Below are 276,811 nucleotides of genomic sequence, written 5' to 3' on the forward strand. Positions count from 1 at the left end.
AGGAGGAGAACAAAAGAGGCCTATGATTGGTTGATCCTTGAGGGAGGGCGGGAACAAGGCGACGGGTAGCGGGGCTGTTGCTACTTCTACCAATCATGAGCCGAGACGACTTTGATAGACAGGCGTAGCGGGAAAAGGCCCCGAATGCGGGCTTTCACCCAACCGGCGGGCCGCCGTCCGGAGAGAGGGCCAATGAGGAGGCGGCGGGGGTGGGGCGAAGGGGCCGGTTGCTCCGGAAGTGGAGGGAGGGGGTGAAAATGGCGCCCAGCTCGAAATCGGAGCGGAACAGCGGGGCCGGGAGCGGCGGCGGTGGCCCCGGGGGAGCCGGAGGAAAGCGGGCAGCGGGGCGGCGGCGGGAGCACGTCCTCAAGCAGCTGGAGCGGGTCAAGGTGAGGCCTGGAACCTGAGGAGTGCGCCGGAGGGTGTGGAGGAGGGACGAAGGAGGCGGAGGGAAGGAGGGAGGGCGTTCGCGGGGTGAGGGGTTGGGGGCGGGGCACCGGGGAGGGGGTTTGAGGGAGGGGGATGGGCGGGGCCCCGGGGAGAGGGCTTGGGTGGAGGGGGCTGAGGTGGGGGTTCAGATGGAGGAGGCTGGTGCGGATCACGGCACTAGGGCTTGGATGGAGGGAGCTGGAGGCCATCCTTGGGGAGGGGGCTTGAAGCGAGGGGACCCTAGAGGCCTCAGGAGGATTCAAGAGGAAGGGGATAGGTCAGGTTTAGACCCACTTTCCAAAGCCTTGCTACCCTGGCCGCCCAGTAGCGGAGCTTTCTCGCCCCCTTTGCAGACCCCCTGCAGCCGGCTTTGGGCTTCCTCCTGGTGTTCCTCTCTCTGCCCCAGCCCCGACCATTCCCGAGCTGGGAGTTTCTGTACCTGGGTCGGCCTCCCGCACTGAATGGGAGGGAGTCTCATAGATAGGGCCAGGTCTCTGAAGGCTGAGAGGGAGCTACTTGATCTGGACCCTGTCTGCCCCATCAGACTGGAAACTCCCAGAGCTGTGGCATATTTCCCCCACCAGGTTGGGAGTTCTGGGAGCGCAGAAATGTGAATCTCCTGTCAGGTGGACAGCAGCTGGGGCAGAACTGTCTGCCTGGAGAGGGACTGCACCTTCCATGAAGCTGGGGGCCTTGTGAGGGCAGGGCTCTGTCTCCCCCTTTTGACTGGGAGCTCCTTGAGCAGGGACAATCTCCGCCCTCAGCCTGGGAGCTCCCTGGGCAGGGCTGTGGCTCCGCCCTGAGCCTGGAAGCTCCCTGGGCAGGGATTGTGCCTTTCCTATCAGTCTGGGGCCCGCTGACACTGCTGTTTCCTCCGTCAGACTGAGATCTCCTTGAGGGCAGTCAGGGAGCTCTCCAGACAGAGCTGTCTCCCATCAGATCGGAGCAAGGGTAGCAAGACTGAGGGTGCCAATTCCCCCACTGGCCAGCTTGTGACTGTCAGTCCCATCTCCCTACCTTGGTGATGTTTTGGGGATGCAGGTTTGGTTGGAAGTGCTGATTGATAAGGGGAGACTGGGCATTGGTTGCAGGTTAGTCTTACCCTGCTAGGTGCATGATCGGGTCCCAGCCTAGGCTAGGACTGTCCTGAAAGGTCCCCTTGTAGATTGGTGGTTTGGGGACGGGTGGAGGGCATGGTCCTCATCCCAGCCTCCTTGGTGGTGGAGGACACCTATAGCTTAGTGTCCCCTGGGCAGCTTTCAGGAAGGGATCCAGTGTGGGCCAGGGTGACTGGGGAAGCTTCCTGCGGGAAGTGATGCTGGATTTGGGCAGGAAGGACCCTGAGACCAAAGAGGTTTAGAGCTGGGAGGTGCGAGCGAAAGCCACCTGGTCTCAGTGTCTCGTCTGTCCCAGGGCTTGGCCACCCTTGACTGTTAGGGAGGCGGGGAGTGGGCTGTGTGGCTGGGTGGGTGGCCGCTGCAGGTGCTGCTTGCTTCTGTGCCTTGGGTGAGGAGTACACCCAAGGGGGGTACAGGTGACCTCAGTAGGATGATGGCTGAAGAACTCTGGCTGCCCCTTCCCCAGATCAGTGGGCAGCTCTCCCCTCGCCTTTTCCGGAAGCTTCCACCCCGGGTCTGTGTGTCCCTCAAGAACATTGTGGATGAGGATTTTCTCTATGCAGGGTGAGACTGGGGCTGGACGGGGAGGCAGTGGGATAGGGGAGGTGGGCTCTCCCTGACCTGGCCACCGTGTCCCCTTTCCCCCACAGGCACATTTTCCTGGGCTTTTCCAAGTGTGGCCGCTATGTCCTCTCGTACACCAGCAGCAGCGGGGACGACGACTTCTCCTTCTACATCTACCACCTCTACTGGTGGGAGTTCAACGTCCACAGCAAGCTCAAGTTGGTAGGGCCAGCCCGCCTCCACGAGGCTCTAGCCCCAGGCTGGCCCCTCAAGCCCCTCTGAGCCTGGAGCACCGTGTGTGAAACTCCACTGTGTTGGGTTGAACCACACGAAGTTGCCGTTTTCGTGGTTCAAAATGGGTGGACAGTAGTTTCATTTGGTTCAGCTTAGCATGTAAAGCCACCCAGGTAGGAGGAGTTAGCTTTATTAGGGCCACCCAGGCTGCCACCCTTGATCCCTCACCCCTGCCCCAGGTGGGTGCCTCTACCTCAGCTAATATGTGAGCCTTACCCAGGGGACTGGGGCTTGAAGCTGTATGCCTGGCCTGCTTCACTCGGGGGGCTCCTGTCGGCCGCAGTCTGTCCTGGGCCTGGCCTCTCTGTTGGCCCCACTTGGGAGGGGAGATGTCCCAGCCTGTCCTCAGGGAAGGCTGGGGGACACAGGCCCAAGGCTGTTTTGGAACTCCTGCCGGCTCCACCCTGACCCTCATTCCAGCCCAGCAGTTGTGACCCTGGGCCCAGGCCCTTCTGACCCCCTGATCCTGAACATGCCACTCAGGTCCGGCAGGTGCGACTCTTCCAGGACGAGGAGATCTATAGCGACCTGTACCTAACTGTGTGCGAGTGGCCCAGTGATGCCTCCAAGGTCATCGTCTTTGGCTTCAAGTGAGATCTGGGGCTGAACTGGGGAGGCCCGGTGGGGAGGGCTGCAGCAGCCTCCAGGCCTGGGCCAGGGGCTGAGAGCGTGTTGGCCCCCAGCACGCGCTCTGCCAACGGCATGCTCATGAACATGATGATGATGAGTGACGAGAACCACCGTGACATCTACATCAGCACCGTGGCCGTGCCACCACGGGGCCGCTGTGCTGCCTGCCAGGACGCCAGCCGGGCCCACCCAGGTGGGGACGGGGTCCTGGGGAGTGTTGGGGCACCGCCCTGTCTCCTGGGCCTGGAGTGAGCCGCGGCCTGTGTTCCTGCAGGGGACCCGAGCGCGCAGTGCCTGCGGCACGGCTTCATGCTGCACACCAAGTACCAGGTGGTCTACCCTTTCCCCACCTTCCAGCCCGCCTTCCAGCTCAAGAAGGACCAGGTGGTGCTGCTCAACACCAGCTACTCCCTGGTGGCCTGTGCCGTCTCTGTCCACTCTGCAGGTAGGTCCCCGGAGCCTAGCGACGGGTGTGCCCTAGGCCCTGGGATGATTTCTGCTCACTGCCCGGCAGCACCACGAGGCTGGTCCCATTCCTGCCTGGTGCAGATGAGGAGACCAAGGCTCAGAGAAGCGAAGTGTTTCCTCCAAGGTCACAGCCAGGAAGCAGGAATGCTGGGATCCAAACCCATCTTTCCCACAGCACTGTCCACTGGAATTTTCCACAGGACTAGGATGTCCACGGTCACTTCCAGTAACCTCTTGGAACTGAGGGGTTTTTAAATACCTTCATTTGATTTCTTTATTTTCATGCAGTGCTGAGGATGGATGCCAGGGCCTTGTGTGTGGGGCAAGTGCCGTGCCGCTGAGCTGAGCTGAGCTGAGCTGCACCCCCGCCCCTAGTGTTTGCCATTTAGGCTTCAGCAGCGGGATGTGTCTGGCAGGTACCCTGCTGGATGGTGTGGTGCTGTTGTTTCTTAAAGAGAGATGTCAGGACTGGGGCATGGCCCAGCACTGCCTGGCCACACACGGCACTCGCTTCCGTCCCTAGCACTGCCTGAAAGGAAAAGAGATGCCAGTGAAATGTAGTTACCTGTCACTTGACAGCCACGTCTGGGCGGTGTGCTGTTGGGTAATTTCATACCACGTGGACATTATGGTATCTACCTCACAGACCCAGGCTGACCAGGTGCACCATGTGAGTCAGGAGTGGTTGGTGGACAGACAGTTGTCTTGTATCTTGGTATCAGAGAAATTCCAGTGAGAAATCTCAAGGTGTCCTGTGACAGAGAGACACTTATGAAGTGGGATAAAGCCACTGGCTGGCAGTGGTGCCCTGGTCAGGCCCTGGGGGTTGCGTGGCAGTGGACTGACCCTGCAGCTCTGCCCCACACCCCGGTCGCCCCCCTGGGAGATGCTCACCAGTGTGTGAGGGGCATCCTGTGGAGCATCTTGGGAGCCCCTGTGCCCATCCACAGAGCAGGTCAGGGCCATGGGGAAACAGGCAGCAGGGAGGTCTAGCCCTTACCACTTGGCGTAAATGAAAAATACATTTTAATTTTGGAAGAACCCAGTCAAATAAAACCATCCCCATTTAAATACCATTAAAATGGTTGTGGGGGCGGGGAAGGGAAGAGGCAGGATCAGATGGATGGAACTAAGTCTGCAAGCAAGGAAGGAGGGGCACTTGTGCCCTAGACACCCAGGGGTCTCCCAGCCAGCGTCAGGGAGAGCTGCCACTAGCCAAGACCTGATGGTGGGCCCTCTGCCCTTGCAGCTGTGGGTCCTGATCTCTGCCAGCCCAGGGCTGGGGGCTGCCAGGAAGGCTGCTCCCGAGGGCACGCTCCTCAACCACTTCCCGCTTCCCCTGACTGTCGCCTCCCACGCGCCACTGCTGTGGTGGACAGGGCTGCGCTTGGGTTATCTCACTGCGTGGCCTGGGACATTCCTCCCCTCACCTCCATCTGGGGAATGCAGGCCCCCTTTCCCAGGTTGCACTGGGGTCCCTGGAGGCCTTGTGCAGGGCCCAGGCGCGGTGCAGGGTAAATAGCTGAGTTCTCTGCTGAGCACCCCGCCCCCCAGGGGAGCCAGGCTCCAGGCAGGTGGGGGCTTGGCGGCCTGCACCAGCCTTCTAGGTGGTCGGCTTTTCCTCCCTGTGGGCAGCGGTCTCCCAAGGTCAGGGGCTGTGCAAGGCTGAGCCGGGCGTGGCGTGCACAGCAGCACCGAGAGCTGTGTGAGGCGGGCGCATCTGCGGCTGATCTCTGAGCAGGAGCCCTAGGGTCAGGTTAGGAGGGGCTGAGCTTCAGCTCCTTTACTGCCTGCCCCCCACTTCCCGTTGCAGGCGATAGCAGCTTCTGCCAGATCCTCTACGATCACACCGCCTCCCCCCCGGCCCCGCCCCCCACCCCTGGGCCCCGGAGCCCAGAGGTGTCACCCACCTTCCCCAGCCTCTGCCCTGAGACAGCCCCCAGCCGGCCCTCTGGGGCCCCTGAGCCCTCCCCTGCCATTGCCAAAGCCAAGGAGTTTGTGGCTGACATCTTCCGCAGGGCCAAGGAGGCCAAGGGTGGGCCCTCTGAGGAAGCCCGGCCGCCCCCCTGCCCAGGGCCCTCCGCCCCCCGCTGCCGCCCGGCCCCTGATCCCCCAGCCCCATGCGGGGAGGCAGTGCCTAGGGACAGCCCCCCTGCTGTGGAGGCCCCTGCCTCTGAGCCAGGCTACGTCAACTACACCAAGTTGTACTACGTGCTGGAATCCGGAGAAGGTGCCGAGCCAGAGGATGGTGAGCCAGGAGCCACCTGCAGACAGGGCCCGGGGGGGCCTGGGAGGACCCTCGGTGTCCCACCACCCTTAACCCCACCTCCTGCCTCCCCAGAGTTCGAGGATGACAAGATCTCCCTGCCCTTTGTGGTGACTGATCTCCGAGGCCGCAATCTGCGGCCTATGCGGGAACGGACCGCTGTCCAGGTGGGCGCTGGGCAGTGGGCAGACCGTGGGTGGCCTCTAAGAATCAGCGGGTGGCGGTTGGCACCATCATACCCCTGCTGTCCACCCGCTGCCCCCAGGGCCAGTACCTGACGGTGGAGCAGCTCACGCTGGACTTTGAGTACGTCATCAACGAGGTCATTCGCCATGATGCCACCTGGGGCCACCAGTTCTGCTCTTTCAGTGACTATGACATAGTCATTCTGGAGGTGGGTCCAGGCAGGGTGGACCGAGGCCTCTCCTGCTCTGAGGAGGTGACCCTCAATAGCTGTCACTGTCTACTCTCCAGGTCTGCCCAGAAACCAACCAGGTCCTCATCAACATTGGCCTGCTGCTCCTGGCCTTCCCCTCGCCCACGGAGGAGGGCCAGCTCCGGTGAGTAGGCGGGGACCTCCCCTGACCCAAGAAGGCCAGCCCCTTCCCTGCAGGGGTGTGGGCATGGGAGGCCACCACCCTTTGGGCAAACCCCTAGGTCGCCCATTTTATTACTGCCCATTGGCTCCACCTCCTTGTCCTCCGCCTCTCCCTCCCATCCCACTGCAGACCAAAGACTTACCACACCAGCCTCAAGGTGGCATGGGACCTCAACACAGGCATCTTTGAGACAGTCAGTGTGGGCGACCTCACTGAGGTCAAAGGGCAGACCAGGTGAGGTGGAGCTGGTGTGGGGGCGGGGCTGGGGGGACAGCCAGGGCCACAAGAGCCACTCACCCCCTTGCTCCTCAGTGGCAGTGTCTGGAGCTCGTACCGCAAGAGCTGTGTGGACATGGTCATGAAGTGGCTGGTGCCCGAGAGCAGTGGCCGCTACGTTAACAGGATGACCAACGAGGCGCTGCACAAAGGTGGGCTTGGGACCTGCGGACGTGCTTGCTGGTCTGGTCGCCTGCCCTCAGAGGCCCTGTCTGAGTGGACGTGCAGCCGGACCCTCCATTGGACCTTGTGGAATCGGGGCGCGGGGAGGGCTGCCGGGCCAAGCCCAGCCTAAGGGCCTCACAGCGCCTGGGCTGGGCAGCTGGAGCGCTGGATGGCTGGAGCCGGCCTTGTGGAGCCAGGCCCTGCTGGGGTGGTGGCTCACAGCTGTCTCCACCCGCAGGGTGCTCACTGAAGGTCCTGGCCGACAGCGAGCGATACACGTGGATCGTGCTGTGAGGGCCGGCCTGCCCTGGACACTGACTCCAACTACCTCCGCGGCCTGGGAGCTGGCCGCCTTCCGGGCTGGTCTCTACCCGGCCGGCCGCCGACCGGCACTAGTGTTAGGCTGCGGGAAGGGGGCTGGGCGGGGCAGCCCCTGGTGGCCTGAGAGTCTGGACGCTCTTTTATTTATGCCTATTTAAGTTGGGAAGGGGCAGAGGGAGGGAGCTCCTGCCCCACCAGCCTCAAGCGCCCACCTTCACCCCGAGCTGGGCCAGCCTGGCTCCTTGTGCATCTGCCCCTTTCCTTGGCTGCAGGGTGGACCTGCCCACCCGAGGCTGCCCCTGGAGCGCGACCCTGTGAGCCGCCCCACTTGTTCTCTTCATGTAGTAAATGCTTTATTTCTGAACCTGGCTGAGCCCCATTACTGAGCTCAGCCTGCGGGAGCCCCGCGCACGCCCCACCGAGGTGCCCGAGTCAGCAGCAGGCAAATATCACAGCGGAATTTATTGTGTTTTAAGAAAGACTACAAAAGGTAGAAAACAGCTCGGCACACTAAACTACCACACGCGTGGACACTTTCACCGCCGGGAGAGGGGAGGCCCCTGGGCACGGGGAGTGGCAGGGCCACCCCAAAAGCTGTAGCACGCGGAGCACACAAAATAGTGATTTTTATACAATAGGTCAGGTTTTCCTATTTTTTTCCTTTTTGTTTTTTTGCCATAAACATCTATCTCACAGGTTGAAAACACTGAGAAAACTCGAACAGATAAGGCCATGATGGTTGGAAAAAAACCAACAAGTTACCAACTCCGCTCAGGCGGCTCACAAATCGCACAATAGTCATGGGGGGCGGGGTCCACGGCACGGAGGAGAAGCGAGTCTCCAGGAGAAGGTTCCTTACAAACCGGCGGCACAGAGGGCGCAGGGCGCAGGGCCTCGGATCTGTGGAGCACCCAGCCTGGCTGGGCGGGCGCGGCGCTTCCCGGCCCTGCGGCAGCCCGCTGCTCTTCTTTGGAAGCTGGAAGCCGCGGCCCCTGCCACCTTCGCAGTGGCCCTCTCTTGGGGCTGCGGGGTGAAGGAGGGCCCAGCTCTGGAGAAGATGCGACACCCACAGCTTTAATTGCACTTATACCAAGAAGGGGGAAGCAGTGGGGTTGCTGGGGGCGGGGTGTCCCGGGGCTGCTGCTGACAGTGGGGGTCCCCAGGTGCCGCCCACCTGCGCCTGCCCCGGGCTCGGCTGGGCCCAGGACAGGCTGTGCAAAGCCAGCGAGCAGAATAAGTTAACAGTTCTGTAGGAGAGGGGGCCTGCCTGCCTGCCCCCTGGGGTGGCGGGAGGGCGGGGCTGGGGGAGATGCTGCGACCTTGGATGGCGGGCGGGAGGCAGGGGCCGAGCTGGCTGCCCTGTGGGGCACCTGGGCACGCGGCGGGTTCCTTAAGGCACGTCTTTTGTGTCAGAGTTTGCAGCTGCGGCTCCGCCCAGCCCTGTGATTGTGCCGGCCCCACGTGGGGGCGGGGCCCCCTTGCCTTCCCTGTCTCAAGGCCCCCTCCTGCCCTGGCCGGGGCGGAGGGGAGACAGCGAAGCCACAGAAGCTGAGGGACCCTGGCGTGGAGGGACGGAGGGGGCGGGCGGGGCGGGGAGGCTGCGGGCTTAGCTGGAGGGCAGCGCCTGCACGAAGAGGCCGCGCGCATCCGTCCGCGCCAGCTTGGCCGGCGGCTCCAGGGCCTCGGGGCCCAGCGCTGGCGACTCGCCGCCAGCCGCCAGGGAGATGTCCTGCGGCAGCTCGTCCTCGCTCTCTTCCTCCTCTTCCTCCTCTTCGTCTGGGGCACACGGATCAGGCCTGGCTCAGCGCGGGTATTGGCGCCCCCGCAGGCTCCTCCACCCCAGCCTCCCTGCCCACAGCCTCCGGACGCGGGCCCTGAATGGGGACATGCCTTGCCTACCTTTGTCCGGGTCCAGGGGGTTCAGCGAGGTGGCCAGGTTGGCAAACTAGAGGGAGGCGAGAAGAGAGAGTGAGGATCTCACCACCTGGAACCGGGGCCACACTTTCAGCGTCCAGTGGTGCGCACCTCGCCCATGACGGCGATCGGGGTCTCGCCCTTGGCCTGGGCCACGCGGTGCTCGATCAGGTAGTACATATACTCATCGTAGAGCAGCCGGATGAGGTGGAAGGAGCCGAAGCTGGCGGCGCTGCGCAGGGTCAGGTCCCGGATCACCATGGAGCTAGAGGTGGCAACCGAGAAGCCCTAAGGCCCAGCTCAGCCGCTTGCCCCATTCACACTGAGGGCGGAGGCTTCTCTAGTCCCACCCCCATCCAGCAGCCGGACTCTCTGGTCCCACCCAATCCAAGCAGGAGGAATCTTCCGGGCCCCACCATTGGTCCGACCAGTGGCATCCTGGGGTGTGGCCCCGTCCCACCCCGGCACTCACCTGTAGAAGGACCACTTGAGGAGGAAGAGCTTGGCGGCCTTGGGGAAGCCGGCGCTGCCCTGGTAGGGCTTGAGAACCTGGCTCACGACGCCATCCAGCCAGGCTGCCCACTGCTCCAGCGAGTTCTGCTGCTGCAGCGTCACCTTGAAGTCCTGCTCCAGACGCTGCACCACGCGGTCCTCGCAGCGGCACACCCACGAGGCCTGCTCCTGGGGCACAGCGGGGAGCCGGCAGCACGCAAGGCTCAGCCTCGCCACCTGAGGCCCCTCTCCCCCCCACCCCGGGCTGCCCGGCGCTCCCCTGCGCCGCCCGGCGCTCACCTGTACGTTGGCGAAGTCCACGCGGTTGAGGTCGCTCAGCATCTGGTTGATCTGCGCTGTATTCTGCAGCACGGCGCGCGCCGCCTGCGCCAAGTGGTTGAGCGAAGTGTAGCGCCTCAGCGTCTGCGCGAAGGCGCCGGCCGCTGCCACCTGCGTGCGGGCCGGTGGGGCTTGTGGCTTCCGCGGAACCCACCCTCTCCAGCCCCCGCCTCACCCGCTGCCACGCCTGAAGGTCCTCGGCTTCCCTTTCCTTAACAAAGGAAAGGTGTGCCTTAGGGTGTCCACCTACTTTTGTGGACCAAAAAATCGGCTTATTGTATCTGATCAGCACTATTACTATATTGCTATTACCTTTTTCCCCCTTTTTGTACTAGAGATTGAACCCAGGGACACCCTACCACTCAGCTGCATTCCCCAGCGCCCCGCCCCACCCCACCCTGCCCTTTAAACCTTTTCACTAAGTTGGCCAGCCGGGCCTGGAAGGTGCAATTCTCTTCCTCAGCCTCTGGTGCAGCTGGCGTTACAGGCGTACCCCAGGGTCCCCAGCCAGCCCACTGTTAATCACGTTTAATGGAAGGACACAAAGGATCATGTAGAGGGCACCGCCAGAGAGGGCACGCACTTCTTGCTAAACTTTATTTTTGTTTCAGTTATCATCCCCCTGACTTCAGCTCCAGGAGGGAAGGGTAAGTGTCCATATTGTTCTGTGCTGTCCTAGCACTGAGAACCAAGTTGGGCACACAGATGCTCAATAAATGCATGCTGAATGAATGAAGGCATGAGTCCCGTCAGTTCCTCTGAAGAGATTCCTGCCATCCCCTTCCACCTGGCAAACCCTCCCCACCCCGACCAGCCCACTCGGGGCGATTCTGCAGACACACAGCTCAGGGCTGGGATGTCCTCACGGCTGATGTGAGCGCTGCCTAGCATGCCCAGGTCCTGGGTTTGATGCACAGCACTGCAGGGCGGGGGATAACAGGGACGTGCAGGCCCAGTTCAGCTGTTTGCCCAGAGCACGCACACCGGGCTGAGGCCTTGCATCTAAGCGGTGAGCGAGCAGTGCTGGCGCTCTCAGCTCCCTTACAGACACTGCCTTTCACAAGTCGCTTCTATTCCGAACACCAAAAATGCTTTCTGACCAGGTTGCCTGAAGATGACTACTGCAAATTTGCATTTGGCTTTTAATTTTTTTAATTTTACTTTTCTTGCCACCCTAGGGATGGAACCCAGGGGTGCTCTATCTCTGAGCCACAGCCCCAGCCCTTCTCATTTTTTTATTTTGAGACAGGGTCTTACTAAGTTTCCGAGGCGGGCCTTGAACTTGTGACGCTCCTGCCTCAGTCCCCCCAGTCACTGCGATGACGGGGTGCACCACCGAGCCTGGCTTGGTTTTTATTGTGTTAATAAGTTATTAAGTACAAAACGGCTACATCGGGTCACACTTCAGAGGCAGGCACAGGGAAGCTGCTCCTTAAAGACAACACTCGAGTCCTCCCTGATGCCCCAGGGTCCCCAAGGGCATTCCCGTCCTCCCCAGGACAAGGGTGGGGACAAATCTTCAGCCCCCTGGAGCCCAAGAAAGACCAGGATGCGAGCCGCCCCGCAGGCAGGCCCTGCGCCTCACCTTCACCCGCAGCATCTCCTCGGGGATGTTCACCATGGCGTGGGTGAGCCAGCTCTCCAGGCTCTTGGCAAAGTTCCGGATCGCTTGGGTCAAGGCACCTGTGGGCAGCGGGTGGGCGCTGGTCAGGGGCGGCAGGGTGCGCGTGGGGGGCGGGCAGGGCGGGGTGCACTCACTGGGGATGGGCCGCAGCACGTCGGGGATGAGGATCTCCACCAGGCCCTGGTACAGCACGTTGTCACAGTGCTGGGTCCACTGGAGCACAGGCTCGAACTTGGAGAGGAGCACCAGGCTGGCCTTGGGCAGCCGCTTCTCAGCCTCGTCATGCCTGCAGGTGCCCACCCCGCCCAGGTCACACAGGTGTCCCAGGTCCTGCCCCCAGGAGGACAGAGCACCAGCCGCTGCTGACGGGAGCTGGAGGCACTCCCTGCCTCCTGCGGATCCGGGGCCGCGCTGGCACAAGCCGCGGGCGAGGGGCTCCTGTGCCCTGCACACTGGGGTCTCCTCCAGGGCGGAGCGGTGGGGTCAAGGGCATGTACCTACAAACTGCAAGGGCCACACCCTCCTTTCCCTCGCCCGAGGACTCACACGGCCAGGGCAGGCGCCTCGCTGGGCTGGCTGAGGTTGTGCCTCCAGAAGGTCTTCCAGAGCGTCTCCACCAGCGTGAACTGCAGGTTCACCATGACGTCCACGATGGCCTGCGGCGGGCAGGTGCTCAGGGGCCAGGGGCCATGTGGTCCTCCCGCCCGCCCACATGCTCCTCCAGCTGCCCTACCTCACAGTGCTCCCGGTACAGGACCTGGAAGGCCTTGAGGTCCCCGGGCCCCACGCCCTCAGGCAGGACCTTGCCCTGCAGGTCAAGCTCGGCGAAGTCAGGGAGGCTCCGAGAGGCATCTAGGGGTGCAGAACAAGCCCTTTGGCCCGTTGCCTCCCCAGCCTTCCCTGGTGTCCTGATGGGTTGCCACACTTTCCCAAGTAGGGGACCCCGTGCACAAGGGACGAGCAGCTCAGGAGGGCCAGCACCTCGCCCGGGTCTCAGGCCAGGAAGCCGCAGCCTGGCTGCACACAACGTCCCACTTGTCTGCTCAGGGGCGTCCCTGGGTCAGCCCTGGGGACCTGGCAGTGAGTCCAGGCTGTCCCCACCTGACCACAAGGATGCTGCCCAGAGCCTGAGGGCCCCGGAAGGGCTGTTCCTGGAGAATCACTTCAGACACCCCTGGCTCGACCCGCTGCCCCTCCCCCCCGCCCCCGGTGCGTCTACGTGACAGCAGGTGTCTGGGCCTCGTGGACAAGTGAGCACCAGAAGGCAGCCACCATGCGGTCCCTGTCACGGAGGCAGAGCTGGCACGCACTGGACTCGTAGGCTTTGGTACCGCAGGCCCGTCTCCTTCGTGAGAGGCCCCGCAGCTGCAGGAGAGCTGGGTAGGTGGGCACCCCTTCGCTCGCGGGGCTGGGGTGCAGGGAGCCCGCCCGCGGAGTCCACAGACCGACCCTTCAGGGGGACCCTCTGAGCTGCTGCAGCTGCTGGCTGGGATCTGCACTCCCTTGCAGCATGAGGGGGTGGCAGAGACACAGGGAGGGGACTCTACCCTGGAGAAAGTTTCTGGGAACCAGCCACCTGTAACCCAGACACAGAGACTGAGGTCTTCTCAAACCCGGGCCAAGTAGGCGGCTGGGGCTGCCCGCCTGGCGGTGAGAAGGCGCAGCGCAGAGCCCAGCCGGCCGGGAGCCCTTACCCAGGAACTGCTGGTACTGCTGCACCTGCGCGCTGATGTCCGGCAGCCCCGCAGCCTGCTGCGGCCCCACGGCCACACCGTTGGTCATGCCCTCCACCTTCTGGATGGGCTTGAGCCTGTAGGAGAGGTGGCAGGTGGGCTGGCTGCGGGCCAGCGGCTGGGCGGGGTGACGTCCCAGCGCCCCATCCTCCTACCTCTGCTTCTGGGAGAAGGGCTGGCCCCGCATAGCCATGTGCTGCTGGTCCTCCATCAGCCGCAGCAGGGGCGAGCTGGCCTTGATGCGCAGGCCGTAGTAGTGGTACTTGGAGTTGCCCCTGGGGGAGGTGGGGTGGGGCTGGGAGGGCTCTGCAGGCCAGGCTGGCCACCGGAGCCCCAGCCAGCCGCGCTCCCCATCAGGGTCAGGGAGCTCAGTGGTGTGTCCCATTGAGCCGGGGCGCTGCGCGGGGCAGCTCGGGCTGTGGGTGCTGGCAGAGGCCTGCACCTGCGGAGGCCTCTGGGGACATGGTCCGGGTCTGGGTCTGTGGGCGCCTGGCCCTAGCAGCACATACCCGCCAGCCCTGCCCTGTGGATGGGGAAGCCCAGGCCTGGCGAGGGTCAGCACTTTGCCGGGTTACGCGGGACTGATGGGTGTGTCAGTAAGCGCGAACTGGAACCCAAGCTGGGGGCCTGGGCGTCGCAGGCGGCGGAGCTGGGAGCTCAGGGATGCCCCCACTCCTTCCCGAGTGGCTGCACCAACTCACAGGCCCGCTGAAGGGCCGACTGTGCAACCCCCTCGTCATCAAGGAAGCTGTTTCAGACAGATCAGAAACGAGAAGCAAGGGGCAGGAACGGCATGTCGGAGGGCGCCTCAGGCTGAGGGGACGCCAAACAGGGAAGGAGGAGGGGCCGGGGACGGCAGGGCCAAGGCCGCAGTCTGTGTTAAGGGGCCAGGGCATCTTTATTTACTTAGCCACAGTACTAGGGACTGAATCCAGAAGCCTCATGCACACGAGGCAGGCCCCTACCACCGGGTCACATCTCCAGCCCTTGCAGTTTTCATTTTGAGACAGGGTCTTGCTAAGTTGCCCAGGCTGGCCTTGAATTTGTGATCCTCCTGCCTCAGCCTTCTGAGGAGCTGGGAGTACAGTAGGGAAGTGGGGAAAAGTGCACAGGGCCGAGGGCAGAGCCTGTACAAAGGCCCTGGGGTAGGAGCAAGGGACTGTCAAAGGAGCTGTGAGGACAGTGGCACGGGCATGGAGTGAGGGCATGACAGGGGAGCTGAGGCCTGGCACCACTGGGGCTGGGGTGGTCTTGTGGGCTGGGGTGTGTGCTCGCAGCCCTAGGACCCCACCTGGTGCCAAGCCGCCGGGTGCGCAGCCCCATGAAGACAGAGCGGATGAGTTTGCCAAAGGAGGCGGCGTTGACGGGCTCCAGCTTCTGCTCCTGGCAGTGCAGCAGGTAGTGGCAGTAGAGGGTGCTCCGGGGCAGGCTCACGCCCTCCGCAGTCTCATAGTTGTCCAGGAGCCACTGGACCTGGGCGGGGGGACAGAGCGCCCAAGGATCACCCTGCTTCTCTGGGCTCAGGCTGAGCGTTCCACGCCCGCTGCTCAGCCTGCCCCACCTCCCGGGGACGTGTCCCACCGGGGACCCTGGCGCGGCGCTGACCGGCACGGTGCCGCTGGCCACTCGGAGTCACTGAAATACAAATTCATGTTGATTTAGGTGGACGGGAGAAGAGCCGTTCTCCCAAGGTCACGAGGCACGGCTCCATCTGTCGGAGTCTCTCCAGGACCACACTATGGGATGGAAGAGGACGCGGGTGGGGCTCCGGTCGTGGGGAGGGCGGGGCAGAGGGGCGGGCAAGGGGCCACGCGGGAGGGCTCCAGCCGACCCACGTGCTGCTGCTTTTCTCTTTTGGGGTGCGGGAGTTGGACCCCAGGGCCCTGCGCGTGCCAGACCATGTGCTCCCACCGAGTTTCCCTGCAGCCCAGCGCCCTATCTTGATTGACGTGGTCTCCCAAAATCTAAGGCTGTGATAAGAGGCAGGCCGGGCCACGCACAGAGCACCCCCATCTGTCATCTGGTGCCCGGGTTTGAACTGCAGGTGAGGACCACTAGGTGGTCCAGACAACTGGGTGGGTCACAGCCAGTATTTTAAATAGTAAACTTGAAAAAACAAAAGGAAAAGCGGATTAGCAGTCAGGCTGCCTCCTGCATCTGTGCATGCTGGGGACCTGGGGACCGAGCCTGGATGCCGCTGTCACGCGGCAGTGCACAGCTTCTCCCCCTCACTTCCGTCCTCACTGTCAGCTACCTCAGAATGGATGACGCTTCTTTGGGGACTGTCCCAAAAGCCTCACGCATATCACCTGAGTCCCAGAGAGGATGAGGAACTTGTCAGAGGTCACACAGTGAGGACTCCACTCCAAGGTGGAGTATCTGGTGGCCAGCAACCCCTGCCAGGGACCGGCTGTCAATGCCCACTGCCCACCACCTCTGCCCAGGGCACTCACCGTGGCTGGCGAGGCACGGGTGGTGTGGGAGTAGGACTGGCTGGCACTTCCCAGCATGTAGCCGCCTTGGATCACATAGGTGCCTGCTCCGCCGCTGCTGCTGCTGCCGCCGCTGCCGCCACCCCCTCCGCTGCCACCGCCTCCCCCGCTGCCTCCGCCGCCGCCGCTGCCGTTGCTGGCCCCACCCCCGCTGCTGGTGGAGCTGGCGACCACCTGGCTGCCGGACACGTACATGGGCACGGAGCCGCTGCTGGCCACCGTCTGGGAGGTGGCCGGTGTGCTGACCTGGGTGGCCGTGCCAGCAGCCTCGTAGTAGCTGGTGCCCGCCGGCTGCGTGTACAGCGGGGTCTCGGGGTAGGGGTAGGTGCTGGAGCGGCTGGGAGAGGCAGAGGTGGTGGGGGTGAGGGTCAAGGGGACGAGAGCTGGGTGGCCGAGGGGCACAGTCCTGTGGGGAGGGGAGGAGGTCCCAGGCGGGGGCCAGGAAGCAGCAGCCCCTGCGCAGCCCACCTTCCCCTAGTACCCACGGGAGCGGCCAAGTGCCTTATGGGCAGGTTTTCCTGGAACCATCGAGGCGGCCTTAAAAGTAAGAAAACTGAGCTAAAGGGTTTGGTCACCTGCGACACGCTTCCTTCTACCAAAAGTACCCGAAAAAAATTGTAACCCTGGGCTGGATTCCCAGTACCTTAATATACGTCTAACTGAGTGCCTACTGTATGCTGGGGCGGTTCCAGCTAGGCCCTCAGATCAGATCCCCGAGGGCGGGCACAGGGAGGTGAGGGGTCCAGCTCTTGACCAGGGAGGCCCACATGCACCTCACAGAGGGACACCAAGAGCTCTTGGCCAGAGCAGGTGCCCTTCTCCCCCGAGGCTGGTGCATCCCCAGTTTACCCTCCACAGGGCCAGGGCCCAGCCAAGGGTCCCATGCAACACATGTTCCAGAAATGCTGTGTCAGGGCCGGGCAGCAGCGCGGCAGGCCGCAGAGCTGGCCTAGAATGTGGTATACCCTGGGCTCCATCCCCAGCACCACGTGCACACAAAACGCTGCTCTGGGAGCTGTTTGCTGAATGAAGGGATGAATCCATGTCTCTGGCAAAGCCAGGCATGGAAGCCCGGGGGCTGCTGCTTTGACTAGGGTGGGGACCCAGGCTGGCAGAGGGCTGGGAACCTGGAAACAGTCTGCCAGGAGGGAGAGACAAAAGACAACCAAAAGGCAGAACTTCATGCAGCAGAGCATTCAGCAGCCACGACCTCTGTGAGAGGTGCAGCACAGCCATGGACGGAGAGCAAAGGAGAGGCGCTGCCAGCAGGAGCCAGGCCAGGCGCGGGGCTCCCTCTGCCCCTGCCCCTAGGTGGTCCTCGGGGCAGTCCTCCTCCGGGGAATGCCCCATCTGCCCCTACCAGCTGGGGTCGATTGCACAGTGAAGACACTTAGCAGCACCAGAAGCAAATCGATGGCAATTCAGGTGCCAGGACCACACTCCTCAGGGTCAGTTAGAACGTCACGACCCAAGGACAGAGTCACTCTCTGAGTTAATCCAATCCCAGCACTGTGCCCACAAGGACAGGTGGCAAGGACGAAAGAAAAAATCAGACAAATGCAAAGAACACCAAATGGAAATTCTAGAAACCGAAACCGCAGCAGCAAACTAGTCATGGAATTATTCCTTGGAGGATGGGAGGGGGATGGCGTGTGGAGGGTCTTCAGCAGGGAGGCTCGGCCCACCTGAGGCTGCTCTGGGACAAGACACTGGCCTCGGAGTGGCTGCACGTAGGGTGTGAACACTAGCCCCTGTGCAGTACGAGGTGGAGACCACCTGCATGTTGGCCACGTGGGGACCGGTGGCATCTGCACGGAGGAGTGTCATGCAGTGGCTGAAGAAGTTGACAGGGACCCATGTGGACAAACAGGGGGAGAGCCAAGGGGTTACACGGCCAGGGGAAGAAATGAGGGGCAGAACATGCAGCCTTTGTTTCTGACAAAGGAAAGACCAGTTTCTATTCTTGGAGTATCTCTGAGAGGAAACAAAGAAACAGGTGGAGACGCCCCTCTGGGCAGATGGGGGCGCTCAGGAGTGGAAGTCATTCTCAGTGTTAACATTACCTATCGTGTAGAAACTTTTCACCTGGAACACCTGTGTGTGCACACACCACCTAAAGGCCAGGCTGGTCGAGCTCCGAGCTGTGCTTTCACAACCTCGGCTCTGGGCATTCCTGGGGGCCACTGGCTGCCCAGTGGGGCGGGGGACCCAGCTAGCTGTCACCTAGGGCCCTGTGTCCTGGACAGACCAAAGCCCTGCCCGGCCGCCCTGGGTCCCGGTCCACTTACATGGCACTGGCCGTGTAGCTGGCGTCCCCGCCCTCCACATACTGCACCTGGCTGGAGTACACGTGTGGCACCGGGACCTGCTGGAGCTGCTGCACCTGGGCAGGAGGAAGGCACATGGGGTCAGGGGTCAGCCCAGTCACCTCTGGGAAGGTGTACATCTGGGTTCTCTAATCAGCACACCCAGAGGCTCGGGGGCTACAGCCTTGGCCAGGGCTGGGAATCAGGAAGAGCGGTATCAGGCGGAGACGCCAAGATTCTCTGCTTCTGCTGGGGACAGCAAGGGAGGGGCCTGTGGATGGGCAACAGAGGGCATCCCAGGCAGGGTCCTACATGGGACTGAGGTGGGCCCTTGGGGCTGAACCAAGCATCGGGACAAGGTGTGGTGAAAGCCGGAGCTTGGGACCCACTGCACAGGCTGCCTCAGGAGCGGGCCTGGAAGGGGCACAGGTGCACGGGGCGGAGCCTGGGGCCGGTTTGCGTGATAGTAGCCGCTCTGACTGGAGAGCGCCTTAGGGGCGGGGCTTCGGCGTCCCACCTCCACCCCAACCCTGGTCGCAGGGATGGAACCTAGGCCCTGGGACCCGCTCTGGCGGGTCAGAGGCGGGCCCTCAGACCGACCTGCAGGACGCAGGTGGGGTCTACGGGGCTTGAGGGGCCTGGCGGGCAGCCGGGCTGGGTGCCCCCGCCCCCCGCTGCCCCCCGCCCGAGCGTCCGCCACCTACTTTGAGGGCCGTGGCGGCCGTGCTGAACACTAGCACCTGGGGGATTCTCTGGATCCTGACCCTCTGGTCGGGGCTGGCTCGGGCCGAGAGCCCGGGCAGGGGCTCCAGGACCACTTTCTGCTGCGGCAGGAGCAGGTGCGGGGGCAGCACGCCCACCAGCTCCACCCACTGCTCGACGCCCGGCTCGTAATGGGGCAGCGGCGGCTCGGGGCTGCCTAGCTGCGGGGCCTCGCCGCTGCACACCGGTGGGAGCAGCGGCGGCTCCGGGGCCAGCGCGCCCCGCCCGAGCCCTGGCGTGGGCGGCCGGGGTGGCGGCTGTGGCTGCGGCGTGGGCCGGGGCTCTCGCTGCTCTGCCTTCCTAGCGGGAAACTGACTGTCTGAGCTCTGGAGGACAAACAGAGATACTGGGGGGTCACTGGGGACGGCCGCGGGCCGGGCTCCAGGCCTCGCTGCCCACAGGCTGCTGTGCGCGCACAGGCGGGGACCCAGGCGGAGATCCCGCCCAGGGCCTCGGGGAGGGCAGGGAGGAACCGACCCAGGCCAGGCCAGAAAGAAGTGGCATCAAATCCAGATCTCTCAGCAAAACCTGGGCCCCGAGCGCTCAGGGGCCGGGAAAGGGGAGGATTCAGGACGGGACCCGCAGCCCACAGGCAGAGGTGAGGCCTGGAGCGGGACTTGGGGCCGGGAGGCTCCAACCATCTCTGCCGAGGCCCCCAGGGGCGCCCTTCCCCGCCCCTCACGGGGACCGGCCCTCTCTGCCCCTGGGGCACACGGGGAGACACACCTCTTGAGCCACATGGACTGGCTGAAGCCCCTGCACGGTCAACTGCTGCACAGGGCCGGCCTTCGGCGCCTGCGGGGCGGCCTGCACCACGGACCTCTGGAAAAGGAAGGGAAGCGGAAGGTAACCACGCCGCGATGGCGCCACCCAGCTCTGCACACGTGAACCTTCCCGCCTCACAGCAGCCACCTGAGGAAAAACGCCAGCGTTCTCCAGCCAAGGAAAAGCAACTTTTTGTTGCTAGGCCCAGCATCAAGGGCGTTCCAGGCTCACCAGGCCCCGACTCTGGGCATCCAATTACAGGCCCCAGAAGCAAGGCCCAGCAAGGCGAGGGTGCCAGGAAGTGGCACGGCCTCCCGTGGAACCTGGGACTGACTGGGGCAGGGTCTCTACTCTTCTCCTCTCCTGCAGGCTCCTTCAGGAGCACAAAGACCTCGCAGGTGACAGCAAGGTTTATCTTTGGTGCCGACGCACCAGACACCAGCTGTCCTTACGATGGCACAGTGGCTGATGGGGGCTGGGCCTTGAACCCGGGTCTGGAGGTTTACAGGGGCTCTGGCACTGGGCAGGAAAAAAATCTGTGAATCCTCTGGATGGGCTTTCTGCTTTTCTCTGGAGCTTATGGCTTCCATCTGTTTTTTTTTTTTGTTTGTTTGTTTTTGTTTTTTTTTCTGGTTTTGTTTTGCTTTGGTTTTATGAGACAGGGTCTCCCTATGTGGCCCAGACTGGCCTAGAACTCCTGAGCTCAAATGATCCTCCTGCCTCAGCCTCCCAAGCATCATATACAGGTAGAAACCACTGTGCTCGGCTTCATCTGGTTTATGAGGGGCCAGGAACCCCTCCAAGTTGAGCAATCACAGCCAGATGGCAGATGGCCCTTGTGGCTGTGGCTGGCAGCTGGGAGCCCAGTCTGCCCCTGGAAGGCCGGGCATGGGTCTGGGTACTAGGGCCTGGCTGAGGCCTGGGGAATGCGCCAGGACTCAGCCTCAGGACTTCCTCCGGGCAAACGGGCCACACGCTCACACAGGCCAAAGTGAACTGTTCAAGCTGCCGTGCCCGAGGCGCCTTCCACAGGTCTGCATTCCACCCTCGGGACCCCCACCCCCAATACTGCATCTGGAGAGGTGGCGCTGCTTGTCAGAGGCTCAGGTTGCAGGGCTGAACGGCCAGAGGCACAGCCATGGGTGGCTGCAGAAGCCAACTGGCTGGGACTCCTTGCCCTGGCTGCTGCCTGCTTTGGCCAGGCACCTCTTGGGTGACGGAGACACTCTGCTGGACACCATGAACCTGCAGCTGCTGGGGCACTGTGCCCGTGGGGGCCCCAGCTGTCTTGCTGGCGGAGCTATTGGCTTGCACCGGCGACCGCTGCAAGGGAAAGAGACGGGAGTGATGTCAGTAAGCTCAAGGCATCTCTGGGGAACCGGGCCCTCACACCCTCTCAGCAGGGCGCTCTGAGAGGGCAGCAGGGGATGGTGTCAAGTCCCAACCACTGAGGCTGGGAACAGGCTGTACTAAATGCGTCCAAATGCTTGCATCCCGCGTCGGCCCTGGTCACCCCCAGGAAAGGGTTTGGATCAGAGGTGCTGGTGAGGGACCCATCCTCCCTAGTGAGGAAGGCTGGGACACTAGCCTTGGCTCAGGAGCCACCTGCTGCCTCCATAATCAGAGGAGCTGCAGCCCTGAGATGAGAAAGAGTAGGCTGCGGAAGTGTGGGCTGAGCCACGGGGACAACCCAGAGGACAGCACCTCTGAGGCTCTCTTGGGTCACAGTCGTGACGGCAGCATCTACAGATAATGTGCTGGCTCCCACCAGGTGCTGCTCGGAGGCTGTGTATTCACCAGAATCCCACAGCATCCCTGCCTCCCAGCTGAGGCAGAGAGGGAAAGGACATGCCCAGGGCCAACAGATGGGGGGCTACAAAGCCCGTCTCTGTATTGGGCCATGCTGTGCCATGCTTCGGCTGTAACTCCCACAGCAGCTGATGGCCAGTGGATTGCTCTTCCCCCACCACCTGCAGTACTGGGGACTGAACCCAGAGACTCTAACACTGAGCTACACCCCCCGCGCTTTCCATTTTTTATTTCAAGACAGGGCCCCGCTAAGTTGCTGAGGTTGGCCTTGAACTTGTGATCCTCCTGTCAATCTCCCCAGCCACTGGAATTACAGGTGTGCACCACCATGTCTGGCTGCTCATCTCTTTCACACGCAGACAAGCTTGGGCTGGGAAGGCTCCAAGCCCTGCTGAGAGGCCCGGCAGCGTCACGGCTGAGACAGGCACGGGCCCTGAGCTGGAGGCTGACGCCTATGCTCCAGGCCTCCTGCCTGCCTCCAGCACCCACGCCAATGTTTGTGGGTCCCCACAATCCCGTGTGGTTTCAAGTTCTCAGGAAGGGGCTCCACCCACCCTGCAGATAGAAAAGGAGGCTACTTTTGTGTCCTCTGATGCCATTCCCTGAGCTGCACCTGCAAAGGTCACCTCAACCCAGGGAGGATGGCACCCCCTCCTCCCACAGTAAGAGCCCACGGCAGCTCGGCTCAGCCGCAGGGCCAGTGCAGAAGTGGGGAGGACAGGAGCGCTCCAGAGGAAGGAGCAGCCCCCGGCAGGGAACCCCGAGTGTCCTGAAGAAGGAAGACAGGACAAGGGGCAGTGTCCTAAGGGGTGACCACCTACCTCCGGGGGCGAGTGCACCTGCTGGGTACCGTGGACTGTCAGCGAGACCTGGCCACCCTTGCTGCCTGGTGCTGTGCTCTGCACCACCAGACGCTGCGTGGGGAGGGCCTACAGCCAGGGAAAGAGGACCCATCACTCACCACAGCCCGAGTGGCTTTACAGAGCACCTGTGAGGTGGCACATGATGACGTACGTGCTCTGTGCCCGTCAGCTCAGGGAACCACCCAACAGCCCTAGCGTAGCAGTTACTGTCCCACTTCAAGGGGGTGACAGTGAGGTTCAGGAAGGCGCAAGTGCTCATCTGAGGTGGTGGATCAGGAAGCAGCAGGGTTGGAGTCTGGCCCCGGGGAGCCCCGCTGCACGGGCCATGCCAAGTGTGTTGTGCTGCTCAGTGGTGGAGCGCTTGCCCTGCACGTGTGGGGCCTTGGATCCCATCCCAGCACCACCCCACACAAATACGCGACAGTACTCTGTTCCATTCTGAGTTGATCAACTGGAGATGGGGGTGAGCCCTCGTCTACCAAACGCGCCTTCTGGAGGACCAACACCCTCCCGCTGCTGGCCTGGGGCTTCCTGCTCTAGGATGCTGCGGCTGCCTGCTGGCCCGCCACCCCTCGCCAACCTCACTTCTCCATTAAGACGACTCAGGCAGCTGCTCCCTGAGGGTCCCTCACAAAGGGTCTCACACTGTGGACGCTGCCACTGGGGCCAGGAGGTGGGGAGTCTCAGAACAGGGCCCGTCCCTCCACACCGGTGAGGACTGATCCGAGCAGGCCGCAGGGTTGGTCTTCCACCCCGGGGAGGCTTACCTGCTGGGGCACCTGGATACTGGTGAGCTGGAGGGGTGACACGTGGCCCGACTTGGCCTGCACACTGGTCTGGACCAGCAGCCGCTGCAGGGGCAGAGCACAAGGAGCTAAGCAGGCTGGCTTCCCGGGGAGGCCGGCCTGGGCGGCTGGAGAGCGGTGGACATGCACATCTTGATAAGAGCAGGTGAGCAGATGGCCCGGGAGGGAAGGCGCACCCCAGAGATCCCGACCTACACGGCCCCCACCAGGCCTGTCCCCCGTCCTACCTGCTGGCTGCCCTGCACCTGCTGAACCACCTGAGTGGGGACGCCGGTCTGGCTGGCCGTGGAGCCCGGGCTGGCCTCTGACACCGTCTCGCTGGCCCGCATGGCGCCCTCTGTGGAGGGGCACCCCGTGAGCCTACGTCGGCTGGAGGGCACCACACAGGCTGGAGCCAGCCCTGCAAGGCCGGCTTCCCCAGGAGTCCCTGACGGTGCCCACGGGCGGGGACTGCACGGGACCCAGGGAGCAGCCCCCTCAACCCTCCTTATCCAGACAGGGTGACGGAGGAGCCCGATGCCATGGAAGTGGCAGGTAGGACCTGCACACAGGGCACGCACTGACCACCCTCCACCTGGCAGTTCCATAAGGACCACGGTGCTAGACCCAGCAAGACTCCCAGCTTCCAGGAAGAGGGCTGCGTCGCGCGGCAGCCACTGCCAGGTGCTCCTCCCAGCCTCCCTGACCTCAAGGGACCGGAGGGGGCAGCAAGGGGCTCGGAGCTGGACAGAGGGTACTCACGCTGACAGGCAGCTAAGAAGAGGCAATCATAGAACATGGTGCCCGCCTGCCCACTCCCCTGCCCCCTGTCTGTCCAGGGGTGCCCGCTGGGCCCTACTCCCTCCTGGCCTGCCTCTGTAGGAACAGCAGGCAGCTTTATACCCACAACCTTGGAGAGCTAATCCCCCGAGGGACGAGGACCAGGGACGCAGACTCCTGCATGCCCTCTTGGATACGGTCCCCTCCCTGTGGGTGCCTGAGAAGGGCCTTCATGGGGCGGGGGCAGCGTCTGGGGCAGGAGGGAGGCTGGTACCCAGCGATGCTATCGGGCAGGAACGGGTCAGATTTCATGCACATCTTGCTGGGTGATTAGCAGGGGCTGTAGGGGGCAGGGAGGAACGGTGTCCCTGAGAGGCCCTGGCCAGGAGACCCTTACCTGTCCTGCCCTGCCTGTGTGGCCTGGCCTGCCCCAGCAGCTCCAGAGGCTGAGGGCAGATGAGGACGGAGGTATGCCGGCCTCACTCCACTGTGATGCCAGGAGTCAAGGCCCCAGCCCCACCTTCCTGGGGGGCGTGCCTGCCGAGTTCAGAGGTCACCCATCCCCCAACAAGACGGGGCCTCAGCCTCAGACTCGCATATGCTTCTGCTCTACACCGCACCACACAGGCTCTCCGGGCAGCTGGAGCCCAAAAGTGCTCTCCCTACCTGTCTCCATAAAGCAACAGAAACGGGGAGGGAGGTGGCTTGCTCAAGGTCACCCAGCTGGGAACTGGCAGGCCAGGACAGGCCTCCCTTTGTGCCCACAGGAACCTCACACCATATGCAGAACCTAAAGTCACTGGTTCTGCCTGGGCGAGGCACCGAGGGTGGTGGTGTGCAGACTAGGACACAGGGACACCTCAAGGTTCAGAGCACCCCAGGGTGGGGCTGGTGGGGCTCATGCTCCAAAGTGGGGAGCTGGTCCTCAGCTGTGGGGGAACAAAAGAGAATGTCCAGGCCAGAGCAGGAGGGCTGTCACATGCAGATTCAAGGACCACAAGGCCAGGGCCAAGGCAGAGAACACGAGTGTGTCTGTTGGGGGCGAGGGCTGCCAGATGTTGGGAGAAGCCTCCCTGTGGCCACGCAGTGTGACTGGCATTTGGACAATCCCAGCCCTGCTTGGACAGCTGCCTGTGTGGCCAAGTCCAGGGGCATGGATTACTATTTGGCTGGAATCTTCCCTTGCATCTGCTTTAGGCTTCCCTGAGCTGAGCAGAAGGCCTTTACCAAGCGGCCATCCGAGGGAAACCCGAGACAGCCCTGAGTCACGTGAAGGGCCTGGCACACCTGGATGTCCATGCGGCACAGTGCGGGCAGTAAAGAGGGTGGCTGGACCCAGGGACGGATCCTGGAGTGGGACTGTGTCTGGGACCTGCTGAGATCACTGGGCATCTGCCCCAGGAAGCAGTCCTTTTATATCCTGAGTCTGGGGTGGCCCATAGTGCTGGGACCCTCCCGCACCCGCTGCTGGCCTGGCAAGTAGGCACAATGGGACGTGCCATGAAATATGGAGGGTGAGTCTGGGCCTCAGACGTGGGGCTTCCTGTGTGCAGTGCCTGTCCGCCTGTGGCCAGGGCTCGGCCTCCACCTCTGTCTCACCCTTGCTGTGTTTTGGGGAGGGGAAGCTGAGAGGGGAAGTGGGTTGGGGGCACACTGGGCCTGTGATCTCCACTCTGAGGCCCCTGCTGTCTCGAGCCAGGAAGCGGCAGTCCACTTCCTGTCTCTGAGTCTGATGAGGGGCTGCCCTTCCTCCGGGCCCACGCCTCCCCTCTGGGCCTCCTCCACCTTACCCGCCTGCACTGAGCAAGCGGGCGGCGCGGGGAACACCACAGAGGTTCAGGGGCTTGCTTCTCAGCCAGGCAGGCTGGACCCCTGGGGCCCACTTCCCCATCCCTCCCGTCCTTCTGCTCCCGGGGATGACTTCACACCGGGGCTCGGGTAGTGGGCAGCTGACTCTGCTCTCATCTCAGCTTCCCTCTGTCCCCTGCTCCGGACACACTCTTTCCGGGACACAAGGAATGCCAGTGTGAGAGAAGCAGGGGAGAGGGGCTGCCCCACCACTTCAGGCAGGCCTGGGGGCTCCCAGAGCCCACAGCATCCCCCTTGAGCCTCGGGACTGGGTCTGGCTTGTTTGATTCTGGCACTGGGGATTGAACCCAGGGGTGCTTGACCACTGAGCCACCTTCCCAGGACTTTTAATTTTTTGAGACAGGGTCTTGCTAAAGCTGCTGAGGGTCTCACTAAGTTGCAGAGGCTGGCCTTGAACTTTTGATCCTTCCGCCTCAGTCTCCCAAGTAGCAGGGGTTGCAGGTGTGCACAGCCACACCTGCCTCAGGTTTTAGGTGGAAGTCTGGTGGCAACTGAGGACGGGGATCGTGGACCCGTATTGTTCCAGCCCAGGGAAACCTGAGCTTCCTCCCCTCACCCCCCGAGTCACCTCAGCTGGGCTGGCCAGGCCGAGCTGGACAAGCTGCTGCTGGCGCAGCTCTTGCTTGTGGCTAGCCGACATCCAGGTCTGGGTCCAGGACCTCCCCACCTGCCCGCTGTGACCTCCCGAGCAGTGCTGACTGCTCCCAGCTCTGGAGCAGCCCCAGGCGGATGTCAGCTTCCCCTCCTGCCCAGGGGCTGGCTCATGTGGCCCAGGCCACTCTGAGATGGGATGCTAAGCTAGGAGGTCAGAGGCTCGCCCCTGCTGGGGACTGGGGAGTGGCTGAGGGCAGGGTGGCAGCCAACTCCTCTTCCTCGGGACACAGGGAGGAGGCATGGCCCGGCGACCTTGCTGGGCCAGGCTCACTGCTGTGAAGGAGATTCCCGAGCACTGCCCCACCACCGAGCGAGCCCGGGAGGGCCGCTTTCTGCAGTGCCCATGGGTGTGCAGTGCCCCAGAGCATGTCACCCAGGTGGCAGGGGTGGAGGCCACCTCCCCCAGCCTCACAGCCAGTGAACGTCTCACCTGGGTCTGTCTGACTGGAAGACCACATAGTGACCTTGACCTTGAAGTACGGGGGCCTCCCTGGGAGATTGCCAAGACACTAAGGCCAAGAGCAAGGACTTGCAGTGTTCTGGGGGAGGCGAGGCCAGGACATGGATGTCCTGGGCCCGAGGCCACTGCTTCCTCCGGACTTCCACTGTGGAGATCCCAACTGTCACGAAAGACCCTCAGCTGGGAGGACCCAGCCAGCCAGACACCCGAGGGCTGAGCTGCTCTGGGCCACCCAAGGACGGGGAAGGCTGTGAGGGCTATGCTAGGTGTCCTCGGCTCACCAAGACTTAGGGACGAGACCTGCCCCCGGGATAACGGGAATGGTCCACGTCACCGTTCCCCTCACTTGGAATGGCAGTGAGTGGCAAGAGGAGTGAGGGGAAACGAGAAGGGTCAGGGGCTTCATCGCAGCGACCCCCAGGCCAGGGTTCGGGCTGAGTGTGCAGGTGGAGGCATTGCCGGCCAGGGCCAGGGGCAGACTGGGCCTGGTCTGCAGGGCTGCGGAAAGGCCAGCGGGGCTGGAACAGGCGTGCCAGGGGACAGGTGGCAACATGCGGGGCTGGGTTGGCTTCTACTAGCAAGGGCACGGTCACGTGGCACTTTTAAAGTCCTTTGGTGGGGAAGATTTGGAGGACAAGGGGTCAGCTCTCCAAGGGCTGAGAAATCCCACGATTATGGTTTCTCAAAAGAGCACCCTAGCCAGGAGCAGTGGCGCACGCCTGTAATCCCAGGGGTTTGGAAGGCTGAGGCAGGAGGATCATGAATTTAAGGCCAGCCTCAGCAACTTAGCGAGACCCTAGGCAACTCAGTGAGAGCCTGTCTCTAAATAAAACACAAAACAGGACTGGGGACGTGGCTCAGTGGCTAAGTGCCCCTGAGTTTGATCTCTGGTACAAAAAAATAAAATAAATTAAAAGGCGCCCTGGGGACTTCCAGGTCCTTTTTCAGTCCAGAAAGGATGGGGCAGTTGTGACTCAGGGTCTCACAGAGACCCCTCACCCATGGAGCACATTTAGAAACTGCCGATTCAGCCTGTGGCTGGGGCCTCCCACCGTCCCCACTGCTGCTGTGAGGTAGGCAAGACGGACACCAAGCCCTCAACTGCCAGATGAGCAGAACCTGCCAACGTTCCTGGGAGCAACGACCCGGGATGGGGCAGCGGGCAGCGGCCCATGCCGGACGACAGCCTGAAACTGAGCTCGGGATGAGGATGGAAGAAAAATGGAAGCAACACCCAGAAAAAGCTGAAGACAAAACCCACCCGCAGCTGGAGGCCCCAGTGCTGGCTGGAGTGCTGGCTGGGGCCTCCTCCCGGGTTCGGCCTGGGGAGGTCGGGGAAGGAACCAGGGAGGGCGGGCAGAGCTATGGACAGCATGACCCAAGGCCCTGCTCCTCTCCTCCAAGTCCACAGGGTGGGACGGGGGACAGGGGCTCTCGGTCACACTCGGCCACTCGGCCACACTGGCTAGACCAACAGCCCCGCTCAGCCCCTGGAGCCTCTCCTTAGGGAGGGGAGGTGACACAAGGACCCGCTCTGGGCCAGTTCCCCAGTGAGCACGCTGCAGAAGCCACGATGACCCCTTTGCAGGTGAGGCGACGGAGGCAGAGAGGCCGGGGGCTGGCGAGCGCTGGCTTCCCACTGGAGTCCTGGGGTCCCCTCCTCCAGCAGCTGACTCAGGATGGGAGGTGGCGGACTCTGGGATCAGCGCTCTCCTGCCCGACAGCCCCTCTCCCCAGGGCTGGGTGTACCTGGCCTCCACGCTCAGGAGGCGAGGCCCGGACTCCTCCCAGGACTCCCTGGTCCAGGCGCAGGACCAAACTTACCGGAGACAGTGACCACGATGTACTGCTGAGACGCAGGGGACGGGGTGGGCGCGCCAGTTTGCTGCGAGGGCGTTGGGGCGGCGGGGAGCTCCGTCACGTACTGCTTCTGGCTGCCCGGTGGCTGCGCCTGGGGCTGGGGGCTCTGCAGCTCGGTGACATACTGGGGCTGGGGGGCGGCCGAGGCAGTGGGTGTCTGGGGGGGCTGGGGCGCTGCCGGGGGTGGTGGTGGCTGGGGCTGGGGCGGGGCCTGGGGTGGCTGGGATGCTTGTGGGGCTGCCTGGAGCTCGGTAACGTACGCCGGTGTTGCCATGCCAACAGTGGGAAAATGAGAATAAATAAGGCTTTTTTTTTTCTCTTCCTTGGGAAGAAAGAAGGAGGGGAAGAGAGGAAAAAAAAAAAAAGGAGGAGGAAAAACAAGAATTAATCCGCAGCAGGGACAGCTCCTGGCTCCCTAGAGATGCAGCGAGTTCGTCACTAACTTAATTAAATCCTGAGGCTGGCGGCCAGACAGAAGGGACCCTCGACTGCAGGGGCGCTGGGAGGACAGGCAGACCCCGTCCCGAGTTCCTCCACGCACCCTGGCCCACATCCTGCTTTCCAGCTCCGGGCACCTGCTGGACCCCACATGTCCACGTCAGGTCAGGCTCCCTAACCAGGAAGAGCCGAGGCCGTCTGGTGGCTCTGTGCACTGGCTCAGACGCCACACTGCAGCTCTCACAGGGCAGGACCAGCAAGTCCCAGTGGCTGCCCCCATCCTTCCTTCTTTCCCTTGTTCTGGGCATCTTTTAGGGGCTCCTGCTAGCTGGACACTGCTGGGAGCTTCCCTTACGTCGTTTCATTTTTAACATTGCAACAACCATGTCTGGGTTTAGGTTCAGTCTGCTAGATGAGTTGCTGAAGTTCAGAGAGGGTAAGGCACTTGCCCTGGGCCACACAGCAGGAGTGACAGGGCTGGGTTTGAAGCAGAATATTCTGAGTGCTAAGCTGGTAAGTCAGGGAGACTTACCATGCTGTCTCTGGGCCAGCAGGTGCCAATCCTATGTACCCGCCATTTGGGACTGGGATTCTCAGCTGAGTCTTATTCCCAGTTTGGTGTCAGACATGGGAAAATGTTCAAGTCCAAAATGTGCCCCCTGAGCTGCTTGTGGCCACAGAGGCCTTAGGGCCCTCTGCCCAGGGGCAGTTATGGATCTTTGAGCTCAAGCTGGGTGCAAGTGCCCTTCTGAGGCTGGGGGCGACCAGGAGGCGCAGGCAGAGCAGCCACTGCGGACCTCAAAAGCGGGCAGGATTGGCCGGGCACCAGAGGCAGCTTTTCTGGCTGCTAAAGGTCATGGGCCCTCTTCTGGGTGCTGGGCCAGGCCTGCCTCTCTCCTGCTCAGCCCCACCTCAGTAGGGAAGGGCAGAAGGCTCAGGGGTCCCATCTCCAGCCCCTGAGTGTTTGAGGGACAGCGAAACAAATGGTCAACAGGAGAGGCTGGGCCTGGCACCTTCGAGGCCCGGCCTGGAGACATTCAAGCCTGAGCACTCTGCTCGCAGCTCAGTGTCTGAAAGCACACGGCTCGTCTGCAGGGACCTCTAGCACCTAGTGCCATGCGGCATCCATAGGCAGCCCACCAGCTGCAGGGTGACCAGAGTGGGATGTCCTAGGGGACAGAGCAAGCAAAACAAGAGCCACTGCGTACCGCCCGGCAGCCCTGGGCGGGGACGGGTCATGCCCACTGTGCAAAAGAGAGGCTGGGTAGACTGCTGGGGGCCTCCCGGTGGAGTTGCCGGGGAGCTGAAGCAGGTCTCTGATCCCAGAAGGCGCCCGAGCTGCCAGCCAGGTGCGGCGTCTTCCTGTTTCTCCCACAGACACCTAAGCACCAGCCTCAGAGCCCACGCCACCTGCCGAGGCCCAGTCAGAGCAGAAGCACGGGGAGCCGCCCGAGCGCCCACAGGAGGCAAGTGGGCAGCGGAGACCCTGTTCTGCCTGCAGCCCGTCCTCCCTGTCCCGGGACCTCGGTGCTGCACTTCTGATGCCAAACTCAGCAAGTGTCCAGTAAGGCAGGGAGAACGGAGCCCTGCACCCGGCGGGACGAGCGATGGACCGCGGCCACTTCCTGGCTGTGCGGCCTGGGGGAAAGGCCTCTGCTTCCCCACCTACGAAATGGGACAGCATCAGGCCTAACCATGCAGGGCAACTGGCAAGTCCGGTCGGGGCGTGTGGGCAACGGCTGGCCAAGGGTCTGGCACATCAGACAGGCCGTGAGGCCCGGGGGATGCAGCTCAGTGGTCAAGCGCTTACCTAGCACGTGCCAGGCCCTGGGTTCCACCAGGAGGGAGGGAAGGAAGGAGGGAGGGAGGGAAAGTGCCTGGGAAATGGCCCCTGGTGTTTCATGGTGGTTTTGCTGCTGGGATGGAACCAGGGCCGCGTGCGCACTAGGCGAGCGCCTACCACCGAGTGAAGTCTCGGCCCATTTTCCTTTCTCATTTAATTTCGAGACAGGCTGGCCCTGAACTTGCAGTCCTCCTGCCCAGCTTCCAGAAGAGCTGGGGTTACAGGTGAGCTCCACGGCCCAGCCCGGCCCTTTCACAGGCGAGGAAAGACAAGATGCCTCCGGCCCACCTCCCCTCCTGTGGCCAGAGCTCTGCGCTGCTGAGGAGAAACCGGGGCTTCTGCTTGCCACTTGGGGAGTGGCTCAGCAGAGGACAGAGGACCCGCAGGCCACTCTGGCAGAGCCCTGGAGACAGCTTCTCTGCTGGCCTGGTCATTCTTGGACGAGGGCAGAGATGGGTGGAACGGCCCCCATTCAGACAGTGGGAGCTATCTTGGGCTTTCCTGCCCAGTGGGGCAGAGGGCAGCCAGCCCTGGCTCCCCTGCCAGGGCCCTGGGCAGCAGGAAAATCTGCCTGCAGAGGAGAGGCCGCCGCCTGCCACACACGGTGAGCTGAGGGCGGGCAGGGGCTGGAGGAAGGTACTTTTCCCGGTGTTACAGGCTGCCTCCTGGGGCTCCTCGCACCAGGGGGCCCAAATCTGGCCCAGCCCAGGCACGGGGGTCCCAGGAGCCCATCAGCCCGTCTGCCTGCTGTCACACCCACTCGACGTGAGCCCTGGCGCTGTTTCAACTCAGACGTTCACTAACATTCTTCTGGAGCCCAGTGTGCCCATCTGTCACCTGGGGATGATGGGACTGCCTGAGTCACAGTGCCGCAGCAAGGATCCAATGAGATCGGTTCGCCCCCCAGGGAGCACAAATAAGCGACAGGTGCTATTACGATTATTACGAGCTCAACAAATATTCAGGCCTGTGGGGACAGATGTAGGAGGAGGCAGAAACAACCCTCAAGCTCTTGGAAGGAGGCACAGGGTAAGCCAACTTTACCATTATCAGTATCCCCTGGGGACCTGGTTACAATGCAGATTCCTGGGCCCCATCACCCAGTCTGAGAAGGCTCTGGAATCTGTCTTAGCTGGCCACCCAGATGCTTCTAGGGCAAGTGGTCCTGGGGTCACTCTTACACGCTGGTCTAGGCTTCCCCAGCCCTGGGAAAGCTGGCATGCTCCCACAAGGAAAGGGCTTTAAAAGCTCCACACCTGCTGGTGCCTTTTCCTCCTAAGGACACAAAACCTGCAGGCCTCCTCCCTGGAGAGGCACTGATGAGGGCTGAGAGCCTGCGTCCCTACAGAGGGGGATGCATCATACACATCTACACATCATACACATCCACAGATCCATCATACACATCTACAGAGCATGTGGCATTCCCCATACATGTGAGCATCCTTATGACACGTGGCACATCAAACACGGGAACTGCTAAGCAACCTACCCCTTGGCAATGAATCTGCCAATAAAAGCATCAGTGGCTGCACCTTCCTTCAAATCTAACAGCCGATTTTTGGAGAATATCTGAACCAATTACTTTAGATCATGCAAACTTCTATAAAGGGCCAGACAGAAAATATTTTGACTTCTGGGGGCAGAGAGCATCTGTTGCAACTACTCAACTCTGCCACTGTGTGCAAAAGTCTCTGTAAACAATTGGTAAACAAATGAGCAGGCAGTGTGCCAATAGAACTTTATTTCTAGCCACTGAGATTTTAATTTCATACAATTTTTGTGTCGTAAAATATTCATGTCACAAAATATTCTTCTTTGGATCTTTCCCAGTCATTTAAAAATATAAAAATCAAATCCCAGCACCACAAAAAAAAAAAAAATAAAAAAATAAAAAATAAATAAATAACAATTTTTAAATGTAAAGATGACTCTTAGCTCACCAGCCATACAAAACCAGGCACCAGGTCCCAGTGTGCTGAGCCCTGTTACAGGTGCCAGACTCTAACCAAGTGGCATGTATCATGGTTACCTTTGTAGAGTGGCTTCAAGAATGAATCTGCAGGGGGTAGGACAATAAATGTAATGATGCATGCCTTCTTTATCCTCTATATCTAATTAGTTTACTGTCAATCATTTCCCCAAAACACATGCTAAGGTTAGGTATGTATCTCAACCCCATCAACACTGTGCCACCTGGAGTTGCTGTCACTTTTGACTGGACCCCTGAAATTCCTGTCCTTGCTTTTGCCTCTATAGTCTACAGAATCCCTTAAAAACACAATTCCTATTATGTCATACTTCTGCTCAAAAGCTGCCAAAGCTCCAAGTCATAGGGAATAAATAAAATTCAGAGTCCTTCCCATGGCCTATAGGGCCCTGAAAAATCTGGTCCCTCCTGTCCCTGTTTTTTCAATCCAGATGTGCCAGCCACACTGATTCTTGGTCCAAGAATATTCTGGACTCCTTCCTGCCTCAGGGCCTTTGCATCACCTCTTCTTTCTGACTAGCTTTCCCACACTCCCCTCTACCACTGGTTCTTTCTTATAATTTAGGTCTCAGCTCATATGTCACTTCCTCTGCTCTCAGCAACCCCTGGACTCTGCCAAGCACTCTCGAGCACACGCCCCATTTGCCTTTCTTCCTGGCACTCTGGTTCCTGTTTGTTTATTTTCTTACTCACAGCTCCTCTTTCCTCTGCAGTTGGAAAGGTGAGCTCCCCGAGGGTGGAGACCTTGCCTTGCCCATCCTCCTCCCAAGACCCTAGGGCACTGGTGGGCACACACTGAGGACTCGACTCTTGGAAAGTGTGTGGTGTGGAGGTCAGAATACAGGGCCTCATACATGCCAGCAAGTACCCAATCACTGAGCTGCACCACCAGCACCCAGGGGCTCAACTCTTACTGTCCCATGAGTACAGACACCCCAGCTAGGAACACAGTGCACACGGGAGAAACCTCTTTGCCCACCAGGACCTCGCTTTGTGCAGCTGCTGTCTGACAGCCAGCCCTGGCGGGGCTGTGGCCACCCCTGCCCCAAGCGGCAGGGCATATGATGGAAGAAGGGGCCACAGCACCTCCAGACACCCTCCCAGGCCCCTACCTGAGCCACGCTCCCACACCCCCTGCTCACTCAGCCTGGAATGCCCGAGACAGAGTCTGAGACCAGGCCCAGGCCCAGGGATAAGTTTCCCTCTGGCTACTCTTCCAAGGCCAGAGAAAGGCCACCGAAGAGCATGGGGAGTAACACTGTCCTGCCAGAAGTCAGAGTCCTCGTGTCCAGCTTCCTGGAGCCCTCATCACATAGCCGGCGAGCCAGTCAGCCTTCAAAGCCACTGTGCTCTCCCTCAATTCAACATGATAAAAATAAATACCAACGGTTAATTCTGAGGGCTGGGCAGGAAGTGACAATCATCATAATGACAGCAGAGCCCAACAGTCCGGGCGATCACTACGCACTCGATGCTCAACGTGCATCAGATTATGGGATCCAGAGCACAGTAATGTGAGGTTGAAATGATCACTGCCCCCAGCTCAGAGGAGAGGAAACTAAGGCCCAGAGAAGGTAAGCCAACTCACCAAGAGCACGCGGCGAGAAACGGATGGTTTCAAGGACAAGTAAACCAAGTCAAGCCCATTTGGCTAGGTCCTGAGTTAAACGACCTAGGCTCAGGCCCATCACCAATCAAAATCACTGGTATCGGTACCATCACTGTGCAAAGACGAGTTTCCTAGGAGGTGCTCACAATCTTTCTCGGCAACTTGGTATTTCTAGGGTCTTACTGAAAATTAATCTCTATCTCTCTTAACTTTCTTTCTCTCTTTCTTTTTTAAGGGAATTAAGCTTCTGGCCACCACAGAAGTGAACACTTATGGCTACACAACGTCTTAACTTTCAAAAAGCCTTGCCTCTCCTCTCCAAAGGGGGCCTAAGCCAGATAAAGCCCCTGAAGAAGTGAGACCCCTACCCACCCACCAGCAGAATCCCAAATACGTGGGGGAATGCCTGAAACGATTCTTTTCCTTGCAGTTTACTGACTGATTTAAAAGAAAAGGGCTGCAGTCTGCACACCAACCTCAAGTTCAAAAGCAAGACAGAGAATAAGCAAAACAGACTTGGCCTGGCTGGCTACTTAGAGAAAAAAAATCTTTCCCAAGTTGGCGGATCTTCTTGCCCCAAAAAGCAGTTGCAAAGATTCTCCTCTAACAAATGTGGACTGCTTCCCCTTCCCTCTGACCGCTGTGCCGGCTCCTGGCCACGTGGCTCTGGAGGCTGGTACCTCCTCATGACATGTGACCCTGTTGATACAAACTTGACACAAAAACATGTGTCTGGCCAAGAGAAGTGGCTTAAGGAATCTAAGAAACTTCCTCGGCCGCCATTTGCCTCCCCATATCCAGAAGGGAACACATTGATGGGTACGGCAGCTAGGAAAAGTCCCATCTCCAGGAAGGAGGTCCCCAGACCAGGGACCAGAACTAAGACAGCAGCTGAGAGAGAAGCAACAAAGTTTCAGTTCCTCTAAAGATGTGCCTCACAACCCCTCTTCCCTGCCATGGGCTTCGATTTCTGCAAACTAAATCCTCCAGACTGAAGCCAAATCTACTCCTGGCCCACAATTTCTCGGTGAAACTGTCACCTCCTCACTCCTGCCAGAGAGAAAAAGGCAGGTGGACGAGTGGAGGGCAGTGCTGAAATCAAGACCAGCCAACAGTTCATCTGTCCGACCATATTCAGAAACGGCAGACAGAGGTAAAGTTTCAAGGGTGAGCTGTAAAGAAATTCCTGGAAGGAACTGGAAGTCCCTGTGATGTAGAAAAGGGGAGAGAGTAGCGATTCTCCCCATTTCATAGGTTGTAAAACTGAGGCCTCAGATGGGGCAGGCACTTGTCCAAGTTCGGAATCCAGGGGATAACTACCGGGCTCGAAAGGGACGCGGCACAGGCTGCCTCACATAGCTTCTGAGATCAGGACAACCCGGGCGGTGGCTGCCCCACCCGGTTCCCGAGGGTGGGGGGCCGTCCAGCCCCGCCCACCCACCTTCGCCCCGCCTCATCCCTCTCTTGCTCCGATTGGCTCGACTTCTCTAGGCCCGCCCCTTCGCACCTCCCGACATATAAAAGCCCCCCGCCCGGGCCGGTCGACCTCCACTCGCCGCGGGCCTGCGAACGCCCGCCCCTCGCAGGGGACGGGCCGCGGGGCTGGGGGGCGGGTGGTGTCGCCCCAGCCGGGCCCAGGCCCCCTCCCCCACGGTCCCGACAGTCGCCGCCGCCATTTTGACCGCCTGCCCCTTCCCCCTGGACTGTGATAACAGCGACACCCGCCGCCCGGGCCCCACCGCCTGCCCTGGCCCGGCCAGCCACCCTGGGCTGTCCCGGTTACCTCGGCTTCTCCCCACTTCTGTCCGCGGAAAGGCTTCTCGGAGGTCTCAGAGGCGATGTTGGGAGGGGGACGGAACGTGCCAGGGTCCCCAGGCCGCGCTGGGGGGGTGGGGGTGGGGGTCGACCGGGCGGTTGTTGTTGTTGACTCGCGTTGCCGGGTTGCTTGGTCGCCACGACTACCGTGGCTATGGCGCCTCCGTTTCCCTCACCGGGGCAACTGTTGCTACCCACCCTACTTACGTCACGCGCAGGGGCCGGGCCCAGAGTGATTGGCGGTGCCGGGAGAAGTGATTGGACGGCACCAGGGCCTTCCGATAAGCTATTGGTCCCTAGCCACGCTATTCAACGCCCCCTCGACTTCCCGGCACTCTGATTTATCAGTATGAATGTCCCTCAAAGGAAAGTGAACCCTTAAAGGCAGCGGAGCCCGTCACTCCCGCAAGGAAGCAGCGGGCTAAGAATAAAGGGGTGGGATCTGTGAAGCCGGGATTGGTTTGAGGCTATAAAACCTGCCTTCTGGTTCGACTAGAGGGATGTCGATCTAGCCCAAAGGTTTGCCCGCGCTCTCTGGTTGGAAGTCGTGCGCGTGCGCGACACGCAAGGCCGATTGGGAGTTGTAGTCCTCTCACGAACCTCAAATGACTTACCAAATAAAAAAGCCTAGAAAGGAAAGATTTCCTTCGCACTTCTCCCTCTCACGGTGGGCCAGTTTCTGGCCTCTCGCACTGACGTCACGGGCGGAATGCAGTGACGCACGCGGCCCCTCTGTGACGTCAGCGGCGGAGGCTGGGCTCGGGGTTCGATGACATCACGGCGCTCTTTCCCCACTGTCCGCCGCCCTAAGAGGGTGGCGTGGAAGTGGACAGTGCAGGCGGGCTTCGAGCTCAGGTCCCAGACACCGAGCGACACGGTCCTCTGCAGCCTCCCCGCCCCACCGGGCCGGGAAAGGTCACGCTGGCCAGGCGACCGCGGCTATCTCCGCCGCTCAGGCGGCGCGGCCGCCCTGGGAAAGGTCTCCCGAAGGCGGGGGACTTAATTAGCTGATCCCGCCGCGGGCGATAAGCAAAGGTCAGCGGGCAGCCGCTCTCCGAGAAGCTCGGGTCGCCCGAAGGGCTCCACGCACGCAGCCGGGCCGCCGGGACGCGGCGCCTCAGGGCCCCCGGAGACCCGCGGGTGCAGCGGGAGGAGAGGCTGAGACCCGAGCCCGGGCGGGGGCGAGCGCCCACGCGCAGCCCCTCCGTCGGAGGGTGCACGATGTCCTAAGGCAGTCGTTTTTAAATATCAAAATTAATTGGGAAAATGATCCATGATGAGCAAAATATCAAAATGTTAAATAAAGGCAGGATCCTTCGGCGCTGGGATTAGGGATGAGGTGAGTCTCGCAAGCGCAGCATCAGATCTTGCTTTGACTTTTTTTTTTAGGTCACCGGCGCTGGGGATCGAACCCACACCCTCCCGTGTGCGAGGAGGCTCTCCACCACGGAGTTACATACCCCGAGCCCTTGCATTCACGATTTTTCTAAATGAGTCGATTATAGCTGCTCTTACCACAGGAGGGAAAAATGGGTACCTTCGTGAGATGATGAATATGTTAATTTGTTCCTGTATAGTAACCATTTTAGTATATTCTGTCTATGAATCTTAGGCCGTTTTTTTGGCTTGGTTTTCTTGCTGAGGAGGTGTTTTGTTTCTGTTTTGTTTGTTTTTGTGGAACTCTGGATTGAATCCAGGGTTGCTCTACCACCTAACTACAACCGCTTTTATCCGCTACATCCACTTTGTATTTCACTTTGAGACAGGGTTTCACTAAGTTACCCAGGCCCGCCTCGAACTTGCAATCCCCCTTCCTCAGCTTCCTGAGTAGGTGGGATTGATTAGTGGGTACCTGTGTATCTTATAACATCATGTTGGGTGTTAAACATACTCAATAAAATGTATGTAGGTATGTATGTATTTATTTTTGGGTACCAGGGATTGAACTCGGGCACTCCACCACTGAGCCACCTCCCCAGCCCCATTTTGTATTTTATTTAGAGACAGGGTCTCACTGAGTTGCTTAGCGCCTCAACATTGCTGAGGCTGGCTTTGAACCCGTGATCCTCCCGGTCTCAGCCTCCCAAGCTGCTGGGATTGCAGGCCTGCACCACCACGCCCTGCAAAATTTGTTTTTACAATATTTTAATTCTTTTTTTTTTTTGGGGGGGGGGGCTGGAGATTGAACCCAAGACTCACACTACCTTTCTACCACTGAACTACATTTCACTCCCAAGCCAAATGGTATTTTTTATCTATTTTGATCATCATAATTTTTAGTTTCGCATTTATTCGTGTTCTTTTAACATTAATTATTTTGATGACTCGGTTGTTTGGCACCTCCTTGAATTTTATACCCTCATCCCCCTGGAGGCAGAGGAGGGAGGACAAAAAAGCTGAGAGCTTGGAGATTGTAAGCCCAGCGCTGCTGTGTGACATTGAGAAAGTGGCTCTACCTCTCTGAGTCTGTTTCCTATACCAGCCAACATTCTGTGTCCTGGGCGCAAGGCCCCAGGTTGTAAAAGTGGAGAAAACAGAGTAGTCTGTTGACTTTGCGCTCTAGTAAGAGAGACATGATAAGCAATGAGATTACTAAATAAAGCAGGTCCACATTGGCTTCAAAAACAGCATAAGAAGGTGGAGGGGGGAAAAAAAAAGGGGATGCAGCCATAGCAAGTAACCTGAGAAGTTCCTCGGGGTGAGCCTGAGTGGTAAGAAAAGCGAACCCCACAAAACCCAGGTGGACGGAACTGCAGAGGCGCCGGGCGGGAACATCTGGCTGAAGCATCTGGCAATGAGATCAGAGTTAACACTGGCCAGGTTATTTCACGGGAAACCTCCAACAACCCAGCAAAGTGAAACATCCCCCACCTGACAGATGAGCAATGGAGGCTCAGGGGAGGGAAGTAGCTCCCCCCAGGATCCCCGGGCTGGAGGCGGCAGAGCCCGGTCGGCCCATCTTCCTTCTTGGGACTTCCCAGTGCCCTGGGTGTGACCCTAAATAGGAGAGAAAAAGCAGCAGTAGCCTCGGTCTTCCTGGAAGTGCCAGCTGAGCCTTATCCTGGTCAGGTCCCCCAAGAATCAGCAACTCCTCCAGGAGGGAGGCACCCAGGAATAAACCCCAGGTGGCGACAGTTCACTCAGCCCTCACAGCTGCTGCTGTGAGACGGTCCAGGTGCCACGACCAGCCATGGGGTCTTTGATGTCAGGGAGGGAACCTGGAAGACCTGTTTTCACATCCCATCCCTCCTGAACCCCAAGACGGGCACAGCCAAGCCCCAAGAGCATTTCTTCCAACCAAAAGATTCCAGAGGTAGCACATGCCTATAATCCCAGCTGCTCCAGAACCTGAAGCAGGAGGATTACAAGTTTGAGGTCAGCCTGGGCAACTTAGGGAGATCCTGTCTCAAAATCAAAACTATAAAGGGCTGGGCATGTAGCTCAGTGGTGGAGTGCTTCCCTAGGAGGTGCGAGGCCCTGGTGGGGGAGGGGGGCGGGAGGCGAGAAAAGATTCCGTCTAAGTCCATGGCAGGGAATGCCAAAGGGGAGCTCCAGATAATCTTCGTCTCTGATAGCAATTGTGTAAGTACAGAAATGTGAAAACCACTGAACTCTCCATCCCTCCATTTCAAAGTCAAAGAGCTAGGCATGAGTGGACACAGTGTCATATGCCTGTAATCCAAGTGACTCAGGAGGCTGAGGCAGGAGGATCACAAGTTCAAGGCCAGCCTCAGCAACTTATTGAGGTCTAAGCAACTCAGTGAGACCCTGTCTCAAAATTTAGAAAAAGGTCTGGGGATAAAGTACCTCTGCATTAAAACAAAACAAAAAACTAGCCCCGGTGACATGCACCTGTAGTCCCTGCTTGCTCAGGAAGGTGAGGCAGAAGAATCATGTAAGTTCACAAATTGAAAACCAATCCCAGCAACATAGCAAGATTATCTTAAAATCAAGAACTAAATAAATAGTAGTTTAAAAATACACTTGCACTGGCCAAGTAATCCAACTCGGGAGGCTGAGGCAGGAGGTTTGCCAGTTCGAGGCCAGCCTCAGCAATGTAGCGAGGCCCTAAGCAACTTAGCGAGCTCAGTCTCAAAAAATAAAAAGGGCTGGGGATGTGGCTCAGTGCTGAAGCACCTCTAGGCTCAATCCCCGCCGAGCCACAAACACACACTTGCCTTGTTATGCCATTGGAAATGCCTCTCCACCGATTCCCTCCTGGAAACACTGGTAAATAAAAGTAAGGATTTAAGTATGGTGTCGCCTTCCCTGTACATGGGCACCAAAACGTTTGCTCAAGGAGAGTGCCGGCTTAAAGAAAAATGGAAGGAAAGCGAGAACTAGAGAATCACCATGTTTGCAACAGCAGTGAGCCACTGATTTGAGCAGCCATCACCCGTGGCTCTAAAAGATCAGGTAAGATGATATGGACAAGGGAGCAGTGTGCTCAGGGCACGGGGAGTGGCCGCAGCAGGGCTTGCCGGGTACAGGAGCAGACTGTCCCCAGCATTCGCTGAGGTGAGTCTCCGTGTCACACCAGAAGGACCAGCGAGCCTGGCGGGCCTCCTGCTATGATCCAAGGGAAGTTCACAGCTTCCCCAAGGACACATCTGTCCCAGAGAGACACCCATCGATCTGTCACTCTAACCTCCAGATTACGGGAAATGGAGGGGGTAGAGGAATCAGTTAAAGGACAACATCAGGAAGCAACAGACAAATCCAGAAGGTGGGGCGGCACACAGGACTGTTGTCCCAGTCTCTCTAACAAGTCACTGGAAGGACAGTGGGGGCAGGTGACACCATGGATATTTTGGGTCAAATCACTCTTTGTGGCCTGGGTTGTCCTGCCTGCTGTTCCACGTTGAGCCAGTGGCCCTCCCACCCACCCCAGCTGTGACGAACAAAGATGTCCTGGAGGTCAAATGCGTCCACAGTGGAGAACCCCGGCCCTAGCTGGTTGCAGTGGCCCAGCCTGTAATCCCAGCAGCTCGGGAGGCTGAGGCAGGAGGATCAAGAATTTAAAGCCAGCCTCAGCAACTCAGTGAGGCCCTGAGCAATTCAGTGAGACTCTGCCTCTAAATAAAATATAAAAAAGGGCCGGGGATGTGGCTCAGTGTTTGAGTGCCCCTGGGTTCAATCTCGGGTACTAAAAATAAAAATAAAAAATAAAAAGCACGGCTGCTGAAGAAAGAGGATCACGAGTTCCAGGCCAGCCTGGGCACATAGTTATGACCAGGTCTCAAAAAAATTTCTGCGTGGTGGGGGCAGGGACTGGGATGTAGCTCGGTGGCAGCGCCCTTGCCTAGCGTGCCCGGGACTCTGGGTTCTGTCCTCAGAAGAGGAAACCAAATGGCAGAGCAGACAAGTGACAGCCACATGGCTCTTCAAAACAATGGCAACCCGATTTCCTAAGCCGGTGACAGGGAGAGGGCTCCATGCACGTGTGCTCAGGGAGGAGGGACATTTAACAACCACTCATGTTCAGGTGAGTCCTTAGGGAGGAACCCCACACAGGGCGTTACACGAATTGACGCCACCTTCCTTTCTGGGACGATTCATCAGAGAAGACAGCCTTTCTGCTTGTTATACATGAAGTGCAGTGAATTTTTGTCAAGCTGGTTCTTTTTATAAGTTTTTTTTAGTTGTCAATGGACCTTGCATTTCACTTGTTTACATGCGATGCTGAGGATCGAACCCTGGCCCCCACGCGTGCTAGGCAAGCGCTCCACCACCGAGCCACATCCCAGCCCTCAAGCTGGTTCTTCTAACAAACTTTTCAAATTAGGTACAAGATCAGTAGTGTCCAGACATATCCCTGTCGGTAGGATGAGTGTCAGAGGACGCCTGCCCAAACATGACCACAAACAGGCTTGATGAGAGGAGGCTGTCTGAGCTTGGCCAGAGGTGGCGTATCTGTGGGCACAGCTACTTGGGAGGCTGAGGCAGGAGGATCCCTTGAGCCCAGGAGTTTGAGGCTAGCCTGAGATAGGAAGGCCTTATCTCAAAAACCAAACGAACAAAAGACCTACTGGAGGAACTTCTTCATTCTACCTGAAGGAAGAGCTGGAGCAGAAAGGGATGCATAGAGATTTAAAATCAGAAGAGAACCTGAGAGTTGTTTCCTAAGTGGCTGGGCTTGGAGGGGAAATGCTTGCTGCATTTGCTATCTCCAGGAACACGTCTCGGTCTGTGTTTTATTTCTGCCTTTCTGCAGAGAAGCAACTTTTTCCGACAAATATTTTTAGTTGTAGATGGACACGATCGATACCTTTATTTATTTACTTTTATGCAGTGCTGAAAATCCAGCCCAGGGCCTCCTCACACGTGCTAGGCAAGCGCTCTACCACTGGGCCACAACTCCAGACTGGAGAGGCAACTCCATTTTTTTTTTTCTATAATAAGGACATTTATTATGTCAGAGCAGTCTAAAGGGAGGACAGGTTTGAGGTTCTGTGGACACCGCACCTAACTGACACCTGCCAGATGGGCTCCCCTTCTCTGCTGTCCCACCCCAGTGTCTCGTCGGCCTCTTTTGTGGCTACAAGACCTCCAGCTGTCACATCTGAACAGGCTTCTTCCTAGACCTCTTCCTCCTCCTTTTTCTGTTTTTTTCTTTTCTAAACTTATTATAAACTATTTCAAACATATAGATAAGAATAAAAGACAGGTTTGTAAGATCTTCACATTATGCCATATTTGCTTCATACCTTTGTAGTCCTGTAATTTTTTTTTCTTTTATTGGTGTATTAGAGTTCTACATAATAACTAGTTGGGTTCATTTCGAGAAACTCATGCACGTATGGAATTAAATTTGCTCCCTTTCAGTTCCCACCCCCTCTTCTCCTACCTCAGCTCTACTGGTCTTCTTTTCACTGATTTAATTTATTTATTTGATTTTATTTATTAATTCATTTTGGTATTGGGAATTGAACCCAGGGGCGCTTCTTCACTGAATTTCATCCCCAGTTTTTTAAAAATTGATTTATGTTTTTGAGACAGGGTCTCACTAAGTTGGTTAGGAAGCAGGATTTTTGCAGGAAGTTAAAGGAAGTAATAATTGCTCTGTCAAAAAAAAAAAAAAAAGAAAAGCAACAACACAAAATCACAATGTCACACTCAGCTAAACAGATACAGACAAGATCTATTGCAGCATTCCCCTACCAACATCCAAAATGCTACATCCCAGCCGAGGGGTGGGGCTCAGTGGTAGAGCCCTTGCCTATACACCCGCCCTGGATTCATCAGGATAATGATGAATAATAATTATCAGGATAATGATAATGTTTTTTTGGATAAACCAAAAAAACTAGTGATGATGATGTTGATGATAATAATGCATCATACTGTTGAAGGCTCTTTGTGCAGGAACTTGCATTAATGAGCTGGCAAAGATTGGGGAAGGGGGGCCGGGGCTGTGGCTCAGCGGTAGAGCACTTGCCTAGTACGCGTGAGGCATGGGGTTCGAGTCTCAGCACCACGTAGAAATAAATGAATAAAATAAGTCTATCAATATCTAAAAAAAATTTTTTTTTAAAGAGTAGGAAAGGGAAGGGGTCTGAGACCTTAAATGGAAGGGTGAATGTGAACCAGGTGTGGCTTTGCCTGGACGAACAGGTGTGCTGGAGTTGGGAGGAAGCTGGGGAGTTGGGGAGACTTGAGCTCATTGGTATTTGAGGGGCAGTATCAGATTGCAATAGGCTGTGGACCAAACAGGAAGTCAAGAATAGAGATGAGATGTCTTTGGGTCAGAAAACCAGATTTTAAAATCTGTAAAACTGTTCAATATGGTCGTGGTTAGCCCTATGTGGCTATTAAAATTACAAGTGGGCTGGGGTGTAACTCAGTGGTAGAGCACTGGCCAGGCATGTGTGAGGCCCTGGGTTCCATCCCCAGCACCCCAAAAACAAATAAACTACAAGTAACTAGAATGAAAATTAGCAGTTTGGTTCTTCACTTACATTCAGTAGCCAAATACAGCTAGTAACTACAGAATTTGAAAAAACCGATAGAAGACATTTCCATCATCTGAAAGGAAGTTATCCTGGCCTATTGCTCTAAAACAAGTCTAAAAACAAATTTCAGGCTGGGCATGGTGGCATACACCTGTAATCCCTGCTACTCTGGAGGCTGAGGCAAGAGGATCACAAGTTTGAGGCCAGCCTCAGCCACTTAGAAAGACCCTGTCTCAAAATAAAATTAAAAAGGTTGGGGAGGCAGCTCAGTGATGGAGCACTTGCTTAGCATGGGTAAGGCCCTGGGATCCATCCCCAGTATAGGAGAAAAAGCAAGAAAAAAGAAAAGGAGATTTTGGCAGAATGAGACTAAACCCCTATCTCTCACCCTGTACGAAACTCAACTCACAATGGATCAAGGACCTTGAAATCAGACCAGAGACCCTGCATCTTATAGAAGAAAAAGTAGATCCAAATCTTCACCTTGTTGGCTTAGGATCAGACTTCCTTAACGGGACTCCCATAGCACAAGAAATAAAAGCAAGAATCAATAACTGGGATAGATTCAAACTAAATAGTTTTCTCTCAGCAAAGGAAACTATCAGCAATGCGAAGAGAGAGCCTACAGAGTGGGAGAAAATCTTTTCCACTCATACTTCAGATAGAGCACTAATTTCCAGAATCTATAAAGAACTCAAAAAACTCTACCAAAGAATACAAATAACCCAATCAACAAATGGGCTTAGGGATATGAACAGACACTTCACAGAAGAAGATGTACAAGCAATCAACAGATATATGAAAAAATGTTCACCATCTCTAGTAATAAGAGAAATGCAAATCAAAACTACCCTAAGATTCCATCTCACCCCAATTAGAATGGCGATTATCAAGAATACAAGCAACAATAGGTGTTGGAGAGGATGAGGGGGAAAAGGTACACTCATACATTGCTGGTGGGGTTGCAAATTAGTGCAGCCACTCTGGAAAGCAGTGTGGAGACTCCTCAGAAAGCTTGGAATGGAACCACCATTTGACCCAGCTATCCCACTTCTTGGCCTATACCCAAAGGACTTAAAATCAGCATACCACAGAGATACAGCCACATCAATATTCATAGCTGCTCAATTCACTATAGCCAGATTATGGAACCAACTTAGATGTCCTTCAATTGATGAATGGATAAAAGAGACCGCGGTATATATATACAGTGGAATATTACTCAGCCATAAAGAATAATAAAATTATGGCATTTGCAGGCAAATGGATGACATTGGAGAATATCATGCTAAGTGAGATAAGCCAATCTCAAAAAACCAAAGGCCGAATGATCTTGCTGATAAGCGGATAATGACACATAATGGGGGTTGGAGGCAGGCAAGAATGGAGGAAGGAGGGACTGTATAGAGGGAAAAGAGGGGTCGGGGGAAGGAAAAAATAACAGAACGAATCAAACCCCATTACCCTATGTAAATGTATGATTACACAAATGGTATGTCTTTACTCCATGGGCATACAGAGAAACAACACGTATCCCATTTGTTTACAATTTAAAAAAAAAAAAAAAGGAGATTTTGGAGACCCAGGGAAATTTAAGCATGCACCTGCTGTGAGAAGCACAATGTAAGATGCAAAATGTGGCATTGCAATTATGTAGGAAAATATCCTGATTTTTCAGGGACGCGTGCTGTGGTATTTCGAAGTAAAAACTCCCACCCATAAGGTTGAGATGTGATAGCACGTGCATAAATCACTGGGCACGAAACCGAGTATGTCTCGAGTCCTCAGTGAGGGCCAACAGCCATTTTTAAAGAAGTTTGGAAAAACTGAAAAGAAAGACTTCCAGCTCATTTCATCCTCCGTTGACAGGTGTCCTTAGTGTATAAAGAACTACCAAAACTCAGGAAGAAAAAGATATACCACCCCAAGGAATATGGGCCAGGGAAGGTACTAGAGAGTAAAGAGAAAACCGCAAACGCTCCAAACCGGGGGCGCTCTGCCCTGCCAGCCTGCAGCAGGGGAAATGCAGGTTTTCTCTACTCGAGAGCCTATTTTTCACTTGTCATGTTGGCAAAAATCCAAAGTTTGATACACACTCGGCTAGTAAGGCTATAAGGAAACGACTCTTACCCATTTCTGGAGGAAATATGAATTGATTTAACCCTCGGAGGGGAAATTTTGATGATATATGCAAAAATCATAAATGTGCACCATCTCTGAGTCAGAAGTCCCACTTTGGAGAATTTATGCACAAAGGCACTTGCCTATGTGTGAAATGATGTTTGGACAAACGTCTCATCGTAGTGTTAGCCTGAAAGGAAGGAGCAGAAGTGGGTAGGAAGAAAAAGTCTCCAAGAGCGACAGCAGCTATGAGCATCCACATGGAAGATGATTTTGCCACTGCAGAAAGAATCAACAGGGATGCGTGAAGATGGTTTTGCTGGGGGAAGCAGGGTGCAGAGGAATGGGGGAAGAACGCTGCCTTCCACCGGGCGCAGCTCCGGAGGCTGAGGCAGGAGGATCGTGAGTTCAAAGCCAGCCTCAGCAACTTATTTCCCAATGCCCCCTCCCAGTCCCCCCAAAAAAGAAGGATGTTTTTTAATGAACTTCTGGCACATGCTACCACATGGACGAATTTTCTTTCTTTCTTTCTTCTTTTTTTTTTGTACCAGGGATTGAACTCAGGGACACTTAACCACTGCGCCATATCCCAGCCCTATTTTGTATTTTATTTAGAGACAGGGTCTCACTGAGTTGCCTAGGGCCTTGCTAAGTTGCCGAGGCTGGCCTTGAACTCTCTCGATCCTCCTGCCTCAGCCTCCTGAGCCACCGAGATGACAGGTGTGTGCCACCGTGCCTGGCTTGCACGGATGAATTTTAACAACATTTTGCTCAGGAAAGCAAGTCAGATGCAAAGGGATAAGTATTGTGTGGTTCCAGTTCCCTCAGGTACGCGGGTAGGGAAACCCACAGACGTGGAAAGCGGGGAGCCAGAGCCTAATAAGAACGGCGTTCCGGTGTCTTCTTGCTCTCTCTCTACTTGCTCGTCTTTGCTTTCACTTCTTCTTGCTGCTGCTGTTGCTGCCGCCAGAGACGGGACCCTGTGCTCCCCACATCCCAGCCCTTACTTTATTTATTGCTTGGTCATTTTAGATGGAAACTCTGAAGCTGGGGGTGTCACTGGGCGGGAGAGCACTTGCTCAGCACGTGCAGGCCTGGGTTCCGTCCCCAGCTCCAGTGGGAGACCGTGTTTATGCCACAGCATCGGCCTTCCAAGCCTCGATTCCCAAGGCTCTGCGTGAGTAGCCACAGCCGGTGATTTCCTGTCCTTCCGAAATTGCTGAATGTATGTGTGTATGTGTTGTGGACACGCCCAGCCCCGCTCTGACCGCTCTGACTCTTACAAGGACCCCTGTCATTGGATTTAGGACCCACCTGGCAATCCAGGATGACCCCATGCACAGGCCATTAACGCACTGCCAGGATTCTTTTCTGCAGTGAGGCCACATTCGGGCTGGGGATGTGGCTGCTGGCAGAGCCCCTGCCTGGCAGGGCCAGGGGATGAGGGTGGCGACTGCCTTTGTCAGGTCACCATTCAACCCGCTGCGCTGGGCAGGGTGCTCAGCACTTTGTATAATTTCACAAAACCTACCCTGCAGCCCCGTTGGGTGCAGTATTATCTCCATCTTCCCACTGAACTCGGGTGTACGGCTTTGTCCAAGGTCACACAGGAACTAGGATTCTACGTGAGGCTCAAATGAGGCGAGACGTCTGGCTTCGTCAGTTACGTCAGACAGCAAGTGCACGCGTCCCTCCCCAGCCCCCCAGGCATCCGCCATATGGCAGGAAGGGCACAAGGGCACCCCCCCCCCCCAGGAGTCACCGCAGGAAAGGCAGAGACCAAGAGCGAATTATTCATCAGCCCTTTAGAAGCAGCACAGTCAGATGCACCCAGGCCTTCTGGAACATGGCCCTTGCCCACACAGGGCGACCCAGGCCGGGAATTTGTAACAGAGAAAAGGACACAGGGACAAAGTTCTAATCCAGAGGGAATGTGTCCTCTAGAATTGACACTTGAGCAGCACTGACCAAGGCTGAAGGGTATTGGAAGAATCTGATGGACTCGTTGAACCTTTCCTGTTGCATAGACAAGGAAACCAAGACACAGAGAGGCCAAGTGGCTTTCCCAAGCTCACACAGTGGGAAAGGGGCAGAGCTGGAATTCAAACCTAGGCCTGCCTGTCCCCAGACCTCCTTCTATTGTTGTCAGATTTTTAAATTGAGATAAAACTGATGTGACATAAAATAAACTGTGGTCTGGAGATGGAAACCTTGCACATGCTAAGCACATGCTCTACCCGAGTCACGTCCCTAGCCCAGGATGAGCCACTTAGAAGCACGGAGCTCAACAGTCCTCAGTACACACATGGCGTTGTTCACCTACCCCTCTATCTATTTCCAAAACATTCTCATCATCCCCCAAAGAGACCCCAGAGCCATTGGCAGGCACTCCCTATGCCCCCACCCTGCCCCCGGGGCTCACAAGTCCTCTCGGCTCTGGGTTTGCCTCTCCTGGACATTGCTATAAATGGAGTCATGTAATACGTGGCCTCCGGGTCTGGCTGCTCTCTCTCAGCGTGCGTTTTGAGGTCCGCTCACGTTGTAGCTTGGCTCAGTACTGTCGGCCCTCGGGGCTTCTGCAGACACCAAGAGCCACAGCTACTCAAGTCCCCGCTCCAGAAGGGTGTAGAACCCCTATAACTCATGTGCATTCTCCCACAGATTCAAAAACCTCTGCAAATTACTTAGAACACCAAACACAATGTCAATGCTCCCTACACAACTGTCATATTGCCCCGTTTAGAGTGTCACGATCAGGAAAAGTTTGCATGTTCAGTACATACGCGGGTGTGTGTGCGTGTGTGCATGCTGTGGGCATGGAACCCAGTGCCTGCTAAGTAAGCACTTTACCAGTGGGCTACACCCCAGGCCTGCTTATTATACTATGACAACACAGGGTCTCACTAGGTTGCTGCGGTTGTGATCCTCCCGCCTCCGCCTGTGATCTCCAAGTAGCTGGGAGCATAGCCTTGTGCCACTGTACCCAGCCAGAGGCAATGTTTTTTAAAAGAGTATTTTCCACCTGCAGTTGGTTGAATTCAGGTTCAGAGGGCCCAACTACTTTTTTTTTTTTTTTTTTTTTTTTTTTTTTAATTTTTAGGGCTGAATGGATCCCCTCGTGTGGTACCACGGTTTGGATGCGGAGCTTCAGTGTTGGTAAGTTCTGGAGATGGTGGTGGTGATGAGCAACGGGGTATGAATACACTTGGTGCCACTGCACTGCACATTTAAAGTGTGTCCGAGTGGCAAAGCTGATGTTTCGTGTTTTACGCATGGTGGCTGGATGTCCGTGGGACTCCGGGATCTCGTTGTCGCTCTTGCTTGCTGGTTTTGCAGTGCCGAGGTTGGAACCCAGGGCCTGTGCGTGCCAGGCAGGCGCTCTGCCGCCGAGGCACACCCCCAGCCCCATGTGCTGTGATTTACCAGGCCCTCCAGAAGATTCTGAGGTTCGCTCAAACTTGAGGATGTTACTACAGGGCTGGGGATGTAGCTCGGTGGTGCAGCCTCGCCTAGCACGCACGATACCCTGGGTTCCCTCCCAGCGCCGAAAAAAAAAAAAAAAAAAAAGATCTTGTCTCCCTCTGGAGGATGACTGAGCTCAGCCACATCACACTGTCCCTGGCAAAAGGTTATCACTTAGCGGGGCAAACGGGAAAGGTCGTGTTGTGGGGGCCGTGCCTGCCTTCCTCTGCTGGGGGAGATAAAGGAGGTCACTCAGCTGCCCCCAGGCAAGGTGGGAGAGCCACTGGGTATAAATGGGGGGCCAGGAAGCAGCAGAGGTGCTGATCCACGCTGGCGTCCGAGGCACTGTCTCTGTTCAGCATGGCCAAGGTCACGCTGCTGCTGCTGGCGGTGTGGGTGCTGGCTGGGCAGCTGTGGCTGGGGTCCGAGGCCCGGGCAGCACCCTACGGAGTGAAGCTTTGTGGCCGTGAATTCATCCGGGCGGTCATCTTCACCTGCGGAGGCTCCCGGTGGAGACGGTCAGGCTTCCTGGCCCACGAAGCCACCGGTGAGGCTGGGAGGAAGCGCAGGGAGGAGGGAAGAGATGGCCAGATGGGTCCACAGAGCCGGGAGAGAGAGTCTGGGATGACAGGCCCCAGGAAGTGGACCCCTTCCTCCCGCATTCAGCTGGGAAGCCCCGCCCTGCCTTGAAGCAGTGGCCAGGGTCTCCGGGATTGGCAGAGCCACAGAGCAGGGAAGCGGGACAGCCAGCGCCCAGAGGCTATCCATCCAGTGCTAAGCAAGGCTGCAGGGGACCTGAGTCCAGTTGGGCAGGGAGGGTGAGCCGTGGGGTGTGCCTAGAGCTGGATTCTGCAGGTGAACGCGCAGGTGACCCCCCTCAGCATCCGTTTCCCCTTGGGAGATACGGGCCAGGAATCTTGAGGAATTGTGAAATGGTGTAAGTCAAAACAGACAAGAGCACAGTCTAAGCAGGGTAGGGGGCCGAGTGGGGCATTCAGCAGGAGGGAGGCTCAGGAGAGCTAGTTCCACAAGAGGCAAAAGAACCTACGTGCAGCTGATGGTGACGGGGGGTGGGGGGTGGGGGGGGCAAGAGGGTGGATGATGGACAGATGGATGATGGATGGATGGATGGGTATGTGCGTGGACCCAGAAGGCACATGGACTGGGTTCAAATGGTGTTTTAGGACCTAGTGGCTGTGTTTTCTTGGGCAAGTCATGCCTCATTGCCTCTGAAAAGTGGGGGTGACAATGACTACACTCACCTCATGTGGTTGTCACTGAGAGGAAAAACCCACGGAAGCACTTACAACAGTGACTGGTGCTCAGTAAATGATCGGTGCTATTTTAAGTGCTTATCATGAGCCCAATATCATTGTAAGTTTTCGGTGGTATTGTCTTCACTGCATATGAAACTGGAGAAAACAGGAGTTATTTTCCCCACTTGGTTGATAAGGAAACAGAGGCTGTCAAAAGTAAGTTCACCTGGTGACAACTATAACTTGGAGAGGCTATCTCCCAAAGCATGCTCTTAGACATCATGTCTTCGATAAATAAAGAGTAAGGGGAAATAAATGACAGGAAAGACAAGCTTAGTAAGGTCGAATGATCTGCCCATTGAAGGCACAGTAAGAATACCAACCCAGGATGGAGTGGAATCAAAACTTTGAACCACAAGGCAGAATCCACAAGAACAGAGAAGAAGCCGAGTCAGTCAGTGGCCAGCATTCTGGTTAGAGTAGCGGCTGAGTCCTGACCCATAACTCTCTCCATCTTTCATAGGGGATGCCTTCCTGGATGCAGACACTGATGCAGACAGCCTGGCAGGCCAGTTGGATGAAGCTGTGGGCTCCAGTGAGTGGCTGGCCCTCACCAAATCGCCCCAGGCCTTCTATGGTGGCCAACCAAGCTGGCAGGGGACCTCTAGGGTCAGCCGAGACGTCCTAGCTGGCCTCTCCAGCAACTGCTGCAGGTGGGGCTGCAGCAAAACCGACATTAGCAGCCTCTGCTAGACCAGCAGCTGTGCAGCCGGGGGACCCCAGAGTCGTGCCCCAGCCTGCCAGCCACTCCGCCCGACTGGGCACCTGTTTTTCTATTCTCTCACATGCCGCATTCATCTTCAAGTCACAGAGGCCAGGTGCTGTGGGCTCAGCCAGTCCCCTTGCCTCCACCCATCCAACCAACCTACCTTGACCTGGCCCTAGGCCAGCTCAGCTCCTACCTGGCCACAGGGGACCCTGACTTGACATCAACCATGCCTCAGCCTGACCTTGCTACAAACCGTGTTCTTGCTCTATCCAAACTGGTCACAGGGAGACCCTTGCCCGCTGCATGGTCCCAACTGTGGTGGCTGATCCCTGGCTGACCCAAACGACAGCACCAAGCAAACTTTGCAGGCCCTCTCTTCCCTGCCTCACACCCCTGCCCCTGCCCGTGCTTCATGGCTGCGGACCCCGGGGGATGGTGGCGGGGTTGCACCCCGGGTTCCCTGACAATCTGCGATGGGAGTGCGCATCAGAACCTTTCATAACCCAATAATAAAGTTCAAAGGACGTGCAGAGCGTGTGCGTGGTATCGTTGGAGGTGGGAAGTGGGGGGCAGGCTTCCGGGGAGCTCGGTATCACCCCCTGATCCCCCTAGATGCCCCCGGCCACCTTCTCATCCCAGTCTCCAGCCCCAGCCAGCTAAGCCGGGGACTTTCCGCGGGGGCGGGGGACGGGGCGGGACCGAGTCGAGGTGCGGGGGCGGGGCAGGGTTTCGGATGCTGGGCGGGGCTTCGCTCCTGGAGGTGCGGGAGGCTCAGGGAGAGCCGACCAGCAGCAGTGCGGGGCCGGGCAGGGCTGGAGGCACCGGGGTCCCGGGGGTCATGCGGGGGGCCGGGGCTGCTCGCTTCTGGCCTGGGCCAAAGCTCGAGCTGCAGCTTTTGCTGTTCCTGCTGATCCCCCGAGCTCGTCCCCAGGGTGAGTCGTGGGCGGGCTCGCGCCGTGCGCGATCGGGCGCTGCGCTCGCCCTCGCCCTCGGAGCGCGCGTCTCCAGGGCGCATGGGGGAATGGCGAGCGCGGGCGGAGAAGCTGGGGAGAGGCGGCCGCGCGGTGGGAAGCAGAGCCGGGGCGCGGGGGTGGAAGCTTCGGGGGTGATGTGACAACAGGATGTGGCTGGCAGAGAGGAGGAAGAGACGCTTGCCCAAAGCCTGGGCTGGGGTGCCCGGCGCCCCCTGCCTTCACCCATTTCTGTTAGCGACCCCTGAACGCCTGCTGGCCCTTGTTCAAGGTCCCGGAAAGTCCAGCTTGTGGGGTGTTCAGGCGAGAGGGCCATTTGACCCCTTCCTCGGGACCCTCTGCCTCCCTCTCCAGGCGGCCCTGGGCCACTGCAGTGCCACGGAGTTGAACCATTGGGGAACTTGAACTGCTCGTGGGAACCTCTTGGGGACCTGGGAGCCCCCTCTGTGCTGCACCTCCAGAGCCAGAAATAGTGAGTACCGTGGGGTAGTCTGGGGAAACTGAGGCATTGAATGTGGCCATTCAGATCCTAGCCTGCTCTAGTCGAGAAGATTCGGAGTTCTGCTCCCCCATTCCCAATCCTCCTCACTCTCAAGCCCTCCTAATTCCAGATCCTCCCCTTATTTTCTTCTGCTCGACCTTGTACTAGTAACTTTCTTTCTCTGAGCCTCCCTTTCCTCCCCCTTTAAAGTGGTAGTAAAAGTGGAACATGCTCCCAGGATTCTGAGGAGTGAGGCATGGGGCGAGGAGAAAAGGCTTCAAGTTTTGAAGCTGGGCTTATTGCTGTGTGACCTCAGGGAAGTAACTTGACCTCTCTGGGCATACACACAGTTCAATCTGGTGCTCCGATTGCAGCAGTGAAAGAGGTAGATCCAAAGCCCAACCTTCAGGGGGCCGAGTTAAAGGAAGAGACCTGTGTTCCTTCCTGATAAGTCACATCTGCAAACTCATAATTTCAACTGGGCTAAGTGAGGGAAGAGTAAGGGCCCTGGAAGTTGGGAACGAGATGCACATAACAAAGCTATTGCCAAGCATACAATTCAGAGGCATTTAGTACACGCACAGCGTGAGCCGCCAGCCCTGTGTGGCTACAGAACTGCTCCCTGATGCCAATGGCAAGCCCCGGCTCACCCGTCCCCCTCCGTCCAGCCCCTGGCGGCCATCCATGGGCTTTCTGTCTGTCTGGATTTAACGCTGGAAGATTTGGTGTAAGTGGATCATGCGACACGTGGCCTGGGAGTGTGCCTTCTCCCCCCGCCTCATGTGTTGGTGATGTGCTGTGTGTGACGTGCCATGCGGTCCCTTCATTGTCTCCCTGGCTGACCAGCATGCCCGAGCGTGTGCGTGTGAGCGCGTGTGTGTGTTCCACAGTTGGCGATCTGATTGTCTCCACCTTCGCTGTTGTGAATCCCAGTGCTGCTGAGTGCTCGTGCTGAGTTCTTGCTTGGGTCCCTGTTCCAGGAGAGGAGCGGCTGGCCGTGAGTGCTGTCTGGCTTGGCCGCAGCCCCTGGGCCGTCCTGCATCCCGGCCAGCCATGGAGGAGGGTTCCGTTCTCCACACCCTCCCCACTGGTCACGATGGAGTTTTCCTTCTTGTTTTGTCTTCTTGACAGAGGCCTCGTTTTGAACCTGTGAAGTCCCAACCTCGGGGTGTCCTCAGCCTCTCTCTGCTTCCACACTCGCACATCTGACCCCTCAGCCAGCCCTGGCAGCTCCACCTTCCCTGTTGTCCGTGATCCTGCGATTCTTTCCACTTCCTCAGCACCCAACCTGATCTGGCCTTGGCACTAGCCAGGACTGAGCTATCAGGTGTCTCCTGACCCCTGGTTTCCATGCCAAACCCCACACTCTTAACACTTGGGTCAGGGCACACCTCTCCTCTGCTCAGGAACACTCTATGGCTCCCACCTCATTCAGAGGAAAAGCCAAGTCCTCCCTTCGGCCCCTGCACAATATGCCCCATCACTTCCCTGCCCTCTCTGCCTCCCCCTCCCACCGTTGCTTGCTCCCCCCCAGCCACACGGGCCTTTCTGTGGTGGCTCAGATGCACCAGCCATGGTCTACACTGGTCTGAGTGCTCTTTACATGGCTCGATTGTCTATGTATGTCTCTCTTCCATTTCTTCCCCTGGAATATCAGCTCCAGGGGGCAGGTCCTGTCTTTTTGGTCTTAGTTCCAGTCTCTGCTTCTAGAACTCGGCTATGTCCGCTGTCTGAATGATTGCATAGACCTGAGTGTACATGTATCCAGTAGGTGCTCAATAAACATAATAAGCAATGCTCCATAACATGCACAGATGTTCCTCCCATTGTATTTTCAACCCATTGTAAGTTGAAAGTGTTGTAAGTCACAGAGCATCGAGCAGGGCTGGGGGTGCAGCTCAGTGGTGATTGCCAGCCTCGCGTGCCAACGCCCCAGGTTCGGTCGCCAGCTCAGAGCACCCACCTGGGCCTGCACTCGGGCAGGAGCACCCAATGCAAAGCCTATTTTATAAGTAAGTGTCAAACGTCTCGTGTAATGTATTGAATACTTCACTGAAACTGAAAAGCAAAGGAGTTGTTCTGTATTGCCGGCCCAGGAAAATATCAAGATCTAAAACGAAATTTCGCGTGTGGTGCTGGGAGGGAAGCAGGGTCCCTGCCCGTGGCAGGCAAGGGCTCTGCCTCTGAGCTCTGCCCCAGACTCGGAATCTGACCTGTGGTTTCTACCGAGTACCAGTCACTGCTGCACCACCGAAAGATGGAAAAATCACCCGCGGGGCCATCATAATGGGGGACCCTCTCTTGTGTCCCCACCACCATTTAGTCTCACTTGTTATCTTATTTGTTCCCCTCCACGCTCGGCTCTCCCAGCGTGCACTGTGGTCGCCTTCGTTGTGCAGGTGAGGAACGCAGGCACAGAGAAGGGACGCTCCGTCCTCTGGATCACGCAGCTCTGAAGCGCCAGGCGCGGCTCTGAACCCAGCAGAGCCTGGCCGGACCGAGGGTCGTCATCCTGGGACTCTGGGTCCAGGCCAGTGCCCGGCTCATGAGCACATCTCTCTTCACAGTCATCCCAACAGAACCCGGACCGTGGCAGTGCCGGCAGGGCAGAGCTGGGTGACGGTCCCTCGCGAGCAGTTCACCGTGTCTGATGAAGTCCTCGTCTGGGGGACCAAGGCAGGCCAGCGCCTGTGGCCCCCCATCTTCGTAAACCTGGAGACCCGAAGTAACCTGGCGGGCGGGTGGGGTGCTCTGGATGGGGTGGGTGGTCCCGGAGCCGCCTGCTCACGGCACTGGCCGCCCCTCCCCAGTGAAGCCCAGCGCGCCCCGGCTGCGTCCCGAGGTGGACTTCTCGGAGGACGGGCCCCTGGAGGCCACGGTGCAGTGGGAGCCACCCAGGTGGCCGTCTCATAAGGTCCTCATCTGCCGGTTCTACTATCGCAGATGCCAGGAGAGGGCCTGGATCCTGGTGAGTGCGGGACCCTCCTGCCCTGCCCCGCCCGCAGAGAGTCCTGGGGCGCCAGAGCCCCTGCCCGCTCACAAGGCACTCGCCCGGCTCCCGAGCGTCCCCTGCAGATGCCCGCATCTTCCTCCCTCCATCCTCTGCAGCCTGTCCTCCTCTTCCAGCGACGCCGTGTTAGGATTTGGAAGTCGTCTGGACAGGGTGTAGTCTGCAGGGGGATGTGTCGCGGCTGGGCCAGTCCCGAGCTGCTCCGTAAGGGGACCCAAACATCCTCAGATTTCGGTCTCTGATGATAGCCAGGGACAGTGGTATAGGTTTCAGGCAGTCGCAGGCCAGAGACCACTCGGAATATTTTAGGAACTCAAACCTTCCCTAACCTTTCCTGAGAATGAATAAAAGTCCCAGAATGGCTTCAGGTAACCTTAAAATAAGAACACAGCAGACATTTAGAGAACATCCACAGCGTGTCTGCCCGGCCCTGGGTTCTCTATGAACGCGAGGTCGTCAGATCCTTCAGTGAGCTTTTTGAGGTTGCTGGCTTTGACAGCCACCCATTTTCCAGGCAAGCGCCACAGCCTGGTTCTCAATCAAGACTCAGAAATAACTGATAAAAGCCTGGCATGGTGCCAGCAGTTCCAGCTACTTGGGAGGCTGAAGTCGGAGGATGACTTGAGCCCAGAAGTTCAAGGCCATCTTGGGCGATGTAGTAGAACCTGGTCTCAAGAAAAAAAAAAAAAAAAAAGATTGACATCCATTTTATACTTCTCTTTACATAGAGAAGTGAAGCAACTTTCCCAAGGTCACACAGCAGGAAAGTGGAAGACAGGTCCAGAGTGAGGAGACCCCAAAAGGAGTAGAGGGACCCATCCGACCCCCTGAAGAGCACAACGTGGAAGTTGTCTGTCATTTTCTTTCATATTTCAGTGGCCAAGAACATTGTCCCTTGGTGGCACCTGACTGCAAAGGAGGCTGGGAAATGTCCCTATTCCTGGCAGCCATGTTCCCAAATAATATTCTGGGTTCTGTTCCCAAAGGAAGAAAGGGAGAATAGACTTTGGGAATATTCAACTGCCTTAGCCACAGCCTTAGACACAAAGCATCAGGACAGCTGGGCATGGTGGTACGCATGTGGAGTCCCGGCCTCTCGGAGTCTGAGGCAGGAGGATCACTGGGGCCCAGGAGTTCCAGGCCAGTTGGGGAAGCATAGCAAGAACCGGTCTCCTAAAAAAAAAAAAGAACAAGACAACCACAATAAAGGGCAGAGCTGTTTTCTTTGCGATTATTCATGCAGTTTAGAGCAGGTCGGAGATGCAGACTCTGGCCCCTGACTACCTGATTACAAACTTCAGCTCCCGCTCCTGCTAGCTCTGTGACCTTGGGAAAGTCACTTTGCCCCGCTGGGCCTCGATCTCCTCACCTGTAAAATCGGGATGATACTAGAACTTCCCACCTCCCACTACAGCTGGCACCTAGAATGGTCAACTTCCCTCTCTCTGCTTGGGACAGAGAGTGTCAGTTGTGAAACTGACAGCCCTGAGTTCTAGAACCCGTTCAGTGCTGGGCAAGCCAGGACGGTTGGTCACTCTGCTGACACATAAGTTCAAGCAAGTGTCCTCAACTCAGTCCGGGGCCCCACTTCTCTCCTGTCTTGCTCCCAGCTGGAGCCAGAGCTGAAGACCGTACCGCTGAGCCCGGTCGAGATCCCAGACCTGGAGCTAGCCACCGGCTACGAGGTGTCCGGCCGCTGCCGGGTGGACGAAGAAGAGGATCTGTGGGGCGAGAGGAGCCCAGCTCTGTCCTTCCAGACGCTGCCCTCTGGTGAGGAGGCCCCGCTCTGGACCTGTGCCCTTGCCCTCGGAAAATCTAGCCAGGGCTGCCCCTTTCCATCGTTCCCCTCCTCATCCTTACCAGCTCCAAAAGACGTGTGGGTGTCAGGGAACGTCTGCGGGTCGCCGAGCAGACAGGAGCTCCTGCTTCTGTGGAAGGTAAGCTGCGGGGTCGGGTGGCATTTCTCTGCAGGTGTCGGGTGGCATTTCTCTGCAGGTGTCGGGAAACCCCAAGTAACAGCGACAGGAGCAGACCGTTGACTCTGCTGCCCTCTTGAGGTTGCTTCAGGGATTCAGGGCGAGGAGGCTGGGTCCTGGCCCAGCACTGGGCAGGGAACTCGCCTCCGCCTCTGAGGGACCGGACACCTGGCCAGGTACGTGGGTCTGAGGTGAGGCTGGAGCTCAGCTCTGCAAGGAATAGCGAGGTGTGCCAAGGACTCCGCCGCTGGCATCAGACAGGGGTTGTGAGATTGCAGAAAAGGGCAAGATGGTCGCTTCGTATCTGTCAAGCACCTACCGTGTGCCCGGCATTGAAAGACCTTGGATCTCGGAAAGTGTGGCAAGGAAAACAAGGCCTGTCACACAATCTAATCGCATTAAATTTAGGGCTGTGGGTGTAGCTCATGTGGAGGGCTTGCCTAGCATGCACAAGGCCCTGGATTCAATCCCAGCGATGCACGCTCGCACAATTAATCATACGTAACACTGTGTCCTACTCCACACTTATTTATTTATTTAGTGCAGTGTAGGGATCAAACCCAGGGCCTCGTGCATACTAGGCAAGCACTCTACCACTGAGCCACACCCCAGCCCCACACTTAAAAAAAATTTTTTTTAGTTGTAGATTGACCTGATAGTTTTGTTTATTTGTTTTTATGAGGTGCTGAGAATCCAACCTAGTGCCTCACGCACGCTAGACAAGTGCTCCACCACTGAGCCACAGCCCCAGGCCACCCATACTTATTTATATTAACCAACTTTACAGATGAGAAAAATGAGACACGGAGAGGTTGCCCCAGCCACACAGCTATAAGTGGCAGAGCTGAGATTCACTGGTTTCCACACAGGGATTATTAGCTCCATTCTCTTCATTTTATAGTACAAATTTGTAATATCCCTTTACTATACCAAACTGAAATATGTAGATAATTCATGTATTCATATGTTTTAAAATACACGTAAGAGGGATGGGGATATAGCTCAGTTGGTAGAGTGCTTGCCTTGCAAGCATAAGGCCCTGGGTTCAATCCCCAGACTGCAAAAACAAACAAACAAACAAACAAATAAATAAATAAAATACACACAAGAGGCTAGATGCAGTGACACATGTCTGTAATCCCTGTGACTCAGGAGGCTGAGGCAGGAGGATTGCCAGCCTCAGCAACTTAGAGGGGCCCAAAGCAACTTAGTGACACCCTGTCTCAAAGTCAAAAAATTTTTCAAAAAGCTAAGGATGTGGCTTAGTGGTTCAATCCCAGTTCATTCCCCAATATGTTTGTATGTATGTGAATACATATACATACATACCTACATGCACACACACAAGAAAATCTTAAAATTGTAGCATTAAGCAGAAAATGAAGAAGAAATAAAGTTAACAACATAAATGGCAAAAAAGATTCAGTTCACCAGGATTACATAAAAAGACTTAATCTCTATGCACCTAATAACATGGCTTTGAAATACATAAAGCAAATATTGGCAGAACTGTAGGAGACATGTATGCATCCATCATCATTGTGAGAGATTTGGATACATTCTCAGTGATTTCATGAGAAGATTGAAAACAAGCTAAGATCTAGGAGATTTGAACATATGCTTAACAAACTTAACCTAATGGACTTATGGACAAAGCATCCGAACACACATTCTTTTCACGTACACACGGAATATTTACCAAAGTCAACCATGTGCTGGGCCATAGAGCAGTTTCCAGGTACTTTAGACGGGCAAGGTGGTTGAAACCCTGAATTAAATCCTCAGGCCTGGAAAAAAAAATATGTCTGGTTCTTGAAACTGTTAAATTATTACATTTTCTCTCTAATTTTACAGTGGGGCTAACATTAAAATGTCTCAAGGGGCATAGGACAATTTTGTTTTTGTTTTTCGGGACAGTGTAGCATCCCTGACTATTGTCCATCAAATACCAAACATCGAAGCAACCAAAACTTTGCACTTATTTACCCAAAGCCTCCTGGAGGGCACCATCCCCCTTAGATATACATAACTATCCCTGTGGACCAACAGTGGAAAAATTTGAAATCCCTTAGAAATGTAGAGCACACAGAATAGGGACTCAGGCACAAAATTTAAAGGGCTACCCAAGAACTCACTATTTGAGATAAGTAAAACATTAATGCAATATCTTAAAAAATCACATCAGCAAACTAGAGTGCAAGGACCAGGTATCCCTCTTTGTAAATATAGTTTGATTGTCACTGGAACCGAGAATAAGGTGAGGAAATCAAGGCAGTTCACACAAGTGGAGGACTGGATCCTGTCTTTATTAATTTTTGCACTGCTGGGATTGAACCCAAGACAATGTTCATGGAAATGTTCTATCACAAGCCACCTCCCCAGCCTACATCCTGTCTTTATGTAAAATCTTGGTATTTTGTCAGTCTTGAATTTTTTGCATTAATTTTGGACTTATTTAAATACCATATTCAAATATTATTTATGCCAGTCACTGGGTTTTTGGTATCCCCCACGACTTAAATTTCATACCCAAATCCAGAGTCTCTTACCTCCCCTCGTCCTGGCCCTGAAACCTCATCCATATCCCACCTCTACAGTGAGTCCCTCTGAGACTCAGTCTCCTAATCTGAGAAATGGAGCTGACAATCCTTGCTTCACTGGCTAGTTTGTCAGGTAACCTCACAAAAATGCATAGTAGGTGCTTGATAAGCGAGGAGCTTTAACCCCCTCTTCTCCTCCTCCCTCAGGCCCCCAGGCCTTGTGTGCAGGTGAGCTACAGACTGTGGTTCTGGGTTGGAGAGAAGATTCTGATTCAGGAAGGGATCCCCTGTTGCAAGTCCCCCGTTCCACCCTGGGCAGAGCGGGCAGGGGTGTCGGCTGTCAACGCCACCAGCTGGGAGACACTCACTAACTTCTCTTTGGACTGCTTGGGTAAGGATTATGAACTTCTCAGAGCCTTGTTGGAAGGGACTTCTGGACTTCCTGAGTAGGCGACCAAGACTTCTCCTCCCCACCCCCCAGCTCCAGACTCTGCCCCCCACGACGTGGTGGTCAGCGGCATCACTGGGAGCACAGAGCTGCTGGTGACCTGGCAACCAGGGAACGGGGACCCGTTGGAGTATGTGGTCGACTGGGCTCAAGATGGGGACCCTCTGGAAGACCTCAATTGGGTCCGGCTCTCCCCTGGGAACCTTAGTGCTTTCTTACCAGGTGAGGCCCCAGGACACCTTGGTTCCCATCTGTATTAATCCATTTTCTGTTGTTTTGACAAAATACCTGAGGTTTGTACTTATAAAGAGAGGAGAGGTTGTTTATCTCACAGTTTTGGAGACCTGTGAGCATGGCAAGCATCTGCTGCTTCTAGTGAGGGCCTTCTGGCTGCATTACAACATGGAAGATGGCATCATGATGGGAGCGTGTGAGAGGAAGAGATTACAGGAAGCCAGAGAGGGTTCAAATTAGGTAGAGAACAAAGAGGAAATACAGTTGTTTCATATGGCAAAATATTCACTTTACCAGGATGATGTCAAAGTAGTTAATCTGTAAGTACCTCATAACATGACTTCGAAATACATAAAGCAAAACTTGACAGAACTGCAGGAGACATGTATGAATCTACAACCATGTGGGAGATCTTAACACACCATTCTTGGTAATTTCCTCTTGACAAAGAATGGTCAGGCTCACTCCTTTCTTTTTTCTTCTAGCGTGGGGGCCTTGTGAATGTAGACAAACGGTCTACTACTGAACTACACGCTTAGCCCAGACTTATTCTTTTATAACTTACTCTCATGGGGACTAACCAGGGTCTCATGAGGACGACCTTAATCTTTTCCAAGGGTAGCACCCCTAGAGACCTAACTATCCCCTACCCTGGTAATGGCTCCACCGTCTCAATACCACAGAACCACCATACTAAGGACCAAGCTTCCAACACACGAACAGCTGAGGGGTCACACTCAAATCGTATTCAAACCATAACACCACCCCAGCTGTTGAAGGAAAGTTGACTGGTGGGTGGACTTGCCGGAGAGAGAGAGAATGACGGTTAAAGTGCTAGTAATTCATGTAAGAAACATTCGTTGGCCACCAGCCACAGGCCAGGCTTTGGTACAGGTACTGAACTCAGCCCTGCAGTTGATGAACAGGGGCATGTACTCTAAGCATTTAATCATTCAAACTTCCTTTTAAGGTTGTTTCTCTTATTATTGTGCTCAGTTTACAGATGAAGAAATAGGCCCAGGGAGGTCAGGCAACATGCCCAAGGCTACACAGCACAGAGTGGAAGAGCCACTGTGTGACCCAGATAGTCAGGCTCCTGACGCCAAGCCCTGAGCCATCATACTGAGACATTTTCCTCTCAGCAATATCCCCGCCCTCATGGAACTGGCATTCCTTTGGGGTAGGCAGCTCGCCCCTCCCCACCGGCAAATAACAAGAAAGCACAAGCATTGATTTGATATAATCAAGGCAAAAAGTAAAGCAGGGTAGAGGGTGGAGAGGAAATGGCTATTTTGGAAAGACATGTTAGAAGAGACCCCCCTGGGGAAGTGGCATTTAAGCTGAGGAAAGAGGGAAGTGAGGGAAGGAGACATGTGGATGTTTGAGGGATGTTTGTGCAGGGAACAGCCTGTACAAGGGCCCTGAGGCAGGAATGCACCTAGTGGGTTGAAGGGACAGCAAGGAGGCAGAGTGAATGAGGAGAATGGAAGAGGTCATGTGGCAGCTTATGCAGAGCCTTTAGGGAAGACTTTGCTTTGGGGCTGAGTGAGTGGGAGCCATAGAGGGTTCTGAACAGAGGAGGGATGTGCCCTAACTCAAGTGCTGACAGGCGCCCTCTGGCTGCTGTGGGGGGAAGAGACTATGGGGCCGGAAGAGCAGGAGCTGAAGGTTCCGCAGGGAAATGATGGGACTGGGCCAGGTGGGGGCCAGGGTTGGGGAGAAGCAGGCAGGTTCAGGTTAGGGGGTCCTGGTTAGCAGGGTCTGGAGGACTGTTTCAGTGGGTGGCATCTGAGATGCCCGTCCATGGTCACCCCAGTGGAGCCTTTCGTGGGGTGCAGCAGTGAGTTCTAGACGAGCTTGGTATTGGGAGTCTGTCTGTGGGACGAAGCACACAGGGAGAGCACGAGGAGGCAGTGAGAGAGAGATTTAGGATGGAGTCCCCAAGCCTCCGAGTGTGTATGAACAAAGAGGAAGGAGCCCCGATTCTGGAACGTTCCCAGTTGGGGAAGGCTATTCAAGCAGTAGGTTTTGAGGCGGGACCTCAGGAGCATCGCAGGAGGGGCGCTGCGGGTGCCCCGCTCCTGTCGCTGCCTTTGAGCCCTCAGTCCGGGGCCTCCCCAGCCGCCTGCACGCGGATTTCCTGGCCGAGGCCTCTTTCAGGTCACTGACCCAGGACGTGCTGGGAAAGAAGACCCCTCAAGGGCTGGGGCTGGGGCTCAGAGGCAGAGCGCTTGCCTGGCACGTGTGAGGCACTGGGTTCCATCCTCAGCATTGCCTAAAATTAAATTAATTAAAAGTTAATCGGGGGGGCGGGGAACAAAAAAAAGTTAATTAAATAAAGGTTAAAAAAAAAAAAAGGACCCCTGGAGAGCAGCCTTGCACCAGCGCCCGCTGCGCCCTCCCGCGGCCCCGGCGGCAGCGTGCTCTCTGCTGCCCCCAGAGGTTTCCCGCGGGACTGGGCTCGGTGGTCCACCTTGCAAGGTCTGTCTTCTCTTCCCTCCGGTGGCTCGGGATCCGACCCGGGGCAGAGAATCTTCACCCTCGGTCGGCGGCTGCCTTCCGTCCCCACCTCCCTTCTCACGGCCCTGCTGGTTTTTCCGGGTTGCCTTTCGCATAAATTACCCCCGAATCCTCATCCCAGGGTGTCCTGGGACCCAGTGAAGACACCTCCCCAGTGGAAAGCCAACAGGGAGGGGAAGCCGACTCTAAATGACATTTTGTCCCTTTGCCACCCAGGGACCTTCAAAGGAGGGGTCCCCTATCGTGTCACAGTGACGGCGGTCTCTCCCGGGGGCTTGGCCCCTGCCCCCTCCGTCTGGGGTTTCCGAGAGGAACTAGGTAAGAAATGAGCCTGGCGGTGGGAGGGGGTCCCGGGTCCCCGGCAGGTCTTGCTCCACCGAATTTCTCCCCAGCACCCCTAGCAGGACCAACGATTTGGCGACTCCAGGACGACCCCCCAGGGACTCCCGCCGTCGCTTGGGGAGAGGTCCCGAGACTCCAGCTCCAGGGCCACCTAACTCACTACACGCTGTGTGCCAGAAGCGGCGCCAGCCCCGCCGTCTGCATCAATGGTGAGCCCGCCTGCCCCTGCCCCTCACAGCCCCTTGGCTCCCCCTCTCCCGTGGGGACATGACGTCACTAGTTCCTTAGGGGACAATAACCCTCTTGGCTATCAATGTAATGACCTCTCATGGGCCATTAAAAATGAAGACTCCGATCTATATTTATTGACATTGAAAGATACCCGTCATATTTTATTAAGTGGAAAAGATGAAAGTGTTATGAAACTCTGTGATATGGGTAGAATAAACCAGTATTGAAGCCAGGTGTGGTGGCACCTGCTTATAATCCCAGAGACTCTGGAGGCTGAGGCAGGAGGATCACAAGTTTGAGGTCAGCCTGGGCAACTCAGTGAGACCCTATCTCCAAATGAAAAATAAGAAGAACTGGGACAGGGACTCTGTGTTGGCATCCCTGGGTTCAGTCCCCAGCACTTCAGGGAAACAGTGGACAATAGCTGGCCCCTCAAACTTGTGACTGGTGTTTGTGACGTGTGTGTTTTCACTGGGTGATTGAGTTTGGACACCTTTCTACATCAATATCTCTTGATCCCTGTCCGTGTGTCTCCTCTAACAAACCAAAAAGGCTGCTTTCTCTACTTCCTCTTTGGTTGATAAAATAAAAAAGGACTTTTTTTTTTTTTTTTTTTTGGTACTAGAGGTTGAATTCAGGGGCGCTTAACCACCGAACCTCATCTCCAGCCCTTTTATTTTTGTTTTGAGACAGGGTCTCACTAAGTTGCTCAGGGCCTCCTTAAATTGCCAATGTTGACCTCTAACTTGCAATCCTCCTGCCTCAGCCTTCTGAGCCATTGGGATTATAGGCATGTGCCACCATGTCCAGTGACAATTCATTTTGTTAAAAAAGTAAATCAAAGTACTTCTGGGAGGTCTGAATGTCTCCCATAGTGTTTGGGGTTGACATCCTTCCACCGGGTTCCATACAGCTGAGGGATGAGTTGCTCGTTCACTTTTTTTTTTTTTTGGTGGTGCCGAGGATTGAACCCAGGGCCTTGGGCATGCAAGGTAGGCACTCTACCAGCTGAGCTGCAGCCCCAGCCCTGCTTGTTCATTCTTTTATTTATTCAAATGTGTCGCTTTTTGAATGCTTGCTATGTGCTAGATGCTGACAAAGCCACCAGGAATGTGGCCTTTATGGAGTCCACATTTTTTTTTTTTCAGTTGCCCAGGCTGACCTTGAGCTCCTGGGCCCAGGGGATCCTCCTGCCCTGGCATCTCATCCCGAGTAGCTGGGACTACAGGTGCACCTCACTGTGCCCTTGATTATTTCTTTTTCTTTTTTCGATTGTACTGGGGATCATGCCTGAAGCATGCTAGGCAAGCAGTGTATCACTGAGCGAATGGGGTCCCACTGACATAGACAAGCCAAATAATATCTAAACAGTGCAGGGGTGGTGCAGGGGGCACGGTTTTGGCAAATAGGGAACTGCAGTTGGGGGTGTGGGCGTGGTGGACTGGAGGTCCTGGAGACGGGGTGCAATCAGTCGGTCTGGGGGTCCTGGTGGCAGGGAGCAGTCAGTCAGATGTGAGGGCCCTGGAGGCAGGGAGTGATCTGTTGGGCTGAGGGATCCTGGAGGTGGGGCCCAGTCAGTCTGGCCAGGGCACCTGGCTGTTATCTCAAAATCAGGGGGCACAATTTTAAATGGAGGTGTGTTCAGGGAAGACCTCCCTGAGGAGGTGACAATTGAGCAAAGACCTGAAAGAGATAAGGAAGGAGCCACGTGGGTATCTGAGGGACAGTGTCACTGACAGAGGAAAGAACATGTGCCAAGGTCCTGAGGCAGAACTGCCGCCTCCCCAACCTCTCTGGTCATGTTCTTCAGTGAGCAGCAGCACCCGGATCATCACTCTGCCCGATCTTCACTGCAGTCCCTGTGAGCTGTGGGTGACCGCCTCCACCATTGCAGGACAGGGCCCACCTGGCCCCAGCCTCTGGCTTCACCTACCAGGTGGGAGGCCTGGGGTGGAACGCTGGGCTCCCTTTGAGGGCGGGAGACACTGGAGTCATTCCTTGGACTTCAGGGGGTGGACAGCCTCCTGCCTGATGGGGAGGATTATTGTGCAGGGGTGCTGGAAGCCCAGCCTGGTGCATGGCAGGCAGGCGCGCTGCCCCTGAGCCACACGGCGCCATGGAGGCGTTTCCATTCTGCCAAGTGCTGCCTGACTTCTCAGGCAGGGTGTCTCCCCAGGCTTCACCCCACCCCTGACCTTGACCCAGCATGCTGCGAGTTGCACCCCACCCCAAGATTCCTGCATCTGCAGCCTCTGCCACCCGTGGGCCCTCCCACCCCCAGCCCCACCTGGTCCTTGAACCCTGCTTCCCTCCTCCTTGGTCGCTCCTCCCCACCGCTAGATAACACGGTGCGGTGGAAAGTTCTGCCGGGTGTCCTGGTCCTGTGGGGACTGCTCCTGATGGGCTGCGGCCTGAGCCTCGCCGTGGCTGGAAGGTGAGCTGCCAGGCCCAGGGCTCTCTGCCCGGCGCGCGGGGCGGGCAGACGCAGGGCACTTCCTGCAGCTCCGACGCTGTTTCTGGCCACATGGCCTCCCTGCCCCGACTCCTCCCTGCTCACCAGGTGCCTCCACCTGCGACACAAGGTGTTGCCCCGCTGGGTCTGGGAGAAGGTTCCGGATCCTGCCAACAGCAACTCTGGGTGGACCCAGGTAGAGGTGAGCATGGAGGCCGACTGTGCCAGGGGCCGCGGAATGCTCTGGTCATCCCGGGCACCCCGGAGGCTGAGGCAGGGGCATCGCAAGTTCAAAGCCAGCCTCAGCAACGGGGAGAGACCCTGAGTCCAAGTAAAAGGGCTGGGCACGGCTGTGCTCGAGTGGCCCTGGGTTCCATCCCTAGCACAGGTCCTCTCCTGGGAGGCCTCTGGGGAACGAGGGGTTCCTGGGTCAGCGAGTGGGGGGGAGGGGAAAGGAGGGAGGGTCTCAGTCTGGTCTCTTCCCAGGAGGTGTGCCGGGCCCCTCCTCTGACTGACTCGCCCATCCTGAAGGTAGAGGAGATGGAGCCGCCGCCATTTCCGGAGCCCCCCCAGGTCTCCACCCCACTTCACTCTGGGTATGAGAAACATTTCCTGCCCACACCAGAGGAACTGGGCCTTCTGAGGCCCCCCAGGCAAGATCTGGTCTGAACCTTGCCCCGAGCTGGGGGCCTCAGGACAGGCTAGAAGGGTGCTTGCGGACGCTGCTCCCAGCCCTGGGATAGCCCTCCTGACAGATGAAGACACCGAGGCTCAGAGAGGCTGAGGCACTTGCTGAGGACACCCACTGAAGTTGAAGGACCCCTTCAGAGAAGGGCCCCGCCCCAGTAAGGAATGGATGAAATCTGAGAGTGACCGCTACCTCTGGAAATGTCCTGCTAGAACAGAAGTGCATTGGGCCCAATCCCAGCTCCTAGCTCCCTTGCAGCTAGGTCAGCCATGGGCTGAGTTCTTGACAACAGCATGCGGGCAGAGGAACCTGAGCAGAAGTGACCTGTGCCACCATCAGTGTGGGTGAGCCTCCAAACACTGGTGGAGGCTTTTCTCTGCGCCTGCTCCCTTTTCTGTGAGTTGGCACATACACTTGCTTGGGCCACACCCCGGGGGAAGGAAACTGAATCCCTGAGTAACTGTGTGGCTCAGAGCCTGAATCCCCAAGGCGCCGCATGGATCAGCGCCAAAATAAACTTTTATGATTTAATAGCGACTGCAGCTTGAGGTATTTTTGTTACAGACTGACTCTGCTCTCACTGATTCGTAGGAGAATTAAGCCCTCAGTTTCCCACCAGGGAATGATGAAGTGATTTCTTTGCTAACAGCGCACACCTTTGAGCTGTCTGAATGCTTTAATGTTTTATTTTCAAGTATAAAGGCTTTGTCACAGGAGGGAGCCAGGGTCACAGGCAGTGGGCAAGGTGGATGTGCAGGCCAGCTGGCTCCCAGGTGCCACAACCGGTCTTCTGGTGCCCTGTCTGTGCCTGGAACCCTCTGCTGGATGCCAGGAGGTGAGGTAGCTGTAAGGAGCTGGGCACAGGCAGAGGGACGCGGGCTCACATCACCGCGCAGCACTGGCACGTCTTCTGCTTGGGGCCACTCGCCTCTTCACCCTCACTCGGGGCGGCTGGCTCAGGCTGCCGGGCAGGTGCATAGGTGGGCGCGGGGTGGGCACTGGGGTTGGCGCTGGGCCTCTCCCGCTGGAGCAGAGGCTGGTTCTCTGTGGGCTGCTCTGGGGCTGGGGTCTCTGCCAGGAGGGGTGTGGCGTCCCCTGGGGGTCCCTGGCTCTCAGCAGGGGCTTGGAGCTGCACCGCTTCCTCCTCCATGGGTCCTTCTTGCTTCTCCAGGGGCTGCAGGCCCTCCTCTGGCATTGGCTCCTGCTTGACCCCAAGGGTAGCCCCAGCCTCGCTCACCTCCCCCTGAGACCCAGTCCTTTCCCCTGACTCTCTCTGCTCTCTTGAACTCAGTTCTTCCTCAGACCCTTGGGTCTTCTGGACCCCAAAGGCTTCCTCACCTCCTTCCCTCTCTGCCCCCGAGGCTTCCTCACCTCCTTCCCTCTCTGCCCCCGAGGCTTCCTCGCCTCCTTCCCTCTCTGCCTCCAAGGCTTCCTCACCTCCTTTCCTCTCTGCCCCTGAGGCTTCCTCACCTCCTTCCCTCTCTGCCCCCGAGGCTTCCTCGCCTCCTTCCCTCTCTGCCCCCGAGGCTTCCTCGCCTCCTTCCCTCTCTGCCCCCGAGGCTTCCTCGCCTCTCCTCTCTGCCCCCGAGGCTTCCTCGCCTCCTTCCCTCTCTGCCCCCGAGGCTTCCTCGCCTCCTTCCCTCTCTGCCCCCGAGGCTTCCTCGCCTCCTTTCCTCTCTGCCTCTGATGCCTCCTCACCTCCTTTTCCCTCTACTCTCAGTGCTTCCTCAACTTCCTTCTCTGTTCCTTGCTTTTCTTCACCTCTTTCCTCCTCTGTCCCTAGAGGTCCCTCAACCTCTTTTCTCTCCGCTCCTGATGGGTCCTCCGCGCTCTCCTCTGCCTCTGGCTCTTCCCCACCCCTTTCCTTCTCTGCCCTCCAAGGCCCCGGACTTTCTTTGCTCTCAATGCCCACGGGTTCCCCAGCCCCCTCCTCTCCCGTCTCTACCTTTCCCTCGCCTCCTCTCTCCTCGGGCTGCTGTGGCGCCTTGCCTCCATTCCTGGCAGCCTCCCTCCCTGTCCCTGGCTTTGCCTCACTGTCCTGGGCCCCTGCCCCCAGGGAGTCCTCTGTGCTCCTCTGCACCTCTGCCTCCCAGGCCTGGGCACCTCCTCCCTCCCTCCCGCTCACCACTGGCCCCTCCAGCCCCTCCATCAGCAGCTCCTCCCAGTCCTCGCTGAGAGCTGCTCTTTCCACCCAGATGAAGGACCCCTCTTCTCCTCCAGGGCCCCCCTGCCCCTCACCCTCAGGGCTGCCCCTGGGAGCACCTTCTCCTTCTCTGGAAGCTTCTCCCTGCAGTCGCTCCTGGAGCTCTGGCGAGCTGGGCCGTGCAGCATCTGGTCCGGGGCCCCCCAGCCCCTCCCAGACCACCTCCACCACACCCCTGTCCTCCTTCACCCAGGCCGGGAGCTCCGTGCTGCCAGTCCCCCGCCTGTCCCCAATGGCTTCCAGCACCACCTCCTCCACCTTGGCCTCCAGCTCCAGGCCCGAGGTCCCCATGGCACTGTCCTCCGTGGCTCTCAGGCCCTCCCACACCACCTCCACTACACCCACGCCTTTGGCCTCAACCACAGCCCCCTCGGCTGCAACCGCCCCCAGGACCAACTCCGGCTCCAGGGTGGGGCTGCGTCCAGGGTAGGGACCATTGGCTTCTGAGGAGGCCACCACTGCCCCAGGGACCTGCCTCTGGGGTGGCAGAACCCCGGCAGCCTCCTCCTTGGGCTCAGAGGGGGACTCTGGGGATCTGCCCACTAGTCCGGAGGGCAGGGAAGCTCTCTTGTCCAGATCAGACTGGCCTGTGAGTGGGGCAGGAGGGGAGGGGAGAGGCAGTCAGATGAGGAAGACCTCATCCCTTTCAGGCCATGTGATCTGGGAGGACCCAACACCCACCTGCAGGACCTGCATCCATGGTGGGTTGGGAGAGACGATCCTGCGGGGATGGCAGAGACCAGGTCAGGTTGGCGCCCAGCCCCACCTCCAGCCTCCCTGCATACCAGTGCCCATCGCTGCGCAAACACCTTCCGCGGCTCCCCACTGTCTTCAGGACCCAACTCCACACTGCACATCAGCCTTCCCCGCCTTTCTTATCTCCCACTGTTCCACGGCCTTACACACAACAGGCGCTCAATCAGTCCTGCACTTGTAAGATGCTCTCTACTAGGGGCCTGCTCTGCCAGCTGCTGGGGTTACGGGCCACAATGAACTTGCAAGCCTTTTGTTATTGGAACTCATTGCAGCAAAGGAAAGCAGGTGAAAACCACCAACACATTTATAATGCCAGCAAGACAGAAGGGCCGTGGACAGGGACAGTCAGGAAAAGGAGCGAGGGAGTGGTTGGGAGGTGCTGAGGTGCCTCCTGGAGATGTGAAATGCAGAAGCGTCTCTTGAAGGAGGTGACAGAACAGAGACACGAAGGGTGTGATGAACCAGCCAGGAGTCAAGAGGTGGGAAAGGCATTCCAGGCAGAGGAGATAGCAAGTGCAAAGGCCCTGGGGCCACCATGAGCTAGGCAAGTAAAAGGAACAGAAGAGAGGGTCAATGTGACTGGGAAGAATGAAGGAAGGATCAAAAGGAGGAAGACAGGCTCGGGCAGGAAACCGCTCTGCAGGCTGCGGGGGGCCAAGCTCCAAGGATGTCCTCAGTGTCTCGCCCTATCTTCCTCTTCCCTCAGGCCTTTGGACGGGCTATTCCCTCTGCCTGTGCTTCCCCCTCTTTTTACATTCAGCTTAGGTGTCACTGCTGCAGGCCACCTTTGAACTTCCTTAGTTCTTGCAGTGCTGAGGCTGGAACCCCAGGGCCTCACAGGAGCCGCGCTGGCAAGCATTCTGCCACTGGGCTCCACCCCCAGTCCCTACGGGCAGTCTTCCCTGTACTGCCCCCCTCAGGCGTCCCCTCTCACAGACTCTTGGTACCCATCTCCCCACGTGGACGGTGAGCTCCCTGAAGCCCAGAACCAAACCCGCATATCTCTACAAAGAAGGTCTAGCTGATACCAACCCCAAGGAGAGCTCCCCCCAGTTAACCGGTCTCCTCTCGCTCAGCATCCAGTAAGCTCCTGGAGCTAAGGGAAGACAGGGAGGGGCGGCGTTTGTGGAAAACCCACGGCCCTCTGTGGACAGCTGTGAATGTTGCCGAATCTTCTGGACTTCAAGTAAAACCCGGAGAGCCCGAAATTTTTTCTTTTCTCCCCATACTGGGGATGGAACACAGGGCGCTGGGCATGCTAGGCACCTGCTCTGCTACTGTGTCACATGCCCAGCCCTTTTTCTTTTAAGACAATCACAATATCTCTGATGACCCTTTCACACTTCCAAGGCTAGATCCCAGGGATATCTGCCACATTTTCTGACAACATTGCTCAACAGGGCCATCTTAGCAAGCATCATTTAAAACTTCCCTTGCCTGCCACCAGTGCTAAGATCTCCTGGACGCCCCGGCGGCTCTGCTGATGCCATTCCCACTTTTGAGATGGGGACACCCAGACAGGGTAACCTACTTGCCTACACCCTCAGAGCAAAGAAGTAGCAGGAGGCGGCTTGGGAGGTGGCCTGGTGCTAAGCAGCCTCCTGCTTTCTGCTCTCGGCCACGCCCCCTCCCCTAGCACCAGCTCCCTTGGTTCCTCACCTGTCTGCGCCAGGTGGGCCTACCCGAGGGTTTGTGCTGGGCACCTGTGGACGCACTTTGCAACAGCTGCAGCTGACTCTGGAGTCTGAGGGAGAGAAGGCGGCTGCTGGGAGCTGGGTCCTCGCAACTTGCCCCCTTCCCCAGTGATCCAGAGGGCCCCAGCGGCGGGTCTCAAAGCGAGGTGCGGGGTGCGAGGGTGGGGGACACTCACGTGAACAAGCTGTCTTCCAGGTTCCTGATGCGCGCCTGAGCCTGACCTTCCGGCGACTGGGGGTCCTTGGAGTCGGGGTCCTCGGGCTGCTCTGGCCCTTCCGCGGCCCCATCCATTAGCCAACGCTCCCGGAGAGATTTCCTCTGGGCGTGGGAAGGGAGCCCTGGGCTGGACCCACAGACCACCCTACCGCAGGCAGAGTCCCCTCCTGGCCTCTCCCCAGGGTTCAGTAGATTTCTTACTGCCCCCCAGTCACCCAGATGGGACCCACATCAGGCTGGGATACATGCTCAGGCGGACCCCCAACACCGCCGGATGGAACAAACACCCCACTGCCAGCGGTGGCTTTCCCAGCTGGAACACCCCCCCCCCCGGCAGCCCCCCTTAGCGCCCACCACCCTGCCCAAACAGGGCAGACGCTCCCAAAGGTGAAAGCAATGTCCTTCCCTATCGGCCCCTCCCTACCCCTAAGCTGGACGGTGGCTCCCCTGGTGTCCCCCACACTAGGACAAAGACCTCGGTTCCCATGCTCTTCCCAGGGTGGGACAGCGGTCCCCATGACCACCTCGCCCCACCCCTCTCAGGCTGGGACCAACGCCTCCCTCTGCCCCCCGCCCCCAAATTGGCCAGAGGGTCCTATTGCCCGGCACACCGACTCGCACAGACACCCCGCGCTTCCTGCCCCAGGCCCGACCAGCGCCCCAACCTTGAGCCGCTGCACGCGGAGTTTCTCCTCCTCCAGTTCCCGGCGCGCCGCGCGGATCTCCTCCTGCAGCCGCCGCTTTTCCTGCGCACAGAGGACCGGGAGCTGCCCGCCTGCCGGGCGGGGCCGGGCGGGGCCTCCGCCCCCCTCCGCGCGCCTCCCCAGGGGCTCCCCGCTCCGGGGCTCCCGGCCCGCGGGGCGGCCCAGCGCGGTGGGCACGGCGGGGAGGGGGCGCGCGCTGACTCAGCAGCCGACCGAGGGGCGGAGGGAGGGCGGGGCGGGGGCGGGGCCGGCCGCGCCCGGGATGCTGCGGAAGCCTCGCCCGCGCCCAATGGGGGTCGGGGGACGGGGGGCACCGGGGGCGGGGCCTTGGGAGGGGAATCCGAGGCGGTTCAGAGCCCGGGGGTCCGAGACACCGCGTCGGTAGGGACGGGGCGGGGGTCCAAATGCGGGATCCAAGGGAGGGTGCTCGTGAGATGGGCGTCCGAAATGGGGGTGCCTCCATGGGGTCAGAGAGACGGGTGAGGAGGTGGGGGAATCGGATGAGGTGCCAAGGTGGGGTCGGAGAATGGGGGTGCAGAGGGGTGGTCAGAGACATGGGACGGGGGGATGCAGAAGTGGGCTGCAGAAAGTTGGGTTCTAGGCGATGGGGTGGAATGAGAGACCGGCTAGGACCGGCTTATGATGTAGATGCAGGGGCAGGGGGAGCCCTGAGGTGGGGGTCCATGAGGAAAGACCCCAAGGACGCGGGTGTCAGCCATGGGGTCGTCGGGGAAGCCCGGATTCGGGAAGAAGGCTCCGAGGCAGGTCCTGGGTTGGCAGTGACTAGACCAGGGAGCTGGGGAGGGGAGGGGGCTGAGGGTTTAGGCGGGGCACCCCGGGCAGGGCCGGACTTGCTCCCGGGGTTGGGGGAGACCGAGGAGCCTGGGGATGATTTGGGGGTTCCCAGGGCGCAGGACCAAGCCTCTGGGAGGTCGTCACTTACCGCAATGACCTCTAGCCGCTGCCGATAGAGGGAGCTCTCGGCCATGGGCCTGTGGGGAGAGGGCAGGGGCTTGGGATGGGGCTCTCAGGGCCCTCAATTCCTCAGCGAGCAACCCTCTTAAACTCCCCTGTCGGCCAAGAACCTTGCGTCCCTGACAGGAAAGCCCAGAGTTTTGCCTCTCTTTCCCTTTTGCACCTGGGAGGAGCCAGGGCAGAGGACAAGGGAGGGTCTTGTGAGGGGGTCAGAACAGAGAACATGTCTGGTCTCCTAGGTCTGAGATTGCCTCTCTTGGCCTCAGTTTTCTCATCTGTGAAATAGGCGTGAATAGCCTACCTTCCCCCATCGTGCAAAGAGGTATTCATACAGGGAAGCGCATAAGATATAATGCTCCAGAAAATAGCAGCATAGTTTATTATTCATCATAATTTAAATAAGCCCCACGATCAATACTATTTATGCCTGATTATAATAACCATTCGCGCTCTGTCCTAAAGAAATTCTCAAGTCCTTCCAGACCCCCTTGCGAATTCCACACCCTGTCTGGACCTCACCTCCTACCCAGGATCCCTTACCGCTGGGAGGTGAGGAAATCTGGGGAGAGAAATGGCCATCCCACCATTGCCATGGTAACTCCTGAGCTGCCTCCTCCACCTGCCAATCCCCTCTGTGGGACAAGGGTCACTGGGTCACCCTGCCTAGTGCTGGACTCTGAGCTTCAAGGAGTGGTTTAAGGTTTAACCTGAGTTTCCCCCAGCACCCCTGCTTCCCAGCCTCCTCCTTGGTTTCTTCTGGAAGCTGGAAGCTGACGGGTACTCAAGGCCATTAGGAGCCAGCATTGTCACATCAGCCTTTCATCATCATGGACATGCATCGAGGGCTGATTTTGGTGCTACATTGGCCACACTTCATCAGGCAATATCTAGTGCTGTCCCCAACACTAGCCAGGGGTGGGTACAGACAGATCCTCAAGCATTTATTAATTTGAATACCAACCTTACTAGGGGACCCTTATAGCCTCACTTCCAAGCTCCAGCTGGGACTTCCCAGACCTTCACTGGCTACACCATAAAAGCATAATGGCACTTGCTATATATAGTGCCCTGAGTGCCCTGTGGGGCTTCCGCTGGGCTCCCACAGCCACCTCCGCCCGCCCCTCCTGGCTGATCATGATTCTCTGGCTCTCATCCACTGGCTGAGCTGACATTCCAACTAAGAACAGAAGCAGCCAACCGTTGGTGAGCACGTCCCATGTGCTCGGCGCTGTTTTAATGCCTCGCCTGTAGCACCCTGTTGAATCCTCCCAATGGAGGCAATAGTGTTATTGTCCCCATGTTACGGACAGGGAAACTGAGGCTCTGAGAAGTGTCGGAAACACTCATTCAAGGTCATGGAGTCAGGAGAACTTGAGGCACTCACGCCCCAAATGCTGGACCCTGGGAGTGGGGTCCAGGAACCTTCCATTTTGCAGCTAGGAGGCCAGAGGTAAGCCTGGGGGGTCCTGATTTCCACTGGGGCAGGGGACTGAAGTCATGCTTTTTAGGGTATCCCTAAGGAAGCCCAGACTCCCTGCTTATAGGTTTGTCCCTGGGGGAGGGCTGAAGTCCATCCTCGGCTGTCCTACCCCCAAGATGTAATCTCCCTTGCTGGGGAGAATCGGATTCCCATCGCTAGGCAACCAGGTTTGTAGTTGGTGAATAATGCAGTGGGAGATCCAGAAGGGTGAGGAATGGAATTGGGGTCCCTAGCAGGGGAAGCCCCCTTTCTAGACCTCTTCACAAACCCTGGAACCCCTCTATGCTCTAAATGAAAAGGCCTTCACATCTCAAATATTAAAATACTCCACACCACACCCTTTGGTATCATTTGTCTCTAACTATGAGATGAGATCACCATTGATGGCCCTGGCCAGCCTGTTGTCACCAGGAACAGTTGGTGGCCATTTCATCAAGCAGATCATCATTTCGATTTTGTAACTGTCTTTCGGAGTTTGGGAACTGTTCATTTCTCCTGCTGGATCTCAGGCATTTCCTCTCAAGCTGAACATTTGAAGGGGGGTGATTTCAGGGGCCAGTATGAAAGTAGGGGACCCCAGCTTCCCCACCCCCCATGCCGGCAGTAGCCCCACCCCCAAGCTGGACTTTGGGCTCTTGGCCTGCCAGCAGGAAGCCCCTGAAGAAGGTGTCAGGGGTTGGGGTGGGGGGCGTCCACCTCCCCCACCACAGTCTCTGGGGCGGGGTACCTAGGAGCCTCTGAGGCTGCCCGCCTGTCCACTCAATTCAGATGGGGCTCCAGGCTCCCAGGCAAGGCCAGCGTCGCCTGCCCCCAGCCCCTTCCAAGCCCAGCCCACCAGCCCCGTGGCCCCAGACACTTACATGGGTGTGGCCGGAGACCACGCCTGGCTCTGCAGGGCCATCTCTGCCCAGAAGCCCGCTCCCCAGTCTCTCAGTTCCAGACCCACTCCCGGCTTGCCTGAAGGTGCCCTGGAGGCTGACCGGGCTGGCGGGAGGGGGTGCAGGGCGGCTGGTGGAGAGCTGGTCCAGCAGGTTCGGGCCGGGAGGCTGGAGGTGCACCGGCGAGGGGGGCTGGGGGCGGCGGGCAGTTCTGGGGAGGTACTATCAGCTATCGGATAAATTATTTACCAGCCACTGGCCTCCTTGCCGCACCGGGCTGCCTCCCGGCAAATGCTGTCACACGTGTGGTCAGGCAAGTGGGCGACAGTGGCAGCTGTTGACCTCCACCCTCCAGGGAATGGTGCCTTTGGCATGGCACGCGAATGTCACTCATGGCATGCACACTAAGTGTGGGGCTCCCATCTAGGACCCTGGCTCCACTAGCGGAGGCAGGGACCTCTGCTCAGCCGGGGATTCTGGAGACCCTAGGCTCAGCACCAGGACATCCTGGAGGCTGGGGTGACCACAGGTAACCATCCACAACTTGCCCCGTTGTCTAGGCCTCAGTTTCCCCATGCGTGAATCCATTCAGGTGGCCCCCAGGACCCCAGAGACCCCTTAGGTATAGTTACAGGAGCCGAGTGGTGACAAGCAAGGTGTACAGAACTTCCTACCCAAACCTCCAGGGGCCCCTGTTTTACACTGCCATCCCATTCTTAAAGGGCCAGCACCCTCTTTCTCAGCTGACTGCACATTCCAAATAACCATGCTCCTGGGGAAGTAAGTTCCGGTATGGGGCAGGGGCCCCTCTGCTCTGCTGCAGCCCTCAGTCTTCCCCCATCACAGCCCAGGTTGTACTTCACAATTCTGACCTTAACCCTGATAAGGAAGGCTCTTGCCTGCCGTGGGCCCCACACTTTGGAGGAGATTCCACTAGGGGCTCTTCCCATGGAGCAAAGGGAAGGCACTTCCCAAATCTTGCACCTTCCTCTCCTGGACCCTTCTTTAGGGGGCCAAGGGTCAGCTGCTCACAGAGGGGTGTGGAAGAGCTTGGGCACTAGCATGAAGTGTCCCTAGGTGCATGCACAAGGCTCCCTGCTATGCTGGATAGTTGGGGGTTGGGAAAGAGGGCGGCTGGCTGAGGGCTGAGATCTCCTGTGTCCCACATTCTAGTGCAAAACTTCCAGGAATCTAAAACATTTTAGGTTGAACCCAGCTTTTTAAAAGGCCATTCTAGATCATTCTAGATCAACCCCAGCCCTCATCTAGATTTTGATAAGAAAAAGATACATATTTTCTTTCTTTTTTGTGGCATTGGGGATTGAATCCCCAGGCTGGCCTGGAACTCCTGGGCTTCAAGTGATTTTCTTGCCTCAGCCTCCCAAGTAGCTGGGACTGTAGGTCTGTGCCACTGGGTCTGATTTAAATTACTATTTATTTTTGTCTGTGTTTTTGAGACAGGGTCTCCCTATGTCGCCCTTGCCTCAGCCTCCCGAGTGGTTGACATTACAGGTGTGCACCACCCCAAGTGGCTGAATCATTTTTTAATCATGGTAAAGCACACATGACAACACTTACCACGAGGGGCATTTAGCACAAAGGTATGCACCTCGCCCTAACTCCAGAACATTCTTAAAAGGAAACCCCACCTCCATTAGCAGTCACTCCTCATTTCCCCTCCTTCCAGCCTTGACCGCCACCAGTCTGCCTTGTCTCTATGGACTGGCCCCTTCTGGACAGTTCGTATAAATGGAGTCATACATACTGTGGCCCTTGGTGTCTGACGCATCATGTTTTCTCGGTTTGTCCATGTTGTAGCCTGAGGCACTGCTTCATTTCTTTCTTTTTAAAATATTTTTCTAGTTGTTGATGGATCTTGATTTAAGTATTTTCATGTGGTGCTGAGGATGGAGCCCGGTGCCTCACACGTGCCAGGCAAGTGCTCTACCACTGAGCCACAGCCGCAGCCCCTTCATGTCTTTTTATGGTTGAAAAATATTCTGATGTATGCACAGACCCACTCTGTCATTCGTTCACCTGTTTTTGGACATTTGGGTTATTTCCACCAGAGAACATATTTTATCTAATTGCAGTTTGATTCTATAGCTGTTAAATAGATGCGTGGCGTGTCTTCTTACCTTTGTGCTCTCGTTCCCCAGTACTACTTTGGGGGCAGTTGTGCTGGGCAGTATTGTCCATCTTCCAAACTTAAGTGTGACTTCCAAGTTTGATGTATTTCCTGTTCCCAGCAGTGGGCTAGGCACCTCATAAGCATCATTAAATGATGATTCTTTTTTTAAAAGAAATATTTTTAGTTGTAGGTAGACACAACACTTTTGTTTTATTTATTGACTTCTTATGTGGTGCTGAGAATCGAACCCAACACCTCACACATGATAGGCAAGCGCTCTGCCCCTGAGCCACAACCCCCGCCCCTAAATGATGATTCTTAAACAACTCACGTACCAGACAGTATTCCAGGCGTGGGAGCAGTGGGTATGGAGGTGTGTAGAACAAACAGAAAATTCTGTACTGCTGCTCACTTCCTGGTGTGGGGAGGGAGACAGATAACCTACAAATATACAAAGAAATAAAGATGGCTGGCGATAACTTCACTTGAGGAGGAGCTGTTTTCTGTTTTTGTTTCTGGTGTTCTGTTTGGTCTTGGATTTTGTGGGGCTGGGGGTGAAGTGGTAGGCGTCACCCACACTGGGCCTCCGCTCTGCCGAGTTACAGCCCAGCCTCCAGGGTGAGTTCTTGAGAAGGAGGGCTGGGGTGATAAGGGGGGAGGGCTGCTGTTGCAGGTGGGTCCTCAGGGACCAGTTCTCTGAAGAGGTGACATTTGAGCCGAATATCAGGAGTCAGTCATGGGATGAATCATTCCAAGCCAAGGGAAAGAGTGTCCAGACTCAGTGGTGGGAATTCCCATTGAGGGATTTGAGGGAAGCAGGAGGGTTGGAAGGACATGACCCAGGGGACAGTCAGAAGATGAGATCTGAGCAGTGGGCAGGGCTTTCCAGCCCACGGTAGGGAAATTGGGTTTTTATTCTGTTTGGTGGGAGCATTTGGAGGGAGAGCCGGGACAGGGGTGGAGAGGAGTGGACGAATTCAGACTACGTCTGAAGGGAGAGCCAAGGGATTCGCTGACAGATTGGAGCCGGGGTGGGGGGTGGGGGGGATGGAGGCGGCTTCCTAGGGACCCTGCCTGAGGAGCTGCAGGTGCAGCCGCTGCACAGTGTGGGAATTGGGTCGGGTCTAGAACTCAGTCGGAGCATTCTGAGAAATCCAACAGACTGCTGGACGTGAGTCCCCAGCCCAGGAGAAAACTCAGGCGGAGGAAGACATCAGTACAGAGACGATGCCTAAAACACAAGACGAGTTTTTTAGGGTCTGAGTTCTAGCAGAAAAGAGTTTGTGTATTCAAAAGCAGTAAGAGTGAGAACTTAATGAAGAGACCGTTTACAAAGATAACCCGCGGAGGCCCCGCAGGCCCGGGCTTGGCAACACCCAGTAGGTTGGCCCTGGAGAGAGCTATGTGGAGCTGCTACTTGGACGTAGCCAGTGGCAGGACAGGGCACAAGATACACATCCTGACCTTGCTCTTCTCTCTCCCTTCTGTTGAAGCGAGAGAGGAAGAAGCTGGTCAACCCGTGTGGAACAGACGTCTGTGAAGGGATGCCTGTCAAGGAGGAGGAAACCAGGAGAGGCCGGTGTCCCTTAAGATGAAGAAGGGCATTGGGAAGAGCTAGCAACCAGGCTTGCCATGGAGGTCAGAGGGCTGCAGGCCAAGAGCTGGCTTAGCCCGGCCAGAGGAGGAACCATGAAGGGACAAAGTGAAGAGGGCACCGTAGACGCTATTTGTTTTGAAAACACATAGCTTTAGTCTCCAACACCTCCCCAGTGAGTTAGGCACTGTCGTCCCCATTTTACAGATAAGAACACCAAGCATCTGGGAGAAGGTTCACACCTTACTTAGGTTACAGGAGGGACAGAAGCCAGGTTGGCTGATTCTAATTAGGCCAGCAGGGTCAGATGGTCAGAGGGAGGAGGCTGGGATTAAGGAGAGGGAAGAGGAACAGGGTGGAAAAAAGGAGGGGCAGGCAGAAATAGGGTGATACGATAGTTGGATTATTGGGGGTTTCTGAGGCTAGAAAGACCTCCCCATTTTCTTTAGGTAACTTTCTCTTGGATCACCCCAGAATAGTGTGTGTGTGTGTGTGTGTGTGTGTGTGTGTGTTGGGGATGGGGTTCTGTTGAAAGCCTGCTTTGATCAGGGGAAGAGTGGAAAATGTCCCTGCAGGTGGGTGGCACACGCGCCAGGGTCTATGATCCTGCCCTTGAGTGACAGAATTTGCTCCAAAGGGAGCTGCTCCCTCGTGCTAGACTGAACGCCGCCAAAGCCCAAGGTGACCGTCTTTCAACAGCAGCTGCTCCCGGGCTCCCTGGGAGCGCCGTCTCTCTCCCTGGTTCCTGAGTGTAGGAATGATCTTGGCTGTCCACGCCTCCCGGCCTTCTCGGGGCGGGGAAAGGAAGCCGTTTCTGGGCTTGGCGAGGGGAACAGCGCATCGTTCGGAACCTTGCTGAGGCTAGACCCTGGGAGGGAGCAAGCGGACCGCCAGGCGGTTTCTGGCGCCCCCTCGGGCCAGAGCTGGGCGCCGCAAGGGTGGAACGTAAAGGGAGGGCCCAGAGGCCAGGGGCGTCGCTGGCCGCCAGCAGACACTTTCCGGGCAAGAATGACCATGGCGGGGGGGACACCCCCACAAGACGACTCCTGTCCTAGAGGCCCAACCGGCTTTCTGCCGGGGACGTGGGACGAAAAAGGTGCCAACGTGTGAGCAGCAAGAGAACCCGGCACGCAGAGTGACCCTCTCTGTAGCCAGCCGGGTCTAGCGAAAGGCTCTTCAGAGGAGTTCTGCCCTGAGCTGACCCCAGAGCACCAGTGCAAGAACTCCAGTTCCCCCTTCAAGGCGCCCCCGCCCCGAGGGCGGGGCCAGAGTCCTCCAGGCAGGTGCCGGAGGCGGTGCCCAGCCCTGCCCCCGGGGGCCGTTCTTGGAGGCCAGAGGCGGGTCAGGGAAGCTGCCGGTGCGGGCGACGCCTTAGAACCACAGGCGGCGACTGCGGCCGCAGGTGCCTCACGGGGCACGGTGGCCTAGCTCTGGGCATCAAAACCCTGGGTCTGGGAACTCAGGCTCCCGAGCTGCTCCTAACCCTGGACACCGAGGTCCCCGGGAGGGAGAGCGGAGCCCTGGGGTCGTCTGAAGAGCAAGTCCACGAGCCCCCTGGGCCGGACAGCGAAGCCCCGGAGCTTGCTGCAGAGCAGGACACGGAGGTCATCAGGCTGGGCGGCGAGGTCCTGTTTCCCTCCTCAGAGCAGGGCGCTGAGGCTCCGGAGCAAGGCAGCGAAGACCTGCAACCATCGGCCGAGCAGGACGCAGAGAGCCCCGGGCGGTCCGCAGCTGCAGGCTCTGAGAGTCCCGGGCCAGGTAGCGACGACCCTGGGCTGTCTGAAGTGCAGAGCGCGGAGGTCCCGGGGCAGTGCTCATCTCCTGGCCCTGAGACCTCCTCCTCCTCCGGGTCAGGCCCGGAAGTCCCCCAGTTGCGTTTTCCACTGAGTCCTGAGGCACCCAAACGGCTCGCCGCGGAGCTGCTCATGGAGACGCCCATCGAGCGCGAAATCCGCCGCAGCTGCGAACGCGAGGAGAGCCTGCGCCGGAGCCGGGGCCTGAGCCCGGGCCGCGCAGGCCAGGAACTGGTCGAGCTGCGCGTGCGGCCGGTGCTCAGTCGGCCAAGTCCCGGCCCCGCGCTCCCGCGCGCCTTGGAGCGCGCGCGGGCGGGCGCAAAGATGCAACGAGACATCGAGCGGGAGGCTCACCGGCAGGCGGCGCTGGCTTGCTCCGCGGCCCCTGAGCGAAGCGCCCATTCGCCGCCGCAGCCGCTGGGCGAGCTCAAGCGCTACTTCGAGGCCGCCGCGGGGAGCAGTTCCTCGGCGGCCGCGGAGGGCAGCGCGGGCTCACAGCGGCTGCCGGAGTCTGGAGGCCGGCAGCGCTCAGCTGTGCACGGCCGGTGCGCAGTGCTGGCCCGCGCCCCGCCGCCTATCGCACCGTCACTGCTGGAGCAAGAAGTGCGCGAGGTGCACGAGCGCGAGCGGGAGTTGCAGCGCCTGAGGCGCAGCGTCTACGGCACCACTGAGTTCAAGGAGCCCGCGCCCAGCCTCACGGGTAAGCCGCGACGCGTGGGACCCCCAACAATCGCCCAACTCCTAGGGCCCTTCCTCTGGCCCTCTGATTGTCGGGGTTGCGCCTTTCAGGCTCCCAGATTCCTGGGACCCTTCAAGTTTCCCTCCCTTACCCACCCGTTCTGGGCTGTCTACTCCCCGTGCTCCACCCCCCTCTGGAACGATTCCCAGATCCACACAACTTTGGTCTTGGCGGTGGGGGTTCGTTTTAGGGAACCCTGACTGGACTCTGGCACCCTGGGATCCTCCTGTATTTTCGGGCCCCTGTCTCCACTCTGGGTTCGCCTTCCTCAAGTTCCTGGATCCTCAGAACTGGGCGGAGGCCTCTCTGGGGAGGAGGGGGGTGAACACCTGTATGTGTTTAAGGGGTGCGGCCGGCCTCCTCCGTCCTGGCCGCCTCCAGCTGGTGAAAGGAGGGGCAAAGCGGGCTGAGCGTCCCTTCCCCCGCAGCGAGCAGGGGCGATGGAAAGTTGGCAGTGATCTGGCCCCCCCGCAGAAAGGCTTCGGAGAACGGCCTGGAGAAGGTGGGAAGCCCCTTCCCCGAGTCCTTGTCGCTCCTCCCACCACTGCCTGTGGCGCCGGGACTCTGGGAGGAAAACAGTGCATCCCCGCCCCCGTCCCCGCCCCCTGGAACTCCACTCTGGCCAGGACTTGAAATCCTAGCCCAGTCCCAGGGTGAAGGGAAGGTGGTGGGCTTCGGGTCCCAATTGCCCCACCCACCCCACTCCTGGATGGGGTCCCTAAGAGTGGCCTTCCGTCTGTCCCTTTCTTCCCAGGAGGAGCGCAAACCTTGAAGTTTGAATAGACTGAGACCCCTGACTTGAATTAACTACTGGTCGGAGGACCGGGGCAGGGACACCCAGCAGGTCTTCCATGACCCCCACCCCGTCCCAGCTTTGGCAGAAGGCCTTAAGAGGGGTAATCTCTCTGCACTGGTGAACTTGAAATCGACCAGCCCAATCTGGATCTTCCTTCACTTTGTGAAACTGACCAGCCCCCTCTATAAAATTGTTTGGTCTCTACTAGGAAACTGACACCATCCACAAACCGTGACTGTCCAGCCCTTCTTAATCTAATTGAACGAACCTGTCTATTGTTAGAGGGCAAGGGTCACCGCCCTCTTCCCCCCCACCAGGCAATAAAGCCCCTCTTTGCTGGGCAGTGCAAGCTGGTTTCTTTTCAGTTCTTTTCGTCTGGGGTGGGGGGAGCTAGGCGGACAGAGAGAGGCCTGAGAAAGCCGCAGGAGGCGTCGGCCGGAATGCGGAATGCACACTTATCTCCCTGCCGCCCTGCCACCCAGCCGCCCGGCTGCCCAGCTACCCGCCTGCCAGCCTCCCTGACCGGGCCTCCCAGCCAAACCCACCTGGCCCAGGTCCTACTGCCCCCTGGCGGCCCAGTCACGAAATGTGGCTTTAACTAGCTCACGGGCTGCAGTTCTAGACTTCAACTTTTATTGGTGGTGAGAACAGCGTGGTACACTCTGGACGCCGGCTAGACAGAGGTGAGGATATGAGGCTGTTCCTTTTCTGCTGATGTAAATGGTAGCTGGAACAACAACAAAAAAGGAGCAATGAGATCCAAGCTCGTCTTTGACGTCAGTAGTTCCTGATAATCATCCTTCTGTACTTCTTTCCTCACTGTGAATGAGCAAGTCAGTGAGTGAGGTCAGAATTTCTGCTTTCCAAAAGCAACCGGAAGCCAGACGCAGTGGTGCGAGCCGGTAGTGCCAGTTTCTCCAGAGGCTCAGGTGGGAGGATCACTTAAGTTCAGGAGTTCAAGACCAGCCCAGGCAAGAGAGGGAGACCCAGTCTCAAACAAAGTAATAAACAAAAGCAACTGGAACCCAATTATTTTAAAAGAAACCTAGGGACTGAGAGTGTAGTTCAGTAGTAGAGTACTTACCTAGCATGTGGGATGCTGTGGATTTGAGCCCCAGCATCACATTAAAAAAAATCTACTGAACTTTTGAGAATTGTGACTATTTAGAAAAACCTTTTAAAGGTGTGCAGGAGGGAGGAAAGACGAGTGGCAAGCAATACCTGTTTTCAATAAGGCCTATGGCTGTCGATTTGCAAGCCTTGGTTAATTTTGTTCCCCTAGGTGGGGTTCAAGAGTGTCAGTGAACTCTCTCAGATGTCTGCAAAACTGTATCGACGCAGCTAATATTTTTTGGCTATAGTTTTACAGCTTCTCAGAAGTGTGCTGAGACCGGCGAAGGTGAGGCTCAGGAATATTTTAGAATTGATTTCAACTCTTGGATCTGCCCAACTCTATCCCATGCATAGGGATGGCAAATATCTAGTGAAATATGAATGAATAAAACCCAGGTACTCAGGAAGCTGGGGGTGGGGAGGGAAAGGCTTATAGGCTTTGCACTAAAGTCCAAGTCCAAGTTCAGTCCAAGAAAGGCCATCCTCCTGTGCCCATCATGCACACACTACTACATGCTTCACCATGACTTTGGAAAATGTGGAGAGAAAGGTAGCAGAGACCCAGGACTGCCAAGATGGGAAATGGAAACACTCAGAATCTGTTTTCTTTTTTCTTTTTTTGGGGGGTTGTCGATGGACTTTTATTACTTTATTTTACTTATTTACACAGGGTGCTGAGGATCGAACCCAGTGCCTCACACATGCTAGGCAAGCGTTCCACCACTGAGCCACAACCCCAGCCCTCAGAATCTGTTCTTAATTCCCAGGACAACTCTTTCTAAGAACTAAGCATGGAAAGAGTGGACAGGATTGCTTATGTGTAGACTAGAAGTTCTGTAATTTTCCTGCACATTAAATCCAACTGAGGCCTATGCCTAGTTAATAGGAATGGGTGGGGCTTGTTGACATTAGGGCTTTTGTTTGAGTGTTGGGAATAGAACCTAGGGCCTTGCACATACTAGGCAGTGCTCTGCCACCAAGCTCCACGCTCCCAAGGCCGACGTCATTTTTTTTGTTATTGGAGATTGTACCCTACCACCTAGCTCTAACCACAGCCCTTCTTACATTTAAATTTTTTTAAAAAAATTTGAGACAGGGTCTTGCTAAATTGCCCAGTCTGGCCTTGAACTTGTGATCCTCCTGCTTCAGCCTACCTAGGATTACAGGCATGTGCTACTGCAGCCAGCTGACATCAGTATTTTTTAAAGCTCTCGAGGTTATCTCTAGGTGCAACTAAGTTTGAGAACCATAATGCACATGCAGACCAGTAATTCTCAAAGTGTGGTGTCTGGTCCAGCAGTATCATTGATGCTTAAAAGATGTGTTACAACTGCACATTCCATTCACTCTGTGATAGAGTGCTTACCTAGCATGTGCAGGGCTCTCTGGGTTCCATCTCCAGCACCAGAAAAATAAGAGAATGCACACTGTTGGGTCCTAGCCAGACGTAATGATGAAACTTTCCATATGTCTTGAGGCATGCTCAAGTTTGAGAATCATGAGTGCAGACAGTTTCTGAGCAACAGGACCCAGGAAATTGAGCTTGTTTCCTTCCTCTCCCAGTACTGCTGGCACTCACCAGAAACATTTAGTTTGTAAGTATATTGTGGAAATGGCTTACGGGAGATGGTCTAAAGCTGCCCATGGCTTGTCTGAATTGAGATGTGCTGTGTTAAATATACATCAGATTTCAAAGACTTAGCACACACACAGAAGGAAACATTAACTTTCCTGAATGGATTATATGTTGAGATACTGTTTTTGATATATTGAGTCAAATAAATATACCACTAACATGAATCTGACCTTTCGTTTTTATTTTTGTGGTGCTGGGGCTGTAACCTGGGTCCATGCATGCTGAGGATGCACTTTGTCACGGAGCTACACCCCAGACCTTTTTATTTTTAAAACGTGTCTTTGAGAAAATTTAAAATGACCTATGTGGTTCACTTTATATTTCTATTGGGCCCGGCTAGTCTAAAGAATCTTACAACTGCAGGAGAACTCAGGGGAGACCTCAAATCAATATCAAGGAGCTTCAGAACCCCCTCGAAGTCCTTCAAACCTGGACTGTAGACCAAAAAGTCCTTGATGCAGTCAGAAATGATCACTAGAAAGTCCTCTGAAAGAGCAAGGGTCTTGGTGTCCAATCCCGTCTCAGTTTACCTCTCACGTCCGTTTTCCTCATTTGTAAAGGAGGGTTTATGATAATACTATGTGCCAAGAACTATTAGAAAAGCTAGTTCTTTGCTCAGAGCATAAGGGCACGAATCTGGGTCTTTGTGCTGTTTCTGAAAACGCTGGAGGATCCAAAAGCTGTCCGCAGCTGCGATCGGAGGAACCCGATTGAGGAACCCGATTGAGTCAGGGCTCCGCCACTTGCTCGTACTAAACAGGTGAGTTACTTCTCTAAGCCCAGGATCTTCTTTCCAGTCCAGGGATGGGGTGAGGCTTGGAGATTCCACGCTGGATTCCCTGTGGCTATCACACTTCCCGCGCGCCCCAGACACCCGGTCAAGAGCAGTAATTTGCCAGGTTCCTAGAACCAAAATCTGGCGGAGAAAGTCTGATACGGCCCTTTGGAAACAGATCACCAGCACTTTTCCTAGGGCACGTCGGGAAATGTAGTCTTTCACGCTGGAAAGAAACCTTTTCCGGGTCAAAATGGGAGAGTGGGCGTGGCTCCATGTTTCTTCCTCCAGTGGGCGTTGAATTTCCCTGCTCTCGAAACTTGCGGTTTTCTGGGTTCCGGTTGTTGACAGGCGCTGCTACTTCCCGGTTTGCTTCACGTGCGCCTGTGCGCATGCGCCGACTATCCCCTTGCCTACGGGTCGACCAACGTTTTATTTCCAAAAACTACATTTCCCAGAAGGTGGCGAGAGTGGGCGGGGTTACCCGCCCCAAGGGGAGGGGCGCGGCGCTCGGAGCGGACGCTGAGCCTGTGACCTCTTTCTTTCTTTTATTTAACACAAAACTGGTGTGTCCGCACTCCTGGTTTTGCTGCCGGCCGGACAAGGCTGGACTTAGTGCAGACAGGTCAGCTCAGCCTGGCCCCTTGGGAGGTGAGGCCAGGCTGCACTGGGAGAACGAGTGAGCCCCTCCCCTGGCCCCTCTCTGGGAGTTTGGAACTGTCAAGCTCCAGCCCCCACCTTCTTCCCCAGGTTCAAGGCCCCTGCGCAGTCCACGCCGAAGGCCCGACAGCGCTCGGGGGCCGGGCCGGGCCTGCCTGACCCATGAGAATCTGCACCAGCAGGTCGGTGGCCAGCATATGCGACGGCTCCTCGAAGCCGATGGTCAGCAGCTGTTGGTAGTCCCCAGGAGGCTGCGGGCACAAAATCCTAGGGGGCCGGGGACAGACAGGCCTGGACGTGAGCGCCCCCTGCCCCTCGGGAGCCCCTTTCCTCGAGTGAGAGGCTGTGACTGAAAGATGCTTTGGTTCAGCTGCGGGGTGGGGAAAATCCTGAGGGAAGTTGTTTCCTTGTTGATGACAAACTTAGAGCAGTGGCTCCCCTGGGTTGAATAATCGGCCGGCCAGTGACTGGGCCAATTACTCTGCTAGCTGTGTGTCCTTGGGCAGGTAACTTAACCTCTCTGAACACCTGTTTTCTTCCTTGTAAATGGGGCCACTACTTTAGACCTCAGTGGGCTATTCCATGAGTCTGCATAAAGCACTTTTTAGGCCACAATAAAATGTTCTCGGTATTATCAAGGTAAGTAAAGTGCCGAGGAAAGTAGATGATGGGGTCCTGCCCTTCCCTCCAAGCCCATCTTGCCACTGCCCTGGCTCCTACCATGAATAAAGGTCATCCTCAGCGGGTCCTAGGGGCACCCATCGGCCAATGGACCACAACTTCTGGATCTGGGGGCACGAATTGGCTGGATTCTGTCCTGTGTCCTCCCATGTATCTCGATAGCATAGGAAGTAGCTGGGAGGGGAAGAGAGCAGCGATTAAGAGTGATGGTTTCCCAGCTTTTCTGTTGAGGGCTTTAATTTTGAGGATGAGGTTGAAACTCATCAGAAGTTGCCCTGAAGTCCTCAGGTAGAGATGTGACCCCCCTTTAAAATTCTTTTATTTTGACGGGAGGGTAGGGTTAAAAAAAAAAAAAAAAAAAAAGGTGGGCTGGGGCTGTGGCTCAGTGGTAGAGCACTTGCCTGGCATGCGAGGCACTGACTTTGATTCTCAGCACTGCACATAAATAAATAAATAAAGATCCATTGACAACTAAAAAAATTGCAAAAAATATATTAAAAATAAAAATAGGTAGAGGCTGGGGTGTAGCTCAGTGGTAGAACCTAGCATGTGCTGGGCTCTGGGTTCCATCCCCAGTGTGGGGTTGGGGGAGTCTTTCAAAGGTACTGGTGTTCTGTTTTTTCACTCTGGTGGCGGTTCAAAGGCCCATACTACTGGTGTTCAGCATAGGAAGGGGAGGACTTTGATTTTGATAAAGGGACTCACTAATCCACATGGGAATCTTGTCCTCGATTGCTGGGCTCTGGGGTGGTTTCCAGGTTCCAGCGCATTTTCTTATAGAGGTATCGGGGGAAGCGGCTGGCGGTGTAGGCGGCTGGGGTACAGTATCTGAAGATGGACACTTCGTGGGAAGGGCTGATGGAGAACCTCCCACAGAAGAAGCAGGAGATGCTGGTAGGAGATAGGCAGGCAGATAAGACTGGACCCAAACTCACCACTGCTCCATCCCCATCTCCTACCCTTTTACCTCAGGGGGTCAGTCTCCTCCAGGTCCACGAACCCAAAGGAAGCGTACATGAGGACCAGCTGTTCCAGACGCAGAGTCAGCTGCTGGGAGATCTCCAACAGCTGCACAGAACGGGGATGGGCGTAATGAGATGGGTGGGCCTGCCAGAAGCAACCCCTTCACCCCCAGGCCTGCTTGGGACCCCCAGAAGGAAGGGGCGCAGGGTCTGGGAAAACATCTCCACACACCCCCTTTCGAACCAGCTCCTGCAAGGCTCCATAGATGGGGGGCACACTCCTCGCAGCAGCCTCCAGGTACAGGAAGTAAGGCTCGCACATCTTTAAGAAGGTGGGCATGGCCTTCGCCAGCTGTTCCTTCTGTACTCGGTCCCTGCTAAAGAGAGAAGGGGGCCTTTACCTGGCACTCCTTGCGCCAGCCCCGGGTTTCTCCCTGTCCACTCACTCTCCAGCTGCATCCCGGGCCGTTGTAAATCCCGGGCCCAGGCCTCTCACAGCACCTTCTGTTGCAGAGCTTGCTGAATACTGACACCTGAGTACCACAACCGACAGTTGCTCAAAACTCCCTGTAGGGTGAAGCTCAGAAATCTAGGATCTAAACCAGGCTCCCCAGGGGATTCCAGTGGACAATGACATTTGAGAATCAGAGTCCCTTTCCCCCCTGGCCTGGGAATCACATTATCCCCTGGGGTCCCAAACTGATAGCCCAAGGGCCAAATCTGCCTCAGCTGGGTTTTGTTTAACTGCACGGGGTTCATTGAGAAGTAGGGAGAAAAAGTCCCAGGGATCTGGCAACCCTCAGGTCTGCGCTGCTTCAGGACAGTCATAACAGTTATGCACCCCAATTCTATACAGCCCTCATCGCTCTAAGGTTGGATTCCTGATCGACAAGCTTCATTTACCTCCATTTGGCTCCTAATGCTTTTGAGTTTGTGACCCTGGTGGGGGCTGCCTACTCTATCTCCATCTCCCTAATCCTGGGGACCTAGGACCCATCCAGGATCACCTGTAGAGCAAGTAGCTTTGGAAGTCATCTGCCTTCTTGAGCAGGTAGCGCAGCTGTTCGGTGATGGGGCTGAACATAGCGTCCAGGGGTAGGCGAGCTGGGGCTGGCCCGCGGTCAGGCGCTGGAGGCTCGGGGGAAGGCATGGAGGCAGGGGCCTCCAGCAGCTGCCCCTGGGCATCCTCTGGCTCCAGCTCAGGTGGGTCCTCAGGCCTGCCAGGCGGCGTCGACCACGAGGGATCTCCGCAGGGCTGAGCCCCGGGTTCCAAGTCGTCCAAGGGCGGCGTTTCTCCAGGGCCCAGGGGGAGCGGCCCCACGAACCACTGCTCGGTAGCCATCAGGGGCCCGGGGCCGGGGGCGGGGGGTCCGCACTCCGTCTCCGCAGCTCACGTTGGCCGCGGGCTCAATCCCGCCCCAGGAGCCCAGGAAGCCTGGGACGAGTTTGGGCTGGGAGCGCGGCCTCCTCCAACACGGCCCTGCCTCGACCTCTCTGCCGGCGCCGCGCTGGGCGGGGGGAGTTCGCCTCGTTTGAATTTCAACACGCGGGAGGGGCGCGCCTGCACCGCTCCGCGCTGCGCACCCGCGGGGCCCCGCGCACCCGCGCGCTCCCGGCACCTGGCACTGGGTAGGAGGGACCGCCGAGGGCGGAGACCCAGGCCCGCGCTGGGGCGGCAGCATCCTGGGGGTGTGGCCGAGAGTCAGCACCTTTTTCTCTCGCAGCTGGCTTCCTAGGGAGGAGGGGTCTCTAACGCGTGTCCCAACCCCGAGAGAGATGCTCAGGCTCCACCCCTGTGACGCCCAGGCACTTTTTCCTTTCCTTTTTAACTAGTAGAGTTGAGAAACAGCACGTGAACTTAGCAGGGACGTGTGATGTAGCAGTTGTTACTACTACTAACAGTAAAAAAAAATTTTTGCCTGGAAGATTTCCCCTATCCCATCACCTCATCTGATGGCCAATGGCTTCCACTCCTTTTATGGAACATCCTAACCTGGTCCCAGAACAGACCTCTGCCAACACTTGTAGACCGGAGTCTCTGCAGCAGGCACAGGCCGGCAGTATATAATATTAGCTACGAAGCCACGCACATTAATCACATTTAAAGGTTCTAGGTAAAGAGGTCAACAGGTAGCTGGGGGAGGTGGTGCACGCCTGTAATCCCAGCGATTGGAATCAAAAATCATAGATTTTTGCCGTCGATTTCCTGAGGTTGAGGCAGGAGAATTCCAAGTTCAAAGCCAGCCTGGGCAACTTAGCAAGGCCCTAAGCAACTTAGTGAGACCCTGTCTCGAATAAATAAGTCAACAGGGCCAGGGATGTAGCTCAGTGGTCAAGCACCCCTAGGTTCAATCCCCAGCACCCCCACCAAAACAAGTCAACAGGTGTCAGATGGCCCCAGGTGACCATGAGCATCTTTGCTGAGCTTGATGGTTCACCTATAAAGTGGGTTTTTATAAGCTCTTTGCCTCATGGGGCCGCTGAGGGGGCAAGCAAGGGAATGCTCATAAAACATGGAGTTAACAGTCACTCAGCAAATATTTGAGCACCTACTGTGTACGCTGGGAGGTTCTGGGAATGGGGAAATGACAGAAAACAAAGTAAATATTCCCATTCTCCTAGAGCAGTTACTGCTACTCCCTTCTCTGCTGTGCTGGGGAATCAAACCCATGGCATTCAGCATACTAGGTGAGCACCTTCACTGAGCAATGACTCCAGCAGCTACAGACAGCCAGACAGCTCTCTCCCCTCCCCCACTCCATTCATAAAATGGACTCTGCATTATTTTTTTCGTTTCTTTTTTTAAAATTTTATTTAAAAAACCTTCGGTGCAATATTAAAAAGCAATACAGCCAGCTGGAGCAATGATCGACAGAGGAGAGGGAAGAGGACAGAAGACCCAGGGACCCCACCCCAGATGCTCCCCAGGGGCTGGAGGCCAGGGGCAGCAGGCTGGGGAGCAGGCATGGGTGGTGGGGGAGGAAGGAAAGACCACCCACCAAAATGAACAGGCAGAACAAAACATTTATATAAGAAACATCTGGCTGAACTGAATCTTGGGGAGACGGGAAGCCCCCCTATTTTTTTTCTCCAAAAATGTCCTGGGTTGTGGGGAGGGTTGGCCTTTTGGGGTGAATGAGCAGGCCGAGTCCCACCCCATACTCTACTACTGTAGAGTAGGGGATGCATTGGGGGCAGGTGTGTGTGGGACAAAAGGGAGAGCAGAGAAGGGCGTGCCCTCACGGGAGTCTCTTATGAGGGCTGAGGGTGCCTCCATCCAGCTCATGGACTCTGGGGGTCTTGGGCAAGATGGGGGTTGGAATGGGTGGGGGTAGGGGCAAGGCTGGATGCTCAGCCCAAAAAGCCATCTGGGTCATCATCCTCAAAGTGGCCTTGCTGAAGCACCTTGATATGATGCTCATAGATTTTCAGGGCTGGGCCCAAACGGATAGACAGGCCGGTCAGCACATCTGTACGTTGCATGAGCAACAAAGACTTGCCGTCGATTTCCTGAGAGGGACAGAGGGAGGATCAGAGTCCATCCCTACCAGGCCCTCTGTGTGTCTGTGTGTGAGACCTGGGCTGGGAACTCACCTGTTCTTGGAAAGCTGTGGCCTGCTCCGGGAAGCCTGCCTCAGTGAAGTACTCCACCACATCCATCACCGTCCACTCCACAGGGTCAGCTGGCTTCTCCTTGCGTCCTGGACTGCATCAAAACAGAGGGTGCCAGTAAACACACTGATGCCCTTGGGCCGTTTTGCACACTTGGGCCCTACCCCCATGTCTCAAGTGCCCCAACTTACGGACAGCCAAAGGGGGTTCCGTCGGCCCCAGGTAGGGCTGGTTTTCCTGGGGGCAAAGGCACAGGGGATGGGGAATCTGGCCCGGTGGCAACAGAGGCTAGGAAAAAAAAATTATGTGCCTGTGGCATTGACTTAGAACTGGGGTTTCTTTCCAACAGGCAAACACCTTCCCAGCAGTCCTTACCTGATCCCCCCTCCTTATTCATGGCCGCCATGGAGAACACCTGGCGACTGCCGCTGCCAGGTACTGATCCCCGCACTTCATCCTGTCCCTGATGAGGTCCACAGGGCGTCCACTCTTTGACCCTCTCCTTGGCACTCTGAGGGCCCCGCTCGCCATTGACCTGGTGATGCTGGGCACCCGCAGGACGGTCACTCTCGGGCACTTCTGAGCCCTCAGACACATCATCATCATCATCATCATCTTCTTCATCTTCCTCTTCCTCTTCTTTCTCAAGCACTCGCTCTTCTCCACCTCTCTGGGGCCAGGGAGAGAAGCATAGTGGCTGTTCTAGTCCTAGACCCAGATCCTGGGATCCCAGACCGAGTAGTGTGCCCAATGCCACCTTTCATAACAATACGGACTAACTTTTACGCATTCATCCTGTGCCAGGCTTTGTGTTAATAAAACCCTCACTAGCCAAATCTCACTAAAGTCTCTCAACAACCCCAAGGGGTCGCTACTGTTACCAAGAGGCATTTACACCTGAGGAAACTGAGGCTCGGCGAGATTAAATCACTTGCCAAGGTCACCACGCACGGAGCCCGCAGGGAACGCGCGCAAAGCGCGCAAAACCCCGGCCACCCGCCGCCCAGCTCCACCCGGGACTCGCGCCCCCTCCACCAACTTCGCCCGCACCTGCCCACCGCGCAGCGTCCCAGCTCCTCGGCGCGCTCACCTTGCTCCGCGACGCGCGGGCGCTGGCGGACGGCGGCGCCCGTCCGGGCCTGTCCCCGCGGGGCAACGCAAGTGCTCCGAGGCGAGTGCGCTCCAGGCGGCCCCGCGCTGCCGCCTCCTCCTCTAGCAGCCCCTGCACGCGGCCACGGGTCAGGCGGCCGCCGGCACCGCCGCTGCCCCCGAGGTAGCGCACGACTTCCCGCAGGCTCACGGGCCGCGCCGGGCCGCCGGCCCGCGCCGCGCCCCCCTCCGGCGGCGGCTGTGGCTGCGGCGGCGGCGGCTGCTGCTGCTGTGGCGGCGCCGGCGGCTGTGGCGGCGGCGGCAGCGGCGGCTCCCGGGCGGCGACGGCGGGCGGGGGGGCGCGGCGCGGGCCGGCCGGGGGCGCCACTGCCGGGGGAGCGGCAGGCGCGGGCGGTGGCGCGGCCAGGGGCGCGGCCCGCTGCGCGCGGGGGCCCGGCTGCGCGGGGCCGGGCGAGGGGGGCGCTGTGGCGGCGGCGGCCGCGCGGGGCGCCCGGGCCGGGGCGGCGGCAGCGACGGGCGCGGGCGGTGGCGGCGGGGCGGGTGTGGGCGGCGGCGCGGCGGCGGCGGCGGCGGCGGGGCCCCCGCGGGGGGCGCGCGGCGGGGCCGGCGGGGTGGCTCCGCGCCGGGGCGGCTGGACGCGCGCCGCGTTGCGGTACGAGATGCTCCCCTTGTAGCTGACCCGGAGCACGGCGCGCTGCTGGATCAGTTTCTCGAGCTCGGCGCGCGTGCGCTCCGGCTCCGGGCCGTGCCGCCGCCGCACCATCCGGCAGATGCGCTCCAGGTCCGGCCGCGCCTTGCGCGAGCGCAGCGAGTCGATGGTGTCCAGAATCCACTCTTGGTAGTGCGGGGAAGCGGCGGACGACGAGGCGGCGGCCGCCGTGGTGGCGGCCGCCGCCGTCTCTGGCGGGGGTAGGGCCGGGGGCCCCGCCATGCCTCCCGCCCGGCCCGGCTGCACCGTGCGCGCTGCCTCCCTCCCAGCGCGGCGCCCCCCTCCCCGGCTCTCCTCCCTCCGCCGCTGCCCGCCTCCTCCGCCTCCCCCCCCGGGGGGCGCAGCGCCTCGGCGGAGCGGCGGCGGCGCTGCTGTTTCTTTGCAAAAAAAAAAAAAAAAAAAAAAAAAAAGAGCGAGGGAGCGAGAGAGAAAAAACAGTGAGAGAAAGAAAAGAGAGAAAAAAATATGCACACACTCACTCACTCGCACGCACGCACACACAGACCCGCTTCTGCTGGGCGCGCGCGGGGCCGGGGATGCGAGGAGGGAGGAGGGGAGCGCGGCGCGGCCGGCCCCTCCCCGCCGCCGCCGCCGCCGCACGCGCGCCCTGCGCCCGGGACACTCCGGCCCCCCTTCCTTCCCTCCCTCCCTCCTCCCCGCCGCCCGCCTTCCTCCCTCCCACCCCCACGCGCCCGCTTTTAAGGTGGAGCCCGGGCCCCCCGCCCGCCCCCTTTACCCGGCGCTCTCGTTCACTCCGGCTCGCTCCGGCCCCCCCTTACAACTCCCGCGCGCTTTTTAAGGAGGCGCCGCGGAGTTGGCGCCGGGGCGGGGGCGGGGGAAAGCGGCGGGCGGGGGAGGGGGAGGGGAGCGCCGGGGGGAGGGGAGAGGGGGCGGGCAGGGCGGGCGGGCGGCGCTCGGCCGCCCTCCAGCCATTGGGCGCGGGACCCAGACGTCCCCGGCGCCCAGCCCCCCTCTCCACGCCTCCCCGGCGCGCTCCGCTCTCGGGACCGCACTTACCGGGAACTCGCCGCCCGCGGGTCTGGGCTGCTGCGCTCTTAGAGCGCTGCGGGGACCCTCGGGCCGCCGCCGCCCCTGCGCCCCTCTGGCGCGTCTGGCCCCGCGCGGAAGATGCGGAGTGGGGGGCGCGCGCGGGCTCCCCGCTTTACCCTTCCTGCCAAAGCCGCCCCCGCCGCCGCTCGGCCTCCCGGCGCGCGGGCCCCAGCGTCTCCCTAGAGCGCCCTCTCCGTCCTGGGCTGGACGAAAAGGGGCGCGCCGAATTCGCAGATTTGGGGACCCCGAATTCGGGGTCAAAGGGCAGTTGGCTCCCCTTTCTCTAACGGGCGGAAGGAGTGGTGGAATTCCAGCGAAGCCTGGTTTTACAAGGACTCCAGGCCAGGGCCTGATTAGCCTGGATGCCCTAGTCCGAAATTCGCTTTCCAACCCCCTGGGGTTGTGTGTGGGTGACCAAAGTCAGGAACACCAGCGACACTTTTTTTTTTAAACAAAACTTTATTGGTAATAGTTTTCAAATATGTTTACAACAGCACACTGTTCAAGAGGAAGTCTCGTCCTTCGCAGCACACAGGTTGAATGCCCCCACGCCCACCTGGGGCCCCACCCCAGGCCTGAGAGCTCCTCTGGGTTTAGGGAGAAGTTTTGAGAGGGACAAATACGGAGATAAACGGGGTGGCTCCCCATCCTTCTATTGAGAGAGAAAAGCACAAATCAGACAGGGGGCGGGGAGAAGTGGTGATGGACAGCTGACAGCTAAGCTAGAGGAGGGGCATCCAGGATGGGGGGCGCTGAAGCTCCTGGGTGGATAAGACAGGCAGCCTCTCCCCAGCAACCCTGGCCTTGAACTCTGGGCCCTGTGTGTGGCGGGGGACTTTTCCATGTCCTTTTGTAGGGTTGCCTTCCCAGCTGAGCTGAAAGGAGGCTGGACATTAAAATCTAGCTGAGAATAAAATTAAGGAGTTTGAGATGGGGGCTGCTGCTGGAAGGAGAGACCCTCGGCTTGGTGCTCCCCCTCTATCTTTTTGGGGGACAACTCCTCTTTGGCAGGGAGAGGGGCAGCTGCTTTGTCTGGCTCCCAAAGCCCGAGGGTGAAGAAAGGTGTGTTAGGGGGAGGAGGCAAGGGCTTACTACAGAGGCTGAGACCCCAGTAGGGAAGGTTGGCAGAAGACCCCCTGGGAAGGGGGATGGGGACGTTAGCAGCTCAGGGCAGAGGTTCAAACCCCAGTTCCTTCCTGTTCAGTCAGTCTGCTTCCCAGCCTTTTTAAAATGGCTTTGGGGAGTGGGAGGGGGACATGAGAGGAGGCGGGGCAGAGGAAGGAGGAAGGGAGGCACTGGTGGACCTTAAATAAGATTTTAAATTGTATTTTAGAAAAATTCTAGCAAGCAGCCCAGTGAACGTGTCACCAAAACTCTCCTTCCCAGGCAGGACTGCATCAAAGGGAAGGTCAGCTTTTCATTCATTCACCCTCGATGCCCAGTGCCAGGGGCAGGGTGGGGCTGGGGACTGGAGTTAAGTTTGGACCCCTCTTTCCTCACCCAGTGCCTGGATACACCAGCAAGACCTGGTCTGACTGGAGCTGAGAAACTCATTTAAAATGGCAGAAGTGGGCTGGGGTGGGGTGGGGATCTGTGGGGGAGAGGGGCAGGAAGGGGAGGGGAATAAGGGGAGCAGCTGGTGTTTCCATCCCTCCAGATATCTGGGCTTCCTGCTCTCCCTTCCCTGGTGGTGGGGTGGGGATGAAATTAGATGCAAGGAACTCTGGGGCCCTCTGGCTGTTCAATCCAACCCTCCCACCCCCCCCCCCCACAAAAGAAAAAAAAAAAAAAAAAAAAAAAAAAAAAAAAAGAAAGAAAAGAAAACCCATGGGGATACAGGCACACCCCTAAAACTCAGCAAACTCCTTGCCACACTTCTCATTGATGGAAACCCGGATCTCTTCCTCCTCATAGTCGTCAAAGTTACTCGTGTCCCCAGGGCCTTTAAACTTTGGTATGAAGGGAGCTTCCACCTGGAGAAGGATCAAGAACCACCCAGACCTCAGCAGCTATCACTGTCATCATTATAACAATAAGTGCGAACGGTCTAACATTCATGAGATATTTACTTTGACTCAGGTCTGTGCTTAGTTATGAATTCTCAGCAACCCAAGTTTAGGACTACAACCAGCTCACCAAAGGGGAAATTACTTTCTAGGGCAGCATCTCTTGCCAAGGCCAGAGTGGCCCAATAACCCCAGACCCAGAACTGCATCTCTTAATCCTCCCTGGCTCAAAGCTGCCTACTTTACAGTGATCCTGAGCCTGCACGTTCTCTTCAAAACCCCCCTTCTTTTCTGTCTCTCCATGGGCAGTTCTCCCTGACTCTTGGCCTCCTCCTCAAACCCTCAGCATGCCTGGGGAGGGGGCTCACCTTTCTCTGGTAGATGGCAATCCAGTCAGTCGTGGCAAACCACTTGTGGTTCTTGATGTCGTTGACCCCATTCTTGAGGTTCCCGAAGCGCTTGGTGAGATCCACCTGCAGAAGGTTCCGCAGCAGGTCCTTCAAGTCAGAGCTGAAGTGGGATGGGAATCGCACCTGGAAGTGGGGGCACAGATGGAATGAGGGGCTGGGGTGGAACCTGAGAGGCCCTGAATGCTGTTTTTGCGTTCAGCAGTCCTAGTAGGCAGAGGTCCCAAACTTGAGTGCCTGCTGGAATCTTGTTCAAACAGCTCACTGTCCACTTTGGAGCTCATGACTTAGGTCTGGGTGAAGCCTGAGAATCTGCATCTGTAACAAGTTCTCTGGCCATGCTGGTTCTGCTGGAGAGGGGACCTCTTAAAAGAACCTCTGCTCTTAGTAAGTGTCATGATGGTTCCCATTTCAGAGAAGAGGAAACTGAGATTGGAAGGGTTAATAGTGAACCAAAGGTCATGGGGAGCTGTGGGATGCTGATTCGTTCCAGGTCTGTTGGGGTTACATGCTTTGCTGCTGCTTCTAAGCCCTCTTTGCTGGGCTCTTGGGACTTCTGCAAGTCTCATGCTCATGAGCAAAACTCCAGCCCCCCACCCACAGCCACGACTTTTCTGTTTTTTAAGGCCCAGCTCAATTCTTCTGGAAGCATACCCCCAATTCTCTGAACCCACAGTCTCGTATGCAAACAGTCACTGCTTTTACAGCCATAAAAACTGACTTCTATCAGTTCCACTGAGGGCTGGAGGTACAGCTCAGTGGTAGAGTGTTTGTCTAGCACGTGTGAAGTGAGACCTGCATTCAACTTCCAGGACTGGACAGCCAAACCAAGCCAAACCAAACTGACTTCTAGCCCCTGCTCTGCCTCTCTCATGCTGTGTGACCTTGGCCATGGCCCTTAACCTCTCTGGGCCAACGCCTGCCTCTCTGATATGGGGCACACATCCCAGGGTTGTGTGAAGGAGATAACACTGCTGAGGGTGCGTGGGAACTGTACACCACTACAAAGAAGGGAATTATGCTCATCTTCCCCTCGTCCCCCCTTGGAATCTTCTTTGGACTTTTTTTCACTCTGAGCCACCATCTTAGCAATTCTGCCTGGTACTGTTCTTCCCTCTGAGTGATGCTGACTGCTGCTGGCTCAGAGTACCCCACGCTGCAGCTGGCGACTTCTTCCAACCTCCTGGAAAGGAAGATGGCAGGCTCCCCAGTTCACAGATGGGTAAGAGGAGGCTCAGAGAGGCAAAATGACTTGGCTCAAAGTTTCAAAGCCGACAGGTGGCAGGGCGGGGAGTCAGATCCAGGTCAGCCCACCACCCCTGCCCAACCCCTGGGAATTCTGAGCCAACCAGTAGCTCTCCGGAGGGAGATGCTGGCCCAGGCAGAGATGGCCAGGTGGGTGAGCAGAAGGCAGAGGTGGGGTGGGGTCCCTAAACTCTCAGTCCCTCAGCACCCACCAGGCGCCGTCACTCCCTGCGGCATGACCTCGACCAGACGTGCCCTCTTCTGAGCCTCCGTTTCTGCATCCCTCCCATGGAGGACAGGGCTTGGTCCACTCTGTAGACTTGAGGTCAAACGGTTCCATCACCTCTGACCTGAACCTCAGGTCAGCAAGGCTTGGGAAGGAGCGCAGGGGCCTGTATCCTGCGTGATGGGAGGGGCTCCCTGGAGGCCAGGGGCCGCACCTGGGAACCAAACACATTTGCTCTTCTGCTTTGGAACTGGTGAACATTCACACTATGGGACACAAGGAAAGGAGGAAGGGCCCTGTCAGGGCAGCATGCTTTTGTGGCTGCACATGAGGCTCCAGCGGGTAGAAGTCCTGGGGTTTGCTCGTGGGCACAGGCTGTTGCAGGTGCCGGCCTCCGTGTGGCCAGGACATCCGCTTCACTCACTGGCCTGACTTAATGATCTTCCAGCTTATTCTAGCAACAAGCAGGGGCCGCAGGCAGGGTGGGGTCTTTCCATTTCTTTCAAGGCTCAGCCCCCACATCCTGGCCTCACCTTCCCAGAGACGATTTTCTCGTAGATCTGGATGGGCTGGTCAGCGAAGAAGGGCGGGTAGCCAGCGGCCATCTCATAGATGAGAACCCCCAGGGCCCACCAGTCCACGGCCTTATTGTAACCCTGGAGCAAGAGGGAGGGGGCGTGGGGTGAGGGGAGAAGGGTGGGGATGGGGCGAGGGCTGCGTGGGATGGGGAGGGGACGCGGAGGGAAACGCCTACTTTGCTCAGGATAATCTCAGGGGCCAGGTACTCGGGGGTCCCACACAAGGTCCAGGTGCGGCCTTTCACGCGTTTGGCAAAACCGAAGTCTGTCACCTGTGGGCACAAGAATGGGCAGTTGGCCAGGAGGGAGGATTCTAGTCACGGCCCCCTGGGCTGCCCCGGCCCAGCCGGGTGGGCACCTGAATGTAGCCCTGCTGGTCAATGAGGAGGTTCTCCGGCTTCAGGTCCCGGTAGATGAGGTCGAGGGAGTGTAGGTACTCGAACGTCAGGACGATCTGGGCCGCATAGAATCGGGCATGGGGCTCACTGGAGGGGACAAGGAGGAGACGTGAGGGTGAGCTTGGTGGCCACACCCCCACTCGTCCAGCAGTGGGTCTGCACAGTCTCCTGCACAAGAAGACACCCCCAGTCTAGCTATCCGAAACGCGCACGTCGGGCCCGCACGGAGCCGCGCTGGGGCCCAGCCTCCCGGGGAGGCTGAGGCGGAAGGATCCCTTGAGCCCAGGAACTTGGGGCAGTCTGGGTGACGGAGAGGCTAGTCTCGACTTGAAAGAAAAGGGCTGGGGTGTAGCTCAGTGTGGAGTGCCGGCCTGGGAGAGGCCTGGGATTCCATTTCCCGCAACACACACGCACACGCGCGCGCGCACAAGAGCAACAGGAGAACGAATCGCAGTCACACGGGAGTGGAGTGCCACCGCCCAACCACCAGGACCAGCTGCAAATGCATCTCCGCCACGTGGCTGGTTTCAAACCAGTAATCAAAGCAAAGGAGACAGGGATACAAAGAATCCGAACTGCAGCGTCCATGTCCAGAGTCCAAACCAGGCAAAACAATTCACGGGGATTGAAAACCAGAAAGGACAACTGCCTTAGGCATGGTGATTTACCAAGAAAGGGATGATGGGGCTGGGGTTGTGGCTCAGTGGCAGAGTGGCTTGCCTAGCATGCGGGAGGCACTGGGTTCGATCATTGGCACCACATAAAAATAAATAAAAAAAAAGAAAAAAAGGGATGAGCAGCGCTGGGTGTGGTGGTGCACACCTGTCATCCCAGCAGCTCGGGAGGCTGAGGCAGGAGGATCACAAGTTCAAGGCCAGCCTCAGCAACTTAGTGAGGCACTGAGCAACTCAGTGAGACCCTGTCTCTAAATAAAAGACCAAAAAGGGCTGGGGTGTGTCTCAGTGCTTACATGCCCCCGAGTTCAATACCTGATACAAAAAAAAAAAAAAAAAAAAACGGGGGGGGGGGGCGGGGATCGGAGAGCTGGGGGGCGGGCTCAGTGGTGGACAGTTTCCAAGGCCCTGGGTTCCATCCCAGCACTGCTGAATAAATAGAGATACGAACAATTTTCTGGGGTAACAAAAGTGTTTGATAATGTGTTGGGTGGAGGTTGCCAAGATGTATATAACTCAAAACTCATGGAATGGAACGCTGAAGCTCTCTAGGTACTTCATTGTATGTAAAGTATATCTACATTTATTTATCAAATAAAATAATAGTATAAATTGCAAAAATGCATAAAATTGCCAACCTTCTTTTTTTTTGGCTGGGCTTGGTGGCACATGCCTGTGGTCCCAGTTACTTGAAGGTTGAGGCAGGAGGATTATTTGCACCCAGACTAGCAGACTAGCCTGGGCAACAGAGAGAGACCCTGTCTCAGAATCCTAACAATAACAAAACGTGTTCTGGTACTAGGGACTGAACCTAGTGCCTGGCATATGTAAGCACGTGCTCTGGCCCCTGACCTGCACCCAGGTTGCCATGACTGGTGTGCTGGCTTTGCTCTGTGGTAGGTGAACCATCACAGATACCTCACACGCTGGAAACAGGACCCTTAGGATCCAGAGGCCACTTCCATGTCCAAACATGCAGGACCCTCCATGTCCCCAGAGGGTTTGGTGGCAGCTGCTCACCTGAACCTTCCGATCCGCCGTAGGTGAGAGAACATCTCCCCGCCAGGCACGTACTCCATGACCATGTACAAGTTTGAATTATCCTGTGGGAGGCAGAGGAGATCAAGGCCCCATTTCCAGAGCCCTATGCCCCTGTGACGGCCTCAGTGGCCTTACCAGGGGGGTGTTAAGACAGAAAATGAAAACGACTCAGGCTCCCTGGGGAAGTATGTTCCAAGCCCCGGCTGTGTCTGCTGAACTACACCTTGCAATTCACTCTGCCGGTGAGGAAGACGGCGCAGCCATTATCCTACCCTTCTGGAGGGTGAACATGCGGGCCAGCTCAGAGGTGGAGGGACCTGGTCAGTGTGCCCCAGCTGGAGAGAGAGGATTCTGCAGTAGCTGCGAGCTTAAGTAACTGCCACGGCTATGGTTTTGTCATCCGTAAATTTGGACTGAACCAGATGCAGCGATGCCTGCCTATCATCCCAGCTACTCAGGAGGCTGAGGCAGGAGGATGGCAAGTTTGAGAGCAGCTTCAGCAACTTAGTGAGACTGAACCCAGAGTGCCCCTGGGTTCATCACCAGTACTGGGGGGTAAAACAAACAAAACCAAAGTGACCAGGAGAGGCTATAGCATTTCCTCCTAATGAAAACGAGCTAGGCACAGCTGTGTGCACCTGAAGTCCCAGCCCCTAAGGAGCCTGAGACAGGAGGATCGCCTGAGTTTGAGGCCAGGATGGGTAACACAGCAAGATACCATCTCTTAAAAGAAAAAAAAAAAAGGATCCTTGTTAAAAAATATTATTACAAATTTCAAGAGGATAACACCACAGGTCACACGGGTGGACGGTGTTGTTGGGCAAGCTCTTGTGGCTGCTGGCTCATGGTCCAGGCCGTGAAGCTGGTCCCAGGTGCCCCTGCAGGTCTGGCAGCCACAGCTTCTGATGGCACCACAGTCGCTCACGAGGGCCTCATTCTGCTCAGAACGTCAGGCCAGCCCTACCGGGAGGGGCTCTTCTGGCTCCCATCTTACAGATGAGAAAAACGAGGCTGGGGCGCGAGGCCCCTCGTGTGGGGTCGCTGCTGAGGAAGCACAGGGCTGGGAGTCGGCCCCTGGCTGCCTAGTGGCAGTGTGTGCCCCACCCATGCATCAGGGTGGTGGTCTGGAGGGATGGCATCGAGGTGGGTGACTTGCCCAAGGTCACTGGACTAGAGATTGGCCAGCCCAGGAGCTGCTCTTGGACCTACCAGAGCTCCGGCCTGGCCCTGGCTGTGTCCCCCTCCAGGGATTTATCTTCCCCGGAAGTGGGCAGCCACTTCCTGTCCTGCTCCCTGGCCCTGGGAACTGGGAGGCTGTACTCCACGGTGGGGACCAGTGCAAGGACCTGGCTGGGGGGACCCACCTTGAAGGAGAACTCGAGTTTGACCAGGAACGGGAAGGTGACTGCTTGCAAGATGCGCTTCTCGTTCAGGGTGTGCTCGATCTGTTTCAGCTTCACCACCTGCAGGCAGGAGAGGTGGAGGAGAGAGTGCGAGAGGGGCCTGGGTGCCTGGGATGAGCGGAGCCAGGGCTGGGCTGATTCTTTCAGCCAGAACCACTGGAGCACCTGTGGCCTGCCAGACCCCAGGCGGGATGCTGAGGATAGCAAGGAGGAGGCCAGGGGCTGCCTGTCCTCACGTGGCACACAGGCCAGAGCAAAGAATACTTGAGTCCCAGCCTCATGGCCTAGAGGGTTCTGAGCTGTGTTGGGGGAAGCTTGGGGCCTGTGGATACCCAGATAAGGCCTCTGGTACAGTCTGGGAAGAGGGTGAATCAGAGAAGGCTTCCTGGAGGAAGGGGTAGCTTGGCTGGAACTGGAAAGACAGGCAGGCACAGACTGAGGGGTGGGGGGGTTAGAGATTGCCTTCCCTTTCTTGAGAACTCCATTGCACACCAGCCAGGACCTTGAGCTGACCCCTCCTCAGCCTTTAGCTGTCCCCTAACAGTACATACCATGAGCAGCCACCTCGAGAACAGACTCCCTCCCCTTCTCTCTCTCTCTGTGGTGCTGAGGATGGAACCCAGGGCCTTGTGCATGCAGGCAAACATTCCATCGCTGAGCTACATTCCCAGTCCCCACATCTTTTATTTACTTATTTTTAAAGAGTCATTAAGTCATTGATTTATTTTAATGTATTCTTTTTGTCCTTGTGGAGCTGGGGATGGAGCCCCGGGGCCTGTCCAAGCCAGTCTCTTGCTGGATCATGACAGCAGTCCGAGAAGGGTGTGCCAGGGGCCGGACAGTGGAAGCCCAGGCCCAGCGCGGGAAGAGACTTCTTCAGGGTTGCACTCGGTCATGGTGTGCATGCCCCAGCGTGGCACACAGGCAGTGGGCTCCGTGGTGCCGTGAGGGCTGTGCTAGGCCTTCTCCTCTGCACTCACACACCTGCATCCTTGGGGTCCACACCTGTGCTGTCCCGTGCAGCTGCCCCAGCCACAGGGGCTACTGAGCCCTTGAAGTAGTCAGCTGACCACGGAATGCAATTTAAAATTTCTGGTATCTAAAAGGAAAACCTCAATGTGCTCAATGTGGGTACTGGATGATTTTTTTTCTTTTGCAGCATTGGGGATAGAATCCAAGGCCTCGTGCATGCTAGGCAAGCCTGGGACCGCTAGGCTGCAGCCTCGGCCCTCTGGGAGACCTTTACGGATGTTTTGAACAACTCTGGCATGTGACTCTCGTCTTTGCTGTAAGTGTAAAATATGCAATAGATCTCAAGACACTTTAATGAGGGAGGAAAAAAATGTAAAGTGTCTCATTAATATTTTTGTTAACATATTTTTTTGGTTGTCAATGGATCTTTTAATTCATTTATTTATATGGGGTGCTGAGGATTGAACCCAGGGCCTCACACGTCAGGCAAGTGCTCTGCCTCTGAGCCAAACCCCTGCCCCTCATTAATACATTGGTAACATATGGAAATGATACTCTAGATCCACTGGCTTCATTACAACATATGGCTGCAATGAATTTGCGGGGCGACGGGTGTGGCTCGGCGGTAGAGCCCTTGACTAGGACACGTGGAGCCCTGCGACTGACCCCCAGTACTGGAAGGAAACAAACTGCAGGGCTTGGTGGCTACGCCTGTAATCCCAGCGACTCTGGAGGCCAAGGCAGGAGGATTGCAAGTTCGAGGACAGCCTTGACAAGTTAGCGAGACCCTAAGCAACTTAGCGAGACCCGTCTCCAAATAAAAAATTTAAGAAGCTGGGGATGTGGCTAGGTGGTAAAGCCTCGCTGCGCTCAACACCCTGGACCAGAAAAATTAAAAAATAAAAATAAAAAATAAATAAAAATTCACCTGTTTCTTTGAAGTTTTTAATGATAGGACAACTAGAAAAGTCAAAATCCCTTCTGTGCTTTTTGTTCCATTTGTTACGTTGTGCTGTGTGACAGCAGTGCCCGGCGTCAAGTAGTATCGCAAAGATCTCAGGGAAAGAATGCCCATCAAGACCACTTCCTCCAGGGAGACTGCTCTCCTCCACACAGCCGGGCACATCCTGTGCCGCTGGGGTTGGTCTGGGGAAGCTGTGCAGGGCTCTCCTAGTCCTTTGGCTTGGCATGGCATGGGGGCTCAGGGCCCATAGTCATCCCTCAGTGTCCACAGGGGTTTGGTTTCAGGACCTTCTACAGATACCAAAATCTGCAGCTGCTCCAGTCCCTTGCATAAAATGTCACAGTACTTGCACAGAACTTTGGTCCATCCTCCCATAGACTTTATTTTTCTGTAAAATGCTTTACTATTGAGCTCCACCCTCAGCCTGTATACTTTAAATCATCTCTAGATTACTTAGAATACCTAATAAAATATCTACATGTCACTTCATTCATGGGGATTCAATGTTGTACTTTGCATGTGGGAAGTTAAAAGTTTTGTCTTTTGGAACTTTCTAGAATTTTGAGGGTGGTATTTTCAATTTGTGATCGTTGGAATCCATGCTTACAGAGCCTGTGGAGACTGGCTGGTGAGGGGGCGAATGAGTGGGTGGGAAAAGCACTCCAGGTAGTGGGCTCAGGATGGGTACAGCCTGGTGGCGGGACCAGAGCATGTGGCCAGCCGGGCTTACCTTCTGTTTGTCGAGGATTTTCATGGCATAGTGATTCCCGGTCTCCTTGTGCTTTACCAGCATCACCCGCCCAAAGGAGCCCGTTCCAAGGGTCTTGATTCGATCAAACTGATCCAAATGGGCTGTGTTCTGTGGGTAGAAGGGTCGAGGGCGGGTCAGGGACGCTTCTTCCCTGTGGCCTGTTGGACCAGGGTCTGGGGTATCCCCTGTGTGGCCGGCAGAGGGGGCCCTGGGGAGCTGGTAGTGAGGCGGTGAAGACAGGGGGCTGGACAGCAAGATGGTGGAGGCACATTCCTCCAGGCGGTGGCAGGGGCCAGATCCAGCTCTGGCCTGGGGCCCAGGAGCTGCTGGCAGCTGCATGGGGGGGCTGCCAGTTGGACAGGCATGGTGGGTGGGGGAGCTCGGCGGTGTGTGGTCAGGTAGAAGCATGGGCATGTGAGGAGAGAAGGGAGGCAGGCCTGGAGCCCCAAGGGGTCCTAAACTTTTAAGTAGGGCAGGGACAGTCATGGGGCGGCCTGCAGCGCACTCCGCGCAAGGCTCTGTACCTGGAGGGGCTTACCTGAGCGGGATTTTCCCATTTTTTAAGAAAATCTTCTTTGGCTTTGGCTAAGAACTCTTTCACTGCAAGGAAGAGAGGGGAGGGTTAGATGGAGACTCCCACCTCATGGGCTGCTCAGGTTACTTCTGGGGTATGTCCACTTGCGCACAGTGGGGGTACACCTGCCAAAACCTGACCTTTTCCCAGTGCCTTTGGGTACCCTTGTCTGAGCTAGAGGCAACTTTGGGGGATCCTAATCTGGGCTGGGGCCTGGGTACCCCCTGCCTACAGAGAAAGTGGGATCCAGCCTCCAGTCCACCCAAAATGGGTACAGGGAGACTCAGGGGTTGCACCTAGGGGGACAGAAAGACGCCTAGGCCGGCTCACCCCTGCGTGCCCCAGTTCTGACCAACATTCCTTGGCCAGGGAGTCCGCCAGCCAGCTGAGGTATTTATAGCCTTTGGGCCTGGCTGCTCCTCTGGCCCCTTCTCTGGGGAGGCCAGGCCTGGGGTGGAGGCCTCTGAGGCTCGGGTAGCAGGCGCCCTTGGGGGGCTCAGCTGTTACCTTGGCCCCCAGCTGGCCCTGTGCCTGTCTTTGCCAATCGTGGGGCCTTGGTGCAGTGTGGGTCAGAGGTAGGTTCACTCGATGCCCACCCCTGAATGGGCCCACATCACAACCGCCTGACAGACACCTCCCTGGTGGACCCCTGGGCCGGCAGCCTTGTCTATACTTTCTAATTCGACTCACTCCACAATCTTTCTTTTATCCATTTTCCATTTAATAGCCTAGGAAACCGAGGCTTGAAACTGCACCCCTAACGACTGAGAGGCGACCCAGCAAAGTGGTTAAGAGCCAGGGCTTGGGGATGAGAGTAAGTCCAGATGCCTGTCTGATCCCTGATGAGCTGTGTGACTTTGGACAACTGACTTTACCTCTCTAGGCCTTAGTTTTCCTCCTCTGTAAAATGGGACTAATAAGAGCAATGACCTCACAGGATGGTTGTAAATGTTATCTACAATTTTTCAAAATATTTTTGAAATGTAAGTAGAAAAAACAGGGAGATTCATTGAAAGCTCAAATCTTTTCTTTTAAAGAAATGAAGTCTGCTGAGTGCAGTGGGGTACACAATGTGGGAGGCTGAGGCAGAAAGATCGCAAGTTTGAGGCCAGCCTCAGCAACTTAGTAAAGCCCTAAGCAGCTTAGGGAGACTGTCTCAAAATAAAAAGAAGGGCAGGGGATGTGGCTCAGTGGTAAAGTGTCTCTGGGTTAAATCCCCAACCCGCTGCTGGGAAAATGAAGAAATGATGTCTGGCTGCGTTGCCCAGGCTGGTTTTGAACTCTTGGGCTGAAGTGTTCCTGCGTCATCAAACTGCTGGGACGACGGCATGTACCACCAGACGCAGCTGAGTGCTCAGATCTTAACTGCACAGCTTGATGGATTCTGACATCACAGATTCATCCTGCAGCCACTGCGCATGGCCGGGCACTGCTCTTTAGGTGCCAGACTTGAACTGAATGTCTTCTTTTCTCTCTTTTTTTTAGTACTGGGGATTGACCTCAGGGGTGCTTTACCAGAGTTACATCCCCAGTCCTTTTTATTTTTATTTTTTTAATTTTGAGACAGGATCTCATTAAGCTGTTGAGGCTGACCCCCAATCCTGTGATCCTCCTGCCTCAGCCTCCCAAGTCACTAGGATGACAGGCATGCACCACCACACCCAGCTAAGTACCTTTTTCTTTTCTTTTTTTTTTTTTTGTCTTTTCTTTTTTGAAACTGGGGCGCAAACCCAGAGCTCTGCCAATGCGATGCTGAGCTACATCCCAGTCCTGGCTAAGTGTTTTTGATGTTAAAATCCTGACTTTGCCATGTCAAAGCTGCTACTCTTCCCCTTGTACAGATGAGAAGACTGATCAGTCCTGAGATTATCTGCCTGACCCATTGTCCGTGAGGTTAACTGCTTCACTACCCACTCAGACACTGGATCATGAGGTACTAGGTGCAAGCAGTGCAGTGGGGTGGCCTGTGGACAGAAGTGTCCTCAGCCCCTCAGGCTCCTGCTGTGGCTGCCCCCCTACGGGGGCCCTGCAATCTTGCACTCTGACCTTGCTTGTCATCTGCCTTCTAGGAATCCCGCACAGCCTGGTGGGTAGCCACCATTCCCCACTGTCCCCGAGACTCTCCGACAGCATTCAGAGAGAAAAGCCCTTCAGGGGACTAAAGAAGGACGGTTCGGAGACCCTGCAAAAGGCGAGTGGGCCACGAGCGAGCAGGTGGTAAGGCCGAACTCGAGGCTCTGCTCCACGGGGCTGCAGATCCAAGAGACTGCCCTGAGCCTGGGGTGACATGGCGCCTTCCCCGGAGACCTCCAAACAATCCCCGGGCACAGGAGGGCTGGGCTGGGGAGAAGTTCTGGTCCTGCTCCCCCGACTCAGTGGCTCTGGCTGCTGCCAGCGGCCTGCTAAGTGGCCCACAAGCTGCCTGGCTCACCTTCTTGGGCATCCCAAAGCCTGGGAGGGCCTGGGCTGTTGTTTCCTTCTGTGCCACTGAGGCCCTGATGGCTTGTCAGGCTAGGGGACAGGTATGAGGGGACAGTGCCAGGAGGAGCAGGTAGAAAAAGAGGATTAATGGCGCTGGGCCTCAGCCAGGCGCCCCCACTCACCTCCGCTTCCTGCTTCTCCTGGCACAGGATGGCATAGGGGCTGGGTGGGGTGGGGTGTCTGGGGCCCGTGTGGCCCTGGTCAGGGAGGCTCAGGGTGCTGGCTGCGGCTTAGGTCCTTGGAAGGTGTGGCGCAGGTAGCCCAGGAAACGAAGAACCAGGTGGGCCCAGAGGAACAATTGCAGCCACAACTGGAAGGTGACATCTGAGTCCCCACCCTGGTTGCTGCTGGATCCCAGATCCATCCTAGGCTTCCCTGGTCTTTCCTTGGAATCTTCCCTTTGCTGGGAACCAGGAAAACACAGAGCCTGTGAGCTGGCTTCCTTGGGAAGGCCTCAGGGGACGGGAGGAGGAGCTGGTTGCCACGGAAGCATTTAAAGGTACCTGCTCCAGGCTGGCCAAGGTTTGCAGAGGCTCTCCTTGGCAGGAGGAGGTGGGAAGATTCTCCCGAGGATGTCCCTTTGGCCGGCCTGCCTGTCTTGGGGCAGGATGGATGTTAAAGCTAACTTCCCCTTCTAGGGACTTTCACTGCTCCCAAGATGCCAGGCCCTGCCTTCCTGGGTGGGTGCTAGAGTGTCTGGAGGTGGGCAATCAATGTGCCCAGGGCAGTGCCCACTAGGCAGAGGAGAAGGAGTTAAGGCCCTGGCTTAGGCAACAGCCAGAGGCTCCCTGGGGGCTGAAGGAGCCCCATAGCTTATTAGTTAGCTGGAAGAACAGCTGGAGAGAAAGGTGGGGGGGTGACAGGAGTCACCCTATCTCCTCCTGAGTTCCTTTCTATGTGAAGTCCCCAAGTCCTGCTACCCCTGAGAGAAATGGGCACATCTGGTTCTTTGTCTTGTTCCTATGTGGGGGTGGAGAGGGGAACAGCGTCCCGGGATGTCCTTGGCCTCTGTCAAACCTTGCCCTGTGCTTGGCTCTGCTTGCGGCCATGAAAGTTCAAACCGGAAATGAATGGCTAAACCGAGGGGCGGGGGAGGGGAAGCAGCCTTGACCATCTTCCTCCTCCTTTCCAGATCCCAAAGCAGTGGAGGGTCAGTTCCCTGCTGGCAACAGGAAGTGGCTTAGGTGGGTAATCTAGCGGCTGCTACCCTGCCCACACCTCCCACACTGGGGGCAGTGGTGGGTGCCACCAGACTCCACTCTGGTAGGGATTTGCTTTGGGCTCACAGAGAAAACCCCAGGCACCCTGGAAAAGCCAGGGCCACAGTAGGGAACAGAAATCTGGAAATCTGTCCTGGACTTGAATGTCAAATTGTGCAAGGGGCTTGGGGAGCCCCTTGGAAGGAGCCCTGCTTAGGACCTTCTCTCCCCCAGACAGCAACCTCTGCCCTTCTGCCCATGGAAACTTGACAGTCCTCAGCATTTGGGGTAGCAGTGCCCAGCCTGGGCTGGGAGCCCCAATACGGATTGCCTAATCCTCCTGGATCCCCTACTGTGGGTTGTATCACATCCTAGTCTGTGGGAGACCCCCAACACTGGACTGGACTCACCCCCATTCTGGGCTGGACCCTCCATCCTGGACTAGATGATCCCTGAGTCTCTGTTGGACCCCAACATTGAGGCAGACCAATCTTCATCTGAACGGAATCCCAACACTAGGCTGGCCACCCCACTGCCTCATTCTGAGTTGGACCCCCACTCTGGGTGGTCCATCCCCTCTTCTGAATTGGGCCATTTATACCCCCTGCTCTTCCCCAAGCCCCACAGCCCAAGGGTGTTAGTAAGGGAGGGGTTTCCAGGACAGCCAGGGGTCTACACACCTCTCTACCTGCTCCCCCAAACCCTACTGCAGCCCCTCCCTAACTTGAGGGGCAGAGTGCCTGGGAAGTTGCTATAGCAACAGACTCAGCCTCACCATCGTTGGAGTTGGAAGCCATCACTCAGTCTTCCTCTCAGGGCACTAGGACTACGGTGGCTGGGAAGGCTCAGGAGACCTGCCTTACCAGCTTGGCTGCCCATCCCCAGAGCCCTGCCTAGAGAGGGAGACAGGGAGTTGGCGGGGTGGGAGCAGGAAGAGAAACCCAATCTGGAGGCCAGTGGATACAGAAAAGGGTAGATAGAACCCTCTGAATTGCTATTAGCCCAATTGGGCTAAAGGCAAAGCTGTCTTGGCAGAACCTCCTTGGCACCCATACAACTGCCAGTGCACAGAAGATTTCTGACCCTCTTGAGCCTCTGTAGGATGTTAGAGGCAATAGTTCTTCTCATCCAGGGACCTCCTGTATGTATCTTTCTCTCAGTGCCCGGATTCACTTGTCTCTGAGGTCTGGGAAGCTTCTGGGGAGCTCCCTCTTACCAGCTCTGTCTCTTTCCCTGTGGGCCAACTCCCAGGGGTGTCTTCTAGCTGGTACCAGTTGAGACCTGAGCCCCACTTGGCTGGCTGTCCTGGAAGCCTCCTGGGGTTGCTGCCCTCTCTCAATTCCTTCAGCCCTCAGCTTCTTACCCTGGCCCTTGCCGATGACTTCGTCATCTTAGGGTGCAGATTTCCCCCATCCCCTCCACCCTGAGCTCATTCTAAATCCTTGCTCTCTTGCCTTGGCACAGAGATGGCAGCTCAGGGGATGCGGGAAGCCTAACCAGTACCTACTAAGGCTGGACATCTTCCTAACCCAAGCCGGGCGGGCATCTGCCAGATGAAATGCAAGTGCCCCCTGCAGGATGGCTTGGCTACTGCCCCCACCCCTGCCCCATCCTGGTTACAAGAGGACAAATTCTGTCTGACTCCATCCTCTCAGAATCAAAGTGTTTTGAAGCAGTGAGGGCTTGCCTCCTCATTGATTTCCTTCTCTGGGAGGATACACAGCTTCTGCCGTTTTCCAAAGCATAACCTGGTCCCGCTGGCAGAACTTGAAATTATTTTAGAGATGTTTCATTATAAAGTTACACTGTATTTTAATGTGTATCAGAGAGAATGTAACTGGCGGAGCGATCCTGTGATTTCACTTTATACTAGTCCTTAGGATAGGATCATGGCTTACCTCTAAACAGAAATAAGTAAATATTTTATTATATTTTCTTTTATTTGAGATGGGGTGTTACTATGTTGCCCAGGTTGGTCTTGAACTCCTCAGCTCAAGTGATTCTCTCACTTAGTGTCCCTAGTAGCTGGGACTACAGGTGGGTGCCACCGCACCTAGCTTTTATTATTTTAGATTAAGAAAGTATTAAGAATAAAAATCTGGCAGGCAGTTTAAGAATGTCTGCGTTGGAAGCCAGGTGTGGTAGCACATGCCTGTAATCCCAGCAACTCGGAATGCTGAGGAAGGAGGATGACAAGTTTGAGGCCAGCCTCAGCAACTAAGTGAGGCCCTATCTCATAATAATTTTTTTTTTTAAAAGGGCAGGGGATGTGGCTCAGTGGTTAAGCACCCTTGGGATCAATCTCTAGTACCAAAAAAAAAAGAAGAAAAAGGAGAATGTCTGGAGTCAGGCATGGTGGCACAAGCCTGTAATCCCAGCAACTTAGGATAGCAAGTTCGAGGCCAGCCTAGGCATGAGACCCTGTCTCATAAAAGACAATTTTTTTTTTTTAATCTGAAAAAAATGGGGAAATTCTGGGGTCTAGGAATAGCTGGTAGATAAATCTGGATGTGAATCCTGTCTCCGTGACATCATCGATGTCAAGCTCAGATGGCTCATTTGGGAAATTCGAATAAGAGCCCACTATGGAAATCACTAGAGCAGACATGTCTATGGAACCCATCCAGCCTGGCACATCCTAGCTGCCCCATAAAGAGTAGCTCTATCTCATTGTGATCATTCACTCCTGAGTATCTGGCTTGCGCGGTGAAAGAATTAGCAGTTCCTTCCGGAGCCTCTGATCTTTTCCTTGGGATCTCTTTCCCGATGCGGCTTTCCACCCCCCACTGCATGTGTTTGGTATGCCTTGAAGGTTTTCCAGGACTATGTCATCTCCCCAACTTTCAACTGAGCCACTGCAATATATAGCTGCCTGCCTCCACCTTCCACCTCCCTGCGGGCCTCACCTGCTGGGGGCCTGGCCCCTCCCCTTCTGCCTAGTCCCCTCCAAGTTCATGCCCAGACCGTTTTTGGACACTGCCCACCTGCTCCTCTGTCATCAAGCACTCAGCTACAGGCCCTTGTGTCCCTGTCCCCCGCCCATTGGTGACACGCCAGGCTCTTCAGGACTGCTGTGCACTCTGCTGTCTGCATGTGTGCAGGGAGAAAGTTCACAGGCTTTCACAGCTTTTTCATAGTTTTCCGAGAGGGGGCATTCTGGGACTCAGACACTGGGGTTTGAGACCGAGAACTGGGAATGTGTTGGATGTGGCTTCCCTTTTCAGTTCGGAATATTTCTGGGTAACTGGAAGGGAATCCCAGCTGAGGTCCACCTTTAGGCCTTCAGTGACAATAATTTAAGAGCTGGAAAAATTGGGGAGGGGGCTCAAGACCATTTCTGATGGCATCTCCAAATACAGAATCTTTTTGTCTCTCTAGATGGAAAAGATACTAACATACTTGGGGTCCAGGGAACTGAAAAAGCCTCTCTCTAGTTGCGCCCTGGGTATGTAGAGAATCCATTTGTCCCTTGGCAAAGCAAATCACTAGCTGTCACTCATTACTCTCCTTGACTACCTCCCCCCATCCCCAAGTCCTCTTTCTGATCATCCCAGTTCAAGACGAATGAGCTTTGCCAACCCCAGACACTTCATTCCCAGTCAGGAGCCAGGAATGGGTGAAGAAGCCCCAGGGGACTAGGTGAATGACGGAGCCTCAGTTGTGAAACACCATTTATTGAGGGGCCCACCAACCAGCATACAGCCCACAACAGGGTAGGAGATGGGAGGAAGCCATGCCGCAAGCCCCCCACCCCAAATCCAGGAAAGAGAAGCAATGAATCCAAGCAAGACCAGCTCGAACTTGGCTTTGGAAGCACTGAAGCTCCCAAAAGACATTCTCTAGGTTCACAAACAGTCTGCTACCCCAGCCAGGGACAGACGCTTGCTTGGAGGAGGGAGTACAAGCAGAGAGTCAGAGTGACAGGATGCGAGAGGGACCCAGAAAGATCTTGTCCCCCATGCCAAGTGACACAGAAGGGAAAAACAATGCTGGAGGTGGCTCTGGGAAATGCTCAAAGGGGGAGTACGGTGGGCCCAGGGGGGACTGTGGATAAGGTGAGGAGGGGAAGGGCAGGAGAAAGATGGCGGGGGCTGGAGGGGGGAGGGGTGTGGTCACCAAGTGGCCAAGGTCTCTGCGGGGTGGAGGCAGACCCCACAGCCCTCCCAGACTGGTAGAAGCCTGGGTAAGGGTCAGGCTGTGGCTCCCATATGTGAGAGAGGTGAGTGAGGAAGTGGGGGGATTCGAATCTGGGGACAGGGACCAGGAAAAGAGGGGGTGGGGTGGTGACAGGGACCCATGTGGGGCCCCAGCGGTCATACGTGCCATGGTTGGCAGTGACAGCTGGGTGGGGGGGGCACAGTCTTTGCAGTTGGGGGGCGGCCGGCCATCGCAAAAGAGCTTCTACGGAGGTGGAGGTAGGGCCCCTATGCAGGCTCTCAGGCCCAGCCTCGGACAGTCCGGGGGAAGGGGTGCTGGGGGGTGAGCAGAGAGGAATGGGGGGGCCCGGTGGGGGGAGGGGCCAGGCAGTGATGGACAAGGCGCGGGCTGGCAGCGCGGGGCCGAAATCAGGGTCACGGCCCGGGCACTCACCGCTCTCCTGCTCGCTGCCCTTCTTGGCGGCGGCGGCGTTGCCCATCGCGGCGGCGACGGTCGGGGCCGGTCCCGGAGCTGCGGTGTGGCGGGTGCTGCAGGCGGCCAGCGGCCCGGGAGCGCGCTGGGCGGCGGAGGCAGCGGCCCCTCGGGCTGGCTGCGCTGGCTGCGGCGCCGCGACCCCCGCCCAGCCCCTGCTTCCCGCGTCTCTCCGCGCCCGCCCGCCCGGGATTCTCAGTCCAAGTCCGCTGCTGTCCGTGACGCCCCCGCAGCCCGCTGCTCATTGGCCTAGGCCTTCCTGACTGACGGCGCCACGGCGCTGTCCATTGGCCCTCCGACGCCCTCCCGCGCCGCCATAGGCCCTTGGCCCCGTGACGCGCACCGTGGACGCCTGGCCATTCACAGGCTCATGAGGGCCCAGCCGGGCGGGCAGACGCGTCTGATTCGCGGGGTCGCCCGGTAGGGCCCGGGGCTCTCTCTGGCAGGCCGCCGATTGGTGGAGGCGCGCTGTCAGGCAAGCCCCCAAGCAGAACGTTCAGTGTCAATCCCGGGGTGAGAGGGCGGGGCGGAGGCGCAGACTGCGGCCCGGGCTGGCCGGGCGGGGCGGCTGAGGCTGGCGGGCGGCCGCGCCGCGCTCCGAAGCCCAAGAGGCGGCCCCGCCGGGCGCCCGGCAGGCCCCGTGTGCGCCGCAGTCCCCCGCCCCCGCCCAGTGCGGCAGCGGCCGCCGGCCAGCCGAAGTTGACGCCACTGCCCTCCCGGCGCAGCCGCTGTCCACCTGCCAGCGGGGGAAGGGCGCAGCCAGCGCCGCGGGTCATAGGTCGCCATGCCTCCGACCGTCGTCTTTCGTGAGGCTTGGCGCTGAGCAGCTTGGGGTCCCTACTGGGTTCCCCCTAGCCACTGTGGGAGCTTCGAGGGGATGCTGGGCCTCAGGAGTGAGGAGGCGCTCAGCTCGCTGTCCACTCCTTCGCCGTGTCCAACCCTGGCCTGATGCTAGCAGTTGGAAGCGTCGTCACTGGTTTAATACATTACTTCGCATCACACTTCTACCACGTATCGTCATGCCCATTTTACAGGAGGACTCTGAAGACAACAAGGCCGATTCCCTGCTCTTAATTAATCCCTGTCTGGACAATGCAAAAGGAACCTGCCCTAGGGGAGCAGAGAAAGGACACAATTCCTTAATGTACACATTACCTGAATACTACAGGGTTTCCCACCTGCAGTAGGGCTCAGCAGTACCCCCAGCTTCCACCCACCAGATGTCAGTAGCACATCCACCTTTCTGCTAGCTGTGGCGGCTACAAGAGGATCCGTTGCCCTGCTTTGTGTTGCACAACCTGCACTTTGCCAGCAGCTGTCTGCACCCATGTCTCCAGGTCAACCACTGTCCAGGGAGGGAGAAGTAGGGGCTCTTCTGTGAACAAGGAGATGGCTATCCAGCCAAACTGCTCCACCTCTGGCTGTGGAGTTACACAGTAAGGCTAAGTAAAAAGCGGGTCTCTGTGTGTATGTTCTTGGATTACATTCTTTTTGCCAGTCAAGGTCTAAGTCTAATAAGTCACTGGGTTTGACCTATGGACAGAACAGCTGGTTTGCTTAAGTTTTAACAAAGAAAAACCCCTCCTCGACCCTCAGTCTGGAATATAACTCCAAGACTGGTGTAGGACATTGAGCAAAGGGAGAAGGGCCAGCCACACCATCGGACAGAACATGAGTCCACATCACAGCACAAGCTGAGGGGAATGCAGCTGCCTCAGCCCACCTGAGACAAAAGCAGAAAGAGGCAGTCGAGATGAAGTGCCTTTTATTTTTAGAGCAACCAAACACTTTTAATATAAAAACCCTTTAATATACAAACTGTAATCACAACAGCATCCACATAGCAGCGAGGGATAGAGGCACAGGGCAGGGAGGGAAGGTTTTCAGGGTGCTGAATATTTCCCTTGCCTGAAATCACTCTATGGCCTATAAAAGCATGTGTCTCAGAGAGAAGACCAAGGCAGCCAGAGCAAAGGTCCTGATGGCAACCCGAGCCAGACGGAGCGAGCCCTAATATGCCATCTCCTCCCAGGGCAGCCTCCAAGGCAAGCCAGACTAGTTAGGAAATGACAGGAAGGTGGCTGTGAGTGACAGACACCCATTGTTCCTCAGCGTCTTGCTGATATACCTTTGGGAACTGAGTTTTCTAGGGGCTGCTGGGTAAAAATTTTTTCTGGGAGGACAGAAATTGTTATTTGGGCCCCTAAGCAGGATTCCTTGCCTGTGGCACCAGGAAGCTGATGTGCTCAGGTGTTTGAGAAGGGAAAGGAATGACAGAGCCCTTAGCCCAACAGGGCCACAGCCTTGCCAGGCATTGACCAAGAAAGCCTCAAGGCAGGAAGAGCTTTGGGTCAACAGCACTCATGGGAGCTTAGTGGCACAATGGCCTGCAGGTGGAATTTATAGTGTGTGTGGAAAAGAAAAAACACTGAGTCAGTAAGAATGAACAATGAAGTACCTGCTTCTTATAGGCCTGTGCAGTAGAGGTGAGATGATCCTTCTGGGCAGAGACTGGAAGAGACCTGATGCCCATTCTTTCTTTGGAGCCACGTTTGACAGGCCTGGATGCAGTAGATGGCTCCAAAGTCCTTGAGATGACCCCACATGACTCTCTGGGAGGCCTAGTGGCCCCCCCAGGTATGCCAGGAAATTGGCTGTGGTCCTGGCTGAGTGCAGCCAGGCCTGGCTTCCCAGTTAGATGCAGTCCATGGAGTTCTCAGGGAGGAGGCCAGGGATACAGCCAGGGAGGCCAAGGCCCTTGACGGGAGTGCAGTTGAGTGGAAGGCCACAGCTCAGAACAGGGTCCTGGTTCTCTATGGCCTCCAGCCTGTCTGCATTGTTGTCCCAGTTGATGTGGAAACGGGTCACTCGGGGGTTTGAGGCCAAGATGTTCCGCTGGAGCTAAGGCAGGAAGAGGAATGTCAATCCTTGTCACCATACCCCCACATTACTCCCAGGATACCCTCTAAACTTCTGCCTTGAGCCCAAAAAAGCAGAGTTTGCTTCTTCCATTTCTACTGCCAAACCTGTGTCAAACTCCAGGGACCACCTGCACATCACAGCTTAGGTGTGGGACCCATCTGGTCCTGATTCTATAAGGCATGCCTCTGAGTCACGAAGACCTTTCTTTCTCCCCCTACCCAGCACTGCAGAACAAAGCACAAGTTAAAAATCTAAGTGAACTTTGGCTCTTGATTCTAATGGCTCACTTCCCTCCAGTGCACAGGAACTGGCCTGCCTGAAGCAGGAAGTGTGGAGAACAGGCCCACCTGAGAGAAGTCCGGCTTCAGGGGTGGGTTCTCCCGCAGCTCTGGGTTGAGGTACTCGTTGTTGACGTAGTAGCCCACGCGGATGAATTCCTGTCCGTGGTAGGTGCAGGTGATGAGGACGACAGTCACACCCACCGCGTCAGTCTCAGGGATGAGGGAGGGGTTGGGGGCATCAGCCTGAGGGAGATATTCTGGGTCTTAGCACTACCATAGTCATTAATAAGAAAATTCCCAAGCGACCTGTATTTATTTTATTTGTGGTGGTAGGGACTAAACCCAGGGCCTCATGCAGGCTAGGGACTCTGCCACTAAGTGATATCCCCAACCCTCAAGTGACCTGCATTTACTGAGCAGAAAGTATGCTCTCTGCCCTTAGGGGCTTTTCAGTTGAATGGGACAGAATTGATCATACGAATGACTATAAATTGATGACTACTGGATGGGGATGTAGCCCAGTGGCAGAGCACTTGCTTCGCCTGCATAAGGACTTGGTTTCCATCCCCAACAAAAATAAACCAATTTAAGTAACAGTGACTGTAATAAGAAGAGAAAGGGGTGCCCAGGAGGACACCTGGGCAAGGGGAGAGTAGCATAAGAAGAGGTCAGGTAGATACCAGGCCACCCAGGGTCTGCTGGGCCAATTAGGAGCTTGGGAAAGGGCAATGTTCAGCAGGAGGTAAGTGCCACACTACTCTTGGGTTTGAAAAGAAGACTGGTAGTGTGGGATGGTGTGATCGGTAGAGGACTGTACTGGAGGCAGGAAGCCAGGCTGGAGGTATCCTGGAGAGAGAGCGGCTTAGACCCAGCTATGGAGAACAGAAGCAGACAGATTTGGGGTATGTGGCTGTGGACAGGATAACTGGTGGGAAACCAACACAAAGGAAAACGCAGGGCCCCTTATTCAAAAGCTATTCAAGTTTCAGGTGTGACAGCAGAACATTACAAGCATGGGGCCCTGTGCAACTGCCCAGGCTGTATGCCCATGGCCCTGGTTTTGGAGTAGAGTAGATGGGGCTTGTTGACTGATTTGGTGGCGCTGTATGAGGGGGGGTTAGAGTGGATGTGGCAGTTTGGATTAGGAAGTTACAGCAGAGAGGGAGGTAAGTGAATGGATTCTCAAACTTTAGTGTTCCTAAGAATCATATGGAGAGCTTGGAGTCTGCTTTGCTGAAAAGTCAGGTGATGCCAGATTAGAGAGCCATTTGAGAGTTACCTTTCATCCTCATTATTCAGACTCTATTTGCAAATTTGTCGACTTGCTAAGTTATTTGTAATCCTAAAACCAACATTTGTGATGCTTTCATGGTCATTTGCAGACAGGAACAGAGCAGGGAAAAACTGGAGTCACCCAATGTTCATGTTCCAACATGAGGCCAAGTGAGGTAACACTGTGCTTTCTTGTTTCAGTTCTCTTACTGAGAAGGCAGGCCCTGATTTTGCAGTACTGGGGATTGAACTTCATGCATGCTAGGCAGGCACTCTACCACTGAGCTATACCCCCAGCCCTATGGAAGCCCTTTCTTTTGATGCCATATTTTCTGCATTGTGTGTGTGTGTGTGTTGTTTTTGGTACCAGGGTTTGACCTCAGGGACACTTAACCACTGAGCCACATCCCCAGCCCTTTTTTGTATTTACTTATACACAGAGTCCCATAGAGTTGCTTAGCGCCTCACTAAATTGCTGAGGCTGGCTTTGAACTCGTGATCCTCCTGCCTCAGCTTCCTGAGCTGCTGGGATTACAGGCATGTGTCACCACACCCGGCTTTTTTGTGCTTTTTGTTGGTGAGTTTGCTGTTTTAAAATGACCCCCAAGGTCAGCATGGTGGCTCATGCCTGTAATCCAGATACTTGGGAGACCGAGGCAGGAGGATCACAAGTTTGAGGTCAGCCTGGGTAACTCAACAAGATCCTGTCTCAAAATTTTTATAAAAGAGCTGGGGATGCAGATCAGTGGTAGAGCACTTGCCTAGTATGCATAGGACTATGGGTTTAATTCCCAGTACCAGAGGGAGAAAAAAAAAAAAAAAAGACCCTGAAATATAGTGCTGAAGTGCCCCTAGGGTGTAAAAAGGTCTTTTGAAGGTAATTTATATTAGATAAACTTCACTTAGGCATGAGCTATAGTAATGTTTGAGTGCCATATGAATGAATCAACAATATATATTAAATAAGGTATGATAAAACAAAAACACATGAAACAAGGTTACACATTGACAGGTTGATGAAAATGTGATTTGAACCTAAGTCTGTATTTCCCCTTAGGGGTAATAGTTTGGAATTCACTAATTCCTGGTGACGTTATACATGACTCCTGTGAATAATGAGAAATGACTATAAATTAGTGGCTCATGGTAACAGGTGAGACACAGAGGTGGGTAGGAAGGAGATGTCTGCAGGACATCTGAGATGTCAGACAGATTCTAAGCGCTGAGTGAGGATTTGAACTTCTGACTGCTGCTTTACACTGCCTAATGTGTGTAGGACCTTGGGTTCCATCCCAGGGCACCCCCCACCCCCATGTCTTGAGAAGTCAAGGGCTAGGCTGTCACCTTTCTTACCTGAAAGACAAACATGTGTCTTCCTGCTGGGACAGGGCCAACCAGTACTGAGTCTAAGATCTGATCGAACTCCTCGCTCTCAGCAGAGCCAACATAAATGATCTTCCACTCCAGGTCTGCAAGGACATGGTAGGGACGAGGGTAAAGGAATCGAAATAGCTCAACAAAAAGAGAGCAGGAAAAGGGTCTTCTTGTGTTAGTTTTGCAAAGATTCTTACATATTCAAAGATTCCATGAACTGATGTACACTGGGTAGTAAGTACAGGCACTACCATACTGAATGCTGGGACAGGCATGAAGCTCCACTTTCAGTGGGGACATTTCTCCTGTGGGCCTAGCTTTGCCAGATGACCTTGACTTTGGACCTCAGGGGGAACTTGGGTGTCTTAGAGCCTGAGAGTGAACTGTATGGCAGAGGCTGAATTAAGAGTCACATGACACAGTCGGAGGGGAAGAGGGAACAGCAGGGAGTTGGGCCATTTCAGGGCTCCGCCCACTGGGTGCTGAGATAGGAAGCAGCATCCTCTTTCACTCACAGGGACCGGTGCCACTGAACAGAGTGGATCCCTCGACAACTGGGGCAGGGCAGCAGATTCCAATCTGGTAGGACAGCCAGGAGGCAGGAGGGGCAAGGCAAAGCTGCTGGGGGAGCCAGCCCATCCACAGGTCTTCCAGACTGGGCAGCAAGTCATGCATACTATGGATATTTGGGTGACAGGGGCTCAGTCAGTGAATGTGGTATTACAGGATTAACCTCCAAACCCTAACTCTCTGCATCCCATCCTGTAGGGGAACATGATTCCTGAGTATGATCAGAAGGGTTTAAAGAAAAAAAACTAAGGAGACCCTGCCTGTCAATCAAGTCCCAGTGATCATTGCCTCTTGCAGGAGGTCCAAGTGTATCAGGGGCAAGGTCATGCTAGTACAGGGAAGCTTGGCAGGAGACGTAAAACTTATTTTAGGTTCTTTGAAATTACACAACCCACAGCTCCAGCAGCTGGGGGAAGTTTCACAAGCTGTGATTTTCACAGGAAGCAAACTCTTGGAAGCTGCCCTGTCCCTTGGTCCAGCATCACACAAGCATCCAACTTTGGAAGCACATCGACGCTGAGCCGTGACTACAGAGGTTTGTCACTTGAGCCCCAGCTCCTTCCTCGATACACCCACTTCCTGTTCTCCTTTGCAGCTTCACCCAGTCCCTTCTACTCAGGAACCCTAGGTCTGTGTAATATGGGTGACCATTTGGCTTCCTGAGGTTCAGTCAGACGCCAGCCTCTTATTATTTGCAGGGAGGAAGTTAAGCTCATGGATTTATATTTATTTACTTTCTGCAGTGCTGAGGATTGAACCTAGAACCTTGCACATGCCAGGCAAGTGCTCCTGAACTCCATCCCCAGACCTATGAATTTATTTTTGTTGAGAAGTGTGATATGAATGGAATAAAACTTAATGGAAAGACAGAAAAATAAGCTAGACTTGCTCTTTCTCTAACACTGCTCTGTTATTCTGGTATATTTCTTTCAGGCCTTTCTCCCATAACTAGTGACGTTACATATATGTATGCATTTATTTAATGTACTGGGGCAGGGATTAGGCAAAGAGGAGCCTGAAATCAGAGAAGCCTCCAGTGTGCTGAAGGCACTTGATATTGTCCAGTCCAAATCAATACTTGTTGGCAAAACCTAAACAAAGAATGGGTGGATGCTGGTCTGAAAAATGTACTGCGTGCCAGAGGCAAATGGGCTGCAAAGGTTCTCTTGACATGAGCCAGAGAAACAGAAGGATGAACTGAAGGCCACAGAGAAATACTGACTTCAAAGTGAGAGGAGCTAATAAAACCACCTATGGAACACAGGAGACGACTGAAATGAGAGCCTACAAACTGGAGCTGTCTTTCATTTGCTGATGTGTTTTAAGCAGGGGTGTACTTAACTGACTTCATTTCAGATACATCCAGCCCTTGCCATCCACGGGTCTGTATCTGTGGATTCAACTGACCACAAATGGAAAGTATTAGGAGAAAAAAAGTAGGGTCTGAGAGTGGCTCAGTGGTAGAGTGCTTGCCTGGCATTCACAAGGCCCTGGGTTCCATCCCCAGCAAGCAAGCAAACACACACACACACACACACACACACACACACACACACACACCCCCCAAAACGTTTGTATTGAACATGTACAGGCTGTTCTTTCTTGTTATTATTCCCTGAACAATACAGTGTAACAGTTATTTCCACATCATGTACATAGTATTAGGAATTATAAGTCCTTTAGAGATTATTTAAATTATATGGAGGATGTGCTATGCAAATATACTATTTTACATAAGGGACTTGAGCATCTGTGGATTTTGGTAACTGAGTGGGTCCTAGAACCAATCCTGATGGAAGATTGTATACCCTCTCTTCAGAATTAGATATGGGATATGAATCACACAGCAGAAACTCACATTTATCAAAATGTAGGACACAACTATGTACGTGTATCATGTGCACCTATGCCTCAGAGCAATGTTGACGGGTAACTTCACTGCACTACCTCTTGTCTCAAAAGCTGACCACTGCACAAGATATACCTCCTCTATGTATGAAAACAAAACCAATGTCAACAATGTAACCAATAATATGGGGAAAATGACTGGCTAAACTAGTTGGAAAGTCTCTTTTGTAGCAACCTAGGGCCTCACCTCGTACACCATAGGCAAGTACTGTACTGCGTTGCACATGATAGGCAAGTGCTCTACTGCTGGGCCTCACATCGCACATGATAGGCAAGTGCTCTACTGCTAAGCTATATTCCCCATCCTTTTTGTTTTGAAACAGGGTTCATTAAGTTGCCCAGGCTGGCCTCAAATTTGTGATTCTCCTGCCTCAGTCTCCTGAGTAGCTGGGATTACAGGTATGTCACTATACCTAGCTTTCTTTCTTTTTTTGTCTTTGTTCCTAATCACAGATGAAACTGTCTCACCACAGAGTATAAGCTCTGGGTCAGAACATCCGGCTTCTATGACTTATTCAGCTGGCGCCTATTGAATTTCTCAACTAAAAGGGGGACAAAGCACACCTAATGTATTAAACACAGATCTATGCCTTGAAACCATCCATTTCCAGATGTTGAGAGGAGAGCATAAAGGGCTTAGCGCTCTTGGGAAATGAAGGTCACCTGACTAGGGGCTGGAGGACTTCCTGTAGTACTGGGGATTGAACCCAGGGGTATACTACCACAGAGTCATATCCACAGTCATTTTTTAACTTTTTGAAACAGGGCTTTTATGCTAAGCTGCAAAGTTTGGCCTATGACTTATGATTCTACTGCTTCAGTCTTGAGTCACTGGGATTATATGTGTGTGCCACCTTCCCCAACTGGGGCTGGAGGTTCTGTAAGAGTTCAACTAACAGCACTGAGAGGAAGGAAAGAAACGAGTTCTCTATACTTCACGGAAAGAAGGCTATGAGGAGGAAAAAGCAAGTTGCCAGGTCAGTCGTGAAGAGCTGGAACTAGAGTCTGGAGTCCCAACTGGAAGTTGTTAGGGAAACTTTTCTTACCCAAGCTTATTAGTAACAACACCATTTTATTATGTATTTTGAGAGTCGGTTTGGCAAGAAATTTTATCGTCATTTTTACTTATGCCTCACCTCTAAAATAGGCGATGTTGGGTTGGTGATACAGTTCAGTGACAAAGCATGTGCTTAAATATGCGTGTGGTCCTGGTTCCGATTCCCTAACACCAAAAACAAAAAACAAAAAAAACCCAAACAAACAAAATGAAACTGGGCATGGTGGTACACACCTGGAATCCCAGTGACTCAGGGGGCTGAGGCAGGAGGATCAAAAGCTCCAGGTCAGCCTCAGCACCTTAGCAAGACCCTGTCTCAAAATAAAAATAAAAAGAGCTGGGGACATAACTCAGTGTCTAGTAGAGTATTCCCAGTACCCACCTCCTGAAAAAGGAATGGTTTCTTTCTCTTCCAGGATTAAAACAAAAGAGAAAGAATCTGGACTCAGAACTCAGAGACAAGCTCTAGTGTCAACACATCTACAAACTGACTGGGAGACTTGAAGTCATTCTGTTTCTATTAAAAATGACCAGCAGGTTGACTGTAGCCTTTCTGCTCTGAGTCTATAAATAAGGAATAAAAGTACTGGGTAATGACCATGCAACCAATTTTAAAAGCAAGAAGCACAAACAGGCTGATTGAAACCTGATCTCCTGCCATCTGGGAACTGTGAATCTCTTAACCTATTAGCTCCTTACATCTCCTCCTGGCTTTTTAAATTAAATCTTATTCCGCAGTGTCATTCTACACTTTATTTATTTATTTACACCCTGCCTTGTTCCAGAAAGGATTTAACTTGGCTTATTCTATAGTTAGTCACAAGTAGACTCCTTAATTTAAAAAGGAGCTAGAGAAACCAGGGAGAAGCTTACCAACTGGCCCACCCAAAAGCATACACATTTTACTATACCAGCTCCAAGTTAATTCAAGTGCCCAGTTTTTCTGGCAAACCACCCACCTGCCACTGAGAGGTGCTAGTTAGCACAGTCCAACCTCACAGATTTCCACCTCCTCACCTGCTACCTCTTCTTTAGTCAACAGTAGTGAAATGGTCTAATGGAGTACTTCCTCCTGAAAGCAGGAACTGCCTTATAGTGGTGCCAAGGCTCCCTAGGTGACCTTAGATTTTGGGTGTGCATAGACCTCTATTTGAAAGATCTTTTGCTCTTTGTGACTCCTGTCTTCTCATCTGTGAAATGAGAACCATGTCCACCTTTATGTTGCATAGATGAATAAGTCCCTCTGTGAAAGCACCTTGGGAAAGATGCACAAAAGGGTTGACCTGCCAGCTGACTGTTTGAAGCTGGATCACATTGGCTTGGTTCAGTCCACCCACTGCCCAGACTAGGTCAGACCATCAAAAACTATGAAGAATGGCTTGCAGTAAGTCAGCTGGAATCTGGAGGGAAACCTCTGGGAACTGGCTAATGCCTGCCTGTCTGGCTATGCCACCCTTCAGATCTGAGTGTGTTCATCTAAGCCCATAGGTAGAGAGGAGCCTGGAAAGAACCCAAGCTGGTAAGACCAAGTTACATTCAAAAACTGGAGTTAGAGATCCCACAACCCCTCCCCAGGGGAAGCGTGTGTATGGGGGATGGGAGGAGACTAAGAGGAAAGCCAGGTTCTGGGGCATATGCACTGGGGTAGACAACAAGTAGCAGTTATTTGGGGAAAGAGCTGGAATTGTTTAAATATTAGTAGGTTGGAGAAGGAATTTCTGGGAGACAAATGCGGAGATGGGGTCTTGCCATGGGAGAGAGGGGTCCTCACAGGAAAAAAGGGTGACAGGAGGGGAGGGTCTCCCTTGGGGAAAAAGTGAGGGAGTTGGGTGAGAAGGGGGCTAGGGGTTAGAGTCTTCATTGGGAAAAAGAGAGGTGAGCGGCTCATCACAGGAGAGAGAGGATGGGAGGGGAGGTCTTCAAGGGGAGAACCGGGCGGGTGGCTGAAAGGGGGATCTGCATAGGGAATTTGGTCTCCTGATTAAAGAATGAAGACAAGAGGTCTCTACAGAGAAAACGGGTTGGTGCCTAGGAAGAGCGCCACTGGAGTGGGGTGGGAGATGAGGTCTCCACGGGAGGGGTAATGGTGTAGGGGGAGACTCCATGGGGAGGTCAGGGTGGGCAGTGGGGGAAAAGGTGGTCACCAGGAGGTCAGATGGGGGGGTGTGGTCTCCCAGGAAAGGTTGGGTGGGGGTTCATTAGGCCCTAACGGGTTGACCATTAGGGAGGTCGGGGTCGGGGAGTGGGGGGTCTCCGCAAGGCCCAGCCTCACCGTCCGCCAGGGCCTCATTGCATTCGAAGCTGATCTCGAACCGGAAGGGGCTGTGGAAAGGGCTCGGGTTCTCCAGCACCGCCACGTTCAGCACCGACACCTTGGCCATCACCTCGCCCGGCCGCGGCTGCGGCTGCAGCGGAGCCCACTTCTGTGTCCGGTTTGGGCGGAGGGCGGGGGGGCGGGAGACACTAAGTAGACAGAGTTAGCAGGAGTCGCTCCCGCCGCCCCTCTCCGCCGACTGAAGAGCTCACCTCGTCCGCGCGCCGCCTTCAAATACCTGGCCCCACCCTCCGGCCAATCATCGTCAACGCTCTCCGGCGGCGCGAGCCCACCGTCAGCCAATACCGGAGCGCGAGACGGCGCGCGCCCAGACTCCCCGCACCAATCAGAGCAGCTCCCTCTTCGTGCAGCGCAAGGGAGGCGGGACCACCTCCAGACTTCTAAGAGTCTCCGACGGGAACCAATCCCTAGAGTCTCCGATTCGGCTGTCAAGGGCGTGGGTGGGTGGAGTCAGAGAGCGGAACTTCTCTTGGCCAATCCCGAGGGTTCCCGCACCAAGGCGAGTGGCCCGTCCCTCGCCCCGCCCTTCCGGAAGACGCGGTCTGCGGAGGGCAGAGCCTCCAACCGCCTAGCGGTGGCGCGCGGCTCTCGCTAAAGAAGGCGGGAAGGGCGGTTCTCGCGCTCGCAGTGATTGGCAAAGAAGAGTGGGGAGCGAGCAGAAAGGAGGTTTTTGAGAGCTGATTGGCTCGATCGTCTTGGGGGGCGGGAACAGAGGAAAGCTTGCTTAGGGATTCGCCGGAAGGGAGCAGAAATTGAGCCCCGGCGCCGTGGAACGCGGGGTGAAGAGCGGGGAATGTTGGCCGCCTCGGCGCTTGTCGGCAGGTGAGCGTTGCCAGGGTCTGCGCTGAGGGGCTCCTGCCTGTGAGGCCCCGCTGCCGGGGAGTCGGTTGTGAACGTTGTGAACGTTTGACGCTCCCCTGAGGGGAGACGCAGCGGCTGTAACGCAGCGCGCTTGGGCGCCGGGAGGCGGGCCGGGTTCGAATCCCCCTCGAGGGCCATTGGGAGGTTTCCCGTGGACAGGACTGAAAATCGATGGATTCGAGTTCGGGGATGTCAGAGTTCGAGACTGGGCTCTGCCGGTCGGCCCCCGAGGCGGCGCGCCCTTGCCGGTTGAAGGGGCGGCAGTGAAACTTGGCCGCGTGGTTCATGACTCCATAATGCGACCGGAAACCTGCTGCCCCGCGCCGCCGGGCGGGCCCCCTTCGCCCCTGCCGGCCCCGCAGGTGATGGGGCCGCGTCGCGCTGGCCACGTGCCTAGTAGTCCGTGTTTTAGTGACCACGCGTTTTAAACAGTGTTGTGTCTTCTATATCTGTGTCTATGCGTATGTATTTTACGTGGACATGTAGTTTAGTGGTTGATGGACCTTTGTTTATATGCGGTGCTGGGAATCGAACCCAGGCCCTCACACGTGCTAGGCAAGCGCTCTTCCTCTGAGTTACAGCCCCAGCCCAGGAATCACATATTTTTAAAAGAAAAGATCAGCTGAAATTAGCACTTTTTTAAAAATCCAGTGTAATCACAGTGTTATTTCGGTATTGTTATTTCAGTGATCAGTATTAAAAAACACTAATGAGGATGTCCTGCATCCTTTTATTCAGGAGGAAGTCTTGGAGATCCCCGTCTCTCTCTTTTTCTGGTCCCAGGGATTCAACCAGGGGAGCTTTATCACTGAGCTCCATCGTCAGCTCTGTTTATTTATTTACACACACACACACACACACACATATATATATTTATTTATTGATTGATTGATTGATTGCAGACAGGGTTTCCCTACCTTGCTTAGGTCCTCACTAAGCTGCTGAGGCTGGCCTCCAACTTGTAATACTCCTGCCTTAGCCTCTCAAGTCGCTGGGATTACAGGCAGATGTCGTCACCCCCCCCCCTTCCATGTGTCTTTTGCAGCAAAACTGTAATCAGACATGTGTATCTCTATTTTCATTGGAAGTAGTGACTTTTTAGGTTTCATAAAATTTACAGTTGAAAATGTAGATTCGTGTGTGTGCCTCAGCTGTTCCCAAAATACTTAGAAAGTTTTCAGTGAGCTTAAATTTAATATGGGTTTTTATAATTTAAATTTCAATTAGTTAGAATTAAGTGTAATTGAAAGTTTCACTTTACGGTTTCACTAGCCCCAGTTGGGTGCTCATGAGCCACTTTGAGGAGTGGACAGTGCAGATCTGGAACAGATTCAATCAGTCACTCCCAAGATGAGAACATTTTATTAAGGACCTTAATATGCTTTGTTTCTCATAAACCACCTGGTTCCAACTTCAAATCAGTCAAACTAACCTTTTTGTTAAAAATCTGACAAGCTAGGGCTGGGGAGGTAGCTCAGTGGTAGACCACAAAATAAATAAATAGTTAAAAATCTGACAGGCCACTCCCAGTCAGAGCCTCTACTGAGAACCTCTTCTCTCAGCTCTTGGCCTTTTCATTTAGGCCTCTCTCAGGCCCCAGACCTACCTTGCTCCTCACAGGGTGTAAACCTGAACAGCACTGATCCCAGACACTAGCATCTCTGTGGTCTCCCTAGGGTCTTAAGGCCTCATGGTGCTAGGCATTTTTTTTTTTTTTTAAATCTACATCTCATTTTAAGTTAAAAAAAAAAAAAATGTTTTGGACTATTAAAAAAATTTAAAAATTTTCTTTTGAAATACTTTGGCTGAAAAAAACCTCATAATTGGCTTGATTTCTTGGTAATCTTGGGCATAAAATTTCATTTCCAAATTATTTACTGATGTAATTTTCGTTGTTTACTAGGTTTAATAGTGAGTGAAACTGCCATGATGTTTTCTAGATGTTTAATTAAACATTTATTCATTGCAACTTTGTAGTTTTCCGTTTGCATTGTGGAATGTTTTGCTTATCAGCCATAAGCACTGTCTGTGGTGCTAATGAAGAAAATGCCCCTGTTCATAATGCATTCTTAATACAGTTAGCTAGATGATCTTCAGTTGTAAACCAGATCATGTCATTACCCTTCTTAAAACCTTCAAAGCTTTATCCGACTTAGAATGAAACCTAAGATCTTTACTATGGTTTAGGAGGCCCTGCACAGTGACCTCAGCTAACCTCTTGGGTCTCATCTACCAGCCTCCTTCTTGTCACTGCTCAAAGCCCTGCTGGCTTTATTTTCTGTCTTTCAACACACCAAGCTCATTCCTGCTGCCAGGCTTTGCACTTGCTGTTCCCTTTGCCTGGCCAGTGCTTTCCCCGGATAATTGAAAGTTGCCTCATATCACGCGTGATTCAGCGCAGTGTCCCTCTCAAGCCTTTCCAGACCACCCTGTTTTATTATCTTAGAAGCACATCTCAGAATCTGCGCGTAGGTTGCTTTTGCAGTTGTGCTCATTATCTCATCAGCCCTTGGTAGTCTGGAAGGTGATTGAGAACAGAGATCTTAACCTGGCTCACTTGGACCTCTCAGAGTTGTGTCTCCAGAGTGCAGCACAGGACCTAGCACAAGGAAAGTCTCAGTAGATTTTTTTAAAAAAGAATAAATGCATATAAAGGGCTCAGCATTGTTCTTGCAGCATAAAAGGCACCCAAAAAACCACGAGTTGCTGTAGTACATAGAAGTAAGCAGATAAATCTTTATTAGTCTTCTGAACCCTTCAGGTACACAGACACACTCAAAGAAATACAGGAAATACTATAACAAAGTATCTTTGTATGCATTGCTAGCTTAAGAGGTAGAACATTAGAGATAGAATTATAGGGCTTTGTATATCCTTATATCAAATGCATTCCACTTCCCTTGTCCTCAAATATAACTACAATTCTGACTTTAGTGTTTGTTTATTTTGTACATATTTGTATATATTTGTGTGTGTCTTCAAATAATACATGCTACCATTTGCCATTTTCTACAGTTTTATATAAATGATGTCTGCAGAGAAGACTCAACATAGCAGGCCTGAGGTTGCTATCCTTAGAAAGTGTGGCCCTTGGCTGATATCTAGGAACCTAGATCTCAGGAAGGCTCCTACCATTCTGGAAATGATTGTACAAACCATGTGGCTTATGTTAAACACCCGCTTTCCTTCTGGAGTCTGCAGTTTTGGTACAAGATCAGCCCCCAACAAATACCCTGGTCCCTGAGACGCTCTCGAGCTTCCCTGATAGGCAGTGTGTCATGCGGGCTGATACTTCTGCTTTGGGAATTAAGTGCATTGTGTGACTCCACTCAAAGAGCAGTTTGTGCCTGGTTTCCTCTGTACTTCACCCTGTGCACCTGTTCTCTTTGTGCATTGTGTCCTTTCACTATTCTAAATCAGCTGTGCGGAGACCACGATGCTTAGCCTGTGAGTCCTAGTGAACCGTTCAACCTCGTGGTAGTCTTGGGGGGGGGGTCCCTGAGGCAGTACGGCATGGGGTTTATTCTGACACCTGGTGCTTGAATGAGGCAAGCAAGGCACCCGGGGCTCAAAATTTAAGGAGGTGCTTATTCCCATGGCCACGCAGTACCTAACCTGTAGTTGGCACAGCCCGGAGACTGAGAGTGCCTCAAATGTTCGCCCTTGTCACTTCTTCTTACTTTACCCTCCTTCCTACTCCCAGCCCTCCTAGTTGAAACTTGCCTTTTTTTTTTTTTTTTTTTAATTCAATGTTATGTCTGTGAAATTTATCTATGTTGAAAAATGTATATAACTCTAATTCTTTTATTTTTATTGTTACATAGCTGTGCTGTCTGATAAAGTAGCCACGTGTGACTATTTAGATTCAAATTCGACAATGAAAAGTTAAATCCCTCACTCAGTCACACTAGTTGCTGTTCACATGCAGATATCTGGTGAGTGGTTATTGTATTGGACAGCATAGCTAGAGAACATTTCCATGATCACAGAAAGTTTTGTTATCCCCTTTACCTCTAGGTTGAAATTTAGAATGTTTTCAATTTTCCGTTATAAACTGTGCAGCTGGGCGTTGGCGGGGGACACACCTGTAATTCCAGCGTCTTGGAAGACTAAGGCAGGAGGATCACAGGTTCAAAGCCAGCCTCAACAATTTAGCAAGACCCTAAGCAACTTAGTGAGACCCTGTCTCAAAATAAAAAAATAAAAAGGCTGGGGATGTAACTCAGTGGCTAAGTGCCCCTGGGTTCAATCCCTGGTACCAAAAAATAAAACAAAACACTGTAGGCAGTGTACATTGTTGTTTGTATCTCTTCATGTACATGTGCAAGAGTTTCTCTTGGATTTATACCTAGAAATTTAATTGCAGGATAATAGGCTATGAGAATACTTACCTTTCTAGATATTGCCAGATTTGCTTTTGTTTTTGTTTTGTTTTGGTACCAGGGATTGAACCCAGAGGTCTTTAACCTCTAAGCCACATCCCCAGCCCTTTTATATATTTTATTAGAGACACAGGGTCTTGCTGAGTGGCTTAGGGCCTCCATAAGTTGTGCAGGCTGACTTTGAACTCATGATCCTACTGCCTCAGCCTCCCCAGCCGCTGGGATTACAAGTTGTGCCACCACACCCATCTTAGATATCGTCAGTTATGATTTTCAATATAATCTACCAGCTCTTGCTCCCAGCGATAGTGTTCTTATCACTCATGTCCTTATCAACACTTGGTACTGTAAGAGTGTCAAATTTTTGTCTTGATGGGTGTGAATCAGTGGTTTTAGTTGGCATTATTCTTTGTTTACTAGTGAAGCTGCACTGTTTTCATGTATATTGACCATTTGCCTTTCTTGTATGAATAACTTTTTCACATCTTTGCCCAGTTTCCTTCTGAATTGTCTTCAACTTGCCTTTACCTTCTTATGTATCTTTTTTTTTTTAATTGTAAACAAATGGGATACATTTTGTTTCTTACGGTATCTTGATGTTCAGAGTTTTAAGAATTATTGTCATGAGAATTAATCTATTTATAACTTGTGGATTTTGTGTCTTGCCTCCCCTGAGGTCAGTATGACCTGTGTTTTCTTTTGGAAGTTTTACTTTTCGTATTTAGCTTTTAAAAATCCACCTGGAGGGGGCTGGGGGTGTAGCTCAGTGGTAGGAGCGCTTGCCTAGCATGTGTGAGGCACTGGGTTCAATCCTTAGCACCACATAAAAATAAATAAAATAAAGGTATTGTGTCCATCTATACCTAAAAAAGTTAAAAACAAAAACCAAAAGTCCACCTGAGGTTTATTTTTGTTTATGAAGTGAGATAAGGCTGTAACAGTTTTTTTTCCATATAACCAGTTGTCCCAGCTCCATTTATTGATAGTTCAGTGATTCTCAACGTGTGACTCCCTGAAAGGAGACAAGAATGTTTTGGGGGTCTACTACACATCTTTGCCTTTTTCATTTGCGCTGTGTTGTTTGTATTCTCAGTACAGAAGTAATGCTGGGCAAAACTGCTGGCACCTTAGAAGTATCAAGGCGCTGCCATTGCTGTGGTTGCCATTGTGTTCCTTACTGCCACACACTCAGTATTAAAACAGCTGCACATAAGAATGTCTTTGGGGCTGGGGTCGTGGCTCAGTGGTAGAGCGCTTGCCTAGCATGTGTGGGGGCACCACATGAAATTACATAAACAAAAAAAGGTATTGTGTCCATCTGCATCTAAAAAAATTTAAAAAAAGAATGTCCTTGAAGAAGTGAAGACCGTTAATTAATTTTAGTTATGGCAAAGTTTATCCCTGTGAGCAGGTCTTTCCGAAATTCTGCCTGGTGAGATGGGAAGGTCTCATAGAGCACTTACATAGTTGAGTTGAGGCAGAACTGGTGGATTTTTTTCATGAAATATCATTTTTATGTGAAATGACTGATAGGCCGTGTTCTCAGAAATGAATGAAATGAGCTGGTCACTTCCAGGCCAACACTTTGTTTATTGCCAGTGATAAAATTTGAGCTTTCAAGTAAAACTTATAAATTCAGAAATCTAACTACCATGAGCTTAATAAATACTTACTTTTCTGATGAGATCAGTGGTGATATTAGCTAATATGATTTAAAAATATATAGTGAAATGTAATAACTTTTTCCCCAGAAAATATATATAATTTTCCCCAGAAAACTAAGATGGACAATGAGTTTTAATGTAACAGTATGAAAAGTTTTGGATACATTTTCAGAGTCCACATTGCAACTAACTAATAAGCACCAATTGTTAAGTACAGTAACAAAGCAGAATATCCCCCAGTTATCTGAAAAGGTTGTTAAAACATTCTGACCTTTACTGGCTATGTGTTATTAAAAAACAAACCAACCAACCCAGAACAGCCTATTGCAACAGATTGATTGCAGAAGCCTAAGTAGGAATTCTGTGGTCTTGCTGTACACAGTAGTTGCATGCCTAGAATCTCTGACTCAGGAGGCCGAGGCAGGAGGATCACAGGTTTGAGGCCAGCCTGGCCAACTTAGTAAGACCTTGTTGCAAAATAGAAATAAAGAGGGCTGGGGATGTTAATTTTTTAATTTTTTCGTATGGGGATCGAACCCAGGGGCACGTAACCACTGAGCCACATCCCCAGGCCCTTTTTATATTTTATTTAGAGACAGGGTCTCACTGAGTTGCTTAGGGCCTCACTAAATTGTGGAGTCTGACTTTGAACTCATGATCCTGCCTCAGCCTCCCAAGCCACTGTGATAACAGGCCTATGCCACCATGCCTGGCTATTTACTTTAAATAAATTTTTGCTTTAATCTCTAATATGGTAAATATCAGTAGATATAATCCTCATAAATAATAGCACTTAAGGATCCTGATTGATTTTTTTTTAAAGAGGACAAAGAAGTACAAAGGCCAAAAAATTTGAGACCTTCTGAACTTTTTTTTTTTTTTTTTTTTTGCAGTGCAGGAGATGGAACCCGGGACTTTGCACATGCTAAGCAACTGCTCCACCACTGAGCTGCACCCCCATTCCAGAGGCCTTCTGGACTAATCCATCCTTTCCCTGGTGATTCTTAATGCTGCCTTTGTCACAGAGCAAGTTGCCATCTATTCATAAGTATTCCATGGGCTTGTATGTCTTCCTGTGCCGGCACCATATTGTGTTACATGTTACCACACCATAACCAATCCTGCACACAGACAACATAATACAAAAATAATACGTTTAATGCAAAAAAAATTTTTAAATAGTGCAGAGTTGAAAGAAAGTAAAAATCACCCACTACAGATAGACTGTTAATATTCTTGTGTGTAGCTTTACTTTTTGCATATATTGTTTATAATTCATATTTGTATACATATCCTCATCTATGCACATACAGTATATATGTATCTATACTTTTTGCATATACATGTCATTAAAGAAAACAAAACAAAAATAGGGTCTTACTTTACCTTGTCTTTTGTATCTGTCTTTTTATATTTATTATTATTATGAATATCTTTCCAGGCTACTTAATGTTCTGCATCATCAGTTTTAACGGCTCCACAGTATTCTGTGTGTATGGTTGTACATGATTTATGTAACCATTTTCTATGTTGAAATTTCAGATTGTTCCATTTTCCACTCTTAGAAGCCTGATTTAAAAGTGAATTTCCAGCTAGCTAGGTGCAGTGGCACATACCTATAATCCCAGCAAGTCACAAGGCTGAAGCAGGAAGATCACAAGTTCTAGACCAGCCTCAGTATCTTAGTAGGACCTTGTCTCAAAAAGAAAAAAAAAAATATTGGGGATATAGCTCAATGGCAGAGTACTCCTGGGTTCAGTCCCCAGTACCAAAAATAGAGAACCTCTTTGCAGCTGAGTCTTTATGCTCATGTGGGAGTCCTTAGGATCAGGTCTTAGGAGTGGGTGACCCAGAGTGTGAGCTGGGGCCACTCGAATGGGGGCAGAAGGTAGTGGCAGGCAGCTGGGCAGGAAAGCAAAGAGAAGCTAGTGTGAGGGTTTCAGTCAAGGAAGGTCCTGGTGATGCGAGGAGCGCTGCCATGGAGGAGGAGGCAGCCAGCAGAGTCCTGGCATCACTCCCAGTTTGCATGACATGCTCGTAGGGCAGGGGGAAGAGGAGTGGACTCAGCCTGTGCTGGTTGTGGAAGTGGAGGACCAGCCTTAGCCCACTTCGCAGCCCATCCACAAGGTCACTGAAAATGGGTTTCCTCGAGGACTGAGAGGTCCCAGTGCTTTCTGTCCTTTGATAATCTCAGAAGGGAAATATACCCTGCAGATCCTTCCCCATGGCTTGACTCATTGGTCCACTGTGGACAGCCTAAATGCTAGTTGGCGGGATCATCCGAGTATGCCATCTTTTACGACATTTGGGAGCCAAATTGTCAGCCTCCTTTATCATGTGCCTTGTGGGGTTGGTGGGCAGTCGTGAGTCAGTGGACAACTGCAGTTGATGCAAACAGCCACAAAAAGAGCCCCTGGGATCAGAAGACCAAGATGGAGGCCTTGGTCCAGCTGTCCCTTATTAGCTGAGTGAATGTGGGGACAGTCTCTAACTTTCCTGGGCTTCAGCTTCTGTAAATTCAAAATGGGGCTGTGTAACATTGCCTTACTGGATCATTGAAAGGATTAAATTGGGCAGTATGTGTAAGCATCTGCAGGGTGTAGGACGTTTTGAACTTCCTACTAACCTCATTTGAGTGTCATTTAAGTATTCCAATTTCAATTTCCTCCTGTGATAAATAGCGATAATAGTATATAACTTCTGAAAATTAAATGATAAAATAGGAGGATAAATCTCTTTATAAATGCATGTTGCTGGGCAGGTTGCCTGAGGTATGTACAGGTGCTACTAACAACCACCTGGGGGTCTGACATTGTCAGACACAGCAAATTTAGACTGTATATAGTGAAGAGGAGAGTACAGGTCACAAAGGTGCAACTGACCATACTTATAGAATGTCATTTTATGCAGGATTAGATTTCAAAAACAGAGCGGGAGGTCTAATCATAAAGAGTTAAACTTAACCTCCCTTAATTTAGGGAGTGAGGGTGTAGCTTAGCATTTGCAAGGACCTGGGTATAGGTCCCAGTAATGCCGCCCCTCCCCGCCCCCCTAAAAATTAGAAAATCTCTGAACTTGTCCACAGAACACCTCTCAGAAAGTCCAATAGAATCAATTCATCCTCCAGTGTAAGAACAGATTCGCTTTCCTTCAGTTGAGTCAGTTGAAACATTAACTAATGTTTTGGGGCTTTGCTGAATTAAAATCAACACCACAGGGCAAGAGACATGTGGAAACTGAGACTTTGGGAGGGAATGGCAGATTCACAACTCCCATCATTCTTATGCCATGCTTATCCTGGGTCTTATACTGTTCAGTCCTATTCCTTTAACATATTTGCTATTATCTGTGTACCAGACACTTAGGCACTGGGACCAATACTGAAGAAAAAAAAAAAAATAACAGACTAAGAACCCCGTCCTCCTGGAACTTAAATTCTCTTGGGGAGGTAGACAATAAATAAATAAGCAAAAAATAGCTTGTTAGATGGAATATTGTGGGAGACAGAACAAGGCAGGGGTTAGAGGGTTCTGAGTGGACGGGGAAGGTCTGCTGGGAAGCTATGATTTTCCCAAGGCTGAAGAAGTGGAAGGGAATCTTGTGGCTGTAGGGGCAGAGAAGGGGGTGTGAGCTCACAGAGGTCAGTTAGTGCCAAGTCCCTGAGGCAGCAGGAGGGTGCCTGCACGTTTGAGGGTGGTGAGGAGCTGGTGAGGCTCGAGTAGAAGGGAGCTGTCAGGAGTCGGGAATGAGGGTGGATGCTATAGGGTCTTGTAGGCCATTGTGCTGACCTTGGCCTTTCCTCTGAGAGTCCACAGAATACCAAGATCACTAGTTTCCGTGTTGATAAAAACCCGAAGAATGGACAAGGGGGTCTGATCAGGGGACTGTTGTAGTGTTCCTTGTGAGTCAGTGCAGGCTTGAACCAAAGTGGGGAGAACTAATTAATTCTGGCTGTTTAGAAATTAGAGCCACCATTGCCGTTACTGTTATATTAGATGTGGGATATGAAACAAGATGAGTTCAGGGAAGCTCCAAGGTTTTTAGCTCGAGTGGGGGCTGGGGTCAGGAGCTAGGCTGGGCACAGGTTAAGTTTGAGAACTACCAGACACTCAGAGACGTGGAGCAAGTAGGTGGGGATGCATAAATTTGGAGGCTGGAGATTGCCTTTGCGAGTCACCGATATAGGTAATATTTAAAACCATGAGACAGGAGGCGGTTTTCCAGGAAGTGAGTATTAGTAGAGAAAGGTTCAGAGGCTCGAACCCTGGGCTGGAAAACATTAGGGGGTCAGGAGTTGGGAAGGAACCAGCAGGGGGCTGGGCTGGGAAGAGTCGAGCAGAGAGGCATCTTGGACTCAGGTGTTTAAGGCTGAGGGGCAGAGAAGGATCCACTCACCACTTGAGCAGTCGTTATTTTCTGAACAGTGGCAGATGTCTCATATCTGGACAATCTGAAACACATGCTATGGAATTCCACTGTTGCCCGGTCTGAGAATTCACCATCCAAGCAGCTTGCAGGAGTCCAGGACAGGCGCTTGGCATCAGTGTAACTTCCCCATGCTTTGCCCTAATAGCCTAGGGACAGACATCCAGACCAGGAAGGGCTTCTCTGAGGTACAGCATGCAGTGGCTGGCCAGAGACCTGGCGTGTGATAGCCCCGAGGAAGCTCTAAATAGCAGTGCACCTTGGAGCATTTGTGAGAATTCAAAGGAAACCACAGGTGAAGTGCTCACTCAGCCAAACCCGGAAACAGAATTCTGTGAATGGCCAGATTCCGTGAACAGCCAGGCCTCTGCCTCAGGTGCTCTGAGCCCTAAAGTACAGGCTCTCGGGACTCAGAGCCCAGGGAGGATGCCCCGGTGCATACCTGTCCCCCCGCACCTCATTTCTCATCCCCCACCAGTGAATCACACCACTCTTGTCAGTCCAAGAAATCTTAATTTCTTTATTGTTTGACTTTTGACTCAACAATTTTTTTTTAAACTTTTTGTTTTTTTCTGAAACGTTCTTGTTATGAGCCTTTTGTTTTGTTCTCGTTAAATGCACTCGACCCAAATTGGTTTGGCATATCGAAAAGGAGACCGAGGAGGGAAGGACTGGGAGCATGGGAGGGGGGAGGAGGCCCGAATGAACAGAGAGAAATCAAGGATGAGGATAGAAAGAGGAACACAGAGACAGCGAGAGAGACAAGGAGTGGCAGAGACACGAGAGAAGGGGAAGGCAAGGAAACCCAAAAGAAAAGAATCCAGAGAAAAAGAATTAACAAGATTTAGGAGCAATGAATTCAGGAGCTCAAGGAAGGGAATAGGAGAGGAAACCAAGACCCTTCTCTATACCGTCCCCACTGAGGTGGGGGCGTCAAGGCACCAGGTCTGGTTGGGGTGGGGGGACACCTAGGCTGTCTGGGAGGCTTTGCGCTGGACTGCAGTGGTGTCCAGCCCCACCAGGGGGCCCTGCCACGCGGCTCTGGGGCCTCAGAATCCACCTTGGTGACTGATTCCAGCTGGAATGGGAACCAAGGGCCCAGCTATACCCTCTCTCCCTGTGATTGTCGTGTCTGGAGAGATCAGAGAGGGCTGGCCGGGGAGAGGAAGCAGGACTCCTTACGCTTCTTTTCAACCCCCCCCAGGAGCTCTCTGCCTTGCCCACCTGTACTTCAGCCCTCACTGGTGTTGGGGGCAGTCTCAGGCCTGGTCTGGGCCAACTCTGTCTCCCCTAGGCCAGCCCTTCACAGACCTCTAGCCACCCCCACCCCCAGAATGGAGCTCCAGGCCCAGTGGAGTTGAGGAAGGCCAGGGAGCCATCCATGCCTTCCTGAGTTGTCTGGCAGGACTTGCCCGTCTCTCCTCTCCTTCCCTGTCTAGACCGCACCCATGTTCTTCTGGTGAAATGGGTTAATTCTTCTTACCAAAAAGCCAGAGATGGAACTCTACCCCACCTTCTCCCCACACCTGTTTCCCTACATGGGACAAACCACCATCTTTGGTCTGACCCCTTCTTCCCTAATTGATGGGGACAAGCCAGCCCCAGCTCCCCAGGAGAAGGAAGGGGGCTTTCTAGCAGCAAAAAGGGTCCCTCCAGCCACCTACCTGTCCCCTTCCCTCCAGTTCCTTCCTAGAGCCTCTCCCCCTTAACCCAAATAAGTTCATGGCAGCAGCAGGCTGAGACCCAAAGATGTCTGAAAACTCATGGCACTTGTGAGAACAGAGGGAGGGGCAAAAGAGAGGTCAGAGCAGAGGTGGAGGGGCCACCTCTGGGGAAATGGCAATGAGGGGCTGCGCTAGTGTGGCAATGGGGCTGCGCTACCCCCAAAAAGTTGGGGTAGGGGTCTGGGAAGGCCAGGCTGACAGGCTGGAGGGGAGGGGCTGGAGGATGGGGAGGCACTCAGGATGCATCCCAGGCCTGGAGCTTCCAGGTGCTAGGAGTCTGCAGTAGAGGTCTCGGACAGGTCCCAGGCTTGGTCCCTGGTTTGCCTCCCCTGCAGAGGGGGAAGGGAAGGTGATCTCTCACCTTTCCCCTCCTCCCCGAGAGAAGACCGCCTCTCCACGGCCAGCCCGCCCTCCTCAGCCACACGGCCCCCCTCAAACCCTGTCCTCCACTACCCCAGCTCTTCCCCCATCCTCCTCTTCAGATGCTAAGTCAGCCTCCTCTTCCCTGCCTGCCTGGAGTCCCAGAAGCAATGTACAAGAAGCAGGAACTCAAAGGGGTAGCGCAGCCATCTTGGCAAAAGCATCTTTGGGTGTGAGGGTGTCTCCCCCGGGCCAGTGGGGAGGGGAGGGGAGACAGGCCTCAGGTCCTGGGGCAGGCAGTGAGGTACACGCCCCAGGAGGGCAGGCGGAGCAGGAAAGGAGGTGACGGAACGGGTGCCGGGAAGGACACGGGTTCTTTGTTTCGCTGTTGCTTCTAGATTTTGTTTTCTGTCTCTGGATTGTAAAAAGCTGCTCTGGCGGCCCGCCCACCCCGGCTGGGGATGCACACATACACGGAGAAGTCCTGGCTGCCGGGGCCGCGGTGCTGCTCTGCTCCGGAGAAAGTCCGGGCTGGCCTGGGCCGCAGGTGCCCGGTGGCTTCAAGTGATGAGATTTTTTCTTTCTTTTTTTTTTTTTTTGTCTTTTTTTTTTCTTTTCCATTTCGTTGAAATATTTACAGCAATGGGGTAGGAGGAGGAGGAGGAGGAGAGAGGAAAGGGTAAGAGGGCCCCCTAGGGAAAGATCCAAGCCCAGGACCCACTCCCCAGGGAGATCCAGACCCAAAATCTGCTCCCCAGATAGCCGAGCCCACAGGACTGGAAACTGCCCAAATATGGCCACCCCTGTGGGCTAGGGGCCCCGCGGGGAGTTGTGCTTCATCAGGAGTCACCCCAAGGGAGGGGGTCATTGGGTGCACTCTTGGAGGGCTGAGGGGCAGGCTTGCTTGGGAGGCAGGGACAAACAGCAAGGGGGAAAGGAGCTTCGGAGAAAGTTCAGCCTTTAAACCACCAGCGACCACTGCCCATCTTCTCCGCGGGGGTTTTCCCCTGGGCCAGGGGCCCACATCCAGGGAGCAGGAAACCATCCTGCAGGAGGAACCTGTCTGTCCTTCTGCCCCACCTGCTCCCTTCTGGTGCAGCCAGAGAAGAGCAGCTGTCAGGCTGGATCCAGTTGGGCCTTTGGCAACCTCAAAAGCTGCCCTTCCACACCCAAGGAAACCAAGTCCCTCACTCCCTCCGGGGGACAGGAGGAGTAGGGGAGGGAGGAGTCAAGAAGTGGGCTGCACCCTGCTAATTTCTCCCTCCTCACTCCCCTGGGGGACTCTGGGCTCCTCCTCTCTGCACTTCCCCCAAATAGAGCTGGTGCATGTGGCTGGTGGGAAACCCTGTCTGTGAACCCGGCACCTTGGGCCCCCACGTCAGAGCCCCCGGAGGGGACTGTAGGGCCCGTGGCCGAGGGGCGCCTGGAGAGAGTGGCCCACCAGCCACTGCCTCCATCAATCTCCCTCTCCCACCAGAGTCCCGCCCAGGGTTCCTTCCCTGGCCTGGGCCACCAGCCCCTGGTCCATGAGGTCCCCTCAGAGACTAGTGACCAGCTGCATCTGCCCATCCCCATCAGGCCCTGGCCCCTCGAGGCCTGGGGCTGCCAGGTAGCCCTCGTGACTAGGCCTCCGCACCTGGTAGTAGCCCTGCAGGGGGTTCCGGGCCACCAGGGCCGGTGGGCGCGAGGTGTAGTAGATTTCTGGGGGGCCGGGAGGTGCGGGTGGGGGTGGGGGCAGGGCCTCACTGGGTCCCTCGGGGCTGCTGTCCGGGTAGGAGGGCGAGTCCCGCAGGTTGGCCTCCGCTGGCATAGAGGGAGTCCCGGCCTGGAGGGGAGGACAGGGGCCGGCTGGTGGCGCCGTCCTCTGCTGTGCAGCTCTCCGACTCATCCAGATCACTCTGGTACAGCACCGACTGGGCCCGGGGCAGCAGCAGCGGCTCCTCCAGGGCCTTATAGAGAAGTTCAATCTCCGCCCGGTCAGCACCCCCGGGCCCGCTGGCCTCTTCCTCGCCACCACCCCCTGGTACGGGTGCACAGGGGGCTCGGGTGGCGGAGGGCCCTTGGCCCCGCTGCTGCTCCCCCGCAGGTTGTTGTGCACCAGCTCCGAGATGATCATCTTCTCAAAGGCGGCAGCATCGGCCAGGTTCCGGCCTCGGGGTGGCTCTGGGCCCCCGTCGCCTGGAGGGAAATCCCCACTTCGCAAGGAGTAACTGTTGTTGAAGTTGCCGTTAAGGGGCAGGGTGTCCATGCCGCAGGCTTCCCGGCCTCCCAGGGGATGCTCTGCAGGGCAGGAGGAGAGGGGCCCGGTTGCTTCGGCAGGGAGAAGGGAGCAGTCCCCAGGGAGGAGGAGCTTGGCTGGATGGCTCTTCCCTGGCTCACCCCTGTCCCTTGGGGACTTTGGTTTCACACTCCCTCTCTTCCTCACCTGCTACAGGGACAACACCCCAGCAGGAGGTTGTGGGTTCCCTCCCAGCTGGAGGGCCTGGTTAATTGGACCCATTTCCTGTGCTCAGACCCTCATCACCTTTATTCCCCACCTGAAGGTCCAAACTCAGTGACCACATCCACCTGGGTGCTGGGTGGGTGGGGCACTGTGAGTTCTCCTTGTCTCTAAGGACACCATCTGGGAAGGCCACTAATTGTTCCTCTCCCCGCTTCGGAAGTTACCAGGAAACAGGCATACTTACTAGGTTCCCGGTAGCTCCCTGCAGGTGCCGACCAGGAGAGAGAAGGAGAGAAGGCCAGGGTGAGGTGAGCGCGCAGAGTCAAGCCCAAGTTCAGGGGAGACCGCTTTGGGCCAAATCCCACGGGCCTCCCTCCCGGGCTGCTGCCTCTTCCCAGCGCGCTCACCTGGGGAGTTGAAGACGGGGGGCGAGGAGGGGTTGAAGCCCACCGACTCTGCGATGAGGGTGTTGTAGGGACTGGTGCCCCCACGGGGCTGCAGCACAGGGTTAGTCAGCAGGTGGTTCCCCATGGTGCCTGTGCAAGAGTTCAGAGGTCACACGGCAGCCTGAGACATCGGGCCAGGAGCCTTTGAGGGACAGGAGTGGGCAGAAGGCTGCCTTCTCACCTCGGTTCAGGGTGGGAGTGCTGTTGATGTCGCCTGCCATGAAGGAGGACTCCGTCTGTTTCCGCACGGTGTCATTCCACATCCTCCGAATTCGGCTCTGAAAACAGCCCAGACATGAGGGGGTCCTAGGGCCACCCGCCCTCCAGCTTCATTCTGAGACTGCTTCCCAGATGAGCACCATCGAAGTCCAGGCTGAGCACTGCCCTGCCTGCTGGGTTCAGTCCCAGGGAGCCCTGCTTGGTGGCCTGCCCTGCCCTTCCCAGTACCTGGGTCCCTGTGTAGTAGCGGGTGTTGCTTCGCATGGCTGAGGTCTTAAGGGAGCCGTGCGTCCCCCCTGGCGGGGAGCGGATGCAGCAGTAGGAGTGACGCAGGCACTTGCTGTACTCCTTGTGCACCTGGGGATGAGGGGACAGTCAGTTGGCAGGAGATGCCAACATTCCTTGTGACCCACAGGCTGCCCTGGGAATCCAGAGACTGAACTCCCACAGGGTTCGATCCCTGTCCCAGTGCCTGGCAGACCACAGAAAACTTGCTGTCATCTGTCCCCAAAAGCCAACCGCTCACACTTTCTCTCACTGTCTTCGACTTTCTTTTCTCCACCTCCACTAGCCATTTCTCATTCACAAGCTCAGCAGATCTTTAATGAGCATCCTGGGAAGCCCTGGGAGAAGGACAGCACACAGTGGAAACAAATCCCTACCTCTCAGTGCTTGTATTTTAGTAGACAGAGACAGAATGTAGATAAAAATATAAATGCCAGTTGTTCCTTGGTATCTTTGGAGGATTGGTTCCAGGACCCTCCTTAGACACCACACTCAGCAGATACTTAAATCCCTTCTATAAAATGGCATAGTATTTGCATGGACTCTATGCAATCCTCCTATATGTATACACACATACACATATATGTATGTATACATATATGCGTATATGTATGTATGTAAAATATATTTTTGGCAGGACTAGGGATTGAGCCCGGGTCCTCAGGCAGGTTAGGCGAGCCCTCTCCCATATATTTTAATTCTTCTCTAGATTACTTATAATACTGGACACATGTGAATGCCACATAAATAGCTGTTATACTGTATTGTTTAGGAATTAATGACAAAAAAAGTTTGTACATGTTTAGTAAATACACAATTTCTTTTTCTCGAGTATTTTTTGAAATTTTTAAAAATTTTTCAGATGTTGATGGACCTTTATTTTATTCATTTATTTTTTGGGTTTTTTTTTTTTTTTTTTTTTGCGGTACTGGGGATCGAACTCAGGGCCTTGTGCTTGCGAGGCAAGCACTCTGCCAGCTGAGCTATCTCCCCAGCCCTTCATTTATTTTTATGTGGTGCCGAGAATCAAACCCAGCGCCTCACTGTGCTAGGCCAGCGCTCCACCACTGAGCCATAACCCCAGCCCCTTTCTCGAGTATTTTTAATGGGCAGTTGGTCACATCTGCAGATGTGGAACCCAGGGATACTCGGAGGGCCTGTGCACGCCATGTAGGGTGTCTGACAGGTCAGGTGCTACGGAGAGATCTGTAGCTGGGAAGGGGCGTGTATCAGTGTGTATGTGAAAACAGATCAGGGAGGCCTCATCAAAAGTGAGATGTTCTGGCCAAGAAATAAGGTAGCAGCCCTGCAGATACCTGGGGAAGGACATCAGGCCAAGGGAGGTACAGGGCCATGTCCTGAGGAGGGTCTTATCTAGGTGACCAGATAAGAGGTGAGTGAGACCAGAGGGGAGGGGAGCCAAGAGGGGACAGGTCCAACATATGGGCCTTGGGGTCCCTGTAAGGACCTTGCCATGCAAGGGCACCAGTTTGATTGGCTGGGCCAGCCATCAGACAGGACCTTTTGCTTGTTTCAGTGGCTGGGGGTGGAACCCAGGGCCTCCTGCATGCTGGGCAAGGACTCTACTCCCAAGCCCCAGCCCCAGCCCACAGGATGGCTTTGAGCGGAGCAGAGGTAGGGTCAACCTCCCTTGCACTGGGATTCTGTGGTCCTGCCTCCACTATCCCAGCGACCTCACCGTCCCCCACAGCCCAGCAACCCCTGCGCACATCTCCTTACTGCCTTGAGGATGAAGTCGAAAGAGCCTCAGCTCAACGTCCTCAGCTTTGCTCTTATGTGCGCCGCCTGCACTCCCGTCTTCAAATTCCCTGCTACTGTTCTCTCTTCCACGTATGTTTTTTTAAGTTCCAGATTTTAACACATTTACTTAAAAAGGGACCTTTCTGTCACCACAGAATTCGCAGTTCCTTCTAGAACTATCAAAGCAGGAATCAGGGAGGTGCCCAGTTGTCTCCCTTACCCAGGCCTGTTCGTGCCCCATACTAGTGGACCGTGCTGTCCCAGGTCTGTTCTGCTTTCTTGCTCCTAAGCTGCTGTACCTGTGGTGCACACTGGAGGCTCAGAGGGGCGCCTGAGTCCACTGACCCTCGCCTCCCTCTCACGAGACAGGCAATGTCTTTGAGGGAGGCTCCACCCAGGGCCTCTGCCCCAACCTCACCTTTTTCTGTAAGGCGCAGTGAAAGACAAAGATGAAGACCCCCTGGAAGGCGTTGAAGGTGGTGAAGAGATAGGCCATGACCACTGACTCCTTGTTGATGAACAGGAGGCCAAAAGCCCAGGTAAGACCCAACAGGAAGAGCAGCGCGATGGCCCCCAGGGCCCAGGATCTGGGGGCGCGGGGGACAGATAGGTCAAAGCACCCGCCCGGAGACAGCCTCAGCCCCGGCCTCCCCGAGCCCTAATGCCCCCATATGGTGCAGGGGGCTTTTGGATGGGCCTGGGCACTGTCTGCCCACCTCGGGCTGAAGAGGACTCAGGATAGGGCCTGCTTGGCTACGTTCTGACCCAGCCTCGGCCTGATGGGGAAGCGCTGGGTCTAAGTCAGAGCTTTGCAAACTTGTCAGCCCCTGGCTGGCAATCATTTTTGCCATATTTCCAAACCACTTACACTACATTTCACAGCCTGTTCTTCTTTCAGTTTTTTTCAGTACTGGGGATGGAACCCAGGACTTGAGCATGTCAGGCAAGCGCTCTACCGAGCTACACCCACTCCCAATTTCCTTTAGGTTGCTTTTAAGTGAACCTGACCTCACCTTGGCCCTCATGCCCCTGGCGGCCAGGGTGGGAAGCGCCATCAGTGTGCTTTCTCGTACCATTAGGTAGGTACAAAGTGAATCCATCCATTGTGATATTTAAAATCACGTTTCAGGAAACCCTGGGAGTGGTGGGGCCCATGGTGGGGTCCCAGGGGCAGGGTGTGAGGAGGGACTCACTTAATGTTGTCTAGGCGACTGGAGTCGGGCTTGAGCACAGAGGAGCTTCGGATCATCTTGTGCAGGGTCACCATGAGGAACACCAGGTTCACCTGGGGGCAGTGCAAAGGGAGGGGCTGGCCGAGAGTTCCTCCCCCTTCCCTAGGGCTGAGGCAGGCTGGAGCCTCAGCTTGACCCCCCTTCTTCAGGGCCTTCTGCTGGGAGAGCCCCAAAGTGTTTGCTGCACTGCAGTTGGCTGACTGGCGCCAGCGCTGAGAGGACAGGGCCACAGCCTGCCACGTGCTAGGGCTTCGATCGCAGAGGCCAGCCTGCCTTGTGCTCTTGGCCGACTGCTCAATTCCGACATGGATTTCAAACCAGTGCCTCTCAGGGAGCGGGTAGGGCAATGGGGTCAAGGCTAGCCTGGATGAAGGAAGGGGACCCAGGGCTTGCAGTGCGACCTTCCAACTTACCACGATGACAAAGGAGACAGGCCCGATGAAGCTCCAGATGAAATAATTGTCCACTCGCAGCCAGCAGCTGTCAAGGAAATAAGACGAGAGTAGAGAGAATTCAAGAGGCACTTCCCTCCTGACCCTGGGAGGCAGACCCTGCTGGCTGCAGCCTCCAGCATCAGGAGCGAGGCCAGTGGCCCATGAGTCCCAGCCCAGAGGTACCGCGGAACAGAGCCGGCAGGAGAAAACCCAGGGAATGACAGTGGACACTCACGCCTTCTCGGTGCCATAGCTGCGGTAGTCGATGGCCGCGGCAATGCCCACCACCAGGGCTGGGAAGCAGTAGCCACCCAGGTAGTAGTACTTGGTGCGGGAATACTCGCTCTCGAACACCTCCACCAGCAGCAGGTAGAGGTGCACGCCCTCCAGGCACAGCCAGGAGAAGGCAGCCAGGAAGAAGTAGTGCAGCAAGCCAGCGAAGATGGGGCAGGCGATCTGTGGGGAGCGCACAGTGAGGGGGTGCCGGCGGCGCCCGCCCGCTCCCTGGCCCCGGGCCCTAGCCCACCTCATACTGAGTCTTGTCTATCCCGACCAGGAAGAGCAGCTCGGCCAGGAACAGGTTGATGCACAGGTTCTTGTGGATGGTGTTGCGGTCGGTCTGCAGGCCCCGCAGGAAGCAGAAGGTGGAGATGCAAATGGCCAGGCAGACCAGGGAGATCACGATGCCCACCCAAGTGATGACCGACAGCAGCAGCTCGTTGATGCGGCCCTGGTACTGGGGGACAGGGGCAAGGGGCATGCTCAGAGCCTCTGGCTTTGCACGCCACTAGGCAAACTCGGGGCTCAGCCAGGTGCAGCTGTGGGCAAGGTCCCAGGCAAGGCTGTGGGCCACAAGGAACTCCAGTGCTGTCCGCCCAGCCACCTTGCGGGCCCCACCCCTCTGCAGGAGGCACGCTCACTTCCTCATGCTCTGGAAGGCTTGTGCAGAGATGACAAAGGTGACACCAACTTGCTTCTCCAGAGTGTCTTGGGAGAAGGTGGGACCGTGACCAGAGAGAACCAGATGCTTCGCCTCACGCCCCAGGCAAGACTGGAGGCCCCCATGCCCACGAGGCTGGCCTTCCCCCGCACTGCCCATGCTGCGCGCGCTCTAGGGTGCCATGCAAAGCTGGGCCAGCGGCAAGCAGGCCCGCCCGAGGAGCAGAGTGCCAGCCAGCTTACGATCTCTCGGTGAGCCATGAGCACAGCAAAGTTGGTGAGGTGGCTGCAGGCACACGTGGTATGGGTCTTGTTGGACTCCACCAGGCGGCAGCCCTGGGTCGACCAGTAGCCCAGCATGGAACGCTCCGAGTAGTTCCAGAAGGAGCAATTAGCATTGAAGTGGTTCTTGGCCTGTTGTGTGGTGGTGGCCAGGGGTCAGGACTGCAGAGTCCAGTTCCAGTCCCCACACCAGCCCCAGGATAGTGATAAGGACGAAAGAAATGCCTAGGACTTGGGACCCTGGATGACAGTCAGATCTGAGGACAAATGGTCCACACTGCTGAGACAGTGGCCTGAGGGAGGTGCCCCGAGGAGAGGCTGCAGCTTGTTCCTGGGGTGGGGGAACACAGTGGGAGGGATATGCAGTCCAGGAACAAGAGGCTGCTGGGAGCCCCGTGGAGGGAGGGAGGGGCATGCCTTGGCCTACCTCTAGGTGGGCCACGGTGAAGATGACCGGGTCCATGAGGAAGACGCGGCTGGACTCCTTGTTGATGGACGCCGCGATGACCTGGGAGTTCACCACCAGGGAGGCGCCCCCCGGGCCACCGGTGCCGGCTTCACCCGCCAGCTTCACCGTGGCATTCTCCGTGGAGAGGAAGAGGCCCAGGTTGTTGTAGAGGATGAAGACAACCTTGACCACCCCTGGGAACACAGGCGCAGGGGGTCACAGTGACAGCAGTTCTCAGCCGGCAGCCCTGTCTGGGCTCCTGGCTTCCTGGTGCTGCTGGCTCCACAGCCCTCAGCCATGCTGGCCACTGGGAGCGCTGCTAAAGGCAGGCTCTGGCCCAGGCAGGGGGCTTCAGGGAGCCCTTTCCATGAGACCCCTGATCAGCTATAGGCAGTCTGGAGAGCAGCATGGTGGCCAGGACACCCAGGTCCGGCTCTCTGACCCACTCTTACTCCCTTTGTGACCTGGGGCAAGTCCCTGTCCTCTTTGAACCTTAGTCTCCAGTGGCACATGGTCTCTCAGGACCAGTTGGGCTATGGCCCAGGAGGCAGCTCTGCCAACCCAGAGCTCCACAGGGCTTTGCAGGACCCGCAGAGTCCCTGAAACTGTGTGCTAGTTTGAGTTCATAAAACCGAATAGGCGTTCCAAACCATCACCCTTCGTAAATTGAGCAGAGACTAATGTGGGGCTGGAGGGCTGAGTGGTACACGCTGTATCCCCACCTGAACCCCAGTTGGGGACACTGACCGTTGCGGCTGTTCTGCTTGATGGTGTTAGCGGACAGCTGGATGGAGTTCTCACTGGGATACTCCTGGGGGAACACCAGCTCCTGTACCTGGCCCTCTGTGTTCAGGACGGTGACCTCCAGGACTGTGGGGTGGGGAGTGACAGTACACAGTTAGGGTCTGTCCCCAGGCAGGCTCAGGCTGTACCAGGAGGCCCATGGTCGAGGGCCAGGGAGACTGGCATCTTCCTGTGGCCTCTGGGCTGGGCAGGCCCCAGGACTCAAGACTCACACCCGAGCTAGCCCTTGGGGTGCCAGCGACACTCACCCACATTCTGCTTGGCAGCCAGGAAGCGGGCAGGCTCCCTGACATTGTCCGCCAGCAGGAAGGCACCCTCCTCCAGGACGTCCAGGAGCATGGTGGCCGTGTGCACCTGCTCTGTGGCATTCATATCCTTCCAGGACTCGAGTGCCTCTGGCCGGAGCAGGTTGTCCACCGTCTCCACCACAGCCTGCGGGGGCGGGAGCACGGCACTGAGTCACCGCTCAACGTGCACCCCATTCCCTTCAGCAGAGCCTGTGGTCCTCAGTGAGGCGCAAGCCCTGAGCGTCTCACCTTGATATAGTCCTTGCAGGTTCTTTCTCGCTTGTGCATCTAGGGAGAGAGGGAGGTGGGTCAGGCCAGCTCCGGCACCACGCCCTTAGCCCCTCCCTCTGGGCCTCTGGCGGGCCAACCTGGGGCTGGGCCTCAGCAAGAGACATTCCTCTGGGACCCCAACACCCCAGGACCATCCAGGGCAGAGCAGGAATGAGACCCAGGGCCCCTGTGGGGGCAGCAGCCCTACTCAGAGGTACCAGGCCAGCCGCTTCGGGAGCCCCTGGGGCATGGCCCTCGGCCCTGTGCGGGGGGCCCCACCTTGTTATAGTTCTTGCCCGCTGACTCTCGCTCGATGGGCCGTAGAGCCTGCAGCTGGGCATCCAGGATGTCCAGCAGCTGTTCCATCAGCTTCACAGAGGAGGAGACGTCCCCTGCATAGATGGAGCCCCGGGTGTGGCGGGCCAGCTCGCTGGCAATGTTGGCTGCATTTTCTCCACTCTTAATCTGCATGAGGTGGGGAGGAAGAGGGGCCCCAGGTCTGTCGGAGCTGTCCCACACCCCACATCCCCTCCCCACATGCCCTGCTCGCTCTGCTCCTCTTGCCCCTCTCTCGGGGTCTCCTCCCTGTCAGCCCTGTCCTACCCCATCTGAAGGCCTGGGCGGGAGCCTCCCAGGCCTGCTTCCAGAGCTGCCATACCCTGTCTCCCCAGTGGCTTCCACTACCCCTGCTGGGCCCTGGACCCAGCTGTCCAGGACCCAGGTCCGAGTAAATGTGCCTGCCTTTGAGGGGCAGTGGGTGCCGGTACCTTCTGGGCCACCTGGTTGACCCAGGGGGAGGTGCAGTTGCTGAGGTCAGGACCCCGGGGGTTCCAGAGCCCCAGTGCTGGTAAACACTGGAATGAGGCGATTCCTGTAGGGACAGACAGGAAGGAGAGGAGGATGGGCCAGAGATGGGAAAAGGAGGAGACAAGGGGCACAGGGAGGCAGGGGCAGGGAAACCAGATGTGAAGCAGGCCAGATGGTGAACAGGCGTCACTAAGGTGACGCGAGTCCCCCCCATCTTCTCCTTAGCGGCTCTTCTGTCCTGGCCCACCAGTTAGAACATTCCAGCAAGGCCTACTCCATCCCCCACTAAGTCCCAAGACGAGGCCTGGCCAGGTCTCATGCCACTCCCTGCACGTCTGCAGGTGCAGCCGGGGCGCCCGACGGCTGCTGCTGTGCCCAAGAACTGCAGGGCACTGGGGACCCTGCTGTATACAGGTCGGACCGAGTCCTGCCCTGAGAGCCACACTCCGAGGAAGGGCAGGGTGTGCGTGTCCCCTTCCTCCCCGGCCAGCCTGAGCAGGTGGCCGCTGCCCCTGCACTCACCTCGAGTCCCCTTGGGGCAAGGCCTCTCCACCAGCATGCCCTGCTGGGTAGCCGGCCACTGGACGCGCCGTACCTCTCGGGGTTCGCAGAAGAGCTCGGGGGACACATGCAGATTGGGCGCTGGGGGTCGCCGGGTACTGGGGGCTGGGGCTGTGGCTGGAGGCAGGTCTGGTCCCAGCTGGTTAATGGCACCCACTGGGTGTGTGGTGAGGGGTGCCCGGCGGAGCGGGGTGGTGGCTGCTGGAGAGGCCGTGCTGGTAAGGGGGGTGGGCCGAGCTGCTGTGGTGGTGCTGAGGGGCGGGGAGGTGGCTGGGCCTGGAAGGCAAAGGGGACACAAGACAGGGTCACCCCACACTCAGGCCCCAAGCACAGGGTCCCTGGCCATCCTAGCAACTTCTTCACCTAATAAGGTGGGAAGATGTCTTGCCCCACATGGTCCGGGAGCCCATCTCCCCCAGCCTGTGGCTCACAGAGGTCCTCTGTGTTCATGGGACCATATAAAGTATCAAAAGGCAATAAAAGTGCACTTGTGCATGCTCTGAGGTCTGAGGCAGTGCAGTTCAGTGGTTAGAAGCCCAGAGTCCTGAGCCGGGTGTGGGAGTAGGGGGGACTAAGGGCTCTCCCGAGGCTGCTGAACACAGCCGACCCCCATCCATGTTCCAGTTGACTCTGGTCTCCGTTACCTAGTGACACCCCTTTCCCTCTGGGGGCCTGAATCCCTGCTTTTGCACAGGAAACTGGATTAGGTAAGGCTCCCTGGAGCCACAGGGCTGCTCAGGGCTGGTGCAGGACAGCTGGGGGCGTGAAATGAGGCTGCAAACGGCCCCACCCACCCTGTTTAACATCAGCAGCTCAGCTCTGTCCTGCTTTATGGATGTTGGGTGGACTAAATGTGACCAGGCTCCCTGGCATCGGCAGTGCAGTTCAGTGGTCAGGAGTCCAGAATCCTGGGTTCAAACCCTCAAATCAGCTACCTAACCACCCAGTGCCTCAGCTTCCTCGGCTGTAAAATGGGGCGACCATCACTGTGTCCTCTCCTATGCACACCAGATACATTAACAAGGAAGTGCTTTGTTCCATCTCCATGGCTCACACTTGAGCCCACCTCCAGACCCGCAAGAGCACAGCGCCCCCATCCTGGGACCAAGATGGTGGGGGAGGCACCAAAGCAGGCTTTTGGTCTGGGAGCGAGCCATCCTCACCAGCACTGGGGTCCGGTGGCCCAAACTCCAGGCTGTAGCGCACCACAAAATAGTTGTTCCAGACGTAGAGCTGGTTGTCACGAGGGTTGTAGTCGACAGAGGACACGAACTGGTAGGGGTTGGGGAAGGCGAGGCTGACTGGCTCCTCACGGTTGGCGTTGGTGTTGAAGGCGTAGTCCACGCGGTTGCCAGCGGCCTCGCTGTCGTCGTCCACGTACACGGAGCGCAGCACGTAGAGGACGCCACACACCATGAAGGCATTGGACGCGGAGCGCTTGTCGTAGCCTGTCTCCCACGTGCCCTCGAAGCGCAGTGTGTAGGGGTTGAGCTGGCTCACCACCAGCCGCCCGTTGTTGCCCTCGGTGGCGTAGATGACCCACAGCCCGTTCTCGTCCACGGCCAGATCGATGTCCGTCTTGCCCCCCCAGCGGTAGGGCGAGGTGTCGTGGTAGTTGGCGGTGTTGATGACCGTCTCCCCACTCTTGATGCGCGTCCGCAGGTCGTACTTGACGATGTTGCGCGTGCGCTCCTTGTTGTAGAAGACGGCACCGTCGTAGACCACGAAGCCTGTGCCATCCACGCGGTTAGGCAGCCGGTAGGTGGTGGTGTGGCGCGCCGCTACATAGTCCTCCCATGAGGCGTACTCGGTCAGTGTGTCTGTGCGGTAGGGGATCCAGGGCATGACATAGATGCGGTCGCCTGCCTGCAGAGGGTCCTTGCACCACGCGCCTGACTGGTGCTCTGACTCGTGCGTAGAGGTGGGCTCCAGCACCTTCTGCAGGGTCCCTGGGCACACGAAGACTGGGTCGGGCAGGTGGGGGCGAGATGGAGAGGAGCAGAGGCGAGGGGGGAGAGAGGAGAGAGAGGCAAGTTGGTCACATGGCTGGGGGCCAGGCTGTCCCCTCCTGCTGCTGCAGTCATGGTTGCTTGGTAGGGCTGGTGATGGGAAGGGGGTTTCTGGGCTGGGACCCCTGCCCTGCCCAGCTGCCCCTGTCCCTGGAGCTGTCACCCTGGAGGCCATCAAGAGCAGGGTTAGTGCAGGGAGGCAGTGCCCTCTTCCCTTCCCTGGCTGCTAGAGACCCCACAGGCTGGGGGTGAGGGGGTTGGCAAGACCCCTCCCAGAGCTGGTTCTGGTGTGATTGAAGGGGAGGGGGTTCTCCCTATTGAGTGGCTCATGGCCTTGAGGATCCAGGGATCAGCCCCTGGCCATTCTCCCTCCTCTCTGCCCCTATGGAAGAACTGGTGTCCAGGGTCCCATCCTTCACCAACCACACCAGGACAGACTATTTCGTTTTACACTTTCTTCCTCCTGCAAAAACTGCAAGGTAGACGGATGTTTGCATAACCACCGTGGGTGCCAGGAGCGTCCCCCATTCCAGGGTGGGGGAGGCATGGGGTGCCAACTGTCCTGGGGCTCCTGAGGCATCTCGTGCCCCCGCCCCCCACCCGTACCCGGAAGTCAGGCAGTTCCCAGGCTATGCTAGGAGTGCGGCCCCTCCCCAGGGGGCCCAGCCCTGCCCCCAGCCGGCAGGGTCTCTCATGGGAGTGGGCTCAGCAGCAGACACTGACACTGGTGCACAGGGTGTGGGAGTGGGTGGGGACATGGAGTGACGGGACTCCCGGGAGAGTGGGGAGGGAGGGGTAGGAGAGCTGCACGGAGGGAAGAGAGACAGGGGGCTCCGTGAAGTCCTGGCTCCGAGGGAGGCTCGCAGGAGACCACCTGGGAAGAAAGGGTTAGTGCTGGCGGAGGAGAGAGGGGGTGAGCAGAGAATTCACTCCAAGGCCCAGGCCCGACTGAGGGTCCCTTCGGGGGGACAGTCCCAGGTCCAGCTTGGAGGGGGCAAGGGAGGGAACCAGGTGCTAGGATAAAGACCCAGCCCGCCCCGCCAGCCCCACCACCTCCCCTGCCCCGACCCCGATTTACCTGCGACCATCCCCGGCTCGGGAGGAGGGACCAAGGCAGCGCTGGTGTCAGAAAGGTGGGGGGCCCCCGCCCCACCCCCCCATTCCCTGAAAAGAGGAAAACCTCAACTGCATCTCGTTGGCCACCGCTGGCCTGCCCGCCCTGCCCCTCGCAGCCCAGCACCACCTGCGCTAGCCTATCCCTTACTGATCCAGTGGGTCAGCGAGGCCAAGCCCCCTCCCCTCGTCCTCCCCGTCCAGCAGGGCCGCTCCTCCAGGAGGGCTGGCGGCTGCCTCTCCCCTGCTAGCACAACAGGGGAGGCAGGTCAGGGCTCAGGGCTGGGATGGGGTCTGCAGTGAATTCTCTGCTCCTGCTTGGCCTGTTACCAAAGCGGCTGGCCCCAAGGGGGACAGGGAGGGCTGGGACTTGGCACCAGCTTGTGGGACAACCCCAGTGACCAGAGGGGCTTGGGCAGGAGCTGCTCCTTAGCCTCCACCTCTCGTCTTGCTCTTCAGCAAGAGTGGAGCCCGCGCAGCCCTCCCTTCACAGCGTGGGGACAGCCTGGCTCCAGAGTCCCCAGGCACCAAGCAGCCAGGAGCACATCCCTTTGTGTAGGAGTGGAGTCTGGGGCACAGAGCCTGCAGAAGCCAGACCGATCCTGGCTGGGGCTCTGGGGCCCAGCCACCTCCCTATTCCTGATGTCCTTCAGGCTGACCTGCACCCTGTGTCCAGCACACCTGGCCTTCGCCCTTTTCCTCTGTGCCCCAGGGTCTCCCCTCTGCCAGCCCTCCTGCCAGGTGTGTGTGTGAAGGGGTTGGTGGGAGTGGGAGTTCTCAGAGCCTGAGCAGTCGGAAGGTGTCGGGAAGGAAAAACGCAGTTAGCGGCCATCCCGGAACGGGAGACGAGGGAGGCTCTGCCTGGGGCCTTGGACAGCAAGGACCCCTCCCAGCACCAAGCTCCCCAACACCTCCTCTCCCCTCCCCATCCCAGCCACCCGGCAGAGGAGAGATCCAGTGCTGCGGTTCCAAACCACGGGCCTGCAAGAAGAGTGGCTGGAGCCTAGGACGAGACTCCAGGAGAGAGCGAGCAGAGTGCAGGGCAGCCCGGCTGGGGGGCGCTGGGATGGGGAGGGGAGCAGCTCGGAGGGACCCCACCTCCCTCACAGGGGATGCTCCACAGACCACCGTAATTTCAAGGCCAAAGGGATCCTGAAAGCCCCTCTTGTCCCTATCCCCTGCCATCCACCTTAGAACTGTCAATTTCCAGAAAGTTCCTGGGGAGGAAATGGTTGTCCCCAACAGGCCGCCCGGGAAGCCCTTCAGCTGCAGCTCCCCTGCCTGGTAACAGACAGCCCCGTCCACGTGGAGCTCTCTGCGAGAAATTACGGTGCCTGTGGAAGTCCCCGGTGCACGGCTATGCCCACCCCGCCCCCCTGGTCCTCGGACCACAACAGCCCAGAAGAAACCCTGACTGCAGCTTTGCAAGTGTGAGAAGCAACACGCCCGCCCCACTCCCTCCCCAGGAGGCCCGCCCCCGCCCCGCCCGTTCATGGCAGGCTGCCCCCTCCCGGCGCTGGGGACGGCTGACAGCCCTCCCCAGGACTGGCCGGCTGGCCGGGTGGGGTGGGGGCGGAGGACTGGTGCTCCATGCTCCACAACAGCTCTGGGCCTTGAAACGCCAACCGGAAGATCTCAAGCCACCGAGAGCCCAAGAAAGAGGAGGAAAACAAGGGGTCCCCTCCAGCCCGCCCCCCTGAACCAGAAGCAGGTGGCAGAAGGTGCCAGGGAGAGGGAGGGGGAGAGAGAGAGAAGAGAAGGAGAGAGGGAGAGTCACCCGTGCCCGCGGGGGGCTGGGGAAGGGAGTCCCTCGCCCCCACCCGCCCTGGATGCTTACACTTCTCCTGAAGGAGGCAAAAGAAGTGAGAGAGGCCGGGTCCCCCGCAAAGGCTGGGGACCAGGAAGGAGGGACAGGGACAGACGAAGGAGAGAGGGAGGCAGAGAGAGAATCCTGCCCGAGCTCAGAGAGGAGCTTCCGCGGTATCTGGAGGGTGGAGATGGCCAGGGCCGGCCCCACCGGGAGGACCCCCTGGGGCGGGGCGGGGAGAAGACAGGGCTGGGCGGGGCGGGTCACATGAGTATGGCAGGGTGGAACAAAGTGTGAGTTAGGGGTTAGCATTGGCAACAGTGCGTTTACCTTTCTGCTCCACTTCTACTTTAAGCATCGGAAGAGAGAGAGAAAACAAATTGAAAAAAAAATGTGCAAGAAAAAAGAGAAAAAAAAAAAGAGATTAAATTGCTTTTGTTTCTTTTCTGGCCACACGCCCCCTTTTCCTTTCCTTCCTTGCTCCTGCTTCCCCAGCCCCTCAGTAGCATCAGTGCGACCCCCGCCCCCCAATCCTTTCCTCTGGGGCAGAGTGGGGCAAGAGGGTGCTGGGAGACAGAGGGGACAGGGAGGACACAAGGGCGGGAAGAGACAGAGAGACACAGGGCGGGTGTAGGCAGGCAGGAGGACAGCGCCCTAGCGGGCACCTAGGTGCAGACGGCAGGCAGGGGGAGTCCCAGCTGGGAGGTGGGCTTGGTTGGGGGGCACCAGGGAGTGGGGAGTGGAGGAACCAGGAGGCTCCCCTCCCACCCTGCCTGCTGCCCTCCTGCTAGGACCAGGTGTTCAGTGTCTCTGGGGGCCTGGGCACCCCTCCCAGCCAAGAGGGCAGGCTGAACTCCACCCCTTGTGCAGGCCTGGCCCTGTCCAGCTGTGTTCCCCCAAACCCTCACAGCTGGAAGACACACAGAGAGAGGGCGGCAGAGCCAGACAGACGACAGAGAGGCAGACAGACAGATGCCTCCGGGCCTCAGAGAGCCAGGTGGGGAAGACAGAGGCAGAGAATCAGGGTGGGGGACACAGATTGGGCAGGACACTGGGTGGGGGCAGACACGCTCCCACACACCCCTGGGGGCAGGCCCCAGGCTCCGCCTCTCTGCCCAGCCCACCCAGGGCCCAGGAGCCCAGAACTCCGCGCCTGCCCGCGGCCCTCCATGGGCGGGCGGCACCTGGGGGAGGAAGGGGCACGGTTAGACTGTGCTCAGCTGCAAAGCAAAACCAGTATTAGTCCAGTGGTCTGGGGGTGCTCACACATCCAGTGTCCCCTCCCCATGGACGCCCCTGCCACCCAGCCCTGACCCGCCCTCACCAGCACTGGAGTCACCCCAGCCTCTGAAGCCCAGGGCCGCCAGGCTGCCCAGGCTGCTCCCCTCCAGGCTCCGCATCCCTGGCCCCCTCTGAAGGCCCAAGCAGGGACGTCCGCAGGGGCGGGGTCGGCTCCCTTCCCAGCGCCTCACCTGGGCCTGGCACTCAGGACGTGCTCAGGGAACGTCGGGACGAGGCCCCAGTGCCTGGCTCCTCACCTAGCTCTGGCTGCCCCTGACCTCCAGCCCCCTCCTCTGGGGCCAGCAGCTAGCTCACGCGGCCCCAGCTCTGCTTGCCCCACGCAGGACATGGGCGGGCCTGTGGGGCATCTGCCGCATGGCTGAGGCGAGGCCTGCTGTCCCCATCAGGCTGGTGGCCGCCCACCCTGTGCCTGTGCTGCTTTGCCTGGCCTCTGGGGGTTGTGCCCAGGGCCACACTCAGGCACTGGGCTCCAGGACATCTCTAAGGACATCTCTTCACCAGGCCCTGCAGCGTCTTTCCTCTTTCTCTACCTGAGTGGCCTCTTCTTGCCTTGGACTCCGCCTGGCCCAGGGAATCTTTCCTGGAGTTCGCCATCTGTTGCTGTTTTTATTTTTATTACCATAGCAATAATAGTAATTGGTAAGAGGTAATGAGGAGTCACAAGAAAAACAACGACTAAGTGCCCAGCACTTATCAGGTGCCAGGAAGTGTGCCAGGAGACTCACAGGCGTCTTTCAGGAACCCCGCCTACAGATGAGGAAACTGAGGCTCAGGGAAGTGAAGCCCCATGGTCGAGGCCACGCACCTGGCAGAGGTAGCCCTGGGGCACACACCGGCTTCACTCCCACCTTCTCTCTACTCCTCAAAGCACCCTGGGAAGGCTTCTGCCCCCTCCCCATCACAGGTGAATTGAGAGGCTCAGCTGGTGGGAAGAGCATCCGTACCATGACTGAGCACATCTGGAGCCAGGCACAGGGCTGGGCGCTGGGTGAAGACGAAGCCTCTGCCTTCGGGGAGTTTACACTCGGCACTCAAAACTCTGCTCCTGGGAGCGGACACTGTGGCCGGCTGGGGCCAAGAGCTGCTCACACATGATCTCCCGGACTCACGCCTCCTTCTGCAGAGGCCCAGAGAAATTAAGTCATTTGTTCCAGGTTTCAGAGCCAGAAAAGTCCAGAGCCCCGCTCAGCCTCGAGCCCACCTGACTCCCCCTCTGTTCTATGCTGGCTGCCTCCCCCCACCACCCTGCTGCCCCAGCCATGGGGGTGGGCAGTGTCCCCAGTGCTGTGGGGAGGCCTCAGGGAGCAGATGGACATCCCCTCAGATGGTGGCTGAAGGCTCTGGTGCTGAAAGGAAAGGGCGAGGACTAAAAGAAGAAAGTTACGGAAGCACATAAGTGATCCTGTTTCCCCTGGTGGCGGCGTGTCACCTGCGAGGAGAAATCAAAGGTTTGGGGTGGGGAAGGCCAGGGTGGGAGGGGAGAGGAGGGAGAGTTACAGGGTCTCCTGCTCCCCTGCCCCTGCCCTCCCTCACTCAGACACTCTGGTGGCCCTGCCTCCTCCCCACTCGGCCTGGAGACCCTATCTCCGGGTTGGCTATGTGAATCCGGGTGAGGGAGAAGAGAGGAAGGGGATGATGGGGAAGAGGGAAGGAAGAGAGCGGGCAGGAAAGGAGGGCCATGTTAAGGGTGGTGTGTGAGGAGGAAAGACCCTGTCTTTGTCTGCTACCCTTGTCCAGGTGCAAGACGGCCAGGCTCCTGGCTCCCCAGATCCCTTCCTCAGGCTTCCTGAGGGCAGTTCTCACTCCAACATGGCAGCACTTCCTTTGTAGACAGGAAATGCTATCATTGTACTGGGCAAAGCAACCAGGAGACAGGATTCTGTGGACGATGTCTCCCGCCCTTCACACCAGCTCTGTCACTAGGTCTCAGAGGGTGATCTGCCTCTTTAGGGGGTAGAGTCCAGCTTCCATTGCTGAGAAGGGGCAGGAGTTGGGGCATGTGGGGGGTCATGAGAAGGAAAAAGAAGTTGAAAGAGGAAGGGAGGTGAGTGATAGGGAAGAGCAGGTGTGTAGGGAGGTCAGAAAGGGAAGAGATGTGAGGAGGGAGGCCGGAAATTGAAGGAGTGATGTGGGCGTGCCAGTAGGTCATGGGAGTGTAGCCTTGAAGTGCTTCACAGCCTCAGGGCACCCGGAGAAGAGGGTCGAGTGGGCAGGGCAACAGGGTGCCCTCAGGGGACACAGCGGTCTGTTGGCAGGGGAGCAGGCACAGGTGTGGGTGGGAGTATCCAGGAGAAGAGCGTGGGGCCCGCCTGGCTGTCGCCCTGTGCCCGACCCTTGCGTATGTGCACACGTGTGCTGGCAAAGGTGTCTGCTCCTTGCTCTCTTGTGGGGAGGGGCCCGCGTCCTCGTGAGGAACAAGATGACTCACTGTAGGGCACACAGTCGTACTGCACCTCCAGGTACTTGTAGGTCCCTGGACAGGGGTCGGGAAAGGCGTCGGACCCGGCGACCACCACGCACTGGGTGCGGTTGTTACACCTGCGGAGGAGAGAGGAGGAGCTGAAGATGCATCTAGGCCCCGGCGGGGATCTGGGAGGGAGGGGAACGGACCCCTTCAAGTCTGGAAGGAGCAGGGGACCAGAGACCACATCCAAAGGCCCGGAGAGCCGTGGCCGTGCTGGGAGCTGGGATGGAGGAGTCACCCCCACCATGCTCGACCTGTCGCCACGTCCTGGGAACGTTTCCTTAGATTAACTTCAATGTCCCTGCACTCTTCACTGAAGAGGGACATGTGAAGCCTGGAAGGTGTCACAGCACCCAGCTGTCTTCCTGTGACCACCTCATGAACGCATCCCACCCTGTACACCCAGGAGAGGTTCTGGACCCACAGGGAACACCCTGCCCCCAGTTCCTATCTGCTTGCCAGGAAGCCTTCTTGCCGGCTGGCAGTGAAAGGTGTTTCTCACCATTGTTTGTACCCATGGACAGTCCCTATGCCTTAGAGGAGGCCTGGGCGAGGCCAGGCCAGGCAGGACATACTCTGAGAGACTACATGACCATGGGGAGCAGATGGAGCCGTGTCCCCTACAGTCCTGCCCCTACTAGTGACTGGGAAGGGCTACACAGGTGTCCTGGTGGGAGGCATGGGAGACCCAATCCCACCCCTTTTTATAAAAACACAACACTGGCCTCAAAAGTAGTGAGTTACCATGACACCCAGCCATTCCCCTACTAGGTAGGTGCCCCGAAGGATTTAAAGCAGATATTTAAGCAAATCCTGAAGACAAAGTCACGCTGCACTACCCATATCCACCAACAGGGGGAGACAACCCGGCTGTCACCACAGGACAGAGGGGTGAACAAAAGGGGGTCCGTGGGGCCACAGAATATTATTTAGCCCTACAAAGGAATGAAGTGCTGATCCAGCTCTAATATGGCAGAACCTTGACAGTGAGGTCGAGCACAAGAATCGCCACACAAAGGACCACGCTGTCCATGACTGTCCACAACAGTGCAGAGCAAGGCAAATCCACGGAGAGAGGAAGCAGCTGTCTTAGCTGGGGCTAAGAGGGAAGGGCAGTAAGGGCAAAGTGTAGGGGACAAAATGTTCCCTTTGGGGTGAAGGAATGTTCTGGAACTAAGTAGAGAAAGGGCTAAGAGTCTTAGGTGATCAACACAAACACTGAATGTACTACATGTCATCAAATATGTTTGCTTCAAAATGGTTAATTTTGATCAGTTAAGAATAAAGAGCTGGGGGTGCAGTTCAGTGGTGGTGTGCCTGCTGGGTTCAATTCCCAGCCCCCCAAATAAGCTAAGCAAATAAATACCTAAAATGGTTACTCTTCTGTCACCTTAATTAAAAGGATAAAAAACCAAGTACTCCTGGGACTCCGGGCTGGAGCCTGCACACCCTGCCCCTCTAGAATTGGAAGCACATGTGACCAAGTTCTAATCAAGGGGAGAGGCTGGGCCAGGCGGTGCCCTAAAGGACTGGGCTCTGGGAGGCAGAGGCACCAAGGCTGGCAAGCAGGTGCGGAAGGGTCTCCCCAACAAGGATCGAGTTCAGGTCAACTATTCGGGCGTGCCTCTGTCAGAGATGCTTAGCGCCAACCCTGTAACCATAACTAATCAAAGAGTTTCTGGACTCTGATGGCAGATAGCTGGGCTGGGGACTCAGGAAAGGAAGCAGAGTTGAGGCCCCATGTCCTCCCACACATGGCTCTGGAGGCCTCCAGTAACCACAGCTATCTCCCCCACTGTGCAGGAACTGGGGCAGACGCTGTCCTGGGTGTAGAGATGGAGGGGACAGCACCGCCCTGACGCTGGTGCTCAGTAGGGAGGAGGATTCCCAGGAGCCTGTGAGGAGGGGGCCCCCAACTACACCTGTCACCTCCTGACACTCCCTGGAGGCTCCCAGTGACCCTTCCCTTCTCTACCATCCTACAGGTCCTGGGGTGGACCCTGAATTCTCAGGCATTTGGCAGTCAGTGAGTGCCTACTGTATACCTGGCCACAGACACAGCAGTGACACAAGACTCCCATCCCCACGGGGCTGACAGCCAGTGCAGGAAGACATGAAGTCAACACCAGACAGAGGCAAGATTTCAGCGGGAACCGTGGACAGCCGCAGAGCCAGGAGCGGTCGTCAGGAGGACATGGGGGGGTCACTGGGTGAAGGGAGCCACGCCTAAGGGCAGGCAGAGGGACAGCAAGGGCAGAGGCTCCAGGAGGTCCTGGGCCAGTGGGCACAGGGAACGGACTGGCATGGCCACAGCGGGGGCCAGGTGTGGGGTGGGAGGTGACGCTCTGCAGGTGAGATGGAGCCAGAGGTTCTGAGCGGGAGGGACCCGGACCTGATTGTGTTCACGGGGGCTGCTGGCTGCAGGGGACAGCTGACCAGCAGCAGGAGGCAGGAAGGAAAGTGTTCCTGTGGTGCTGGGGGGAGGTGGCCTGGGGGCAGCGCGAGGTTCCCTGTGAGCCACAGGGCAAGCTCATGGCTCTGGGTGGCCTGCGCAGTCTTGCTCATGTGGTGCCCCAGCCTGGGACAGCTGCGCATGGTCATGCAAACGCCCACTCAGAGACACACAGCCAGCCACATAGGAATGCAGTGGTCCCCGCACAGCCTGATCACACACACACACACACACACACACACACACACACACACACACACACACATATGCTCCAGCGCACATCACCCTCCCACAGGCACACTCGGCGACCCAAGGGCACCAGCACACACAATGCACACTCACGCACTCCCAGATGCCCTCGAAGACACCCAGGCCTGCACGCCGAAGATCTCACCCCGCGTGGGGACACGCTCCACCCTCCAGCCTGGACAGAGGCTCTCCCTGCCCTGCCCGGGCCCTTCGCAAGCTCCCGTCTGCCCCGCAATCTTGCAACGAGCTTCTGGAGGTGAGGGGCTGGTCTGGAGGGCTGAGCCAGGGTGTTTGTGGGCGCAGGTCGGGAGCGGGAGACAGGCAGGTCTTATTTGCACCCAGCACCTAGTAGGTGCTCAGGAAACAGGTGTGTGAGAGAGGTGACCGCAGTGTGGCGCAGGCAGCGGCCAGGGGCGGGGCTGCTCACCTCTGCGACATGATCTTGAAGGCGTCGGGCAGGTAGCACTGCACGTTCTCCATCTGGAAAGGGTCGGCATCGCAGATCTTGTCATCCGTGCGCCCGTAGTTGGCGTTCTCCACCATGATGACGTCGCTGCCTGGGCACCGCAGCTCGATGGGGTAGCCTTCGCACGCCAGCTCCCGGCGCATCAGCCCGAAGGGGAGCCCGGCCCGGCTCAGGCCTGGGGGAGGCAGTGCCAGTGTCACACTGGGGCCATGAAAGGTCGGTCCTGCCAGCTGTCCCCAGGAGGTGCCGCCTCCAGTTCTGCTGTAACCTGGAGGCTGGCTCCAGGAAGCTGGAAAGTGGGCTTCTCGGGGTGCCTGCGGTGTGGCAGGGATGGTGGCCTGGCCTTGAGTCTGGCCCCTGCCCCCCGAGTCCCTGGAAGACTTCGCCTGATCAGAAAGAGTGTCGGTTGTCCTGGGGGCCGTGGGCCATGCTGGGTAGCTTTGCTGACTGTTATAGGTCACTGGTGTCCCCGACCCCACATGTTGAAGTCCCAATCCTGAGGACCTCAGAATGTGACGGTCTTTGCAGTGGTGACCAAGTTAAAACCAGGCCACTGGGGTAGGCCCAACCTGATACTACTGGGGTCCTTATAAGAAAGGAGAGTTTGGGCCCAGAGACCAAAGGCAGACCAGTGAGGACAGAGGAGAGGCCGAGCGTCTGCCAGCCAGTGGGGGCCTCAGGGGGACAGCCCTGCCCACACCTGATCCTGGACTTCTGGCCTCCAGAACTGAGATGACGCAGCCTGTGGTACGTGATCCAGCAGCCCTGGCCAATGAGCCCTCTGTAATGCCACTTAGGCTGGGGACCAGGTGGCATGGCATCAGCTGACCACGTCCACCCGACAGAGCCCCATTAAATCCCTGCACTGGGCTGGGGCTGGGGCCAGTGGCAGAGCGCTGGCTAGCGCATGTGAGGCACCAGGCTCCATCCTCAGCTCCACGTGAAAATAGACAAATAAAATACAGGCGTGCTGTCCACCTACAACTACAAAAAAACAAGGGAAAAAGAGCCTGCACTGGGGCTCCGCCGAGCACCCCTGGTTGTACACCCTGCGTGCTGTCACCTCTGTGGCCAGGATAATTGGTGCTGTCTACAGACCACTGGGGGGGGACAACTGGGAGCTCTGCATGCGGGACTCTGCTGGACTCTTCCCCAGGCGATCTGGACCGGTGCCTGAAGCTGTGGCAGCAGCTTCACTGAGTTCTGAGTCCCTCTCAGAACCCGGCCTGGGGGTGGGATGGGGGCACCTAGACTTGCCGCTGGTGTCAAGAGGGGTCTCGGGGAACCTCTTATAATTTCACATCATGCCATGCAAGGAGCAGAGACAGCACAAGACTGTGCTCATGTTTCTGGAAGAAACCACAGGGACTGGCTTTGCCACTTCCCAACTACGAGGCAGGAACGCTGTGGCCCAGGAATCCCGCCCAAGCCTGCCCAGTCAAAACCCGAGACCAGGAGCCTTCAGGGCCATGTGCCACCAGTGACCCTGACGCATGCTTAAGTGCGGACAGTCACTGCTGGTAACCTCCACAAGCCTCGGTTTTCTAGTTTGCAACATGGGCACCCACAGCCCAAGGAACCGAGCTTGAAGGAACCTGAAGGATGCTCTGAGAACAATGCCCAGTACAGGAAGAGGCCCTCAGTCAGGGGCCTCCCAGGGTCACCCTGATAACGAAGGAACAGCCATGCACCCTGGGCAGACTCGCGGTGTGGGGCATTCTGCTGTGTCTGGGATCCAGAGCGCGGACTCAGGATCCAAACAGCCTGGCTTGACATCCCAGCTTAGCGGCTGCCTGGCTGGTGGCCCCATGCCACCCAAGTCCCTGGGCCTCTGTCCTGCCCCCAGGAGCAGCGAAAACAATTCCCATCCCTGGGGCCTTTGCAAGGGACCCGGGTGCGTGCGTGCAAGCAGCGTGGGGAGAGGATATGAAAGGGTTCGCGTCGTGCGGGCCAGAGGGCACAGCCTGGGACGGCCACCTTCCTGGACACGGGTCCCGGCTAGGTTTGCAGGGTGCAGAGGGAAGAGAAGATGCAGGGCGCCCAGGTGCTGGGGGGGCCTGTTGCCTGTGGGAGCAGGGTGGGCTTCTCAAAGTCTGTGCACGCAGGCCGTGGAGCCAAGATAGCCCCCTGTGGAGATGCGGTCCCTCCAGCGCCAGCTGGCCTCCCAGGGGTTGTGACGGTGAGGCCCCTGGGGTTTTTTGGGGTGAGTTAAGTCCCAGTTGGGAGAAAGTTTTACATGAGCTCCTCTAGCACCATCTGCTTCCTCGTCTAATTTTAGCCTTCCCGGGCCTGGGAGGGAGGGCCGGGGGTGGGGGGCTGGCTCAGATGGGTCTGGGGGTGGAAGCGGCCCCTCCTGGCCCAGCTGGGACTGTGGGGCAGAACCCAGATGGGCAGAGAACTTGGGTGCCAGGGAAGCTGGGGCTGCCAGCTGACCAGGCCAGGTCAAGGCCCTGGGGCACAACTGGACAATATCCCTTCCACCTCTGTGGCCTTCCAAAGGACAGGGTCACCAGGCAGAGGGTCCAGGGGAGCAGAGGCCACAGCCGGTGCCCTTTACACAGGGCTGGGGGGCAGGCAGGGGCCCAAGGCAAGGCCAGTCACCCATTTTGTGGTCCTTTCTCCTGGGCCTGCCCCTTACCCCTGCCTGGGCCCACTGTGGGGTGGTCATTGAGTAACTGTGGGGTGGGCGGGCAGGCTGCAGGCACCGGCTGTGGCATGTGCAGGATCCCTGGGCCAGCACAGGGCCGAGCTGGGTAATTAGTTGTTTTTAAATAAACGTCAGCGGGCATGCTTTAATTAAGCCTTCCTCCCAGGGAGAGTCTCAGAGATGTAATCAGAGGGAGGGGGAGAGGGAGGGGGAGAAAGAGAAGAGAACCGGCCCCCAGGAAGGCGCGTCCGTCCTGGCGGCCCCGTGGGCCGGCCCCTCCTGCTCTGGCCAGCTGGCTGACTGGGATGCTGGCAGGACCTGGGGACCCTTCAGAGGAGCTGGAGATGGGTGTGGAATCACCAAGGCTTCCTCTGGCCTGGGCCAGGGAGGTCTGGGGACAGCGTGGGGCTGTGGGTCTCTACCAAGTGGTCAGAAGAGATTTCAAAATGTCATCTACCTTCCTGGCCAGAGGGAGATAGGGCCCCTCTCTGGCTCCAGCAGACCTACCTTGGGTGGCCGAGGTGACCAGGACGGCGGTGATACAGAGACTCCAGAGCACAGCAGCCAGGCGGGCCATATTGGCGTTCAGGGGTGCGTCCTGGGCTCTCAGTGGCCTGTGCAAAGGGCCTCGCCCCGCATCACCAGGTGGGCATCACGGCCTGGCCCACCAGCCTAGGGGAGGACAGAGGGAGTGAGGGGGTTAGGGGTCCCCCCGAGGAAGAGGGTGTTGGAGCCACTCCCCTCATCTCCTGCCGATGGCTGAGGGCTTCCATCCACAGCCCAAAGGCTGATGTCCAGCACCTGCCTGGACCGTCTCTATCTGACAGAAGCTGCCCCCTTGGGTGGGAAGCTGCCCGGTCCCTGCCTCCTGGCACTCACCAGGTCTAGGCAGCTCGGACCAAAGGGACTCCCCCTGTCCCCTCTGGAACCCTTGGGGTTTGTTGCAGGTGCCAAGCGCTCACCTACACCTGAAGCCCCTCCTGCATTCCTAAACTGATCCTCAGGTCATCTCGGCCAGAAAGCATCCTCACCTGCGAGGAGGGCGTGGGGGGCTGGCAGCCTCAGCCTCCCGGCCTTGGCAGGACTCCAGCCTCACCCCAGCCCCCAGCTTCCTGTCTCTCCTGCTCTGTAGCTAATTAGAATCCAGCTGGCTGGCGCCACAGATCAGGGACCAGGGACACCGTGCCCCCTCTTTCCTTCTGGGGGACCCTCGGGGTTAAGCTGGAGACTGGCAGGCGGGGCAGGCCGCGGGTGTGGCTCCCCGAGGGCCGAGCGGGGGTGAGTGTGCTGGGGCACTTCCACCCTGGCAGAGCTGAGCTGGGGTCCGACCATTTCTTCCTCCCCGGCCGCTCGTGGTCGCACCTCTCCCACCACAGGCCCCGATCCCTGCCCTCGGCTCCCCGTGCTGGCACCAGCAGGGTACCCCAGGGAGGGCCCCCAGTGCCACCAGTCCTGCCAAGACCTTGCTGGCAGCATCCTCTGGAGCCCATAGCACCCGGCCTGTCCCTGGGGTCGCGATGCTGACATGCCCCAAATCGCACTTCCATCCAGAATCTAACCATTGTTTTACCCCAAAGTCAAAGCCCCGCAACGCCTGCCCACCAGCCGACTCTGAGCCCAGCCCTGCCCGGGGCCTCGCTCTTTCTTCTCCACCTGCAGCTTCTGCCAAGTTACCCCGCGGCCGGCTGCCTCAGGTCTGTCCAAATGTAACTGCTCATCTGTTGGACGAACGTCCCCTCGTGGGGGCCACTGGACTCTCGGTGGCTGCAGCCCCGTGGTTTAGAACAGGCCCTGCACAGCCACAGATGACTTGCTGGGTGACGCTCCAGCCTCCGTTCCCGCGGCTCCATCACAGGTCCTGTGGGCTCTCCTGCAAAGCCTCTGCCCGCTTCCAACACCACCCCCACCCAGGACCAGGACCCGCCAGCTCCTGGTCTCCCTGCCTGCCCCATGCCACCAGCCACTCAGCGCTAAGGGATCACATGGTGATCCACACACTAGCTTCCCCTCGAGCTAGGCTGCAGGCGGGCGGGCACCCTCAGCTCGCTAATCCCTGCTTCCTCTTCCCTCTTGCTCTTGGAACCTTCCAGAACACAAGCCTTTGGGCTCTTCCCTCTGACTGGATGTGCTCCCAGAATCCCTGCACATTAGCTGCAGCTTCTCCTCATCAGTCAGGGCTCAACTCCAAGGTCACCCCAGCAGAGCGACCTGCCTGACCCCCAAACAAGACAGCCTCGCCCCCAACACAGAGCCTGGCCCTGTTTGTAGCCCACAGCTCCCTCTGCCCCCAGGTCCCCTAGACCACAAGCTCCTTGAGGCAGGTGCTCGGCGGGTGCTCTCCCAGGGCAGGACCCCTCCAGACCTCTGTCCCACATGTGGGAAATGGCAAGGGGTGTCTGGCAGCCCTAACACCCTGGGCATCTTCATGGCACGCTCTGCCCATCCCCTCTGCCCTCCTCCAGGAATCCCCCCTTGACGTCTCACCCAGACGGTGCCTGGAGCACCTTCAGGTCACTCTGCAGCATTTGGCACTGGGGTGGTGGCAGGTCCCTGCACTTCCTTCTTGCCCCCCACCTGCTGGCCCAGGTCGGTCCAAGGAAGAGCCAGACCCTGGGCTGACGGGCGCTCACCTACCTGGCCCTCAGCGCTTTCCTCCTCCTGAGGCAGGAGGAAGCGGCCTGTTTAGGGGCTGGTCCCCCTGTAGCTAATCTGCAGGGTTCTGGTCCGTCTAACAGTCTACACAAACAAGGGGCTGACGGGGGACCCATCAGAGTGTGCTGTCCACAGCACAAGGAGTGACCATCTGAGGTGGCTCCTCTCCGCCTCCCTGGCTGCACCCCGGAACGCAGAGGCCCCGTGGAGTCCCTGGGTCCCTTCTGCTCCAGCCTCTGTGCTCTTGAGCATCCTCTCTCACTGTCTGCACCCGCACCTTCATCTGGGTCTCCAAGACATCTTTGGTCCAAGCAGACCAAAACAAAGCCCCTCAGGGCTCCATCCATGTGCCCGGCCTCCCAGGCTTACGAGTCAAAGTGCTTGACTCTTCTTTCAGCCTGAATGAGTTCAGGGTGAGGCCTGGGTCAGTCCACACCTGCAGAACACCCAGAGGCCACCCACCCATCCGTTCTCAGCAATTGCCCTCCTACCCTCTGCCCCCAAATTCCAGGTTTCCCTGGAAAGAGGGGCACTTTCATTAAAAAAAAAAAAAAAAAAAAAAAAAAAAAAATATATATATATATATATATATATATAGATAGATAGATAGATAGATAGATGGATAGATGGATAGATGGATGGATAGATAGTTTTAAACTCTTTTGGGGGTGCTGGGCTGGAACCTGGGTCTCCTGCAAGCTAAGCAGGCACTCTGTCCTAGACCGCTCCTCAGCATACCACCAATGGCCCTCAGTGGTGTTCCCAGACCGTTTTCACTGCTCGGAAAGATATGATCGGCAGCACTAATTACACTCAGTGTTTATATTCTCAGCCATCAGCACTATCCAGTTCCAAAGCATCTGACCACCAGACACAAGCTCTGCCCAGCTCCCCACCCCTCCTCACCCCACTCAGCCCCTGGTGACACCAGCCTGCATCTGTCCTCTGGATTTGCCTGGACATTTTGGATCAATAGAATCATACACACTGTGGCCCTCTGTGTCTGCCTCTTCCCCTCAGCTTAATATTTTCCGGGACATCGTCTCTCGTATGGCTGAATAATATTCCACTGCATGATGGACGTGTGTGTTTATATGTTCATTGCTGATGGACACTTGGGTCGATTCCAGAGAGGGTTTCTTTTCCCCTCATGGCTTTATTGAGGCATGATGGGCAAATAAATAAAATCTGTATATATTCCAGGTGTATGACATGACATTTTGCTACGTGTACACACTGTAAAGTGATTTCCGAAATCAGGCTGACGACAGACCCGGCGCCTCCTCACCACCTTGTGTTTCCCTGGGGCAGGAGCACTTGCATCTTCTCGGCAAATTTCAGGTCTACGAGACGCCATTAACCACCCTCACCACGCTGCACGCTAGGTCTCTAGAGCTTACTCATTTTATAATGAACGTCTACTTTCTTTTAAGCAGAGTCTTGCTCTGTTGCCCAGGTGGCCATGACCTCTTGGGCTCAAGAGATCCTCCCATCTCAGCCTCCCGAGCAGCCAGGACTACTGGCATGTGCCACTGTGCCTGGGTGAGTGTGCACCACTTAGTTGTTCATTGCATTTTGGTGCCAGGCAAGCGCTTTATCACCAAACCCAGTCCCTGCGTCTTAACGATGCCTCCCGTTCCGCCAGCCCCCGGCACCTCCATTCTACCTGCTCCTCCTGAGTTCTACCGGCTTTCAGATTCCGGGCTGAGGCTGTGTAGGATCATGCAGCTGAGGCCCTGCCCCGTGGTAGGGATGAACGCCGGGGCCCTCAGCCACCGAGTGCAGGGTCTCCCTGAGTTGCCAAGGCTGGCCTTGAATTTGCCATCTTCCTGCTTCAGCCTCCTTAGCTGATTCCAGGTAGGTGCCACCAGGACTGGGGCAGAGGGTTCTTCTAGAAGGTGACTGCAACATGGTCACAGCCATTACCCTGGTCTCCTCCAGCTGCCCCGTGCTGCCATCTCTGCCCCTTGGTCTTGGCTCAGACATGCCCTACCCAGAGACGTGGTCATGAGTGGCCACCACTGTGTCACAGGCCCTGCAGTCACTGCCACCCCCTGCAGGCTGTGGCATTTCCCCGTCTGGCTGGCGAAACGGGGTCCTTTCACAGGCAGCCGCCGGACAGGATGATCCTGCTCAGCACCCCACCTGGCAAGGGGGCCAAGCGTCCCTGATCACAGCCACCACCGTATCAGCCAGCTTCGATTCTGGGACCAGACAGTAGGCGCTCTGGGTTCTGGGGTTCAACCACCCTTTGACCACGACTACTCCGGGGAGACCCCGCTGCACGCACTGACACGCACGGCCCCTCCTGCTCTCGCAGCCTGTGCGGGCAGCCATCCACGGGGCCGCGGTGCCAAGCCCTCCACTGGCACGGACGGCGCCCGCGGAGGCTGTGCGGGTTCATGCAGACGCCGCCCGCCTGGGCTTCGCCGGGGTCTGGAACCACCTCCTTCACCAACTGGAGCGCAGATCGGGCAGCTTCCACAGCAGAATCGACTTCCTCACGGTTCTGGAGCAGAAATCCACGCTCGAGGCGCCGGCAAGCTCGGTCTCCGCCCAGGCGCCCTGCCCGGCTCGCGCGCGCCCTCGCGCGCCCTCCCGCCGTGTCCTCGCGTGGCCTCGCCTTCCCGCTTCTCCAGGACACCTGGAGTCGCCCTTCCTGAGGACCTCATCTGGCCTTCACCACCTCCCTAAGGCTGCGGGACAGCTGTAGACGGGCACACCGGGAACCAGGGTTTTGTCTGGTGGCTAGAGGGGACAGTTCAGCCCTAACACCAAGCATCACCTCACAGCTGTCACTTCAACCTACCCGGGAGGATGGAGACGCCAAGGCTGTGACTCAGTTTCCCTGACTGCTGTCTCCTAGGCCCTGCAGCACACAGCAAAACTATGCACTGTAGGAACACGGGGCAAGGACTGAGGACAGTGGGGTGCAGCTGGGGGGGGGCAGCTGCCCTTCACCTCGGAAGCCAGGGAGCCACCAGCCCAGCTCTGGGGGCTGGAGTTGGGGACTGCTGTGACCATGCCCATTCCATCCTGGGGGTTGAACCTGCACCCCTGGGGCCCAGCAACACCGCACACCAAGGCCAGACACCAGGAGGCACCCACTCGTGGGAGGCCTGGGCCGGACTGTCCCCCCACAAAACAGGCTGATGCCTTGAGCCCCCGTGTCTGGGAACGTGGCCACATAAGGAGACAGAGCCTACAGAGCAGCCACGTTCAACTGAAGTCACTCCTGCCGCCCCATCCCACAGGACTGGTGTCTTCATGAAGGGGACTCTGGAAGGGACATGCACACGAAGGGCAGGCGTGTGAGGGCCAGGGCAGCGACCTCGGGGGACTCTTCTAGGAGCCAAGGGATGCCAGAGATGAACAGGGACCCCAGCAGCCACGAGAGGCCTGGGCCAGAGCCCCCTCACACCCCGAGGAGCCCACCCCGCCCACACCCTGCCTGCGGACTTCGGGCCCCCAGCACTGCGAGGCGAATCTCTGGCCACAGCAGCCTCAGCAGCCTCCTTTGGGGGCGAGGACACTGGGGGAGAGGGGACAGGAGGCAGGGTTCTGGGGAACGGGGCCAGTCTGGTCCTCTACTGAGGACCTGCCTCCTGCGGGACAGGGCTGTCTCCTGCCCCTGTTCTGAGCCTTGTGCCTGCATCCCACCTAAGCCTCCTAACAGCTCAGCAGGGCAGCTGCCTGCACCCCCATTTTAGAGGAAGAAGGTTCCAGAGTGGAAAACACATGCTGGGGACACCCAGCTGGCATGGACCTTCAGCCCTGTGAGCAGGGTGACATCAGACGGACTGCACGCGCTGGGGGTTCTGCAGCCATGAGCCCCCGTGTGCCCAGCCGGGTCTGCCCCTGCACCCCTCAGGGTCTCGGTGGCCCATTTCAGCGGGGGAAACACACCTTCCACTCAGGACCGGACCTAGACCCCAGGTCGGGGCCCCACTCCCGCCACCCCACGGGCCAGGCCTTCCTGTTGTGTCTGAGCCACGACTCTCAGTCAAAGGTGGTGCGGCAGGGCCTGTCCTCGAGTGCCCTGGGATGGGAGGGATGGTGACAGGAGGAGAGCCGGCTGTCAAGGGGAGGAGGCGCCTCTAGCCTGCCCTAGCCTGCAGTTGCCGTGGCAACCCTGTGCTTGAGTGGGTGGGAGTCTGAACGCGGGGGGCAGGCGCCAGGAAGGGGGCTCGGGGCCACCTGCGCCTTGTCTCCTGCTCCGGCCCCTCCCCAGACCCAGCACCCGCGACCCCACCTCCTCCAGGAAGTCCTGTGGCATCCACGAAGAGTCAGGGGCCATGGCTGGCCCTGCGGCAGGTCCCAGTACCGGCTGGGAGTCGGGATCTCTGGGTCTGGATCTTGTGTGGCCTCTGAGTAGGTGCTTGGCCTCTCTGAGCCCACTTCCCCATCCCTAATTCGGGGACTGTGCAGAGACGGGGCAGGTAGCTGGAGAGTCCCGACACAGGACTTGCCCCCGGGAAGGGTCCTGTAGCTCAGGAGGGTAGGATCGCTGCTGCATCTCCAGCCACCCTCCACATCTCAGCAGGAACTCAAAGAAACCCGGCTCCCCCTCCCCCACCGCATCCCCTCCCCAGCAGACCCGACTCTCCTCCCTCGGAGTCCCCGCACTTCACACGGCTCCTGGGGCCCTCTCTGCTCCAACCCCAGCATCTCCCCTCTAGACCAGCACGGTGGCCTCCTTCCTGGACCCGGGCTCCAGCTCACTCTCCACAGCACCTTCCCTTCGTGGCAGCCAGAGGGCGCCCGTGAGCACAAGTCGCGGCCCATCCCAGGCTCAGAACCCGCCTGGCGCACTCGGAGCCCGGCCAAGCCCTGTGGACCCCGCACATTCCATCTGCGGGCCTTTGCTGGGCTGCTGCCTCCTCCCCAGACACCCGCACGCTCTTCCCTCCGCTCCTGGTCTTTTTACTAAAGTGGCCCCTGCTCCCCACGCTGTCCTGGCCCTGCGTCTTCATTTCTCGTGGAACTTACACGGCGCCGCACGCATTTTATTTATTTGCTGCATTTTATTTATTTGCTTATTTCCTCTCTCCCACCAGATGTTGGCTCAGCTGGGCAGGGTTGGTGTGCCTCTCGTCTGTCGCTGCATCCCCAATGTCTAGCATAGCACCAGGCACAAGGAGGAACCTGATAGATAATTGTTCAGTAACGCTTTAAAATGTCACCCTGTACATCAAGTAGCCCTGGACTGCAGGGCAGTGGGAGCTGTTCAACCTAGCCTCTCTTTTCCCCTGGCTGCCTTCTCCTTGATCTCCCCCCATCAATCTACCACCTCTGTCCATCCAGTCTCTACCCTGACACCAGAATGATCTTTGCAAAATGAAAATTCAATTGTGTCCCTCCCTGCCTACAATCCTCCATGGCTCCCTATTACTTCTGGTACCCTCACATGGCATCTTGGTCCTGCTCCTCTGCCACCTGCGCATCGCCTTCTCTCAGCCCTCCTCCCCCAAGGTGCCTGTTCCACCCTTTCTCTCTCACACTGGCAGCGCCAGGGCCTTCGTGCCTGCTCCCGTCTCCCTCCAAAGGCTCTGCCTACCGGCTCCACGCTGGCATCTGAATAAGCACTCACGATACCCTGGACCTTCGTGCTCTGCCCCCAAGTTCAGTTTGGGCTCCACTGTGACAGGTCTGCTTTCCCACCAGCTTGAGCTGGAGGGAAGTCCCACTGTGGACCATTCCGCTGTCACTGCATGCCCAGCCCTGGGCAGGGAGGAGGTGCTTATTCCTTTGTTTAGTGAGTGAAGATGAAATGGACCCAACGAGCCGGCCCTCCAGTCAGCCATCATTTCCAGGTTCACACCTGGCCACAAGTGCCACAGAAGACGCAATGCCTGGAGGGCAGGGGAGGACATGGCAACTGTCCCCAGGGTGGCTGGGAACACCTCGCAGGAAGGGGTCTCAGGGAGCTAGGTTCACCAGGGGAAAGAACATCCCAGGCAGAGGGAACGGCATGTGCAAAGGCCCTGAGGCAGGGATGTGTTCAAGCATGGCTGGAGCCCAGGGAGTGACCAGGAGAGGGGATGGGGGGGGGGGAGGACAGCAGGGGTCACAGGTAGGTCTCAATGGGCCCTGGGTGGAGCCATTGGGAGTTCTGAGCTGAGGAAAGATGGGATCAACTTGGGTGTTCATGGGCTAGAGAGGGAGGCTGGACAGCGGGGGCAGGCTGCTGGCAGTGCAGGGTGTTCCCCATCTATCCGCCCATGTTTCCCGTCCACTGGGCTGCCACAGCTAGAAACCACGACTTCCCCTTTGGTGGGTGTCCTCCACCCCAGCCAGTCATCTGCCCGGTCTGAAGTGACCTCTAGAGCCACAGGCCAGCCTGGCTCTCATGCCAATAGCCCTGGATGGCTGCACACTGCCAGTTCCCACCTGGATGGCCTCCCTGCCCTGCAGGGCCAGAGGGAGGCCCAGTCAACACTGCGACCTGGCACAGCACCCTGACCTCCCTAGGCTGTGGCAGCCCCGGATGTGTGGGGACACACTCACCGAGGCCAGCCTCCTCCTCTGAGCTGCACTTCTCTCTGACCTCAGGGTGGCCCTTCCTCCCCAGCCAGCCTGCAGCAGAAGCCCCTCCTCCAAGAACCCCTCCCTGACGGGCGCAGAGGCTGGCCTCTCCCTTGGGCCCCCCTCGAGGCCTTAGGACCATGAAGCCTGTGGTCTGTTTCCGACCCCAGGGGCTCCAACTAGCCCCAGCCACGCGCCAGAACGCCAGGAGCCAGGATCCAGGCAGAGGGTGCCCAGGACACCCTGGTCTCCCTGATGCCACCAGACATTGGCAAAGAAGGGGCAGAGTATGGAGTACAGAGAAGAGGGAGGCAGGGCAAGCATGTGGCAGGGCACACAGTGTGTGCTCCAGGCTGCAGGACACATGCCAGGGTCCCTCCTCGGGATTCTGTCCCCACTCAGGGAGGAGGGAGTGACCCTCGCAGTGTGGCTGGAGGCTTAGAAATAATATCTGGCATGGGGCTGGGCGTGGCTCCCTGGCACGGTGCTTGCACACAGTAGGTGCCATGAGCACCAGGCTTGCAGAGGAAGATAAAGCTGGGGTGGGGGGCACGACTGAAAACAGGGTAACGGGGAAAAGCCCTCTCAGTGGAGAAGGTGACACTTCAGCAAAGCCCTGTGAAGGTGGAGGAGAAGCCAGGCAGATGTCCAGGGAAGGAGAAAAGGGTCTAGATGGGGGCACAGTCTGTGCAAAGGCCCTGGGGCTAGAGGGTGCTTGCAGGTTTGAGGAAGGAAGTCAGTGGGATGGCCAAGCAGAACTTGGGGAGAGTGGCAGAGCCAGGGCAGGCGGTGCGGGACTCGCCATCTCCTCTGCAGGGGGGAACCAGCAGTGCCCTTCACCACCAGGGGCCACAGCAGGGGCCACCAACCACGGCCTGTCCCACTGGTGAGCTGAACATGGCTTTTTTTAAAGAGTTGAAAAGAGAAGGACAAGCCGTTGTCAGAGCCCAAGAGCTTGGCACCTGGCTCCTTCCGGAAGGTCGCCCACCTCCCACCCTGAGGCCCCAGAGCTCGGTTCAGGGCTCGGTCCTCCCCACCCCGATGTCGACCAGGTGTCAGAGCTGGTGGGGCCACTAGCTGCACCTAGTGGGCGGCCACCCGACGTGCTGCTGGGCACCCTTCAGCACCCAGGACGGCCCCTCCCTGCCTGCAGCTCTGGGGACTCAGGGAGAATCTACAGGGCTTCCTGGCCTGCCCACCTGACTGGTGGGGTACTCTTGTCCCTGAGGGAGGGGCACTGGCTATTTTCGGCCTCCCCATCTACTGCATGTTTACCTCCCCCCGCTTTCAGGTGGGAGGTGGGAACGCGGGCGGACTGGTGGTTGAGCTCGCTCCCCTGCCCTGGGGAGATCAGTGAGGGTGAGGGTCCCATCCCAGGAAAGGCTGGGGTCAGTGCCCCAGGGCCTTGACCCAGGGGCTCCTAAGCCCTGGCAAGGGCAGGGGTCCCCGGTTCCCCCTCCAGTATCTAAAGTCCTGCAGTGACACAGCCGCTCCGGGGGAACCGCCTGCCCACGATGTCCTCACAGCCCTGGGCACCTGAGCACACAGGAGGCGCCCCCGGGTCTTTGAAAGGTGTGTGCCTCTGCGCAGGTGCAAAGTGGGCCTGGTTCAGGCCCAGGTCTAGAGGAGGTCACAGGGAGGGGCTTCGCCCTTTGGGGAGCCCCCCTCCTTTTTCTTTGCAGTGCTAGAGATGGAACCCAGGGCCTTGCAGCTGCTGGGCAAGCACTTGACCACTGAGCCACATTCCCCAGCCCTTCTTATTTTTTGAGACAGGGTCTCCCTAAATTGCCCAGGCTGGACTTGAACTTGGAGTCCTCCTGCCTTAGCCTCCCAGGGATTACAGGTGTGCATCACCATGCCCGGCCAGGTAAGGTTTTTTGAACAGCTACTGTGTACCAGGTAAAATTCTAGGCACCTGGGATCCCAAAGCAAAATGAATAGCAACATCCGTGAGCACTTGGATCCTAGTCAGGGAGACAGACAGTAAACAGACAGACACAATAAATCAGGAAATTACAGAGCATGTGAAAAGCCATCAGCTCTACGGAAGCCAGGGGGCTGTGGGAAGCTGCAGTTTTCAGCAGGGTGCCCAGGTAAGTTACCGCAGGGGTGACCTGTGGGGCAGGTGAGGGAGGAAGAGGCTTGTGGGGGGTCTGTAGCTGGAGGCACGCAAAGGCCCTGGGGTGGGATCTTTTAGATTGTTGGTGGCGCAGTGGGGAGGCATGGGGCAAGGAGAGGAGGTGACCCAGAACAGGGCACACTACATCCAGTCCCACACCTGGGGCTGAGACACAGGGAGGATGCATTCACCATCCGGGGTCCCCTTCCTCAGCTGGACCTAGAAGGGGAGATGCAAGCCCGTTCCGCGACTCCAGGCACAGGGGTCTCGGACTGACTAAAACTGATCACATGTTGCTAGACTACAAGCTCCATGGGGACAGGATGTGGTCACTGTCCCCCCGGTGTCCCCGGCAAGGCGCCTGGTAGAAAAAGCACTTGGAAAGTCTTTGCAGATTGCACAGAGTGCCCAGTCTGGCTCCAGGTCCCTGGCACACCTGAGCACACACCTGCAGGTGTACAGAAGCTGCGGACAGCCCACATGTGAGTGCAGACAGCCCTGAGTCCAGGGAGCCACACGGACAGTCACCCCCTTCACGCCACTCACCAACGCCAGCGCACAGGGAACCCCTCTGAACACAGGATGAGCTGAAGGACACCTGGCAACCCGTATGTTGACACACACAGATGCACAGGACAGGTACAGACAGACACCTGACAGAACTGTGCTCCAGGGCCAGGCACCTGGCCTCTCTTCCCTGAGACCCACTTTCTCCCTCCAACACAGGCGCTTTGCCTCAGCTGGGGAGGAAGGCACCTCAGGCCCCTCCAGGGTCGCCAGGAGCTCCTCCCTGTCCTCCCCAGGAGGGGCTGGAGGAGGGGAGGCATCTGGCGTCTGGGAATGGGATCCGCATGAGAGGAGCCCACACAGAAACTAGAGCGTCCAGTGTCCTTGGCCACACGTCTGGCTGGGGAGGCTGGCGGGGGCAGAGACCAGGAGCTCCAGGCTCCATGGCCCGGCGGGTGGGGATGAGCCAGGCACTGTGCCTCCTGCTGTTTGGGGGCTCCTGGGAGGTGGCACCCCAGCCTGGCCGGCCCAGGCTGTCCTGTGGGCCTTCCCCGCAGGCCTGCGGGTCCCCGGGGCCCCCTGGGCAGCCTGGGAAGGAAGCCTAGCTCCGTCTCCAGGCCCAGGCGCACTGCTCCCCTGGCCCCACCCTCCCCACCCTGGGCGCTGTCTCCACACTCAAGGGCAGGCAGCAGCACAGGTGTCCCAGACCATGCAAGACCCCTAGAGGGGGCTGACACAGGTGCCCCATTCAAGGAGACAGAGCAGGCCAGAACAATAGGCACGGCAGTGGCCTCAGCGAGGCCCCATGGGAGGTCACCAGGGGAGGAGGTGAGACAGTGCAGGAGGGCCAGCACCCAATGTGGGTACACAACGTCGTGGCTGTGACTTGGGAACATGGGTACCATCACCGCCAGCCATGGAATTAGTTCCCTTTTCCGCTTTCCAGATGATTTTCATCTCTGTAATTAATGGGCAAGGTCAGTTCTGAACGGCATGGCAGGCAAATGCTAGTTAGGAAAATCACGGATAATTTTCTCGATATGATAATGAAGGTTGTATTCCTTCTCTTATTCTCCCTGTTTTCATCCTACTTTTAAGAATAATTTGGCATTAGTGGGAAGGGGTGTTGGAGAAAGAAGTCACCTGTCCTGACAGCTGGGATCTGACCCAGGTCCCAGCAGAGTCCGCGGCCCTGGCTGTGGGACAGATGGAGAAGAGAGGAGAGGTGGGGACCTTCCATGGAGCGCCCCAACAACCCAGTGTCAATTCAGGATGCCAGGCCCGGGACAGAGGCGGAAGGCAGGAGCCCAGGCTGGAGTTGGGTCTAGGGTCAGGTCATGGATTCCTGCCTGCCCTTGGGGGTGCTGAGGAGGGGCAGAAACCAAGAGCCTCTCCCAAGCAGCACTGGAGGTCAACCAGGACCAGAAGCCACATCCACCCTCAGGTGTCCTCCACACCTGTCTCCAGCCATCAGCTTCCTCTGCACGGTGGTTCCTACGGCAGCTTAAGGCAGCAGGGCAGCAGAGAGGGGGGGACAGGGGAGGGAAAGCCAGGCGGCCAGCCATCTTGGCGGCCCATTTTGAGGCCCCTCCCCCCACCGAAGCACACCACATGTTTGGATGTGGGAAGACAGACCCGGCTCTGGGTCCTACAGAAGCCGGAGGAAAGGGCCTCTGCCCACACTGGGATGGAGGAAGGGACACCCACGGCCGCTGCCAAGGCTGGGGGCGGGGCAGAATGGCTGGGGGAGAGGGGCCAGGAAGGTACAATGAGGTGCTGTGCAGAGATGGGCTGCGCGCTGACCTAGACTGGAAGTGTAGGGTCAGGGATGGGGGCGGGGGGGCTGTGGCAAGAGGGGGTGCCATCTTCAGGGGTGCCAGCGGTTGCACGGAGTGATGCCTTGCCCGAGCATTCCCCCCATGGCTGGAGCACACATGACATCCCCCCACTTCGGCCCGGACTTCAGTCCCGGGACCCTCAAACGGGACGATGACAACTGAACCCACACAGCTCTTGCCTAATGTACCTTGGGGGAGGAAGAGGGCTCGCCCTCAAAGCCCGAATCCCCGTGGATCAAGCCTCCCATGCTTAACTGGGTACCACGGACAGAAGATGCTGCCGGGCAGCACCCTCTCCTCCTGACAGCGGCGGCCCCAGGCTGCAGCCCGCTCCACTCCCAGACAGACCCCTCCCCATCCCCCGCGCCACTGCCTCCCGGAGACAAACAACCCCCAGCCCAGCATCCTGCGGTGCCAGCCCCCGGACACGGCTCCTCTGGGGGCCGCGGCCCGCGCGCGGCGCGCACACGCACCCTCTCCGCTCACACCCAGACACCTACACAAACAGGGCGCCAAGCACCCGCGCGCACACGCACCGGGGACACGCAGGCACCGCCGCGCCACTTCCCCACAAAGGCTGGCGCGCGCGCGGGCACACGCAGCCACGCGCGGGCACACTCGCGGTCCCCTCCCCCCGCCAGGCACCCTGCGGCCGCCCATCCGCACCCCAGCGCCCCGGGCGCTCCGTGGGGGCCGCCCCTCTAGGGCCCCTAGCCAGTGGGGGTGGGGTGCGTGGCAACCCCGCCGCCCCTGCGACTCAGGTGCGGTGACCCGCGGCTCCAGCATCCCCTCCCCCCTCGCGGCCAGGACAGGCCCGCTCCATCCTTTCCGCGCCCCTCCCGCCCCGCACACCCTGGCCCAGGTGCAGCGGCCCCCTCGCCCTGGCCCCGCACAGGACTCTCACCTGTCCGGAGCTTCTCTGGGGTCGGGCTCTGCGCGTTTCTCCCGCAGCTCCGCGAAACCCGGGCCCCCCCGCCCGGCCACATCTCCCGGAGCCGGGGCGGGGGGGAAAGCGGGTGGAGGGTGGCGGGGCGAGGGCGGCCTCCGTTGTCCCTTCTTTCCTCTGGCCCAGCACCGCCGCCACCGACCAAAAATTAAAAAAAAAAAAAAAAAAAAAAAAAAAGCGGATTACACAGCTCCAAAGGCGGCCCCCTCGCGGCGGCGGCGGCTCGGGGCTGGGGGCGAGTGGGTCTGCGCCCCTCCCGGGGTGGGAGGCAGTGAAGGCGGCGGGGCGGGGGCGGCGTCAGAGCTCCGGGGGCTGGGGCGAGGCGGAGCCCCCCGAGGCGGCGCCAGCAGCGGCCCGCATCTCCCCCGCAGCTCCGCGGCCCCGACGGAGGCGGCACGTGTGCGCCCAGGCGACTTCCAGCCCCCTCCGACGGCGGCGGCGGCCGAGGGGTTTAACGGGGCAGCCGGGGCGCCCCTGCAGGCCCCCCGCCGCCAGCGGCCGCCGCTCCCGGGCCCGCGCGGCCCCATCCGCCGGGGCCTCCTCGGCAGACAGGCGCGGTGGGGGCGCCGCAGCGCCGACAGCTCCCGCGCCGACGGCTCGTGCTCCCCGCAGTGGCCGCAGGGGGCTCGGGTTGGGGGCTGGCGGCGCGGAGCTTCGGTGGGGGGGGCGCGGCTGGACGGCGGCGCGGCGGCGTCGCGCCCCCCGGGGCGGCCGGAGCGGGGGCGCCGGGCCGGGCCCGTGGGCACCGCAGGACGCGCGGACCGAGCCGGCGCCGGGCACAGCAATGACAAGCCGCCTGCTCGCCCCCGCTCCCCGGCGCAACCCGCTCCGGGAGGGGGGCGGCGGGCGCGCGCAAAACCCGGCCTGGATTCCTGCCCGGGACTGGCTTGCGGCAATCTGCCGGGAGCACCGGGAGCGTCCCCAAAACCCGGACTGGATTTTCCTTCTCTTTGCTGCCACCCCCCCTGACCCGAAAAGTGGGGAGAGGAAAAGCGACGTGCTAGACCCCTCAGTTGGAACGGGCAGCAGTGGGGGAGGGGAGACAAGGCGTAAGGACGACCGGAGCGGATTTTCCAGCAGTGTACTGAAGGAAAGGGAAGCCCAGCCTGGAGGAGCGGGGGAAATGGGAGATCTGGAAGAGTTACGCAAAACCCGGGTAGGATTAGCCAGAGCAGGGAGGAATCGGGTGGGGGGAAGGAGCTGCGACATGGCCAAATGCACCCGGGGCACGCAAATTTCGGGCCGGATTCTTCCTCGGGAGACGGAGTAATGCGTCAGGCCTATGCAGTGGGAACAAGCAAGGACCAGGCCTAGAGTCCTCGGACCTGGGCTCGTAGCGGGGGGTCCAGGAGGGGCTGCTTAGTGACTGAGGCGGCGTGGGCTGCCCCCGTCTTCCTGGCAGCGACGTGCAAGGGGGAGGGGCAAAAGGAGGGCTGGATTCCGTACGTAGGGATCCGGCGCGCTGGCTGCACCGGAGCGGGCAGGTAAAAGCGGTTTCTGGATACAGGAGCGATGCAAAGGGAAGGAGTGAGATGGGGAGGCACCGCTACCCTGGGAGGACCAGACCTACAATAAAAGGCGAGGGAAGGACGGAAAGCCAGGACTGGAGCGCGCCGGGTGGGATGAGACACTCCCCACCCACCCCCACCCCAGCAGAAGATCCCTGGCAACCGCACAGGGGTTCGGAGCTGACCGGGCAGCCCGAGCGGAGGGGAGTGTTAGGGGGAGGTTAGTATCTATAAACGCCTCAAACGTCTGGCTTTGTGGGGGGGTTGAAAATTGAATTTTAGGTTCCCAGCAAGAGAAAAAACCGGTATGGAACTTGACAGGACAGCAAACTACACTGAAGCTGGTGGACTTAAAGAAGTAGGGCAAGGAACCAGCTTGGGTTCCTAAGCATCGGCTGAGTGGGGCGGGGGCAGATTTGGGGCTTGAAGCTGCAGAGGGAGCCTCGGTATCCCCCTCTCCGGGGTGGGGAAGGCTGTCGACCTGGCTTGGATCCCCGGAGCCAGGGCTTGACTGCCAAGACCCACAGTGGGGGGCTATAAACCGGGCCCCAGGCCAAAAATAGGCACTTCGGCAGCACAGGCAACTCAGTGCAGGGAGTGGGGGGAGGCCGAGTCTCGGAGGGGAGAGGGTGGGGAAAGTCCTGAGAGGTAAGATCCGGTTAGGATCTTGGGAGACAGGACCTGGAAGCCAGACTGCTGGCTCCATTTTATGAAAGATGGGTGCAAACTCTTAAGACTGATGACTGGGAAGGAACAAAACCCAGCTTTGGATCCTCCGGGAAGGGAGTGCGTCCAAATGAGGCCTAAGTAATGAAGCTGGCAGCTCATGTAAAGTTAAAGACCAACTGAATCTCAGCACACTGGAAGTATTGGGGGGAGGGGATGGCCAGGCAGCAGGACAGGTAAATTCTGATGTAAATTTTAGAGGAAGGGGACCTCCTGAATATAGAACAGGGGTAAAAATCTCTGTTTCAGGAAAGAGAATGTACTGCTAACCAGGATTTCTGCAGAATGGCAGGGGAATGGGGAAAGGGTTCTTCCAAATTCGATGGGGAGAGAGCTGGAGGCTGGGTGGTCAGTACATTAAACTTGGGTCCAACTTGGATGGGGACAATGAGTATCTTAAAAAGCCTCAAAGTATTTGCAGGGCAGTTAACGAGGTCTCCAAGAGTCCTTTCCAATAAGTGTATCTTGGTGGCTGAAAGAGAGAGAGGGACACCAGATTTCTAGGCTGGCTAGGTGACCAGGGATCACCTCTACCATAGCCTTCCTTCCAGGACTGGTCAGGGATTCTCATAGCTCAGAACCTGAGCCAAATCACCCCAAAATTTCAGGGCAGGATGCACAGGTGGGTCACTGTGATTCCCTCTTGGTGCCCAAGAACATCATGGCTGCAGAGGTTGGACCTTGAATGTAAATGATCACGCCCAGACAGATGGATCTGGGAGACCCACGGGGCATCACGGAAGAGGCTGCTGAGTGCAGAGGGGATTTCATCCATTTGTGGTTGACTACAGATCTGTTGGGTATGAGGAGGGGGGTCCCACCTCTCCATGCCTCAGTGTCCAACCCTGAAATGTCCGCAGACCCACGGAAGTCTTTGAGGTGCTGAGGAGTGGACGCAGTGCCTCAGGGGGACAACCAGGACACCCTTCCCAGGCATCCAGGTAGCCAGCTTTTTGTAAACCCAACGGGGCTGAAGCTGGGGTGTAGCTCAGTTGTAGGGAGCTTACTGAGCATATGTGAGGCCCTGAATTCCATCTCCAGCCCTGGAAAACAAAACAAACAAAACCCAACAGAACTGAAAGGGGGCAGAAGGTGGAGGCCAGGAAAAGCGAGGCACTTTCGGAGTCCCCTGGCTCCAAGCCTCTTCCTCCACCCCCAGCAGCCCTGGGCGCAGCCCACCCACCTCCGCCTTCCCAGCGACTGTCGGAGGAGGTTCTAACTTGCGCTCTCTGGAGGCTTCGAGAGAAGGTGGTCTTTACCTAGATGAGGGGAAGCGGTGGCATTCTTTAAGGGACCCCGGACCTCAGTTTGGAAATTCCCAGCAGGACCGCTCCCCAACACCCCCACCCCGCCTTTCTCCCAATGCTGGAGATCAGCCGAGCGCCCCTTGCGGTGGCCAGGATTGGTTCGCCAGCCTTCATCCCATCCGCGTCGCCTGAACGGTGGGCAGAGGCTCAAGAGGCAAAGGACGTGGAGAGGTTGGGGGCGCGATCGAGCCCTGGTACCCACCGGATCCTCTGGCTGCGCAGTCGCAGTGGAGATCGCGCCCGCCGCCGGGCTCCGGGGAATCAACCCGTCTTCGCGCGCGTGCGCCCGCTCAGGCTGGCCCCGGCCGGCACCCGGTGCCCTGCACTGCTTGGGTGGGCACCCGCACTTCTGGTCTCCTACTCCCGGGCGTTCCTCGCTTCCAGCATCCTACCTTGTGCCTTGGCACAGCCATACTGAGCGCCCCACGTGCGCCACGCCTAGGACACTTCACATTCTGTACTCCCATGGGACTCCTGTGCCCAGAATGTTCCAATTATGGGTACTCTCATCCTGTGAACTCTTCGCCTGGGCATCCTACCTTATGTGCCCCCTGTGCCAGGGGTCCTGTATGCCTACGGTGTTTCCCCTTCCCCTACATCTTGGGGACCCCCATATTCTGAACTCCTAGCACTCTGGATACTCAAAACTCAGACATGACCTGTGCCCTCTGCTCAGGCCCTGTACCGACCGTCCTGCTTGTCTCAGTGCTGAGCATCCCTTTGCCTTAGGCCTAGCCCCTAGGACCCAGTCCTCTTCCCCAGGATTTGTAGGTCCTAAAAGCATTCGCAACCGGTCCCTGCAACTTATTGGAGGGTAGACGAGGTGTGGGGAGAAGGTGCGGTTCTGGACTCAGGAGGAATCAGGCAATGCCTAGGAATCAGGGCAAGTGCCCCTAACCTGGTGTTTCCTAGAATTCCCTGGGCCCAGGATGGACGCTTGACCCTTCCGTTCATGAATTCCTTCCCTCCAGTTACTCCTGAAACACAGGGCACCCCTTGCCTGCTCTTAGGCGCCAAATGCTGCGGGGGACGTGGAGGACACCCTCGCACAAGGCACACAAGACAGGGAGCCTTCTTGGGCTCACCCCTTGTAGTGGGCAAGCTGAGCACAGAACCCCCGGTGGGGCTGGCCCGAGAAAGGGAGCGGGGTGCTTGGGTGCCGTGGAAGCCTTGAGGGATTGGTGAGAGGGGCCCTTCCGGAAGCTCTCTGTCCCTGCCCCTTGGGAAAATTCCGAGCCTCATCCAGGTCCACCCTTAATACCCACCTGAGTGAAGAGCAAGACAAAGAAGTCCTAGAAATGGCCTGGGAGGACGGGGTGGAGGTGGGTTCACGCCGACCGCCGTCCCCGTGGAAGGGGGGACCTTCACCATTCCACCAACACCGCGGAGCTCTGGCGAGGACCTGGCAGTGGACAGGTGTCTGTCCTCTGGAGAGCAAACCAGCCATCAGACAAATAAAAGCGATGTAAGAAATCAGATGGCCAGAGTGCCGTGAAGGTGTGTGTGGCGGTGGCTATTTTCAACAGGGAGGTAAGAGATGGCCTCTCCGAGAAGGCGGATTTGAGCAAAGATCTGAAGAGGTGAAGCAGCAGCAAGAAGGGCCATTGGGGGGGGGAGGGCATACTAGGCAGAGGGAACAGCCCTTGCAAGGACCCTGAGGCAGGGCCCTTCGATGGATCAGTGAGGGCCTGTGTGGGTGGAAAGAATGAAGGAAGGGGAGAGAGGAAGGAGTGGAGGATAGGGAGGTGACGGAACAGATTGGCTTGATGGACTCGGAAGTGGGAGCCATGAGCAGAGCAGAGGAGGGGTGAGACCTCTGTGGCACCCTGTGGTCACTGTGGGGGAATAGTGTGAAGGTCAAGAGCAGTAGCCAGACACCAGGAAGGAGGGGACTGGCTGATCCAGGTGATAGATGCTAGCAGCGGGACCAGAGAGGTGATAGCGAGGTGAGAAGCTGTGTTTGGAAGGGGGAGGGGATAGGTGGGGAATGGAGGGAAGGAGGAGCGTCAGGGTGTGAGGCCCGAGCATCTGGGAGGATGGTGAGTGTGGAAGGTTAGACTCTGGACAGATGTCTGACAGATGTCCAAGGGATGTGTCCAGTTGGGTGCCAGGGGAGAGGCCCAGCTGGGCTGAGCCATGACCTCGGTGAGTCCTCACCGTCCCATTTATGCATCATGACAAACCCGCGCCGTAGGGACTTTTTTTCCCATTTTACAGCAGGGGACACTGAAGCTCCATAACTCACCCGAGCCACTAAAAATGGGAGTCACATTCTGGAGCAGATCTGCTGGACCCAGGACATTGCCAGGAACCGCTCCCCAGCCTACAGGGGACAGGGAGAAGGGCTGTGGGGGTGGGCTCGCCTGGCCCCCAGGTCCCTCCCACTCATTCTTCCACCTTCGGACACCCACAGGTGGTAAAGGGTCCTGGCTCCAGGCAGGACCAGGACTGGGGCAAGGCAGGTGAGGCACTGGACTGGCCTGGACCAAGGCATAAGAGGAGGCCAACAATATCAGTGACTCAGATAGGTGCCACTGTTGTGTGACATTTCACAACCCCAACTTTCCTGCAACAGTATCCATGATGATCAACTTTTAAGAAAGACGGCAGGGACTGGGGATGTAGCCCAGGCAGAGTGCTTGCCTAGCGCGCACGCAAGTCTCTGAGATCCATCCCTGGTGAAGTGACAGAGTCACTGACAAGGCCATGATGGAGCCAGTGTGAAGAAAAGTCACCCAGATGGAAGCCATTTGTTTAAATGGAAGATTTTGATATCTTGTTAATTATACGTGGGTCTTTGTTTTTGTTTTGTTTTGTTTTGTTTTTGCATGAATGTTGATTTCTTTAAAATATTGTGTAATACATGATTTATCTTGATAGCTGACTTTTTTGCTTTACTTGGCTCACCCGAATCCTGAGCAGGGTGTGAGATTGAATCGAATGGACAGTCCTGTCGCTCTTCCCAGGCCATACACTTGACCAGAGAGGCTAGATTCAACAAGCAGCAAGAAGCAAGAAGAAGAAAGAAAGAGCATCAAAGGGTGATCTATGCAATGAAAGAAAAAGTACTGAGGAATCACGAGGCAGGGTGTGGGTGAGCACGGTTTTAGGCTGGGGCCTCTCTGAGGAGGGGACATTTGAGCCAGACCCTCAAAGCTGAAAGGAACCTGCCATGTGAGAACAGCAAGTGCAAGGCCCTGTGGTTGAAAACAGGCTGGCCTATTTGAAAAGCACAGCCTCAGAGTTCACGGAGGTCTAGATTATATTCTTGACACTGGGTATGTAGGAAGAGCTTTTGAGCAGGAGGATGTCATGATCTTATTCGTGTATTTAAAAGACTACAGGGGCAGTTCTTCAAGAAGGGCAACATAAAAGTGACCATATGATCTATCAGTTCCACTCCTAGGTAGAGAATCTAAAGAACAGGAAAACAGTCACACAAACAGATTACTAGTATGTGAATGTTCGTGGCAGCACTCACTATTCACAATTGCCAAAAGGTGGAAACAACCCAATCTCTATCAGTGGATGAACGGATAAAGAAAATGAGGCAAATAAAAAAGTCCAAAGCCAGATGCAATGGCAAGCGTGTAGGGCCTTGCAGCTACTTGGGAGACTGAGGCAGGAGGATCATTTGAGCCCAGGATTGTAAGACCAGCTGGGGCAACCATAGCAAAACTCCATCTCAAATAAAGGAAGAAGGGAAGGAAGGAGAGAGGGAGAGAAGGAAGAAGGAAGGTAAGAAGGATGGAAGGAGAAAAAAAGAAAGCGTCCTGAGTCAGGCTCCAAGGCATAACTCTGTAATCCAGCGCCTTGGGAGGGCCGAAGCAGGAGGATCACAAGTTCGAGGCCAGCCTCAGCAATTTAGCAAGACCCTGTCTCAAAGTAAAAACTAAAAAGGGGCTGGGGGTTGTAGCTCAGTGGTAGAATGCCCCGGTTTAACCCCAGTACCAAGGGAAAGAATGAGAGAAAGAAAAAGAACCTGGCACTAGACACGGGTGAATGTACTCAACACAGTGGTCGTCCTCTAAGAAATGGCTAGTGGTTAATTTTAAGTTACGGTTATTTTACCTCAGTTAAAAAAATTATAGGGGTGACAGGGAGTGGGGAGATTAGGAAAGGGTCCCCATGGTCATGTAGGTGAGAGGCTGGTGACAGAGGCCTGGAACAGCCTGCTGGGGAGGAGAGTGGTTTAGGCACATCTTAGAGGCAGAGTGGAAGGCGTCCCTTAGCTTTGGACCCCCCTGGACTCTGCCCAAACTGTGCCTCCTGACCAGCCCACCCTCCCTGCTCCCGGACTGCCCTGTCCCTTTTACCTCCAGCGTAACCGACCGTGTCTGCTGAGTTTGTATTTTCAATGTCGCCCAAAGGCCATTGTGATGGAGCTCTGGCCGACCTGGTGCTGGAGAGGTGGTGGAACTTTGAAGAGGCGGGGCCGTTGGAAGGTCTTGGGGCGAGGAGGTGTGCCCTTGAAGGAAACTGGGAGGCCTGGTCCCTGCTGGCTCCCTGTCTTTGCTTCCTGGCCTTAAAGGGAGAGGATTTGCTTCCCAGGTGCCCCTGCCCTGATCTGCTGCAGGGCCAACCGATCATGGGCTGAAACCTCCAAAACTGTGGGCTAAAATGAGCCATCTTCTCTGTGAGTTGGTTTTTCTGAGGTATTTGTTACAGGGACACAAACCTGAGGAGCAATATCCTCACCCGCCTCCACCCGAATGTCAGCTTCTTGAGGCCAGGGATGCTTGCCCTGTTCACTGCTTGTGCCCAACCTCAGAACCGCCCCAGGCCCATCGTAAGCCATCAGGAGACGACGAAGGAGTGGAGGGAAGCCACCCTGGTTCGGATCTGAGCGACAGACGGGCCCGGGCCCGAGTGGCGGTGGCGTCCAGGTTAGGCACCGGGGAACCAGTTGGGCTGCGCTTCCCTCCCCGGCCACTAGAGGCCGCTGCTCTGCTGCTCTGCGGCCGCCAGGTGAGGAGGCCCCGCCCCTCCTGCCCAGGTGCGCGGGAGGCCGGGCTGCCCGGACAGCGGGTGGAAGGTGGGTGCAGACGCAGAGCTGGGGGAAGAGTTGGGGTGTGAGAGGACGGAGTGGGGGGTGAAAGGAGAGAGCTGAGCGTGTCTGAAGTGGGGTCTGCTGGATGGAAAAATGCCCGGGAGGTTGGGTGGTGAGGAGGTAGAGCGCTCTCCTAGCATGCGCGAGGCCCCAGGAGCAGAGCCAGCCCCCGGTGTTGGGTAACCTGTGCCTGGGGTGTGACCCCAGGGCTTAGCAGAGAGGAGATGTGGGGCAGGGAGGTGAGGGTGGGGTGGGACGCGGGAGGTTGGGAGGAAGCCACTCAGGACATGGAGCCAAGGGTGGGAGACCAGAAGACAGGTGAGCTGGTGAGGAGGCAGGGCAAGTCCCGGAGGCCTTGCGGGGAGATTTGGACAGTGCTTGGGGAGGGCTGGGATGATTGGGGGTGGGACTGGTCTGTGGGTCAGAGAATCCCAGAGAAGGAGCCGGGAACTTCTTGGAGCTTGACCATTTATGTGGAGGTGGCGAGCAGGAGTGGATGTGACCTCTCAGGCGTGAGATGCGCCTGCCAAGGTCATCCTAGAAGCCCAAGTAGCTTCTGCAGAGGGCACTGGCTCACTCTCCTTCCTGCACTGGTTTCATTCTCCCTGTGTGTGTGTGTGTGTGTGTGCATGTGTGTACACACCGCACTGCTAAAGATCGAACCCAGGGCCTCCCACGTGCTAGGCAAGCACTCTACTACTAAGCTACCTCTGCAACCCTTTCTATGTTTTATTTTGAGACTGAAACTTGCTAACTTGCCCAAGTTGGCCTCAAACGTGATCCTCCTGCTCAGCCTCCCGAGACACTGGGATGACAAGCCTGCGCCACCACACCCGCTTCCTCCTTGCAGTTCTCGTAGCCAGGATTCACTGTGCGATTTGCCGAGTGGTAGGAAGTCGGAGGGAATGAGGCACGCGCTGCCCCACTCGGGCAGGGCTGTGTGAGAGGTGGAAGGCAGACAGGGACTAAGGGAAGGCACAGAGGCCAGCTTTGGTCAAGGGACTCGGGGGAAGGCTGCTTGAAGGAATGACGTGGAACCCTGCTGACTAAGGGTAGAAGACCCCCGTGGCCTGAGGAGTGAGAAATGTCCTGAGGCTCTTGCCAAGCAAAATGACCCAGACTGCAGTAGGGCAACAGGGAACAGTGGGGCCTGAGGCAATGTAGGATCCTGCCGGGGCTACGGGGTCTTGGGTTTGGGGTCAAAGTGGATGTCAGGACTGCAGGATCTGCAGGATGGAGAGAGCTTGGGAAGAGGGTTGGAAAGGGACACAAGGGGAGGTCAGTGGGTGCCATGAGGTGGAGTCTGGGGCCACAGGAAGGCAGAAGGTGACTCCCAGCCTTGCGTGGGCCCTGCAGGACGTGCAAAGTCGAGTGCCGGCAGTGGAGAGAAAATAACACTAATGGGCATGTGGGAGGCAGTGGGGAGAGAGGGCGTGGCTGTGGGCTTAAGTCACACTCCAGGGGCTACCACGTGGGAGAGGCAGAATGGGTTCTTTAGGAGAAGCTGGAAATTAGGTGGTTGTGTGTTAGTAAGCTTTACATCACTGTAGCAAAATGCCTGAGATAAATAAACTTACAAAGAGAAACACAGCTTGGGAGGTTCCAGTGCGAAAACAGTTGACCCTGTTGCTTCTGGGCCCATGGTGAGGCAGCGCATCATGGCAGAAGCATGTGTGGGAACAAACTCACTCACCTCATGGTGGAAAAGAGAACAAAACAAGATGAAAAGACTAGGCTCCCACAGTCCCCTCCGAGGACACACCCCCAGTGAACTGAAATCCCCACACCCTAAAGTCTCCTCCACCTTCAAGAGTACCAAACTGGGGACCGAACCTGTAACACATGGGCTTTTGGAGGACATTTAGGATCCAGACCACAGCATTGTGCAGTTCTCTGAGCTTAAACATCACCCAGGGATCTACAAAAGTTCTATTGCTACAACCTAGCAATTCTGCTCTGGGGTTGATTCCCAATGGGAACAGGAGCTTAGGTCCGTCAGAAGTCACATACACCAATGTTCATGGAAGCTTCATTCCTGATTGCCAGATACTGGACACTACTCAAGTGGCTATCAACAGGCAAATGGAAAATAATTTGGGGTATTCTATTCATAAGGTGGAATACAATGCAGCAAAGAAAAGAAGAAGGCTATTAATGCATACAACATGAGTGAATCTCAGGGAAAGAGGCAAGATACAAGCAAAAGACACAGCATGATTCTCTTCTTGTGATGTTCAGGGACAGACAGAAGTAATCTATAGAGAGCCCAGAGCACAGGGTTTCCTACCCATGTCACCATTGGTGTTTGGGCTGATTGTTTGTTTGGGGTGTGTCCTGTGTATTACAGGACATGGAGCAACAGCTCCAGTCACTGCCCGCCGGGTGCCAGGAGCACTCCCAGTTTGACAAACGTCCCTTGGGGGTGGAGGCAGACTTGCCCTCAATCAGAGTCCTTGGAACAGGGACACTCGGGGGCAGGAGCTTTCTGGTCCCCGTCCTGAGGTTGGTGAGTGATGGCGGGTGAGTCACGTCAGAAGCCCGGGGCCTTTCCTCTGAAGCTTTGCAGCCGTCGCAGTACAAGAGTCAACCCTACTACGTGGGTGACGCTTGAAAACATGACCCTGAGTGACAGAAGCCAGGCACCAAAGGTCTCGCCACCGTCCGATCCCCTATAGACGGGATGTTCAGGGGAAAGTCCACAGACAGCGGGAGCAGATCAGAGCTTGCAAGGGGCCGGGGGGAGGGGAGAAGGGACATGAGGCGCCCAGAATGTTCTGGCCTGGGAGGTGACGGCCACCCAACTCTTCAATGCACAAGACCCACCGCGTTGTCGCACTGCGTTTTCTTCTTGGTGCCCCACGTGCCCAACACGTGCTCCCCAGCTAGGTGGCACTCCCATTCCCCAATTGTATTTAGGGTTAATTCTGTGGGGATTTTACCTCAAAAAGAAATGGGAAAACGGGAAAAAGTCAACCCACACTGGCCAAAGCTTGACCCAGCTTGGGCCAGCGGGGCCCTGGGGCAGAGGCCATTTAGAAATGGAGGAGGAGGAGCGGCGGCGAGGCCGGGCCTTCCAGGAGCAAGGCGAGGGACTGACGGGCCTTCTAGACCTCGGTGAGCGGAGGGCTGAGCAACTTGGAGGCAAGAAGTATGTCTGGGGCTCAGGGGAGTGCTCCTCTTAACCCAACCTGTCAGCCCTGCTGAGAAATCGGCGGGCAGGGCAGAGGCCAGCGGCAAGCTGTTGACAGGAACGCAGCATCTGACGAGCGAGGAGAAATGGCAGCCACTCCGTTCCATCCAGCAGGCTTCCGGGGCAGTGCTGGGCGTCCAGGGTCTGAGTTTCATCTGGCTTCAAAAACACTGAAGGAGCCAAGAAAGTTGAGACTGCAGGAAACTGAGAGGCTGTTGACTGAATGATGGCCATGTCCAAAAAAGGAAAAAAGGCCCGTGAGTGTTTTCATCCATTGCAGCTGCTATAACAAGTGCCTCAGACCTGGGTCATTTATGAAGAACAGAAATTTGAAGTGGGTACGGTGGCGCTCACCCATGATTGCAGCTGCTCAGGAGTCTGAGGCAGGAGGATCACAAGTTTGAGGCCAGCCTCAGCAACTTAACATAATAAAAAATAAATAAATAAAAAGAGCTGGGGATGTGGCTCAGTGGTATGATGCTCCTGAGTTCAATCCCCAGTACTGGGAAGATTTTATATATATATAAATTTATTGGCCGGAGGCTGGGAAGTCCAAGGTCAAGGCACCTGCAGATTTGGAGTTTGGCGAGGAATCCCTCTCAGCTTCCAAGATGGTGCCTTGTTGCTGCGTCTGTCTGTCCTCACATGGCAGAAGAGACACAGGGTGCCAAGGGACTAACGTTCTCGCTCAGGCCCTTTTCTAAAGCCATTACTCCCACTCAGCAGGAAGGAGCCCTCCTGTCCAGCCACCTCCCGACGGGCCTGTCCCTAGAGACTCACTTCCCATAGTGTTCCAGCCTGTCGGCGTTGGAGGGACACCTGCATGCATGTCATAGCCGTGACTTTATTCAGACAGAGGGTCTTTGCAGGTGGAATTAAATTAAAGACTTTGGCAATGAGCTCATCCTGTACTAAGATGGGCCCTAAATCCAGTGCCCAGTGAGTGTCCTTATAAGAGATGGGAAGAAAGCCACGTGAACTTGGGGCAGAGTTTGGAGCCAGGGGGCCGCGAGCCAAGGAGCCACCGGAGGCTGGGGGAGTCAGGAAGGGTTCTCCCCTGCAGCCGCAGAGCGGTGCAGCCTGCTCACACCCCGATTTCAACCTCTGGCCTCCAAATGGGATACGTTTCCATTGCTTTCAGCCACCGGTTTGCATCAGAGCAGCCTCAGGAAGCTATCGCAGGCCCCGCGGGGCAATGCCACAGCCACTTCTGAAGCCCTGGAGGGGCCAAGGGTAGGGAAAGCTATGAGGTCCCGCCGGAGCTGACCAAGGGGGTGCAGCGAATGGATGGGTAGCAGCAAACAGGGCTGACTGGAAACTCTTCATCGCAGAGGTGAGAACACCGAGCTTGCCTGGAGCAGGTCACCACCCTCAGGGGACAGCAGGTAATGTGAACACTCCATGCAGCTGCATCAAGAGGACTGCCAACATTGGCAGTAGTTCAACTCCAGCATCCGGGACACGGTAGGGAGTGGTGGGGACTGGGACAGATAATAATGATTACTAACATCAGTACTTATGAAGTATTTTCCTTATGTCGTATTAATTCATTTAACCCAGAAATCTACTCGAGAGGCAGGTGTTAGCCATTATTCCCATTTAACAAGTGGGTTAAGTGAGGCCCAGGAGCCGTATCAGGGTCCAGGCAGGAAAATGATGGTGTTTTCAACTTGGGTAGCATGAGCATCGTTTAATGAAGGGACACGTTTACAAAGGTGTGGACAGCTGTAGGGAAACACAGGAAGGATGTGTGTCCTGGGCTAGCAAGAGCAGAGATCTCTTTGCACCTCAAGCAGTCTGAGCCCAGGGTCTCCTTAGCCCCTTTCTATATGGGAACCCAGCAACCCAGGCTGGCTGTGCTCCTGGGAGCCGCCCTTGCGGGGAGCAAGGTCTCAGCTTTGTAGAGGGTGTATCTTGTCTTTTAAAAAATATGTTTAAAAAATTTAATTGACACATAATAATTGTGCATATGTATGGGCTACGGGGTGACATTTTAAGACATACATACAATGTAAAATGATCAGATCGGGGTCGTTGGCATATCTGCCACCTCAGACATTTATCCTTTGTGTTGGGAACATTCAAAACTCTCTCTACTCACTATTTTGAAACAGACAATTAATTGTCGACAACCATAGTTCCCCCACTGTGCTACAGAGCAATAGAAGTTGTTCCTCTTATCCAGTTGCACCCCTGGACCTGCTAGCCATCCTCTTGCTATCCCCTGGGGCTGCGGCTTTGATAGAAAGCCAAGAATCGAGATTTTTATGCAAAAATCACCTGATATTTAAAAGCTAGAGATTCATTAAAATTTCTTCTCATGGGCCGAGCTGATCCCATCCATGGACCGAATTCAGCTCTGGGTGTCCAACCCCTGGGCTCAAGCGGCAGACGCCGAGTGGGCGCAGGCATGGGGCTGGGGGCGGGGCGGGTGCAGAGTTGTCTGCGTGACACGCACAGGTGTCTGGCTGGGGTCTGAAGGAGCGGAGTCTCTGAAGGCTTTTAAATAGCTGAGTGACTCAGTCGTGTTCCTCTCGCCGCCACCCCCCACCCAGGCCAGGAGAGCTGGCTGTGGAGCAGGCTTCTCTGGGGGCGGAGGGACCCGGGATCCAGAAATGAACGAAGCACAGGGAACGGGCCCTTCCTGCAGCGCGCTCCGGCTGGGCGCGGGCGTGGAGGCAGAGGGTTCGCTAATGTCGCAGACCAAGAGCACCGGCTCTGCGTTCTGGGCGTCCAGAGTGTGGCCGGCAGGGCAGACGTGGCCCTGCCCTCAAGGAGAGGGGCCAGGAGCCAGGCCCAGGTAGACAGGGCAGGTCACTGCAGGCGGCGATGAGGGCTGAGCCTGCGGTGCTGGGGGGGGGGGTGGGCGGGGGGGGCTCCGAGGGACAGTCCTCGCCTGGCAGGCACGAGGCCCTGAGTTCCACTCCTGTGCTGCAAAAAATCAAAATTAATCCAGGGTGGTTGGGGGATGGGGATTGGAGCGCGCAGTCCCCACGGGCCGGGAGCAGAGCAGGTGGGCAGGCAGAGGGGCCCTGGCTGTTTCACAAGCCACCCCGGGACCCCTGGACCCTGCAGCCCCGCTGGGCCTCCCTCTCAGAATCGTCCCGGTCGCTCCACTAGGAGCAAATCCGCGGCTGACATGATTCCTGACTCCAAGCCCGAGAAGAGGGAGAAAGGGGAGGGAAAAAAATCCCATCTGCTCTCCCTGTGATGGAATGAGATTTTTCACCCAGCGCGTCCCCCGCGCCTCTCCTCCCATTTCCTCTCCGCAGCGGCGGCCACACGATATAAATCGCTGCAAATGGGTTTTCCCGGCCGGTCGCCGAGTTGTTTTAATAATGGTTCATTTTCTGCCGCGGGGAGGGGAAAAAATATTCCATGGAGAAATTGGGGATGGGGGGAGCTCAGTCTCTGTGTGTGAGACGGTGCCAATGGGTGCCATGTCCCTGTCATCTCAGAGAAGATTCCTGAACATCCAGGTGACCTGCTGGTCCAAGCTCCAGCTCATCCCCTTCAGCTGGCCAAAGGGGTGTGTTTGGAAACCTGGGCACATTTGCCCAGCAACTCCTGGGTGCTGTGCCGGAGCCAGCCAGGGGCAATTCTGGGTGGATAAGTCTCCAAGCCACAGCCTCCTGGGATCACGTTCTAGAAGCAGAGGGGAGTGACGTCAAGACAATTCTGCAAAACTCCGTGACTGCGGTTGTGGAAGTCGCTCTGAAGAGGGCAGGTGCCATGGAGTGGACGGTGGCATCTTGGTGACGCCAGTGTCCCCCTGTGAAGGGACCTTCAGGCAGACGCCTGAAGGAGGTATGTAGGTGGACAGAGGGGTTGCAGAAGGCCAGCCAGGTGCAGCGACACTCTTGGCAAACATCTGCAGGCTCTGGCCTGGGAGAAGTCAGCTCCCTGGGGTCAGGAGTGGTGCGGGGAGTGGTCAGAGACCTGGAACTCCCCCCTTCCCCCGTTCTGGAAAGATCCGCATTCCTCCTGTGTTAGACTTGACCATAGCTGTCTGGTGCACATAGGGCCCTGCTGTCCCAGTGCCAGCAGCTGGTGTAGAGACAGAAGCTCAGCAGGTCGCGTGGTGCCTCGGTCCGGGCTGTGGCCAACAGCAGAGACTGGCTGGTCTCTTCACCAGCGCTTCTTGCTGACAGTTCTGGAGGCCAGAAGTCCGGGACAAGGTGCCAGCCTATCGAGTATAGACAGAGAAGTCGAGTTTTTCACTCCGACCTCACAGTGTGGACATAGGGCACTAACCCCCTGACTGGGTCTCCAACCTCCACCTCCCGCTTCTTAGTGCCACTCCCTTGGGGGTTTGGATCTCAACACAGGTATTTGGGGGAAGGGGAACATTCAGAGTATAGCATTCGGTTTGCCAAGCCGCCCCCTTCCTTCCACCTCGCCTGTCCTGTCGCCTTGCTCCCTGTGATGGTTTAAATGGTAGCCCCCCAAAAAGATATGTGTCCATGTCCTGATTCAAACCCCAGAACCAGTGAGCATGATTTATCATCTTTTTGAGAAAAAAAAAGGGTTTTGGTTTTTTTTGGGGGGGTACTTACCACTTTACCACTGAGCTACATTTTTATATGGAGAAAGGGCCCTGCTAAGTTGCTAGGCTAGCCTTGAACTTGTGATCCTCCTGCCTCGGCCTCCCAAGTTGCTGACGTTACAGAGGTGCACCACCATGCCCTGCTTAAAAACAAAAAGTCTTTAAAAGTGTGATTAAGAATCCCCAAATGTGGGGCTGGGCGTGTGGCTCAGTGGTAGAGCACTTGCCTAGCATGTGTGAGGCACTGGATTCGATTCTCAGCACCACATATAAATAAATGAATAAAACAAAGGTCTATCAACATCTAAAAATATTAAAAAAAAAAAAAAAAAAATCCCCGGATGAGCTCATCCTGGATGGAGGTATGCCCTAGATCCAGTGTCCTTAGAGCAAAGAGGAAGGGAAGCAAAGGGAAACAGGGAGGAGCCGGGTGCCACGGGGCGTACCTGTGATCCCAGTCACTGGAGAGGCTGAGGCAGGAGGATCACCACAAATCTAAGGCCAGCCTGAGCAAGGTAGCAAGACTCTGTCTCAAAAAAAAAAAAAAAAAAAAAAAAAAATTAAGGCCAGGGCTGGGGATGTACTGGGTGGTAGAGCACCCGCCACCATACGCTGGGCCCGTGGTTCCATCTGCAGTCACACACAGTCCTGTGAAGATGGAGGCAGAGATTGGGGGGATTCAGTCACAAACCAAGGAACACAGGGAGCCCCTAGAAGAGGCAGGAAGCCTCCTCCCGGGCCTCCAGAGGGACACCTTGACCGTGACCCAGGGGAGGACTCCTGGCCTCCAGAGCTGGGAGGGAGTCCATTGTTGTTTTGTGGAAGCCCCGCTTTGTGGTCGTTTGCTCTGGAGCGGTGGGACACTCACACATTCTCACTCTCCTTCCCAGGAGCGCTTACTGGTTCTGGTTGCTCTCTTCCGATCCTCTCCATCTTTCTCCAGTCAGGCCTGCGCCCCACCCAGCCAGAGGAGGGCTCCGACCTGCCCAACCCAAGGTCGTTCTCAGCAGCCAGGATCCTGCATTTCAGAACTTCCCCTCCGGCCTTTATGGCCGCCCCTTGTTCGTGTGATCTAGGTGCAAGTTTAGGAACATCAAGGACTGTAAGAAAATACCAAGAGCTCTGAGAAAAGCAAGGAAGAACTCCCCCCTGAGCTTTCAAAGGGGGCCAGTGCAGCCGTCGCTTTGACTTTGGACTCCTCCAGACCTGTGAGGGCATACATTTCTGTCGCTTTAAGCTCCCAAGATCATGGTAATTTCTTGTGGCAGCTCTAGAAAATGAATGCAGTTGGGTTTTCCAGAAGTGCATCCTGAGACACTCTTTAAGTCAGCTTTGCATCTCTGTGACCAAAAGACCTGACAAGAACAACGTAGAGGAGGAAAGGTTTATTTTGGCTCATGGTTTCAGAGTTTCTGTCCCTGGTCAGCTGACTCCGTAGCTCTGGGCCCAAGGTGAGGCAGAACATCATGGCGGAAGGGCGTGGCAGAAGGAAACCTGTTCAGCTCATGACATGCAGAGAGCAGCGAGAACTCTGCTCACAGGGGCAAAATATACACCCCAAAGCCACACACCTCCAGTGACCTACTTCCTGCAGCCATAATCTACCTACCCCCCAGGTACCACCCAGTTAATCCATTCAAGTGAGTTAATCTAGTGATTCGATTATAGCTCCCAGGAACTAATCATTTCACCTCTGAACATCTTTTTCGTTGTCTCACACATGAGCTCTTGGGGGATCCCACATATCCAAGCCATAACAGACACTCTGATCTGAGGACACGTGTTTTTCCTGTGAGGTGATCGCAGGAAACACTGGGGAAAGAGGAGGTGAGAGGCAGCTAGGAAAGAATGTAGAAATAGCAGGTCATGCTGGGATTCCTAGGGCTGAAATCCTTCTGAGCAGCTCTGAGACCAAACTCAGCATTATCTCATGAAAGGGTGAGGGAGCAGGGTAATTATCCTTCAACTCCCAGCCTTTATTGGTTGACAGATGCTAGCAGAGGGAATGAATTCTCCAGAACTTTTGGCAAACAGTGACACATGCCGGTGATATGGATCCATCGGCTTGGCGTGCCTGGGTGTAGGCACGGAGACAGCTGCACCCTTGGGCGTTCCCGCTGAGTGTGGCTGGACTCTGCGACTTGCTCCGTCCGAGACCATAGAATGTAACCAAAGTGATGGATGTCACTGCCAAGGTCAGGTTACAAAGAAGATAGCAGCTCCTGCCTTGGTTCTCTGAGGGAATCGGCCACTTGCTGTGAGCTGCCCACGTGCTGGGGGTGCTGGGGAATGGAGGGGGCCTCTGACCAGTCGCCAGTGGAACTTAGTCCTGCCCACAACTCCTGAGCTTGGAAGTGGATCCTCCCCAGTCAGGACTTCGGATGATACCCCAGCCTCGGCTGCCATCTTTTTTTCTTTAATTGGAATGCCTCCATACCCACTAGATTTGTTTCTTTCCTTTTTTTTTTTTTTTTTTTTTTTTTTTTTTTTGTGGTGCTGGGGATTTGAACCCAGGGTCTTGTGCTTTCAAGGCAAGCTCTCTACCAACTGAGCTATATCTCCAGCCCACCCCACTTGATTTGTTTCTGAATTTTTTTAATTGACAAATAAAAACTGTGTATACTTTTGGTGTTCTGCATGATGTTGTGAAATATGCATACATTATGGAATGGCTAAATGGAACTAATTAACATATTTATTTTGGATGGTTCCTGACATATGATGGTTCCGCTTCCCATTTTTCAACTTTATAATGATGCAAAAGCAATATACATTCAGTAGAAATCATATTTTGAATTTTTATCTTTTCCCAGGCTAGCAACATGTGTAGTCCCATCCTCTCACAATGCTGGGTAACCCCAGAGTCGCATCTTCCCGCCAGCCCCAAGAACATCCTGGGAAACCACCAGCCCCCTACCAGGCACTGTGACTGAGTCGGCATGTTCAGAGGTTAGTGTATTAAATGCACCTAATTAATTAAACCTAAATTAATTTCCACATGGTATTTTCAGCTTACAGCAGGTTTATTGGGCAATGACCTCAGTGTTGAAGAGCTGAAGACCGACCGTATCACATGCTGTGTGTGTGTGCGCCTGCGGGCATGCGTGTGGTGAGAACATTTAGCATCTCGGTAATTTTCGAGTGTGTGATATATTGTTATTACCTACAGTCACCATGTCGTCAATAGATCTCTTGAACCGCTCTTCCTATCTAACTGAAGTTTTATGCTCTTTGACCAACGCTCCCCGGTCCCTCCCCTGACTCCAGTCCTTAGAAGCCACCATTCCAGTCTCTGTGCCTACTTTGCACTTAGCACCCTCTGCATGGCAACTATAGGGCTGAACCAGGGCAGAGGCACCCAGCAATGCCACATCTGGATTTCTGGTTCCCAGGACCTGCAAAATAACAACCATGTGTTGTCTGAAACTAGTAAGATTGGGGGTAATTTTGGAAATGCCAAGTGAGGTTGGGACCTGGGGTTTGCGGCCAGCCTCTGCAACTTAGTGAGGTCCTAAGCAAACATGATTGGTGAACCCTCTACCTGGTCCCTGTGGACTCCCCTCTTTATCTCAGCCCTCATGTCCAGTCCATGAGCTGACCTGTCAACCCCAACTCCAAATCTATCTGAATCTACGGGCCTGTCTCTACCTGCTCTGCTACCAGCCCAGAACGAGCCTCGCCAATCTTCTGGTTAAAGCAGAGGGTTTCTCCTACGCATCTCTATCCAGCTGGTCTTTCTGAATCACAAACCAGATCCTGGCACATAGTAGGTGCTCAATAATGATGGAATGAATTAAGGTGTCGTTATGGTTTGGAGCTGGAACTTCCCCAAAAGTTCACAGGTTGGAATCATGGTCCCCAGTACAGCAAGGTCAAGAGGCAGAGCTTTTAGGCAACGGTTAGGGCTCTGACCTCATAGTGGATTAATGCATTTGCTGGATTACTCCATTGATAGCTGAATGGACTGCTGGGAGATGGGACCTAGGGGGAGGAAGTAAGTCACCATGTGTGTGTGGGATGGGGGATGCCCTGGAAGGATTTACCTATCTCCTGGCCCGGCCCCTTCCTCCCTTTCCCATCCTCCCTCTCCTCCTCCCTCTCCCTCTCCTCCTCCCCTCCCCCTCTCCCTCTCCTCCTCCCCCTCTCCTCCTCTCCCCCTCTCCCTCCCCTTCTCCTCTTCCCCTCCCCCTCTCCTCCTCCCCCTCTTCTCCTCTCCCCCACTCCCTCCCCCTCTCCTCTTCCCCTCTCCCTCCCCCACCCCCTCTCCCTCTCCTCCTCCCCCTCTTCTCCTCTCCCCCACTCCCTCCCCCTCCCCCTCTCCTCCTCCCCCTCTTCTCCTCCCCCTCTACTCCTCTCCCCCACTGCCTCCCCCTCTCCTCTTCCCCTCTCCCTCCCCCTCCCCCTCTCCCTCTCCTCCTCCTCCTCTTCTCCTCTCCCCCACTCCCTCCCCTTCTCCTTCTCCCCCTCTCCCTCCCCCTCCCCCTCTCCCTCTCCTCCTCCCCCTCTTCTCCTCTCCCCCACTCCCTCCCCCTCTCCTCTTCCCCTCTCCTTCTCCTCCTCCCCCTCTTTTCCTCTCCCCCACTCCCTCCCCTTCTCCTTCTCCCCCTCTCCCTCCCCCTCCCCCTCTCCCTCTCCTCCTCCCCCTCTTCTCCTCTCCCCCTCTCCCTCCTCCTTCCCCTTTCCTTTTCCCTCTCTCCCTCCCTCTCCCTCCTGCCCAGCTGCCATGAGCTGAGAAACCTTCCTCTGGTGTCCTGCCCGGTCACCAAGATGTTCTGTCTCACGTTGGGCCCGGAGTAATGAAGCCAGCCGACCATGGACTGCACCTCTGAAACCATGAGCCAAAAATAAACGGCTCCTCCTCTAAGTTGTGCTTTTCAGGTATTTTGGTCACAGCAACAAAAACAAGCTGACTGACATGGCTGTTGAGTCAGACCAGACGGCTCTCTCCAGGGCCACCAGAAGGCACCGGCAGAACCCTGAAGCAGCCACTGCCTGCGTGTCTTCCTCATGCACACGTTCAGCCAGTGCCACCTCCTCACGCATGGGGCAACTCTCATTAAACTCCTACTGTATGCGTTGGACATCTGAGCAACCGACAGGCATGTTCTCATTTGATCCTCAAAATGACCCTATCAGGTAGGCCTGTCATGGTCCCCACTGGGGAACGGAGGCACGGGTGACTCAGCCAGTCCCAGGCAGGGCTGGCGTCTTCGTTAAAACCCAGCTGTGTGTCCAGTGTGCTGATTCTCTCACTTCCAACCTGACAGGCAGTAGGTGGGTTGGTACCCCCTGGCTCCGTGGAAGGTGGCTTTGTCTTCGTGATCTGCACCAGTGGCAGGGCCATCCCCTGCCATAGGGAGGGTCCAGTCTGGCTGGAGAGAAAAGGTCTCACTAGCCTGATGTCAGCAGGAGAGAGGGCTGGGGCGCCTGGGAAGCCTCGGTTCTGTCCAGAGGGGTTCTGGGAGACGCGGGGCTGCCGTTGATGAAGGGCACTCTCCACTCTCCCTGTGCCCTGGCCTGCCAGGGGCTGGCCCTCGGGAGGCCCTGAGAAACATGGCCGCCTTGCTCTTGCCGGGAAGCCCTCGGGAGCCTTGGCACTGGGCCTGGCTGTCTTCCTTCCCTCCTGTGGTCACCTCCCAGGGCTGCTGGAACAAAGCACGGGAAGCCGGGTGCCTTAGCGCCACAGGGCCTTATTCTGTCAACAGTGCCCGGAGGTCATCAGGCTGGAATCACGGTGTTGGCCAGGCCGCGCCCTCTGACACCTGTAGGGGAGGGTCCTCCCACGGTTCCGTGGCTCCTGCTTCCCGGTGGATGCCACCCGTCCTTGGGTTCCGTGGCTTGTGGTTGCCTGACTCTCGTGTCTGCCCCCACGTCCCTTGGCCTCCTCCCGCACTTTCCCGTGCCTGTGTTTCTCTTCTCATGAGGATACCAGTCATCTGGGAGGAAGGCCCTGCCCTACTGGAGCGGGAAGACTTCATCCTAACTCATCACACCTGCAGAGACTCTGAGTCCAAATAAGGCCACATGCGGAATCACCGAGGGTTGGGACTTCGACATTTGTTTTGGGGGACACAATGTAACCCATGATACAGACCCTCCTCAGTAGTCACTCCCCTGCCGTCTCTTCCTGAGTCTGCTTGGGGACCCAGTGCAATGCATACCCTTCTCCTAGTAATGAAGGCCAAAAAGCCCGTTTTTTTGTTTGTTTGTTTGTTTTTATGTTGTAGTTCTGGGCCTCCATTTATATTCTGTTCATTAATAACAAAAACAAATAAACAAAAAACCTCAGTGACCAGTGGCCCTATCCTGAACATTTTTGAGATGCATAAGAATTCCTTATCATCACTGGGCATGGTGGTACACTCCTGTAACCACAGCACCTTGGGAGGCTGAGGCAGGAGGGTGGCAAGTTCAAGTCCAGCTTCAGCAACTCAGCAAAGCCCTAAGCAACTCAGCAAGACCCCGTCTCTAAGTAAAAATAAAAAGGGCTCGGGGTGTGGCTCAGTGGTGAAGCACCCCTCGGTTCAATCCCCCGGATCAAGAAAAAAAAAATCCTTATCATCATTTGCGAATCCATTGGACTGCAAGGATCAAAATACATGACCTCAACAAAAAGATCGCTTTTTCCCTACAAAACAAGCTGGAGTGAGGTTCCTGGTACTGCTGGAGGCCAGCAGCCTGATGACACTGAGCTCAGCATCACCCAGATTTCCTGGCCTGTCAGTCCCTTACGGTCACTTGTGTGACCATTATCACATGAATTGCTAGTTTAAATTCCCACTTTGTAGATGAAATGATTGAGGCCACGTGGTAATCACATGCCTGTCCTTCCTCAAAACACCCACCAGAGGTCTACTTGGGTGTCATGGACCTGAAGAGTATCACACAACCACCTCTAGTCGCAAGGGAGTCTGGGAAGCAGGCGCTCGGCAGGGTGCATTGCAAGCAGCGCCCTGTGAGCAGGGAGGCTGGGGAAGGGCCTCCAGGCCCACACTGTCTGTGCACACCCTCAGGACCGGCGCTGTGCTGCAGGCTCTGTCTGCGCGGTCCTGTGTTGCTAGGACAGAATGCGGCAGAACAGACAATTGATAAGGAACAGACATTTATTTCTCACAATTCACAAGACGGGGAAATCCACCACCAAGCTGCTGGGCTCTGGTGAGGGCCTTCTGGCTGTGTCATCCCACGGCGGAATGTGGAAGGTCAGGAGACGGAACTTGCAGGCTCAAGCCCTTTTACGATGACGTTAATCCATTCGTGGGGGCAGAGCCCTTCATGACCCAAACACCCCCACTAGCCCCGATCTCCCAATACTGTTGCACTGGGAATTATGTTTCCAACATGTTTTTGGGGGACACATTCCAGGCCTCAAGGTAAATGGTAATATTATTATTATCATCATCATTTTGTTTTGGGGTCTTGCTATGTTGCTCAGATTGGTTTCAAACTCCTGGGCTCAAGTGACCCTCCTGCCTCAGCCTCTGGAGTAACTGGGATTACAGGCAGGTGCCACTGCACCTGGCTGTTAATTATTTCTATAAAACAATCATAGTGGCATTTTTTTAAATCTCATGGAATATTCACATCTGTGAGACATATACTATAATCATCCTATTTCATAGATGAAGAAAACAGACTAAGACAGCTTCCATAGTACCTCACTCATTCATTCATTTAACAAATATTTATTGAACATTTATTATGTGCCAGGTCATTTGGACACTCAGGATATAGGGGTGAATAAAACTAATACTACCCCTTTGGTATTAGCTCCCTGGAGGGAGGGTTAAAGTTCTAGCTGGGTGGGGAGGATACTCCCCAAATAATACAAATCACATTAGTTCCGTGGGCCAGACACTGTTCTGTCAGCTTGCCAGTCACTAAATCACTCATCCAATAGCTGAGGAGCCAGGTTTTATTACTATTTACATTTTATAAATGAAAGGACTGATGCACAGAGAAGTTAAGTGACATACCCAGGGTCACACAGCTAATAACTGTGAAGCCAGAATTCAAACCCTGGCCGCCGAGTTCCAGAGCCTGAGTTCAGGTAGGTAATATAATGGCAGGTGGCAATAAAAGAGGTGACAGAAATTGATTTGACTCAATGGAGTGATCCCATAGGATCAGGTATTGCTAGGTGGCCGGGGAAGTTCTCTCTCTCTCTCTCTGGTACTGGGAATTGAACCCAAGGGTGCTTAACTCCTGAGCTGCATCCCCAGTCCTGTTTATTTTTTATTTTGAGAAAGGGCCTCTCTAAATTGCCGAGGCTGGCTTTGAACTTGTGATCCTCCTGTCTCAGCTTCTCCAGCTGCTGGGATTGCAGGCTGTGCCAACACCCCTGCCCCCGCAGGCAGGGAAGTCCCTTCTGAGGTGACATGTGAGCCCAGGCCTAAATAAAAGGAAGGGGGAGGCATGAGGCTCTGAGGAAAGAGCCCATCAGCAGGAAGTACCAGAGGAGGGAGCATAGGGACTTCCGTACCCTGTTTGCACACGTGCCCTCCTTCCTTTCAACATCAGGACAGTCCTGTGTGTGAGATTTCTATAATTACTCTCATTTGACAGATGGGGAAACTGAGGCTCTGGGCAGTTAACTGAGCTGCCCAAGGACGCACAACCAGGAAAGTGGTGGAACTCAGATCTGAACCCAGCTGTCCAACTGCAAGGGAGTGAAAGGGCAGCAGGCAGGGAGGACTGCCTGGAGGAGGCAGGAAGTCACCCAGTCTCAAGGAGGCTGCTGGGAGGAAGGACAATAATGCTCTGACTGCAGCAAATAAGCAGGTTCCCCTGGCAGTTCTTCCAGGACGGATTTCTAGGCGCTATGCCTTGGCCGGCCCTGCCTAGAATTTCTCCAGCCCCCTCTTCCTTAAGCCCAAGCAGCAAGAAGAGCTTCATTAGCTCCTCAGAGGCCCCAGTAGCCCTAGGGGGATGAAAAGGACCCGAGAGGGGAGCCGTCCTAATTTTGGCACACCTGGCAGGGGGCCCAGGCCACTGAAAGCGAAGCGGCTGGGGCCGGCTGGGCAGGCCCCTTCATTGTGCCGGCTGGATCCGCTGTCTGGGCTTCAAATGCAAAACCGGAGTGGGGGGCGGGGGGTGCCGGTGGCCTCTGCTCCTCCTTTAATAGACCAAAGGACTCTGGCGGCTTAGCTCTTTTTCCTAATTTAAAGATATTTTCAGGCGTTTGGGAGCTCCCCTATGGTGAAGCAGGAAGGTTGGAATGGGGGGGCCTTGAAACTCTCATCCTGGTTGCCCACGGAGGAAGAGGCTAGGAGGGGGGCGACAGGTTGGCTTGGGGCCAAGGGTGGGGCACTTGGGAGGTAAAGAGGCCCGTGTAGACTCTCCGGTGCCCCAGTTTCCCTGCCTGGAACCTCTGCCTGTCACCGCGGAGGCAGACGGGTGCAGTCTCCCTCAACATCCACGGCTGCTAAGGGGGCTCTCTGGGGGTCAGCCCTGGAGGACTCGGGAGACAGATGACTTGGAAGACAGATGGAGGAGGCACGTTCCCTCTCAGTCTGGCACCCCTGATGCCAGGGTGGGAAGGAGGGTAGGGATGCAGGCCAATGGGTGCAGCCACTCCATGTAGGAGGATGGGGCTCCTGGGCGCCTCTCCACCGAGGAAGAGAGCGCGGAGCCAGGAATGCGAAGCGGCGCCGGCGGGGTGGGCCTGCCTTCCCTCGGGCCGGCCGGGCTGCGCTGTGTCCTCCCCCTGCCCTCCCCGTCCCGCCCCTGCGGCTCTCCGGCGCGGGCCGGGACCCCAGCTCCCTTCCTCGCCCCGCCACCCCGTTCCCCCGCCTCCCACGGTGCCGCCCCCGGGCTGCCTTTCGCGTCCCCCCTCCCGGTTCCCAGCCCGCGCCGCTCCCGCCCTCCTCCCTCCGACTGGCTCCCGCCTCCCCGCCGCCGCCGGCCCTCCGCCCGCCCTCGCTCGCTCGCTCCCGCTCCCCTTCCCGCCGGCACCCCGGCCGCTTCCCACCTTCCCGGGCAGGACGCGGGCCGCGCGCCTCCCCCGCCCTCCGCGCCCCTCCCCCCCGCCGCCATCTTGCAGGGGGCCGGCCGGGCGCCGCGCAGGCCGCGGAGACAATGCACCTTTCACCAAGCGCCCCCTGCGCGCCCGGAACGCTGGCGAAGCGCCGCCTGGACCTCGCAGGAGAGGGGCCTCTCCCGCGCCGCTGCCCACCCGGGGCGCCCAGCGGGGCCCGAGCCGCGGCCACCCCGGGGCGGGACACGGGGACGCGGCCATCGACGACTGGGCCGCGAGCGCTGCGGCTGCACCGGGCTGGCTCCTCAGAAGTGGGCGTCGCGCGGCCGGGCAGCCCCGGCCCGGCGGAGGGCACGGCCTGACCTGCACCCGGACGGCGCCACCCGCCCGGCGGCCCGGCCGTGCGCGTCTTGGGAGCCACGTGCCCCGGAGCCCGCGCGCCCCGCCCGCGTCCCCCTCGCCTCGTCCATCTTGCCACCTCGCTCCCCGCCTTTCCAGCGCCCGCCTCCCTTCCTCTCCGGTCCCCTCCCCGGCTCCCCGCTTTCCCTTCCCTGCTGAGCGCTCCCGGCCCGCACACCTGCCCCGCGCGCTCGGGGCCCGGTGGCTGGCGGCTCGGTGCTGCTTCCTGGGGAGGCCGGTTCGCAGCCAGGGGAGGTGCGGGAGCGACTGGGGAGGGGGCGGGGGGACGACACGCGCGCACGTCCCGGAAAGTGACGGCGGTGCTAATGGACTGTCCAGGCAGGCCGGCAGCGCCCGACCCAGCGCCTCACCGCCCGGGATAACCAGCAGGGCCTCCTGGCACTCCTGAGGGTCCGTGGACCCCTGTCATCTCTGACAGGCCTAAAAGGGACCCTCCCGGAGAGGGGGGCACAGCTGGGGCGCCTCTCATTCATCGCCTCTGGGTCTGTGTAGCTTGCTCCCTGTCTGAGCTGTTGCCCAAGAGTAAGTAGTTACCCTTAGGACAGAGATTCGGGTTCCCCTATAGCACCACCCAGACCCCCACGTCTCCAGGTGTTCTGAGGTTACATCACCCGCAACATGACATTTTTCCTTTAAGTGGAAGAAAGTCACACTTGGGTGTTCTTGTCCTCACCCCATTTCATGACTGTGTGACCTCTCTGTGATCGGCTCCTCTATGGTAGGTGGAGACTGATAATAGTCATTGTCATCCAAAGAGGAACCCAAATTCACTCAGTTGAGGATGATAACTGTCTTCAACGGAGAGCCCTGAATTCACCTGTTTTCTGTGCAGTCACCCAGGTCCTGCCCCATCACTGCTTGCTGGGATTTACCTTGGCCAAGGTCTCTGCTTCTGCCCTCTTCTCTCAGGGGTCCCATGGAGGCCCAGAGGGACCTTTGAAAACACAGCGGAGTTCATGTTGCAGCCTGGTTTAGGTCCCTCTCCCGTGGCTTATTCTGGGCCAGCTACACTAAGCCTTTGCAGGAGCTGTGCCCACCCCTTGGAACCTCCTTCTTAGATCTCAGGAGGCACACTGCCCCTTTCCTCAACCACCTCCAGGTCAGCACTCCTAGTCACTCCCCCCAACCCCTTCCCAGCTCTTCTACTCTGATGTTGCCTATTTATTTGTTTTCGTCTGCCTTGCTGCTCCCCCTGAATACAATCTCTTCTTTAACCTTGATCCTTGTCCTCTGGAGTGTGGCCCACAACCTCTGGCACCTACTAGATTTTCAAATATGTGTTGCACGAGGGAACTAAATAAATAAGAATGTTGCGAGCACCTAAGGATATAACTAATGTAAGTCCTTGGCATGTCACCGACATTCAATAAGCCAGGGCACCTGCCTTCTTCATGAAGTTGGAACTGGAAAAGGATCTGTGGCTGCCCAGCTCAGGACTTGGGAGATAATTTCAAGGAGGATAATTACAAATACCAAGAGAGAGGTATTTGCAATACATATTCTGACAAAGGACTCATCCACAATAAGCAAAGAGTTCCTACAAATCAATAAGAAAAAACAATCACATTTATAGAATGAGAAAAGACTTGAGCAACTAATGAGAGGATAGCAAAACGGCCAATAAACACATGAAAAGATGCTCAACATTAGGGAAATGCAAACAGAATGAGACGCTTCAAGGAACCCATTAAGATGCCCCATTGATTCAGGAGTCTGAGGCAGGAGGATCACAAGTTCAAGGTCAGCTTGCATAACTCAGCAAGACCTCTATCTCAAAACAAAATAAAAAGAGCTGGGAATGTAGCTCAACGGTAGAGCATGTAGAGCACTGTGTACCACGTATGAGGAGGGCCTGAGTTCTGTCCCCAACACACACACACACACACACACACACACACAGACACGCACGTGCACGCGGAATAATAGGTAGTAATTTTCAAAGATTTCCATCACGGAGAGTCATTCCATCATGGCAAAACTCTTTTTGTAAAGTGTGGATGCTTTTCCGGTGAGAGGTGAGGCCTGTGTCCCCATCCCTTGAACATGGGTGGGTCTCGTCTCTGCCCTGACCGCTGCAGCGCACTGGCGGCTTGGTCGTAAAGACGTTCCCGGACCTCTCTCCCATCTTTGGTTCTCTCAGCATTCTCTTACTTACATGCCAAGCAAGCAAGCTGCCACCGGGTCTCACTCCGGTGCCTGGGGTTATTCCCTGGGAACCTACTCGCCCTATTGTGAGGAAGCCCAGGTGACATGAGGGGACCCGTGTTCCAGCCAGAGCCTCAGCTAGGTCTCACAGCCAGCCAGCCTCAGCCAGCAATCTCTCAAGGAGGATAGGGCCCTTTTGGGGACACTGGCCCCTGTCCGAGGCTGAGGCCCAGATACTGGGAAGTTCCCCCGGCCTCCCGTGCGAATCTTCAGATCCGTGTGAGGCACTACCTGATCACTGTGTTAAGCCTGAGTTTTGTGTCATTTGTTAAGCAGGATTAAGTCATTAATACAACAGGGAGGGAAGAAGCCAACAGAGAGAGCACATTAATGAGCAGGTGACAGCCGGCGGTGGGCACCTGGCCTGTCCTGCTGGGACCATGTGGATCATGAACCCCAGAGATGTCTCCGCAGGTGAGGAAGTTGGGCCATGTCCCTGGCTTCCTCCCCTCAGTGGAGGGGGCATCTCTGGGGGTCGTAACTGCCTCGAAGTTCAGACCCCAAATCTCTCAGGCTGGAGACGCTCTCTGGAGTAGGCGGGGCAAGCCTGTTCTGGCGAAACCAGTCCTCATGCCAAAGAAGACAGGCAGGCCCATCCGGGACTGCACAGAGTGCCATTTCGGGGGGACAGAGTGAGGGTCGGGGCGACAGGAAGACCAGCTGAATTTCCACAGTCTGGATCAGGAAGAGGGTCGTGTTTACGGGTTAGGACATAGTGACTTCCTGCTGACTGGAATCTACCTGGCTTATCTTAAGCCGATAGCAGAGTCAGGGGCATCCATGGAGCCAGGTCCAGCGGTGAAGCTGCCCACGCCACTCTGATGGTTGGTCTGTTGGAGTTTGCTGGAAAGGCTGCCGGAAATCCTGACCTGGGTTACTCTGGGGCAGTCCCGGTGGCCAGGGCTCCAGATGGCTGCGGCCACGTCAAGCTGGGTCCACAGGCACCTACGTGAGAACTGTCCACCAGAGCTTCAGGTGATGTCAGGAGACCCAGGAGAGCGGACGGGCATTGAGCACAATCACTACGTGTGCTTTAAACAACATCCCGTGACACACACTGTTCTGAAACCTGCTTTTATCATGTCGTCCTTTTGCTTTTCTGTGTGTGTGTTTGTGTGTGTGTAAGATAGAGAGAGAGGGAGAGAGAGAGAGAGAAGAAAGAGAGGCGGGCACTCTACACACCAGCCCTTTTTTTTCCCCTCATACGGGGTCTCACTAAGTTGCTGAGCCTGACCTCGAATATTTTTTGTAAATATTTTTTTAGTTGTAGATGGAGACAATACCTTTATTTTATTTATTTATCTGTTCACATGCAGTGCTGAGGATGGAACCCAGTGCCTCACACGTGCCAGGTAAGTGCTCTACCAGTGAGCTACAACCCAGCCCCTGGCCTTGAATTTTTGATCCTCCTGCCCCAGCCTCCTGGATAGCTGGGATTCCAGGCACCGGCCTCCGTGCCTGGCTTCATGGTATTGGTTTCTTAGGACTAGTGTAGTACATTGCCACTTACTTGGTGGCTTAAAACAACAGAAGGGTACTCTCTCACAATTCTGGAAGCCAGAAGTCTGAAATCGAGGTATTGGCAGGACCACGTTCCCTTGGGAAGCCTTGGGAGGAATCCTTCCTTATCGCTTCGAGTGGCTGCTGGGCTCAAGCGGTCCTCCCATCTCAGCCTCCAGAGTCTGGTGTGCCTCACCACCCCAGCTCCCTGTCCTTTCTCCGATAAGGACCTTTGCTGGACTTAGGGCCTTCCTTAAAAACCCAAGATATCTGCACCTCAAGATCTATAGCTTCATTCCCTCTGCAAAGATCCTAATCCAAGCAGGTACTAGGGGTCGGCACTGGGAGACAGCTTAGGGGCCACAACCCAAGCCACGCCAATCACAAGACATTCTACAGCTTTTTTTCTCCTATCTTTTTTAAGTTTCATTTTCCGTAATCTGGACCATCTTTCATTTACCCTGCTCGCCGTTGTTGACGCTTATCTTGTTGCCAACTGCTTCTTGGTACCGAGGTCCTGTCTGTACACATCTGACCCAGGAGGACAAATATTTAGCATATTATCAATAACTCAGGGTGTTCCCGCTGGTCAAGGGACTGGCTGGTGTTGAATTCTAAGCGGAAGAAATCAGTGACATGTTCCCCGTGCGGATGCCAAATCTCCTTTTCCTCTTCTTCCCCCTGGCGGGGGGAGGGGGCTCTTGGGGATGGGGTCCCCTGGTCCTCTGGCTTCCAGTGGGGGTCAGCCAACAGGAGATACTGGGAGGGGGTGGCAGGCGGGAAGGAATGGAGAGATCCACCTGCAGCCTGTCCGGGAAGCTGGTAGGCTTCTGACCCAGGCGTGGCCCCTGGGGGGTAATGGCTCCCGTGTCACAGGGGCCAGGGTCAGCTTGTGACATTTTTCTACAGTTTTCCTGGTCTCTCGACCTTGGCTAACTGCGGTAACCACAGAGCCTGCTTGCTATGGAGACCCCAACCACACGGGATTTCCTCTTGAGTCCCCCCAGCAGCTCAGTACCTGGGATTGACGTCAGGGGTGCTCTGCCACCAAGCTACGTCCCCAGCCCTTTTTTATTTTTTATTTTGAGACAGGGCCTTGATAAATTGCCCAGGCTGGCCTCAAACTTGTAATCCTCCTGCCTCGGCCTCCTAAGTGGCTGGAATTGTGGGTATGTTGCCACCATGACTGGCTTGAGTGTTTCCTCTGATAGAAAGGGTTATTTTAAAGAGAATTTAAAGATATTCAGCTTTCTTTTTTTTTTTTTTTCTTATTATAGGCGGAAAACAAAAAGATAATGAAGATGGCCTCCATTCTGAACTGGAAGAAAACACTATTGATCTTTTGACATTTATCTTTACAATCTTCCTCAGGGCAGAATTTCTGGGACAGACAGAGCTGGACCCGAGTCCCACCTTGACTGCTATAGGCTGTGTGATCTTGGGCAAGTTTCTCAACCTCTCTGAACGTCTGTTTCCTCATCCCTACATAGGATAATCATAGCGTTTACTTCATTAGATTACAGGGAGTTACAAATGCCCAGAGATTGATAAATGTTGGCTTATTATTATGTGTAGAAACAGTATCGTTTTTTGAAATCCCTGTTCAGATTTTCTATATAGATAGCAGGATCTCAGTTCCTTCTTTTTCTTCTGGCCTTATTCCCAGACCTGGAGCCTCAAGAGGTTCTTCCTAGGCTGACCTGGCATTTTTCCCCCAGTGCTGGGATTGAACCAAGGCCTTAAGCACCTAGGCACCTGCTTCACCCTGGGGCCACGCCCTTAGTCCGTGCCATGCTTTTTGAGATCTTATACTTTTTCTGAAGTCCCCTCACAACTTCAAGTGACTGTTTCTTTGAGCACTTAGGGAGTGCCAGGCAGCTCGCTAAATACTTGACAGACGTGATTTTTTAACTCTCCCATTTTACAGAAGGGGGAATGGAGGCACGGCTGTCACTGGAGGAAGAGGCAGGTTTCATTTCGGCCTTCACTGGCATGTCCGATGTGAGTAGCTGCCTGCTTCTGGTTTGGGTTTTTTATTTTTTATTTTTTAATTGTAGATGGACACAATACCTTTATTTAATTTATTTGTTTTTATGTGGTGCTGAGGATGGAACCCAGTGCCTCCGGGTGCTCTGCCACTGAGCCCCGGCCCCAGCCCCAGCCGTGTTACTATCATGTGTCAATTAGGAGTACACTGGCCATCAGTAAGCCATCAGCCCAATTGCACTTCAGGGAAATGCAGTCACCACCGTGAGCATGCAGACCTTGGGCCTTCAGGGCAGGAGGAGATCCCCTCCTTCCTGAGCTCACCCATCAGGGTCGCAGGCCTTAGACTGCCGTGAACTTTGTAGTGTGCACTTGAGGGCACAGGGCATTCCTGCACTTGGATGCTCAGTGAAGTTCCAGTTACATGTGCCAGAAAAATGTCCGGAAGACCACAGACGGTGTTTCTGGTGATGCCTTGTCTAGCAGGGGCGATCTGGGGGCCGCGCAGGAACGGGACCAAGGACGCAAGTCCAAGAGGCTAGGGACCGAAGTTCTGGCCCCAAACGCCTGCCCTGGAACCCCAGATTCGTCGTGCACTGCAATGTGATCTTGGAAGAGGGACCTCACGCCCCTGCCTCGGTATTCCCGTCTGTAAAGCAGACCTAGTCTTGCGGTGGGAACTGGGGAGCTATGTAAGGCTTCTGACAGTCACCGGCACCCAGCAAGCGCTCAATAAATGAGGGCAGCTATTATAATAATTTCCGGGGGCTCCTGGGGGGAGCGGCTGGGGGGAGGGTGCAGATTCCGAGCTCACAGAAGCAGAGCCAGGAGAGCCCAGGAGAAGCCTTGCAGCCGAGCAGCTGGCCTCTGCCCCACTTCAGAAGGGCTGCCTGGGGTGAGGTGTCCGCCCCACGCTGCTGCAGCCCCAGCGAGCCTGTTAATTGCCTCTCGGGGTCACGGGTCTGAAAACCCCCTCGGAGGGGATCTCTGCCCGGCCCTCGGCATATTCATCTCATCTAATCTCTCCGCAGGCGGGCGGGCCTCTAAATCCTCCTTAATTCTCGTTTCCTGCTTTCCTGGGCAGGAGGCCCCGGGCAGGGCTTAGCTCGCGGCGAGCGAGGGCTGGGAACTGGGGCGCTTCGGCGCTCGGCCCGCCCCGGTCACGGAGGAGGGTCCGCGCGGTGCGGGCGGCGGGACCCCCTGGGAGGGCGATGGGCAGGGGGGCCCCCACTCGGGCAGGCGCTGGCCCCTCCGGCCGGCCGTGGCCTCCACGGCCCCATCGGGGCTGAGGGCATCGCGGAGCTGGCCGGCCGCCCGGCTTTGCCGCTGGACGTCTCTCCTCGGAGGAGCCGCCGCTGCGGGAGGAGCGCCCGGCCCGGCCGCCTCGCTCTGCCGCGGTAATTAGGCTACGTCTGCGGAGGGCGCGCGGCTTTAACCCGACTTGCCTGCGCTTCTCGGCCCCCGGGCCATGTGGGTCGGGCGGGCTCCGTGGGCGCCCGGAGGCCGCGGTTCCCACCTTTGAAGTGAGCCGGGGCTGAGCGGCGGCGAAGCCAGGGCAAGGCAGCGGCTGGGCCGCGCGCGAGGCTCTGCAAAGCTCCGGGGACCCAGCAATCTGGACCCCCATCCCGCCTCCGGCACCCAGCGCTGGGGACCCTGAGCTGCTGACTTTGCCTCCTGGAGCTGTTTCCTGGCCTGTCGCCTGTCAGCTCCCTGCTGGGGTCGAGGCTGAAGGCGTGGCAGGGCCTCCTCCCCGGAGCTGTCCTCCTGGCCGACGCGGAGACGGCAGTCGACCGTGCGAGAGCTCCCAGTCCCTAGGTCCCGGGCTGCTGGCCGAGCACCTGCTCTTGCCCAGGTGGTTTGGCTGGCATGTCTCTGGGGAACCCAGAGGTGGAGTCTGGGCAGCTCTGCGGTCTCGTCCAAGGTCAGGGCTCCAGTGTGCCCTGCCCTGACTCAGTGGTCAGACGTCCCTGGTGCACACCTGATATGTGTGTAGCACACCTGGCAGACACTTTTAAGACTTCCAGCCCCTGGTCCATGTTGGTTCTGCTCAACCAACGTCAGAGGCATCCGACACCTGAGGCCATTTTTCCAGATGAAACAGAAAGTTGGGAAGGTGACAAGAGCGCTGGTTGTGGGCCCTGTCTCAAGCACTTCACATTTATGAACTCAGTTTTCACAAAATTGTGACTCGGAGGCCATTAGTGCTATGGGCCAAGTTTGTCCTGCTGTCCCCCTTGTGGGCACAAGGTAGAACTGTGCTTCCTACCTACCTTGTGAAGGACGCGATCACGTGGCTGGTTCTAGCCAACCAGATGTAAGTAGACCTGACTTCCATCATTCCCAGTCTGGAGCAGTTAATTGCTTGTGCGATATTCTCCAAAGCTCCTATTTCTTTCTGATATGGCTGCAAATAGTGACCCAGAAAGTTCCAGAATATGGCTGCTTCATCCGTGAATACAATGAACAGAGGCTCCCAATTGTCCCAAGTGAGCACAAAACATGAATGAGAAGCCTTGTGGTCTCCAGTCACTGAGATATCGGGCTTGTTTGTTTCCGCTGCATGAACTAGCCTATCCTGACCTTTGCAAATTGCAACCCCCTCTTACACTTGAGGAAAATGAGAACAGACGAAGTAAATCACTTGTCCCCTGGTGATCCAGCTGTAATGATGGAGTCAAGGTTAAAATCCAAGCCGTCTGGCTCCAGAGTCTGCTTTTATTTCTAAACTGTCATTCTGGGGTCCTAGAAGAACATACAGAAGAGTCATAAACTGCACTGGCTTCTGAGCAGGGTTGGTCTCTGCTCTCCTATTGCTGCTGATGATTTGGGGCTTTTAGTTCCTTCTCTCTCTCTCTCTCTCTCTCTCTCTCTCTCTCTCTCTCTCTCTCTCTCTCTCTCTCGGTGAGCACTCTGCCCCAGCTCTGCTCCCAGCCCTGTTACTTCTCTGGGGCACTGGCTTCCCAGGTGAACGACACTCCCTTGTTACTTTTGGACAGCCCCTTCATTCCCAAGGCTCACTTTCACTGCTTTGTAGGAAGGAGCGAACCTGAGAAGCTGGGACTTCGTGGCCCTCGGTGTCTGCCTTGGACTTCTGGAACGGGGTTGGATCCCCAGGCGTGGCAAGGATCACTTCCAGCTCCTCCTGCCAGCGTGTGCCCATGCCCCTGACCCTCCAGCCCCCACCTCCATGTTTGGGATGTGCTGGCTTCTCTGTCCACCACCTCTCCTGGGGGAGGCCTGGGAGTCTGGACCGGAGGACCGCAGGCCTTCTCCTTTTCCAACCCCCCATCTAGAAAATTTAGTTCTTTCCATTGGCCTTGCTCGCTGATCCTTGACCTCTCTGGTCCTGGCATGCCTCCACCCCTCCCCTGCCCCTCCTCCACTAGGCTTGCAGGAGCCCCAGCGTCTCCTCCCCTGCTGTCCCTGAGAACTGCAGGTGAATCATTGCTTTAAAGGAGCCAGAGACCACGGAACCACTGGACTCCAGAGACCTGAAGTGAGCCCCAAGCTGAGGTTTCAAAAATGTTTCCTGAACTCTTCACCTCCCAGACTGCTTCCTGTCATCTTCCAGGGTCTCTGAGGTCCCCGCTGCAGTACCCAGAGAGCCAGAACCTCAGCCTCTACGCGCTCAGAGACTCCCGGGAAAACTAGCCAGAAAAGGCTCAGAACACCCCCAAGCCACCCTCAGCTCTCCCTGCCTCAACCCGTTAACTCGACACTTACTCTACATTAAACACCAATTGGACCAATTTTCTGCTGTAATTAAACCTCTGCAGACGCGTTCCCTGCTCATCGGTGATGAGTTTATTAACCTCCAGCTCTGAAGGAATGTGGGGGCAGAGAGGAGAGAAGGACAGAAGAGTTTGCCCTGGGACTGAGAATGGGTGCTGGGGAGGCTGGGTCTGGCCCTGTCCCCTCTCCTCCCTGGGCTCTTGCAGAAGCATTGCTGTGTGACATTGCCTGCTTCTGCCGTGGGGAGTTGGAGATCTCTCTCCCCCGCCAGCCTTGACCTGCTGCAAAACTGGACTCGCCCTGTTAGGGAGCGTTGCTGGCAGGTAGCAAGTCCATCCCTGGGAAGAGCGCCTCTCCAGCTCAGGACTCTGGGCTCTATGTGTAATTACTTGTAGAGCGTGACCTCGGCTACCCTGGCCATCGCAGATGACATTCCCATCCGATCAGTGGTGTCACTGAGGCCTCTTTGCTTGTGAATCCAAGAGAGGCCTCAATAGCTCTTGGCAAGGAAACCCAGGTCCTGGAGAGAGACCTTCAGCGTCAACAGGAGAAGCCAGCCAGGACAGTTCTCAGGTTTGTCTGAGAACAAACCTGAGAGAAGTTCATGGCTGGTAGCCACAGGGACCGGAAGCTCCATGCTCTGCGTGTACAAGGCAGCTTGAACGTCAGTTCCTCCCTGTCCATCAGAATGGGCGGCTGAACCTTTCGGAGCATCCTCCGTTCCAGCCTGAAGAAGCTAATCTGCTTTTGCTTTTATTTTTAATTAATAACTTGACTTGTTGGAGTCGTTTCTGGTTCAAAGACATATTTGTACAATTCCCATCTATTTTCTCTACCCACTCCATTTCTCCCACTGTGGGCTTTTTGGACCAGTTATTTGTTACAACTGGTAAATGCCATAGTCTACATTAGGGTTCACTCTATGTCACGCCTGCTAAGGATTTTGGCACATGCGTGGTAGCGTGGCCACCGTTACAAGATCTTGGGATGCTCTCGCTGCCCTACAAATCCCCGAGCTCCAGCTCATCACCTCACTGAACCCCTCCCCCGGGGCAATCGCGGTCCTTTCTCCCGTCCCCATAGCTTTGCCTTTCCCAGAGCGCCGTGCGGCTGGAGTCTAGAGCGCAGCCTTCTCAGGCTGGCCTCCACCGCTTAGCCACGTCCTCTAAGACTCCGCCTTGCCGGGGCCCAGCACCTCGGCTCAGTTCCTCTCTTTGCTTCCTCGGTGCTGGGAACAGAACAGGGCCTGCCCTTGCTGCGCAGGCGCTCTACCACCAAGCCTGCCTGTCATGTCTTTGTGTTGCTGAGCGATAGTCCATGACCGTTTTTTATTGCTTGTTGTGTACACATGACAGCAGAGTGCATGTTGATCCATCGTACACAAGTGGGGTGCAACTTTTCATGTCTCTGGTTGTGCACGATGTAGATTCACACCATTCCTGTGATCTTGCAGGTACACAGGGGAATGATGTCTGTCGCCTTCCACCATTGTGGGAAGCCGTCCTTATTGAGCAGAATTAGGCACGGTTGAGCCGTGGGACGCAGAGGCCTGGCTTCTAGGAACTGCAGGAAGCCTGTGGCGCTGCGTGGGAGTGGTTCCCTGTCTCCTTCTGGAATTTTCTCCTTAAGAGAATGACTTTCCTAACTCCACCCTATCCTGTCCATCGCAGAAGAAGCTCCTGCGGTCCTGGCCCCCTTTACCTGTGTGTTATAAATAAAGGAGAGCTGGGCGACTCAGGTTGTTGTTGTGAGAGGCCAGAGCTGCTGTGGCTGTGCCCGTCAGGCCCCCTCTCATTTAAAAAGAGTATTGGCTCCTGTGTGTTCATTGAGAAGATAAGTTTTTTGGCTAATAGATAGAAAACCCGCCAAGGTCATCCTCTGGCAGTGAACCCTTTTCTCATCCACGTGGGACATGGCAGAGAAGCCCCCCACACACCATCTCTCCTTCTCCTCACCTCTTCCCTCCCCTCATTTCCCTCTACATAATCCAGCGTTCCTCCATTCTGCCCTTACCGCCCCCACAATATGTATCAGCATTCACTTACCAGCGAAAACATTTGGCCTTTGATTTTTTGGGATTGGCTTATTTCACTTAGCATGATATTCTCCAACTCCAACCATTTACCTGCAAATGCCATCATTTTATTCTTTTTTATGGCTGAGTAATAGTCCTTTGTGTGTATATACCATTCTTTCTCCATTCATCTATTAAAGGGCATCTAGGTTGGTTCCACAATCTAGGTATTGTGAGATGAGCTGCTGTAAACAGTGATGTGGCTACCTTACTGTAGTATGCTGATTTTAAGTCCTTTGGGTATAAACCGAGGAGTGGGATAGCTAGGTCAAATGGTGGGTCCATTCCAAGTTTCCTGAGGAATCTCCATACTGCTTTCCAGAGTGGATGCACCAATTTACAGTCCCACCAGCAACGTATGATACTCCATTACTTTTTAACAGCCCCTTTATTCCCAAGGGCTCGGTTTCATCACTCAACACTCATTGCTTGGTAGGGAGGAATGAACATGAGAAGCAAGGACCTTGTGGCCCAAGGACTCTGCCTTGACCATCTGGAATGGGCTGGATCCCCACGCGTGGCAGGGATCACCTCCAGCTCCTCCTGCCATTGCGTCTCCAGGCCCCTGACTCTCTGGCCCACCTCCATGTTTGCACCTCTTGTCACCCTCACCTATCTCAGGGGCCAGACATCTGGGAAGTGCGCATCCAAGGCTCTGCTGCCAGTGGGGTTATGGTGTGGGCGCTACAGATGAAGTCTTCATGCGATTTGTCAGGTGGAAAGGAAGCAGAGATTGTCATTTTTCCTGTGTTCAGGGCAAACAGGAACCCTAATCTGTGATGAATAACCGTTGCAAGATTCAGCTAGAGGCTTCCAGGCGTCCTCCTGCCAATCCCCCAATCTGAGGTTGAGATCAGGTGGAGGAGATTGTTTGCAGTGACCCTCTGTGGCTCCCATACTTGATGACTTCTCGAATGCTGGCCTGACTTCCTCCAGCGTGCTCAGAGGTTTTGCAAGTGTCCAATCCCCTGCATTAAACCCCTTCCTTCTGCAATACCTGGAGTGGCTTCTGTCTTCCTCACCTCAGCCTAACCAGGGAAATGGGATTCTCAGTGGGGGCAGAATGTCGGGCTACTGAAAGGAAGCACTGTAGCCTGGGGCACATCTTGCTTGATCATGTGGACATACAACCGTCCTCCCCTCTCTGTTCCTGGCCTATGTGTGGGATGGTTTGTCTTCTGACACTAGCGGCCACCAGGCCAATGCACAGAGAAGTCTTAAGAGTTTCCCAGCCCTCCATCAAGAGCCTCCTGCATGGGATCCTCATCTTCCAAGTCATTTAGTGTTATACTTGGGGTCCCATATCTCTCCAGACCATTCCTTTTTGCCATGTGTGAGGTCATAATTATTGTTCTCCCAAATTCTGGTTCTCCCCTTCCAGACATAGAATTCATTTCCTTGTCCCCCTGTGATTAATGATATATTACAGTAAATAAATTTTGAGTAGAACCAGTATGTGTCACTTTTGGACTGGATCTTGTAATTGCCAGTGTGGGGCCTTCCAGAACTCTCTTTTCCTCCGGCATGGCAACTGCATCATTCAGTGAGACATCTGCTTCATCAGCCTGGATCCTGGAGCAAGAAGCAGCCACCCCCTGCAACCCATTGTGTCCATGTAATGTGAGCAAGAAATAAAGTTTTGGGTTTTAAGTCACTGAGATGTTGTTTTCATTTTGTTACTGCACCTCAACTTAACCTATCCTGACTCATACTTCATGAAGGATGACTTTTATGTTTGTCTTTCAACATTGTGTTTGGATCCTTCAAAGGCATCTCAAATCTGCCTTGTCCAAGTCTAGACAAAAGATAATCCCCCACACTGGGCCCTCTTCTGGGTCTACTTTTTCCGTAAATGATGTCCAGTGTGTGGGTCACAAACCCCAGGGTCCTTTCTGGCCAATCATATGTCTCCCTTACCTTCCACATCTACTGCTGAGCCCCACAAACTTAACTTCTTTAACATCCCTGGGCTGCCTGTGTCTCTCCATTGCTGCTGGGATGGTTAGTCTCCTATGTCTACCTGACTGGGTTATGGTTGGGATCTGGACTGTCTCCTCACGTGTTAAGCAACACAGCAATGTTCAGAGGTGAAACAATTGGGTTGTGAGGCTGTGACCTCATCCCTGGATTAATCAAGTTGATGAATTACTAAATTGAATGTACTGTTGGGCTTTGGGGTGTGGCTGGAGACAGGAAGTCACTGGGGTTGTAGCCTTGGGAATCTGCGTGTCCCTGGTCCCTCCCTCCCCGCTTCTGTCTTTCTCTCCTCTCTGACTGCCATGAGCTGACCTGCTTTCCATCCTTCGAGTCAGCAGATCATGGATTGAACCTTAGAAACTGAGCCCAATAAATCCTTCCTCCTCTAAGTTGTTCTCAGGTATTTTGATCACAGCAACAGGAAGCTGACTAACACACTGGGCAGCAGGATGTCTGGGACATCTAGTTCAACATCATCTCTGGGTGTGCCTGTGCCATATTCAGTTTTGTGTTGCTATAATGAAATACCCAAGACCAATTTATAAAGAAGAGAGGTTTAAGCAGCTTATGGTTCAGGAGGCTTGGAACGTCAAGAGCAGGCACTGGCATCTGGTGAGGGTCTTCTTGCTGCATCATAACATGGCAGAGGGTACTTATGGTGAGACAGAATACGTGTGCCGAGGACGCTGACTTTGACAAAGTCACTTCATGAGAACCCATCAATCCATTAATCCATGAATGGAACCAGTCACCTCCCAAAGGTTCCACCTCTGGAACAGATTGGCACCTGAATCGATGGACTGAGTAAAGGTGGCTGTCTCGAGGGGCGGGCATTGTCTAATCCCTTGAGGACTTGAACTGACCCTTAGCCTACCACCTCAACCTCATACTGCACTCCTCTGCTCCAGACACAGCCACCTGCTCTTTCCACTGCTCCTCACATGCACCCAGCTGTCTCCTGCCTCAGGGCCTTTGCACATGCTGTTGCCTCAACATCCTTCTCCCTCTCCTCCAACTTCCCCATGTTCACACCTGCTCAGCCATCCCCCTTGAACACCTCCTCTCTTGCCCAGTCTAGATCCAGCTTTTGTGACTTTAGAATTTCTTCACCATCAGCATGAGGATGGGCTTGTGACAGGGGCTCAGTGAACATTTTCTCATCCATTTGACAAATCTGCACTGTGTACAGCTCTGTGCCAGGCACTGTTCTAAGCACTAGATGTGTGTTCTGTCATTCTATTCTTAGCATGGCCCAGCGATGCAGGCATGTATGCATTTTCTCCAGCTGCTATAACAAAAGATCACAAACTTGGTGGGTTCAAGCAACAGAATTTACATTAAAATAGCCACAGGCAGTTGACTCTGGACCAAAGGTTCACAAACCAATGCCCAGAGCCACATTTAGGGGGCTATATGTTATTGTAAATAAAGTTTTATTAGTATACAGACTGAGCCATTTATTGCCTTAAATAAAATTTTATTGGCCCACAGAGGTGGGCCATTCGTTAATATGAATAAGGTTTTATTGGCACAGGAGGGGGGACCATTTGTAGTTGAAAAGAAAATTTTATTGACACATGGACTTGGCCCACTTGTTATTATAAATGAAATTTTATTGGCTTATAGGCTTGGGCCACGGGTCATTGTAAATAAAGTTTTATTGGCACGCAGACACGCCCATTTGTTTACACGGTGTCTTTTCACCGCAGGGCAGAGTGGAGCAGCACGTGGAGCCTGTGGAGCTGGGAGTGTCTCAACTCTGTCCTTGGCAGGAAACCTCTTCTGACCCTCCTCTGGACTTGGTCTGGTCATGCCCGCCACCCCTGCGCTCCTGTGATCCTGAGCAAGCGCGCCTTTTCTCCCAGCCTTGGCTTTCTCATCAGTAAGATGGAGGGAGTGGTCCAGCCTCCAGACCTTGAGCAAAGCGCTTCTGCTTTCAGACCCGCCCGGCTGGTGGCCTTTAGTCACAGCAGCCCGATCCGCGAGGCGGCCTCGGCGCTCCTCAGCCTTGCGCCCGCCCTGACTCACATCCGCTGGGCGGGGATTCCATGGAGTCATACGCAGGAAGCTCCAGCCTGAGCCTGGTACACAGCACGTGCTCAATAAATGCTCCTTGTTCCTCTTCTCCTCTCTGGCTTTGGGAAGGCGATGTCCCTGCTCCGTAATGGGAGCTAGCCTCAGTGTGCCGGGGGTGTGAAAACGGGTCAGCCCCTGCAGACGCCCGGGTGGCGGCGGTGGCGCCTACAGCAGGGGCCCACGTCGTCCTCCATTCTGCCCTCACCCCTGCCTTGGCCGTCCCCGTTCCCTCTTCAGCCTCGCCTTCTACCTTCCTTCCCCCTTCCCTCTCACATTTCTCTCCTGCTTCTCTCGCTGCTCCTCCCCAGCTTCCCGCCACTCGCTTGCCCCGAACGCGGGAATGGGAGAGGGTTCCGGCAGAAATTGCAATCTCCTCTCCTCTCATGTGGCTCCCAGATAAGACAGTAAAAATCCGATTTTCAGCAATTTGCTTCATTTGTGAGCTCTCCAGCGGCTCCCGTTCTCCCCCTGACACCAGCTTAGCAAAATTGCCTGGGCGGAGTGGATATGTTTAACCGCTTAGCCGTCGGAGAAGGTGCAGGAAAAGTTCTGCGAGCCCTGGCCGCGCTCTGCGCCCCAGGCCGTGGCGGGTCAGGGCTGGCCGGAAGCACCCACGAGCTCAAGGCTTAAACCTCGCAGGGAATTAGGTAGGCAGGAGGGGACTTGGGGAGGTCCCCAGAAGCAGAGCGGATAAGCTGTGTGTGTGGGGGGGATCCACCCAAAAGGAGGGAGGCTGAAGGGGAGCCCCAACTTTTCTTTTCTTTCTTTTTGGCGTGCCGGGATTGAACCCAGGGCCTGGCGCCTACTAGACAAGCTCTCTACCACTGAGTTACATCCCAGGCTTTAAAAAAAAAGAAAGAATTTTCAGACAGGGTCTCGCTAAGTCACCGAGGCTGGCCTTGAACTTGGGATCCTCGTGTCCCGGCCTCCAGAGTGGCTAGGGTTGCAGGTGTGCACCTCCATGCCTGGCTGGAACCTGGTTTTCTTTCTCTCACCCTCCAGCCTCCCTCTGGTGTCTACCTTTGGGTTGAGTTCAGCCCAACATCAGAGGGTGAGGGAGCCCAAATTGTTGTCCTGGAGGTCAGCTCCCAGGCATAACAGGACAGCGAGTGACCTGGAGTGGAGGGGACGGAGAATGACCAGCACAGGACCACATGTTCTGTCTTCCTCATCCACCTTAGGGACTCCCCTTGCTTTGCACCCCAGAGGCCATCCCAGGAACCAAGGGTACCTCTCACTAAAGGAGAGCAGGCGTGCAGGAACTATGGATGCTTATTGAGCACTTACTGTGTACCAGGTGCATGCTGGGTGCTCTGTGTGTGCTCCCTCATCGCATGCCCCCAAGGGCTGATGAAGGAAGCCTTTTTCTTGTGAGGATGGGCATGAGTTAAGGCCACCATGAGGTTGCGGTAATAACAAGGCCCCATCTTAGTCTGTTCAGGCTGCTATAACAAAATACCACCAACCGGGCGGCTTTTAAACAATGGAAATGTATTGCTCATAGTTCTGGAGGCTGGGAAGTCCAAGGTCAAGGCAGATTCCAAATCTGGCAAGGGCCTGCTTTCGTGGTTCATGGTACTTTCCCACAGAGTCTTTACAGGGTAGAAGGCTTCAACAAGCTCCCTTGAAAGTGTGTGTGTGTGTGTGTGTGTGTGTGTGTGTGTGTGTGAGTGTCGGTGTGTGTGTGATACTGGGAGGGAACCCAGGGCTTTGCATACAAGCTCTCTACCACTGAACTACATCCCCCGTCTTTTCAAACTTTATTTCGAGACAGGATCTTGCTAAGTTGCTCAGGCTGGCCCCAAACTTGTGACCCTCAAGCCTCAGCCCAAATAGCTAGAATTACAGGCATGTGCCACACCCGGCCTGAATCTCTTTTCCAAGGGCACAGACCCATCAAGAGGGTTCTGCCATCCTGGTCTGGTCCCCTCCCCAAGGACCACCTCCTACAGCGTCACTTTGGAGCCTAAGCACCAACGTGTGAATGGGGGGGGGGGGCACAAATGTTCAGACCACAGCAACCTCCAAAGGCAGGTGCTGTCACAGTCCAGTCATTTGCTGTTTGGCACATGGAGTCTCCAGTGCCGTCTGAACTTGGCATTACCCTCTCAGTATCCAGGGTCTCCCTGAATTGCCCAGGCTAGCCTCAAACTCACCATCCTCCTGCCTTAGCCTCCTAAGTAGCTGGGATTACAGGTGCATGCCACCATGTCCAGCTCATTTCCTTTTATTTTGATGCTGAGGATGGGACCCAGGGCCTTGCACGTGCTGGGGAAGCACTCTGCCCCTGAGCTACACCCTTGACCCCAGAAGGCCATTTCTGGTTCACATAGTAGCCATCAGCTAGTGTGTGACCTGCATTCCACAAGGTCGACCATCTCTCCCTAGGTCCTCAGGATGTCAGAAAGGGGGTTTCCTAAATGCCTTGTCCCTGTGTAACAAGGGCCATCAGCCTCCCAGCCTGCCTTGTCTATGGCTTCACCAGCTCAGTTCTATCTGTTAAAGCAACACTGTGCATTTAAAGTTTTAGCACCAAGTTGTTAGTTACAGTATCACTTTGGCTGTTGGGACAGAAAGGTAAAACCACGGTGGTTGGAAAGTGGACACACGCACACTGGAGATGTGGTTGGTTTCATTCCAGGTCACCTTAATATATTGAATATCGCAATATTGCAAGTCACACGAATGTTTTGGCCTCCCCGTGCATACCAAAGCTCTGTTCGCACTGCACGGGGGTCTACTTAGTTTACAATAACATTATGTCTAAAAACCGTACATACTATAATTTAAAAACACTTTATTGCTAAAAACAAGTACAATCATCTGGGCCATTAGAAAAATGGTGCCGGAAGACTTGGCACAAATCTTCAGTTTGTAAAAATGCAAGGTCCGCAGAGTGACAAAGTGGCCTGTAACTTTATTCAGCCCTCAACAGTCTAGGAGGGAGCGGTCAGGGCTGGGAAGGTGGCAACATCGCACTGGGGCCCGGGTCTTTTCTGTCTTCTCTTCTACCATCTCTAGGGTAGGACAAGCTGACTGTCTATCACCTCCACCCTGCAGCCAATGGGAGGGGAAGTGATCCTCCCCGGAAGGTGCACAGGGCAGCGCTGCTTACAAGACATTGGCCAGAATGTCGTCACATGATCATAGCTTCAAGGAAGGCTGGGAAATGTAGTCTCTGTGTTGGATGATTGTAGGCTCCGCTGAGGAGCGTGGACGTGGGGCTGGGGGCGTGGCTCGACGGTAGGGCGCTTGCCTAACCTGCTTGAAGCCCCTCCCCAGTCCCGCAACCAAAAAATAGACGACGACGACAACAACAACAAAAAGGAAAAGAAAAACCAAACACGGAGGTGTTCTATTAGTATAAAATACAAGGAAAATGGACAGAGGGGGTCGGGGGAGTGACTACTCCAAGAATATGAGGTTCCCTTTGGGAGTGATCAAAAAAAGTTCTGGAATGAGGTAAGGGTGATGGTTGCACAAATTGTGAATGTCCTTCATGACACAGAGAGGTGGACCTCCAGATGGTTGCAGTGGTAAATTTTATGTTGTGTTTATTTTACCACAATAAAAAACGATGGCTTATAAACCAAAGGGCAGTGTATCCCATCAGATCTCAATGGTGAGAGAGACAGAGAGAGAGAGAGAGGGAGGGAGAGAGAAAACTGCAAACAATGCCAACGTCAGGATGCAAATTTTTGCTAAAAGAAGGAATTGCATGTGCTAAGGCCCTGAGGTTGGAACTTGCTTGGTGTGTCTGAGAAACATAGAGGAGGTCGGAATGCAGTGAGGGGGAGACGGGGGAAAGAGATGACGGCAGGAGGTGGTGGGGCTTCATAGGCAATGGTGAGGAGTGCAATTTTTCCTTAAAGGATAATGGGTTGGGCATGGTGGCACACGCCTGTAATCCCAGTGGCTGGGGAGGCTGAAGCAGTAGGGTCACAAGTTCAAAGCCAGCCTCAGCAACAACAAGGCACTAAGCAACCCAGTGAGACCCTGTTTCCAAATAAAATACAAAATAGGGCTGGGGTCGAGCGCCCCTGAGTTCAACCCCCAGTACCCGCTCCTAAAAAAGAATAATGGGGAGCCAATAGAGAGTCGTGAGCATGGGAGGGGTCAGCTGTGACTGCTTTTAAAGAGGCTCTCAGCCCCAAGAGGGCTGGGGTTCAGGATCCCCAATTCCATGTGTCTTGGGCATAGCTCCCCTGTCCCCTACCGACCCTCCATCACCCCCGCACAAGCATTCTCTTTCTCAGTTGAGAATATTTACGCAGCAACACCGATCACCGCCACAGCTGGATATTGCTGGAACCCAGGATGCTAAACTGGACGTTTCAACCAAGCAGGTGTGACCAGCAGTGAAAGGCACCAGCTCGCCGGCCTTCCTTCCTCCCAAACCATGGCCACACTGCATTGCCCAGGCCAACCTCAGATTCCTGGGTTCAAGAGATCCTCTTGCCTCAGCCTCTTGAGCAGTGGAGATTACAGGCCTACCCTGCCCAAGTCTGCAGATTTCCTTGCTTTTAAAATAATTTCTACTTTAATTCATAAATACCAGTATGTATTTATGGGGTGAAATGTGATGTTTTGGTTGGTACACATTAACATTGTAGAATGAGCATCACCTCCGTGGATCTAAGACCCACTGTGGATACCAAGATCTGAGGGTGCTCAGGTCCTTTACAGAAAATAGGGCAGAACTTGCCTAGAACTACCCACATCCTAGGCCTTAAGTCATCTTTAGGCCACATAAAATACCTGGTAGGACGTAAGTGCTCCATAAACAGTTGCTCTTGTGTTGTTTAGGGGACAATGACAAGAAAAGAAGTTTGTCCATGTTCAGTTCCATCCATGTTCCATTCAGATGTGCTTGTTTCCCAAACATTTTTGCTCCTCAGTTGGTTGACCCCTTGAATGTGGAACCCGTGGGTGCGAAGGGCCAACCGTACTTATTTCTTTGTAGTGAGAACATTTAAAATCCAGTCCTTCAGCAGTTTTGAAATGTGCGATACATTATTATTATTAACTGAAGTCACCAAACTGCAACAGATCAATGCAACTCACCCCTACAGTGCAGGGAAGCTTTGTGCCCCCAGCGCCCAGCCCCGGGAACCACTGCTTGGTTCTCCATCTGCAGATCGGCTTTTTTGGCTTCCGCCTATAAGTGAGAGCATGCAGTATTCGTCTTTCTGGGCCTGGTTTATTGCACTTAACCTGGCCTCCAGCTGTACCCCTGTGCTGCAAAGGAGGGTTTCCCTCTTTTAAAAGGTGGAATGGTATTCTGTTGTGCATTTGCCACGTTTTCTTTGTCCACTCATCTGATGATGGACATTCACACTGCTTCTATACCTTGTCCATTGTGAACAATGCTGTAATCAACATGGGGATTTCCTGTGGATACACGTGAGGTTTCAGGCTGGTGGAATGGCGTGGGTTCTGGGACTTTCTTTTTTTTCTGCAGTGCTGTGGATGGAACCCAGGGCCTCGTGCATGTTAGGCAAGTGTTCTGCCACTGAACCACATCCCTTGTCCAGTCTCACCTCAACCATGGCCTGAAAGGGAGGGGGAGGGAAATCAGGAGAGGATTTGGTGAGGCGGCCTTCTTCAGAAGGGCTGGGCTGTCGCTTCATGGTCTCCCCTTCACTGGAAGGAAAGGGCAGCGTGGACCCCACCCCAGCCAAGGAAGAGGAACGTCAGGAGATGACTTCAAGGATGTCTTGTGGGTCCTCCAGACTTTGGGGACCTCATGGCCCAGGGAGGATGGAGAAAAAGGGCTCCTGGCTGCTCTGGTGGGTGGAAAGAAGAGGGTACTGCCAGGGCTTACCCCAGGGGTGGGCGGCTTCCTGCAGATGGCGCCAGGATGCCAACCGCAGGCGGGCGACTGGCTTGGAAGAGGGGACAGGCCTCAAGGGGACAGAGAGAGGCAGGGGACAGGCCAGAGGGGACCTTGAAAGAATCTGCAAGGAGGGCTGGGATAGAGCGCTCACCTAGCATGCACCGGGGCCTGGGCTCCATCCCAGCACCACCAAGAAGAAAGAGGAGGGGGAAGAGGAGAGAATCGGCAAGAAAAAGTCTCCACTCCAACACCTCCTGGACCCCGAAAGGTGACATCAGCAGACAGCAGAGCTGGTTCAATGACCCAAGGACGCCGGCATAAAATACCAGGAGCTGGTGGCCTAGCGCAGTGGAGATGTCTTGTCTCATCATTCTGGAGCCCAGAGTTCAAAATCAAGGTGTCAGCAAGACCACACTCCTAGCAAGGCAGAGGGGTCAGGAGAAGCCCTCCTTCCCTCCTCTAGTGCCGGGAGAAGCCAGTGTCCCCAGTGGCTTGTGGTTGCTTCATTCCAATCTCTACCTGTCACTGCATGACCTTCTCTGGGGGGTGTCTCCTCTGTGTGCTGCTGTAAGGACACTTCTCATTGGACTTAGGGACACCGGAGAATGCAGATTCTTACCTTGAGATTCTTAAATAAATTCTATCTGCAAAGATCCTTTCTTTAAATAAGATCACAGCCACTGGTCCCAGAAGCTAGGATGTAGACACCTCCTTCGGGGGACACTCTTTGACCCCTACATGCCCTCTGGCTCCCTGAGATCAATCCCTGAACTTGAAAGAAGAGGAATGAAGCAGGGTAGAAGGGCCTCTGTATCACCCAGAATCCCAAATCCTGACCTTGAGGGTGGGGCACAAAGGAATAAGATTTGCCTGTGGCCTGGATGTGTGTCAGGAAGCACACCTGTAGTCCCAGCCGCTCAGGAGGCTGAGGCAGGAGGATCTCAAGTCCAAAGCCAGCCTCAGAAACAGCAAGGCCCTAAGCCACTCAATGAGACCCTGTCTCTAAATAAAATACAAAATAGGGCTGGGGATGCAGCTCAGTGGTCGAACGCTCCAAGTTCAATCCCCAGTACCAAAAAAAAAAAAAAAAAAAAAAGGAGTAAGATTTAAGTCTAAAGCCCAGTCTAAAGCCTGAGCGTTGAAATTCTTATTCTGAATTGAGGCCAAGCTGCCATGTGACCTGATGGAATCCCGGGGACACTCTGTTACCTGAGATGAGTAGAAAGAAGCCACAAAGCTAAGATTTCATTCCCCTGGAGAACACTCCACAGGGGCGGCCACTGATTCATTTGCATCACAGTGATCTTTTGACTTCCAGGATTCTTCTAGAAGGTTGTTTTTTCTCTCTCCTTCCCAATCCTTCTCTGCCTACACCTCTCACGGTCCACTGAATCTGAGTCCTCCTCTGAGTTGGGGCCCTGCCTGCCTGCCCTTCATTCACTCAATACGTATTGAGCACCTGCTGTATGCCAAGGGTGGGGGCGGGGGCGACTGCAGAGTCAGGAGGGAACAACCAGAGAGGAACTTCCCTTTCGGAGCTGACATTTGTGTGGCGAACCAGACAAGAGACAAGACACAAGGAGTGGGGCCTGGTATGTTCTAGAGTGCGGAGTGCGATGCAGAAACGTAGAGCAGCCACTGGGGTCTGGGGCCGGCGGGCTTCCCAGGAGAGGGGGCATGCCAGGGGAGACCTAGCGGAGGTGAGGAGGGGGAGCCATGGAGACGTCCCGGGGAGGGTGACGCAGGCTTTGAAGATGAAGGCAGGGGCCACAAGCCAAGAAATGGGGGGGCCACCGCTAGATGCTGAGAACGGACAGGAATCGGACAATGCAAGCAACTCACCACCCCCCGAAAAAGCGGGAAACGGATCCCCTGCGGCCTCCAGAAGGCAGCGCAGCCTGCTGACACCTTGATCCCGGCCAGGTGACACGTGCACCAGACTTCTGAACCCTAGAACTGCAGGATAATACATTAGCGTGGTTTAAATGCTAAGTTTATCGATGGCACCGCGGGCGTTAATACAAGGCCTGGCCGCGGGGGGCGGGGTCTCAGCAGAGAAGGGGGCGTGGCCTCCGACAGGTGTTCACAGGCGCCCTCTGCAGGTTGCGGAGAGAACGGACTCCAGGGCAAGGACCCGAGGCCCTAGAGTGATGGGCCAGGTGGGATCTGGGCCAGGTGGGGTCTGTGAAGGTGGGGCAGGATGAAGTCCAAAGTTCAGATGTGGATGGATGGAGAGAGAGAGAGCCAGCTCTCAAAGACGACCTGAGGCTTAAGACCTGGAAATCTGGTCCCCACCTCCCCCTTTCGCCCCTCCAACTCCCCGGCGTCCTCCAAGCGTTCCTCTCCTCGGAGGCCTTGACCCTGCCCCGCAACCTCTCTTGGTCTCATCTGCTCTCTCTAGTCTCAAAACCAGAAATCAGATGGGGACTGGAAAGGGGCCAGGATCTGCAAGCCTGGAGACCCCCGAGGGGCTTGGGGGACCCGCACTTGCCTGCCCCTCCCATCCGAGCCCAGCCTGGCCAAACCAGCTCCCCCGTGCACCTCCTGGCCTGAGCCCCCCCCCCCCCCCCGGAATTTTCGTTCTCTTTTTGGTAATCGAATTATCCCATCTCTGCCTCCCGCCGCGGCGTGGGCGAGGAAGGGCCCGGGTCGCAGCGCGGGATATTAAACCATCGATCATTCGCCAACGCCGACTCCCTCGCGCCGAGACCCTCCGCTGGGCTCAGCCCCTCTGAGAGTCCCGAACCATAGGCAGCTCCCACGCAGCCCCAGAGGCCGGGGGTCCCCATTACCCTGCGCCTTGGAAGAACCTCGCAGGTCTTGCCTCCACCTGGGCGGGCTTCTGTCTAGTGGCGACAGCCCCGGTTGGATCCACAGACGGACATCCAATGGAGGAGCCGCTCCACGGCGCCGGGCCTCGCTTCCCTTCCTGGAAGATGAAGTGCGGTTACATTTCTCTAAGTCACTGGGGTTCATCGTGAGGGCCCAGGAGCTAATGCGGGCGACAGGATCTGGCACATGGTTGGTCCTACTTAGGATTTCCTGCCATGGTATTATCCTCCACTGGTGATAGAAGTCCCAGGGTTTTGGTTTCTGGGGTGATTTGAGAGGTTCACGCATGCGTCATCCCACAGCTGCCTCCTCATCCAGTTGCAATTGGAATTTTTTAGAGGGTCCTTCCTAGTCGAGCCTTAAGGGCGACTGAACCACTCAGATTTGAAGGCACTTGATTCAGATATCAAGGAAGGCCACCATATTTTGCACTGGCCATTCCCTCTGCCCAGAATGCTCTTCCCCTGGACAGTCACGGGACTTCTCCTGGCCTGCTTTGGGGCTTTGCTGAAATAAGTCCTTCTCCAGCAAGTGGAGCACAGGGGCACATGCCTGTAGTCCCAGCTACTTAGGAGGCTGAGGTGGAATTTGAGACCCCCATCTCAAAATGAATAAAGAGAGGGGGAGAGAGAGAGAGAGAGAGAGAGCAAATTATCCTCCACGGTGAGGTCACCCTATTAAAATTGCATGTGGTGTCCCCGCCCAACCCCTCTGGCCCCATCTTCCTCTCTGCATGCACCACCACCTCATACACTGCACACGGGCTTTTGGATCTCTTTGTCTATCTGCCCCACTGCAGTGTCAGCCCCAGGACAGGGTTAATTCATTCACTGCCCATCACGGAACGTGGCATGAAATAAACATTCAGTAAATATTTGTTGAGTGAATGAATGATCGAATTCCACTTGGCTGTTCTCAGGGGCCCCACAGGCTGCAGCCAGCTTGAAGCTGCTCTGGTCTGGGCCTGTCAGCCATCCTGGGCTTCCTGGGGGTGAGGAGTGTGTTGCCCAGCCGGCCCCCATCATCTTTTTGTGGACTTTTTTTTTTTTTTTTTTTTTTTTTTAATGGAGATGAAATTTCCGTAACATAAAATTAACCATGTTAAACTGGGCACAGGTGGTGCAAGAGTGTAATCCCAGCGCCTGGGGAGGCTGAGGCAAGAGGATCATGAGTTCAAAGCCAACCTCAGCAACTTAGCAAGGCCCTAAGTAACTTCGAGAGACCCTGTCTCTACATAAAATATAAATAGGGCTGCGGATGTGGCTCAGTGGTTAAGCGCCCCTGGGTTCAATCCCTGGTCCTCCCCTCCCGCTAAAAAATCCTAACCATGTTCAAGTGCACAGTCACAATGCGGTGTAACCAGCACTGCTCTGTAGCCTCCGAGATTTTTCTTCACCCCAAAATAGGAACCACATCCATTAGCAGTCACTCCCCATTCCCTCCCCTCCCCCCAGCCCCTGGAAACCACCAATCTGTTTTCCATCTCTGGATTTATTAGCTGGTTCTGGACATTCCATACAAATGGCGTCATAGACCGATTCACCTGGCTTCTTCCATTTGGTATCGTGTTTTCAGCGTTCATCCATGTTGTGGTATGTGTCTCTGCTTCGCTCCTTTTCATGACTGGACAACATTCCATTGTAGGATGGAGCACATTGGTTTCTCTAATCATCCTTTGATGGTTGTTTCCACCCTTTCTGTGAACAACTTCCTCTGGGCAGACCAACCTCCGTCCAGCACTTTTGTGCAGTGAGCAGCCCTCACAACTGTTCTTGGCAGTCTTGCCTGTGTGAGCCATTTCCTGAGCAACTAGAGGCAGGGAACACTGAGAAGAACAAGTAACCAGGAGCTGGACTTTCACATCCAATAGGCAAATCCCCAAACTCTAAACCTGAATCACCTCTGGAGAAAGATCTGCCAGGGATCCGGGACACTCTGGGTGACACCCAATGCTCCCTCCTCCCTTCTCCCTTTTTTGATCCCCGTGGTTCTGAGGATTGAACCCAGGGCCTCGCACTTGCTGGGTAAATTGCCCACCCCTGAACACGTCTCCAGCCATTTTCAAGTTTTATTCTGAGGCAGAGCTTGCTGAACTGCCCTTGGACACTCCCGCCTCGGCCTCCCGAGGAGCTGGATTCTGGGACGCCCCACCTGGCGCGCCCCGCTCCCGTCTGCCCCCTGCAGGCCTCCCCGGCAGCTGCAGGCGGAGGGGCGCGTGCCCCGCGCCCGCGGCCCTCGACCCCCGACCCTGGCCGCCTCTCCCACCTCCCCCTCTCTCCAGCTCGGTGGCTATTTTTATTTTTCCTTCTTATTAAATTTCCAACTTCTGCAAACACCGCGGCCCCGGCCTCGCCGCATCCCCTCCCCCTCTCCCCTCCGAGCGGATTTGATTCACTTGCGTTTTATTAACAGATTAAAAAAAAAGAAGAAGAAAGAAAGGAAGAAAAAAGAGCAAACCCGAGCTGCGGCCGCGCTCTGCCTCCTCGGCTTTCTTGGAGGTTCAGGGCGACCCAGGCGGCAGGTGGCCTCCCTGTGGCTATTCGGGGGCGGGGTTGGGCCCTTCCTGGGCTTTGCGGGGGTGTCAGGCCGGTGCCGTCCCCAGCCAGAGCCTTGTCCCGAGGCTGCTCTGGACTCCGCTGCCCCTCCTGCTCAGGCCCTGCGGAGGGAAGTCTAGATAGGCGCCCTGGGGCTGCGGAGGGACCGCCCCGGGCCCCACCGACCCTGGCAGGGTCGGCAGCCTCCTTCCCAGGAGAGCTGCCCCGGGGTTGTTTCCCCCGAAATTCTTTGTGGCAGTCACCATGGCAACCAAGAACCCAGCCACACTTTAGTTCCCCAGGATGCAGGATGGTGGTGGTGAGGGGACCCACCTTCCTCTCCTCTTTCCCGCAGCCTGGGCCTTCCTTGGCCCACAGGAGGCCAGGCTGCCGGGTCCAACTTGCTGTCTTCGACAGCCTGGGTGGCCCTGCCTCAGTTCCCTTTGGGGTCAGTCAGTAGTTTGAGAAGTTTCTCCACTGGGCCTAAATGGCGCTCTGGCTCCTAATGGAATCTTTCCATTTTTTGTCCTCTCTTTCCCTCTCTAGTCCCCTAATTAGTGTGCCCTGGTATGGTTAGTCAGGTTGGACACTGCACAAAGGGGCACCGGTGGTCTCAAGCCAAGCTACAAGTTTGCATTTCCCCCTTGCGTCGGGCTGCCCTGTGCCCTGCCTTGCCATTGACTCTCCATTGGTTATTAGCAGAGACAATCGTTTTACAAAAACATTTCAGCCCTGGTCACACAGCCCAAGGCAGAGGAAGAAGAGAAGCCCGGTGAGAAAGTTGGGGTTCTGACCAACCGAGGGTGGAGCTCCTTCAACAGCTTGGAGAGCCAGCCTGGAGGAACTCCTAGCGGGCAGGGAGTGGTTACCAGAAGTCTCAAAGGAGCCCCGCCGGCCGCCCCCGCCGGCCGCCCTCACCTGCAATCCCAGCTACTAGGGAGGCTGAGGAGGAGGCTCACAGTTCAAGGCCAGACTGGGCCACTCCGGAAATAAAATAAAAGGGCTGGGGTAGAGCACTTGCCTAGCAGGAGAGAGGCCCTGGCTTCCATCGCCAGTGCCGCAAAATAATAATAAAATAAAAAGTCCTAAAGAAACAGGGAGGGTGGTGGAGACCGCCGGACCCGCCCAGTCCTGTGGCCCCTGAACCCTGCCTCCGGGTGTAGCTCCGCCCACCGGGAGGTGGAGCCTATTTCCACACCCCTTGAACCTGGGCTGGTCTACCCGTCTGCTTTGACCAATGGATCCCGGCAGAAGTGACAGGCAGTCCTGAATGTGGACCTCTGGACGTCCAGTACGCTTTTGCTCAGCGTCTGGACACCTGGCCTGTGTCCCATGTCCCAGCCCGAGACACCCTGCTGGAGGACGAGGGACATGGAGCGGAGCTCTGTCGTCCCAGCTGAGTCCATTCAAGACCACCCTACAGCCAGCCAAGTCCCCGGCCTGTGGAAGAGCCCAGCCCGGGCAGAGGTGACCCGCTGGATCGGGGGTTGGTTCTTTTTCTTTTTTCTTTCCTTCTCCCCGCCCCTCCTGGCCTGGCTCGAGATCAAACCCAGCTTGAGCTTGCTAGGCAGGTGCTCTACCACTGGGCGATGCCCCAGCCCTTTATAAAATTTGATTTTGAGACTAGGACTTTCAAAGTCATCCACGCCGAACTTGACCTGCAATCCCCCTGCCTCAGCCTCCCAAGGCACTGGGATTACAGGCATGCACCACCTCGCCCAGCTGGGGGCTGTTTCTCCCGCAGCATCGTGGGCAACAGGTAACTGGCGAGGAGCCTGGCAGGCACAGGCGTGTGGCAGGCAGAACTTGCCCTTCCCTGTGAAAGAGTCGCACTGAGATCCTGGGGGCTGTGGATGGATTGGGATCGCCTTCCCTTGCTCAGGGGACCTTCCCCGTCCTTCATTTCTTACTGCTTTTCTGATCACATCCCCTCCACTCCTCTTTCTCCCATTCCCTTAGCGACACCAGCCTCCTGGCAGATGCTCATGGTTCTCCAAGCTTGTCCCGACCTCAGGGACTTTGCACTTGCTGTTCCCCACGGGAACCCTCACCTCCTTCAGGTCTCTGCTTCCTTCAAGAGGCCCTCCCTGGCCCAGACAGGCCTGCCTCCCCTCCATTCCCCGGCCAACCTCCTACCAATCACCACCAGCTTAGGAGGCTAACGTGGACACAGGGGTTGAGAAGGCAGTGAAAAAATTCCTCATCCAACTTCCCCGGCCAGGGTGGATCATGCCCTAGACCCACGGTTTCCTCGAGAGTTGCAAAATAGCGCGTTCACGGTGGATGGAAACGCCTCCCCATGCTTGCGCCTGCCTCCTCTAGCTGTCTGCCAACATCTGCGCGAGGGCCTGGGCGCAGGAGCCGTGGAAGGAAAGGAACCGACAGGTGTTTGAGGTGCGGCCCCTGCAGCCTCTGCAGCCTCCTCGGGAGGGTCGCGCCTGGTCCCTGCATTGCGCCGCCGCGACTCCATCGCCGCCCCCGCACCCGGACTCGACGGCGGTGCTTTGGGGACGCAAGACAGCTCGTCTCGTCTATAGGTATCAGCACTGCCTTCCTCTTCACTTTTTTTTTATTTTAAACCTCCCCACAATTCAAACATTTCTCTTATTATCTTCTGCCGAGGGAAAAAAATTAATAACACGGCGCAATATAAAATACTAAATTAAAGGCATTTTGGAACCAGCAATTATTTCATAAGCTTCTCTTTTATTGCCGTGCTAATGTGCCTAATTGCTGTCTTAATGAGGACATTAATTTCTGGCTAATGTGATGTTATTATAGAAATTGCAGTCAATCTCTTAAAAGGGGAAAAGTGCTAGAAAGCTGTCCCACGAGGCAGGGGCTCTGGTCACCCTAGGGCTGAGGGGCGAAGGAGAAGGGAGGAGACGGTGCCGGAGTCCCCACGGGAGTGGAGAGTCCTGGCTGCCAGGAGCCCAGAGGAGGAAGACAGGGAGTGGAGGCCAGAGAGGGCAGCCCAGGGAGGCCCTGCCTGACAGCCAGCTGTTGTCACGCCCGGGGACCTGGGAAGATGGAACTCTGAATAGAGGAATGTGTTCCAGCAATCGTAAAGCTTAACATCAGTGGCAGGCGCTGCAGAAGCATTTTATATCTTAATCCTGCAAATAGCCCTATAAAAAGATAGAATCATTATTCTCATCTTCTAGATGGAAAAATGGAGGTGCAAAGAGGTTGAACAACTTAGCCAAGGTCACTCAGCAAGGTGAAATTTGAACCCAGACCCTCTGGCTTCACCACTGAGCTAGGCACCACCCTTCCCCCACAGTAACAGGAACTTCATTATGGGGGAGAAGACTCAGTTCCCAGTGAGGGGAAGTTTCTTCTCACAAGTGTCGGTGATGGTCAGAGTGGGCCCTAAAGGTGGGTGGTCTGAGTTGGAGTTCTAGATTTTTCCCCTTAGGTGAGTGCCAGACCCTCACTGTGACTTGGTTCTCATCTATGGCTTGGGGCTAATCATGGGACCTAACTCACGGGGATGTTTTAAGGATTCGGCAAGTGAAAATAGTGTATTAGTCAGAATAAGGACATGCTGGTAGCTGTGATGAGCATTCCCCAAATGCCAGCAGCTAACATGCTAAATAAATACTTCTGTCTCACTCACATGTGGCTGCTAAACCTGGAAACCCAGGCTCCCTCTATATTATGGCTTCACCTTCTTCCAGTACCTTAGAGCCTCCCGTGAGACTCTGTCCAACCAGCAGAGGACAGAGGAAGAGAGAGAGTGAGAAGGATGGAGCCAGAGGTTCAAGAAGCCAGAAGGCAGCAAATAGCACATCCACTTGTGTTGCAGCAAAGGTGAGGAAATGGGCGTGGGGTGGAGCAGCCCAAGGGTCCCTTGAAGTTTTTTCTCTGTCTCCATCTCTGCAACACCTTGTCAAGCATCTAGCAGGCGAGGCCAGGCAGACGCTCGTGGTAAAAACGCAAAGAGCTGCTGTTCCATGCAGAGCGTTGCTTCCATAAACAGAAGAGAAGTGTCTAAGTCCATCTTCTGTTGCTATAACAAAGTGCCACAGACTGGTGATTTGTAAAGAATAGAAGTTCATTTGGCTCATGGTTTCTGGAGACTGGGAAGCCAAGCTCAGCCTCCTTGCTGCAGCATAACAGGGCAGAGGACATGCCACAGTGAGACAGAGCAAGACACCAGCTCAGGTCCTTCTTCCCCTCCCTGTAAGCCACTGATACCAGAATGCGGGTGTGACACACTCAGGTGCAGTCGCTGGGGTGCCATGGGGAGACGCCCCCCACCCTTTTTAACTTTATTTAGCTCGTGGATGTACTTGGCTGTAAACAGCCCAGTCCATTCACAAAAGCCGGGTTCTGCCATAACCAGGAATGGGAAGCCACACAAGTGGCCACAGATTAAAAGTGGAGTATAAAATAGCATGGCAGGCGAGTGCTGGCCTGTCCTCCCGGGGTCTGTAGAGACACTGCGGCTGGGACCTGCGGTCTTTGCTAAAACATCGGATTAGGACGCTTCAGAAGGCTGCGGGGGTCATGGAAGTCGGGCCTCGTGGAGGCCTCTGGCGTGACTGGAGAGGCTGAGAATGTAGGCAGAAAACTCTGTGACGCTGGTGCTCTAGCTCTCAATTGTCCCCAAAGGCCCGCGTCAAAGGCTTGGCCCCGGCCGCTGATGGACCAGGAGGTGGTGGAACCTTTAAGAGGCGGGGCCTAGGGGAGGTCTTTGGGTCACTAGGGGCGGGCCTCCAAAGGGACGGGTGAGACCCCGGCCCCTTGCCCTCTCCCTCTCTCTAAACCCCAGCCCTGAGGAGGACGGTCTTGCTACACCAAGCACTGGCCCCCATGATGTGCTGCCCCCGACACCCAGGGGTCTACCAGACCGACACCTCCTCAACTGTGAGCCACAACAAACCTTTCCTCTTTATAAGCTGATTGTCCCAGGCATTTGTTACAGCGGCAGAAAGCTGGCTCATGCACTGGATGCCACCAAGGGTGGAGTGGCCGTTCCAGGCCTTGCAGACAGGGAGGGAGGAGCTCAGCCGGTCTCTCTCTGGCCCCTCGCTGTCAAGACCCGCTCTGCTGTCTGCAAAGGAAGATCTGTGAGGAGGCGGTGGGATAGGACGGAAATTGTGCCAGACTCCAGAGGCTCTGAGCAGAGGTCCTCTTCCTGGACCTCAGTTTTCTCATCTGTAAAGTGGGGCCCATGGTAAGGCAGGCGAGAGAGACCATTGGTAAAGTTCTGCTCTGAGTCTGGGTTTCCAGAGAAACAGAGCCCGACTCTTCTACTTACAGTGGAGTTATGTCCGTTAAACCCTGTTGAAGGTGGAATTTGAAAATGCATTTAATATGCACCTATCCCGCTGGACATCCCGTAGGCCTAGCCGAGCCTACCTTAAATCTGCTCGGAACACTCACAGCAGCCTACAGTTGGCAAACGATCTGCTAAAGCCTATTTTAGAATAGAGCGTTGGGTATCTCATGTATTGAGTTTTGTACTATGATAAACAACAGTTACACAGGTTCCACCATCATGGTAATAAGCGGAACCACTGGAAGATCAAAGGTCAGGGGCCATCTCTGTGTGGGGGAGGGGATTCTTCCTGTGTGTGTGTGTGTCACTGGGGATGGAGCTAAGGGCCTCACGCATATTTGGTGAGTGGTCCACCACTGGGCTACCCGCCCCCAGCCCTTTCTGTGTTTACTTTGAGGCAGGGCTTTGCTCAGTTGCCCAGGCTGATCTTGAATTTGTGACCCTCTTGCCTCCGCCTCCAGGTAGCTGGGAGTACAGGCATCCACCACCGTGCCTGGCTGAGGGAAGGGCTTGGTCATTGTGCAGTGGCAGAGGCTTGGTAAATCCAAAGTCTGCAGGGCGAACCTGGGGACCCAAAAGAGAGGCAGTTTGGGCACAGGGGCAGTTCCTTCTCGCTTGGGGAAGGCTGATCTTGGAGGGCCCACCTGCCGTATGGAGAGAGATCTGCTTACCTGGAAATGCGCCCAGTTGGGCATTAACCTCATCCACGAGAACACCTTCACAGAAGCACGCAGACTGTTGGAGCGGCAATCTGGACACCATAGCCCCGCCAGGCCCAGGCATGAGGTTAACATTTGCTCAGCTCCAAACTCCCCTGTCCTATTATCATGTAGCTCTTTTGGTTGGGCTATGTGCCCCCCGCTGGGTCCACCTTCGGGTTCCCATACACCCTGGGGCTCTCTGCTCGAGGCTCTTGCACAGGTCTGCCGGGCCTTCAGCCAAGAAGTCCTGGGAGCTGACACTCCTGGGAGCATTCTCACCAAAGAGCATCTCGGGGCTCAACACCCCAGCTCCGCCCCGTTGGGTGGGGTGACTCTCTGCTGCCCCCAGCGGCCCCCAGTGGAACTGAGCCTTTTCCCTTCCTTGCCTCACCCGGGTTTTCTGGGCTCGCCTAGCAGATTAAACTCCCTGCACCAAATCCTTACCCCCGAGTCTGCTTGGGGGGAACCTGAAGTGGATTCCCACGTGAACTCTCCCACTTCCTCAGCAGCAAGGTGGCAGGGCGGGAGGAAGCAGAGCTTCTGTGCATAGAAGAGGTGCCAAGAGCGCCCCCCACCGGAGCGCAGCGTCCCGGGCTGACTCCCTCTCGCGCCTCCCTCTCCAGGACAGTCCTGCTCGGCTGCCCTGCACCCGCCCGGCCGTCGGATTCCCTCCCAGCATCTGCACGGACACCCTTTCTTTCCCCTTCACAGATAGGGACCCCTGCGGATGCACCGTCCGGTTGCTTTTCTCCGTTAATCACACCGCGGACGCCCTCCCTCCAGCCGCACACCGGACCCGCCGCGCAGTACTGGAAGATGCGCCCAAGATCCCCTGGGCAGAAGGGGACAGCGCCGAGTTCTCCGCCCGGAGTCCCAGATCTGGGCTAAGGGGGCGGAAGACCACACTCGGGTCCCTCCCGTCCGCTCCCGCGCCTTGGGAACCAGCGTGGACCCGCGTGGACAGCGTGGCCAGCTTCCGCTGAGCGGCACACCCAGGCCTGCGACAAGTCCCCTTCCGTGCCTGTTTTCCTTGGACTACACATTTCACTGCCCTGGGCCTTCGTCACAGCGCAATCTGCAGTCGGCTCTCTGCCTGTCAGTGACACGCTGCTGCTGCTATTTCTCCGGCTCTGGGTTGCCTCCTCTGGACCCCACACCCCACGCTCAGGCGACCCTCCCTCCTGGACTCCCCCAGAGTAGCCATCCTGGTGGGAATCCATTAGCCACAGGTCAGACGAGAACCACAGGGACATCTGCGGGGACGAACACGTTCCCTGGGAGGACATCTGGCCCTGGAGTCCTTCACTAAAGCTTGAATTTTATAGTTTAAAAAATAATAATGCCATGTTCCTGCAGCCCAGGTAAGAAGCAGGATGGAGGACACAGCTTCTGGGAAGACCCTCTCAAGCACAGCACTGGCACGCTCGAGGACTGCGGCCCGGGCCTGTGAAGCAGCGAGAGTGGCAGAGGCCGGGGATGGAGGAAGCCCAGGATGGAGGAGGCCCAGGATGGAGGAGGCCCGGGATAGAGGAGGCCTGGGATGCAGGAGGCTGGGATGCAGGAGGTCAGCGGGGTCCAGAGGCCCTGGGAGTTAGTTTGGACTCTATTTTGAAAGCCGAGAGCACCCCTGAAGGTGTGTGCTCCTGACTGGCACTTTAAGACGGCTGAACCCACAGAGCCTCTCGCACCGGCGGGAAAGACAACAGCTAAGATCACCCCGGAAGGCCAGCCCCAACATCCGAGGCTGATTCTCACCTCCTCCCTGACCTGGCAGTAGCCCCACCTCCTCGAGGTCCCCACCAAAACTCCGACTGCCATTCAGTCCCCACTGGGAGTATGAAGAGGGCGGAGCTGATCCAACATGTTTGGAGGCAGGACCTCCAGGAGGCGATTACAGAACAAGGAGGCCATGGGGTGGGACCCTCATCCAGTGCGATTTATGCAAGACAAGGAGAGACCTGAGCTGGGCTGCTCGGCTGTTCTCGCCACACGATGTTCTGTGCCCCTTTAGGGCTCTGCCTTCTCCACCAGCAAGAAGCCCTCACTAGATGCAGCCACCCTATCTTGAACCTCCCAGCTTCCAGAACCATGAGATAAGCAATTTTTATTTTCCTTATAAAGAACTCAGTCTTTGGTGTTTACTCATAGCAATGGAAAATGGACTAAGTCAAATCCCAAACTGGAAAATCCCCAAATATCCATAAGAGTAGGATGAAGAGATTGTTTGTGTGTGGTCTGGTAAGAGAATAGTATGCAGCAGTGAAAAAGAGCAAATCCTTGCTTTGCACAACAAGGTTGACCATCTTAAACTTAATATTGGAGAAAAGAAACAAATCCAGGGCTGGGGCTGGGGCTGCGGCTGAGCCATGGAGCACTTGCCTCACATATATGAGGCACTGGGTTTGATCCTCAGCACCACATAAAAATAAATAAATAAAGGGATTGTTTCCATCTACAACTAAAAATATTAAAGAAAAAAAGAAATGAATCCAGAGAAGGGCCTATGACTCCATTTATATGAAGTTCTAGAACAGGCAAAACTATTCTGTGGTGATAGAAATTGGGATTGTGGGTCTCCTTGATCAAGCGGACAGAGGCTGGAAGTGAACAGAGCAGTGGGGGGGACAGAGAATGTCCTGTTCTTGATCTGGTGTTGGCAACATGGTGTGCTCGTCAGCTTTACACGACTATCACAAAACACCTGAGGTCAGCTATTGATAAAAAGAAATGGTTTGTTCTGGCTCATGGTTTCAGAAGTTTAGTCTGTGGTTTGTTGAGTCCCTTGCTTCCGGGCCTGGGGTGAGGCAGAACCCCTGGTGGGAAGGAAAGAACAGAGAAACGAAGGGACCCGGGTTCCAATTTGTCCTCCAAGGGCACGTCTCCAACGACCCAACCTCCTGCCCCTCGGTCCCCCTCCCAAGGGCTCCATCGTGCTGGTGACCAAGCCTGAAGGCACCAGCCTTTGGGGGACATGCATCCAAACCGTGGCTCATGTCAACCTCCTGAAAGTTCCCCGAGCCCCTGAGGACAGGCACACTTTTCAGAATGTTCGTTGTGCTCCAATAAAATGATTTTGAGAGGCTATAATAAGCCGGAGACACCCGTGGTCGCCCGAGGACCCCTGGGGAGGTGGCTCCTTTCCTCCCTGGAGTCCGGGGAGCCGCTGCTGCTGGAGGTGCAGAGGCGGCTCCGTGTGCATAACGGGCGTCAGCCAGGGCGGGAGCATTTACACCTCGGTGATCGGCAGATGCCAGCGTCTTGGCCTTTTTAATATTTACTGTCTGGTGGAGACACCCCTGGCTCCTGGCTCGGCCTGCAGAGGCGTATTTTCAGACAACTGTCTGGGCCCTATGGTGCCAACTCCTGAAAGGGGACCCAAGGACATCGAGCTTGACAAGGCTCGGTTCCTGTCCCCACAAGTCAGTGATTGCAGAGGAAAAGAGACATGTAAATCTACTTAAATAAATAAATAAGAAGAAAATGTCTGTGGGGTGCCCGGGGAGTTCCACTCTGGGTTATGCCTGAGCAGGGTTTTGTAGAATGAATAGGAGTTTTCCACCAGAGTGGGCGGGCAAGCCAGACAGAAGGAAATGGTGTGTGAAGCCTTGGGGGGCTGGAAAGAACAGGTTAGGTTTGGGGAAGAACTCGCCCAATGAGAACAGCACGGGGGGTACAAACTGTCAAAATGAGGCCTCAGATATGCTTTCTTATGAGACGTATTTGGGTTGACGGACGACATTTAAATAACAAATGATTTTTGTGTACTTGGGTAGTGGCTTTGGTGTCTCCCCAGAGGTCCCTGACTGAAGGCCTGATCCGCAGAATGCTATTGGGAAGTGGTGGGCGAAACCCTCAGGGGGGTGGTCCAGCGGGAGGGAGTTAGGTCATGGAGGATGTGTTCCCAGAAGGGGTTGTGGGACCCCCCATCTGTCCTCTCCTCTCTGCTCCTGGACTGCAACACAATCACCTTCTCTCTCCTACGTGTGTTCCCACCATGATGTGCCACCACCTACTCCCCTCACCAAAGTAGAGCAGACACAGGTGCTATGCCTTTGAACCTGCAAAACCATGAGCTAAATAAACCTTTTTTCTTCACAAGTTAATTGCCTCTAGTATTTCATTATAGTAACATGAAGTTGACTAATAAACACCCAGATTTCCAACATTTTTTTGAAAAATTAGAAAATCTGCTAACACTGGGCTTGCATCCTCACAGGCATCCATTGACCAGGGCATGATGGAAATGTGCTTTCCAGTTTGCCACACTCCCCACTACTCCTTATTGCCTCCCAACACCATAATCAAGGGTCAGTGGCCATTTTATCATCAAGCTCACAGTGTTTACTGATCTTACAGGAAGACCTACCCATACATAGCTAAATAGCTTTTATTTAAAATGAGAAAATAAAAGAAATCCAAGAGGACTATCTCCCACCCTCACCTGGCTTTGCCCTCTCCTCTCCTGTCCAGTGGGTGAGTTGGTAGCCCTGATGTACCCTACGTACGTACAGCTATGTCACCATGCTTTTGTGTGTCGGTTAGTGTGGATTTTGTCCCTCAGGCTGCCAGGAGCTATTGAAAAATCTTTATTCAATTATTTGACTAATAGTTCGTGGCAGAAGCTGAACTCCCAGCCCTCCGGCCTCCCCATTTCCAGCCTCCTGCCAAGGTCTAATGCCAGGGTCACTGCAGCCTCGGCCCTGGGATTTCCTGAAGGTTTTGAAGCCTGCTCTGTGCTGAGCGCGGCAGCCTGGAGGTGCCAGGGGACGGATCCGGGGCCCCCAGCAGGCCCGAGCTCCTGCGCCCTTGGGCCTTGCCCACACACATCCTGCTGGCTGCCTACCTGCTTGCTCTCCTGTCCTGCTGGTCTTTTCTGGGGTCTCCTCTTTGAGAAAACCCTTGCCTCCTTGCCTTGTCCCCTGACACCGAGGCAGACTGAAACCTGGCTGGGAGGCATCCGCTCTGTGCGGGCGACAAAGAAGGCTGGGTTTCTGTCCTCAGGGACTCACCTGCTAGGAGTGCAGAGAGGCCGCAGACTCTGATGGAGGGCGGGCTTCCTCCTGCTCCGTAGTCCTGGGGTTGAAGAGCTGGGTGGAACCGGGCATCTCCGCACACAATTCTAGGTGTTGCTGTGGCTTGGACGTGATTTAATGTGTCCCTTCGGGTGGGAACCAGCTGGGTGGTCGCTCGTGCCCACGGGGCCTGGGAAGCCGAGGTGGGAAGAAAGTTTGAGTCCAGGAGCTCAGGGGCAGCTGGGGTACCCTAGTGAGACCCTCTCAAAAGAACAAAAATAAAATAAGGTTTAAGAGAAAGAGGGTGGAAATTTAATTTGACTCTAGTGCTTAGAGGGGGGTCTTTTGGGGGGTGGATTAAAAAAGGTACCAGGTGGAGTCCCCATGATTGAATCTGGTGGTTTTAGGAGAGGAGGAGGGGCTGGGCTGTGGCTCAGTGGCAGAGCCCTCGCCTAGCACGTGTGAGGCTCTGGGTTCAAGCCTCAGCACCATATATAAATAAAATAAAAATAAAGGTCATTGACAACTAAAAAATTTTTAAAAAAATATAAAGAAGAGGAAGAGACCAGAAGCTATGCGTGCACACACCTGTTCTTCCTGCCTCCTGCCAGGTGATGGCCTGTGCTGCCTCAGGACCCTGCCCCTAAAAAGGCCATCATCAGATGTGAGCCCTTGAACTTCCAGAACTGTGAACTAAATAAACCTATCTTCTTTATAAAGTCACCCAGCCTCCGGTATTGTGTTATAGTAATGGAAATAGACCAAAACAGGTAGCCATAAGAGAGAAGAAAAATAAAGTAGGGCACAGTGGTTTTAAAATATATCCACACATTTCCAGGGCTGGGGATGTAGCTTAGTGGCAGAGCATTCACCTAGTGTCATAGTTTGGATCTGGAATGTCCCCAAAGGCTCATGTGGCAAAGGCTTGGTCCTAAGCTGGTGGTGCTATTGGGAGGAGGTGGGGCCTGGGCGGGAGAAGTGAGTCACTTGGGGCACGACCTTGAAGGGTAGGTCTTCCCTGACCCCTCCCCTTCCCCTTCTCCCTCCTGGCCACTGCAAGGTCAGTGGTTCTTCTCCACCAGGCAATCCTTGCCATAATGTTCTGCCTTGCCAAAGGCCCAGAAAAAAAATGGATTGAGTTGATTTCCTCGGGTATTTTGTCACAGTGATGGAAAGCTGATTAACACACATGGCATGCGTAAGGCCCTGGATTCAACCCCAGTGCTGCAGAAAAGAAAAGAAGGGAGAGAGGAAGGGAGGGGAAAGAAAAGAAGGAAAGAAAGAAGGAAAAGCTGAATGGGTGTCTGGGTGTGGCTCAGGGTGGCTTGGAGCACATGCCTGGCAGAGGCGAGGCCGGGGGGACGGAGCCACTCCCTCCCAGCCCCTCCTCTGGTGCGGGCTGGACCGAGCGCCCTCCCGCCATAGCTTCACCCTCTGTTCTAGTCAGCTTTTCGCTGCTGTGACTTAGTGATCTGAGCAGCACAATTACAGAGGAGGAAAGGCTTATTTGGGGGCTCACGGTTTCAGAGGTCCTGGTCCATAGACGGCCGGCTCCATTCCTCACACTCCAGGTGAGGCCGAACAGCATGGCGGAAGAGTGTGGCGGAGGGAAGCAGCTCACATCTTCAGGAAGCAGAGACTCCACTCTCCAGATACAAAACATGTTCCCCAGCGCCTCGCCCCGACTCCCACCTCCTCCAGCCACACCCGCCACGTCAGTCAACCCCATCAGGGATGAATTCACGGGTTGGCTAAGGCTCTCACGACCAGTCATTTCTCCTCTGAACCTTCCTGCATCGTCTCACACGTGAGCTGTTGGGGGACACCTCACATCCAAGCCATAACACTTTCCCTCTCGGCTCTTTTACTCTAGAGGAAGGTGGCCACCATGTTCTGAGAAAACTCCAGCAGCCCTCCGGAGAGTCCCACGCGGTAAGGAACCAAGGTCTCCCCAGAGAGTGCCATCTTGGAAGACAGTCCCGCTCCAGACTAGCTGGCTGTGGTCTCCAGCCACATCCTGGCTGCAACTTCATGAGGGACCCTGAGCTAAAAATCACTCAGCTAAGCCACTCTGAGATTCCTGATCTTTGGAAACTGAGATAATAATCGCTCATTGTTTTAAGATGCTAAATTTGGGGGTGACCCCTCACAACACCAAGGAGAATTTATTTAAACGTGTGGTCAATGCAACTTGCTCTCAAGTGGTGACTTTTGAGGAAAGATCAGGAAGAAGTGAGCTGAGTGGGTATCTGGGGAAGAGAATGCTAGGCAGAGGGAATTCTCAAGTCATGCAAAGGCCCTGAGGCAGGTGCAGGCCTGGCGTGTGATGGCGGAAAGGCCAGAGTAGAAGGGAGCAGGGGAGATGGGGCCAGAAAGAGACTGCAGGGGTGGCAGAGGCTCTCAGTAGAGGGGAGACTCCAGAGCTGGGGGTTGTCCCAGTGCCTGGGGGGTGCTTATGGCAGTCAGAGACAGGACAGGGCCAGGTAAGGCCCTACACTGTGACGACCAGTGACACGTCATGAGGACCTGCCTGCTGAAAATGCCCAGATCAGGCGTAGGAGAATTTTGAGCAGGGACGAGAGCATGGCCCGATCTCTCTCTCTCTCTCTCTTCCCCGTGGTGCTGGGGATTGAACCCAGGGCCTCGCGCATGCCAGGCGAGCACTCTATTTCTCTGTCTCTTTTTTTAAGACTGTGGTTCTGGGCATCAAGTGCAGGGCCTTGCACCTGTTAGTCACTGATTCTTTTCTTTGAAAAGATCTTTCTGTGCAGATTAAAGTGTAGAGTCTGCTAGCTTTTCTGTCCAAAAGGGGGGGACATAAACACAGGGCACTACGCTCCTATTTGCAAGTATCTGCGTGAAGATGCTATGGAAAGACACGTCTGATTCTGACAATTCCGCTTATCCGTCTGGGGTTTGCAAAATGGGCCTCAGGGCGGGGCGGGGCCTGGCGAGAGAGCTTGCAAAGAACACCGCCTCTGAGCCTTCAAAGCTGTGAACGTGTAGGTCTCTATATCACCGATGGGACAAGAGTGGTTGGCTTTCCATTATGTGAAAAGAACCTGAGAAAATCAACTTTAGGTAGGAAAGGTTTATTTCAGCTCATGGTGTCCAGTTCCCTGATGGTCACTGGGCTGTGAGGCAGGACTCAGCAGGGAAGCCCCACAGAGCAAAGCGGGGAGAGAGAGGAAGTGCCCAGGGTCCTGATGTCCCCTTCCGGAGCACTTCCTCCACTTCCTCCTAAGAGGCCCCACCCGATGGCACCATCTGCAGGGGCCAAGCCATCCGACAGAAGGGGTGGCCATCTGCCCCCTGTCCCTCGGCATTAATCTCCAGGACAGACGACTCAGGAAACTTACACCAAAACCCACAGATAACCCAATCAACACTTGGCAAAGGAACTGAACGACCTTCACAGAAGAAGAAATACGACTGACCAAAAACACATGAAAAACGTTCAGCAGCACTAGTGATGACAGAAACAGAATCAAAACCACCCTGAGAGTCCACCTCGCTACGCTACCGTCAGAACGGCCATCGCCAAGGACACAAGCAAGCTGGGGTCGTGGCTCCGTGGTAGTGTTCCCTGGCGGAGGTGTGTGAGGCCCAGCTTAGCACCCAGGTAAACAAGTAGAATAAAGATCCATTCACAACTAAAAAAAAAAAAAAAAATTAAAAAAAAGAATACAAGTAACAATACGTGTCGGGAGGATGTGGGGAAAAGGCGCACGCGTACATGGCTGGTGGGACTGCACATTGGTGCAGCCACTCTGGAAAGCAGTGTGCAGATTCCTCAGGAAGCTTGGAATGGACCCACCATGTGACTCTTGTCCCCCTCCTTGGCACACACCCCAAGGAGTTAAAATCAGCATGCTGCAGTGACAAGTCCAGTTCAATGTTTACAGCAGCTCAGTTCACAATAGCTAAGTTATGGGACCAACCTGGGTGTCCCTCAAGAGAAGAGTGGATAAAGAAAATGTGGTACAGATACACAATGGAATGTCACTCAGCCATTAAAAGACTGACCTTATCACACTTGCCAGTAAATGGATGGAATAGGAGACTATCGTGCTAAGTGAAATAAGCCTGTCCCCAAAAACCAAAGGTTGAAGGTTCTCTCTGATTTGTAAATGCTGACTCACAATAAGGTGGGGTGGTGGGAGAAGAAGTTCAGTGGATTAGACAAAGGGGAGTGGAGGGAAGGGGGGGCACAGGAATGGGAAAGACAGTGGAATGAATCAGACATAACTTTCCTATTTCATATATGAATCCGCCACAGTGAATCTCCACATCGTGGACAACCACAAGACTGGGGTCCTAATTAGAATAAGATACACTCTGTGTTTGTATAAATATGTCAAATTACACTCTACTGTCACGTATAACTAAAAAGAACAACAACAGAATTAAAGATCCAAACCAGCCAGGCGTGGTGGCGCAGGCCTGTAATCCCAGCAACTGGAGAGGCTGAGGCAGGAGGATCACAAGTTGGAGGCCAACCTTCGTCACATAACAGGACCCTGTCTCAAAATAAAAAATAAATAAGTGAAAAGGGCTGGAGATATAGCTCAGTGGTAAAGAGCTCCTTGGTTTAATTCCCAATGCAAAAAAAAAAAAAAAAGATCCAAACCATAACAGACAAGTAATTAGAAATCAAAACGGATCATCTTGGCCATAGAGGACAAGGAGGGAATTCAGAGAGGCCAGGGTGGAGAAGGAGTCTGATGTGATTAGGAATAAGAGTTGAGGGGCTGGGATGGGGCTCAGTGGTGGGAACCTTGCCTAGTATGTGAAAGACTCTGGGTCCCGGCACTGCAGGAGAAAGGAGGGGGAGGGGGAGGGGGAGGGGGAGGGGAGGGGGAGGAGTTGCCTTGGGGAGAAAGGCGGTCACACTGCGGGCTGGGGGACCCGTTCTCAGGGCTGCCCATGAGCTGCTCTGTGAACACCTGTCCCAGCACATTAGGAGGTGACCTCCTTGGGTCGACTGCTATCTGTTTCGTGGATTCTTTCTTCTAATTCCATCTTGAGGTCTCTCTCTTGACCATGGCCATAGACAAGCCCTGGCCCTGCCTGGCCCTAGGTTGCGGGCTTTCCACAGGACGATCCTTTATCCTGGTGCACGGCGCCACACCTGGGTGTCCCACTGTGGCCGGGTGTCCCTCTCGCAGGTGCTAGTTTGGACTGGGAGATGCCTCATCTGACCCGTGTCTGGTTTATCTCTACTAAAGCGCCCCCGTCCTGGGAGGGCGTCCAGGAAAGATGCTGGGCTCAGCCGTGTCCCCGGGTAGGGCAAGGAAGCCACTCAGCCATGGTGTGACATACAGGATGGCTTCCAGAAAGAGGGCGGCTGGCCTGCGGGGCCCAGGGAAGCGGGGGCTGCTTTTAGTAACCCCACATTAGGCAGCCATTGGCTGTGGGCTGCAGAGGGGGCAGCGGGGGCCCTCGACACCCCACAGGGAGCAGCTGGAAGACCACGTGCTGGCCCAGACAGGGGACTGGGGTGGGAAGCGGGCTCTCGATGCCCTGGCCACTTTCCAGGGCCTGGTGAGACAACACTCACACCAGCTTTATGAGGCAGGTGTAACTGCCACAGAAAGGTGGCAAGGGACAACAGGAGACTAGGTGCTGTGGTTTGTCCCCAAGGAGTCCCATGATGGAAGGTTAGTCTTCAGTGTGGTGATGTGAGAGGCAGTGGATCTTTAAGAGGCGGGGCCGAGTGGGAGGCTCCTAGGTATTGGGGATTAAGGTGATTTTCATGGGAGATTTCCCTGGAGAATCACTTATAAAAGTGAGTGTGTTCTCTGAATCACTCTCTGGCTTCCTGCCTCACCATGGATTGCTTCCTCTCACACATTCTCCTGCCATTATGAAGCCATGTGCCATGCTCCTGTACTTCCAGAATTACGAACTAAATGAACCTCTTTTCTTTATAAAGTTACTCTGCCATGGGTATTTTGTTATAGTCATGGAAAATGGACTAACACTAGGATTTGTGCTGAGCCAGTCTCCCAGGTTCAGTAAAACTGCCTGGGATGCATGGAGTCATATCAGCCTGTGCTCCACTTGCTCAGCAGTGGACCCCAGAAAGCAGCCTGTCCTGATTTACATCCCCAGAGCCATGTGACAAAATGAATCGCTGGGCTAGCAATTTGAAGGACATCCTGTTTCTGGGAGAATGGGAACAGAATCCACACTGCTCTGGCCAGTTCCTTCTTGTCCCGGGATTTTCATCCAGAACATTCTACTGTTGTTCCTGAGAACTACAAGTGAGAAAGGAGGGAGAACTGGGTTGGCACAGGACTACCTAGAGAACTGTCCTGCAGGGTGGAGGCACGAGGACCGGCACCCCAGTGATTGCTAGCCATGGATAGCTGGAGAGGAGGTGGCCCCATTATTCTTACTTGTCTTCAGCAAACACACATCTCCATCATGCTGGGCATTGACCCAAAGCTGATAAACATTGAAAATATTCACTGTGTCCACCACGACGCTGCCTCCGATCTCTGTGAGACCCCTCACTGACCTGGCCCCCAGTCCCGCCCTGCCGGTCACCCCATCCATCTTGCAGCCCTGCCCCCAGCTCCCACCACCCCGCCTGGCCAGTCCTCCTTCCCGCTCTTGATTGAGTCTTAATCTGCAGCCTAGGGGAGGCAGGTGGACTCTTCTCCTTCCCGCCGGCCAGGGCTCGGCCTCGGGGAGCCCCGGTCTCTGCCCAGCCGGGTCTACGCCTCCATCCCCGGCCCGCCTTTCCCAGGGGCTTTGTGGGAGAAGGCGGCAGAGAGAAAGGCCCAGGGACCAGCACTTTCCAGGGACCTGGAAACCCCAAACCAGGTGATTCTGTCTCCCCACCCCCTCCGGGGACAATCTGGCACTGTCTGGAGACACTAGGTTGTCACCCCTCAAGGGGCGGGTGGAGGCCAGGGAGGCTGCTCAAGCCCCTGCAGGGCACGGGACGGCCCTCTGCCACAGAGAAGGAACTGGCCCAAGGTCGCCAGCGCTCTGGCTCAGACGCCCTCCCCAGCGGCCGCCTCCCGCCCTCCGCCTCCGGCTTTTCCTCTGTGGCCAGGCTGTGGGGCTCCCGGACCTCAAAAGTGTCCAAGCTCTGCCTTGGGACCCTCGTGCGCAGCCAGGGCTGAGAGCCCGCGGGGCAGAGGGACAGAGGGTCTTCCAGGCTCCAGCCGGCGCTTGATCCCTTCTTCTGAGAGTCAGGGGGCCGGTCTGCTGCCACCGCCAGGGCTCAGGAGCCCCCGCCGCCCCCAGCGCCGCCCATCCCTGGCCCTGGGCAGCGGGAGAATGGCATGACCTTCCGGCGGGCAGGGCACTCCCGAGGTGGCCTGGGCCTTCTGACGCCTGGTGGAGGGAGGCAGGGACCAGGTCTAGGCCACCGAGGACTGCACGTCTCAGGCCAAAACCCAAACACATTTCAAGAAGGGAATTGGCTTCTGGGAGGGAGAGAGAAGCGACCCTGGCAAGAGGGAAGCAGGGCGGAGGAGGCGGGCGGGCCCGTCCGTCCCCAGAGCACAGGCACACACGCAGCCTCCCACGGGTCGCCCTCCACACAAGGTTGCCCTCCACACGTGCAGACTCACATACAGCCACACGCACACACGCACACACGCACACACACACCACGGGGTCCCGAGCATTCGCATCCTCCCACACATGCACGCACACGCACATGCAGACACACACAGCTTCCCACAAGGTCGCCCTCCACACAAGGTCGCCCTCCACACGTGCAGACTTTCACATACAGCCCACATGCACACGCGCACACCTGCACCACGGGGTCCCACGCACTCACATCCTCACGCATGTGCACGCATGCACACACGTGCACACACACACATGCGTTCTCCAAACACCACTGGCTTTTCCCCACCTTTCCCCTCTCCTCCGCCAAAGCCGCCCTAAGACTCTGTAAATGTCACCTGCTGCCGCAGCTCTGGCCCTGGGCAGGGGAGGCTGGGGAGGGGAGCGGCAGGCCCGCCCTGGCCCCGGCCCCGAGTCGCCTCACCAGCCTGAGGGTGCCCGGCTCTCTGCTCAGAACGGGGCCGTCTAGAGACCAGCGCCCTTCTGAAGCCAGCACCCCCAGAGCCAGCACCCACGGGCCACCCAGGAAGAGGCCCGGGCCTGGAGTGGCCAGGGCAGCTGAGGGTCTTTGCTTACGCTTCCCTTGAGGATCCCTTCTGCACATTAGGCGAGTGCCTTCTGTTCCGGGCACAGGGACGCTGCATGGACCGAGATGAGAGTCCCTGCCTGTCTGGGGATGTGGCTCAGTGGCAGAGTGCCTGCCTGGCATGCAGGGGCCCCGCGTTCCGCCCCAGCACTGAAACCACAGCCCAACCCAAAGGCCAGTACGGAAAACAAGCCCACCACGGGGAGCAGACATCAGAGAAGGGCCACCAAGCCCACCTGAGGAGCAGGACTCAGGGAGGGGCTGACCTTGGGCTGGGACTTAAGTGAAGAGAAGGCCAGACACCGGACAGCGCACCAATGCTAAGAGGCAGGCGTCCAGCTGGCCAGGGACGGGGATGCTGGCTTGCACAGCAGGGGAGAGGGCAGATTCCTGCGGGGACCAGGTGGGGTGGGAGGATTCGATTCCAATGCACAGGGCCCTTGGGAAGGTTCTGAGCCAGGACTGACGTGATGGAGCCACAAAGTTGGTGGCTTAAAACCCCAGAAACGTGTTCTCCCGCTGCAGAGAGAGGCCACAAGTCCACGACGAACCTGTCAGCAGGGCCACGCTCCCGCAGAGGCCCCAGGGAGGATCTTCCTGCCGGTCACCAGTTCCAGTGACTCCGGGTGGCTTTCCTCGGCTGGTGGCCACGTCGCCCCACGTGCCGCTCCTGTCTGAATCTCTCCCTCCTTTCTCTTACAGAGACTCCAGTCTCGAGGGTTTCCTCCTGAGATCCTTGACTGATGACATCTGCCAAGACAGGTCACCTTCTGAGCTTCCAGCGGACATGATTTCTCTTTTCTCTTTTTTTTTTCACATCCCCAGCCCTTCTTAATATCTTATTGAGAGACAGGGTCTCCCTGAGTCGCTTAGGGCCTCGCCAATTGCTGAGGCTGGCATGGAACTGGCGATCCTCCTGCCTCGGCCTCCCGAGGCGCTTCATTTCTTCAAAATGGGTCTCGCTGTTTTGCCTGGGCTGGCCTGGATCTCCTGGGCTCAAGGGATTCTTTGGCCTTGGCCTCCTGAGTAGCTGGGGCTACGGGTGCCCCTTGTACCTGTGGCTTTTCTTGACATGCGGGGGAAACAATTCACTTGGTCTTTAAGAGTGGGGTCCCAGGCTGGGCGCATTCCTGGGGAACCCCTCCCTGACAGTCTCCTTGCCCTCTGCCCTCAACCTGGCCTCCCCTCTGGGAGCCCCAGTGTCCCCAGGACCCCAGATTTGCGGTCTAAGGGGACCCAGCCCCTCAGTTCTTCTTGCCTTCAGCCTGGGACAGCTTCAAGGGCTTGGCACCCCATCACAGGCCCCTGGGGAGAACGGTGGGCACCCAGCCCTGCCCTCCACCCCAGAGATGTTGCTGGAAAATAACTCATTATACCCGTCCGTGAAGCCAGTCCGGCAGGGCCGGGTGAGGCCTGGGGCGCGTGGCCGGCGGCACGCGCACATGGAGGCCCGTATATTTTTAATTCCACAGCCATGCTTTGATTAGAGAGCTGATGTGTTGTGTACCACCTCGGGGACCTCATTATTTTCTTAACTCAAATAAATACGGCGTTCAGCAAGCGGGGAGGGCCGTGGGTGGAGGGAAACTTCATCTATAAAAAGAACTCAGGTCTTAATGAGCTTTTAGGACTCACCACCACCCCAAGGCCGCTCTAGAAGCAGAAAGCCAGACCCTGGCCTCGGACTGGGTGGCCAGGGTTGGCTTGTGAGGAACCAGGGGCAGGGCCTTGACCCGGCTTGGCCATTCTGCAGGGTTGTCTGTGGGATGGGGGAGGCTGCGGCCTCAGGGAGGCTGAAGGAACCTCCAGCATTCATGGGCTCAGGCCCAGTGGAGGGCACAAGGGCCTGGTCCTGGAAAGATCTAGAACTTTCCATCCCCAGGGCCCCTCAGGCTGCAGGAGCAAGGGAGAGGTGGCCTTGTCCTTGTCTATCAGCCTCCTTCAGGGGAGACTGGTGTGAGCAGACGGGGAAGCCAAGGCAGAGCCCGGCCACTGGGCCGCAGGAAGTGTTCTTGGCGCCCTCTCCATCCACTGTCTGCGCGGGTCATCATCTACGCCCGGACGGGGACAGGCGGGACGGGAGCGGGGGCTGCCCTGCTATGCCGCCCAGGTGATGACCACTGGGCTCCCGAGAGGACAGGGTGACCCCCCAAGTCGCTGTCCCATGCATCACCTGAACAGCAGAGAGGTTTCTCAAAGCGCGTGACAAAGCCAGTTTCAGGTGACAGATGAAGTAAGTGGGCAGACATGAGCCTGGGGCTCGCTCAGCATGACGAAAACTCCTGAGAGCCAGGTAGAGACCCAGGGCAGCGAGGCCAGGGCCTCAGGAGGAGCGGGGACACAGGGAGGAGGGGAGGGGGAGGGAAAGAGGGACAGGACTCACGGTGGCAGCACTGGATGGGGGCTGGGGGCAGGAAGACCCGGGCAGCGGGTGGACAGTGGGCAGCAGGGGGCTCTCCTGGCCCCTCAGTCTAACATAGCAGCCTCTGCCTCTGTCTTCTTGGTGGCTTTTCCTTGTCACCCTCTGACATTGCCGGCCCATCAGAAGGCCACCTGCCACGACGCAGGGCTTGGTCTGCCAATTCCCCTGCTGCAGACCCTCCCAGCCGGGCCTCTGCCAGCCTGGATCTGACACGTTAGGGGCGTAACCTCCTGGGCTGCAGCAGCCCTTTCCTAATTTGGGCTCAAAATAAAAAGAGAAGCGAAGGAGGAAGGAGGCGAAGACGTCCCTGCCTTCCCTCCATCCCCAGGACACACTGCACACCGGCCCCTGCCTGGGACTCTCGTCCCCAGGTAGAGCTGGCCGGTCACCCCCCACGGGTGGAGCCCATCCCACCCCCCTGCTGGGACAGCCATTAGGTAGGTTCGTCCAAGTGACAGTCCCTGGGGAGCCAGCACCTGTGAGCCCTTGCGGTGACCTCCTGGGACAGGGTCATGGCTTCCATGCCCCTGTTTTGTGAATGGGGACACTGGGACGCAGGCCGGTGAAGAATCCGTTTAAGGCACGAAGTCCAAGAGCTGTGACCCAGCTCCGTCTGCAGAGTCCTTGTGCTTAACCACCGAGCTTCACTGCCACCTGCTCTGTCCCCCCCTCCAGGACTCCGTTGGCACTTTTTGCTGCTTTGTGCGCTAAGGAGCGGAGTGAGCACCCAGCTGTGCGGCCCCAGCGTGGCCAGTGCAGTTCTCCCTGGGCTTCCGTCTTCCCTTCTGTAGAATGGGGATCAGTCTGTACCTACCCTGGACAAGACGCTGTGGCTTCACGTGGAGAACGCCGGCTCATGCACACCAAGGGAATGGCTCTCTTGCTCTTGGCACCTGTCACGGTTTAGATCTCGGATATTCTCCACCTCCACTGAGGTTCGTGTGTTGAAGGCGCTGTCCTCCTTGGGGTGCCCTTGGGAGGTGGCAGTCCCTTTAAGAGGCAGGATCTGGCAGAAGGAAGCTAGGTGGTTGGAGGACTGCCCTTGAGGGACATCTTGGGACCCCGCCCCTTCCTCTTGCTTTTTGCTTCCTGGACACCGTGAGGCGCCTCCTCCACCAAGTGCTCCCGCCATGATGTACCGTGCCACCACAGGCCCAAAGCAACAGGGCCCACCCACCGTGAATGGAAGCCTCCAAGACTGCGAGCCCAAATAAACCTTTTGTCTTAGAAACAGACCTTCTCAGGTATTTTGTCACAGTGATGGAAGTCTGGCTAAAACAGTTCCAACAGGCCAACAAGAAGCAAACTGGGCAAACTCCTCCTTCAGGGTCTCACAGACTGAGAGGTCCACCCATCTCAAAGAGGGCAATCCGCTTGACCTGGTGCACCGATTCCAATGTCTCATTCAGGAACATCCCCTGCATAATGTTCAATTGGGCCCCTCACAGCCCGGTGGGTGGACACTAGGATTACCCACCACAGAGAGAGAACACAGGTGGGGGTTCAAACTGCCCAACCAAGAAAGATTTAAGGAAAGCTGGGGGCAGAGCTCAGAGAAACTGGCAGGGGGCGGCGCACACCAGGGCTGGAGGAACCAGAAGCGGTTGTCCCCTGTCCCAGTGAGTTCAGGCTTCCAGAACAAAACGCCCTGACGGCTTCTCCCGTGGATACTGGGAGTCCATGACGGAGGTGCCGGGTCCGGGGCTGCTGGTGACGCTATTTTCCAGGCCTGTAGGCGGCTCCTTCTCGCTGTCCTTGCCTGGGCTCAGGTGACTGTCCCTTTGCAGCTGCCCAAGTGGCCTGCACAACCGGCCTGCTGGGCATCTCCCCCCACCAGGGCCCTCACCCCATTGCCAGGTCCCCAACTGTGACTTCCTCTAACCCTGGCAAAGGCCCCACCTCTAAAGGCCACCCCTCTGGGGTCAGGGCTTCCGCGGGTGGAACTGAGGGGGACAGAGTGCAGGTCACAGCAAGCCCGCGGGACCCAAAAGGGGAGGAACTGTTACCAGAACAGCGAGGGAGGGCCAGGGGCCCGGGCAGGGAGAAGGGTGGGCGCTCTGCACCCCCACCCTCCCTCTTGTCTGACTGAGTCGGTAACACAAGGCAGAAGACAGGGCGGCCATCGACGGGCTCGCAGGCGCCACCTCCTGGCCGTGGGACAGCATGGCGGGCGACGAGGGGGTGGCGGCCACCGGCAGCCGCTGGCTCTCCTTCCTCCTCTTCTGCCGGTACAAGTGTCAGGCCGTCCCCGGCCCGAGGCTCTTCTGCCTGGCCCTGCCCGCCGCCCCCTCACTGGATTTCTTGCGTTTCAGCCGCATCTCGGCCTCTCCTGCTCAGGGGACCCGGGCTGAGGCCCGGGGCGACTCGAGAGCTCGGGCTGCACATCAGTCAAGAACCAAGATACAGAGACTCAGGGGGCAGAGGCCAGAGAGCCGGCTTCTCCGTGCTCTCCCTCCGCGGGGCTGCTGGAGCCCAGGAAGCTGGCGCCCGGGCCAGAGGAGAAACCCGCCCTCCTGCTGCTGGATCCACGCAGACCCCTGTGGCCAGCCGCCCACGTGGGAGAGGGCGCGTCTCCTCACTCAGCCTGCTGATTCAAATGCCAGTCCCTTCCAGAAATGGCCCCGGCGCATGCGTGGACATCATGTTTTAACAGCTATCTGGGCACCCCTTAGCCCAGTCTAGTCGACGCACCAAACTCAACATCATGGCTGCCACCCGGAAATGTCATGAGCCCGGTGACTTAAAAACCAGAACCGTACGGTACTCTTCCAGGGTGACCCCGGCTGGCCAGGTCTGGGCCAGGCCATCTTCTGAAGGCCTTAGTCCTTCACATACACCTCCCCCTCCCTCCAGGGGTTGTTCATGAAGCATTTAGCAAAGGCCAAGGAATGTGCTGAGGTCTAAAAACAAAAAACCAACCAACCAACCAACAAAAACACCCAGAGATTTCTTTTTCTCCCAGTTCTGGAGGCTGAAGTCCAAGATCAAGGTGCTGGTGAGGGTCTTTTTCCTGGCAGCTGTCTTTACAGGGCGTTTCCTCTGTGTGCATGCAGCGACGGGGACCAGGGGACCAGGGGACCAGGGAACGAGGGGGTGGGGAGGGAGAGACCGATTTCTGGTGTCTCCTCCTCTTATAGGAAGACAAGTTCTAATGCATGCGGGTCTCGCCCTGATGACCTCATTTAATTCCTATTATTTCCTTCACGTCTCCATCTCCAAATACAGTCACATTGGGGTTAGGGCTTCAACATTTGCATTTGGAGGGGAAAGAATTCAATCTATAATAGGGTGAATGGAAGAACATCCCGCACACCGCCAGATGCAAGGTCCCCAAGGACACAGGGTTTGGGGGACACAGACCCAGCATGAAGGCAGGCTGGGTCTCTCCATTTGCCCACATGGAAGACTAGAGTGGGTCTTCGATCCCCAAGGGGTGACTAAAACATGTGTGGATAGGCTGAGGACATAGCTGCCAGGAACCCCTGAAAAGTGTAGTTCATACAGGGCAGAGTTGATCACCTCCCCTCTGAGCCCAGACCCCTGCCAGCCAGAGGGAGCCCCACCTGGAAAAAGGGAGCCCCGGCAGGTGAGGCCAGCCCAGCAGTCGCGCTGTCCAAGTCCAGTCTCAGACGTGGGCGGGGCTCCTCTGCTTCTGTGTTTTGGCAGGAGAGGCGTTTCCTGTCCCTGGAAGCGTCCTGAGATGCTAGGGAGAGGTCAAAGCCATGGAGATAGGATGGGGGGCCGGAGGCAAGGAGGGACGGGAATAGCATGCACGCCGCTCAGTCCGAGGGTGACAGGGACAGCCAGGACCTCAATCCATGCCAAGCCTGAAGCTCGTGACTGAGTCTCACTTCCTCAGGGACAGGAGAGCTCCGAAGGCGTATCTTCACATTCAGAAAGGTCCAGCAGTGTTGGAAGACGGGGGAGACAGCACTGGAGAAACCACAGAGGGAAGAGGACTGGCCTCCCAGCCAACGTTCCAGTGGGGGAGAAAGGAGGGGACACAGCCAGGCACGGCGGCACATGCCTGGAATCCCAGCAACTCAGGAGGCCGAGGCTGGAGGATCCCAAGTTTGAGGCTGGCCTGGGCAACTAGTGAGAACTTGTCTCAAAATAAAAAGTCCAAGCACTCCTGGTTCAATCCCCAGGACCACAAAAAAGAAAAGAGAAAGAGGTGATACCCCCAGGAAGGGAAACAAAGCCACAGAAGGGGAACGGGGGTGCTAAGGGTGGGGGTTACAGGGACGGTCTCCCTGGAACGGTGACTTTTGAGCAAAGAGCTGAAGAAAGTGAGGGAAGGAGTTGTATTAGTTCGCTATTGCTGCATAACAAATATCCCCCAAATCTGGGAATTTAAACCAAGAATGTACCCTCCCCACTGTAGATTTTTTTCACAGTGTCGATGGTTCAGGCATCTGGATGTTGCTTAGGATCCCTCACAGGGTCTGTTCGAGGCATCTGCTGGGGCCACAGAAATCTCAAGGTTCAATTGGCCTGGGCTGAAGGTTACTCTTGGTTCTTTGCCACTGGAGCCTCTCCACAGAGCATCTCGGAACATCGCCATGGCTTCAAGTGAGAGGGCAAGAGAGCGCTAGCAAGAGGCAAAGAATCCAGGGACAGAAGTCACAGTCTTCTACAATCTGATCTTAGAGGTGGCCTTTCCTTGCTTTCTCCTGCTCTATCGGTTAGAAGTAAGTTGCTGGAACCTGCCCACACCTGGAAAGGGTAGTTCATGCAGGGGAGGAGATTGGACAAGAGCCTGAAGAGGGAGGTACCACTGGAGGCCTCCTTTGATATTGAAAAGCATTCCAGGCAGAAGCAACAGCAAATGCAAAGGCCCTGAGGCAGAAATCAGCTCAGTGTATGGTCAGGAGAAGAAGGAGGACCACATGGCTAAAGCAGGGACTAAGGAAGGAGAAGGGTAGAACGGGAAGGCAGAAGGACATCGTGAGGCGATGGGAAGTACTCTGAAATTTTTCCTAAAACAATGAGAAACCACTGAAACAATGGTGCATTTTAAGCCAATGCACAATGTCATCTGATTCATAAATAAAAAGATTCCTATGATACCTAATGAAATAACAGGGTGCCTTGAATTTGCTTTGTGATATTGCATTATTTTTAAACAAAATGGGTGAAATGTGGATGGTCCTCGAAGTTGGGCAATGGGACTACCTGGGGTTTTTATACTGTTTTCTCTACTTTGTTTGTTAAGGAATATTTTCTGTAATAAAAAAGAGACATGTTCAAGACAACATGTATCTGGTTTCTGGGGGAAGATAAAAACCGTAAGAGGGCAGGGCAGAAGCAGAGGCAGAGGAGGAGATGATTCCAGTGGTCTGGGCCACGCCCACCAACATGGCTAAAACCAGAGGTTGACAATAACAAGTGCTGACAAGATGTGGAGGGAGGGGAACTTTCCTCCAGTGCCCGCTGGCATGCAGTAACAGTCTGATCACCTTGGGAAACAGTTTGCCAGTTTTTAAAACACAGGAAGTTTCTCACTTACAAGGATTCAACTTACAATCTTTTTTTTTGTGGTGGTGCAAAACGGATGCACATCTGGTAGAAACCATACTTGGAATTTTGCATTTGGTTCTTTCCCATTGTCAGCAGTATTGAGTATGCTACTCTCCTGCGGTGCTGGGTAGAGGGAAGAGCCGCAGCCGGACGACCACGGGGTGGTGAAGGAAACGAACAACAGCCTGCGGTGTGCTGCGCGGCTAACGCTGGAACGTGCGTAGGTCAGGAGGAGTGAACGCATTTTCAACTTTCCCCTTTCTCCTTCCCCTGCGCCTTCCCCCTCCCCCACTGCTCTTCCTCCTCCTCTTCCTCCTCCTCCTCCTCCTCTTCTCCTTCTCCTTCTTTCCTGAGACAGAGTCTCACTAAGTCGCCCAGGTTGGCCTTGAACTCCTGGAACTCCTGGCGTCAAGCGCTCCTCCCGCCTCATCCTCCTGGGTAGCCGGGTCCTCATCCTGGGACCACAGACACGAGCCCCCGGGCCAGCTTTGACTGAAGACATCTGCTGCTTACAACAGGTCTATCGGACACGTCCCCAGCCTAGGGCGAGGAGCCCGGTGAAGGTCTGCACCTGCCCTACATCCCCACGGGCCCGCTGACCAGCATCTACCCAGAGAAACAGAGACGCGGCCACACAGGCTCTTCGGCAAACGTTCCTGGCAGCTTTGTTCGTGCTAGCCAGAGATGGCCGGCTGGCCATTGACGGGTCCGCTGGTGTAAAAAAGTTCAGTCCCACGCACACCATGGAACACTGCTCAGCAACAAAGAGGAACGAGCGGTGGATCTGTGCACCACAGATAAAGCTCAGGGCGCACGAGACTGTGACAGAGGACAGAGCAGAAGGGCCACATCCTGAGGGTGCTTGTGGGAAATTCTCCAAAGGCCAAACTGACCTAGTGTGACGAACACTAGGACAGAGGGGTCCCCTGAGCCGAGGGATCACCATCAGGAGCAGTCTGAAAATACTAGATGGAAAGTTCCAGAAATAAACAATTCATTCTCACACCCAGCCTGCCCGGAACGCAGATCTTCCCTCTGTCCAGAGTATCCACAGTGTATACGCCACCCACCCGTTAGTCACTAAGGGTCCACGTGGCCTTCTCCCAGGGCTGGTGTCCCAGAGACCCTCACAGAGGAGCCCAGCGCTACCCAGCGGGCCCTGCATCCTTCATTCCGCTTTCTCCCACCACACAGACATCATCCCACCTCATGTCGCCACAAGACAGAGGAGAGCCGCCGCCGCATCATAAGATATTTTGAGAGAGAGACTGCATTCATGTTTTGTTACAACATTCCGCTATTTGTGGCCTATTTTATTATAAGGTATTGTTGTCGATCTCTAAGTGCCTCATTTATAAGTCAAACCTCTTTTTTGGTGCTGGGGATGGAATCCCGCTGGGCAAGCCTTCTGGCCGAGCTCCCTCCAGCCCCTGTGGATGCCACTGTGTCACCGTCAGGACGGAATGGAAGAGGAGCTGTAGGTGAGGCTCAGCTCTCCCTACCGCTCCAGGCCACCATGGGGGTCCTGACCATAGGCCCTGCAGGACCACCCCTCCTGTGAGGTTGTGGGGGTGCGAGGGGAGTCTGCTTCGGGGGCCTTTGGGTGGAACTGCTCCCTACCTTTTTATTTAAATTTTTTGTGGTTATTGACAGACACAATGCCTCTATGCTACGTGTTTACATGGCGCTGAGGATCGAACCCGTGCCTCACACGCGGGAGGCAGGCGCTGGGCCACCGGGCCGCGACCCCAGCCCTGTTCCCTACCTTAACGGAGTGGTGGGGGCCAGTGTGTGCCCGCCAGCAGTACCTGCGGGCTTGGGACTTGCCGGGTGTGCACTGTCCCTCCCTGAAGGTCTAGGGACAGTGATCCCAGTAGCCGGCGATGGCCAGGGGAGTAGCAATGCAGCTGTGGGCAGAATCAGGGTCCTTCTGGGGGGACAGGGGGCGAGAGGACACCCACACCCCAGCCTCCCTTCCTTAGGGGAGGGTCGCAGGTCCTCCACCCTGCACAGGGCCGGTGTGGGGGACACGCTGGGTCATCTAAAAGCTTCCCCACCACCATCCAGTTCAGGCGGTCGATAGCAGACGCCCCGGCTCCCTCCGTCCCTGCCTGCCGGGCAGCCCGGCCCCTTCCCGCCAAGCCAGCCCCCCCCCATCGGGGACCCTGGCAGGTGGAGCCTGCTGCTCAGCAGCCCCTGCTGCTCTGCAGCCCAGTCAGCTCCCTGCAAGTCCCCCCTCCTCTATCCCCAGCTGACTGAGATTCCCGTGTCCTGAAGCTGGAGGGACACCCAGCAGGACAGCGGTGGCCCTCTCTGCCCCCTGGGCCTCCAACCTGGTGCTGGGGAAGGAGCCTGGCTCCCAAGCCAGGGGCTCTGTAGCGGAGCTGCATCCTGGCCCCCCCAATGCACATGCCCTTTTTAATTGGGTTGGTCGATTTTGTTTTGAGACAGATCTGGCTAAGTTGCTCAGGCTGGCCTCAAACTTATCATCCTCCTGCCTCAGCCTCCTCAGGAGCAGGGATGACAGACTGCACCAGTCTGTGTCCACTTTTCCTGCTCAGGAGGCACTAATTATTCCAATACGGTGTGTGCAGCTTAATGACTTTGATGTGTCCTGAGGAAAGCCTGTGAGGCCATTTCATCACTGTGTGACATCCCAGCGGGTACTGAGCACACACCCAGAGTGGTACAGCCAGTTTCACACCCGGGCTCCGTGAGGTGGTCTACCCACATGCCACCTGGGGAGCTGTGCTGAACACTGGGGGTCATAGTGACATGATGACAAGTCTCTGCGTCTCTAAACACGTCTGCACAGAAAGACACAATACAAAACAGCATGAAGGGCTAAACATCGCACACCTGGATAGGGCCCGCTCCAAAAACGGCCCGGACTTTGTTCCGAGTGAGTCAGCGTGGCAACGGAACGGATCGGGAGGGCCTGGGACCTTCTGGGACGCTACCGTAATTTTATGAACACTGTTTCTACATTCGGCCTACACTGAAATATTTAAGAAATATTTTTCTTTGAGAATAATTTAATCTTAGCAGGCCAGGGGCGTCGCTCCGTGGCTGAGCACGTGCTTAGCATGAGCAAAGCCTTGGGTTCCGTCCCCAGCGCCAAAACAAAATTAGTTAATTAACCTTAGCTTCCTGCAAACTTTTTTACTTCATAAACATTTTAATTTTTCTAAGAACATTTTGACTATTTTGCAATAGCACCTAGCTTAAAGCCTAAACATGTTACCGGCCATAGGGATTTTTCGGTTCCCCAGCTGGGGATGTGGCCGAGGGGTAGAGACAGCCTGGCATGGGCGAGGCGGGGCCCATCCCAGCACCACAAAAAAAAAAGTGGGGTCGGGGAGAAGAAAGAAAAAGAAACTCCAAGGCCAGGAGAGTCTCGCGGAGCCCCGTGCGGCCCGTGGCCTGGCTGGATGGACCGTCGCCAGTGCAGCCCCAGAACGCGCAGCTGCAGGCTGGCCTTTCCGCAGCCATCAGGATGCAAAACGACCCGCAGCCATTTCACGTCCTTTCATACCACGTCCTAAACCTACCGTGTTTACACCTGGGGCTCAGGTCAGGCCTTTTACCCGTGTTCAGTTGCCACGTGGGGCCGGGGGTCCTGGGGTCTGGACCAGGCAGGAGGGCGGAGGGAGACGGGCTAAAGCAGTAAGAAGACCCAGGTGGGGGTACAGTGAGGCCTTTGGGGGTGAGCCCCAGTTCCCAGGAGGGTTTTGAGCAAGTCAGATCCGAAAGATCCGGTTGACCACTACCTTCAAATCAATGGGCGCGGGACCGGGTGAGGCTGGGTGTAGAGCACCGTCCAGCAAGCCCGAGGCCCGGCCTCCCTCCCAGCACCAAACAACGAAACCAAAGCGGAGGAGGAGGGACTTACCCTAAAACAGACTGTTTAAATGAGACGGATGGGGAGACGAAGGGAAAGACAGGCCCAAGGTCAACTGGTGACGTGGGGACAGGTGTTCCTACCGTCTGAAGGCACCTCTCAGGAGCCCACTTGGAATCTTAACCTCCAAACTCATATGCTGGTGGTCTTGGGAGGTGGGGCTTTTAGGAGGGGATTCGGGTCAGATGAGGTCCTGAGGGGGGGGCCCTCGGTGGCACTGGTGACATTTTAAAAGGGAGACTTTCCCATCATGTGACATTCCTGACATGTGAGGGTGTAGCAAGATGGCCTCACCAGGTGCCAGCACCTGGGCATTGTACTTCCCAGCCCCTGGGAGTCGTGAGAAATCCTCTGCTTTATAAACCCCTTAGCCTGGGGCATTCTGTCACAGCTGCAGAAAACTGACTAAGATGGTGTTTCCACTGGCCAGTTCCTTCAACCTTTCTATACCTTTGACAGCATTTACAAGACGAGGTGGTGAGTGGATTGTTCGGGTTTCCGAAGGCCACAAACCGGGAGGGAGGCCTGAAACAACGGAAATACTCTCTCTCGTTCCTCCTTTTCACGCAGCACTGGGGAGGTAACCCAGGAACACCGTACCACTGAGCTGCATCCCCAGCCCTTTTCCTCTTTTATCTTGAGACTGGGTCTCACTCAGTCGCTCGGGCTGGCCTTGAACTTTCCGTCCTCCTGCCTCAGCCTCCCGAGGTGCTGGGGTTACCGGTGTGCGCCACCACAAGCCTGGCCTCTCTCACAGTTCTGGAGGCCGGAAGTTGAAGATCAGGGAGTTGGTGGGTGGACACGCTCTCCATGGGGGGAGAATCTATTGCTTGCCTCTTCCAGCTTCTGGGACCCCAGGTGTTTATTGGCTTGGTCCTGCCTCACTCCGGTGGCTGTCCCTGTCTTCACGTGGCCTTCTCTTCTGCGTGGGTCTGTTTTCTCCTCTTCCGTCTCTCATAAGGACATTTGTCGTTGGATTCCGTGCACACACTCCAGGAGGATCTCCTCTCAATAGGCTTCCCGGGGATCCTGTCCTGAAATAAGGTCAATCCACAGGTTCCAGGGTTAGGACTCCGGCACATCATTTTGGGGACCACAATTTGGCCCACTACACAGACCATGTCCCCCATGCCAGCTGTAGAACCTGCTGGGTGCATACAGTAGGTACTCAATAAATGGAAGCTATTGTTTCCAGCCTCCCAAGAGCTTCTGCAGCGAGAGGACTTGAGCACCCACTCGGTTTCTGTCACCAGGGGAAGAGGTCACAGGCTCTGGCAGAAGGGACCAGAATTCAATCCCATGCCACCACCTGGACATGGGATGACCTTGAGCAGGGGACTCCGAACCTGTGAGCTTCGATTTCCTCACTCGTAAGGGGGGGGCAGGGGTCATTCATGAACTCCATCCATGTTAGCTGAGCACCTACTATGGGCCAGGTGCTGAGAGGCAGGGTGGAAGAGGAAACGTGAGTGCCGTCCCCCGGGGGAGTTGAGGGCTGAGACCAGAAGCCGGCTCTCAGGAGAATCGACACCGGATGATGGCCGGTGCAGATGAGGGCTCCTTGGAGGCCAGGGTGGGCTGGGGGTTAGAGAGCAAGGAGTTGGCCCCTTGCAGACTGCCAGGAAGGGCATCCCAGACAGAGGGACAAGCAGAGAAAAAGTGGACCGCAGCCATCCCGGCCCCTGGGATGACGGGTCCTTCCTGTACGCACTCATTCACTCATTCACTCATTCAAGAAAAATGTATTCACAGCTATCCACGGGCTGAGGGACTCGGCTGAGGACGAAGAACAGAGACTTCAAGCATTGAAAACATCCAGCCCAGTTCCCCGCTGCTCCGAGACAGGCACAGCAAACCCCAGCAGCGGTGTGCGTCAGTGGGCTTGGGGGCCTCTCTGGTCCTCTCCTTGAAGGAGGACGCTCTGACCCACAACCTTCTTTCCACAGTGAAAATGGCATTCTTGTTTTGTCTGGTCACAAGCTGAAACACACCAGGTGTCTTAGTCCATTCAGGCTGCTAAAACAAATCTCCAGAGGTCGGGCAACTTACACACTGCAGAAGGTTATTGCTCACAGTTCTGGAGACTGGAAAGTCCGAGATCAAGGCCCCAGCAGAGTCGGTGTCTGGGGCCTCTTCCACACAGGGGGCACCTTCTTGCTGCATCCTCTGGAGTCTCTAGCATGGGTACTAATGTGGAGGCTGGGGCTGTGGCTCAGGGGTGGAGCACTTGCCTAGCACGTGTGAGGCCCTGGGTTCAATCCTCAGCACCACATAAAAATAAATAAATAAAATAAAGGTATTGTGTCCACCTACAACTACAAAAACTGAAACAAAACAAAACAACAACAACGACAACAACAACAAAATTGTTGCTAGCGGGGCACTGTGACACACGCCTGTTATCCCAACAGCTCAGGAGGCTGAGGCAGGAGGATGGAGTTCAAAGCCAGCCTCAGCTAAGCAACTCAGTGAGACGCTGTCTCTAAATAGAATATTTAAAAAGGGCTGGGATGTGGCTCAGTGGTTAAGCACTGCTGGGTTCAATCCCCAGTGCCAAAGATAAATAAATAAATAAAACTCCTTAAAAACTTGGTGCTTTGGATTGGGGTGAGTTCAGTGGTAGAGCGCTTGCCAAGGCCCAAGGCCCGAGTTACATCCCAGCACCGCGAGAGGGAACAGAAAACAAGGAAGGTCGGAGAATGGCAAGTTCAAGACCAGCCTTGGCAACTTAGCCGGACCCTGTTCAAAAATAAAAATAAAATTAAAATTAAAAGGATATAGCTCAGTGGCAAAGGGCCTCTGGGTGGCTGGTGCACATGCGTGTTTCCATCACACAGACTTCCTAAAATCGTGCGTGAGGCCTTTGGCCCAACCCCGTGCTGAAGAGAAATAAAACCTTCACCACCTTGAGAAACGCGAGTCTTGAAACCCCCTTACGTTCTGCCCTCCAGCCAGAGGCAAAGGCCCCGCCCACTCAGCCTCCTTACACACACACATGCACGCGCACACACACACACGACAGATTGCACACTACACACCAGCTTGCACACTACACACTAGCTCACACGTACACACTAGCTCACACATGCACACACCAATTCACACACTACACACACCAGCCCACGCATACTACACACCAGCTCACACACACACCAGCTCACACACTACACACCAGCTCACACATTACACACCAGCTCATGCACACTATACACCAGCTCACACACTACACACCAGCTTGCACACTACACACCAGCTCACAGACACACACTCATACCAGTTCACGCACACTACACACCAGCTCACAAACTACGCACCAGCTCACATGCACGACCAGCTCACACACACACCAGCTCGCACACACAACCCAGCTCTCACACACACACCAGCTCGCACACACCAGCTCACACACACATACACCAGCTCACACTCACATACCAGCTCGCACACATGCACCAGCTTGCACACACCCACCAGCTCACTCACACACACCAGCTTGCACACACACACCAGCTCACATGCAAAATGAGCTCACACACACCAGCTCGCACACACACCAGCTCACACACTACACACCAGCTCACACACACACCAGCTCGCACACACAACCCAGCTCACACACACGCACCAGCTCGCACACACACCAGCTCTCACACATGCACCAGCTCGCACACTACACACCAGCTAGCACACACACCAGCTCGCACACACACACCAACTTACACACATACCCCAGCTCGCACACACACACCAGCTCACGCACACTACACACCAGCTCATACACTACACACCAGCTCACGCACACTACACACCAGCTCTCACACACACACCAGCTCCCACACACACACCAGCTCCCACACACACACCAACTTACACACACACACCAGCTCGCACACACACCAGCTCACACACTACACACCAGCTCACACACACACCAGCTCGCACACACAACCCAGCTCACACACACGCACCAGCTCGCACACACACCAGCTCGCACACATGCACCAGCTCGCACACACACCAGCTCACACACCAGCTCACACACACTACACACCAGCTCACCCACTACACACCAGCTCACGCACACTACACACCAGCTCGCACACACACACCAGCTCGCACACACACCAGCTCGCACACACACACCAGCTCACATACTACACACCAGCTCACGCACACTACACACCAGCTCGCACACACACACCAGCTCACACACACACACCAGCTCACACACTACACACCAGCTCACACACACACACACACCAGCTCACACACACAACCCAGCTCACACACACGCACCAGCTCGCACACACACCAGCTCGCACACATGCACCAGCTCGCACACACACCAGCTCACACACACACACCAGCTCACACACACTACACACCAGCTCACCCACTACACACCAGCTCACGCACACTACACACCAGCTCGCACACACACACCAGCTCGCACACACACCAGCTCGCACACACACACCAGCTCACATACTACACACCAGCTCACGCACACTACACACCAGCTCGCACACACACACCAGCTCACACACACACACCAGCTCACACACTACACACCAGCTCACACACACACACACACCAGCTCACCCACAACACACCAGCTCACCCACTACACACCAGCTCACACACACTACACACCAGCTCGCACACACACACCAGCTCGCACACACACGCACCAGCTCACACACACACCAGCTCACGCACACACACACCAGCTCACACACTACACACCAGCTCATGCACACACACCAGCTCACACACACACACACACCAGCTCACACACACACACCAGCTCGCGCACACACATACCAGCTCACGCACACTACACACCAGCTCATGCACACTACACACCAGCTCGCACACTACACACCAGCTCTCACACACACACCAGCTCACACACACATGCACCAGCTCACACACTACACACCAGCTCACGCACACTACACACCAGCTCATGCACACACACACACCAGCTCGCACACACACACACCAGCTCGCACACACTGCTGCAGCCCAGTCACGGGATGGAACCAACCCCGAGGCGGGCGCCCTTCCTGGCCACCCCGTCCCTGGTCCCTGGGGCTCGGGTTACATCAGCAGCACCTTGAGAGAACGATACTCATTTTGAGAGCCGCCCGCCCTCTGCACGGAACCGGAAAGAGCTGGGAGGTAAGGGGACCGACTGCACAGGGGAAGGACGACTGTCACGCCCAGAAATTCTGTCTGGGTGCCAAACCGGGGAGCCCGTCCGTATGCGAGGCAGAACGCGAAGCTGGCGGTGCCTGCGGCCGACGCTGGAAATCAGCTTTCCTTTCCTTCTTTCCTTTTCCTTTCCCCTTCCCTCCCCTTCCCTTCCCTTCCCTTCCCTTCCCTTTTTTCCAATTGCCGTCCTGCAGGTCACGCTGTGCCGATGAACTCGGAGTTTTGCTCTGGGGGTTTGGTTTCGCAGTGCTGGGGACAGAACGGGGCCTGGCGCCTGCTGGGTGCACTTTCTTTATTTCAAGCGTTCTCTCCTAATGATGACAAGAATGAGCACCTACTAGGTGCTGGGCAGGAAGCTAAGCACCTCACACACAGTCCCTCCTGGTGTCCTCAAGACAGGCCCATTGTACAGGTGGGAAAATCAGGGCCCCCAGAAATGAAGTCACGTGGCGAGGTCTCACAGCTCCAAGGTGATGGGGACCGGATGTGAACGCTGGTTGTCTGACTCCAGGGCTCCGAACCACCCGCTTTCCTCTTCGTGGCTCTCTGCATACTTGACAGATGACCGCCCTGAAATACATTCCTGCAGGTGAACTTTCTGGGTCAGAAGTGAAAAGGGGTCCCAAAGCAAATGAGACTGGATCGTTCACCATCTTTCTTTCTCGTCAGATGTTCACACACTTAAATGTTTGATCATAGTCTAGACTGCCTTCCGGGAAAGTCGTCCCAGTTCACACTCCCAAGGCTGTGCTGAAGGGCGCATCCCCAAAACCTCACTCACCACCAGGAAGATCAGCAAGTAAAAGTGATCCTTTAGCCGGTGTGGTGGCACATGCCTCTAACCCAGGCAACTCAGGAGGCTGAGGCAGGAGGATTGCAAGTTCAAAGCCAGCCTCAGCACCTTAGCGAGGCCCTTTCTCAAAATAAAAAAATAAAAAAGGACTGGGGATGTAGCTCAGTGGTTAAGCACCCCCTAGGTTCAATCCCTGCTATCAAAAAAGAAAAAAACAGCAAACAATTCTTTAGCTGATAAATGGTCAGACAGCATCTGGCAGGAGTTTGTTGACTTCTATATCATTCCTTGGTGAACCCTCTATTCATTTCCTGTGTCAGTTTCACACTTGGGATGCTTGTCTTTTTCTTATTGATTCAAAGTGCTCTTGGTATATTAAGGCTCCTAATCCGTTGTCTGCCATCCAGATGGCGAACGATCCAATCTCATTTGATCTGGGACCCCTTTTCAAAGTCCAGCAAATCTATTTTTAGTGCCCACTTGACTACAGCCAATATTTCTGTTCTGACCAAGAATTCACTGCAGGCTGTTTTATTTGCAGTAACTCAAGAAGGTAAAGCAGAGACCCTGAAGTCTTATAAATCTCAGTCTCATGCAGGCCAACACCTGAAGAACCCCTCAACTTTTCAAGGAAAGAAAGCTCAGGCACGGGAGCCCCAGCTCTGTTCTGCAGCCACCGCTCATGCCTGAACTTAGGGGGAGCTAGTCAGTCACGCCCACGGCTCCAGCAAGCCACGCCCATCTCGCATCTAGCCACGCCTACCCTCGTCTGACAGGAGAGGAAGGAGAAGCTGGGTCAGGTGGACGTGGGTAGTGGGGGAGTTCCCTGGGAAGCAGAGACTGGCGCCTGCTTCCTTCCACCTTTCTCACTCGGGTCTAACATGATTCCTCTGTGCCTCAGTGTCCTCATCTGTAAAATGGGGATAGTTTTCAGGATTACCCGAGATAACATCTTACAAAGGGGCTAGAACAGTGCCGGGCACACAGTAGGGACTCCATAAGTGACAGAGTGATTTGGTTCCACTGTCAGCTGCATTTCTTCTGGGCATACAAATGGGGCAGGAAAGCAGGACCCCCGCGGGTAGGGGGGCTCGGCGGCTCCTCACCTGGGGTCCACCGGGAACTCTCTGGGGTGGACCGGGGGCTGCATCCCCCAACCCAGCACTGAGTCTTCACCCCCATCCACACACGTCCCAGCTCACTGGAGTCCCGGGAGGGGCCCCGTGGGACAGTGGGGCTGCGGGGACAGGCTGCCCGGCACATTTTCATTAGAGTTCCGCGCCTCCCAGAGAGAAGGGCCCACTACCTTCCGCATCGTTACAGCTGCTCCCTCCCCTTCCCACACCGCCCAGCGAGCTTCCACTCCGCTCTCCAGCCTGCTCCTCCCCACCGACGGCACAGAAGCAACCGGACGTTTATTAGTCACCTACTGAATGCCGCTTCAGTGTTTTTCCCGGGAAAATTTTCCTTTTCCCTGCACCCTATGATTTACTAGTTCTGCTTGTGTCTCCTCTTCCAAAATGTCAGCACCAATGTCCCCCTAGGAGTCCTGGGCAGTGTGACCCCACAGCATCTAGCAAGCAGCCCCTGAGGACTGGCACTGACTGCTGGATCCCTGCCAGGGAGGGCAGAGAGTTCCAGAAAGCAAACGCTGTCCTTGCTCAACAGCCGAAGGGAACGGAGGGATAAGAACCCAGCACCCCGTCCCTTGGTGGAAGAACCTCGAGGGGTGTGTTTGGCTGATGGCACCCCCGTGGCAGGACTGGGGGCCCATGATGGAGACCAGCTCATGACAGCAGGCTTCACTGCCCACCCACCTCCTATTCTCACCTCCTGCTCCGGCTTCCTGGGATCACCTCCCATATCAACTCCAACCTGGATCTTCCAACCACTTTGGGGTTCAGGGAACCCACATCTCAGAGAGGGACTAAAACACCCAGGGTCTGGGTTAAGAAAGATTCTGCATCTCTCTGTAGTACAGAAGCCTCATTTGGACTCGAATGCAGCATTATCAGGCAGCTGTGACCAGCTGTGGAAAAAGTTATCGGGGAACTCTGGTTTGGAGGGGGTTAAACTGCACAGCATTTGGCAGGGGCAAGGGGCAAGTGGATGTTTCTGGAAGGCTTGTTTGTGTCCAAGCAGAATGGAAACCACCCACATAACCATCAGGAAAGGATGGAGAAATAGTGACGGTGTTGTGGAATACTATGCAACTGTGAAAAGTGGAATACTATGTAACTGTGAAAAGGTGCAGATGCCTGTACTGGTTTCCCAGGGATGATGTAACACAGGATCTAACACAGGATCACAAAGTAGTGGCTTAAAACACTAGGAAACTCTACAAAGACCTCTTTCCAAATAAGGGCACATTCACAGATATCAACAGGTAGGACTTGAACCTATCTTTTTAAAAATTTTTTTTTGTTGTTGTAGATGAACACAATACCTTTATATTATTTATTTATTTGTATGTGGTGCTGAGGATGGAACCCAGTGCTTGACACGTGCTAGGCAAGTGTTCCACCACTGAGCCACAACCCCAACCCTGAACATATCTTTTGATGAGACAACTCAACCCAAAGCAATGTCCAATGGTTGATCTTAACACAGTGCGATTTCCTTTATGTGAGAGGCGGTAACCTTTTCTGGATCATCTATCCCTCTGCCCAAACCCCACACCTCCAATCTTTAGCTCAATCACAGCAGATTCTTTGTTTTTACAGCAGATTCCTTCCCAGTTAAGCCAGCTTTCACGTGTACACTCATAACACGCCCAACACAGTTTTACGGCATCATTTTATTTCGCCTTTGTGACAATCCCATGACGCTCACAGGGGGAAAGTCCTGTTGCACAGACAGAGAAACTGATACCCAGGGATGCCAAGCCCCGTTTCCAGTTCAGGCGGCTGGGAAGGGACTGAGCCGGCCCCAGCGCAGAGACTTTAACTCCGGGTTCCTGACTTCCACGCTGTCTGGATGTGTGACACCCAACGCACAGGTCATCAATTTTACCCTGCAAGGCAGAAATGGCCCTCACGCTGCAGAGGAGGAAGGCAGGCGGGAAGCGGAGGAGCCTTGTGGGGTCCTACGGTCGCCAGGGTGGGGAGGTGAGCCCGCGTGGCCAGGTGCCCACGGGGACCCCAGGCACCACCCCTGAGGCTGAGGCCAGGGTGTCCGCTGGTCCAAATGCTGCCCGCGGCTCGGGAAGCACAGAGGCTGTGACCCGGCCTCCCGGGCATGAGCCAGAGTCCGAGGCCAGCCCTGCGCCTGCCCTTGGCCCGGCCGGGACCCCGGGCCTGACCCCAGGCCGTGCACCAGGCACCCAGGGCACTCTGGGTCCCTCCCAGCCGGGGATCTGCCGGCGCGCCCCGCCCCGCGGGGATTTATTAATTAATGCTAATTAATATCTGTGTTCACAGACCCAGCCAGACCTCCGGGCCTGCACAGCCACAAGAGGAAAGCCCAAGGAACTCGGCACCCTGCCAAGCGACGCGCATCACTCGCGGGCTGGGCTCTGGGGCTGCTCTGCCCGCAGCGGGCCGGGAAGGACTCACGGTGACCCGCCGGGGAAACCGAGGCCTGGAGGTTCTGGACAGCTTCCACGGGGCAAGATAAGGACCTTGGCGAGCTGGGAGCTCACAGCTGCCTAAGAAAGCTGGGTCCCCTCCCAGGCCTCACTGTCCTCATCTGTAAACGGGAAGAAGTCCTTAGGCACAGCCGGGCGCGGTGTCGCACACCTGTAATCCCAGTGACTCAGGAGGCTGAGGCAGGAGGATCACAAGTTGGAGGCCAGCCTCGGCAACTTAGCCAGACCCCATTTCAAAAATAAAAAAGGCTGCAGATGTGGCTCAGTGGAAGAGTGCCCCCGGGGTTCAATCCCCAGGACCAAAAAAAAAAAAGATAAGTAAAGAAAAAGAAGCAACCTTCCCTGCATGTAGGGCTTTTATGCAAGTGAAAGGCCGGACACATAATTGCTTTCGGGTGCCTGTCAACTCCCCTTCTCTGGCCGTCCTCTGCCATGACTCCTACTGCCTCTGTTTCCCTCCTGGGCACACAGGAAGCAGGTGGGGCTTGGCTGCTCCCTCGGAGAGGGTTCAGGACAGGATACCCCCAACTCTGACCTCTCAGAAGGCACAGAAAAATCACTTCCCGTGGCCTAATTAACAACACAGTTGCTAATGCAGCAATAAGAAGCTCCCTGGCCCCGACTGAAAACAGAAGTTTCGTGGAGACGGAGCAGAAGGGAAAACAAAGAGAAGCACACTCGTGCCAGATAAATTCAGACGCAAACACACGCACAGCAGATAAACACACACTGGCACCCCAGACACACACACAGCCGGCCGAGCAGGCCCAGAGAGACCCTCAGCGACGGCCGCACGTGGGGCAGAGACACCCCCGCACGGAGACCTCTGCTCCGAGACCACATCTGGGCCCAGAGCACTGGAGTGCACGTGCCCGGGAGCCGACCAGGGCCAGAGACAGAAGGGGACACGTCCCAGCTCCCTCCCGAGCAGGTGCCTGGCCCGCGCTCTCCCTGGGCTTGCAGAAGGGTGGAACCCCGGGCAGGCGGCCATCGCAAGAGCCTGGGACGAGGGTCTGCTCCTAGGAGGCCAGCCGAGGCGCACAGAGAGGTAAAACGGGACACAGCCACAGGGGCTCTTCTGCCCCCAGCGCACCTCTGGCCATGGCTGGAGGTATTTCTGGTCGTAAGAATTCCAGGGGTGCAGGCGGTACCGGCATCTAGCCAGCAGAGGCCAGGACGCTGCCCAACTTCCGGCCAGGCTCCAAGGGTCTCCCACAGCAAAGAACCTGAACTCCAGTGTCCAGGGTGGAAAGGCTGAGAAGGCTGGGTCCCCAGGTTGTACACCACGGGCACCTCCGCTGAGCCCCGCGGAGATGGTGAGTGTCACTTCAAACAGACACACAGCGAGTGTGCAGGCAGCGTGAGGCGCACACACCTGTGTCCCAGGTCCCGGGACTAGATAGACAGCAGGAAGGATCAAGCCCAGTGCGTTTCCTACCATTGTGTTTAGACCCCTGGAGGAGGCGACCTGCACATTCTGGGCACCACCCATACACCAGGCTCTGCTCACAGAGCCTTGATCCTCACGGTTGCCCTGAAGGTGCTTCAATGTCCATTAAGCCCATTTTTCAGATGAGGAAACTGAGGCTCAGCAACCAGAACTTTATGCTCAGTGACTGCTGAAAAATCCAGAGTCCCCTGCAGCACATGCATGGAGGCAGAGAAAGC

The 276,811-nt window shown here is 56.0% G+C and overlaps 12 protein-coding genes across 17 annotated transcripts; 4 read left to right on the forward strand and 8 right to left on the reverse strand.

Annotated features, from left to right (window-relative positions):
• Positions 1–226: 226 nt before the first annotated feature.
• On the forward strand, positions 227–7,494 carry DCAF15 (DDB1 and CUL4 associated factor 15). The gene is made up of 13 exons (XM_079116337.1): positions 227–389; positions 2,014–2,111; positions 2,198–2,333; positions 2,889–2,995; positions 3,089–3,228; positions 3,310–3,480; positions 5,317–5,751; positions 5,845–5,936; positions 6,035–6,163; positions 6,244–6,329; positions 6,498–6,602; positions 6,681–6,796; positions 7,048–7,494. Exons 1-13 carry the CDS (start codon positions 258–260, stop codon positions 7,101–7,103), a joined length of 1,803 nt encoding a protein of 600 aa, XP_078972463.1. The 5' UTR covers positions 227–257; the 3' UTR covers positions 7,104–7,494.
• Positions 7,495–7,577: 83 nt separating this feature from the next.
• RFX1 (regulatory factor X1) lies at positions 7,578–36,668 on the reverse strand. 2 transcript variants are annotated; one of them, XM_079116335.1, is made up of 21 exons: positions 36,301–36,668; positions 28,602–28,959; positions 23,263–23,372; positions 22,997–23,080; positions 22,188–22,295; positions 20,764–20,880; positions 19,519–19,614; positions 18,013–18,107; positions 15,686–16,130; positions 14,524–14,705; positions 13,388–13,507; positions 13,194–13,309; positions 12,233–12,351; positions 12,046–12,155; positions 11,634–11,785; positions 11,461–11,558; positions 9,837–9,986; positions 9,517–9,725; positions 9,156–9,309; positions 9,030–9,075; positions 7,578–8,906 (listed from the first exon to the last, which is right to left on the reverse strand). In XM_079116335.1, the coding sequence occupies exons 2-21, from the start codon at positions 28,909–28,911 to the stop codon at positions 8,737–8,739; spliced, it is 2,991 nt and encodes a 996-aa protein (XP_078972461.1). In that variant the 5' UTR covers positions 28,912–28,959; positions 36,301–36,668; the 3' UTR covers positions 7,578–8,736. The 2 variants fall into 2 exon arrangements, with proteins under 2 accessions (XP_078972461.1, XP_078972462.1); XM_079116336.1 differs by having other exon boundaries at positions 15,686–16,061; positions 36,301–36,667.
• Positions 36,669–50,203: 13,535 nt separating this feature from the next.
• On the forward strand, positions 50,204–51,876 carry RLN3 (relaxin 3; the record flags this gene model as incomplete). The annotated part of the gene is made up of 2 exons (XM_079116338.1): positions 50,204–50,414; positions 51,647–51,876. Exons 1-2 carry the CDS (start codon positions 50,228–50,230, stop codon positions 51,874–51,876), a joined length of 417 nt encoding a protein of 138 aa, XP_078972464.1. The 5' UTR covers positions 50,204–50,227.
• A 794-nt stretch (positions 51,877–52,670) lies between these two features.
• Positions 52,671–68,323, forward strand: IL27RA (interleukin 27 receptor subunit alpha). The gene is made up of 14 exons (XM_079115566.1): positions 52,671–52,824; positions 53,218–53,335; positions 55,912–56,069; positions 56,155–56,312; positions 57,965–58,124; positions 58,218–58,291; positions 61,078–61,261; positions 61,352–61,540; positions 64,289–64,390; positions 64,465–64,623; positions 66,456–66,581; positions 66,986–67,079; positions 67,206–67,299; positions 67,584–68,323. The coding sequence occupies exons 1-14, from the start codon at positions 52,731–52,733 to the stop codon at positions 67,764–67,766; spliced, it is 1,893 nt and encodes a 630-aa protein (XP_078971692.1). The 5' UTR covers positions 52,671–52,730; the 3' UTR covers positions 67,767–68,323.
• A 105-nt stretch (positions 68,324–68,428) lies between these two features.
• On the reverse strand, positions 68,429–76,843 carry PALM3 (paralemmin 3). Of its 2 annotated transcripts, XM_079115565.1 has the most exons (7): positions 76,675–76,843; positions 74,303–74,351; positions 73,321–73,401; positions 72,615–72,757; positions 72,404–72,488; positions 70,670–70,709; positions 68,429–70,575 (listed from the first exon to the last, which is right to left on the reverse strand). In XM_079115565.1, exons 1-7 carry the CDS (start codon positions 76,713–76,715, stop codon positions 68,666–68,668), a joined length of 2,349 nt encoding a protein of 782 aa, XP_078971691.1. In that variant the 5' UTR covers positions 76,716–76,843; the 3' UTR covers positions 68,429–68,665. The 2 variants fall into 2 exon arrangements, with proteins under 2 accessions (XP_078971691.1, XP_078971690.1); XM_079115564.1 differs by lacking the exons at positions 72,404–72,488; positions 72,615–72,757; positions 73,321–73,401; positions 74,303–74,351; positions 76,675–76,843 and adding an exon at positions 71,617–71,791 and having other exon boundaries at positions 70,670–71,577.
• Positions 76,844–81,705: 4,862 nt separating this feature from the next.
• On the forward strand, positions 81,706–84,086 carry MISP3 (MISP family member 3). Of its 3 annotated transcripts, XM_079115567.1 has the most exons (3): positions 81,720–82,910; positions 83,378–83,451; positions 83,704–84,086. In XM_079115567.1, the coding sequence occupies exons 1-3, from the start codon at positions 82,343–82,345 to the stop codon at positions 83,719–83,721; spliced, it is 660 nt and encodes a 219-aa protein (XP_078971693.1). In that variant the 5' UTR covers positions 81,720–82,342; the 3' UTR covers positions 83,722–84,086. The 3 variants fall into 3 exon arrangements, with proteins under 3 accessions (XP_078971694.1, XP_078971695.1, XP_078971693.1); XM_079115568.1 differs by lacking the exon at positions 83,704–84,086 and having other exon boundaries at positions 81,706–82,910; positions 83,294–83,430; XM_079115569.1 differs by lacking the exon at positions 83,378–83,451 and having other exon boundaries at positions 81,709–82,910.
• A 3,698-nt stretch (positions 84,087–87,784) lies between these two features.
• Positions 87,785–91,115, reverse strand: LOC306646246 (UPF0575 protein C19orf67 homolog). 2 transcript variants are annotated; one of them, XM_079114788.1, is made up of 6 exons: positions 90,580–91,115; positions 89,805–89,946; positions 89,578–89,678; positions 89,316–89,501; positions 88,650–88,784; positions 87,785–88,196 (listed from the first exon to the last, which is right to left on the reverse strand). In XM_079114788.1, exons 1-6 carry the CDS (start codon positions 90,912–90,914, stop codon positions 88,022–88,024), a joined length of 1,074 nt encoding a protein of 357 aa, XP_078970914.1. In that variant the 5' UTR covers positions 90,915–91,115; the 3' UTR covers positions 87,785–88,021. The 2 variants fall into 2 exon arrangements, with proteins under 2 accessions (XP_078970914.1, XP_078970913.1); XM_079114787.1 differs by having other exon boundaries at positions 89,805–89,949.
• Positions 91,116–92,357: 1,242 nt separating this feature from the next.
• Positions 92,358–95,638, reverse strand: SAMD1 (sterile alpha motif domain containing 1). The gene is made up of 5 exons (XM_079116625.1): positions 94,275–95,638; positions 93,560–93,854; positions 93,376–93,472; positions 93,167–93,278; positions 92,358–93,082 (listed from the first exon to the last, which is right to left on the reverse strand). Exons 1-5 carry the CDS (start codon positions 95,223–95,225, stop codon positions 92,924–92,926), a joined length of 1,614 nt encoding a protein of 537 aa, XP_078972751.1. The 5' UTR covers positions 95,226–95,638; the 3' UTR covers positions 92,358–92,923.
• Positions 95,639–96,492: 854 nt separating this feature from the next.
• Positions 96,493–115,830, reverse strand: PRKACA (protein kinase cAMP-activated catalytic subunit alpha). The gene is made up of 10 exons (XM_079116626.1): positions 115,563–115,830; positions 107,257–107,318; positions 106,698–106,826; positions 103,993–104,091; positions 102,608–102,690; positions 100,874–101,000; positions 100,692–100,787; positions 100,471–100,593; positions 98,428–98,592; positions 96,493–98,026 (listed from the first exon to the last, which is right to left on the reverse strand). Exons 1-10 carry the CDS (start codon positions 115,606–115,608, stop codon positions 97,901–97,903), a joined length of 1,056 nt encoding a protein of 351 aa, XP_078972752.1. The 5' UTR covers positions 115,609–115,830; the 3' UTR covers positions 96,493–97,900.
• Positions 107,257–113,198, reverse strand: SMIM46 (small integral membrane protein 46). Its single transcript, XM_079116628.1, has 2 exons — positions 109,896–113,198; positions 107,257–107,318 (listed from the first exon to the last, which is right to left on the reverse strand). The coding sequence occupies exon 1, from the start codon at positions 110,135–110,137 to the stop codon at positions 109,985–109,987; it is 153 nt and encodes a 50-aa protein (XP_078972754.1). The 5' UTR covers positions 110,138–113,198; the 3' UTR covers positions 107,257–107,318; positions 109,896–109,984.
• Positions 115,831–117,349: 1,519 nt separating the features above from the next.
• On the reverse strand, positions 117,350–127,548 carry ASF1B (anti-silencing function 1B histone chaperone). Its single transcript, XM_079116627.1, has 4 exons — positions 127,258–127,548; positions 121,430–121,545; positions 118,871–119,047; positions 117,350–118,502 (listed from the first exon to the last, which is right to left on the reverse strand). Exons 1-4 carry the CDS (start codon positions 127,364–127,366, stop codon positions 118,296–118,298), a joined length of 609 nt encoding a protein of 202 aa, XP_078972753.1. The 5' UTR covers positions 127,367–127,548; the 3' UTR covers positions 117,350–118,295.
• Positions 127,549–140,721: 13,173 nt separating this feature from the next.
• Positions 140,722–181,183, reverse strand: ADGRL1 (adhesion G protein-coupled receptor L1). The gene is given in 26 exon segments (XM_079115766.1): positions 140,722–142,534; positions 142,536–142,768; positions 142,771–143,016; positions 143,424–143,441; positions 143,587–143,715; positions 143,807–143,903; positions 144,073–144,201; positions 146,309–146,477; positions 147,084–147,175; positions 147,536–147,602; positions 147,792–148,012; positions 148,083–148,292; positions 148,739–148,909; positions 149,205–149,419; positions 149,973–150,095; positions 150,278–150,461; positions 150,566–150,604; positions 150,866–151,051; positions 151,354–151,457; positions 151,916–152,230; positions 153,118–153,918; positions 157,214–157,228; positions 160,614–160,723; positions 163,778–163,991; positions 166,971–167,135; positions 181,009–181,183. Coding segments are annotated over 25 exon segments (4,419 nt in total). The 5' UTR covers positions 167,041–167,135; positions 181,009–181,183; the 3' UTR covers positions 140,722–142,273.
• Between the last annotated feature and the right edge of the window lie 95,628 nt (positions 181,184–276,811).

This window comes from Sciurus vulgaris (genome assembly GCF_902686455.1).
Source record: "Sciurus vulgaris genome assembly, chromosome: 16".
In the NCBI taxonomy this organism is placed as follows: Eukaryota; Metazoa; Chordata; class Mammalia; order Rodentia; family Sciuridae; genus Sciurus; species Sciurus vulgaris.

Coding starts and splice junctions, on each gene's coding strand:
- DCAF15 (XM_079116337.1), top strand. CDS start 258: ATGGCGCCCAGCTCGAAATCGGAGCGGAACAGCGGGGCCGGGAGCGGC. Junction 6,164..6,243: donor ATGACATAGTCATTCTGGAG/GTGGGTCCAGGC, acceptor TCTACTCTCCAG/GTCTGCCCAGAAACCAACCA. Junction 6,330..6,497: donor ACGGAGGAGGGCCAGCTCCG/GTGAGTAGGCGG, acceptor ATCCCACTGCAG/ACCAAAGACTTACCACACCA.
- RFX1 (XM_079116335.1), bottom strand. CDS start 28,911: ATGGCAACACCGGCGTACGTTACCGAGCTCCAGGCAGCCCCACAAGCA. Junction 12,352..13,193: donor GCAGTACCAGCAGTTCCTGG/GTAAGGGCTCCC, acceptor CTGCACCCCTAG/ATGCCTCTCGGAGCCTCCCT. Junction 11,786..12,045: donor GAGGCGCCTGCCCTGGCCGT/GTGAGTCCTCGG, acceptor GGGCACCTGCAG/GCATGACGAGGCTGAGAAGC.
- IL27RA (XM_079115566.1), top strand. CDS start 52,731: ATGCGGGGGGCCGGGGCTGCTCGCTTCTGGCCTGGGCCAAAGCTCGAG. Junction 53,336..55,911: donor CACCTCCAGAGCCAGAAATA/GTGAGTACCGTG, acceptor CTCTCTTCACAG/TCATCCCAACAGAACCCGGA. Junction 64,624..66,455: donor CCCCGCCGTCTGCATCAATG/GTGAGCCCGCCT, acceptor CATGTTCTTCAG/TGAGCAGCAGCACCCGGATC.
- PALM3 (XM_079115565.1), bottom strand. CDS start 76,715: ATGGCCCTGCAGAGCCAGGCGTGGTCTCCGGCCACACCCAT. Junction 73,402..74,302: donor AGCGGCTAGAGGTCATTGCG/GTAAGTGACGAC, acceptor CTCTGTGCGCAG/GAAAAGCGGCGGCTGCAGGA. Junction 70,710..72,403: donor GGCCCACCTGGCGCAGACAG/GTGAGGAACCAA, acceptor CCATCCCCGCAG/GATCGTCTCTCCCAACCCAC.
- MISP3 (XM_079115567.1), top strand. CDS start 82,343: ATGGAGACGCCCATCGAGCGCGAAATCCGCCGCAGCTGCGAACGCGAG. Junction 82,911..83,377: donor GCCCGCGCCCAGCCTCACGG/GTAAGCCGCGAC, acceptor CTTCCCCCGCAG/CGAGCAGGGGCGATGGAAAG.
- LOC306646246 (XM_079114787.1), bottom strand. CDS start 90,914: ATGGCTACCGAGCAGTGGTTCGTGGGGCCGCTCCCCCTGGGCCCTGGA. Junction 88,785..89,315: donor CAAGATTCCCATGTGGATTA/GTGAGTCCCTTT, acceptor TTCCCCTCCCAG/CTACTTCCTATGCTATCGAG. Junction 88,197..88,649: donor GAGGATGACCTTTATTCATG/GTAGGAGCCAGG, acceptor CCGGCCCCCTAG/GATTTTGTGCCCGCAGCCTC.
- SAMD1 (XM_079116625.1), bottom strand. CDS start 95,225: ATGGCGGGGCCCCCGGCCCTACCCCCGCCAGAGACGGCGGCGGCCGCC. Junction 93,473..93,559: donor GAATAAGGAGGGGGGATCAG/GTAAGGACTGCT, acceptor TTTTTTTCCTAG/CCTCTGTTGCCACCGGGCCA. Junction 93,279..93,375: donor GGAACCCCCTTTGGCTGTCC/GTAAGTTGGGGC, acceptor GTTTTGATGCAG/TCCAGGACGCAAGGAGAAGC.
- SMIM46 (XM_079116628.1), bottom strand. CDS start 110,137: ATGGATCTGGGATCCAGCAGCAACCAGGGTGGGGACTCAGATGTCACC.
- PRKACA (XM_079116626.1), bottom strand. CDS start 115,608: ATGGGCAACGCCGCCGCCGCCAAGAAGGGCAGCGAGCAGGAGAGCG. Junction 102,691..103,992: donor AACTCGAGTTCTCCTTCAAG/GTGGGTCCCCCC, acceptor TGCCTCCCACAG/GATAATTCAAACTTGTACAT. Junction 100,788..100,873: donor ACCAGCAGGGCTACATTCAG/GTGCCCACCCGG, acceptor TTGTGCCCACAG/GTGACAGACTTCGGTTTTGC.
- ASF1B (XM_079116627.1), bottom strand. CDS start 127,366: ATGGCCAAGGTGTCGGTGCTGAACGTGGCGGTGCTGGAGAACCCGAGC. Junction 121,546..127,257: donor CAATGAGGCCCTGGCGGACG/GTGAGGCTGGGC, acceptor ATGTCCTTGCAG/ACCTGGAGTGGAAGATCATT. Junction 119,048..121,429: donor GACACATGTTTGTCTTTCAG/GTAAGAAAGGTG, acceptor TATCTCCCTCAG/GCTGATGCCCCCAACCCCTC.